This window comes from Pelodiscus sinensis, chromosome 25 (genome assembly GCF_052426305.1).
Source record: "Pelodiscus sinensis isolate ZL-2025 chromosome 25, ASM5242630v1, whole genome shotgun sequence".
In the NCBI taxonomy this organism is placed as follows: domain Eukaryota; kingdom Metazoa; phylum Chordata; order Testudines; family Trionychidae; genus Pelodiscus; species Pelodiscus sinensis.
In genome coordinates, this window is record NC_143076.1 from 483,226 (window position 1) to 757,329 (window position 274,104).

At 58.6% G+C, this 274,104-nt stretch overlaps 5 protein-coding genes, 1 long non-coding RNA gene and 8 other non-coding genes across 19 annotated transcripts in view; 10 read left to right on the forward strand and 4 right to left on the reverse strand.

The window, feature by feature from the left end:
- Positions 1-34,076: 34,076 nt before the first annotated feature.
- Positions 34,077-40,596, forward strand: LOC142829653 (uncharacterized). The gene is made up of 2 exons (XR_016347845.1): positions 34,077-37,729; positions 38,105-40,596. It is a non-coding gene; the product is annotated as an uncharacterized LOC142829653 (long non-coding RNA).
- Positions 40,597-62,841: 22,245 nt separating this feature from the next.
- On the forward strand, positions 62,842-97,915 carry LOC149521615 (uncharacterized). 6 transcript variants are annotated; one of them, XM_089773361.1, is made up of 7 exons: positions 62,842-62,936; positions 74,574-74,679; positions 76,002-76,110; positions 80,547-80,673; positions 82,385-82,498; positions 89,140-89,340; positions 90,925-97,915. In XM_089773361.1, exons 3-7 carry the CDS (start codon positions 76,072-76,074, stop codon positions 92,211-92,213), a joined length of 1,770 nt encoding a protein of 589 aa, XP_089629487.1. In that variant the 5' UTR covers positions 62,842-62,936; positions 74,574-74,679; positions 76,002-76,071; the 3' UTR covers positions 92,214-97,915. The 6 variants fall into 6 exon arrangements, with proteins under 6 accessions (XP_089629487.1, XP_089629486.1, XP_089629488.1 ...); XM_089773360.1 differs by having other exon boundaries at positions 76,023-76,110; XM_089773357.1 differs by lacking the exon at positions 62,842-62,936 and adding an exon at positions 65,029-67,115.
- Positions 97,916-113,489: 15,574 nt separating this feature from the next.
- Positions 113,490-113,653, forward strand: LOC149521616 (U1 spliceosomal RNA). Its single transcript, XR_016347872.1, has one exon. It is a non-coding gene; the product is annotated as a U1 spliceosomal RNA (small nuclear RNA).
- A 5,166-nt stretch (positions 113,654-118,819) lies between these two features.
- Positions 118,820-118,892, forward strand: TRNAK-CUU (transfer RNA lysine (anticodon CUU)). The gene has a single exon. It is a non-coding gene; the product is annotated as a tRNA-Lys (tRNA).
- Positions 118,893-122,114: 3,222 nt separating this feature from the next.
- On the reverse strand, positions 122,115-122,219 carry TRNAR-UCU (transfer RNA arginine (anticodon UCU)). The gene is made up of 2 exons: positions 122,183-122,219; positions 122,115-122,150 (listed from the first exon to the last, which is right to left on the reverse strand). It is a non-coding gene; the product is annotated as a tRNA-Arg (tRNA).
- A 1,534-nt stretch (positions 122,220-123,753) lies between these two features.
- On the forward strand, positions 123,754-123,835 carry TRNAS-GCU (transfer RNA serine (anticodon GCU)). The gene has a single exon. It is a non-coding gene; the product is annotated as a tRNA-Ser (tRNA).
- A 2,120-nt stretch (positions 123,836-125,955) lies between these two features.
- Positions 125,956-126,037, reverse strand: TRNAS-GCU (transfer RNA serine (anticodon GCU)). The gene has a single exon. It is a non-coding gene; the product is annotated as a tRNA-Ser (tRNA).
- Positions 126,038-130,534: 4,497 nt separating this feature from the next.
- TRNAC-GCA (transfer RNA cysteine (anticodon GCA)) lies at positions 130,535-130,606 on the forward strand. Its single transcript has one exon. It is a non-coding gene; the product is annotated as a tRNA-Cys (tRNA).
- A 4,238-nt stretch (positions 130,607-134,844) lies between these two features.
- Positions 134,845-134,917, forward strand: TRNAI-UAU (transfer RNA isoleucine (anticodon UAU)). The gene has a single exon. It is a non-coding gene; the product is annotated as a tRNA-Ile (tRNA).
- A 6,886-nt stretch (positions 134,918-141,803) lies between these two features.
- On the forward strand, positions 141,804-141,880 carry TRNAQ-CUG (transfer RNA glutamine (anticodon CUG)). Its single transcript has one exon. It is a non-coding gene; the product is annotated as a tRNA-Gln (tRNA).
- A 12,661-nt stretch (positions 141,881-154,541) lies between these two features.
- On the reverse strand, positions 154,542-163,926 carry LOC149521622 (uncharacterized). The gene is made up of 5 exons (XM_089773377.1): positions 162,935-163,926; positions 162,318-162,377; positions 159,491-159,691; positions 156,710-156,823; positions 154,542-156,423 (listed from the first exon to the last, which is right to left on the reverse strand). The coding sequence occupies exons 1-5, from the start codon at positions 163,041-163,043 to the stop codon at positions 155,516-155,518; spliced, it is 1,392 nt and encodes a 463-aa protein (XP_089629503.1). The 5' UTR covers positions 163,044-163,926; the 3' UTR covers positions 154,542-155,515.
- An 89-nt stretch (positions 163,927-164,015) lies between these two features.
- Positions 164,016-167,460, reverse strand: LOC149521623 (zinc finger protein RFP-like). Its single transcript, XM_089773277.1, has 3 exons — positions 166,825-167,460; positions 166,202-166,297; positions 164,016-164,315 (listed from the first exon to the last, which is right to left on the reverse strand). The coding sequence occupies exons 1-3, from the start codon at positions 167,194-167,196 to the stop codon at positions 164,016-164,018; spliced, it is 768 nt and encodes a 255-aa protein (XP_089629403.1). The 5' UTR covers positions 167,197-167,460.
- Positions 167,461-182,775: 15,315 nt separating this feature from the next.
- LOC149521624 (zinc finger protein RFP-like) lies at positions 182,776-188,249 on the forward strand. The gene is made up of 4 exons (XM_089773380.1): positions 182,776-183,092; positions 185,816-186,026; positions 186,226-186,285; positions 187,132-188,249. The coding sequence occupies exons 1-4, from the start codon at positions 182,841-182,843 to the stop codon at positions 187,641-187,643; spliced, it is 1,035 nt and encodes a 344-aa protein (XP_089629506.1). The 5' UTR covers positions 182,776-182,840; the 3' UTR covers positions 187,644-188,249.
- Positions 188,250-267,910: 79,661 nt separating this feature from the next.
- Positions 267,911-274,104, forward strand: part of LOC149521625 (zinc finger protein RFP-like) — an 8,808-nt gene continuing 2,614 nt past the window's right edge. Inside the window, exons 1-7 of the mRNA XM_089773371.1 lie at positions 267,911-269,040; positions 269,309-269,404; positions 270,809-271,039; positions 271,400-271,422; positions 272,134-272,246; positions 272,429-272,449; positions 272,742-272,768. Coding sequence (XP_089629497.1) covers positions 268,624-269,040; positions 269,309-269,404; positions 270,809-271,039; positions 271,400-271,422; positions 272,134-272,246; positions 272,429-272,449; positions 272,742-272,768 — 928 coding nt within the window. The 5' untranslated portion in view covers positions 267,911-268,623. The remainder of the gene's footprint in view (positions 269,041-269,308; positions 269,405-270,808; positions 271,040-271,399; positions 271,423-272,133; positions 272,247-272,428; positions 272,450-272,741; positions 272,769-274,104) is intronic.

Genomic DNA, 274,104 nt, shown 5'->3' on the forward strand with positions numbered 1-274,104 from the left:
GTAGTTTTAGTATTGGCTATATTCTTTTGTGCCTATTTTTGTTTCTTGCTAATCAAATGCTGTATTTCTTGTATTCTAGAAAACACAAGACAGACCCTTACCAAAGGGAATGTGGTACTCATGATGTTAAAATAGGATGAGCAGAGAACGGAACAAGAAATGTACATAAATACTTTAATAGAAAATAGAGGTATAAAATGGTTTCAAGGTTAGCCTTTAAAAGGCTAAAAGGGGGGAGTTGTAGAAGCTATTTTATGTTTAGCTAGAAGCCATCTTGTATATCAGAAACCATTTCAGATTTTCTCTCAAGCACGTAGACCAGAGTGAACTTTCTGTCACCCCATGAGAAGAGGCCTACAGGATGGGCTATTGGTATGTGTTAATTGGGTTGGTTAGGACAGGAGATGTACTCCCTCGTACCTGTCCGCCATCTTGTTGATAGGCTTTGTTTTTCCAAATTTAATTGAGGATTTCTGTAATTGGATGCCCTGACGTCAGCCTGTTTGGCTAAGGGTATAAAGATACTAGGATTGATTGTATTAGCAGCCTTACTGGGCCTGGCTCTGCTGTGACCACGTTTGGCTCATGCTGTGCTTTATTAATTAAGCTGTTTGTTAGCTGCCTAAACACAGAGGAGCGTGTTTTTGCTTCGACAGGCAGAAGCAGAAGAAATAGAAGAAACCTCAGCTGAAGTAGAAGCATCAGATCAGAATAACAAGCAGCAGCAGAAACATCAGAAGAAGCAGCAGAAGAAATTGCAGCAGGAGATGCAGCAGAAACCAAAACAGCAGCAGCAGCAGAACAACAATAATAAGTCTCAGCAGGAGAAGAGCAGAAGAAACAGGAAGTAGCAGCAGCAGGAAAAGAAACATAGAAGGAGCAACAAAAGTGGCAGTAGCCGAAGGAGCAGCAGATTTAAGCAGAAGAAGGAGACGCAGAAAAACAAGTAGAAGCAGGAGAAGGAGCAGAAGAAACAGCAGCAGCGGTGCAAGAAGTAGCAGCATCAGAAGCAGATGAAGTAGCAGCAGCAGATGAAAAGAAAAATCAGCAGCAGCAGAAGCCATCGACAGAAGAAGAAACAGAGGAAAAAGCAAGCAGCAGCAATAGAAACAAAAGGAGCAACAGAAGAACAAGCAGAAAGCAGCAGCACCCAAAGAAGTAAAAGCAACAGAAGAACAAGCACAGACAGAGAAGCAGCTGCAACTGAAAACAGCACAATCCCGCCTCCCTACTGATGTGTAAAAGGGAAGTCAAATCCCTCGGAGCCATTGATTCCCCTATGAGGGGCACGTACAATATACATACATTGCTAATGCTTAGATATATTTGCTATTTGTATAGGAGTAAGACATGACAAAGGTCAAGGCCTGTCACAGGTAATAACTTATAATAAGGAGACGAGGGGAAGTGAAACCAGTCTTCTGTTAAGTGGAGATATGGATAGATTCCACATCCTTTAAACTTGTGACCGGCTCAAGCAGGAAAGGGAAAAGGGAGGTATGGCTCACCCATTGTTCAGCAAAAGTGAATGAATGTAACACAGCTGTAACTGCAAAGTCAGCAAGTAGGCACTGTATTTAACCTCATTTGGAAAATTAACCTGACCTATAGGAATGCTAAATGTCAAAAATGAAGTAACCTATCATGTTAAGGCACCTAAACCAGGAAGGATGTTAACCCTATAAGAACCCCTGCATATGAGATGTTGGGGGTCGGCTCTGCTTTGAACATTGAGTTCCTTAGCCGTACCTTGATTGCAACCAATAAACTTGAGTTGGACCCAGCCTGAAAGTATGACTCTCTTCTTGGGGTAAATCAGACTAGCCTCCAAGGGGACGAAACCTTGCAATTTATGCAACAAATTGGCACCCCAGATGGGACCTCCCTTGGACTACTCCGGAGTCGGACGACAAGATTCGCCGTAGGTGACCGTGAAGTGCGCACCGGACTGTTTGAGTCCGTCACGGCACCGAAAGCGTGAGTCGGGACATCCGGAAAGTTAAAGGAGTCTCTATTGAATGAGTCAACTAGGCTGTGAGGTCCGAAGAGAAGGCGCCGGGGCAGAGACAGAGTGAGTATACCGATAATTCCCTGTGTTTTGGGTAGTGTTGGTAATTCGAGAACTGTCCTTCGAGGACAGTGGGAACTTCGAATAAACACGGTGTATCCGGTAGGAAAACACATATAGGGTAGGCGGGTCGCACCCGAATGGTAAAAGCCTCTGTAAGCCCCAGAAGGAACACCATGAACCTGTGGGTTGCGTGGGGAAGTTATGAGGAGTTAGGAAAACTCCAGTGGATTGCTTTTGTTTTTAGTAGGAGTACTCTTGTTCTTTGTTTTAATGATTTGTTGGAAACCTAAATTGTGAAACCACAGGTTTGTGTGTAAGCATGACTGTCGCTGACCAGGTCTGAGACTTAAGCTGACTCCAGCCGCCCCAAGAATCCTGCAAGGGGAAACCCGATGACCAGGATTTCTTGATTGCAAGGGGGGTCAGCCGAACCTCGTGACCCAGCGAGTCTCCAAGCCCCCTGTTTGTCTATATTTGTTGCTGTCTAATAGGCCCGTCTTAAGTGTCACGGCTCCATAAGGGCACACCGGTGTCTCTAGTGAGGCAGCCAAGCGCTGGACCCCTCTCTGAGTTCGGACGCTAAAAGCTGGTGTGGTGTCATTCCATCGACACACGGAGCCGCGATAAAAGCTTGTTGACTGTGTGTGTGTGTGTGCGCGCAATATATATAAATAGATAGATATGGGTTCGGGAAGTTCCCGGATAGAAAACTCCGCAACCCCATTGGGATGCATGTTACAGAATTTTAGTAATTTTAAAAGTGACTATAGAGTAAAAATGGCAAAAGATGAGTTAATTAAATTTTGTCAACTTGAGTGGCCTACTTTTGGTGTCGGATGGCCAGATACGGGCTCCTTTGATGTAAACCTGGTATCCCTAACACATAGCGTTGTGACGCGGGACGGACAGTGGGATCACTTCCCATATATTGATTGTTGGTTATTCCACATCCAGTTCGACCAAAATGGATATTAAAATGTAGTATGGGTGTGTGTAAGGTCATGGCTGCAAAGGCAAAGACCTTGGGAGGTAAAAGCCCTGAAATACTGGCTCCCTCTAGTGATGAGGAATTTGAGTCCTATGGAAAGAAGAGGAAACCCCCTTCTTCTTCAGGAGGGTCTAGCCCTATTAGAGAGAATGAGAATTGTTCCTCTCCTGCCACTTCAGGAGGAAACAGTAACTCTGAAATCATAAGTGAACTTACATCTGAAAATTTACCCCCCCTTATCAGACTCCTGCTGGTCCTGGATTCACTTCAGCCCCCCCTTGCAAAGGCTGAAGTGAGGGGGGGCTGAGCCAACAGGGTGGACTACTCAATTCGGGCAAAAAAATACTTCTTGCGAAAAGGCCCATCAGATCCGGGATCATCATACCATCAGTACCCCCTTAGAGAAGTAATAGAGGAGGGAAGATAAGAGAGCACAGAAGCAGATGGCAGTGCTGGCTGCAGCACTCTCCAGCAACCAGAGGCCGGACCATAAGGGGCCCCCTCAGAAAGGAAAGGGACGGGTAGCAGTTGATGGATGTGTGCACTGACGGGAAAAAGGACATTGGAAGAGAGACTGCCCAAAATAGAAGGCAAAGGGGAAGAAAAGACAACCGGAGAACCGCCAGATGCGGGCAGAATCCTCCGGAGAAGAATCTAGTTGAAGGGGACGGGAATCTAAGGCCACTACCCTACGAGCTAAAGCTCGAAAGGATCCCATGGTAAAAATAAGGGTGGGTGGCAGGGACTATGAGGCTCTGGTGGATATTGGAGCCACGTTCTCTATGATCCCCATAAAACCCCCCTCAGCTAAAGAAAGTGGAAAGCATGTGATGATAGAAGGAATTGAGGGAAAGAGAAGCAGGCTACCCGTATGTAGACCCCTCCTCACGAAGATTAGAAAAAATTATGTTAGAGCATGCCTTTGTTGTTTCATCTGCATGCCCAGTTGCCCTGCTAGGGTGAGATATGCTAATTAAGCTGCAAGCTGAAATTTTCTTCCGTAGTGATCAGAATGTAGTGCAGCTGCCGGTGAAACAGGGCTCAAATTACCAGATGGCCCTCTGTGCAGCTGAGATGCTGTTAGGGTATGTCTACACTACAAAGTTAGTTCGAACTAACGGACGTTAGTTCGAACTAACTTTAATAGGCGCTACACTAGCGCTCCGCTAGTTCGAATTTGAATCGAACTAGCGGAGCGCTTAGTTCGAACTAGGAAAACCTCATTTTACGAGGACTAACGCCTAGTTCGAACTAGCTAGTTCGAACTAAGGGCTGTGTAGCCCTTTAGTTCGAACTAGTGGGAGGCTAGCCCTCCCCAGGTTTCCCTGGTGGCCACTCTGGCCAACACCAGGGAAACTCTATGCCCCCCTCCCGGCCCCGGACCCCTTAAAGGGGCACGGGCTGGCTACGGTGCCCGTGCCAGGTGCAAGCCTGCCAGCACCCAGCTAGCAGACCCTGCACCTGGCACGGCACAGAGCCACCCACCCGATGCCCCCCAGCCCACCCCCTCTTGCCGGGACCAGGCTGGCGGCTCCCGGGAGCTTGCCCTGGACCGCAAGAGGCGGGCACCTTCCTGGGCTAGTGCGGACATCGTGGACCTCGTCCACGATCTCCTCACTAGGCACAGGAAAGTGGCCGTCTAGGGCAGGAGAGCTGCCAGCCTGGCCACCCAGGACCAGGTGTGCATGAAAATCAAGGGGGTCCACTGAGACCCCCGACCCTGAGCCCTGAGCTTACAATGGCCGTACTGGGTCAGACCAAAGGTCCATCTAGCCCAGTAGCCTGTCTGCCAACAGCGGCCAACCCTAGGGACCCTGGAGGGGATGGACCGAAGACAATGACCAAGCCATTTGTCTCGTGCCATCCCTCTCCAGCCTTCCACAAACTTTGGGCAGGGACACCACTCCTACCCTCTGGCTAATAGGACTCCATGGACCCAACCTCCATCACTTTATCTCACTTCCCTTTAAACTCTGTTCTAGTTGTAGCCTTCACAGCCTCCTGCAGCAAGGAGTTCCACAGGTTAACTATTTGCTTTGGGAAGAAGAACAACTTTCTCTTACTAGTTTCAAGCCTGCTACCCATTCCTTTCCTTTGGTGTCCTCTAGTCCTTCTTTATGGGAACTAATGAAGAACTTTTCTGTATGCACCCTCTCCACCCAACTCCTGCTTTTAGAGCCCTCTATCCTGTCCCCCCTCCGTCTCCTCTTTTCTAAGCTGAGAAGTCCCAGTCTCTGTAGCCTCTCTTCATATGGGACCTGTTCCCAACCCCTGATCATGTTAGTTGCCCTCCCCTCTCCCAGCCTTTCTCTTCCCCTCTCCCACCTCCTTTTCCCAGTCTCCCCCAGTTTTTTTTCAATAAAGACAGAGTCAATGTTGGAAGAAACGTTATCTTTATTTTGTACATCAATAAGAAGGGGGGCTAAGGAAGGGTAAGTGGAAGGAGGTGAGGGAGGAATGGGGTACGAGCCCCCGATGGGGAGGACTGGGCTGGCTCTGCGGGCTTCTGGGGGTGGAAGCTCTCCTGCAGCCCCCCAATTACTCCCTCTCCGCAGATGGCAGCCTGCGGCAAGTGCAGCCGGGCTGATGGCCGAGTGGTGTGATGTGCCCAGTGTGGGCACTCAGGGCACTCCAAGCCAGAACTTCTTTGCAAGCGGGGCACCCCTTAGAACTGTGTGTCCGGGGTGGGGGTCGGGACCCTTTAAGCGCAGCCCTCGGCTAGCCTGAGACAGCATCTCCATGCTCTAAGTCCTCCTTTTATGCCCTGCCGGCACTGCTTCCGGCCATCCTTAAGCCCTGTTCAGAGTCCACTCAATGTGGACTTACTAGTTCGAACTAGCAAAACGCTAGTTCGAACTAGTTTTTAGTTCTAGATGCGTTAGTTCGAACTAGCTTAGTTCGAATTAACTAATTCGAACTAAGTTAGTTCGAACTAGCGCTGTAGTGTAGACGTACCCTTAGAGACAAAAGGGACTGAGGTCTTAGAAGGAGTCAATCCATGTGTTTAGGCAGATGAGACCCCTGCCCGAGAAAAGTTTGTGACTCCAGTAAGAATTCCTTTCATTAAAGGAGAAGGCTCTGTGGGTGTAAAGCCATATCCCCTGAGAGAGAAAAAAGAGCCACCTGGATAGGCTTAAAGCCATTAATCGAACAATTCAAAAGATATGGCTAGGTAGTAGAAAGTTCCTCTCCCTTCAACACCCCTATTTTAGGGATGCCAAAACCGGATAGCGTCTCTTATAGACTCGTGCAAGACTTACGGGCAATAAATAAGAAAGTTCTTGTAGACCATCCTATGGTCCCCAACCCACACACTATCTTAACACAAATTCCAGCAGACACAACAGTGTTTATGGTATTAGACTTGAAAGATGCTTTCTTTTCTATACCTTTACACAAAGATAGTTGGAAATTATTTGCTTTTGAATGGGAAGACCCGGACACCCATCACAAAACCCAGCTGTTGTGGACTGTGTTGCCCCAGGGTTTTGTGTCATCCCCCCATATTCTTGGGACGACATTGCAAAAAGACTTAGAAGACTGGGGGGGGCAGCACCCTGAGGTAGCTCTCCTCCAGTATATTGATGATTTGTTGATTACCAGTCCTGATATGCAAAAGGGAAAAAGGGCAACGGAACCCCTGTTGAATGCCCTAGGGAAGAAGGGATATAAAGTTTCACAAGAGAAGGCCCAAATATGCACCTTCCTAAGCTATGAGATTGAAAAGGGAATGCGGGCTTTGAGCAAGGATCGAATCCAAGCAACTTCAGGAAATTCTCAAGCCCTTCTTAGCAAATAGATAACGACAGCCTCTACGGCTAGAAACGCAGGCAACCCAAAGATGTTTCACAACATATGAGTGGGGGCCATCCAGAGGAAAAAACATAACAAACAGTTAAAACCTTTCCCTCACACGCCGTTATAATTGGCTTGAGGGCGTGGGGGAAGGTAACTTAAAAGCCACCCAGATGTCAACCAGTAGAAATTGAATGTGAAGATGTAATCACTAAAAACTAAATCTGCCTTAACAAGGAGACACATTCTGCAACACAAATCTCCTTACAGAACATGAGCAAGTGATTCACCCCAGAGCCAGCAGCATAACTCAACTGCTGCAGCCTGGATGTTATGAAAATCATATACTGAAAAGAATTAGGAAGTGTGGGGGCTAATTAGAAAGCCCACTCTCCTTACCAAATTAATGCTAGACAAATCTGTGTAATTAAGAAAAGTCATTTAGCAGGATCAAGACAGATCATAAGAGGGAAAAAAAAGAGCCCGGTCTGCAATACGAGAGGGAAACTGAACCATGCCACTGTTGGGGAGGGCTAGCAACTCTAAGGTAATTCAAGGGAGTGGAAGGTCACGAGTACCGATGAAGCGCTCTTGTTCTCAGAAAGTTGCAGCTCACTCGCACATGAAAATGGTAAGGAACTAGCTGTAACCCGTTCCCCTAACAGATCTTAGGCAGTATTTTAAGTTATAATAGGCCACCCCGATGGGGGGGGAGAAATGTTTTCTTGTCATCATCTAATAAACCATCTTGTTAGTCTTTAAAGTGCTACATTGTCCTGCATTTTGCTTCTTGTCTTTCAGATCATCAGAAAGCGCTGGTGCCAGTTGAAGAAAAACAACAACAAAATGCCATGGTTCTGTGTCATGACATAATGAGTTTGTGTTCTGTCCAAGTTTGTCTTGTGTGTCTTAATTGTAATACGTATTGCAAATGTTGTGAATAGAAAATTGTTTAGGCTAGGAGAATGTTAACAATGTCTCCACAGGTGAACAAAAAGAACTGGAAGGAAGCAAGGAGTACATCACGTGAACAGAAGGATGGGAGACAGGACTAGCTCCTTCCCACCAGACTAGTTTTGTTTTAATGGCCATTGCTAACTTGCCCTCATTTGGATATCATCAACCAGGACTTTAAGGACAAAATGGAGCCTCCCAGTCGTGCACCATGCCCTGAACAGGCCCCTGTTCCAGAACAAGGACAACTGTCACTGATCCTTACCTTGATGATGTTCCACACTGGTACAGACCAGCTGTGTGCTAGACTGGTTAATCAAATTGGCAAATGCCTGATTAGGCAATGACAAGGCTTAGCAGATACCATCGCAGATTGGTTTGAGCCTGGTAACCCTATCAGCAACACTTATGTCATAGCCCAGAAATTGTATGAGAATCCAGACTTGTAAATGCAGTAATATCCAGTGCCCGTAAAGGCCTACACACCAGCCAAGCTAATCAATTGATCCTAAATAGTTTGAAGGATCTGTCCAGCTCTGTAGACCTAACCTGATGTTTGGACCAGAAGCTAATTGGATTGGAAGTAAAATAAAGAAATTAGAAGGCCAGTATTGAAGAATAAGGTAAGCTTTAGCCACTACCACTTAGTTCTTATGGTGGTGAGTCCCCAATCTCCCCTGTGCCTACCCATGGGAGTAGGGAAAGAGAGAATCCATGAGGACCCAAAGGCCCACCTGGACAGGGCATAGTACAACCATTTGTTTTTGGTCCCTCTGAGGATTCCTCACTCAGATCAGATCAGAATGGTAACCTCCCTGCTTGTACCAAAGCAAGGGCATATAGATAGAATAGAAGGCATTGCTTATTCTGAAGGTGTGGGAGCCTCCCTATACCCAGGGATTGTTGCACCCACTTTGATAAGGAAATTTTATGTACCTGCCCATTTAACATCATGACGAATCTGCCTAGGCTTGATGTGGTTGTCATAGAAAAACAAATGAACATCGAGCTGGTCCAAATGAACGGTACCTACTGGTGTTTGACTACCCAGACAGATCACTCCATCCTGCCCCTCTGTATATCCATCTGTGTGCATAACGGTCCCTCATCAAGCGGCCTAACCGTCAATAGAATGTGGACATATCGCACTTTGGTAGTGGAGATAACCATACATGAGATGCTGAGTGGCATGGCGGAAGTAAGTACCAAGAGGAGGGTTTACTGGCCCTGCAGGCAAAGATCAAGAAGTTGGTGGCCAATGCCCAAAGATATATCGGGGCTGGCCGTCTGAGGTACACACAGATAGGGAAACACCGTGGACCATGCCAAACACCTATCTCTGCAGCACTCAACCAGGCAGTAGAGGTCAAACCTATAATCATGGGCAGTGCCAGTAAGGCGACGAAATATCTTGGGGATGGATTTGAATAGTGTTTGCCAAATTATGTAGAGAGTTTTGATTTTAACATTTATAATAATGATAGTGCTGTACCAGCACTTCCAGAGTAAATTAAAATCCCTTAAATTGTTGTATTTAACCTAGTAGATTAAGAAGAACCCCAAAGTCAAGAGAAAAGAACTATAGGAGTAAACTGAGGCAGTCCATGGTATCTTGCTAAGGACTGACAAACTCAAATCATTAAGTCAGCCTGAGAAGCGTATGCTACAGCAGTAACTGCGACCCTGGTTCCCCTGGCAACCACATGCCAAAAAGGCCTCACTTTGATAAGGCCGGTATCAAGCAACCGCGTGGGATTGTTTTTATGGTTTGCTTTATTCCTAGGAAATAACCTTGGTTCCAAAAGAGCTAGCTGGCTTTTGGCTCAGAGAATAAAGACTCTTATGTCCATCAGCGCTGTGAAGTGCCAAGAACTGACTGTTGGCCAATGCTTCCCATTGCAAAATGATCCTACCCCGACTGCTGATAAGCCTCTCTCTTCTGGTCCTGCTTTCCCACCTGTTGGACACCAGAAGAATCGAAATATTACAGGGTGATGTGCTAGTAACCTCTCCCCTGCATGATGCTGAACCACGACTGTTTCAAAGAAAAAGAGGAAAACTCTTGTTGTGCTATGTTAGTACACATTCCTGTTTAGTTTTGTTTTGTTGTGATTATATTATGCTTAATGCCCTGTTTTATACCTTGTATAATTGCCTCTATATGTCGCACTGTATTGACTACTGTCAACCGTGAAATGCTTGTACATTACCAAAGATTAGCCAAAGAAGAAACTGATGAGGTATAAGAAAGAGAAAGCCTCTTGAGGGGGGAATTGATGTGTAAAAGGGAAGTCAAATCCCCCGGAGCCATTGATTCCCCTATGAGGGGCACGTACAATATACATACATTGCTAATGCTTAGATATATTTGCTATTTGTATAGGAGTAAGACATGACAAAGGTCAAGGCCTGTCACAGGTAATAACTTATAATAAGGAGACGAGGGGAGGTGAAACCAGTCTTCTGTTAAGTAGAGATATGGATAGATTCCACATCCTTTAAACTTGTGACCGGCTCAAGCAGGAAAGGGAAAAGGGAAGTATGGCTTGCCCATTGTTCAGCAAGTAGGCACTGTATTTAACCTCATTTGGAAAATTAACCTGACCTATAGGAATGCTAAATGTCAAAAATGAAGTAACCTATCATGTTAAGGCACCTAAACCAGGAAGGATGTGAACCCTATAAAAACCCCTGCCTATGAGATGTTGGGGGTCGGCTCTGATTTGAACATTGAGTTCCTTAGCCGTACCTTGGTTGCAACCAATAAACTTGAGTTGGACCCAGCCTGAAAGTGTGACTCTCTTCTTGGGGTAAATCAGACTAGCCTCCAAGGGGACGAAACCAGCAATTTATGCAACAATACCACGCCCAATTTATAGTTTGCGTTAAAGACAGATTCTAGCCCGGATACCGGGCAGGGCAGCCCCTCCCCAATCCCACGGGCTGGGGGAGCTGCCAGTGTCTGCCTGCCCCCCCCCCGGCTGCGCTTGCTCCCATGTTCCCCCCCAGCCCCTCCCCCCCGCTTCCTCTCTGCTTCCCTTCATCCCCCCCCGTGTCCCAGCTCTGCCCCCCCAGCCCCAGAATTCTCCCCACAGCCCCCCCCCATTGCCCCGCTCAGGCTCCCCACATGGGGCTGCCCCACCCCAGCGCACAGGCTGGGAACAGCGCTCGCAGGGGGAGGCAGCGGTCACCTGTCCCGGGGGGCGGGGGATGCAAAGAGCGCCCGGCCCCTGGGTCCTAGCGCGAGGACTGTCTCTGGGGGGGGGGGCTGCAAGGAGCGCCCGGCCCCTGGGTCCTAGTGCGAGGACTGTCTCTGGGGGGGGGGGGCTGCAAGGATCGCCCGGCCCCTGGGTCCTAGCGCGAGGACTGTCTCTGGGGGGGGGGCTGCAAGGAGCGCCCGGCCCCTGGGTCCTAGCGCGAGGACTGTCTCTGGGGGGGGGGCTGCAAGGAGCGCCCGGCCCCTGGGTCCTAGCGCGAGGACTGTCTCTGGGGGGGGGGCTGCAAGGAGCGCCCGGCCCCTGGGTCCTAGCGCGAGGACTGTCTCTGGGGGGGGGGCTGCAAGGAGCGCCCGGCCCCTGGGTCCTAGCGCGAGGACTGTCTCTGGGGGGGGGCTGCAAGGAGCGCCCGGCCCCTGGGTCCTAGCGCGAGGACTGTCTCTGGGGGCGGGGCTGCAAGGAGCGCCCGGCCCCTGGGTCCTAGCGCGAGGACTGTCTCTGGGGGGGGGGGGTGCAAGGAGCGCCCGGCCCCTGGGTCCTAGCGCGAGGACTGTCTCTGGGGGGGGGGCTGCAAGGAGCGCCCGGCCCCTGGGTCCTAGCGCGAGGACTGTCTCTGGGGGGGGGCTGCAAGGAGCGCCCGGCCCCTGGGTCCTAGCGCGAGGACTGTCTCTGGGGGGGGGGGCTGCAAGGAGCGCCCGGCCCCTGGGTCCTAGCGCGAGGACTGTCTCTGGGGGGGGGGGGCTGCAAGGAGCGCCCGGCCCCTGGGTCCTAGCGCGAGGACTGTCTCTGGGGGGGGGGGGCTGCAAGGAGCGCCCGGCCCCTTGGTCCTAGCGCGAGGACTGTCTCTGGGGGGGGGGCTGCAAGGAGCGCCCGGCCCCTGGGTCCTAGCGCGAGGACTGTCTCTGGGGGGGGGGGCTGCAAGGAGCGCCCGGCCCCTGGGTCCTAGCGCGAGGACTGTCTCTGGGGGGGGGCTGCAAGGAGCGCCCGGCCCCTGGGTCCTAGCGCGAGGACTGTCTCTGGGGGGGGGGCTGCAAGGAGCGCCCGGCCCCTGGGTCCTAGCGCGAGGACTGTCTCTGGGGGGGGGCTGCAAGGAGCGCCCGGCCCCTGGGTCCTAGCGCGAGGACTGTCTCTGGGGGGGGGGGCTGCAAGGAGCGCCCGGCCCCTGGGTCCTAGCGCGAGGACTGTCTCTGGGGGGGGGCTGCAAGGATCGCCCGGCCCCTGGGTCCTAGCGCGAGGACTGTCTCTGGGGGCGGGGCTGCAAGGAGCGCCCGGCCCCTGGGTCCTAGCGCGAGGACTGTCTCTGGGGGGGGGGGGGCTGCAAGGATCGCCCGGCCCCTGGGTCCTAGCGCGAGGACTGTCTCTGGGGGGGGCTGCAAGGAGCGCCCGGCCCCTGGGTCCTAGCGCGAGGACTGTCTCTGGGGGGGGGGGTGCAAGGAGCGCCCGGCCCCTGGGTCCTAGCGCGAGGACTGTCTCTGGGGGGGGGGCTGCAAGGAGCGCCCGGCCCCTGGGTCCTAGCACGAGGACTGTCTCTGGGGGGGGGGGGCTGCAAGGAGCGCCCGGCCCCTGGGTCCTAGCGCGAGGACTGTCTCTGGGGGGGGGCTGCAAGGAGCGCCCGGCCCCTGGGTCCTAGCGCGAGGACTGTCTCTGGGGGGGGGGGGGGTCTGCAAGGAGCGCCCGGCCCCTGGGTCCTAGCACGAGGACTGTCTCTGGGGGGGGGGGGCTGCAAGGAGCGCCCGGCCCCTGGGTCCTAGCGCGAGGACTGTCTCTGGGGGGGGGCTGCAAGGAGCGCCCGGCCCCTGGGTCCTAGCGCGAGGACTGTCTCTGGGGGGGGGCTGCAAGGAGCGCCCGGCCCCTGGGTCCTAGCGCGAGGACTGTCTCTGGGGGGGGGCTGCAAGGAGCGCCCGGCCCCTGGGTCCTAGCGCGAGGACTGTCTCTGGGGGGGGGCTGCAAGGAGCGCCCGGCCCCTGGGTCCTAGCGCGAGGACTGTCTCTGGGGGGGGGGCTGCAAGGAGCGCCCGGCCCCTGGGTCCTAGCGCGAGGACTGTCTCTGGGGGGGGGGCTGCAAGGAGCGCCCGGCCCCTGGGTCCTAGCGCGAGGACTGTCTCTGGGGGGGGGCTGCAAGGATCGCCCGGCCCCTGGGTCCTAGCGCGAGGACTGTCTCTGGGGGGGGGGGCTGCAAGGAGCGCCCGGCCCCTGGGTCCTAGCGCGAGGACTGTCTCTGGGGGGGGGCTGCAAGGAGCGCCCGGCCCCTGGGTCCTAGCGCGAGGACTGTCTCTGGGGGGGGGGCTGCAAGGAGCGCCCGGCCCCTGGGTCCTAGCGCGAGGACTGTCTCTGGGGGGGGGGGCTGCAAGGAGCGCCCGGCCCCTGGGTCCTAGCGCGAGGACTGTCTCTGGGGGGGGGGCTGCAAGGAGCACCCGGCCCCTGGGTCCTAGCGCGAGGACTGTCTCTGGGGGGGGCTGCAAGGAGCGCCCGGCCCCTGGGTCCTAGCGCGAGGACTGTCTCTGGGGGGGGGCTGCAAGGAGCGCCCGGCCCCTGGGTCCTAGCGCGAGGACTGTCTCTGGGGGGGGGGGGTGCAAGGAGCGCCCGGCCCCTGGGTCCTAGCGCGAGGACTGTCTCTGGGGGGGGCGGGCTGCAAGGAGCGCCCGGCCCCTGGGTCCTAGCGCGAGGACTGTCTCTGGGGGGGGCTGCAAGGAGCGCCCGGCCCCTGGGTCCTAGCGCGAGGACTGTCTCTGGGGGGGGGGGCTGCAAGGGGCGCCCGGCCCCTGGGTCCTAGCGCGAGGACTGTCTCTGGGGGGGGGTGCAACGAGCGCCCGGCCCCTGGGTCCTAGCGCGAGGACTGTCTCTGGGGGGGGGGCTGCAAGGAGCGCCCGGCCCCTGGGTCCTAGCGCGAGGACTGTCTCTGGGGGGGGGGCTGCAAGGAGCACCTGGCCCCTGGGTCCTAGCGCGAGGACTGTCTCTGGGGGGGGGTGCAAGGAGCGCCCGGCCCCTGGGTCCTAGCGCGAGGACTGTCTCTGGGGCGGGGGGGCTGCAAGGAGCGCCCGGCCCCTGGGTCCTAGCGCGAGGACTGTCTGGGGGGGGGGGCTGCAAGGAGCGCCCGGCCCCTGGGTCCTAGCGCGAGGACTGTCTCTGGGGGGGGGTGCAAGGAGCGCCCGGCCCCTGGGTCCTAGCGCGAGGACTGTCTCTGGGGGGGGGGGGCTGCAAGGAGCGCCCGGCCCCTGGGTCCTAGCGCGAGGACTGTCTCTGGGGGGGGCTGCAAGGAGCGCCCGGCCCCTGGGTCCTAGCGCGAAGACTGTCTCTGGGGGGGGCTGCAAGGAGCGCCCGGCCCCTGGGTCCTAGCGCGAGGACTGTCTCTGGGGGGGGGGGCTGCAAGGAGCGCCCGGCCCCTGGGTTCTAGCGCGAGGACTGTCTATGGGGGGGGGGGGCTGCAAGGAGCGCCCGGACCCTGGGTCCTAGCGCGAGGACTGTCTCTGGGGGGGGGGGGGCTGCAAGGAGCGCCCGGCCCCTGGGTCCTAGCGCGAGGACTGTCTCTGGGGGGGGGTTGCAAGGAGCGCCCGGCCCCTGGGTCCTAGCGCGAGGACTGTCTCTGGGGGGGGGGCTGCAAGGAGCGCCCGGCCCCTGGGTCCTAGCGCGAGGACTGTCTCTGGGGGGGGGGGCTGCAAGGAGCGCCCGGCCCCTGGGTCCTAGCGCGAGGACTGTCTCTGGGGGGGGGGGGGGGTCCAAGGAGCGCCCGGCCCCTGGGTCCTAGCGCGAGGACTGTCTCTGGGGGGGGGCTGCAAGGAGCGCCCGGCCCCTGGGTCCTAGCGCGAGGACTGTCTCTGGGGGGGGGGGGCTGCAAGGAGCGCCCGGCCCCTGGGTCCTAGCGCGAGGACTGTCTCTGGGGGGGGGGGCTGCAAGGAGCGCCCGGCCCCTGGGTCCTAGCGCGAGGACTGTCTCTGGGGGGGGGGGCTGCAAGGAGCGCCCGGCCCCTGGGTTCTAGCGCGAGGACTGTCTCTGGGGGGGGGGCTGCAAGGAGCGCCCGGCCCCTGGGTCCTAGCGCGAGGACTGTCTCTGGGGGGGGCTGCAAGGAGCGCCCGGCCCCTGGGTCCTAGCGCGAGGACTGTCTCTGGGGGGGGGGGGCTGCAAGGAGCGCCCGGCCCCTGGGTCCTAGCGCGAGGACTGTCTCTGGGGGGGGGCTGCAAGGATCGCCCGGCCCCTGAGTCCTAGCGCGAGGACTGTCTCTGGGGGGGGGGGGCTGCAAGGAGCGCCCGGCCCCTGGGTCCTAGCGCGAGGACTGTCTCTGGGGGGGGGGGGCTGCAAGGAGCGCCCGGCCCCTGGGTCCTAGCGCGAGGACTGTCTCTGGGGGGGGGGGCTGCAAGGAGCGCCCGGCCCCTGGGTCCTAGCGCGAGGACTGTCTCTGGGGGGGGGGCTGCAAGGAGCGCCCGGCCCCTGGGTCCTAGCGCGAGGACTGTCTCTGGGGGGGGCTGCAAGGAGCGCCCGGCCCCTGGGTCCTAGCGCGAGGACTGTCTCTGGGGGGGGGGGGCTGCAAGGAGCGCCCGGCCCCTGGGTCCTAGCGCGAGGACTGTCTCTGGGGGGGGGGGGGTCCAAGGAGCGCACGGCCCCTGGGTCCTAGCGCGAGGACTGTCTCTGGGGGGGGGCTGCAAGGAGCGCCCGGCCCCTGGGTCCTAGCGCGAGGACAGTCTCTGGGGGGGGGGGGGCTGCAAGGAGCGCCCGGCCCCTGGGTCCTAGCGCGAGGACTGTCTCTGGGGGGGGGGGCTGCAAGGAGCGCCCGGCCCCTGGGTCCTAGCGCGAGGACTGTCTCTGGGGGGGGGGGCTGCAAGGAGCGCCCGGCCCCTGGGTTCTAGCGCGAGGACTGTCTCTGGGGGGGGGGGCTGCAAGGAGCGCCCGGCCCCTGGGTCCTAGCGCGAGGACTGTCTCTGGGGGGGGGCTGCAAGGAGCGCCCGGCCCCTGGGTCCTAGCGCGAGGACTGTCTCTGGGGGGGGGGGGCTGCAAGGAGCGCCCGGCCCCTGGGTCCTAGCGCGAGGACTGTCTCTGGGGGGGGGCTGCAAGGATCGCCCGGCCCCTGGGTCCTAGCGCGAGGACTGTCTCTGGGGGTATGTCTACACTACCCCGCTAGTTCGAACTAGCGGGGTAATGTATGCATACCGCACTTGCTAATGAAGCCCGGGATTTGAATTTCCCGGGCTTCATTAGCATAAGCGGGGAGCCGCCATTTTTAAATCCCCGCTGCTTCGAACCCCGTGTAGCGCGGCTACACGGGGCTCGAACTAGGTAGTTCGGACTAGGGTCCTATTCCGAACTACCGTTACTCCTCGTGAAACGAGGTGTACCGGTAGTTCGGAATAGGCACCCTAGTCCGAACTACCTAGTTCGAGCCCCGTGTAGCCGCGCTACACGGGGTTCGAAGCAGCGGGGATTTAAAAATGGCGGCTCCCCGCTTATGCTAATGAAGCCCGGGAAATTCAAATCCCGGGCTTCATTAGCAAGTGCGGTATGCATACATTACCCCGCTAGTTCGAACTAGCGGGGTAGTGTAGACATACCCTGGGGGGGGGGGGGCTGCAAGGAGCGCCCGGCCCCTGGGTCCTAGCGCGAGGACTGTCTCTGGGGGGGGGGGGCTGCAAGGATCGCCCGGCCCCTGGGTCCTAGCGCGAGGACTGTCTCTGGGGGGGGGGCTGCAAGGAGCGCCCGGCCCCTGGGTCCTAGCGCGAGGACTGTCTCTGGGGGGGGGGCTGCAAGGAGCGCCCGGCCCCTGGGTCCTAGCGCGAGGACTGTCTCTGGGGGGGGCGGGCTGCAAGGAGCGCCCGGCCCCTGGGTCCTAGCGCGAGGACTGTCTCTGGGGGGGGCTGCAAGGAGCGCCCGGCCCCTGGGTCCTAGCGCGAGGACTGTCTCTGGGGGGGGGGGCTGCAAGGAGCGCCCGGCCCCTGGGTCCTAGCGCGAGGACTGTCTCTGGGGGGGGGGTGCAAGGAGCGCCCGGCCCCTGGGTCCTAGCGCGAGGACTGTCTCTGGGGGGGGGCTGCAAGGAGCGCCCGGCCCCTGGGTCCTAGCGCGAGGACTGTCTCTGGGGGGGGGGGGCTGCAAGGAGCGCCCGGCCCCTGGGTCCTAGCGCGAGGACTGTCTCTGGGGGGGGGGGCTGCAAGGAGCGCCCGGCCCCTGGGTCCTAGCGCGAGGACTGTCTCGGGGGGGGGGCTGCAAGGAGCGCCCGGTCCCTGGGTCCTAGCGCGAGGACTGTCTCTGGGGGGGGGGCTGCAAGGAGCGCCCGGCCCCTGGGTCCTAGCGCGAGGACTGTCTCTGGGGGGGGGGCTGCAAGGAGCGCCCGGCCCCTGGGTCCTAGCGCGAGGACTGTCTCTGGGGGGGGGGGCTGCAAGGAGCGCCCGGCCCCTGGGTCCTAGCGCGAGGACTGTCTCTGGGGGGGGGGCTGCAAGGAGCACCCGGCCCCTGGGTCCTAGCGCGAGGACTGTCTCTGGGGGGGGCTGCAAGGAGCGCCCGGCCCCTGGGTCCTAGCGCGAGGACTGTCTCTGGGGGGGGGGGCTGCAAGGAGCACCCGGCCCCTGGGTCCTAGCGCGAGGACTGTCTCTGGGGGGGGGGGGCTGCAAGGAGCGCCCGGCCCCTGGGTCCTAGCGCGAGGACTGTCTCTGGGGGGGGCTGCAAGGAGCGCCCGGCCCCTGGGCCCTAGCGCGAGGACTGTCTCTGGGGGGGGGCTGCAAGGAGCGCCCGGCCCCTGGGTCCTAGCGCGAGGACTGTCTCTGGGGGGGGGGGGCTGCAAGGAGCGCCCGGCCCCTGGGTCCTAGCGCGAGGACTGTCTCTGGGGGGGGGGGCTGCAAGGAGCGCCCGGCCCCTGGGTCCTAGCGCGAGGACTGTCTCTGGGGGGGGGGGCTGCAAGGAGCGCCCGGCCCCTGGGTCCTAGCGCGAGGACTGTCTCTGGGGGGGGGCTGCAAGGAGCGCCCGGCCCCTGGGTCCTAGCGCGAGGACTGTCTCTGGGGGGGGGGCTGCAAGGAGCGCCCGGCCCCTGGGTCCTAGCGCGAGGACTGTCTCTGGGGGGGGCTGCAAGGAGCGCCCGGCCCCTGGGTCCTAGCGCGAGGACTGTCTCTGGGGGGGGCTGCAAGGAGCGCCCGGCCCCTGGGTCCTAGCGCGAGGACTGTCTCTGGGGGGGGCTGCAAGGAGCGCCCGGCCCCTGGGTCCTAGCGCGAGGACTGTCTCTGGGGGGGGGGGCTGCAAGGAGCGCCCGGCCCCTGGGTCCTAGCGCGAGGACTGTCTCTGGGGGGGGCTGCAAGGAGCGCCCGGCCCCTGGGTCCTAGCGCGAGGACTGTCTCTGGGGGGGGCTGCAAGGAGCGCCCGGCCCCTGGGTCCTAGCGCGAGGACTGTCTCTGGGGGGGGGGCTGCAAGGAGCGCCCGGCCCCTGGGTCCTAGCGCGAGGACTGTCTCTGGGGGGGGGCTGCAAGGAGCGCCCGGCCCCTGGGTCCTAGCGCGAGGACTGTCTCTGGGGGGGGGCTGCAAGGAGCGCCCGGCCCCTGGGTCCTAGCGCGAGGACTGTCTCTGGGGGGGGGGCTGCAAGGAGCGCCCGGCCCCTGGGTCCTAGCGCGAGGACTGTCTCTGGGGGGGGGGCTGCAAGGAGCGCCCGGCCCCTGGGTCCTAGCGCGAGGGACTGTCTCTGGGGGGGGGGCTGCAAGGAGCGCCCGGCCCCTGGGTCCTAGCGCGAGGACTGTCTCTGGGGGGGGGGGGCTCCAAGGAGCGCCCGGCCCCTGGGTCCTAGCGCGAGGACTGTCTCTGGGGGGGGGGCTGCAAGGAGCGCCCGGCCCCTGGGTCCTAGCGCGAGGACTGTCTCTGGGGGGGGGGGGGCTGCAAGGAGCGCCCGGCCCCTGGGTCCTAGGCGAGGACTGTCTCTGGGGGGGGGGCTGCAAGGAGCGTCCGGCCCCTGGGTCCTAGCGCGAGGACTGTCTCGGGGGGGGGGGGCTGCAAGGAGCGCCCGGCCCCTGGGTCCTAGCGCGAGGACAGTCTCTGGGGGGGCTGCAAGGAGCGCCCGGCCCCTGGGTCCTAGCGCGAGGACTGTCTCTGGGGGGGGGCTGCAAGGAGCGCCCGGCCCCTGGGTCCTAGCGCGGGGACTGTCTCTGGGGGGGGGGCTGCAAGGAGCGCCCGGCCCCTGGGTCCTAGCGCGAGGACTGTCTCTGGGGGGGGGGGGCTGAAAGGAGCGCCCGGCCCCTGGGTCCTAGCGCGAGGACTGTCTCTGGGGGGGTGCAAGGAGCGCCCGGCCCCTGGGTCCTAGCGCGGGGACTGTCTCTGGGGGGGGGCTGCAAGGAGCGCCCGGCCCCTGGGTCCTAGCGCGAGGACTGTCTCTGGGGGGGCTGCAAGGAGCGCCCGGCCCCTGGGTCCTAGCGCGAGGACTGTCTCTGGGGGGGCTGCAAGGAGCGCCCGGCCCCTGGGTCCTAGCGCGAGGACTGTCTCTGGGGGGGCTGCAAGGAGCGCCCGGCCCCTGGGTCCTCGCGCGAGGACTGTCTCTGGGGGGGGGGGCTGCAAGGAGCGCCCGGCCCCTGAGTCCTAGCGCGAGGACTGTCTCTGGGGGGGCTGTAAGGAGCGCCCGGCCCCTGGGTCCTAGCGCGAGGACTGTCTCTGGGGGGGGCTGCAAGGAGCGCCCGGCCCCTGGGTCCTAGCGCGGGGACTGCCTCTGGGGGGGGGCTGCAAGGAGCGCCCGGCCCCTGGGTCCTAGCACGAGGACTGTCTCTGGGGGGGGGCTGCAAGGAGCGCCCGGCCCCTGGGTCCTAGCGCGAGGACTGTCTCTGGGGGGGGCTGCAAGGAGCGCCCGGCCCCTGGGTCCTAGCGCGAGGACTGTCTCTGGGGGGCGCTGCAAGGAGCGCCCGGCCCCTGGGTCCTAGCGCGAGGACTGTCTCTGGGGGGGGGGCTGCAAGGAGCGCCCGGCCCCTGGGTCCTAGCACGAGGACTGTCTCTGGGGGGGGGCTGCAAGGAGCGCCCGGCCCCTGGGTCCTAGCGCGAGGACTGTCTCTGGGGGGGGCTGCAAGGAGCGCCCGGCCCCTGGGTCCTAGCGCGAGGACTGTCTCTGGGGGGGGGCTGCAAGGAGCGCCCGGCCCCTGGGTCCTAGCGCGAGGACTGTCTCTGGGGGGGGGCTGCAAGGAGCGCCCGGCCCCTGGGTCCTAGCGCGAGGACTGTCTCTGGGGGGGGGGCTGCAAGGAGCGCCCGGCCCCTGGGTCCTAGCGCGAGGACTGTCTCTGGGGGGGGGGCTGCAAGGAGCGCCCGGCCCCTGGGTCCTAGCGCGAGGACTGTCTCTGGGGGGGGCTGCAAGGAGCGCCCGGCCCCTGGGTCCTAGCGCGAGGACTGTCTCTGGGGGGGGCTGCAAGGAGCGCCCGGCCCCTGGGTCCTAGCGCGAGGACTGTCTCTGGGGGGGGGCTGCAAGGAGCGCCCGTCCCCTGGGTCCTAGCGCGAGGACTGTCTCTGGGGGCGGGGCTGCAAGGAGCGCCCGGCCCCTGGGTCCTAGCGCGAGGACTGTCTCTGGGGGGGGCTGCAAGGAGCGCCCGGCCCCTGGGTCCTAGCGCGAGGACTGTCTCTGGGGGGGGGCTGCAAGGAGCGCCCGGCCCCTGGGTCCTAGCGCGAGGACTGTCTCTGGGGGGGGGGGCTGCAAGGAGCGCCCGGCCCCTGGGTCCTAGCGCGAGGACTGTCTCTGGGGGGGGGCTGCAAGGAGCGCCCGGCCCCTGGGTCCTAGCGCGAGGACTGTCTCTGGGGGGGGGGCTGCAAGGAGCGCCCGGCCCCTGGGTCCTAGCGCGAGGACTGTCTCTGGGGGGGGGGGGCTGCAAGGAGCGCCCGGCCCCTGGGTCCTAGCGCGAGGACTGTCTCTGGGGTGGGGGGGCTGCAAGGAGCGCCCGGCCCCTGGGTCCTAGCGCGAGGACTGTCTCTGGGGGGGGGCTGCAAGGAGCGCCCGGCCCCTGGGTCCTAGCACGAGGACTGTCTCTGGGGGGGGGGGCTGCAAGGAGCGCCCGGCCCCTGGGTCCTAGCGCGAGGACTGTCTCTGGGGGGGGGCTGCAAGGAGCGCCCGGCCCCTGGGTCCTAGCACGAGGACTGTCTCTGGGGGGGGGGGCTGCAAGGAGCGCCCGGCCCCTGGGTCCTAGCGCGAGGACTGTCTCTGGGGGGGGCTGCAAGGAGCGCCCGGCCCCTGGGTCCTAGCGCGAGGACTGTCTCTGGGGGGGGGCTGCAAGGAGCGCCCGGCCCCTGGGTCCTAGCGCGAGGACTGTCTCTGGGGGGGGGCTGCAAGGAGCGCCCGGCCCCTGGGTCCTAGCGCGAGGACTGTCTCTGGGGGGGGCTGCAAGGAGCGCCCGGCCCCTGGGTCCTAGCGCGAGGACTGTCTCTGGGGGGGGGCTGCAAGGAGCGCCCGGCCCCTGGGTCCTAGCGCGAGGACTGTCTCTGGGGGGGGCTGCAAGGAGCGCCCGGCCCCTGGGTCCTAGCACGAGGACTGTCTCTGGGGGGGGGGGCTGCAAGGAGCGCCCGGCCCCTGGGTCCTAGTGCGAGGACTGTCTCTGGGGGGGGGGGGGTCTCTGGGGGGGGGGGGCTGCAAGGAGCGCCCGGCCCCTGGGTCCTAGCGCGAGGACTGTCTCTGGGGGGGGGGGCTGCAAGGAGCGCCCGGCCCCTGGGTCCTAGCGCGAGGACTGTCTCTGGGGGGGGGGGCTGCAAGGAGCGCCCGGCCCCTGGGTCCTAGCGCGAGGACTGTCTCTGGGGGGGGGGGCTGCAAGGAGCGCCCGGCCCCTGGGTCCTAGCGCGAGGACTGTCTCTGGGGGGGGGCTGCAAGGAGCGCCCGGCCCCTGGGTCCTAGCGCGAGGACTGTCTCTGGGGGGGGGCTGCAAGGAGCGCCCGGCCCCTGGGTCCTAGCGCGAGGACTGTCTCTGGGGGGGGGCTGTAAGGAGCGCCCGGCCCCTGGGTCCTAGCGCGAGGACTGTCTCTGGGGGGGCTGCAAGGAGCGCCCGGCCCCTGGGTCCTAGCGCGAGGACTGTCTCTGGGGGGGGCTGCAAGGAGCGCCGGGCCCCTGGGTCCTAGCGCGAGGACTGTCTCTGGGGGGGGGCTGGAAGGAGCGCCCGGCCCCTGGGTCCTAGCGCGAGGACTGTCTCTGGGGGGGGGCTGCAAGTAGCGCCCGGCCCCTGGGTCCTAGCGCGAGGACTGTCTCTGGGGGGGGGCTGCAAGGAGCGCCCGGCCCCTGGGTCCTAGCGCGAGGACTGTCTCTGGGGGGGGGGGCTGCAAGGAGCGCCCGGCCCCTGGGTCCTAGCGCGAGGACTGTCTCTGGGGGGGGGGGGGGGTTCAAGGAGCGCCCGGCCCCTGGGTCCTAGCGCGAGGACTGTCTCTGGGGGGGGCTGCAAGGAGCGCCCGGCCCCTGGGTCCTAGCGCGAGGACTGTCTCTGGGGGGGGGGGGCTGCAAGGAGCGCCCGGCCCCTGGGTCCTAGCGCGAGGACTGTCTCTGGGGGGGGGGCTGCAAGGAGCGCCCGGCCCCTGGGTCCTAGCGCGAGGACTGTCTCTGGGGGGGGGCTGCAAGGAGCGCCCGGCCCCTGGGTCCTAGCGCGAGGACTGTCTCTGGGGGGGGGGGCTGCAAGGAGCGCCCGGCCCCTGGGTCCTAGCGCGAGGACTGTCTCTGGGGGGGGGGCTGCAAGGAGCGCCCGGCCCCTGGGTCCTAGCGCGAGGACTGTCTCTGGGGGGGGGGCTGCAAGGAGCGCCCGGCCCCTGGGTCCTAGCGCGAGGACTGTCTCTGGGGGGGGGGCTGCAAGGAGCGCCCGGCCCCTGGGTCCTAGCGCGAGGACTGTCTCTGGGGGGGGCTGCAAGGAGCGCCCGGCCCCTGGGTCCTAGCGCGAGGACTGTCTCTGGGGGGGGGGGCTGCAAGGAGCGCCCGGCCCCTGGGTCCTAGCGCGAGGACTGTCTCTGGGGGGGGGCTGCAAGGAGCGCCCGGCCCCTGGGTCCTAGCGCGAGGACTGTCTCTGGGGGGGTGCAAGGAGCGCCCGGCCCCTGGGTCCTAGCGCGAGGACTGTCTCTGGGGGGGGGGGCTGCAAGGAGCGCCCGGCCCCTGGGTCCTAGCGCGAGGACTGTCTCTGGGGGGGGGGCTGCAAGGAGCGCCCGGCCCCTGGGTCCTAGCGCGAGGACTGTCTCTGGGGGGGGGGCTGCAAGGAGCGCCCGGCCCCTGGGTCCTAGCGCGAGGACTGTCTCTGGGGGGGGGCTGCAAGGAGCGCCCGGCCCCTGGGTCCTAGCACGAGGACTGTCTCTGGGGGGGGGGCTGCAAGGAGCGCCCGGCCCCTGGGTCCTAGCGCGAGGACTGTCTCTGGGGGGGGGCTGCAAGGAGCGCCCGGCCCCTGGGTCCTAGCGCGAGGACTGTCTCTGGGGGGGGGGCTGCAAGGAGCGCCCGGCCCCTGGGTCCTAGCGCGAGGACTGTCTCTGGGGGGGGGGGCTGCAAGGAGCGCCCGGCCCCTGGGTCCTAGCGCGAGGACTGTCTCTGGGGGGGGGGGCTGCAAGGAGCGCCCGGCCCCTGGGTCCTAGCACGAGGACTGTCTCTGGGGGGGGGGCTGCAAGGAGCGCCCGGCCCCTGGGTCCTAGCGCGAGGACTGTCTCTGGGGGGGGGGGCTGCAAGGAGCGCCCGGCCCCTGGGTCCTAGCGCGAGGACTGTCTCTGGGGGGGGGGGCTGCAAGGAGCGCCCGGCCCCTGGGTCCTAGCGCGAGGACTGTCTCTGGGGGGGGGGGGCTGCAAGGAGCGCCCGGCCCCTGGGTCCTAGCGCGAGGACTGTCTCTGGGGGGGGGGCTGCAAGGAGCGCCCGGCCCCTGGGTCCTAGCGCGAGGACTGTCTCTGGGGGGGGCTGCAAGGAGCGCCCGGCCCCTGGGTCCTAGCGCGAGGACTGTCTCTGGGGGGGGGGGCTGCAAGGAGCGCCCGGCCCCTGGGTCCTAGCGCGAGGACTGTCTCTGGGGGGGGGCTGCAAGGAGCGCCCGGCCCCTGGGTCCTAGCGCGAGGACTGTCTCTGGGGGGGGCTGCAAGGAGCGCCCGGCCCCTGGGTCCTAGCGCGAGGACTGTCTCTGGGGGGGTGCAAGGAGCGCCCGGCCCCTGGGTCCTAGCACGAGGACTGTCTCTGGGGGGGGGGGGCTGCAAGGAGCGCCCGGCCCCTGGGTCCTAGCGCGAGGACTGTCTCTGGGGGGGGGGGCTGCAAGGAGCGCCCGGCCCCTGGGTCCTAGCGCGAGGACTGTCTCTGGGGGGGGGGGCTGCAAGGAGCGCCCGGCCCCTGGGTCCTAGCGCGAGGACTGTCTCTGGGGGGGGGGCTGCAAGGAGCGCCCGGCCCCTGGGTCCTAGCGCGAGGACTGTCTCTGGGGGGGGGCTGTAAGGAGCGCCCGGCCCCTGGGTCCTAGCGCGAGGACTGTCTCTGGGGGGGGGGCTGCAAGGAGCGCCCGGCCCCTGGGTCCTAGCGCGAGGACTGTCTCTGGGGGGGGGGCTGCAAGGAGCGCCCGGCCCCTGGGTCCTAGCGCGAGGACTGTCTCTGGGGGGGGGGCTGTAAGGAGCGCCCGGCCCCTGGGTCCTAGCGCGAGGACTGTCTCTGGGGGGGCTGCAAGGAGCGCCCGGCCCCTGGGTCCTAACGCGAGGACTGTCTCTGGGGGGGGGCTGCAAGGAGCGCCCGGCCCCTGGGTCCTAGCGCGAGGACTGTCTCTGGGGGGGGCTGTAAGGAGCGCCCGGCCCCTGGGTCCTAGCGCGAGGACTGTCTCTGGGGGGGGCTGCAAGGAGCGCCCGGCCCCTGGGTCCTAGCGCGAGGACTGTCTCTGGGGGGGGGGGGCTGCAAGGAGCGCCCGGCCCCTGGGTCCTAGCGCGAGGACTGTCTCTGGGGGGGGGGGCTGCAAGGAGCGCCCGGCCCCTGGGTCCTAGCGCGAGGACTGTCTCTGGGGGGGTCTGCAAGGAGCGCCCGGCCCCTGGGTCCTAGCGCGAGGACTGTCTCTGGGGGGGGGGGGGCTGCAAGGAGCGCCCGGCCCCTGGGTCCTAGCGCGAGGACTGTCTCTGGGGGGGGGGGGCTGCAAGGAGCGCCCGGCCCCTGGGTCCTAGCGCGAGGACTGTCTCTGGGGGGGGGCTGCAAGGAGCGCCCGGCCCCTGGGTCCTAGCGCGAGGACTGTCTCTGGGGGGGGGGGGGTGCAAGGAGCGCCCGGCCCCTGGGTCCTAGGCGAGGACTGTCTCTGGGGGGGGGCTGCAAGGAGCGCCCGGCCCCTGGGTCCTAGCGCGAGGACTGTCTCTGGGAGGGAGGGGGCTGCAAGGAGCGCCCGGCCCCTGGGTCCTAGTGCGAGGACTGTCTCTGGGAGGGAGGGGGCTGCAAGGAGCGCCCGGCCCCTGGGTCCTAGTGCGAGGACTGTCTCTGGGGGGGGGGGCTGCAAGGAGCGCCCGGCCCCTGGGTCCTAGCGCGAGGACTGTCTCTGGGGGGGGGCTGCAAGGAGCGCCCGGCCCCTGGGTCCTAGCGCGAGGACTGTCTCTGGGTGGGGGGGGGCTGTAAGGAGCGCCCGGCCCCTGGGTCCTAGCGCGAGGACTGTCTCTGGGGGGGGGCTGCAAGGAGCGCCCGGCCCCTGGGTCCTAGCACGAGGACTGTCTCTGGGGGGGGGGGGCTGTAAGGAGCGCCCGGCCCCTGGGTCCTAGCGCGAGGACTGTCTCTGGGGGGGGGGCTGCAAGGAGCGCCCGGCCCCTGGGTCCTAGCACGAGGACTGTCTCTGGGGGGGGGGCTGCAAGGAGCGCCCGGCCCCTGGGTCCTAGCGCGAGGACTGTCTCTGGGGGGGGGCTGCAAGGAGCGCCCGGCCCCTGGGTCCTAGCGCGAGGACTGTCTCTGGGGGGGGGGCTGCAAGGAGCGCCCGGCCCCTGGGTCCTAGCACGAGGACTGTCTCTGGGGGGGGGGGCTGTAAGGAGCGCCTGGCCCCTGGGTCCTAGCACGAGGACTGTCTCTGGGGGGGGGTGCAAGGAGCGCCCGGCCCCTGGGTCCTAGCGCGAGGACTGTCTCTGGGGGGGGGCTGCAAGGAGCGCCCGGCCCCTGGGTCCTAGCGCGAGGACTGTCTCTGGGGGGGGGCTGCAAGGAGCGCCCGGCCCCTGGGTCCTAGCACGAGGACTGTCTCTGGGGGGGGGGGCTGTAAGGAGCGCCTGGCCCCTGGGTCCTAGCACGAGGACTGTCTCTGGGGGGGGGTGCAAGGAGCGCCCGGCCCCTGGGTCCTAGCGCGAGGACTGTCTCTGGGGGGGGGTGCAAGGAGCGCCCGGCCCCTGGGTCCTAGCGCGAGGACTGTCTCTGGGGGGGGGCTGCAAGGAGCGCCCGGCCCCTGGGTCCTAGCGCGAGGACTGTCTCTGGGGGGGGGGGGCTGTAAGGAGCGCCCGGCCCCTGGGTCCTAGCGCGAGGACTGTCTCTGGGGGGGCTGCAAGGAGCGCCCGGCCCCTGGGTCCTAGCGCGAGGACTGTCTCTGGGGGGGGGGGCTGCAAGGAGCGCCCGGCCCCTGGGTCCTAGCGCGAGGACTGTCTCTGGGGGGGCGGGCTGCAAGGAGCGCCCGGCCCCTGGGTCCTAGCGCGAGGACTGTCTCTGGGGGGGGGGCTGTAAGGAGCGCCCGGCCCCTGGGTCCTAGCGCGAGGACTGTCTCTGGGGGGGGGGGCTGCAAGGAGCGCCCGGCCCCTGGGTCCTAGCGCGAGGACTGTCTCTGGGAGGGAGGGGGCTGCAAGGAGCGCCCGGCCCCTGGGTCCTAGCGCGAGGACTGTCTCTGGGGGGGGGGGCTGCAAGGAGCGCCCGGCCCCTGGGTCCTAGCGCGAGGACTGTCTCTGGGGGGGGGGCTGCAAGGAGCGCCCGGCCCCTGGGTCCTAGCGCGAGGACTGTCTCTGGGGGGGGGGGCTGCAAGGAGCGCCCGGCCCCTGGGTCTTAGCGCGAGGACTGTCTCTGGGGGGGGGCTGCAAGGAGCGCCCGGCCCCTGGGTCCTAGCGCGAGGACTGTCTCTGGGGGGGGGGCTGCAAGGAGCGCCCGGCCCCTGGGTCCTAGCGCGAGGACTGTCTCTGGGGGGGGGGGCTGCAAGGAGCGCCCGGCCCCTGGGTCCTAGCGCGAGGACTGTCTCTGGGGGGGGGGCTGCAAGGAGCGCCCGGCCCCTGGGTCCTAGCGCGAGGACTGTCTCGGGGGGGGGGGTGCAAGGAGCGCCCGGCCCCTGGGTCCTAGCGCGAGGACTGTCTCTGGGGGGGGGGGGCTGCAAGGAGCGCCCGGCCCCTGGGTCCTAGCGCGAGGACTGTCTCTGGGGGGGGCTGCAAGGAGCGCCCGGCCCCTGGGTCCTAGCGCGAGGACTGTCTCGGGGGGGGGGGGCTGCAAGGAGCGCCCGGCCCCTGGGTCCTAGCGCGAGGACTGTCTCTGGGGGGGGGGGGGCTGCAAGGAGCGCCCGGCCCCTGGGTCCTAGTGCGAGGACTGTCTCTGGGGGGGGGGGGCTGCAAGGAGCGCCCGGCCCCTGGGTCCTAGCGCGAGGACTGTCTCTGGGGGGGGGGGCTGCAAGGAGCGCCCGGCCCCTGGGTCCTAGCGCGAGGACTGTCTCTGGGGGGGGGGGCTGCAAGGAGCGCCCGGCCCCTGGGTCCTAGCGCGAGGACTGTCTCTGGGGGGGGGGCTGTAAGGAGCGCCCGGCCCCTGGGTCCTAGCGCGAGGACTGTCTCTGGGGGGGGGGGCTGCAAGGAGCGCCCGGCCCCTGGGTCCTAGCGCGAGGACTGTCTCTGGGAGGGAGGGGGCTGCAAGGAGCGCCCGGCCCCTGGGTCCTAGCGCGAGGACTGTCTCTGGGGGGGGGGGCTGCAAGGAGCGCCCGGCCCCTGGGTCCTAGCGCGAGGACTGTCTCTGGGGGGGGGGCTGCAAGGAGCGCCCGGCCCCTGGGTCCTAGCGCGAGGACTGTCTCTGGGGGGGGGGGCTGCAAGGAGCGCCCGGCCCCTGGGTCCTAGCGCGAGGACTGTCTCTGGGGGGGGGCTGCAAGGAGCGCCCGGCCCCTGGGTCCTAGCGCGAGGACTGTCTCTGGGGGGGGGGCTGCAAGGAGCGCCCGGCCCCTGGGTCCTAGCGCGAGGACTGTCTCTGGGGGGGGGGGCTGCAAGGAGCGCCCGGCCCCTGGGTCCTAGCGCGAGGACTGTCTCTGGGGGGGGGGCTGCAAGGAGCGCCCGGCCCCTGGGTCCTAGCGCGAGGACTGTCTCGGGGGGGGGGGGTGCAAGGAGCGCCCGGCCCCTGGGTCCTAGCGCGAGGACTGTCTCTGGGGGGGGGGGGCTGCAAGGAGCGCCCGGCCCCTGGGTCCTAGCGCGAGGACTGTCTCTGGGGGGGGCTGCAAGGAGCGCCCGGCCCCTGGGTCCTAGCGCGAGGACTGTCTCGGGGGGGGGGGGCTGCAAGGAGCGCCCGGCCCCTGGGTCCTAGCGCGAGGACTGTCTCTGGGGGGGGGGGGCTGCAAGGAGCGCCCGGCCCCTGGGTCCTAGCGCGAGGACTGTCTCTGGGGGGGGGGGGCTGCAAGGAGCGCCCGGCCCCTGGGTCCTAGCGCGAGGACTGTCTCTGGGGGGAGAACTGTGACGTAGTGGGGGTACTTGCTGGGCTGTGGTGACCCCTGCTGTCTGGAGCAAGACCCAGCAGGGAAAATCTCGCTAGGCAGAGATAAGGCCAAACTTGTCGAACCAGTGGCCAGACACCCCCCATGGAGAGGAACAAAGGAAGGTGAATGCTGCCCTGGACTGGGGGGCAGGGCTGCAAGGGAATTTAGTTGTTACTGTGGGAGAGCATGGAGGAGACAGCCTAGGGAGAGGAGCTGGAGTTTAGGGGCCCAGTCTCCCCCCAACTCAAGGGGGCCTGAGGCATCCTAGCCCAGTTCTGTGACCAGACTACATCTGTGCTATACTGTATCCTGGAGAGGCAATAAACTTCCTCTATTCCACTGGCTGGTGCAGTCTGTTTGTGCCATCTCGGGGTGCAGGAGATGGGGAACCCCCAACACGCCGTCACACTGGTGTCAGAAGTGGGATGCACTGCACCCCGTGGATGAAGCTTCCAGCGGTGAGCGACAAGGCGCTGTAGAAGCAAGAGCCCTGGAGCCAGGCGTGCTGGAGACAGAGCGAAGCGGTTCCTGGGAATCGTGGGGCGCTGCAGCACTAGACTGGTGAGTCTGCACCGAGGGGCCCAGCGGGCAGATGGCCTACGCCCGACTCTTGAAGGCAGAGCTGGTGGGGCTGTGCAGAGAGAGAGGCTTGCCGGTGCGGAAAGCAACCAAGGCCCAGCTGATTACCCAGCTGGAAGAGAATGACCAGCCACGGGGCCAGGATCTTGTCCCCAGGGGAAGCAGCCAGACCCCCCCTGAGAGTGTGTCAGGCTCAGAGAGGGGGAGGAGCGCTGGGACCCACCGGAGAGATGAGACAGCGTCTCCCGGGAGGCCTGCAAGCCGTAGCCCATATAGGGCAGGGGCCAGCCCAGCGGAGCTGCGGCGGCTGGAGATCCAGCTGCGGATGAAGGAATTGGAAGTACAGGACCGAGAGAAGGAACGCCAGGACCGAGAGAGGCAGCGACAGCATGAGCTGGCCATGGCAGAGCGGAGAACCTGCGGGGCCCCGGCTGCGCCAAGAGTGGATGGGCCCCAGAGTCCCGGGGATGCCAGGCGCTTGGAGAGGCTCACAGTGGCCCAATTGAAGGACGTGGGCGACATAGACGGGTTCCTCAGCTCCTTTGAGAGGGCCTGTGGGCTGCAACAGGTCCCCCCAGCTGACTGGCTGCAGGAGCTCATCCCCGCACTGAACCAGGAGGCGGCCGGAGTGCTCAGTCAGCTGGAGGACCTACAGCCAGGGGATTACAACCGAGTCAAGGAGGCCCTGCTGCACAAGTTCGGGCTGACCCCCGAGATGTACAGGAAGAAGTTCCGGGGGGTACAGAAAGGGCCACGGGAGACCTATGTGGACCTGGCCTCCCGCCTGGCGCAATACTGCCGCAAGTGGGTCTCGGGAGTCGGAGCCCAGACCGCAGAGAAGCTGCTCAAGCTGGTCATGATGGAGCAGTTCTATGAAGCGTGCCCACCCAAACTGAGGCTGTGGCTCAAGGACCGGAGACCAGAGAACCCCCAGGAGGCCGGGAGACTGGCGGATGAGTTCACGGAGAGCCGGTCCGGGGGTGAACGGGAGTCCCGGAGAGAAAGAGAATCGCGCAGAGACCGGTTCTCGGCGGAGCAACGGAGAGAGACACCTCCGAGGCGAGCCCCAGGGACCAGGACCAGTCGTCGATACCCCAGAAAACCAGCCAGGGCCCGGGCAGAGCCGACCCGAATGGGCCCACAGAACCTAACTTGCCATCGCTGTGGGCAACGAGGCCACAAGAGGGCTCAATGCACCAGGCGCAAGAACAGGTCCCATGACCTGGGACGTTCCAGGGTTAACTGGCTGGGGCGGGAGGAAGGGCAGGCTGCCCCAGAGGCAGGGGCTGGCAGGCAAACCTCCGCTCGGGGAGGGGGGAAGGATGCTCAGTGCACCTCCCCTGGGAGGTCTGACCCTCGGGAGACAGATTTATCCGTGCACCGGGTGGGGGCGGGGCGGCCCCTACGGAGGGACTGCCTCGTACCCCTGGAGGTGGATGGCAGGAAGGTGACGGGTTTCTGGGACACGGGGGCGGAGGTGACGCTGGCCCGGCCCGACATAGTGGCCCCAGACCGTATGCTACCCGACACTCAGCTGACACTGAGGGGCATAGGCGGCACCCCCTTTGAGGTACCTGTAGCCAGGGTGCATCTGAAATGGGAGGCCAAGGAGGGCCCCAAGGAAGTGGGGGTGCACCCGCACTTGCCCACCGACGTGCTAATGGGGGGTGACCTAGAGGAGTGGCCAGACGGACCCCACAGGACGCTGGTCACCACCCGTAGCCAGAGCAAGCGAGGGGCTTGCGGCCCGGAACTCGAGGAGGTTCCCCAACAGGGGGCCCAGGGCCCCGTCCCAGCAGACCTAGAGTTGGACCTAGGCAGTGGGGGGAACCACGGCCCTGTCCCAGCCCCAGCCGCTGAATTCCAGGCGGAGGTGCGAGCGGATCCCTCCCTGCAGGCCCTGAGGGACCGGGCTGACCTGGGTGCCGCTCAACCCCTAGGAGGAGATTGCCAGGAGAAGTTCCGGTGGGAGAGGGGATTTCTGTACCGGGAATGGCTTTCCCCCGGGACGGTAGGCAAGTGGGGGCTCCAGCGGCAGCTGGTGGTTCCCCAAAGGTATCGCCGCAAGCTGCTACACCTGGCCCATGACATCCCGTTCTCGGGACACCAGGGGATCCGGCGCACGCGGCTGAGGCTGCTCCAAAACTTCTATTGGCCGGGGATGTTTGCAGCTGTCCAGCGGTACTGCCGGTCCTGCGACTCCTGCCAACGAGTGGGGAAGGCCCAAGACAGGAAGAAAGCTGCATTGAGACCCCTGCCCATCATAGAGGAGCCTTTCCAGAAGGTGGCGATGGATATTGTGGGGCCCTTCAACAGAGCGACCCGGACAGGGAAGAAATACATCCTGGTGGTGGTGGACTTCGCCACCCGCTACCCCGAGGCCGTGGCCCTGCCCTCCATCGAGGCAGACACGGTGGCAGACGCACTGCTGACCATTTTCAGCAGGGTGGGGTTTCCCCAGGAGGTTCTCCCGGACCAGGGATCCAACTTCATGTCGGCCCTGCTCCGGTGCTTGTGGGAGAAGAGTGGGGTGCAACACACCTGGGCCTCGGCGTATCACCCCCAGACCAACGGGTTGGTGGAGAGGTTCAATGGGACTCTGAAGCAGATGCTACGGACCTTTATGCACAAACACCCGCAGGACTGGGACAAGTACCTACCCCACCTGCTGTTTGCGTACAGGGAAGTGCCCCAGGAGTCCACGGGGTTCTCGCCGTTCGAGCTGTTATATGGGAGGCGAGTGAGGGGCCCCCTGGACTTATTGAAAGACGAGTGGGAGGGGAAGGTCTCCCCGGAGGGTGAGCCGGTCGTGGAATACGTCCTGACATTCCGGGAAAGACTTGCCGAGCTCATGGGCCTGGCCAGAGAGAACCTGAGCAGGGCCCAGAGGAAGCAGAAGGTCTGGTACGACCGCAATGCACGGGCCCGCGCCTACGCTACCGGGGACCAGGTGATGGTCCTGATCCCCGTGCGGAAGAACAAGCTGCAAGCCGCCTGGGACGGCCCCTTCAAGGTGGTTAAGCAGCTGAACGAGGTGAACTACGTGGTGGAGCTGACGGGCCGGACGCGCGGCCAGCGGGTATATCATGTTAACATGATGAAGCCGTACTGGGACAGGGAGAACTTGGTGCTGGCCGTGTGTAAGCCCTGGGAGGAGCAGGGGGAGGATCCCCTGGTGGGCCTGTTCCCTGGGACCGGAGAGGACTCTTCGCTGGAGTCAATTTCCCTCTCGGACCAGCTCACCCCGGCCCAGCAGGCCGAGATCCGGGAGGTGCTGCGCTCCCACCAGCAGCTGTTCTCCAACAAGCCGGGTCTTACCAACCTGGCTGTCCACCGGGTGCAGACGGGCACTCACCCCCCGGTGCGCTGCTCCCCATTCAGAGTCACAGGGAAAACAGCCCAGGACCTGGAGAGAGAGGTCCAGGACATGTTGGCCCTGGGGGTGATCCAGCCGTCCTCCAGCCCCTGGGCCTCTCCCGTGGTGCTGGTTCCCAAGAAGGACGGGTCGATCCGGTTCTGCGTGGACTACCGGAAGCTCAACGCCATCACGGTGTCCGACGCCTACCCGATGCCAAGGCCCGACGAGCTCCTGGACAAGCTGGGGGGAGCTCGCTATCTCACCACCCTGGACCTCACCAAGGGCTACTGGCAGGTGCCGCTAGACCAGGAGGCCAGACTGAAATCGGCTTTCATCACGCCACTGGGGCTCTATGAGTTCCTGGTCCTACCCTTTGGCCTCAAAGGGGCGCCGGCCACCTTCCAGCGCCTGGTGGACCAGCTGCTGAGGGGAATGGAGAACTGTGCCCTAGCGTACATCGATGACATCTGCGTCTTCAGCCAGTCCTGGGAGGACCACGTGGCCCAGGTCAGCCAGGTACTGGATCGGCTGAGGGAGGCTGGGCTGACCGTAAAGGCTGGGAAGTGCAAGGTTGGAATGGCCGAAGTGTCCTACCTGGGCCATAAGGTGGGGAGCGGCTGCTTGAAGCCAGAGCCGGCCAAAGTGGAGGCCATCCGGGACTGGCCTGTGCCCCAGACCAAGAAGCAGGTCCAGGCTTTCATTGGGATGGCGGGGTACTACCGGAGGTTTGTGCCCAACTTCAGCTCCATCGCTGCCCCGATCACAGAGCTGTGCAGGAAGGGGAGGCCCGACAGGGTGGTCTGGACGGAGCAGTGCCAGAGGGCTCTCTGTGCACTGAAGGGAGCCCTGGCCAAGGCCCCAGTGTTGGTAAACCCAGACTTCGACAAGCCCTTTATCGTGTTTACGGACGCCTCGGACACTGGGCTGGGGGCGGTGCTGATGCAGGCGGACGAGAAAGGGGAACGTCACCCCATCGTGTACCTGAGCAGGAAGCTGCTGCCCCGGGAGCGGAGCTACGCGACCGTAGAGAGGGAATGCCTGGCCATGGTGTGGGCCCTGCAAAAGCTGCAGCCGTACCTGTTTGGCCGGCGTTTCACGGTGTTCACCGACCACTGCCCCCTGACCTGGCTGCACCAGATGAAAGGGACGAACGCCAAGCTGCTGCGGTGGAGCCTGCTCCTGCAGGACTACGACATGGAAGTGATCCACGTCAAGGGGAGCGCCAACATCATCGCCGACGCGCTGTCCCGTAGCGAGGGGCCCGAACTTCCCCAGGTCACGAGCGGAGTGACCCTGCTCAGTTCGCTCTCGGAGGGGGGAGAACTGTGACGTAGTGGGGGTACTTGCTGGGCTGTGGTGACCCCTGCTGTCTGGAGCAAGACCCAGCAGGGAAAATCTCGCTAGGCAGAGATAAGGCCAAACTTGTCGAACCAGTGGCCAGACACCCCCCATGGAGAGGAACAAAGGAAGGTGAATGCTGCCCTGGACTGGGGGGCAGGGCTGCAAGGGAATTTAGTTGTTACTGTGGGAGAGCATGGAGGAGACAGCCTAGGGAGAGGAGCTGGAGTTTAGGGGCCCAGTCTCCCCCCAACTCAAGGGGGCCTGAGGCATCCTAGCCCAGTTCTGTGACCAGACTACATCTGTGCTATGCTGTATCCTGGAGAGGCAATAAACTTCCTCTATTCCACTGGCTGGTGCAGTCTGTTTGTGCCATCTCGGGGTGCAGGAGACGGGGAACCCCCAACACGCTGTTAGGCCGCAAATTTGGCGACCCAGATGGGACCCGTCTGACTCTCCGGTGCAGAGGATCGGACTCCGAAGCAACGCAGCGCGCATCCTCCGGTTTTGAGGAGCCTTGCCAGGTGGCCTGATCCCTGCTCCGGCGATAAGGCGTGTCCTGTGAACCAGCTGAGGCCCGCAGAAATCCAGCAACATCACCTACCCGTTGTGTAGGATCCAGGACCTCGGGGTTAAAGTCCCTGAAGTGTTCGGGGTTAAAGTCCCTGGAGTGTTCGGGGTTAAAGTCCCTGGAGAGGTAAGCGCGCTCGGTATTGAGAAATTGGGTTAAGGATCCTTTGGCTAGTAAAGATGGGACAGGGCGGCAGTAAGTGCCCGGGGGACGCCCCGTTGACCCTGATCCTAAGGGATTGGAAGGACATTTCTGGAACGGCCGGTCTAGCAAAATCTAAAATGAAGGATTTGTGTCAAACACAATGGCCTTCACTCACTGCTAATTTGTCCCCAGATAATGATTGGCCAGACTGCGGGATGTTTTCCGTAGAAAGAATGAATGCCCTAAAGGACATACTGGTCAATCTTAGACCTGGACAAATGGAATATTTATTGTATGGTATAATTACAAACCAAAGGAATTTAAAAGGGCTCTGCAGGCTGTGTGTGTAGAAAAATCTGTTAAACTTCCCCCACCCTATGCCCCGGAGGTGGTAAAAAGAATATTCCGTACCATTTTCTCTATCCATCTGCCAACCTGGGCTGATGCGATTCAATTGTTAAATACCCTCCTCATGGAAAATGAGCATCAAAAGGTTAAAGAAAAGGCTGTAGCACATCACCAGAATCAAGCTTGGAGAGGTATGCCCACCGCTGAGCCTAACTGAGATCTGAATTCGGACGGGATGCAAGGGAAAAGTTTACCTGAAGTGGTTAGCATTGTGACGCGGGTGTACAATGAGAAAGAGAAGAGAGAGAGAGAAAGAAGGAATTAAGCGGTTGTTGTTATATATGAAGGGAAACCTGCTTTAAAAATGACTCCTTGTTTCTTGCAGCCTCTTTTAATTATCTAGGCAAAGAAACAATAAAGTTTAAACATTTGGCTACAGACACTTTGTTAAATTTATTAAAGAGAAATAAGGAATTCTACTGAAACTTAATTGGTTAACTGCATAAAAGAATAAAATCTATACATTGTAAATTTGTAAAACCTGCACCCTAAGGGTTAAATGTGTCTTCCAAGAAAACTAATTATTGTTTTAAAGAAATCCAAGCCCAGAAACTTCACTGTTTTTCTGTTCAAATCTGAGTTGATAGCACTTTTGGCTTGCTTTCAGATCCAAGGTTGTGTGTATCTGCAAACTGCCTGTCTGTTCTGGAAAGAGGGAGCATGTCCCCCATAAGTAAGCCTGTAACATTGTATATAAGTCTTTTCAAGAAAAGAAAACCTTTTTGCTTGCTGAAATATTAACTAGCAAGGGTCTTGTTCTAAGAAAAAGTTTCTGTGGCAGTAAATTATTTGAAGCTTCACACATTAAAGAAAAAAAAAAGAGCCTGGTCTGCAGTACAAGAAGGAATCTAAGGCATGTCATCTTTAACTTAATAATTGAACAATGAAGTAATTTACTCAAACCCTCTGAAGCTACTGTGCAAAACAAAAGCATACCATTAGGTAACAGCAGGCTAATCAAAAATTAGCAAAGAACATTGGTAAAGAAAGTATTCTAAAATATAATGCACAACCCCAGTGTAGGTAGAAATGTTTTCTTTGTCTTTCAGATTATCAAAAAGTACTAATATTAGCTAAAAAGTAACTAAAGAAAAAAAAAAACATGGTTCTGTGTCATGACATAGTAAGTTTGTGTTCTGTGTTCTATCCAAATTTGTCTTGTGTGTCCTAATTGTGATATATGTATTTCAAACATTGTTGTGTGTACAATATTGTTGTTTTAATGAAAGAATAATTTAAACTTTGTGCTTTACATAGATGGTTTTTGCTTTTCTAATTCTAGTGGAGTTTTAGTATCAGGCTATGCAGTTTGTACTGTCTGGAATGTAGAGGAATCTGCTCCTCTACCTGCTGTTTTTTCCCTTCTCTCCTATGATCACCAGCTCCTTTGCCATCTCTTTCGGAACTGGCCCTCCTGCAAGACCAAGCCCCAGAATCGGGAAAGCAGGAGTGGAGACTGGCAGGGTGCACCTTGCACCCAGACCACTATTGGTGCAGCTCTGATGGCCACATTGTTGCCCCAGTGGTCTTGCTACTTCACCTTGCCTCTGTGCTCCATGGATTGTTGCACGTTGGCAAAGGTAAAACAAAATTGGTTTGCTCTCAAATTCTCCCAGGCAGCCAAAGATTATGGCTTAGCTTGCCCTGTCTGCCAAGCCCACAATGTGGGTAAACCTGTAAAGACAGTTCCGGCAACCAGACCTCCGCCTTTGGGACCATGGCTGAATTTAAAAAAAAAAAGGGGATTCCTGGTGGAGCAACCTATTTAGCTGGTTTTCAAATGTTGGTGGTTGGCTCCATAACTTACTTCGTAGCGCTGTCATTGTTATTTGTGGTTTGGTAGTTCTCTATGTCCTAATTCGTTGTGGATGTTGGATAGGCACTAAAGTGTGTTCCACCAAGTAGTAAGTTGTTACAATGTGTCCCAAGAGTCCCTTCATGGTACTCTAGGGACAAAGGGGGGACTGTTAGGCCCTAGAAAAAATAGGCCTAGTGCAGTTATGCTAAAGCAAATGTAACAAAGGTTTCTGGGTAGTCCCTGGACAGAACTGGAGATAAGTTCAAGCAGGGACGCACCCTACACGCTTGCTCAAGTTGGCAAAATGAGATAAGCAAGAAGCTGCATTTTTGTACCTGCTGTGATGAGGAACAGTTTGTTTTGAGAACTGATAAGGAGCCTCCCTGTTTCTGCTCTCCCCATTTGTTCCAAACTCCCTGTTCTCCTTTGGCCATAACGAACTGTCTCCTTATTGCCCAGTACCTGTCTTTTGGGCTGATAAGAAATTGCTGATGCATTATGAATTGCTTAAGGCCATGATGTATAGTTGGCCAGATATGCATGGGAATTAGAGGTTTCTAACTGATAAAGGGGGGTTGGTTGCTTGGGCGAATAGTCTATGACGTGACGGAACTGTCTATATAAGCCTACCTGTAAATGAAATCGGGGCTGGTTCACTTTGGAGACGGGCCGCTCTCTATTGTAAGTGCGCACTATTCAATAAAGAGCTTGTGATTGGATCTTGCTGGTGTTGCCTGTCTCTTTGCGGTCAGACAACGAACAGAGGCCGTCCGGGTTCGAGTCCCGGACTTTATTCAATTGCCTAAATGTCAATCTTTTGAATATGTGTTGGTTATTGTTTGCTTGTTTTTAAGATGGGTAAAAGCTTATTCCCTGCAGGAAAGCTGATGCCATCACAGTGGCAAAGAAACTTCTAAATCATTACATCCCATCATGGGGAATACATTTTGTGATTTCCAGTGATAAAGGTACCCACTTTACTGGACAAATTGTTTAAAAACTGTCAAAGTACTACTCTATCAGACAAGCACCGCACTGCGCACGACACCTGGAGAGCTCAGGAGCAGGAAAGAAATGAAACGGGATTTTAAAGAACAAACTTGCAAAAATATGTAAAAACTCTGGCTTAACATGGATAGAAGCACTCCCGATTGCCCTAATGAGCATGAGTGTGACTCCTAATCGGAAATACTGGACTCAGTCCACATGAAATTGCATGTGGCCGACCTATGAAATTGTTAAGCAGCCAAAAAATTGACATGGCTGATGCAACACTTATTAAAGAAAGCATAGTCAAGTATTGTCAGGAACTTATGAGGTGTGTACAGTCTTATCATTCTCAGGTTAAGGACGCCTTCCAGGAGGTCCTGACTGTGCCGTGCCATAAACTACAACCAGAAGATTAGGTTTGCGTGAAGGTTCACCAGTGGAAAACTGCCCTGGAACCCAGGTGAAAGGGTCCCTACCAAGTCCTTCTGACCACCCATACTGCTGTAAAGTGTGAGGAATTGTCCGCCTGGATTCACGCCTCCCACCGCTAACCGGTTCCAGTGCCTACACAAGTTGGCCCCAACAAAGAGCACTGCAGACCTGGTACCAGAAACCCAGGTCCAGAAGTAGACGGGGATCAGCGCAGGCCTGGTACCGGCAATCCAGGCCCAGAAGCAGACGGCGTCGGACTTCAAGGGAGCCACGCACGTTCACCCCACCGCGAACCGGGTGAACCAGAAGCAGACGACATCTGTGCCCAGGGCAAATGGACTGCTACCCCTTTGGGCGACCTGAAGCTTCAACTTCGACTGAGGAAACCTTAGACTGGTGGTGTCCTTTCCCGGAAGGAAGGCCTCGTTTTCTGGCCTGGGTTCTTATGTTTTTACTTTTATTATTTGTTATCTTTCTCTTTTGGTGGTATAGGATGTAAAGGCTGTAGAAACTAACAGCTCTAACACCTTTGTTCATCTTGCATATGAGCTGAAAGCTCGAATGCCAGAATTACATAATACATCATGTTGGGTGTGTTCCCTAGTCCCAGTGGATAGTCAAAGAGGGTTGCTTATAGTTCTCATTTCCCTTTGTGCAATGAACATGACATGGACCCCATCTTAGAAGGATTCCTCAGGAAATCTAAACATTACTTGGGAAAAGACTGAGATTAAAAATAGAGGATTCCTGAATGTATGGAAAAACCCGGACATTGGTGCCTATTAAAAAGGTCATCTACTGATTCTGGTATGCTTGTTGGAATCAGTCAGTGCACTTGACATTTCCCATGTCGGGTCTGCTTATACTCTGAGGATAAATACCAAATTATCAATGGTACAGCTGACTTTCTGATCCCTAGGTGGATGAAAGTAAATATATCGTCCTGCGTACCTTCCTTCACACACACCCATTATAACTGTTCCTCTCTAAATTGTACTCAGCGCTCTCCTGGACCTAGCAACAAGTCTCTCTGTTTATGCTCTTATCTGAATGGTCCAACCCTACCCATCGGACCGGTAGGATGGAGTCTGTAGAACCAACCCTTATTTAGAGTGTACTCAGTGTGCGGTAACAAAGCATATTTGACCCTTCCTCCTTCATGGAGTGGATTCTGCTACTTGGCCTAATTGAAGCCACCTGTTCTTTACGGCCCTCATCTCCCCACTGGAAAGATTAGGAATATGAGGGACGCTGAGACAGATGCTAAAGAATCTCACCCTCTTACTTGGCGAGCTGTGAATGACTGGACAGGTGTTTGTGCGGCATTTCCCAATGCTTGTGGAGGGGCCTTTTATCGAATAGGAGAAAGAGTACTGAGGCTTCAAGGAATTTTGGAAATAATGGCTAATACCACTGCTGATGCTTTAACTGATCTGGCTATCGAGCAGAGAAAGATCCGGCAGATGGTTCTCCAGAATCGCTTAGCACTAGATATTCTGTTAGCCTCTCAAGGAGGAACATGTGCCTTAATTGGACAAGAGTGTTGTGTGTATATTCCTGATGTTTATAATGCCACTTAGGACAGAGTGCATCATCTTATGCAGGTAGCAAAAGATCATGGAGGAAAGAAAGGGGATTCTTGGTGGAGCGACCTGTTTAGCTGGTTTCCAAATGTCGGTGGTTGGCTCCATAACTTACTTCGTAGCGCTGTCATTGTTATTTGTAGTTTGGTAGTTCTCTATGTCCTAATTCGTTGTGGATGTTGGATAGGCACTAAGGTGTGTTCCACCAAGTAGTAAGTTGTTACAATGTGTCCCAAGAGTCCCTTCATGGTACTCTAGGGACAAAGGGGGGACTGTTAGGCCCTAAAAAAAATAGGCCTAGTGCAGTTATGCTAAAGCAAATGTAACAAAGGTTTCTGGGTAGTCCCTGGACAGAACTGGAGATAGGTTCAAGCAAGGACGCACCCTACACGCTTGCTCAAGTTGCAAAATGAGATAAGCAAGAAGCTGCATTTTTGTACCTGCTGTGATGAGGAACAGTTTGTTTTGAGAACTGATAAGGAGACTCCCTGTTTCTGCTCTCCCCGTTTGTTCCAAACTCCCTGTTTATGTTCTCCTTTGGCCATAACGAATTGTCTCCTTATTGCCCAGTACCTGTCTTTTGGGCTGATAAGAAATTGCTGATGCATTATGAATTGCTTAAGGCCATGATGTATAGTTGGCCAGGTGTCCATGGATACTAAAAGTTTCTAACCGATAAAGGAGGGTGGGTTGCTTGGGCAAATAGTCTATGACGCGACGGAACTGTCTATATAAGCCTACTTGTTAATGAAATCGTGGCTGGTTCACTTTGGAGACGGGCCGCTCTCTATTGTAAGTGCGCACTATTCAATAAAGAGCTTGTGATTGGATCTTGCTGGTGTTGCCTGTCTCTTTGTGGTCAGACAACGAACAGAGGCCGTCCGGGTTCGAGTCCCCGACAACGCCGTCACAGGGGGCTGCAAGGAGCGCCCGGCCCCTGGGTCCTAGCACGAGGACTGTCTCTGGGGGGGGGGCTGTAAGGAGCGCCCGGCCCCTGGGTCCTAGCACGAGGACTGTCTCTGGGGGGGGGCTGCAAGGAGCGCCCGGCCCCTGGGTCCTAGCGCGAGGACTGTCTCTGGGGGGGGCTGCAAGGAGCGCCCGGCCCCTGGGTCCTAGCGCGAGGACTGTCTCTGGGGGGGGGGGCTGCAAGGAGCGCCCGGCCCCTGGGTCCTAGCGCGAGGACTGTCTCTGGAGGGGGGGTGTAAGGAGCGCCCGGCCCCTGGGTCCTAGCGCGAGGACTGTCTCTGGGGGGGGGGTGCAAGGAGCGCCCGGCCCCTGGGTCCTAGCGCGAGGACTGTCTCTGGGGGGGGGGGGGCTGCAAGGAGCGCCCGGCCCCTGGGTCCTAGCGCGAGGACTGTCTCTGGGGAGGGGGGGGGGCTGCAAGGAGCGCCCGGCCCCTGGGTCCTAGCGCGAGGACTGTCTCGGGGGGGGGGGGCTGCAAGGAGCGCCCGGCCCCTGGGTCCTAGCGCGAGGACTGTCTCTGGGGGGGGGCTGCAAGGAGCGCCCGGCCCCTGGGTCCTAGCGCGAGGACTGTCTCTGGGGGGGGGCTGCAAGGAGCGCCCGGCCCCTGGGTCCTAGCGCGAGGACTGTCTCTGGGGGGGGGGGCTGCAAGGAGCGCCCGGCCCCTGGGTCCTAGCGCGAGGACTGTGTGACGTAGTGGGGGTACCTGGCTGGTTTCTATGCTGCTGGCTCTGGGGGAACCCCCACTGGCTGCTGTGGGTACCACGACCCAGCAAAACAGGATGAGTCACTATGCAAACCAGTGGCCAGACACCCCCCATGGAGAGGAACAAAGGAAGGTGGAATGCTGCCTTGGCTGGGGGGCAGGGCTGGAAGTGAGTGAGTTGGTTGCTGGCTGTCGGAGGGCATGGAGGAGAGCCTAGGGAGAGGAGCTGGAGTTTAGGGGCCCAGTCTCCCCCATCTCAAGGGGGCCTGAGGCATCCTAGCCCAGTTCCTGTGACCAGATTACATCTGTGCTGCGCTGTGCTGGAGGAGCAATAAACCACCCTCAATTCCACTGGCTGGTGCAGTCTGTTTGCGCCATTTCGGGGTGCAGGAGACGGGGGACCCCAACGCGCCGTCACACTGGTGTCAGGAGTGGGATGCACTGCACCCCGTGGATGGAGCTTCCAGCGGCGAGCGACAAGGCGCTGTAGAAGCAAGAGCCCTGGAGCCAGGCGTACTGGAGACAGAGCGAAGCGGTTCCTGGGAATCGTGGGGCGCTGCAGCACTAGACTGGTGAGTCTGCACCGAGGGGCCCAGCGGGCAGATGGCCTACGCCCGACTCTTGAAGGCAGAGCTGGTGGGGCTGTGCAGAGAGAGGGGCTTGCCTGTGCGGAAAGCAGCCAAGGCCCAGCTGATTGCCCAGCTGGAAGAGAATGACCAGCCACAGGGCCAGGATCTTGTCCCCAGGGGAAGCAGCCAGACCCCCCCTGAGAGTGTGTCAGGCTCAGAGAGGGGGGGGAGCGCTGGAACCCACCGGAGAGATGAGACAGCGTCTCCCGGGAGGCCTGCAAGCCGTAGCCCATCTAGGGCAGGGGCCAGCCCAGCGGAGCTGCGGCGGCTGGAGATCCAGCTGCGGATCAGGGAATTGGAAGTAGAGGACCGAGAGAGGGACCGCCAGGACCGAGAGAGGGAGCGCCAAGATCGAGAGAAGGAGCGCCAGGACCGAGAGAGGGAGCGCCAAGATCGAGAGAGGCAGCGACAGCATGAGCTGGCCATGGCAGAGCGGAGAACCGGCGGGGCACCGGCTGCGCCAAGTGCGGATGGGCCCCAGGGTCCCAGGACTGCCAGATGCTTGGAGAGGCTCGTGGTGGCCCAATTGAAGGACATGGGTGACATAGACGGGTTCCTCAGTGCCTTTGAGAGGGCCTGTGGACTGCAACGGGTTCCCCCAGCTGACTGGCTGCAGGAGCTCATCCCCGCACTGAGCCAGGAGGCGGCCGGAGTGCTCAGTCAGCTGGAGGACCTACAGCCAGGGGATTACAACCGAGTCAAGGAGGCCCTGCTGCACAAGTTCGGGCTGACCCCCGAGATGTACAGGAAGAAGTTCCGGGGGGTACAGAAAGGGCCACGGGAGACCTATGTGGATCTGGCCTCCCGCCTGGCGCAATACTGCCGCAAGTGGGTGTCTGGAGTCGGAGCCCAGACCGCAGAGGAGCTGCTCAAGCTGGTCATGATGGAGCAGTTCTATGAAGCGTGCCCACCCAAACTGAGGCTGTGGCTCAAGGACCGGAGACCAGAGAACCCCCAGGAGGCCGGGAGACTGGCGGATGAGTTCACGGAGAGCCGGTCCGGGTGTGAACGGGAGTCCCGGAGAGAAAGGGAACCGCGCAGAGACCGGATCTCGGCTGAGCGACGGAGGGAGTCAACTACGGGGCGAGACCAAGGAACAGGTCGTCTGCGCCCCAGAGAACCAGCCAGGGCCTGGACAGAGACAGCCCAAAGCCTAACTTGCCATCGCTGTGGGCAAAAAGGCCACAAGAGGGCTCAGTGCACCAGGTCCCAGGACCGGGGACTTTCCAGGGTTAACTGGCTGGGGCGGGAGGAAGGGCAGGCTGCCCCAGAGGCAGGGGCTGGCAGGCAAACCCCAGCTCAGAGAGAGGGGAAGGATGCTCAGTGCACCTCCCCTGGGAGGTCTGATTCTCAGGAGGCGGATTTCTCCGTGTACCGGGTGGGGGCAGGACGGCCCCTGCGGAGCGAGTGCCTCATACCCCTGGAGGTGGATGGTAGGAAGGTGACGGGCTTCTGGGACACGGGGGCGGAGGTGACTCTGGCCCGATCTGACATAGTGGCCCAGGAGCGGATACTACCCCACGCGCAGCTGACCCTGAAGGGCATAGACGGGTCCCCGTTTAAGGTGCCTGTAGCCAGGGTGCATCTGAAATGGGGGGCGAAGGAAGGCCTCAAGGAAGTGGGGGTGCACCCGCACTTGCCCACCGAGGTGCTGATGGGGAACGACCTAGAGGAGTGGCCCCATGAATCCCAGCGGGCTCTAGTCACTACCCGGAGCCAGAGCCAGCGGGGGGCTGACAACGTGGGTCCAGGGAAGGACTCCTGGCAGCGTCCTCAGGGTCCCATCCCAGTGGACACGGGGTCCAGCCAGGCTGGGACTCCGGACCTAGGCAGAGGTGGGGGACAGGTCCCGATCCCTGCCTCAGCAGCTGAATTCCAGGCTGAGGTGCAGGCAGACCCCTCCTTGCAGAGGCTGAGGGACCAGGCTGGCCTCCGTGCAGCTCAGCCCCGGGGGAGAGGTGGCCAGGAGAGATTCCTGCGGGAGCGGGGGCTCCTGTTCCGTGAGTGGCTCCTCCCCAGGAAGGCGAGAGCATGGGGTGTCCAGCGGCAGCTGGTCGTCCCCCGAAAGTATCGCCTCAAGCTGCTGTATTTGGCCCACGATTCCCCCGTTGGGGGCCACCGGGGGATCCGGAGCACCCGGCTGAGGCTGCTCCAGCACTTCTATTGGCCGGGAATCTTTACAGCCGTGCAGCGGTACTGCCGGTCCTGTGACTCCTGCCAGAGGGGCGGGAAGGCCCAAGACAGGAGGAAAGCGGCTTGGGGGTCTCTACCCCAGATAGACCCTCTGGGCTTGCTGAGAGAGTTATGGGAGGGGAAGTCCTCCCTGGATGGAGCATCGGGGGTGGAAGCCGCCCTGGCTGTCCAGAGAAGGCTCACTGGGCTCATGGCCCCGGCCCGAGAGACCCTGGCCAGAGATCAAGGCCAGCGGAAGGGTGGGTGTGACCCCCGAGGACAGGCCTGGGCCAGTCACCCTGGAGCGGGGCGGCGAGTGGACAGAGGGAAGCCAATTCATGTGGGGCCTCGCCACGGCCGGCCCGAGTCAAGGGGAGCACCCATGTCCTCAGGGCGGGTTCCCACGCAGAGGACCCGAACTTCCCTAGGTCACGAGCGGAGTGACCCTGCTCAGTTCGCTCTCGGAGGGGGGAGAACTGTGACGTAGTGGGGGTACCTGGCTGGTTTCTATGCTGCTGGCTCTGGGGGAACCCCCACTGGCTGCTGTGGGTACCACGACCCAGCAAAACAGGATGAGTCACTATGCAAACCAGTGGCCAGACACCCCCCATGGAGAGGAACAAAGGAAGGTGGAATGCTGCCTTGGCTGGGGGGCAGGGCTGGAAGTGAGTGAGTTGGTTGCTGGCTGTCGGAGGGCATGGAGGAGAGCCTAGGGAGAGGAGCTGGAGTTTAGGGGCCCAGTCTCCCCCATCTCAAGGGGGCCTGAGGCATCCTAGCCCAGTTCCTGTGACCAGATTACATCTGTGCTGCGCTGTGCTGGAGGAGCAATAAACCACCCTCAATTCCACTGGCTGGTGCAGTCTGTTTGCGCCATTTCGGGGTGCAGGAGACGGGGGACCCCAACGCGCCGTCACAGACTGTCTCTGGGGGGGGGCTGCAAGGAGCGCCCGGCCCCTGGGTCCTAGCACGAGGACTGTCTCTGGGGGGGGGGCTGCAAGGAGCGCCCGGCCCCTGGGTCCTAGCACGAGGACTGTCTCTGGGGGGGGGCTGCAAGGAGCGCCCGGCCCCTGGGTCCTAGCGCGAGGACTGTCTCTGGGGGGGGGGCTGCAAGGAGCGCCCGGCCCCTGGGTCCTAGCACGAGGACTGTCTCTGGGGGGGGGGGCTGTAAGGAGCGCCCGGCCCCTGGGTCCTAGCGCGAGGACTGTCTCTGGGGGGGGCTGTAAGGAGCGCCCGGCCCCTGGGTCCTAGCGCGAGGACTGTCTCTGGGGGGGGGGCTGTAAGGAGCGCCCGGCCCCTGGGTCCTAGCGCGAGGACTGTCTCTGGGAGGGAGGGGGCTGCAAGGAGCGCCCGGCCCCTGGGTCCTAGCGCGAGGACTGTCTCTGGGGGGGGGGGCTGTAAGGAGCGCCCGGCCCCTGGGTCCTAGCGCGAGGACTGTCTCTGGGGGGGGGGGGCTGCAAGGAGCGCCCGGCCCCTGGGTCCTAGCGCGAGGACTGTCTCTGGGAGGGAGGGGGCTGCAAGGAGCGCCCGGCCCCTGGGTCCTAGCGCGAGGACTGTCTCTGGGGGGGGGGGCTGCAAGGAGCGCCCGGCCCCTGGGTCCTAGCGCGAGGACTGTCTCTGGGGGGGGGGGCTGCAAGGAGCGCCCGGCCCCTGGGTCCTAGCGCGAGGACTGTCTCTGGGGGGGGGGGCTGCAAGGAGCGCCCGGCCCCTGGGTCCTAGCGCGAGGACTGTCTCTGGGGGGGGGGGCTGCAAGGAGCGCCCGGCCCCTGGGTCCTAGCGCGAGGACCGTCTCTGGGGGGGGGGCTGCAAGGAGCGCCCGGCCCCTGGGTCCTAGCGCGAGGACTGTCTCTGGGGGGGGGGGTGCAAGGAGCGCCCGGCCCCTGGGTCCTAGCGCGAGGACTGTCTCTGGGGGGGGGGGCTGCAAGGAGCGCCCGGCCCCTGGGTCCTAGCGCGAGGACTGTCTCTGGGGGGGGGGCTGCAAGGAGCGCCCGGCCCCTGGGTCCTAGCGCGAGGACTGTCTCTGGGGGGGGGGCTGCAAGGAGCGCCCGGCCCCTGGGTCCTAGCGCGAGGACTGTCTCTGGGGGGGGGGCTGTAAGGAGCGCCCGGCCCCTGGGTCCTAGCGCGAGGACTGTCTCTGGGGGGGGGGCTGCAAGGAGCGCCCGGCCCCTGGGTCCTAGCGCGAGGACTGTCTCTGGGGGGGGCTGCAAGGAGCGCCCGGCCCCTGGGTCCTAGCGCGAGGACTGTCTCTGGGGGGGGCTGCAAGGAGCGCCCGGCCCCTGGGTCCTAGCGCGAGGACTGTCTCTGGGAGGGGGGGGGCTGCAAGGAGCGCCCGGCCCCTGGGTCCTAGCGCGAGGACTGTCTCTGGGGGGGGGGGCTGCAAGGAGCGCCCGGCCCCTGGGTCCTAGCGCGAGGACTGTCTCTGGGGGGGGGGCTGCAAGGAGCGCCCGGCCCCTGGGTCCTAGCACGAGGACTGTCTCTGGGGGGGGCTGCAAGGAGCGCCCGGCCCCTGGGTCCTAGCGCGAGGACTGTCTCTGGGGGGGGGGCTGCAAGGAGCGCCCGGCCCCTGGGTCCTAGCGCGAGGACTGTCTCTGGGGGGGGCTGCAAGGAGCGCCCGGCCCCTGGGTCCTAGCGCGAGGACTGTCTCTGGGGGGGGGGCTGCAAGGAGCGCCCGGCCCCTGGGTCCTAGCGCGAGGACTGTCTCTGGGGGGGGGGCTGCAAGGAGCGCCCGGCCCCTGGGTCCTAGCGCGAGGACTGTCTCTGGGGGGGGGGGCTGCAAGGAGCGCCCGGCCCCTGGGTCCTAGCGCGAGGACTGTCTCTGGGGGGGGGGGGCTGCAAGGAGCGCCCGGCCCCTGGGTCCTAGCGCGAGGACTGTCTCTGGGGGGGGGGGGGGCTGCAAGGAGTGCCCGGCCCCTGGGTCCTAGCGCGAGGACTGTCTCTGGGGGGGGGCTGCAAGGAGCGCCCGGCCCCTGGGTCCTAGCGCGAGGACTGTCTCTGGGGGGGGCTGCAAGGAGCGCCCGGCCCCTGGGTCCTAGCGCGAGGACTGTCTCTGGGGGGGGGGGGCTGCAAGGAGCGCCCGGCCCCTGGGTCCTAGCGCGAGGACTGTCTCTGGGGGGGTGCAAGGAGCGCCCGGCCCCTGGGTCCTAGCGCGAGGACTGTCTCTGGGGGGGGGGCTGTAAGGAGCGCCCGGCCCCTGGGTCCTAGCGCGAGGACTGTCTCTGGGGGGGGGCTGCAAGGAGCGCCCGGCCCCTGGGTCCTAGCGCGAGGACTGTCTCTGGGGGGGGGGGCTGCAAGGAGCGCCCGGCCCCTGGGTCCTAGCGCGAGGACTGTCTCTGGGGGGGGGGTGTAAGGAGCACCCGGCCCCTGGGTCCTAGCGCGAGGACTGTCTCTGGGGGGGGGGTGCAAGGAGCGCCCGGCCCCTGGGTCCTAGCGCGAGGACTGTCTCTGGGGGGGGGGGGGGCTGCAAGGAGCGCCCGGCCCCTGGGTCCTAGCGCGAGGACTGTCTCTGGGGGGAGGAGGGGGCTGCAAGGAGCGCCCCGCCCCTGGGTCCTAGCGCGAGGACTGTCTCTGGGGGGGGTGCAAGGAGCGCCCGGCCCCTGGGTCCTAGCGCGAGGACTGTCTCTGGGGGGGGGGTGCAAGGAGCGCCCGGCCCCTGGGTCCTAGCGCGAGGACTGTCTCTGGGGGGGGGGTGCAAGGAGCGCCCGGCCCCTGGGTCCTAGCGCGAGGACTGTCTCTGGGGGGGGGGGGCTGCAAGGAGCGCCCGGCCCCTGGGTCCTAGCGCGAGGACTGTCTCTGGGGGGGGGGGGCTGCAAGGAGCGCCCGGCCCCTGGGTCCTAGCGCGAGGACTGTCTCTGGGGGGGGGCTGCAAGGAGCGCCCGGCCCCTGGGTCCTAGCGCGAGGACTGTCTCTGGGGGGGGGGGCTGCAAGGAGCGCCCGGCCCCTGGGTCCTAGCGCGAGGACTGTCTCTGGGGGGGGGGGTGCAAGGAGCGCCCGGCCCCTGGGTCCTAGCGCGAGGACTGTCTCTGGGGGGGGGCTGTAAGGAGCGCCCGGCCCCTGGGTCCTAGCGCGAGGACTGTCTCTGGGGGGGGGGCTGCAAGGAGCGCCCGGCCCCTGGGTCCTAGCGCGAGGACTGTCTCTGGGGGGGGGCTGCAAGGAGCGCCCGGCCCCTGGGTCCTAGCGCGAGGACTGTCTCTGGGGGGGGCTGCAAGGAGCGCCCGGCCCCTGGGTCCTAGCGCGAGGACTGTCTCTGGGGGGGGGCTGCAAGGAGCGCCCGGCCCCTGGGTCCTAGCGCGAGGACTGTCTCTGGGGGGGGGCTGCAAGGAGCGCCCGGCCCCTGGGTCCTAGCGCGAGGACTGTCTCTGGGGGGGGGCTGCAAGGAGCGCCCGGCCCCTGGGTCCTAGCGCGAGGACTGTCTCTGGGGGGGGGGGGGCTGCAAGGAGCGCCCGGCCCCTGGGTCCTAGCGCGAGGACTGTCTCTGGGGGGGGGCTGCAAGGAGCGCCCGGCCCCTGGGTCCTAGCGCGAGGACTGTCTCTGGGGGGGGCTGCAAGGAGCGCCCGGCCCCTGGGTCCTAGCGCGAGGACTGTCTCTGGGGGGGGGGGGGGCTGCAAGGAGCGCCCGGCCCCTGGGTCCTAGCGCGAGGACTGTCTCTGGGGGGGGGGCTGCAAGGAGCGCCCGGCCCCTGGGTCCTAGCGCGAGGACTGTCTCTGGGGGGGGGGCTGCAAGGAGCGCCCGGCCCCTGGGTCCTAGCGCGAGGACTGTCTCTGGGGGGGGGGGCTGCAAGGAGCGCCCGGCCCCTGGGTCCTAGCGCGAGGACTGTCTCTGGGGGGGGGGCTGCAAGGAGCGCCCGGCCCCTGGGTCCTAGCGCGAGGACTGTCTCTGGGGGGGGGGGGGCTGTAAGGAGCGCCCGGCCCCTGGGTCCTAGCGCGAGGACTGTCTCTGGGGGGGGGCTGCAAGGAGCGCCCGGCCCCTGGGTCCTAGCGCGAGGACTGTCTCGGGGGGGGGGGGCTGCAAGGAGCGCCCGGCCCCTGGGTCCTAGCGCGAGGACTGTCTCTGGGGGGGGCTGCAAGGAGCGCCCGGCCCCTGGGTCCTAGCGCGAGGACTGTCTCTGGGGGGGGGGGCTGCAAGGAGCGCCCGGCCCCTGGGTCCTAGCGCGAGGACTGTCTCTGGGGGGGGGCTGCAAGGAGCGCCCGGCCCCTGGGTCCTAGCACGAGGACTGTCTCTGGGGGGGGGGCTGCAAGGAGCGCCCGGCCCCTGGGTCCTAGCGCGAGGACTGTCTCTGGGGGGGGCTGCAAGGAGCGCCCGGCCCCTGGGTCCTAGCGCGAGGACTGTCTCTGGGGGGGGGGGCTGCAAGGAGCGCCCGGCCCCTGGGTCCTAGCGCGAGGACTGTCTCTGGGGGGGGGGGCTGTAAGGAGCGCCCGGCCCCTGGGTCCTAGCACGAGGACTGTCTCTGGGGGGGGCTGCAAGGAGCGCCCGGCCCCTGGGTCCTAGCGCGAGGACTGTCTCTGGGGAGGGCTGCAAGGAGCGCCCGGCCCCTGGGTCCTAGCGCGAGGACTGTCTCTGGGGGGGGGGGGCTGCAAGGAGCGCCCGGCCCCTGGGTCCTAGCGCGAGGACTGTCTCTGGGGGGGGGGGGCTGCAAGGAGCGCCCGGCCCCTGGGTCCTAGCGCGAGGACTGTCTCTGGGGGGGGCTGCAAGGAGCGCCCGGCCCCTGGGTCCTAGCGCGAGGACTGTCTCTGGGGGGGGGGCTGCAAGGGGCGCCCGGCCCCTGGGTCCTAGCGCGAGGACTGTCTCTGGGGGGGGCTGCAAGGAGCGCCCGGCCCCTGGGTCCTAGCGCGAGGACTGTCTCTGGGGGGGGGCTGTAAGGAGCGCCCGGCCCCTGGGTCCTAGCGCGAGGACTGTCTCTGGGGGGGGGGGCTGCAAGGAGCGCCCGGCCCCTGGGTCCTAGCGCGAGGACTGTCTCTGGGGGGGGGGGGCTGCAAGGAGCGCCCGGCCCCTGGGTCCTAGCACGAGGACTGTCTCTGGGGGGGGGGGGCTGCAAGGAGCGCCCGGCCCCTGGGTCCTAGCGCGAGGACTGTCTCTGGGGGGGGGGCTGCAAGGAGCGCCCGGCCCCTGGGTCCTAGCGCGAGGACTGTCTCTGGGGGGGGGGCTGCAAGGAGCGCCCGGCCCCTGGGTCCTAGCGCGAGGACTGTCTCTGGGGGGCGGGGGGCTGTAAGGAGCGCCCGGCCCCTGGGTCCTAGCGCGAGGACTGTCTCTGGGGGGGGCTGCAAGGAGCGCCCGGCCCCTGGGTCCTAGCGCGAGGACTGTCTCTGGGGGGGGCTGCAAGGAGCGCCCGGCCCCTGGGTCCTAGCGCGAGGACTGTCTCTGGGGGGGCTGCAAGGAGCGCCCGGCCCCTGGGTCCTAGCGCGAGGACTGTCCCCTGGGGGGGGGGCTGCAAGGAGCGCCCGGCCCCTGGGTCCTAGCACGAGGACTGTCTCTGGGGGGGGCTGCAAGGAGCGCCCGGCCCCTGGGTCCTAGCGCGAGGACTGTCTCTGGGGGGGGGGGCTGTAAGGAGCGCCCGGCCCCTGGGTCCTAGCGCGAGGACTGTCTCTGGGGGGGGGGGGCTGCAAGGCGCGCCCGGCCCCTGGGTCCTAGCGCGAGGACTGTCTCTGGGGGGGGGGCTGCAAGGAGCGCCCGGCCCCTGGGTCCTAGCGCGAGGACTGTCTCTGGGGGGGGCTGCAGGCCCGGCCCCTGGGTCCTAGCGCGGGGACTGTCTCTGGGGGGCTGCAAGGAGCGCCCGGCCCCTGGGTCCTAGCACGAGGACTGTCTCTGGGGGGGCTGCAAGGAGCGCGGCCCCTGGGTCCTAGCGCGAGGACTGTCTCTGGGGGGGCTGCAAGGAGCGCCCCGGCCCTGGGTCCTAGCGCGAGGACTGTCTCTGGGGGGGCTGCAAGGAGCGCCCGGCCCCTGGGTCCCAGCACGAGGACTGCCCCTGGGGGGGGGCTGCAAGGAGCGCCCGGCCCCTGGGTCCCAGCGCGAGGACTGTCTCTGGGGGGCTGAGGCCCGGCCCCTGGGTCCTAGCGCGAGGACTGTCTCTGGGGGGGCTGCAAGGAGCGCCCGGCCCCTGGGTCCCAGCGCGAGGACTGTCTCTGGGGGGCTGCAAGGAGCGCCCGGCCCCTGGGTCCCAGCGCGAGGACTGTCTCTGGGGGGGCTGCAAGGAGCGCCCGGCCCCTGGGTCCCAGCGCGAGGACTGTCTCTGGGGGGGGCTGCAAGGGAGCGCCCGGCCCCTGGGTCCTGCGCGAGGACTGTCTCTGGGGGCGGGGGGGCTGCAAGGAGCGCCCGGCCCCTGGGTCCTAGCGCGAGGGACCGGGTTGGGGGGGCTGCAAGGAGCGCCCGGCCCCCGGGTCCTAGCGCGAGGACTGTCTCTGGGGGGGGGGCTGCAAGGAGCGCCCGGCCCCTGGGTCCTAGCGCGAGGACTGTCTCTGGGGGGGGGCTGCAAGGAGCGCCCGGCCCCTGGGTCCTAGCACGAGGACTGTCTCTGGGGGGGGGGGCTGTAAGGAGCGCCCGGCCCCTGGGTCCCAGCGCGAGGACTGTCTCTGGGGGGGGGCTGCAAGGAGCGCCCAGCCCCTGGGTCCTAGCGCGAGGACTGTCTCTGGGGGGGGCTGCGGGAGCGCCCGGCCCCTGGGTCCTAGCGCGAGGACTGTCTCTGGGGGCTGCAAGGAGCGCCCGGCCCCTGGGTCCCAGCGGGAGAGACTGTCTCTGGGGGCTGCAAGGAGCGCCCGGCCCCTGGGTCCTAGCGCGAGGACTGTCTCTGGGGGGGCTGCAAGGAGCGCCCGGCCCCTGGGTCCTAGCGCGAGGACTGTCTCTGGGGGGCTGCAAGGAGCGCCCGGCCCCTGGGTCCCAGCGCGAGGGACTGTCTCTGGGGGGGGTGCAAGGAGCGCCCGGCCCCTGGGTCCTAGCGAGGACTGTCTCTGGGGGGGGCTGCAAGGACGCCCGGCCCCTGGGTCCTAACTGTCTCTGGGGGCTGGGGCGAGGCCTGTCTCTGGGGGGGGCTGCAAGGAGCGCCCGGCCCCTGGGTCCTAGCGCGAGACTGTCTCTGGGGGGGGGGGGCGCTGGGCGCCCGGCCAGGGCGAGGGACTGTCTCTGGGGGGGTGCAAGGAGCGCCCGGCCCCTGGGACCTAGCGCGAGGACTGTCTCTGGGGGGGGCGGGGGGCTGCCTGCAAGGAGCGCCCGGCCCCTGGGTCCTAGCGCGAGGACTGTCTCTGGGGGGGCGGGGCGGGCCCGGCCCTGGGTCCTAGCACGAGGACTGTCTCTGGGGGGGCTGCAAGGAGCGCCCGGCCCCTGGGTCCCAGCGCGAGGACTGTCTCTGGGGGGGGGGCTGCAAGGAGCGCCCGGCCCCTGGGTCCTAGCGCGAGGACGGCTCTCTGGGGGGCTGCAAGGAGCGCCCGGCCCCTGGGTCCTAGCGCGAGGACTGTCTCGGGGGGGGGGGCTGCAAGGAGCGCCCGGCCCCTGGGTCCTAGCGCGGGGACTGGCTCTGGGGGCTGCAAGGAGCGCCCGGCCCCTGGGTCCTAGCGCGAGGACTGTCTCTGGGGGGGCTGCAAGGAGCGCCCGGCCCCTGGGTCCTAGCGCGAGGACTGTCTCTGGGGGGGCTGCAAGGAGCGCCCGGCCCCTGGGTCCCAGCGCGAGGACTGTCTCTGGGGGCTGCAAGGAGCGCCCGGCCCCTGGGTCCTAGCGCGAGGACTGTCTCTGGGGGGCTGGGGGAGCGCCCGGCCCCTGGGTCCTAGCGCGAGGACTGTCTCTGGGGGCTGCAAGGAGCGCCCGGCCCCTGGGGTCCTCGCGCGAGGACTGTCTCTGGGGGGGCTGCAAGGAGCGCCCGGGCCCTGGGTCCTAGCGCGAGGACTGTCTCTGGGGGGTGCAAGGAGCGCCCGGCCCCTGGGTCCCAGCGCGAGGACTGGGGGGGGGCTGCAAGGAGCGCCCGGCCCCGGGGTCCTAGCGCGAGGACTGCCCTGGGGGGGCCGGGGGAGCGCCCGGCCCCTGGGTCCTAGCGCGAGGACTGTCTCTGGGGGGGGGGCTGTAAGGAGCGCCCGGCCCCTGGGTCCTAGCGCGAGGGACGGGTCTCTGGGGGGGGCTGCCCTGCCCCCCTGGGTCCCAGCGCGAGGACTGTCTCTGGGGGGCTGCAAGGAGCGCCCGGCCCCTGGGTCCCAGCGCGAGGACTGTCTCTGGGGGCTGCAAGGAGCGCCCGGCCCTGGGGGCACGAGGACTGTCTCTGGGGGGGCTGCAAGGAGCGCCCGGCCCCTGGGTCCTAGCGCGGGGACTGTCTCTGGGGGGCTGCAAGGAGCGCCCGGCCCCTGGGTCCTAGCGCGAGGACTGTCCCTGGGGGCGGGGGGGCTGGGGTCCAGCGGGGACTGCCTGGGGGGCCAGCCCCTGGGTCCAGCGAGACTGTCTCTGGGGGGGCTGCAAGGAGGAGCGGGTCCTAGCACGAGGACTGTCTCTGGGGGGGCTGCAAGGAGCGCCCGGCCCCTGGGTCCCAGCGCGAGGACTGTCTCTGGGGGCTGCAAGGAGCGCCCGGCCCCTGGGTCCTAGCGCCGAGGGACTGTCTCTGGGGGGGGGCTGCAAGGAGCGCCCGGCCCCTGGGTCCTAGCGAGGACTGTCTCTGGGGGGGGCTGCAAGGAGCGCCCGGCCCCTGGTCCTAGGCGAGGACTGTCTCTGCAAGGGCGGGCTGGGGGGAGGACTGTCTCTGGGGGGGGGCTGCAAGGAGCGCCCGGCCCCTGGGTCCTAGCGCGAGGACTGTCTCTGGGCTGGGAGCGCCGGCCCTGGGGTCCCAGCGCCAGGACTGTCTCTGGGGGGCAAGGAGCGCCCGGCCCCTGGGTCCCAGCGCGAGGACTGTCTCTGGGGCGAAGGAGCGCCCGGCCCCTGGGTCCTGGCGCGAGGACTGTCTCTGGGGGGTGGGGCTGCAGCAGCCCAGCCCCGGTCCTAGGCGCGAGGACTGTCTCTGGGGCTGCAAGGAGCGCCCGGCCCCTGGGTCCTAGCGCGAGGACTGTCTCTGGGGGGGGAGCGCCTGGCCCCTGGGTCCTAGCACGAGGACTGTCCCTGGGGGGGCTGCCCCAAGGACCTGCCCCTGGGGGCCCGGCCCCTGGGCGAGGGGACTGTGGGGGGCTGCAAGGAGCGCCCGGCCCCTGGGTCCTAGCGCGGACTGTCTCTGGGGGGGGCTGCAAGGAGCGCCTGGCCCCTGGGTCCTAGCGCGAGGACTGTCTCTGGGGCTGCAAGGAGCGCCCGGCCCCTGGGTCCTAGCGCGGACTGGGGGGGGGGGGGGAGCGCCCGGCCCTGGGTCCTAGCGCGAGGACTGTCTCTGGGGGGGGCTGCAAGGAGCGCCCGGCCCCTGGGTCCCAGCGGGGGGTGGGCTGCAGGGTGACGCCAACCCCTGGGTCCCAGCGCGAGGACTGGGGGGGCTGCAAGGAGCGCCTGGCCCCTGGGTCCTAGCGCGAGGACTGTCTCTGGGGGGGCTGCAAGGAGCGCCCGGCCCCTGGGTCCTAGCGCGAGGACTGTCTCTGGGGGGGCTGCAAGGAGCGCCCGGCCCCTGGGTCCTAGCGCGAGGACTGTCTCTTGGGGGGCTGCAAGCGCCCAGTCCTCCAGCCGAGACTGTCTCTGGGGGGGGCTGCAAGGAGCGCCCGGCCCCTGGGTCCTAGCGCGAGGACTGTCCCTGGGGGCTGCAGCCCGGCCCCTGGGTCCTAGCGGGAGGACTGTCTCTGGGGGGGGCTGCAGCGCCCGGCCCCTGGGTCCTAGCGCGAGGACTGTCCCTGGGGGCTGCAAGGAGCGCCCGGCCCCTGGGTCCTAGCGGGGGACTGTCTCTGGGGGGGGGCAAGGAGCGCCCGGCCCCTGGGTCCTAGCACGAGGACTGTCTCGGGGGGGGCTGCAAGGAGCGCCCGGCCCCTGGGTCCTAGCGCGAGGACTGTCTCTGGGGCTAAGAGCGCCCGGCCCCTGGGTCCTAGCGCCAGGACTGTCTCTGGGGGGGCTGCAAGGAGCGCCCGGCCCCTGGGTCCCGAGCGCGAGGACTGTCTCTGGGGGGGCTGCAAGGAGCGCCCGGCCCCTGGGTCCTAGCGCCAGGACTGTCTCTGGGAAGGGGCTGCAAGGAGGAGCCTGGCTCTGGGTCCTAGCGCGAGGGCTGTCTCTGGGGGGGCTGCAAGGAGCGCCCGGCCCCTGGGTCCTGGCGCGAGGACTGTCTCTGGGGGGGGCTGCAAGGAGCCCCTGGGCCCGGCCCCTGGGTCCTAGGGCCAGGAGGACTGTCTCTGGGGGGGGGCTGCAAGGGGGCTGCCCCGGCCCCTGGGTCCTAGCGCGAGGACTGTCTCTGGGGGGGGCTGCAAGGAGCGCCCGGCCCCTGGGTCCTAGCGCGAGGACTGTCTCTGGGGGCTGCAAGGAGCGCCTGCCCCGGGGCCCCTGGGACTGTCTCTGCTGCAGGAGCCCTGGGTCCATGAGGGACTGGTCTCTTGGGGCTGCAAGGAGCGCCCGGCCCCTGGGTCCCAGCGCGGGGCCTGTCTCTGGGGGGGGGGCTGCAAGGAGCGCCCGGCCCCTGGGTCCTAGCGCGAGGACTGTCCTGGGGGGGGGGCGGGCTGGGACTGGCTCGGGGGGGGGCTGCAAGGAGCGCCCGGCCCCTGGGTCCTAGCGCGAGGACCGTCTCTGGGGGGGGGCTGGCAGGAGCCGCGAGGCGCCCCCGGCCCCTGGGCCCTAGCGCGAGGACTGTCTCTGGGGGGGGGGCTGCATGGAGCGCCCGGCCCCTGGGTCCCAGCGCGGACTGTCTCTGGGGGGGCTGCAAGGAGCGCCCGGCCCCTGGGTCCTAGCGCGAGGACTGTCTCTGGGGGCCAAGGAGGCTGGCTGCAGGAGGACTGTCTCTGGGGGGGGGGCTGCAAGGAGCGCCTGGCCCCTGGGTCCTAGCGCGAGGACTGTCTCTGGGGGGCTGCAAGGAGCGCCCGGCCCCTGGGCGCGAGGACTGTCTCGGGGGGGCTGCAAGGAGCGCCCGGGCCCTTGGTGCGAGGACTGTCTCTGGGGGGGGGGCTGCAAGGAGCGCCCCCTGGGTCCTAGCGCGAGGACTGTCTCTGGGGGGGGGGCTGCAAGGAGCGCCCGGCCCCTGGGTCCTAGGCGAGGACTGTCTCTGGGGGCTGCAAGGAGCGCCCGGCCCCTGGGTCCTAGCGCGAGGACTGTCTCTGGGGGGGCTGCAAGGAGCGCCTGGCCCCTGGGTCCTAGCGCGAGGACTGTCTCTGGGGGGCTGCAAGGAGCGCCTGGCCCCTGGGTCCTAGCGCGAGGACTGTCTCTGGGGGGGGGCAAGGAGCGCCCGGCCCCTGGGTCCTAGCGCGAGGACTGTCTCTGGGGGGAGCGCCCGGCCCCTGGGTCCTAGCGCGAGGACTGTCTCTGGGGGGGGCTGCAAGGAGCGCCCGGCCCCTGGGTCCTGCGAGGACTGTCTCTGGGGGGGGCTGCAAGGAGCGCCCGGCCCCTGGGTCCTAGCGTGAGGACCTGGCCCTGGGGGGGGGCTGCAAGGAGCGCCCGGCCCCTGGGTCCTAGCGCGAGGACTGCCTCTGGGGGGGGCTGCAAGGAGCGCCCGGCCCCTGGGTCCCAGCGCGAGGACTGTCTCTGGGGGCTGCAAGGAGCGCCCGGCCCCTGGGTCCTAGCGCGAGGACTGTCTCTGGGGGGCTGTGAGCGCCCGGCCCTGGGTCCTAGCGCGAGGACTGTCTCTGGGGGGGCTGCAAGGAGCGCCCGGTCCCTGGGTCCTAGCGCGAGGACTGTCTCTGGGGGCTGCAAGGAGCGCCCTGGCCCTGGGTCCGGGGCGGCAGGACCTGGGGGGGGGGGGCTGCAAGGAGCGCCCGGCCCCTGGGTCCTAGCGCGAGGACTGTCTCTTCTGCAAGGAGCGCCCGGCCCCTGGGTCCTAGCGGGAGGACTGTCTCTGGGGGGGCGGCAAGGAGCGCCCGGCCCCTGGGTCCTAGCGCGAGGACTGTCTCTGGGGGGGGGGGCTGCAAGGAGCGCCCGGCCCCTGGGTCCTAGCGCGAGGACTGTCTCTGGGGGGGCTGCAAGGAGCGCCCGGGCCCTGGGTCCTAGCGCGAGGACTGTCTCTGGGCTGCAAGGAGCGCCCGGCCCCTGGGTCCTAGCGCGAGGACTGTCCCTGGGGGGGGCTGCAAGGAGCGCCCTGCCCCTGGGTCCCAGCGGAGACTGTCTCTGGGGGGGCTGCAAGGAGCGCCTGGCCCCTGGGTCCTAGCGCGAGGACAGCCCTGGGGGGGGGCTGCGAGCGCCCGGCCCCTGGGTCCTGGCGCGAGGACTGGCTCTGGGGGGCTGCGGGTGAGCGCCCGGCCCCTGGGTCCTAGCGCGAGGACTGTCTCTGGGGGGGCTGCAAGGAGCGCCCGTCCCCTGGGTCCTAGCGCGAGGACTGTCTCTGGGGGGCTGCAAGGAGCGCCCGGCCCCTGGGTCCTAGCGCGAGGACTGTCTCTGGGGGCTGCAAGGAGCGCCCGGCCCCTGGGTCCTAGCGCGAGGACTGTCTCTGGGGGGGCTGCAAGGAGCGCCCGGCCCCTGGGTCCTAGCGCGAGGACTGTCTCTGGGGGGGCTGCAAGGAGCGCCCGGCCCCTGGGTCCTAGCGCGAGGACCGTCTCTGGGGGGGGGGGCTGCAAGGAGCGCCCGGCCCCTGGGTCCTAGCGCGAGGACTGTCTCTTGGGGGGCTGCAAGGAGCGCCCGGCCCCTGGGTCCTAGCGCGAGGACTGTCTCTGGGGGGCTGCAAGGAGCGCCCGGCCCCTGGGTCCTAGCGCGGACTGTCTCTGGGGGGGCTGCAAGGAGCGCCGGCCCCTGGGTCCTAGCGCGAGGACTGTCTCTGGGGGGCTGCAAGGAGCGCCCGGCCCCTGGGTCCTAGCGCGAGGACTGTCTCTGGGGGGGCTGCAAGGAGCGCCCGGCCCCTGGGTCCTAGCGCGAGGACTGTCTCTGGGGGGGGGGGGCTGCAAGGAGCGCCCGGCCCCTGGGTCCTAGCACGAGGACTGTCTCTGGGGGGGCTGCAAGGAGCGCCCGGCCCCTGGGTCCTAGCACGAGGACTGTCTCTGGGGGGGCTGCAAGGAGCGCCCGGCCCCTGGGTCCTAGCGCGGGACTGTCTGGGGGGGGGGGCTGTAAGGAGCGCCCGGCCCCTGGGTCCTAGCGCCAGGACTGTCTCTGGGGGGGGGGGCGCAAGGAGCGCCCGGCCCCTGGGTCCTAGCGCGAGGACTGTCTCTGGGGGGCTGCAAGGAGCGCCCGGCCCCTGGGTCCCAGCGCGAGGACTGTCTCTGGGGCTGCAAGGAGCGCCCGGCCCCTGGGTCCTAGCGCGAGGACTGGCTCTGGGGGGGCTGCAAGGAGCGTCCCTGGGTCCTAGCGCGAGGACTGTCTCTGGGGGGGCTGCAGGGAGCGCCCGGCCCCTGGGTCCCTAGCGCGAGGACTGTCTCTGGGGGGGCTGCAAGGAGCGCTCGGCCCCTGGGTCCTAGCGCGAGGACTGTCTCTGGGGGGGGGGGCTGCAAGGAGCGCCCGGCCCCAGGGTCCTAGCGCGAGGACTGTCTCTGGGGGGGCTGCAAGGAGCGCCCGGCCCCTGGTCCTAGCGCGAGGACTGTCTCTGGGGGGGGCTGCAAGGAGCGCCCGGCCCCTGGGTCCTAGCGCGCGGGACTGTCTCTGGGAGGGAGGGGGCTGCAAGGAGCGCCCGGCCCCGGGGTCCTAGGGAGGAGAGCTGGCCCCTGGGGGGGGCGCAGGGAGAGCCCCGGCCCCTGGGTCCTAGCGCGAGGACTGTCTCTGAGGGGGGGGGCTGCAAGGAGCGCCCAGCCCCTGGGTCCTAGCGCGAGGACTGTCTCTGGGGGGGGGGGCTGCAAGGAGCGCCCGGCCCCAGGGTCCTAGCGCGAGGACTGTCTCTGGGGGGGGGGCTGCAAGGAGCGCCCGGCCCCTGGGTCCTAGCGCAAGGACTGTCTCTGGGGGGGGGGGGCTGCAAAGAGCGCCCGGCCCCTGGGTCCCAGCGCGAGGACTGTCTCTGGGGGGGGGGGCTGCAAGGAGCGCCCGGCCCCTGGGTCCTAGCGCGAGGAATGTCCCTGGGGGGGGGGGTGCAAGGAGCGCCCGGCCCCTGGGTCCTAGCGCGAGGACTGTCTGTGGGGGGGGGCCTGCAAGGAGCGCCCGGCCCCTGGGTCCTAGCGCGAGGACTGTCTCTGGGGGGGGGGGCTGTAAGGAGCGCCCGGCCCCTGGGTCCTAGCGCGAGGACTGTCTCTGGGGGGGGGGCTGCAAGGAGCGCCCGGCCCCTGGGTCCTAGCGCGAGGACTGTCTCTGGGGGGGGGGGCTGCAAGGAGCGCCCGGCCCCTGGGTCCTAGCGCGAGGACTGTCTCTGGGGGGGGGCTGCAAGGAGCGCCCGGCCCCTGGGTCCTAGCGCGAGGACTGTCTCTGGGGGGGCTGCAAGGAGCGCCCGGCCCCTGGGTCCTAGCGCGAGGACTGTCTCTGGGGGGGGGGCTGTAAGGAGCGCCCGGCCCCTGGGTCCTAGCGCGAGGACTGTCTCTGGGGGGGGGCTGCAAGGAGCGCCCGGCCCCTGGGTCCTAGCGCGAGGACTGTCTCTGGGGGGGGGGGCTGCAAGGAGCGCCCGGCCCCTGGGTCCTAGCGCGAGGCCTGTCTCTGGGGGGGGGCTGCAAGGAGCGCCCGGCCCCTGGGTCCTAGCGCGAGGACTGTCTCTGGGGGGGGGGGCTGCAAGGAGCGCCCGGCCCCTGGGTCCTAGCGCGAGGACTGTCTCTGGGGGGGGGCTGCAAGGAGCGCCCGGCCCCTGGGTCCTAGCGCGAGGACTGTCTCTGGGGGGGGGGGGCTGCAAGGAGCGCCCGGCCCCTGGGTCCTAGCGCGAGGACTGTCTCTGGGGGGGGGGCTGCAAGGAGCGCCCGGCCCCTGGGTCCTAGCGCGAGGACTGTCTCTGGGGGGGGGGGCTGCAAGGAGCGCCCGGCCCCTGGGTCCTAGCGCGAGGACTGTCTCTGGGGGGGGGCTGCAAGGAGCGCCCGGCCCCTGGGTCCTAGCGCGAGGACTGTCTCTGGGGGGGGGGCTGCAAGGAGCGACCGGCCCCTGGGTCCTAGCGCGAGGACTGTCTCTGGGGGGGGGGTGCAAGGAGCGCCCGGCCCCTGGGTCCTAGCGCGAGGACTGTCTCTGGGGGGGGGGGCTGCAAGGAGCGCCCGGCCCCTGGGTCCTAGCGCGAGGACTGTCTCTGGGGGGGGGCTGCAAGGAGCGCCCGGCCCCTGGGTCCTAGCGCGAGGACTGTCTCTGGGGGGGGGGGCTGCAAGGAGCGCCCGGCCCCTGGGTCCTAGCGCGAGGACTGTCTCTGGGGGGGGGCTGCAAGGAGCGCCCGGCCCCTGGGTCCTAGCGCGAGGACTGTCTCTGGGGGGGGGGCTGCAAGGAGCGCCCGGCCCCTGGGTCCTAGCGCGAGGACTGTCTCTGGGGGGGGGGCTGCAAGGAGCGCCCGGCCCCTGGGTCCTAGCGCGAGGACTGTCTCTGGGGGGGGGCTGCAAGGAGCGCCCGGCCCCTGGGTCCTAGCGCGAGGACTGTCTCTGGGGGGGGGGCTGCAAGGAGCGCCCGGCCCCTGGGTCCTAGCGCGAGGACTGTCTCTGGGGGGGGGCTGCAAGGAGCGCCCGGCCCCTGGGTCCTAGCGCGAGGACTGTCTCTGGGGGGGGGGCTGCAAGGAGCGCCCGGCCCCTGGGTCCTAGCGCGAGGACTGTCTCTGGGGGGGGGCTGCAAGGAGCGCCCGGCCCCTGGGTCCTAGCGCGAGGACTGTCTCTGGGGGGGGGCTGCAAGGAGCGCCCGGCCCCTGGGTCCTAGCGCGAGGACTGTCTCTGGGGGGGGGCTGCAAGGAGCGCCCGGCCCCTGGGTCCTAGCGCGAGGACTGTCTCTGGGGGGGGCTGCAAGGAGCGCCCGGCCCCTGGGTCCTAGCGCGAGGACTGTCTCTGGGGGGGGGGGCTGCAAGGAGCGCCCGGCCCCTGGGTCCTAGCGCGAGGACTGTCTCTGGGGGGGGGCTGCAAGGAGCGCCCGGCCCCTGGGTCCTAGCGCGAGGACTGTCTCTGGGGGGGGGCTGCAAGGAGCGCCCGGCCCCTGGGTCCTAGCGCGAGGACTGTCTCTGGGGGGGGGGGCTGCAAGGAGCGCCCGGCCCCTGGGTCCTAGCGTGAGGACTGTCTCTGGGGGGGGGGCTGCAAGGAGCGCCCGGCCCCTGGGTCCTAGCGCGAGGACTGTCTCTGGGGGGGGGGCTGTAAGGAGCGCCCGGCCCCTGGGTCCTAGCGCGAGGACTGTCTCTGGGGGGGGGGGGGCTGCAAGGAGCGCCCGGCCCCTGGGTCCTAGCGCGAGGACTGTCTCTGGGGGGGGGCTGCAAGGAGCGCCCGGCCCCTGGGTCCTAGCGCGAGGACTGTCTCTGGGGGGGGGCTGCAAGGAGCGCCTGGCCCCTGGGTCCTAGCGCGAGGACTGTCTCTGGGGGGGGGCTGCAAGGAGCGCCCGGCCCCTGGGTCCTAGCGCGAGGACTGGCCCTGGGGGGGGGGGGCTGCAAGGAGCGCCCGGCCCCTGGGTCCTAGCGCGAGGACTGTCTCTGGGGGGGGGCTGCAAGGAGCGCCCGGCCCCTGGGTCCTAGCGCGAGGACTGTCTCTGGGGGGGGGCTGCAAGGAGCGCCTGGCCCCTGGGTCCTAGCGCGAGGACTGTCTCTGGGGGGGGGCTGCAAGGAGCGCCCGGCCCCTGGGTCCTAGCGCGAGGACTGTCTCTGGGGGGGGGGGGGCTGCAAGGAGCACCCGGCCCCTGGGTCCTAGCGCGAGGACTGTCTCTGGGGGGGGGCTGCAAGGAGCGCCTGGCCCCTGGGTCCTAGCGCGAGGACTGTCTCTGGGGGGGGGCTGCAAGGAGCGCCTGGCCCCTGGGTCCTAGCGCGAGGACTGTCTCTGGGGGGGGGCTGCAAGGAGCGCCCGGCCCCTGGGTCCTAGCGCGAGGACTGTCTCTGGGGGGGGGCTGCAAGGAGCGCCTGGCCCCTGGGTCCTAGCGCGAGGACTGTCTCTGGGGGGGGGGGGCTGCAAGGAGCGCCCGGCCCCTGGGTCCTAGCGCGAGGACTGTCTCTGGGGGGGGGCTGCAAGGAGCGCCCGGCCCCTGGGTCCTAGCGCGAGGACTGTCTCTGGGGGGGGGGGGGCTGCAAGGAGCGCCCGGCCCCTGGGTCCTAGCGCGAGGACTGTCTCTGGGGGGGGGCTGCAAGGAGCGCCCGGCCCCTGGGTCCTAGCGCGAGGACTGTCTCTGGGGGGGGGGGGGGCTGCAAGGAGCGCCCGGCCCCTGGGTCCTAGCGCGAGGACTGTCTCTGGGGGGGGGCCGCTGGGAATCGCAGCTCGGGCGGTTTGGGGAGAAATGTCCCGCCAGGCCCGGGACCGGCCCCGATTCCCCCCCCCCCCCCCCCAGGGACCCGCCCACAGATCCTCCCGCTGCCCCTATTGGCTGGTTGCAGAGCAGCGGGAGGCGGGGCCTGGCCCTGGTGTCACTGACTCGCTGCGCACGCGCAGTCTGTCCCCCCAGCCGGTTTTCAGTGAGTCCCGCGCTCTCCCTCCCTCCTTCGCGTCACTCGCTGCCCCTGCTCAGGCCCCGCCCACCCAGCTGCGATTGGCCTCGGGGCGGAGTCCGCAGAAGTGTCTGACTCCCCCCCCCCGAGTGCGCATGCGCAACGAATTGTGAAGGACCCGTTGGCGGTTGCTTCTGAGAAGCGGGGGGGGCAGGAGGGGTCGGAGGCGCTGAGGTGAGGGGGAGCCTGGGGGGCTCGGGGGGGGAGGGGGCCTGTGCCCAGGCGCGGGGCAGTGGGGCGGGGGGGGAGGGGGCCTGTGCCCAGGCGCGGGGCAGTGGGGCGGGGGGGGAGGGGGCCTGTGCCCAGGCGCGGGGCAGTGGGGTGAGGGGGGTGAGGGGCCTGTGCCCAGGCGCGGGGCAGTGGGGTGAGGGGGGGTGAGGGGGCTGTGCCCAGGCGCGGGGCAGTGGGGTGAGGGGGGGTGAGGGGGGCCTGTGCCCAGGCGCGGGGCAGTGGGGTGAGGGGGGGGTGAGGGGGCCTGTGCCCAGGCGCGGGGCAGTGGGGTGAGGGGGGGTGAGGGGGCTGTGCCCAGGCGCGGGGCAGTGGGGTGAGGGGGGGTGAGGGGGGCCTGTGCCCAGGCGCGGGGCAGTGGGGCGGGGGGGGAGGGGGCCTGTGCCCAGGCGCGGGGCAGTGGGGTGAGGGGGGGTGAGGGGCCTGTGCCCAGGCGCGGGGCAGTGGGGTGAGGGGGGGGGTGAGGGGGGCCTGTGCCCAGGCGCGGGGCAGTGGGGTGAGGGGGGGTGAGGGGGCTGTGCCCAGGCGCGGGGCAGTGGGGTGAGGGGGGGTGAGGGGGCTGTGCCCAGGCGCGGGGCAGTGGGGCGGGGGGGGAGGGGGCCTGTGCCCAGGCGCGGGGCAGTGGGGTGAGGGGGGGTGAGGGGGCTGTGCCCAGGCGCGGGGCAGTGGGGTGAGGGGGGGTGAGGGGGGCTGTGCCCAGGCGCGGGGCAGTGGGGTGAGGGGGGGTGAGGGGGCTGTGCCCAGGCGCGGGGCAGTGGGGTGAGGGGGGTGAGGGGCCTGTGCCCAGGCGCGGGGCAGTGGGGTGAGGGGGGGTGAGGGGGGCTGTGCCCAGGCGCGGGGCAGTGGGGTGAGGGGGGGTGAGGGGGCTGTGCCCAGGCGCGGGGCAGTGGGGTGAGGGGGGGTGAGGGGGCTGTGCCCAGGCGCGGGGCAGTGGGGTGAGGGGGGGGAGGGGGCTGTGCCCAGGCGCGGGGCAGTGGGGTGAGGGGGGGTGAGGGGGCTGTGCCCAGGCGCGGGGCAGTGGGGTGAGGGGGGGAGGGGGCTGTGCCCAGGCGCGGGGCAGTGGGGTGAGGGGGGGTGAGGGGGCTGTGCCCAGGCGCGGGGCAGTGGGGTGAGGGGGGGTGAGGGGGCTGTGCCCAGGCGCGGGGCAGTGGGGTGAGGGGGGGTGAGGGGGGCCTGTGCCCAGGCGCGGGGCAGTGGGGTGAGGGGGGGTGAGGGGGCTGTGCCCAGGCGCGGGGCAGTGGGGTAAGGGGGGGGGGTGAGGGGGGCCTGTGCCCAGGCGCGGGGCAGTGGGGTGAGGGGGGGTGAGGGGGGCTGTGCCCAGGCGCGGGGCAGTGGGGTGGGGGGGGGTGAGGGGGGCCTGTGCCCAGGCGCGGGGCAGTGGGGTGAGGGGGGGTGAGGGGGCTGTGCCCAGGCGCGGGGCAGTGGGGTGAGGGGGGGTGAGGGGGCTGTGCCCAGGCGCGGGGCAGTGGGGTGAGGGGGGGTGAGGGGGGCCTGTGCCCAGGCGCGGGGCAGTGGGGTGAGGGGGGGTGAGGGGGCTGTGCCCAGGCGCGGGGCAGTGGGGTGAGGGGGGGTGAGGGGGGCTGTGCCCAGGCGCGGGGCAGTGGGGTGAGGGGGGGGTGAGGGGGCCTGTGCCCAGGCGCGGGGCAGTGGGGTGAGGGGGGGTGAGGGGGCTGTGCCCAGGCGCGGGGCAGTGGGGTGAGGGGGGGTGAGGGGGCTGTGCCCAGGCGCGGGGCAGTGGGGTGAGGGGGGGTGAGGGGGGCCTGTGCCCAGGTGCGGGGCAGTGGGGTGAGGGGGGGGTGAGGGGGCTGTGCCCAGGCGCGGGGCAGTGGGGTGAGGGGGGGGGTGAGGGGGGCTGTGCCCAGGCGCGGGGCAGTGGGGTGAGGGGGGGTGAGGGGGCTGTGCCCAGGCGCGGGGCAGTGGGGTGAGGGGGGGGTGAGGGGGCCTGTGCCCAGGCGCGGGGCAGTGGGGTGAGGGGGGGGGTGAGGGGGGCTGTGCCCAGGCGCGGGGCAGTGGTGTTCTGGGGGTTTGCAAGGTCCAGTAGTGGGTACAGAGATGGGTTTGCAGGAGGGCTCTGGCGGGGAGGAGGGGGGCTGCGGGATTTGGGACAGGGCTCAGGCCCATATACAGGAATTTCGGGGCGGGGCTTTTTTTGCTCTTAAAGCCGCCCAGGCGGCGGCTTTGCTCGGGTGTCCCTAGTCTGCTGGGGGGGTCCAGCGGCTTTGCTGGAGCCCCCCAGCAGACCAGGGAGACCGGGAGAAGCTTTTCTCGCCCAGAGGACACCTGAGCTCCGGGGCGAGAAAAGCCCCATTCGTAAGTGCGGATCCGCCATAAGTCGGGGACTGCCTGTAGTCTGGGCCCATGTAGGCTGTGGTGTGCGAGGGGAATGCGAGGAGTGACTTTCTTCTTCTCGGGGGCCATATCATTGAAGTTGGTTCTTTTTGTGTCTTTTTGTTGTTGTTTGGTTTTTTGCTTCTCGCTTTTGTGCAGATCCTGACTGAATTTTTTTGTGGGTCAGCAGCCCCCAGCCCCAGAAAGGTTCTCCAACCCTGTGCTGGGGCATACAGTTATTGCATATGCTTGTAGAACCATTTGCTCTTTATTTAGGGTAAAACTTAACAATTTCCACCATGCCATTAATTGTGTCTCCCCTTCTGTTACATTTTCCCACAACAGTTTTCTTATTTCTAAAGGCAAATTTCCTTGGATACCTTCCCGGATTATTTGAATAATCAATTGCTGATTTATTTCCTGGGCCTTTGTACAGGCTAATCCTAGGGACACATTTTCTTGTATTGATCCCATAGTTCCTGCTAACAGTAACATTTCCTTTTCCCCCTGTGGTTGATATACTGGCAATATTCTAGAAAATAATTGTCCCATCCCTAATTTTGATAAGCATGCACTGACAGGCTTTTCCACCTCTTGTATTTCAGCTGTGCTTGTTTGCCAGTACCTCTATATTGGCATCTAGTATTCCAGCTCCTAATGCAGTTCCACCCAAAATGATTTCCAATTCACGCCTTGGGGTTCTTTTTCTTATGGGTTTGACATTATACCATAATTCTAGCCATGCTGCCCACCCCTAATGGAATGTACATATGGGGCACAATGAGCACCTTGGGCACAATTAACCCAGTAAGGTCCTGCTCACTTTGATTTAGAGATCATATTGGTGACATAATGGCTTGCTCTCTCTGATCCAGTTTTATTGCATGTGGTGTCTTCTTGATTTTTTTCAAGGGCTCCCCCCGAGCCAAATTAACTCCTCTGGGAACCTGGGGTTTGTAGATTTTGTGGGGCCCCTAAGCTCTGGGGTGGGAACAACATTAAGGGGCTCAATATGTGGGAGGGGGCTTTATCAGGGGCAGCAAGGGGTGGGACCAGGAGCCTGTGCTGGGGGTAGCCAGTTCAAAAGCTGGTTCCCCTAGCACCATCTCTGCAGGGGACAGAGAGGCAGTGATGCAGTGGGAGACCTGCACCTCTGCTTTTTCAATGTAGTTAGAGCCCTCAGCATCTGGGACCCCACGTGAGCTAGGACTTGGTTCCCTGGATCGTACCTGGCCCCAGACCACTGCAGCTCTGCCTTTTGAATGTGGTAAAAGCTTGGTAGCTGTTACTTATGCTGACAGTGCATCCTGAAAAATCCATGACAGTCCCGATTTTTAATTTCCTGTTCTGGTGGTGTACTTAAAGTATTGCATGGGATCTTTTAGGGAGGAAAGTCAAAATGACACACACATCAATCAACACTTATCGTATGCTTATGATATGTCACACTTATGAACTCGCATACACACACAAGCACACTCCATCTTGTTGTTACCAGTAGTTGCTCCCCCTAACTGTACTGGCCAGGTGAGTTAGGTGGGGGAGGGTGGAGCTGGGCTTCTGCTGATCCAGATTGGTGCTCCCATGTTGACAAGATGAAACCCAGAGTTCCCCTACAAGATGCCTTTGATTTATAGTGTTTTCCCTCTCCTGCAGATCTATACCAGTTACTCATCACATGCATATGCATCATCTGTGAGGGTCATCACAGGCATATGCAGTTAGACATCTGTGGCCCCTTCTTCTGGGCCTCAGTGCTGCCACACTCACCTTCAAAGAGGGTGCTTCCAAAAGCAGGTACTTGCTGCTGACTCACAAGGTGTCCATATGTCCAGTTTTCTTTCAGTGAGCCCATTTCACAGGGCCCATTGTTCTTCTCATTTTTCTTGGACCTGGCTTCCATCCCCTCTCCAACCATTGCAACTGCCTGGAGGGGCTTGTCTTCCATGACTTACCCATTCACATCTCATTCATTCAACAGGGCAATCAATTAAGCAGAAAGGGGATACAAAGACATTCTCTTTACCTTACTATTTTTAGGGACTATTCTATAAGATACAAAGTTTTAAAAGACTTAATACTGTTAGAGCAGAAACAGATGACCCAGGTGCGGATGGGGTAAACGGAGCTGCTTTATTGCCGACGCACATTTACCTCGGTCATTCAACACAACATCCGAGTGGCAGCAAACTGGCATTAGTCAGTCCCTTTTATTTATTTTAGTATGTTAATTCACATGACTATCGCTGCTTTTCCTAAAACTTTATTTAGTAATGTTAACTTCCATAAAATGAATATTAATAAGCAAATAATGAATACAATTATACCTTCCCCTAATTACAATTTACAGATTTTCAATTGAATTAGTAGGTTTCAGAGATTACAAGAAATGTAACCCAGAATAGTGATAGAAATGTAGCCGTGTTAGTCTGGGGTAGTTGAAGCAAAATGCAGGACAATGTAGCACTTTAAAGACTAACAAGATGGTTTATTAGATGATGAGCTTTCGTGGGCCAGACCCACTTCCTCAGATCAAATAGTGGAAGAAAGTAGTCACAACCATATATACCAAAGGATACAATTAAAAAAAATGAACAAATATGAAAAGGACAAATCACATTGCAGAACAGGAGGGGGATGCGGGGGGGGGGGGGAGGAAGGAAGGTAAGTGACACTTAACTTTTAAATTGTATCCTTTGGTATATATGGTTGTGACTACTTTCTTCCACTATTTGATCTGAGGAAGTGGGTCTGGCCCACGAAAGCTCATCATCTAATAAACCATCTTGTTAGTCTTTAAAGTGCTACATTGTCCTGCATTTTGCTGTAACCCAGAAGATATTTTATACAGCGCCAATGAGGCTATGCAAAAGACACAACGAAGTAGAGTAGCTGCCTGCTTATCTATTTTTCTAGGCTGCAAAAACAAAGGGAAAGAACATGTTCAAGGGTAATGCCTACTGTGGCTGTACTCCTTCCCACCATCCCAAATCCCTCTTCATTTTGCATATCCCAGCAAATACAATGATACATAGAAAACTTGTGAAAGGACTTAATACAAAATTAAAAACTTCAATGAGAGAATGATTAATACAAAGATGTATCTACTGCGCTGTAACTGAGAAGGACTAAAACGTTTCAACAAGCCCTGAGACTCCAAATGCAGCTGTCTTCTGCTGTTTCCCGTCCCCGTCCTTCCCTGGGGGAATTGGAGTCAGCAGGAGGGAATACCTGTTGGGAGTGCGGGAAAAAATGATTTGTGAGGGGATTAGCTGAGCTAGGGGAAGGTACCCGGGAACCTGGGCACGGGGCTCAACTGGGCTGCGGGGGAGGCACAGAAACCTGTGCACAGGGCTCAGCTGGCCTGTGGACTTGTATATGCACAGAGAATCAGTTCGGCTCAGCTTGGCTGTGGGGGGGGAGGGGGGCAGTAACAGGGGGCCTAAAATGACCTCCACTGGTCCTGAAAAATCCTTCCTCCTGGCCACACACTGCACCCTCCCGATACTGCTCCCTTCCCCTGTCCAGACACTCTGCTCCCAGCCTGTTTCTGCACCCTACCTCCTACTCAGACCTTGTAACTTCTCCTCCTTCTGCACCCCACCCCATCCATCCCTATCCCATGTACTGGCAGCCCTGTCACACATACTGACCCTCATTTTTGTCCCCACCTTAGAACCTAAGGGTGTCTATAAAATACACTAGAAAAGAAAATTGGCCTATGGGAAGCCCTGAACCTCAGTCCTCCCTGTTCCTTCCCCTCACCTAGGGGAGCACCAGAGGAGTGAAGAGTCTGAGTTGGGGGGCCGCATCAATGAGGTTGGGAGGAGTTTTTTGTTTCTCACTTGTGTGGTCCCTAGCTGATTTTTCTGTGGCTCAGAAAAGATTGCCTACCCTTGCCATAAATAGAGAAAACATTGAAACCTTTTGTGTGGGACATGAATTAATATTTTATTTTATTTTATTTAAAATGAAGTTTGATATAGGCATTTGCCCCTTTGAATCACAGGGATGCATCGTTTAAAGGGACAGCCGCCAAACAGCTGATCCACGGATTAGCTGTGTGGTAGCTGTCCCTTTGAACCACTCATCTCTGCGATTTGAAAGGGGCAGCAGTGGGGAGCCCAGGGGCAGCTGGAGACTCCCTAACTGACTTCAGGCTTCCTGGGAAATGCCGCAGGGAGCCCATGATCAGCTAGAGAGTCCTCTGCTGATCCCAGGCTCCATGGCTTTGAAATGCTGGGGACTCTAGTGCATTTCAAAGAAGGCACCCGTGAGCAGCCAGGAGTCAGCAAGACTTCCCGCTGGCCCTGGGCTGTACGCGGAGTTCCATTGACTAGTCGGCTAGTCAGTTAACCGCATTTTAACATCCTTAGTTAGGTCACACTGGCTCCCAGTCTCCTCCAAACAGCCCCTCTCCACAGCAAGTTGGATTCCTCACAGAGAGGCTGATCTTGACACTGGCACAGTCCCTGCTTGTGGGGCACCACATCCCTCACAGACAGTCTGCTCCAGACAAGAGCAATCCCTATCTGCCGCGGGCCATCTGTGAGGCTGGAGCAGCCCCCTGCCCTGACACCTGAGATCTGGTTCCTGAATTAATACAATTGCAGTATAGTTGCATGGGGCCTCCTATAGTACCCAAACCCATCCCTATTGGTAGAGGATGGTGGGAGTTCTTAAAGGGAGGGTGTCACATGATACTGTACTTCCAGTCATGTGTCTATCTTGACCCTGGAAGTGCTACCCTCCATGGGTGGGACTTACTGTGTCACGTGGGCAGGGCCTAAGGGGTCAGGGACATAACTAGCAATATCAGAGGTGTGGCTAATGTGTCCCTATTTTTGTGTCAGAAAATATGGTCACTGTATGGTCACAGCAGTCCCAGACCCAGCATGAATCCGGACTACTCAGTCCCAATTTATGCAGCCCCATGAGCTAACCCTCTTATCGACTAATTGAATAGTCAATGGTAATTCCATTGACTACTTGATTAGCTTATTAACTGCAAGGTTACATCCCTAACCTTAAAGAGTACAGTGAGAAAGTTGCCTTGTACTCCCACGCTGGTACATTTCACCCTGAGAAGGGAAATAAAACTTTTTCTCTGCCCCCAACTGTGCTTTGCATACTTGGCACATGGCTCATGCCCTGGTAACTGTTACCCCTTTGTCCCTTCTTGTGTAGGAGCAAAACCCCCACAAAGGGGCTGGCAGCATCTCCAACTGAACCAAACTCCAGCTCCTCCTCCCACCCCACACAGCGCCTGGCAGCGTTTCCCCGCTTAGCAAAACCCTAGCTCCTGACTCCCCCACCTGACTTTTCTCTCCAGCCCTCTTCTGCCTTACTCTGAAGTTACTTGACCCCCATCCTGGTCAGATAATTTCTGCCCCCTGCTCACACTTTGCCCATCCCACCGCTGTGATGTGCCCCTGAACCTTTTTTTAATGCTTATAAAGCTATAAGCAGCCTCCGAATCCAAGTGTGTACAGCAGCTCTTACTGAGCATGCTCATTACACCCTCAGTAGTGCATTCTGACAAGCAGGTGCTCCTGTTGCTACAGCAGCAGCGCAGAGGAGGGGTTGACTCCTTTCCTCATGTTTGGCGGATCATAGGGGACTTGGAAGGTGAGGTGCATTTGCACCCTTGCACCTCCCCTGTGTCCTGGCCTGGGGTTGTGACCTGTTGGGATGTGATAGTGTAGTTGATTAACTGGTAAGCAAAAGCAGCTGTCTGTTTGCAAGACACAACAGCTAGCGTCTCACCTAGTACACACTACTTCTGACTCATAAGAGCCAGAACTCTACCACACAGCAAAGATCTGGCCTTAAGGCAACACCGTTTACCATGTATTAATTAGTAACATAGGATTTAAAAAATCACAAAGGTCAGAGTTTTAGATATCGGCAACACTCCAAAAAATTCTGTTAAAAGAATCTTTTTCTTTCTGACCGTAAGCCATTAATGCAGGGGTGGGCAATAATTTTTGGTGGGGGGGCCGCTCCAAGAATTTAAGTGGTCGAGGGCTGCACTGTTCCATGCTATTCATGGAGGAGGTGCAGGGGTCTGGGAAGGAGGTTGGGTGCAGAAGGGAGCTTAGAGTAAGGGATGGTATGGCATCCGGGAGGGAGTTTGGGCGAAGTAAGGGATCATGACCTGGGGCAGGAGTGCAGGAGGGGTGCAGGGATCTGGGCTGTGACCAGGAACAGAGGTATGATGTACACGCCGCCATGCTTTATGAAATAGACGTATGGACATGAGTGTATAGAACCCAAAGATGCTCTTTGAGCAAATTATTTCATGTACCCCATCAATCTTCATGTCGTGATCCACTGGTATTGTTTATCTTATTTGGTGTATGTATCACTCTTGTGTGTGAAATTAGACACATGGAGTAGGGAATACTTCATGTTTTTTGAAATGTGTAAATGGAAGGCCATCAAGTGGGGCCTCAGAGTCCGGACAATCATATGCAAATAGCCTTTTCTCCTTAAGGCTCAGCAGTGGTTGGTGGGCAGTGGCCAGGTGACTCCCCATACCATAAGGCAGTGGCCTCCAACTGTTTTAAGCACAAGATCACTTTTTGAATGTAAATGCCCTTCCCCCTTCTCCAAGGCCCTGCCCCTGCTCACTCCATCCTCCATCCTCCTTCCCCCATTCTCACTCACTTTCACCAGCCTGGAGCAGAGGGTTGGGGTGCAGGCTCTGGTCTTAAGGGATTTGTAGTACTAGAGAGGGCTTGAGCTGAGCTTGGGGCAGGCAGTTGGAGTGCAGGAGGGGTTCTAGGTGCAGGCTCTGGGAGAGTGTTTGGATGCAGGGGTGCTCCAGCTGAGCTCTGTTTACCTCAGCTCTTGGGTGGTGGTGCAGTGGGGCTAAGGCAGATTCACTCTTGTCCTGGCCCTGCACCACTCCCAAAAGCAGCCAGCAAACTCTCCCCGGCCCAAGTGTTGTTGTGCCCCCTCTCTGCTTTGTGGAGACAGGATACAAAGCAGAAGAAAGGGGAGCGCCTTGGTATCAGCACCCCTCTTCTCCCTCCCATGCGTTGCACAGAAAGCAGGAGGCTCCTGAGAGGCCAGCTCTAAGGCAAAGGGCAGGAGTTGCACAGCAGTGAGGGGGAGGGAAGAGGGTACAGCTGAAGCGCCCGCACTTGACAGCCTCTTGGCCAAACCAGTCAGGATCACCTGTCAGAGGCCCCAAGGTCTACCAGTAGATCCTGATTGACTGCTTGGTGACCACTGCCATAAAGGAATCCTTCAAAAGAGATAGAAAAGTAGAGTCTTGGCCTTTGGCTGGGCAGAAGGAGCTGAAGACCACAGGGTGGGGAGGCAGCTCTGGTTTGGAAGGGCAGCTGGACAAGAGGTTTTAGGGGGTGTTTGAGGTGCCAGTGTAGAATTCGCCAAGCGTTTTTGTTTCTTTTAATTAGTGATCTATTTTGCTCTGCCTGTTTTCACTTATTACCACTTAAAAGTACAAGCAGTAGGATTTAACATCACTTGTATTTCCTATCAATCCCAGTGTAAGTAATTGTCGCCTGCAGGGCAACCAGTGTGCGCATTCCCCCTTTCACTGCTAAAGGGGGGCTTACTTAAATTATTCCTTTGGGGTTCGATCCCATTTGGGGAGTGACATTCCAGTTAGCTGGGCCCAAAACTGCACTCTCCTTGGACCTGAAAAGGGTCATTGTCTGTACTGCTCAGGGAGACAGGGATCTCCGCTTGGGGCCTTGGCTGGGGGAGACCAGCAGAGCTGGCCCAGCAGGACTGGGCAGTGAGGAGCCCCAGAGAGCAGGAAGGCGAGTGGTAGTGGCTGTGGCAGCAACCTTGGGAGGCACCCCCAAGGGGTCTTCTGTGACCTCACCCCGTCACAAGTGGATTGGGGTGCAAGGTCTGAGAAGGGGTTGTGACCCGAGGGGGGGGGGGCGTAGGAGGGGATGCAGTGTATGGGAAGGTGTATGGAGGCTGGAACAGAGGTTCAGATTTGGGTTACATGGGGATAGAAGAGTGAAGGGGGCAGAGGGTTGGGGAGGGAGGGGCTGTCTCCCAGCCAGCAGCCCAGCAGGTTCTTTAGCCAGGGTCCCTCCCTCCCATCCCTGTCTATGCTCAAGAGATCTGCAGGAGCCATGTTTATTGCTCTGAACTGAATACTGTGAGCCTGGGGGATGAGGGACGTGGGGCACTTCACATTTTTGGAAACAGGCAGTTGCTATTGGTCGAAACTGGCCAATGGGAGCACCTGGGGTGAAGGCAGCATGAGAAGCTTCTTCCCCCTCCCTTCTGGCTCTCAGGGTTCAGAAACATACAGGTGGCCCTGCAGCTGGGTGCCCAGCAGGTGCGGGGCAGGCAGGGAGCTGGATGAGGCACTTGTGGCCGGATCCAGCCCACAGATAATCTTTTGACCAGCCCTGGAAAAGAGGTTGGAGCCAGTTTCTGCATTTATAGCAGGTAGCAGCAGCTGCCACTGTTTATCCTCCGAGAGGGTAAGTGCCCCACCCCTCCCTTTTCCCCAGCGGAGCAGATCTCTCTGCAGGGCCCAGGAAAGGGCTGTGCCTCCATGTGGATGCACAGCTTACAGGGAACCATGAACAGCAGCCCAGCTCAGTCCTCACTTGCAGTGGGTCTGGAACTACCCCTGCTGTGACTCTGCATTTAAACTGCAGTAGGAGATGGGCAGGCAGGCAACCTGGCTCAGTCCTGGCTCACGCTGGGTCTGGGACTTACCTGCACTGCAGCTCTGCATGTAAATAGTGTATTAGGAGTTCCCCGGGAAGACAACCGAGTTCAGTTCTGGCTCATGCGGGGTCCGAGAGCTCAGACACCATCCCCACTGGATAGGTATCTGATGATATAGAGGCAGCAGCACAGAGTGACAGGTCTGTGAGGGGAGCTGTTTTTTAAACTGGCTCCCCTTTTGGACCAGCTCTCACTTGGTACCCCTCGCTGCTGCTTCTGATATGGAGGCAGCAGTGCAAAGTGGCAGGGGCTCCCCTGGGTGTGGGGCCAGAATGTACTGGCTGCCAGTCCTGCCCCAAGGGACTATAGAATAGTCAAGTAGCCGGAAAGAATTTATACAGTTACTTGACAATTCCATTAACCGATCGCTAACACCTCTATCCCAGGCTGTATCTTGCCCAGCCCGACTCTTCAGACTCAGAATTTAAAAGGTAAATAGCCACAGGCAGCCGCTCTCTGCACTGTCCCCCCAGCAAACAGCACCCGATTTAACCTGTATGTTAAAAACAATCTCATCATTTGCAGGGTCTGAGCCAACAGGGCTGATCCGGTGCTGCTCTGATTTCTGCCCAGGATTTGGTGTCAGACCAGAGTCACTGCTGCCCAATCCTAACAAGGAGCGGAACTGGGAGTGAGTTCGGTGTAGATGCGAGTTCGGTGACAGTCGGTGTTTGGTTTTCGTTCTAGTGCAACTCACCCCAAATAGTTCAGTTCCCAGCAGTGCCCCAGGGTGTGGGGGGAGGGGTTGGGAGTAGGTTCTGGGACTGGCTACAGTGGGGGACTGAATTTGGAGTGTGGGGCCTACAGCAGTTGCTAGGTGGAGGTAGGATGGACTAAGAAAAGCCATAATTTTTTTTTCTAACTTCAGATCAGTTAAAAACCCTGGTTCCCTGGTCTGGTTCAGATCTGGCGAGTCCAGCTGGGCCAATGGAATCCGCAGCTACTGAGCTGTCCCTGGGAGCTTCAGAGAAGCCCAGCGGGCTCAGGCATGTGAGGAGGGGTCCCTGCTTGTTGAGCAGGCAGAGGAGGCTGGTGTCTGTCTAAAGTCAGGTTACAGGGCCCTACAGCAGGCTGAGTTTCCTGGGTCAGATGCTGCTGCCTGTGATGACATGATCTGGGAGCCCAGGTTGAGCAGCGGGTCTGTAGCACGGAGACATTCACTGCAGCCCCTCTGTGCCCAACCCCGGGTGGGGACGTTTCCCGGTGCTTGTTACTTGCCCCTTGGGGCAGCCCCAGGCTCTGCTGGGATCAGCGCCAGGTGACGGGGAGAGAACTGGGGGACAAAGCTCAGGAGGGGCAGGAAAGTGACTCAGCCAAACCAGCATTTTTCAGCCTGAGTTTGTGCCAGAGGGGAGGGGGATTCCTGTGTGTCTACGGGTCCCAGAGCTGCTGCCTCAGTGACACAGCCAGGCTCCCACTGGAGAGCAAACGCCCATGGTCATCGGCAGGCACCATTGCTCCCAGTGGAGGGGAGAGGGCAGGAAGCAGGAAGGAGACAGGGGAGACCAGAAGGGGCAGCAGGCGCAGGAAGTAGGGAGAGAGGTTCCCAACCCCCCAACCTGCCCAGACCCATTTACTTTCTCACCCTGGGCAAATTGACTGTCCTGGCAGCAAGAGGCAGGGAAGGAAAAGTCAGTTCCTGCTCCTCCTAGCCCCCATGCAACACGGTGGGGTGGGGGGTTGCTGTCCTCAGGGACAAGGTCGGGGAATCCCCCAGAGGGGCAGGTTTGGAACTTCTGCTCTTTTCTAGTGTCTGTCTCAGAGACTCTGTCCCAGGGAGGGTATAAAAGTGCCTGGTGGGCTCAGCCCTGGAGGGAGGGGCCAGGTCTGTGTTGTAACATCACAACTGAGGGTGTCACAGCATGGTGGGTCCGAGAGCGGCTGTCTGCAGGGAGGGAGCCTGGGGGAACTGGGGTGTGAGATGGATCTAGCCCCTTTTGGAAACCTCCCCAGTCGCCCCTCTTGCCCTGACAGGCTGAAGACTCACGTCTCCACTTTGCTCCGGATCGTCCCATCTTGCAGGATGCAGGGCAGGGAAATGGCTGTGGTGGAGCTGACTCAGGTAGGGGATTGTGTGGGGAGCTGCAGGGGGGGCTATTGCAGAGAGGGAGGGGCAGGGAATACACAGGGTGAGCCAGGGAGGGGACAGGGTGGGTAAACTTGCTGGGACTTGCTCAGCCTAGGGCTTGATGGTCTGAACAGGCCCATTGGGAGGGGGGTGAATGGTCTCCCATTTCTGAAAGAGGAAACTCCACGGACAGGGCTGGGAAAACTGGCCAGAGCCTCCATTGCTCCATCAATGGCTACTAGCCAGAATGTGTGCGGAGGGTGTCCCGAGCCTCTGTTTGCCAGACGCTGGGTATGGGTGACGGGGTGGATCACTGGGTGATTCCGTGTTCTGTTCATTCCCTTAGGGGCACCTGCATTGGTCACTGTGGGTGTGACGTAGTGGGGGTACCTGGCTGGTTTCTATGCTGCTGGCTCTGGGGGATCCCCCACTGGCTGCCGTGGGTACCACGACCCAGCAAAACAGGATGAGTCACTATGCAAACCAGTGGCCAGACACCCCCCATGGAGAGGAACAAAGGAAGGTGGAATGCGGCCCTGGCTGGGGGGCAGGGCTGGAAGTTAGGGAGTTGGTTGCTGGCTGTCGGAGGGCATGGATGAGACAGCCTAGGGAGAGGAGCTGGAGTTTAGGGGCCCAGTCTCCCCCATCTCAAGGGGGCCTGAGGCATCCTAGCCCAGTTCCTGTGACCAGATTACATCTGTGCTGCGCTGTGCTGGAGGAGCAATAAACCACCCTCAATTCCACTGGCTGGTGCAGTCTGTTTGTGCCATTTCGGGGTGCAGGAGACGGGGAACCCCCAACGTGCCGTCACACTGGTGTCAGGAGTGGGATGCACTGCACCCCGTGGATGGAGCTTCCAGCGGTGAGCGACAAGGCGCTGTAGAAGCAAGAGCCCTGGAGCCAGGCGTGCTGGAGACAGAGCGAAGCGGTTCCTGGGAATCGTGGGGCGCTGCAGCACTAGACTGGTGAGTCTGCACCGAGGGGCCCAGCGGGCAGATGGCCTACGCCCGACTCTTGAAGGCAGAGCTGGTGGGGCTGTGCAGAGAGAGGGGCTTGCCTGTGCAGAAAGCAACCAAGGCCCAGCTGATTGCCCAGCTGGAAGATAATGACCAGCCACAGGGCCAGGATCTTGTCCCCAGGGGAAGCAGCCAGACCCCCCCTGAGAGTGTGTCAGGCTCAGAGAGGGGGAGGAGCGCTGGAACCCAACGGAGAGATGAGACAGCGTCTCCCGGGAGGCCTGCAAGCCGTAGCCCATCTAGGGCAGGGGACAGCCCAGCGGAGCTGCGGCGCCTGGAGATCCAGCTGCGGATCAGGGAATTGGAAGTAGAGGACCGAGAGAAGGACCGCCAGGACCGAGAGAGGGAGCGCCAAGATCGAGAGAGGCAGCGGCAGCATGAGCTGGCCATGGCAGAGCGGAGAACCGGCGGGGCACCGGCTGCGCCAAGTGCGGATGGGCCCCAGGGTCCCAGGACTGCCAGATGCTTGGAGAGGCCCGTGGTGGCCCAATTGAAGGACATGGGTGACATAGACGGGTTCCTCAGTACCTTTGAGAGGGCCTGTGGACTGCAACGGGTTCCCCCAGCTGACTGGCTGCAGGAGCTCATCCCCGCACTGAGCCAGGAGGCGGCCGGAGTGCTCAGTCAGCTGGAGGACCTACAGCCAGGGGATTACAACCGAGTCAAGGAGGCCCTGCTGCACAAGTTCGGGCTGACCCCCGAGATGTACAGGAAGAAGTTCCGGGGGGTACAGAAAGGGCCACGGGAGACCTATGTGGACCTGGCCTCCCGCCTGGCGCAATACGGCCGCAAGTGGGTGTCTGGAGTCGGAGCCCAGACCGCAGAGGAGCTGCTCAAGCTGGTCATGATGGAGCAGTTCTATGAAGCGTGCCCACCCAAACTGAGGCTGTGGCTCAAGGACCGGAGACCAGAGAACCCCCAGGAGGCCGGGAGACTGGCGGATGAGTTCACGCAGAGCCGGTCCGGGTGTGAACGGGAGTCCCGGAGAGAGAGGGAACCGCGCAGAGACCGGATCTCGGCTGAGCGACGGAGGGAGTCAACTACGGGGCGAGGCCAAGGAACAGGTCGTCTGCGCCCCAGAGAACCAGCCAGGGCCTGGACAGAGACAGCCCAAAGCCTAACTTGCCATCGCTGTGGGCAAAAAGGCCACAAGAGGGCTCAGTGCACCAGGTCCCAGGACCGGGGACTTTCCAGGGTTAACTGGCTGGGGCGGGAGGAAGGGCAGGCTGCCCCAGAGGCAGGGGCTGGCAGGCAAACCTCAGCTCAGAGAGAGGGGAAGGATGCTCAGTGCACCTCCCCTGGGAGGTCTGATTCTCAGGAGGCGGATTTCTCCATGTACCGGGTGGGGGCAGGACGGCCCCTGCGGAGCGAGTGCCTCATACCCCTGGAGGTGGATGGTAGGAAGGCGACGGGCTTCTGGGACACGGGGGCGGAGGTGACGCTGGCCCGATCCGATATAGTGGCCCCGGAGCGGATACTACCCCACGCGCAGCTGACCCTGAAGGGCATAGACGGGTCCCCGTTTAAGGTGCCTGTAGCCAGGGTGCATCTGAAATGGGGGGCGAAGGAAGGCCTCAAGGAAGTGGGGGTGCACCCGCACTTGCCCACCGAGGTGCTGATGGGGAATGACCTAGAGGAGTGGCCCCATGAATCCCAGCGGGCTCTAGTCACTACCCGGAGCCAGAGCCAGCGGGGGGCTGACAACGTGGGTCCAGGGAAGGACTCCTGGCAGCGTCCTCAGGGTCCTATCCCAGTGGACACGGGGTCCTATCCCAGAGGTGGGGGACAGGTCCCGATCCCTGCCTCAGCAGCTGAATTCCAGGCTGAGGTGCAGGCAGACCCCTCCTTGCAGAGGCTGAGGGACCAGGCTGGCCTCCGTGCAGCTCAGCCCCGGGGGAGAGGTGGCCAGGAGAGATTCCTGCGGGAGCGTGGGCTCCTGTTCCGTGAGTGGCTCCCCCCCAGGAAGGCGAGGGCATGGAGGGTAGAGCGGCAGCTGGTCGTCCCCCGAAAGTATCGCCTCAAGCTGCTGTATTTGGCCCACGATGTCCCCGTTGGGGGCCACCGGGGGATCCGGAGCACCCGGCTGAAGCTGCTCCAGCACTTCTATTGGCCGGGAATCTTTACAGCCGTGCAGCGGTACTGCCGGTCCTGTGACTCCTGCCAGAGGGGCGGGAAGGCCCAAGACAGTAGGAAAGCGGCTTGGGGGTCTCTACCCCAGATAGACCCTCTGGGCTTGCTGAGAGAGTTATGGGAGGGGAAGTCCTCCCTGGATGGAGCGTCGGGGGTGGAAGCCGCCCTGGCTGTCCAGAGAAGGCTCGCTGGGCTCATGGCCCCGGCCCGAGAGACCCTGGCGAGAGATCAAGGCCAGCGGAAGGGTGGGTGTGACCCCCGAGGACAGGCCTGTGCCAGTCGCCCTGGAGCGGGGCGGCGAGTGGACAGAGGGAAGCCAATTCATGTGGGGCCTCGCCACGGCCGGCCCGAGTCAAGGGGAGCGCCCATGTCCCCAGGGCGGGTTCCCACGCAGAGGACCCGAACTTCCCCAGGTCACGAGTGGAGTGACCCTGCTCAGTTCGCTCTCGGAGGGGGGAGAACTGTGACGTAGTGGGGGTACCTGGCTGGTTTCTATGCTGCTGGCTCTGGGGGAACCCCCACTGGCTGCCGTGGGTACCACGACCCAGCAAAACAGGATGAGTCACTATGCAAACCAGTGGCCAGACACCCCCCATGGAGAGGAACAAAGGAAGGTGGAATGCGGCCCTGGCTGGGGGGCAGGGCTGGAAGTTAGGGAGTTGGTTGCTGGCTGTCGGAGGGCATGGATGAGACAGCCTAGGGAGAGGAGCTGGAGTTTAGGGGCCCAGTCTCCCCCATCTCAAGGGGGCCTGAGGCATCCTAGCCCAGTTCCTGTGACCAGATTACATCTGTGCTGCGCTGTGCTGGAGGAGCAATAAACCACCCTCAATTCCACTGGCTGGTGCAGTCTGTTTGTGCCATTTCGGGGTGCAGGAGACGGGGAACCCCCAACGTGCCGTCACAGTGGGTAGACAGGACACTGGGCTGGAGGGGCCTTTGGTCTGACCCAGCCTGGTCGTTCCTGTTGCTGTTTCTCACACTTGAGACAGAGCTCACTAGCCAGAGGCTGCCATAGACTAGGACGGAGCTGGGATTCCTGTCCCTGTGGCCTATGTAGAGCTCTGCTCCCACCTCAGCCTGTGGCTGGAAGGGGGGTGACTGAAAAGACCCTGCCCTGCTCCATCTGCTGGGAGGCACAAGGAGTTCTCCCCTCTCTCTCCCTGGAGCATCCTGGCCTCTCTGGGCAGGGTGGGGTGGGATTCTGCTCCTTGTGGCCCCTCCATTGTGACCAGTGGGGTTGTGGCTGGGGCAGCAGGCGCTGAGAGGGGGGCTCTGTTTTTTCAGATGCTGGTGACTTTCGAGGAGGTGGCTGTGTATTTCACCGCAGGGCAGGGGGCGCTGCTGAATCCTGTGCAGAGAGCCGTCTACGAGGACATCATGCAGGAGAACTATGAGACAGTGGCCTCGCTGGGTAAAGATTCCTGTGCTCTCAGCTATCAAAGCCCTGGGGCTGGCTTTTCTGAATCGGGTCAGGTTCTTCCCTGATCAGTTAGGCTATGTCTACACTGCACTCTAAACTCAAAATAAGAGTTTGTTTTGAGTTTATTTTGAAATAGGCTATTTCGAAATTTGGTGCGGTCTGCACAGCACCAAATTTCGAGATAAAGTGCTATTTCGAGTCATCCTTTAACCTTCCTGGAATGAGGGTTACTGGGATACCGAAATAGTGCACCTATTACTTTGAAAAATAGTTTGAAATAACAGATGGCTTGTGAAGATTGGTATCCTGAAATAACACTGCAGGGTAAACATACCCTTAGATAAGAGGGGGGTGGGGCCCACAGCCCCCATGTGAGAGACACTTTCATCCCCATGCCCCCTTCTGGGGAACAGGGCAGTTAGACACCTAAGGAACATGGTATTTCATCCTCATCTCCCCAGCTTTCAGGGGCCAGAACCACAGTACTGTCCTGCCCACGTTATTTCTCCTGCACACACCGATCATTTGCCTTCATGGGACTGACTTCATCTCTGGAGGAGTCTGGGCTCCTCAGATTTAGAAATATCCCAGAATTCAACCCCAAGGCTCTGTGTGTGTGTGTCAGCAAGTCCCCCAGAGCCCACCAATCATTTACAGTCCTAGGGTGTGTGTCTACACAGCAAAGTTATTTCATAATATCAGACAGCTTCTTCCAACTTCTGTAATCCTCATTCTCTGAAGAATACCTCCTCCGAAATAAGTCATGTGTAGACGCTCCACTTCTGTTATTTCAAAATAGCCCCTCATTGAGTCCATTCTAAGTTATTCTTCCTGGGGCTCTATATCAAGAAAACTTGTCTACATTAGGGAAGCCTGCCTCGTACTCATTTTGAGGTTTCCTTGCAGTGTAGACGTGCTATTTCGAAATAAACTATTTTGGAATAACTATTCTGGAATAGCTTATTCCAGATTAACTGTGCAGTGTAGATGTAGCCCTAGTGAGGGCATGATAACACCCTATCACCGAGGGGTGGGGAGTCACAGGCCCTTCACCCCCATCTGCAGCCAGACATGACTCTCAGCCAGCAGGTGAAACAAAATATTTAGTAGTCCACAGGGATACAGCGTAGAACAGACTTGTTAGCACAGGAACCAGGAGTAGTCAGTACAAGCCATCTTGGGGAGAAGAGGACCCAGAGTCAAAGGCCCTGCCCCCCATCTCTGCCCCCAAGACAGCAAGACACTTCCACCCTCCACAGCTCATTCCTGGCTGCAGCCAACCCCGACTCAAACCTTTCTCCAGTTTCCCAGGCGAAAGGTGTCACTTGGTCCCACTCCCCTCCCACACTCAGATTGCTGTGAGCCTGGGCCATTGTGAATATGTTGGCCTGAGCATCCTCCCTCAGCAAGTCACCCCCCCAGTTCCCATCCCCATCTAGATAGTGTTACAGTACTCAGGGAAACATGGGGTTACTACAGGACAGTACAAATCACATGCAACACAAGAAAGCAAACACAGTGAATACAATCCCGACATTGTCACATCCCCACCCCATTCTGCCTCAGAAGTCTGCTGCCGCTAAAGATGTCTGAGTTACCCAGTCCCATGTAGGACGAGATTGAGATCAGGGAATGTTCCTTGTGACACACACACTGCCCAGACTCCATGTGCCTTCACCTTGCCTGATTTCACCCCTTTCAGGATTCTCCATTTCCAAACCTGACCTGATCTTCCGGCTGGAACGAGGGGAAGAGCCATGGGTCCCAGATCTCCAGCCATTCAAAGAAATGGAGATCCTGAGAGGCACCCCCACAGGTGAGGAGTCAGGGAAACTGGGACTAGGAAAAATCTGGGACTCCCAAAAATGAGCAGAGAGAGAGAGCCCTCACTTCTGCCCCATGTTTCCCATGTAGGGCTGCAGGAATCATCCTGGCAAATAGCTGTCAGCAGTCCCCAACCATCCTGTTAGTTGTCAGTAGTTTCCTCCCTTCGTTTCCTTCCCTGGGAGTGTTTGGGTGGGGTGTGAAGGAAGAATGCAATGTCTCAGTCTCCCGAGCTATTATTGTGCTGTGCTTTCTGTCTTAGGGACGTGAAGGACTAGTCGACTGTCTGATAAGTAAATGCTTATTGGATCATCAACAGACTAGTCACTTCCTCCACCCCTTGCTGCCTCTGTCACAAGGTTGGGAGAGTGGGGGTACTTCAAAGCAGCAATACCACTTGAAGTCTGGGGTCAGACTCTGGGCTCCACGCGGCACTGCTGCTTTGAAACGCTGCCTGCAGCCCAGGACCAGCTGGGGTGTCTCCAGGCTGCACGTGGTGTTTCAAAACAGCAGTACCGCATGGAGCCTGGGATCAGGTGGGGACTCCCACTCTGACTCCATGCTCCGTGCGGTGCTGCTGGTTTCAAATGCTGCAGGGAGCCCGGCGTGAGGCTTCTCGTAGCATTTTAAAGTGGCAGCCCAGGGTCGGTGAGGGAGTCCCAAGCTGACGCCGGACTCCGTTTTTAAACCCCAAGACTAGGTCTGATCATTCCAGTGTTTGGAAGGGGCTGGATCTACAGTATTTCACTGCATCGAGTCCCATTTAGCATGTGAATCCATCTTATCTCAAGCAGCGAAGAGCTGCCTTGTTCAGTTCCTGGTCAACATTGTGCCATTCGGATCACAGTCCTGGGAAGAAGCCCTGAAATTTTCCCATCTTAGGGGTTAGATTAGTGGCCTTCCACCTTTTTAAACACAAGATCACTTTTTCAATTTAAGTGCAATGTAAGATCTACCTTAAACCCAGATGCCCTCTCCTGCTTCCTTCCTGCCACTTCTTTGAAGTCCTGATGCTGATCCACCCCTTTTCTGAGGCCTCATCCTGCTCACTCCATGCTCCTTCCTCCCCCATCCTCGCTCTCTTTCACCAGGCTCGGTAGGGGATTAGGGTGCAGGCTTTGGTCTTGGGCCACGGGCTTTGGAGTATGGGAGGGGCTCTGGGCTTAGCCCGGGGCAGGGGATTGGGGTCCAGGAGGAGTTTCAGGGTGCTAGTTGTGGGAAGGAGTTTGGGTGCAGGGGAATTTATATCTGGGATAGGAGGTTAGGTGCAGGACGAGGTTCAGGGCTGGGACGGGTTGAGGAAGCAGGCTCTGGTTGGACACCGTTTAACTGAGATGGCTTCCGGGTGGTGAAGCAGTGGGGTTAAGGCAGACTTGCTCCTGCCCTGGCCCTGAACCACTCCTGAAAGCAGCTGGCATGTACAGCAATGGTTGCGTGGCACCATGTGCTGCCCCTCATCTTTAGGCACTGAGCCCACAGCTTCTACTGGCCACGGTTCCCCGTTATTGATCAATGGGAGCTGCAAGAGCGGTGTACTGCCACAACAGGGTAGGCATTTTAGAACTCAGTGCTCAATTAATTAAATTTAAGCGTGAGAGAGAAATGAAAGTTATGAAATGCACAGACCAGTCAAAAACCAAAACTAACCCACTTTGCAAGCAGTAACAGAAGTAACAGCAACCCACCACGTACCTGTTGGGTCGGGAGATGTGAGTGAAGGACAGAATGACAGACCCACACAGGCTGTGTCTACACTGGGCCACTTTTCCGGAATAAGCTGCGAGCTGTCTACACTGGCCCCTTGAATTTCCGGAAAAGCAGTGACGATTTACTGTAAGAAATCTGCTGCTTTTCCGGAAAAACTGTGCTGCTCCCACTCGGGCAAAAGTCCTTTTTCCGGAAAACTGTTCCGGAAAAGGGCCAATGTAGACAGCACAGTAGTCTTTTCCGCAAAAAAGTCCCGATCGCGAAAATGACAATCGGGGCTTTTTTCCGGAAAAGCGCGTCTACATTGGCCATGGACGCTTTTCTGGAAAAAGGGCGTTGACTTTTTCCGGAAATACTTATAATGGAAAACTGTTCCGTTTTAAGCATTTCCGGAAAAAGGTGCCAGTGTAGAGACAGCCACAGTGTGTGAGACAGAGATTTGCATTGCCAGGCTCCCTCCATCCCCTTCTTCCTGTGGGGAGAGGAGGGACACCCTGACATCAGTGACCCTTCTCCTCCCTCTCACACTCTGCACAGCAAGCAAGAAGCTCCCAGAGGGCAGCTCCAAAGCAGAAGGCAGGAGCAGCATGACAGCAGGTGGAGAGGCAAATGAAGTGCCAGCTCTTGATAGCTTCCAGGCCAAACCAGTCAGGATCACCTGTCAGAGGCTCCAGGATCTACCGGTAGACCCCGATCCACTGGTTGGTGACCACTGGGTTAGATTAAACTCTTGCTGAAGACACTGCTCTGTTTAATCTGACGTAGGCTGCTTTTTTAATAGCACTGTAGTTTTTTGTTTACACATGTACATATTCACATTCTCTTGTTTTTGCATCAACTAGAAATGTGTACCATAGTAAACAGTCTATTTTCCATTTTTAGATTGCTATCTAAGATGGAGAAAAATAACTCAAAGTGAAAACAATTGCTATGTAAAGTATCAAAAAGGAAGTAACTACAGAAGGCAAGGAAAGTCATTGGAAAGGAGCTGAAGTGTTCCCTTTTATTTCTTGCATGCAGCAAAACTGTGTAACAGGAAATTGACAAAGCAAAAATCCATAACAATATCCAGTTAAAATCACTATCAGCCATTATATGAGTAAAGAGAAATATTTTCCCAGACTTATTTAATTTGGAGACGTGAAATATTGTCCAGCACCATATATTGGTTACAGAAAATTTAGGGTTTAAAATACGTTTCTGATGATAAATTTTCACATAATAAATTTTGGTATAGGCACAGAAACTGATTTTCACCATTTTAACCTAATTTCCATATGCACTCAGATTAATAGTTTGGTAACAGTTCCAAGTTGTCTAGTTTTAAATCATTTCCCAAGAGATGCAGGAGACAAAATGATCCGGTTGGACATGCTCTAACACATTGGTGTATGAGCAGATGGAAGAGAAGTGTCTATAAAGTAGGAATTCAAAGGGGGCATTTCCCCAGAACCTGGGATCAGCTGGGGAGATCACTTCCCCGGGCTCCACGGCATCTGCCCCTTTGAAACACAAGAGGCAACATTTTAAAGGGGCAGCCATGGAGCAGATGGAAGAAAAGAGTCTATAAAACATCTTATTTTTAAAGAAGTGTGGGTTTTGCTTTATTTTATTGCCATTAAATATGTCAATGTACAATCAACACTCAAGATGACTCAGATTTTCAGGCATTTTGGCACCCCTCCAATATTTTTCCACTTCACTGGGCCCAAAAAATCTTTGGATTTCTGAAAGTAACGGGTAAAAATCTAACAGCTTTCTGCAACTCTTCCAAGAAAGAAATTTCACTCACTGTTTTCTTTTTAATATTGGTTGGGGTGGGAGGGTGTTTGTTTTTGTAAATACTCACAGTAAAACAAGTGTAAGAGAAGCATAATCACTTTTTCTTGCTTATAGCCTGGTCCAAAAACCTGTTGAAAAGGTCTGTCAAGCAGCCAAAATGCTACCAAAAGCCAAAAATGTAGTAAGAAAATATCCCAGCACCAAGATGGATGCGATGGGGGTAACGTGAGTCTGGGACTCTTCACTCGTACTCCAAAGTTTGTCTCTGTGCTCTCGGGCTGGTAACAAAACTGCCCTGTCTCTGCTCCCGCCCACCCCGCAGCGCATGTCTCGGCTGACATGTCCTGAGCAGGTGGGAGTGAAACGGGCAGCTGCAGGACTCGGTCTGACATGCAGGGTGGGAAATGTTCATTCCTGTGACAAGTGACACAAGCTGCCGTGGGGGCAGGGTTGCACGAAGGGCCCGGACAATTCCTGCCACAGCAAATCGGGGGAACAAGGGGTGAGGCTAGAAACACTCGTTACCGTCCCTGCGTCCCTACATGTGAGCAACACCCCGACCCCAGGTGCATGCTGGGCACTGGTGGGGAGGGGAGGGCTCACCCCCACAGTGGTGCACAATAGTGGCCTACACACACACACACGCAACTCACTCCACTCACTGATGGAAAGGCTGGGTGAGGCCGTACCACTCAAGTCCACCTGCCCCACCCCTGCATGCGGCAGACCCCCACGCCCAGGTGTCCCTCAACTCAGGTCCTCTGATTCCTCCTGCCCCTCCCTCCCTCATTTCCCAGGAGCAGCAGCACAGCGAGTAACAGCACCAATAGTTCCCTCAGGGCCCGTGATGCATACGCAGTGACCACAACAAGGGCTGCTGCCTTCCAGTGGCAGCGTGGGGTGGGCGGGGCCCGAGCAGGGGCAGGGAGTGACTGGCAGGGGGAAGGGCATGCACTGAAAACAACATGCTCAGGGGATGGTCCAGGCAGCACTTCACTGCCAGGTGAGGGGCACTCACCTGTGAACAGGGCAGGATGCGGGGAAATGTTTTAGCTGCAGCCCCTGCAAATCCACCAGGCCAAGCCTGGCTTTAGGACAGGGGTGGGCAATAATTTTTGATGGGGGGGCAGGCACTCCAAGATTTTGGAAAGTGGTTGAGGGCCGTACTCTTTTGTGATATTAATGGAGACGTGGGGCCTAGGATGGAGGTTGGGTGCAGAAGGGAGCTTGGGGTAAGGGACTGGGGTGCACCAAGGGGACTGGAGTCTGGGAGGGAGTTGGGATGAGGCAGGCAGTTGTGACCTAGGGCAGGGGACTGGAGTGCAGGGGTTTGGGATGTGACCTAGGATAGGAGGGGATTGTAATTAGGGCAGGAGATTGGAAGGCCAGATCTGGGAGGGGGTGTGGATGTAAGAGGGGGACAGGGTTTGGGTATGTTGACTGGGGGGCAGAGAGTTGGGGCAGGAAAGGGCTGGGGTACCAGATGCAGGCTGTGGCCAAGAGACTTACCTGCCAGCTACCAAACTAGCCTGCCTGCCTGCAGAGCTTAAAATGTTTCTCAGCAGCTTGACTGGTCATATGCTTCCTGAAAACCTGAGCTTTAGAGAGAGGGCGTGATTCTTGTTGACTGTCTGTTACTTCAGCAAGCCGCTTGCATTGGCTGGTTTCTGCCAGTATCTGGCCAATGGGAATGTGCTCAGGGCGAGGTGGCTCCTAAAACTTCCCCCCTCCTCTCCACTTTCAAAACAGAAATGGAGCCCTGGGCAGCCGCTTTTGGGTACGTCCCACGGGGCTGTGGGGAAAGCTGGGGAACCTGCCTCAGACTCCCCGCAGTCTCTGCCAGCCAGATTTGCTGGCTTGGAGGGCCAGATCCAGCCCGTGGGCAGTATTTTGCCTAGGCCTGGCTTTAGGGTCTATAGAATGCCTGTTCAGTTTCTGTGCGTGCTTAAAGCTGAGTGGCTCATGCTGTAAAACATGAGCAGGGAACCTTTGGCCTGGAAGTCTGAACATGGCCCCTGGCTTACCTGGATCTGGCCCCTGAAGCTCAGGGAACCCCCGATATTGGGGAGCCTGCTCTGGTCCCCAACCCAAAAAAGGTTCCCTTTTTAACCCCTTTTCAAATGCAGCCAGAAAAAGCTTACACTTAGCAATGTCTGGACTGCAACAAAGCTAAGCATCTAAGGAATACGTCCAAAAAAGCGAACATGTTCTTTCACCATCTTTTAAACCTCATTTCAGGAGGAAGAAGGGATGGCTCGAAAGAGAAGGTTTTTTTCGAAACTTGGTGCTGTGGGGAAATAGAGCTTTGTGCCTGGTTAGCTGGGCTAAGTGTAATGGCTTGTGTCACAGTCAGACTGCAGGGCTAACATTCCTCTTGGATATGGTGAATCGATAAATATTAGGGTCTCATCCCGCAAACACTCACCACACGTGTTTAATAATAAACATTTGACTGGCAGTAACTTCACTTCATCTCTGTTGCGGGGAGAGGTTATCAAGTCTCTGTTGGTTTAGTCCTTATGAAAGGGCCTGAGTCTGTGCTACAAATATATGAAGGAAAACGAGGTATTTTAGCTGCAGGAACCTGAATTTAGATACCTGTGCAGGCACCATAATTAGTGGCTTGTTTCTCAAAAACAGAGGGTATGTCTAGACTACATGCCTCTGGCGACAGAGGCATGTAGATTAGGCTACCCGGCATAGGGAAATGAAGCCGGGATTTAAATAATCGCGGCTTCATTTAAATTTAAATGGCTGCCGCGCTATGCAGACCAGTTGGTGATCAGCTGTTTGTTGGCAGATCAGGGCAGTCTAGGTGCGCAGCGGTCAACAAGGAAGCCTTTGTCAACCAGCGCAAGTGTGCCTCGTGAAACCAGTCTAGACATACCCTGAGTGCTCAGAATTGAATCCCATTGTTGCAGGCGCAGTAATGTTGAAACACAAACCAGATATTGAGAGAGATGAATGTGGATTTTGGATCTAACTCGTGTGTGGTCTTTATGAAGTATCTAGACTCAACATTTGCCCACAAGGGCAGAGTCTAGCATATGTGGCACCAGGGACAGAGTATGGGCAGAATGGGGGTGTAGAAAGGAATAAAGACCTTTCTGAAATGTCTCCAATTGCCCTTCTCCCCCCCAACAGGCTGCAGAACACCCATGTGTGTCTCCAGCTCAGCCCCCAGCCTGCAGAGCCAGGGACAGGAAATGACTGTGTCGGAACCGGTGACCTTCGAGGAGGTGGCGCTGTATTTCTCTGAGGAGGAATGGGCTCTGCTGGACGCGGGCCAGAGAGCCCTCTACAGGGATGTGATGAAGGAGAATTATGAGGCTGTGAGGTGGCTGGGTAAGGATTCCTGCCCCCTTGGGCATCAGAAGCTGGGTGGGCTCTGGAGCAGCTGGTCTGGGTTTGGTTCAGGGTCCGTCATTGCCTCCACCCCCAATGTGAGGAGTATCTACCCCAATAATCCTGGCTCCTGTGTGAGACCGTTCCCTCCATGCCCCCTCCTAGGAGAAGCAGATTAAGTAAGATAACAATGGTGCTGCTCTTCCCACAGCCAAGGTTTCCATGGGCTTCCCACCATCTTGCCCATGTGCCTTGGCCGGAGGTGTGAGTGGAAGGGCCCAGGCAAGAACGGCAGGTACCAGAGTTGTGGGGCTGGGTTTGGCTGCTCTTAGTTTCTGCAGGGTCTCCTTGTGCCAGTGGGCTGAGTCCCTGGAAGGAAGGCGTAGGCTCAGAGTGCTTTCCCGCCCCTGGTAAAGTCTGTGCAGCTCAGAGGGGCATCAAATGGCAGGCCTGACTGACCACAAGAGAGAGGCTGGGAAACCACACAAAGGCTGCTGCTGGGGAGCTGAGTTGGAGGAACACCCTGCGGAAGCGGCAGCTGTTGTGGGCAGCTGGCATGGCCTGCACAGGCAGTCAGCATCAGGAGCATGAAGCTTAGGCAGTGTTCGAAGGAACCAGCCAAGTGTTCGTTTTGCTGCTGGGACAACTTCACTTGCCTCCTTCTGGCCCAAGTAGAGCATCTGAGCGAAAGAGCAGGGTGAGCCAAGCCCCCCAGTCAGGAGCTTTGTGGATGGAGACCTTGGGCACCTAGAGCTCTGCTGGGTCCTTTCTCTCCAAGTCCTAGTGACCTGCCATATGGCAGCTGCAGTCTGAGCCCTGCCTGGGGGCCTCGGTGTCAGACCTTCTAGCCCTCACTAGAGCTCCCCTTCTGAGTGGTGTGTTCCTGTCCTGTCCTGGGGCGGGGGGGATGGAACGGGCTGAGAGAGAGACTTAGTTGAACTTTAGAGAGTGCAGCAGAGCACTCAGTTCCCTTGGGGAATCAGCTGGGCCATTCCAGAGGCAGAGGGGATGCACCTTTACTGCAGGTGAGTGTGTCCTGGGCTCTTGTACCAGCCAGATCCCTGTCTCTGCAGGGTGGGGAAGGTACTTCTCTGGGAGGGCGACTTGGATCCTGACTCTGGAAGCGGTAATGGCACAGACCTTAATAAACAAGATGAACACTTTTAATTGCTCCCCAAACAGGATTTCCTGTCTCCAAAGCTCATGTGATCTTCTGGCTGGAGCAGGGGGAGGAACTGCAGATCCCAGATCTCCAGGGCTGTGAGAGAGGAGAGATCATCAGTGACAGTCACACAGATGAACAATCAGCTAAACTGAATCAGAATCTAATTTGGGTGTCCTCATAGCAGATTTCAGTTGTGCATTTTCATCAAGTCTGACTGACCCTTCAGCCTTTCTTGAACACCAGTCAGAAGGTGCTGGGTGGGCAAAAGGGTTTTGGGGAAGGAGGGTAAACTCAGCTTTTGATTATTCAATCTTTCCAGCCATTCTTGGAGCATGGTCCCCCTTTTCTATTTCTCATTTATAGGTTTCTTTCAGCTCAGCAAAGTGAATGATTTCTGTCTGGATTCTCTTTCCCAACAGATAATGGGAGGCTGAATGAGAACCATGACAAAAGTCTTCAGAATGAAGGACCAGAGCAAATGGCTCCATGTGGGATGATGTTGGGAATATCTGAAGGGCATGTTTCTCAGAGTCCTAAGCAAGGAGAGACCTGTAAGAGACAGCATAGCCCACAAAGGCAGCAGGAAAGCCATCCAGGAGGGGGACAGGATAATTCCAGTTACAGAAGCAGGAGGTTGAAAACAAACGCAGAAATTGTTCAACAGAAAATCCCCCATCAACAGTCACCCTGTGCTTGCAGTCACTGTGCAACTCTTATTAAACATGGAAGAGCCTACACAGGAGAGAAATCCTTCAGCTGCTCTGACTGTGGGAAAACCTTCCATCAGAGATCACAGGTTGTTAGACACAGGAGAACCCACACAGGGGAGAAACCCATAATGTGCTCTGACTGTGGAGAAAGCATTACTCATAATTCAAACCTTGTTAAACATGGAAAGACCCATGCAGGAAAGAAACTTTTCAACTGCTCTGACTGTGGGAAAAGCTTCAGTGAGAGTTCACATCTTGTTGTACATAGGAGAACCCACACAAGAGAGAAACCCTTCAGCTGTTCTGACTGTGGGAAAAGCTTCAGTCAGAGTTCAAGCCTTGTTGTACATAGGAGAACCCACACAAGAGAGAAGCCCTTCAGCTGCTCTGACTGCGGGAAAAACTTCAGTCAGAGGTCACTCCTTGTTAAGCATAGGAGAACTCACACAGGAGAGAGACCCTTTAGCTGCTCTGACTGTAGGAAAAGCTTCAGTCAGAAGTGTCTCCTTGTTAAGCATAGGAGAACCCACACAGGAGAGAAACCCTTCAGCTGCTCTGACTGCGGGAAAAGCTTCAATCAGAGTTCAAGCCTTGTTGTACATAGGAGAACCCACACAAGAGAGAAACCCTTCAGCTGCTCTGACTGCGGGAAAAGCTTCAGTGTGAGTTCAAGCCTTGTTGTACATAGGAGAACCCACACAAGAGAGAAACCCTTCAGCTGCTCTGACTGTGGGAAAAGCTTCAGTCAGAGGTCACACCTTGTTAGGCATAGGAGAACCCACACAGGAGAGAAACCCTTCAGCTGCTCTGACTGTGGGAAATGCTTCAGTCGGAGGTCACACCTTGTTAGGCATAGGAGAACCCACACAGAAGAGAAACCCTTCAGCTGCTCTGACTGCAGGAAAAGCTTTAGTCGGAGTTCAAGCCTTGTTGTACATAGGAGAAGTCATACAGGGGAGAAACCCTTCAGCTGCTCTGACTGGGAAAAGCTTCAGTGAGAGTTCAATGCTTGTTGCACATAGGTAAATCCACATAGGGGAGAATCCAATAGTAGAGGTGGCAAAAAGTCACCCTGTGGGATGAATCCAGTCCTTTTAGGAGTTTGATCCTGCCCCCTAATGGGCAGGTGCTGCTAGGGAAGGAGCGTAGCGCTATCCGTCTTCCTGCCATGCAGCCACCGGAGAGGAAGCAGCAGTGGGACTGAGGCTCCACCATATGACCTGGGGTCAGCCCTGGAGGCTGGGGGCACCACTGACCCTGCATCTCTGCCCTCGAAGGCCGACTCATGGCCACAACCTTGGACATGGCATGGTGCCTCTGGGGCTGGCTCTGGGCTGTGTGGCTGTGGCAATGGCAATGGCACCTCTGGCCTCGGGTGATGTGGCTGCAGCAGGGATGCTTTTGGCCTCCAGGGCTGAACCACCATTGCATGGCTGTGGCAGTGTTGTCTTCAGCCTGTGGTTTTCTCCGTGGCAGATGGGACAGTGTTGCTTCAGATATTGCTGTAAGGGGGCATGAAGCCAGGTAATGTTCCCCCTCATCTTCACCCCCCCATACCCAGGCACCCCCAGCTTGCTCTGCTACCCTCTCTTGTTCTTTGACCCTCCAAGAGGCCACACACTGCACCCTCCCTTGTTCCTGCTCCCTTCACCTAGCCAGGCACCCTACTCCCAGCATGCTTCTGCACCCCAGATCCCTCTCAGATCCTGCACCCCATCCCTATTCTACCTGCTGCCTCACACTGTATCCCTCATTTTTGTCCTTATCCCAGAGCCTAAGGGTGTTCTTAAAATCCACTAACTCCAGAACCCCAGAAAAGTAAATCTTGTCTATGGTAAGCTCTGAGCCTCATTCCCCCCTTCTTTTTCCCTTACCCTATGAGGCTGGGGCACCAGAGGAATGAGGTGCCTCATTTGGGGCCACATCTGTGAGTTTTGGGGCGGTTTGGAGTTTTTTTGCTTCTCACTTGTGTGGTCTCCAACTGATTTTTCTCTGGGTCAGTGATCCCCAACCGAAAAGTAGTTCTTCACTCTTGCCTTAAAGAAAACATTGAAGCCTTTTGTGTTAGTTGTAATGTTCATTTGAAATGAAATTTGAAAAAGTAACATGAGAAACTCAAAATGCTTAATCTGTTTTATAATATAAATTAAACCAATTTCCCCAGCTGCAGCAATAGCAAAATGACTCAGGTGTAATAGTATAATTAACTATGAGTGTCCATTAGCAACTGGAGTCCATGGAAAGGTGTGCATCAACCCACAGGGTGTGTGGTGAAGAGAGCCCCTCTCCTGGGAGAGTGGCATGGCCCTGGACAGGAGGGTTAAATCTTTGCACACCCCTTTGGAACAGTTGCTGACCCCTGTTGTAGTTCTTCTAAACTATTGGCTTAGAAATCCCCAGGCAGGGATGTTCATTGGAGATCACCTTATTCTGATTAGTCAGGGTGCAAAACTCTGGACTGATGGTGAGTTTCAAAATCAGGGCTTCTGGGTCCTATTCCTAGTGTTGTCCCAGACTGGGTGTGTGACATTGTAGCCAGACACGAACCCCATCTTGTTGTCCCCCCCCAGAGAGCAAGAGAAAGGCAGTCAGCCTTTGATGCCCTGGGAACGCAGGTGTGCTGCCTGTCCCTGACTCTACCATAAACAGAAACCAGACAGTAAATGGGCTAGCTGACAACCCAGGGCCTCCCGTCGCCCTGATGGCTAGTACCAGTAATTGACACGCCTGCACTGTCCCAGGAGAGGAATCTTTGCCCATCACATACCAGAGGTGCCCATTGTCTGCATTTTCCCAGGTGTGAATTATGCTTTGCACCCTTCATGGGAAACTTGGCATTCAAAGCCATTTTTCCTAATTGGCCACTTGAGACCAGGAAGAAGCCTACGTGACCCAAGGGATATAAAGAGGGGTTTAGTAGCCCACCCCATTTGAGCTCCAATCATCTATACCTGCTGGCTGGTATTGATTGTCTCCTGAGGTCTGTGGGACGCCCAACCTCGTCCTACTTCTTCCCGAGGGATTGAGAGAAAGACGCTGGCCACGCCAAGTCTGGAACGCAGGGGTGAGAATATATACCTGCTAGGTGTCTATTTTGCATGCATTTAATAAGAGCTCAGAGAACCAAAAGGGTTTCATGGTACCTGTAAGTAACTTATTAGTGTAATTTCTGTCCTGTCCTTTGTAGTGGCTGTGTTATTTGTAACACAGTAGTAGCATTTAACAACTAAGTTTACCCTGTAACAATAAAATAGTAACTGTTTAAGCTTTAACCTGACTTCTTTAGTTGCTGTAACAGAACCAAGTACAATTTCAAAGAACTTCAGCCGGTCATAAGGGACTCACTGCCCTGACCGTCGGCTGACAGACGTCAGACAAGGCCCTTTGCCTTTCTCAGCCTTTGTGCCTCCCTTTGTCAGTTGGATGTAATGATCTTCTGCCTGCCTGCCCATTGTGGGGGCAGCTGGGGAGCTGTAAGGAGACATGTAAGGGTGTTGCTAGCAGTACTGAATAATAAGTGTCCTATCACCTGGAGTCAGTACAGATACTGGGGGGTGTGTGCAGTAGAGCCCCGTTCTTTCCCCCTTCCATTGTACAGCATCTCATGTGAACCTGCCAACCAGTGCACACAGGACCAGAAGCAGGCAAGTCTTTGTGGCCACTAGATGGCTCTGCAACCTCCCAATATCCTGGTTATCTGGATATTTGATGATCTGATCTGGGCCTATCCTAATTTGACATGGCCAATGGGGTCTACCCTGTAAGAGCTGCTACAGCCAGAGCTGTTACTATTGTATTGTGTATTGGGACTACTGGCCTCTCACTAAAACTGATCGGGAGAGGGGTGGGTTAAATAGTCCCTAGCACCAACAGGTAGGGGAAGGGCTGATGGGAATCAGGGTCTTTAAACTGATGACTGTCCCACGGCCAATGAGAGGAGGCCAAGGCTACAGGTCAGCATGAAGGACATGCAGGGCAGCTAATAAAGTAGCTAGGATGCAGGAGGTGGGTTATGTCATCAGTATGAGCTGCAATTTCTCAGACAGTGGGTTCAGACAGAGTGGGTCCGAGCTAGGGAGAGAGAGCAGAGACTGAGTTGAGCTGGGGAGCAGAGTCAGGTGAGCCAGAGAGAGGCAGAAATCAGTCAGGCAGCATGACAGTGCTAGGCGCAGAAGCAGCCCAGACATCTCACCTCTGTGGGGAGTAGGCTGCAGGCACCAGAGCAGGGAGAGAAGCAGCCCAGAGGCCAGGAGACAAAGCAGCATCTAGCAGAGTGAGTCTGGGATTGGAGCAATTCAGAGCTGGGTGCTGTGAGCAGCTGGGCAGAGCGAGGGGGGATCCTGGGCTGAGGGCCTGGCACTGGGAGATCCCACCAGTTCAGAGGCCTGGAAGGCCACTCTTGGAGGGGATCATTACCCTGATGTGGAGAGGGGGAGGGCCGACACTGTTAAGAAGGATTCTGCCACCTAGCACTTGAAGGCCTATGGCCATCACCAGAGCAATTGTCTGACCCACAGCAGAGCTGAGCACTGGAAGGGAAGCATGGGGCAGTCTCTGAACTTCCCATAGGTATCTCAGATAGGTGTGTGTGATGTCCTCAGGCCACACAGCAGAACTGTGTTTTCTTTTAACCTTTCTCATTTTCCCTTTTCTTAATTGTTGTTTTATAAATGGTCTTTGCTATAAGATGTATGTAGCCATAGAATCATAGAACTTGAAGGGAACTGGACCATTGGGTTCAGTCCCCTGCACTCATGACTGGACCAAGGACCATCTAGACCATGCCTGATAGGTGTTTGTCTAATCTTCTCTTAAAAATCTCCAGTGATAGTGTCAGGTCTGTTCCTCACTCTGGCACTCTGAGTACAGAAGGTGGGGGCCTGCAAGAGACCTTAAAAATACTTTGCCTCTCTAGGCTTCTGCTTTAAAAGCTCTGCAAGGTCACAAATTCTCTGGCCTTTGGAGGCAGGCTGCTACCACCAAGTGAAAATTGCTTTTTCTCTTGAACCCAGGCTGAAGCACTTAGAATTTCTTCCAGAGGGGTATGCCAAACTCTTCTGCCACATGAGATCTTGACAAAAAAAAAAGAATACCTGTAATCTCTGATTACATGCTTTAGTCTGAGAGGTCAGCTTACACAGAACTCCTATTTCCTTCTAGGACACAAGAATCAAATCCTTGCCTTGAAAATGTGATTTTATTAACAAAACAAAAAGCTATACTTGATAAAGCATACTTGGTTGTTAGGTGTTTTAATGCAACTGAGAAAAGAACAAATTAATAGCAAAGAGAAATTCATCCCTGGGATTCATCTTAAGGTTACAGTATAGGGGAAGGGGGACCATTGACTTAGCACAGAGAAGTTTAACCAAACAACAAAACAGAGAAAATATCCTGATTATATCTAAATAGATATTTCCAGTCTACTCATACCCGTGCTTCAAGGTCCAGTCTATTTCCATGCCCTGTATTCTTTGTAAGTAAGGTAATTCTGCCTGGTTCAATTCATTTTGTTCTTCCAGCTCCTGACTCAAAACTCAGGCAAAGGAACATAGGAGGCAGGTATCTCTTCCAATTCAAATGTCAATACTTTCTTATTGGTTCTTCTGGCTTCCTGCCCACATTTTCTAGCTACTTCGGTTGAACTCTTTAGTTACTGAATATGGAGATGTTTAAAAAAGGCCAGCACTACTCCTATCCATCACACACCTCTTAAATCACAGACTGGATCAGCTGGGTGGTCCACACTGGCTGTGATTTTTTTCTGGCTGTTTAGGCAAAAATATAATATACCTGCTCACACTAAATTCACTGCTCAATACACAATGAACTAAACAAGATCCCCATGCACAGGGCTTGACAAACTATAGAAGCTACTCACCCGTGGTGAGTAGATTTCAGCTGCATATCCCATTAACCGGCGGCTCGCGTATGCGTGTAGCTAGACAGGAACCCCTCTTGTAATATCCATTTTTGCTTGCCTGGAGCATACAGGGCACACAGAACAGAAGGCCCAGGCTGCTGTAACCGTGAATGGCTGTAAACAGAGATATGCCAATTGCTGACCAAGAAGCTGCTGAAGAGTGCCCTTGACTCAAACCCATATTGATACAAACACACAGCCGTCCACGGGGAGAGGAATCTTTCGCCCAGTAAAAAAATGTCTAGTACTCACAATTTAGTTCTCTCTCTTGCAAGTGTAAATTAACTTGAAACTTGCTTGTAAGAACTGGCGCCACAAAACGGACCAGTACAATTTAGCATCTTCGATAAGAAAGAGGATACGGGCGGGCCCCCAGGGGTATATAGATGGGTCCAGCAGCACATTTTCTCTGAGTGTCAATCTACCATCTATCTACTGGTCGGGTTAGGTGTTTGATCTCCCGAGGTTCCACCTCGTATTCATCTTTCCTAGGAATTGAGAGACCGGCCCTGGCCTGACACGCTGGAGTCGAGAGGCACAGAAAGGGGTAAAAATTGTACCTGGATGTGGTCCTTTGTCTTAAGTGTATACATAGACTTAGAGCTCTTTAAAGATTAAGCTGTCACTTGGTACCATTATTTCTATTTTCTATCTTTATTTTCTTTGTAACCATTTTTAAAATCTGTATTTGTTAACAGTTAAGAAAGAGAGCAATAGCCATTGTAACCATATGCTTTTATAAGTCTTTTAATAAACCTGTAACTGTTTAAGCTTTAACCTGACTCCTTCAGTTGCTGTAACAGAACCAAGCACAATTTAAAAGAACTTCAGCTGGTCATAAAGAGACAGTCATAGGAAGAGCTTAGGCGTTTGGATCTGTGTCACTCCCAGGTGACAGATCCGTTGGGGCACTTTTCAGCCTTCCCCAGGCTGCCCGCTGCGAAGGAACTTTGTGTTCTAGCAGCTAAAATCTAAGGTGTAATAAGCTCTTCCTATATAAAGGGGCGTCTGTTGGCCTGCTGGCCACCCTCTGCGACAGAACCCCGGTCCTAGCAGTAAAGACACAGACGTTAAACCTTTACTCAGAAACACACACACACACACTGCCCTGACCGTCGGCTGACAATGCGCAATGTGGCTCTTGTGCATGTGCACTGCGGGGCTGGCGAGCGGCTTTCACCACTGTTTGTCAAACCCTGCCTATGCATGCCCAGAATACAATGACTTAGATGGGGGAGAGTTTTAACTGGCTTATTCCAGAAAACTTTCACAGGAGTGTGCATCAGATACTTTGACATACAACACATCTCAGGAGCTTCTAACAAAGACAAAGTCTCGGGGAGCCAAACTCCACTGAAGGGAGTATCCTGTTATTCTCTTTGACTGTGTGAAATCATTTCAGAGCCGAATGGTCAGTCTGCAGATGAAAATGCCGACTCCAAATACATGGTCATAGCTTCTCTAGAGAATATATGATGGCATAGTATTCCTCCTCAGAGACAGACTAGTGGCTTTCCCGCTCTGAGATTTTTTTATGGAGGAACACAACAGGGTGGAAATGTTGATCTGGCCAGTATGAAACCCTCTCTCAGGGTATGTCTAGACTACATGCCTGTGTCGCCAGAGGCATGTAGATTAGGCTACCAGGCAAAGGAAAATGAAGCGGCGATTTAAATATTCACCGTTTCATTTAAATTTATGTGGCTGCCACGCTGAGCTGATCAGCTGTTTGTCGGCTCAGCGCGGTAGTCTGGACACGCGGGTGTCAACATCAAAGGCATTTGTTGACCACCCAGGTAAACATCATCCCAGGAGGCATACCTGGGTGGTCGACAAATGCCTTTGATGTCAACACCCATTCATCCAGACTACAGCGCTGAGCCGACAAACAGCTGATCGGCTCAGCGCGGCAGCCATGTAAATTTAAATGAAGCGGCGATTATTTAAATCGCCGCTTCATTTTCCTATGCCTGGTAGCCTAATCTACATACCTCTAGCGACACAGGCATGTAGTCTAGACATACCCATAGTTCCTACTCCAAACATTTGTGTTTCTTTTTCTGATTTGTCTTTGCCTAGGACTGTGGTTTTACACGAGGGGTAAGTAGAGCTCGAAGCTGTGCAGAGGTCTTGCCAAGGGCACATCTGCTTCTCCACAGTCCGTGGCTGCCCAGCAGCTTTTGTAACTCTGAGGAAGCACCTTACCAAATTGACTTACTTCAGAAGCTGGGCCAGCCAGACTCTGCTCTCAGGTTCGGAGGGTAACCAGGACGAAACAAATAGCTTAATGCGAGTAAATGCAAGACTTATTAGATATTACAGGTGATATAAAAAGAAAAGGCAAGAGAAGGCTTACAACATCCCTTTGGTTTGCTAGTGGCTCCTGACTCCCAGAGCTCAGGGACAGGGTGAGGGTCTCGTAGTTGAGCCATAGGGTTCAGCATCAAACCAGCCCCCACCTGTGGGATGTGTAATTGTGCTGGAATCTGGTTACTTTTTTCCGTGGACAATAGGAAATAGTCTGGTGGTCCACACGGAGAATCCTTTTTGAATGATGTAGAGGCAGCTGAGGACTCTGTCTTGCTTCCTACAGCAAATCCTCCAGGTACTGCACAGTACTGGGTGGAAATAGTCTCACTTGTGCAGCATCACAGAGTAGTTTGCATATTAAACTCTGATGCCAAAGGAACACTCGGGAGAAAGAGACTCCTTGTTTGAGGCTTCAGCTGGATTGTCCCTCAAGGACATAGTGACCCAAACTCACCTTTGGTTTTTGATAGACACTTGAAGGCACAGGAGGTCTGGGGCCCAGCAGCTTCCTGCCCTGCCAGGTCTGACTTTTTAAGAGATCCAGTAGTAAGAGGGAAGGGCCACTTGAGGGGATTAGCCCCTGGCTGGCTCTTCCTGTGAACACCCCTGCCCCTGCAGAATGTGGCTCTTGGCATGAGTCCCAATGCTCCCCGTGCAAAGAGAAAATGAAGGGGAGGGTGGCTCCCAGGGTCTCCCCTTGCAGAATTACCCACTTGGGAGAACAAAACCAGTTTGTGACCTATTGTGCACAATGGGGAATGCAAATGTGACAGGGGAGAAGCTGTGGAAGGCAGAGACCCAGCATATCCCCTGCCTCCTTATGTGTCACTAGAAACACTCTGCTGTATTACCCAGGAACTCAGTAATGACAATGAAATTAATAGAATTTAAACTAGGATCTGATTTTGATTTTGTTCCTGACACCAGAAGCACAGGTCCCCTGACCCTGTATCTCTCACCAGTGGATTCTTATGGCCCCAATAAAACACAACTCAAATATAAATGTAACCAGTCTATTAAAAGAATTTGAATAGTACACAGCATATTACAACACAGAAATTAACCCTAGTACAACCAGTAAACCTTCTGGCCAGTCACTGCAAACTGCCTCCCAGTTGTGGGAGAGGCTGAGTGCGCATGAAACCACCTGCACTTTGGATGATTTTGTTAATTGTTCAAAAAGCTTCATATCCCTTGGCTGTGTCTAGACTGGCAAGTTTTTCCACAAAAGGAGCTGCTTTTCCGGAAAAACTTGCCAGCTATCTACACTGGCCGCTTGAATTTGCGCAAGAACACTGAGGATCTAATGTAAGATTGTCAGTGTTCTTGTGCAAATACTATGCTGCTCCCACTCAGGAAAAAGCCCTCTGGCACAAATGCTTTTGCGCAAGAGGGCCAGTGTAGACAGGTAAAAACTGTTTTGCGCAAAAAAGCCCCGATGGTGAAAATGGTGATCAGGGCTTTCTTGCGCAAAACCGTGTCTAGATTGCCACGGACACTTTTCCACAAAAAGTGCTTTTGTGCAAAAGTGTTTGTGCCAATCTAGATGCTCTTTTCCGCAAATGCTTTTAACAGAAAACTTTTCCGTTAAAAGCATTTGCGGAAAATCATGCCAGTCTAGACGTAGTTCTCTTGTGCCTGGGGAGGTGTCTGTAATGTGACGTTACCCTTGAGTTTTGCCCCTTTAACCTCACCCAGAGACTCCCGACAAGTCTGTCTCCTGTGTCCATCTTCACCTCAGGCCATGTGTCTGCATATTTCATATCTAAGGAAACTCCTCCTCCCTTTTTCCCTGCCTATTCTTCCCGAGCAAGCTGTACCCTTCTGTGCCAATATTCCAGTCATGTATTATCCCACCGAGTCCCTGTGATACCATCTTCTTCCTACTCATTACTTGTGTTACCTGTGTGTTACAAGTTCCTGTGTATCTATACCAGCACCTAAGACACAGATTAGATTTTGCTTCCATGTGGTCCCTCATCCCTCCTTTATCTCTGCAGTTACAGCCTGTGCTCTCTTTCTTTTCTGGCCCATCTCCCAAGTTCCATGTTATTCACTTACCTGTGGGCTTTGGTCACCTGCCCCCTGCAAACCTAGTTTAAAGCTTCCTCAGTAGGTGAACCAGTCTGCATGCAAATACTCTTCCCTTTCCTCAACAGGTGAACCTCAACCCTGCTGAGCAGCCCTTCCTGCAACAGTGTCCCATGGTGAAGGAAGCCAAAGACCCCTGCCCGCTGAGCTGTAGCTTTCTGTGCCCAGGGAACCAGACATCGCTAGGGTAGGAAGGCTGGAGGGAAATGGGGAATGGCTTCACTCTAGGACTACGTCTAGACTGGCATGATTTTCCAGAAATGCTTTTAACGGAAAAGTTTTCCGTTAAAAGCATTTTCGAAAAAGAGCATCTAGATTGGCACGGACACTTTTCTGCAAAAGCGCTTTTTGCGGAAAAGCTTCTGTGGCCAATCTAGACACGCTTTTGCGCAAAAACCCCCTCATCGCCATTTTCACGATCAGGGCTTTTTTGCGCAAAACAAATCTCAGCTGTTTACACTGGCCCTTTTGCGCAAAAGTTTAGCGGAAAGGGGACTTTTGTCCGAACAGGAGCAGCATAGTATTTCCACAAAAAGCACTGATTTCTTACAGTAGAAAGTCAGTGCTTTTGCGGAAATTCAAGCGGCCAGTGTAGACAGCTGGCAAGTTTTTCTGGAAAAGCGGCTGATTTTCTGGAAAAACTGGCCAGTCTAGACACAGCCTAGGATTCAAAGGTGTTGTCTGGGACCTTAAAAACAGTTTTAAAGAAGCTTTGGTAATGGGCACCACGACTTGGGTAATGCAGCTGCCTTGTAAACAGGAGATCTTGGCTTAAACTCCCTGTGGTGCCTTGATGCAGCCTTTGCTTGCATTTTTCTATCCCCTTGTGGGGCACAGAAGAGGCCTCCCCTGGCCACCTATAGAACTGCTGGCTGAGGAAAAGGCTGGTTGGAGAGGAGCATTGGGAAGAAGGAAACCACAAGCCTGGAGCAGATGCAGAGGCTGCTGTAACTGGCACTGGCAAGGCAGGGCTCTGACTGCAATTGCTGGAACAGGACAGTCACTGCCACATGCCCTTGTGATTCCTTGGGGGTATCAGTGCCTAGAGAGCCTGCCAGTGCAACTTCTGCAGCTCCTGCAGCTGTAGAGAGTTAGGGCATCTGGTGCTTCTCACCTGTGGGGGAGAAAGCTCTTGGGGCTTGTTGTTTCCTTCCCAAAGTGCCTCTCCAATCAGCCTTTTCCTGAACCCGCAGTTCCATAGGTGGCCAGGGGAGGCCTCTTCTGTGTCCCACAAGGGGTTAGGAAAAATGAGCAAAAGCTGCACAAAGTCACTACTGGAAGTTGAACCCAGGATCTTTTGTTTACAAGACAGCTGCTTTAGCCAGCTAAGCCATCATGCCCTCCTTGAACAATGCTTTAAACTGTTCTACTTTATGGTTCCAGATGATACCATTGCCTCCCAAAGTTTGGTCATTCCCCATTTCCCTCCAGTCTTCAAGCTCTGGCAATGTCTGGCTCCCCAGGCACAGAAGGCTACAGCTCAGTGGGCAGAGGCTCTAACATGCACATCTCCCCCAGCTGCTGGGACTGTAGAGCCGGCCTTGAGGTTTGGCAGAGTCAGGTGGAGGAAGAAATGCAGCAAATGTTAAGCATCTGGATTGTAAACTGGTTCTCTGTTTTGGGATGGAGTCCTTGGGGACCCAGCCTCCTTCGGATTGGGCCCTACCTCAGGGCACAAAATTGACTACAGAGAATTCCTTTCCCCCGCAGTAATCTGTGTTGGCCAAATGGTTAGCAACTGAATATTTGCCCAAGTGTAAATTCAGCAGCTGAAGAAAGCAGTTAGTGTGGTGTAGTGGTGCTCATGTTTGCCTGACACACACAAGGTCCCTGGCTCCAGAAGAGGCAGAAAAACAAAATTCCCTCTTATTGTGGCTCCCCTTGATGCCCATAAGGCAGTTCCAGGCCTACTCCTCTGGTGCAGGCGTGAACAGCCTGTGGCATGTGTTGTGTGCTGGTTTTCTGAAGCATGTGGGAGACAGCTCAGCAGGTTAGGCTGAGATGGGAGGAGGCAGCATTGAGACTGAGGGTCCTCAGTGGTCCTTGGCTGGGACCAGGTCATTGTGGTCACACAGTCCAGGGCCCACCCTGGAAGAGCCACTACTTTGACTGTGCACCTCTGGGGCAGTATGGCTGTTGCCTTTGCTGCAAGAGGACATGACTCCACATAAGGTCCTGCCTCATGCCCAGACCCCACCCACTCCAATCCCCTCGCTTTGCTCTCTCTCAAAACCCTGCACCTCCTGTTTGCTCTGACACCTTCCCTTTTTCGTGCTCCTTCTCTCCTCTATCCCAACCTGCTCTTTCATCCATGTTCCTTCTGCACCCTCTCCTGGTCACACATGGCTCTTTGGCACTTCTCAAGCCAGGTCCTGCAGATAGCCACTGGTCCAGGAACCAGCCCTTGGAGCTTGGCTTGCACTAGAACTGGCAGTTTCCCACCACGTCTTGCCTGAGGAGAGGTGACTTGTTCCCCTTACTTCTTACCTTACATCTCTGTTCCCTTCAAAGGCCTCCTCTGCCTTAGGATCTGTCTCCTTAGGGCGCTGCCCCTCTGCCACTGGGCTGAGAAGTCTCATTGGGACTCTTCCATTCATGGTGTTAGTTGGCTCGTGCTACCCAAGAGGTAGCTTTCCCAGTGTCCATTGGTATTTCCTGAGGCTTTGTGTAGGGTGATTGGGTTTGGCCATCTTTTCTGCAGGAAATGCCTCTTCTTTGGGACAGCAGCTCCCATGAGTTCATGGAAGTTCTTCTCAGACTGGGAAAGCGTTGACTAAGGGGCATTGGGACAGAGGCTTATGTAATGAGAAGAGGAGTGCAAAAAGTAAATAAGAATATTTTTTCTCCTACTCAAGAATCAGGGTGACAGAATGAAACTCGTAAGTAATCAAGTTAAAAATAAACCAAAAGGAAGCATTTTTGCACCCAATGGAACTCCTTGAAGGTGAAATCTACATGAAGGTCCAAAAAAGAACTGGATAATTTAATGCAGGAACAGTCAATCAATGGCATTTCACCAGGATGGACAGGGAAGGTGTCCCCAACTAGTGTATTCCAGAAGTTAGGAATGGGTGATGGGAGGGATCACTTAATAATTGTCTGTCCTGAGGATTCCCTAGGAACAGTGAAATTGGCTGCTGTGGTGGGACAGGATCCCGGGCTAGAGGGACACCATGCATGGCCCAGTCTGGCTGTTTTGTCTGGTTTCTGTTCTTGTCTGTTCTCAAGGGAGAATGGACACCCCGTCCTGAAGGGGACAAAGTGGCCTGCAAAAGGCTACTGTAAGTGAGAGTGAGCAAAGAAACAGCTTTCAGCTGTACTTGGTGGTCTTGTGATTAGGATTCAGCACTTTTACTGCTGAGGCCTGGGTTCAATTCCCAGTTAGGAAAGGCTGCCTGAGTTTTCCCACTACAACTGCTTAGCCATTTCTCTTACCTCATTGCAACATGTGATAGCAGCTGTGACAGAAGAGGTTATTTCAAGGACCCTTTCCCACCTCTCCAGTGCTCCCTCTAATTGTTTCCATCTGTGCATGGAATAAATTTTGTTATGTGCATTGAGGAATATGCAGATGTGCACCACTAGTATAAAAATATGCTTCTCAGCTGTGAACAGCTGTGGGCACTCTGCTCATCAGCTGGGCAGCATTTGAATCTCTCCTGGGGGGCTGCCCAAGCACACAGCTTACACTGCCAGCCCCTCCACCCCCACCCCTGCCCTGGTAATGCAGCGTTGTCCTGGGTTCCCTGCTGCCCCCATTACTGACAGAGCTGGGGACTCACCATATGCCATCTAGTGACTGAGTGTGGGTGAAAAATTCCCTTGGATTTTGCTCTTTTCTCTCTGATAACCCAATATGGACCAAACCCCACTGACTCCCCCCTTTTCCATTGAATGGCCAAATTAGATGTAAAACCCCCTTCAGCTCAGTCCCTTCTCTCTGGGTGCTGGGGACGGAGAGAAAACCTCCTCGGATTGTCACACTTCCTGTCTCATCCCCAGATACTGGTGGAAAATCCACCCCAGCTGTGAGTTCCCCAATCCCCGTCCGCAGCCCCCTCTTATTCTGTGGGGGAAACTTGCCCTGAGTAATGGCCCAGTGTAGGGGAGGGGAGCTAAACCCCCAAAGGACGAAGTCTCCCCCCCCTCCATGGCTGGGAACAACTCCCCTTTTACAGGTCCTTCACCATTGACTCTGAGGTCACGTCTCCGGTTTGGCTCTGTCCTGTGTCCGTCAGTTACTGAGAGAAAATCCTCTCAGGTTTGGGGGTTTTCCTCAGAGCTTTTCATTGCAGCATCCTCTCCTTTCCTGGAGGGAAACTGCTACAGTCATTTTCCTTGTTGGGGGAGGGGGAGCTAAGAGGGAGAAGGATTAACCCCCCTCCCCCCATTGTCCCCTTATGTTTCACAATCAAATTCTGTTCCCCTTTGCACCCAATAAACTAACCTGCTGCTGAGGAACGGGACTTGCCCCGTCATTAATGATCATCAGAGACAGGACCCATTTGGGGAGCAGTGTCTCCCAGCTGCTAAGGCCGGGCTGGCCAGCCCAACAGGCTATTGTATTGCCCCTGATGGGGTGGGGAAGAATGTGGGTAACAGGGGCCTCCTCCACCCCGGGGGCTGCTTTCTGTGTCACTGCCCTGTTCCCTGGGCAGGACCCCGAGTGGTCACAGGTGCCTGCTCCAACCCCTCGTGTTCCCCTCCCCTCTGGCCCCACAAGCTCAGGACCACTGACCCCAGGGGGTCACTGCCCCTCATGCTCAGACACAACCAGGACCTGGGCAGGCACGTGGTTGTTCTGTGCCAGTGACAGGGCGTGTCTGGGTCATGGGAGGGGAAGGGAAGAGCCCCGGTTTGCCTGTCCCATCTGTTACTCTCCCTCCCCAACCCAGCCCCTCCCCCACTGCTGTTCCCCCAACTGCCATGGGACCTTCTAGCTCCACCCCCCACCCTGCCCTTGTGACTAGGGGCCCCCCAGGGCTCCCTGCTACCTAGGTCAGAGGCTGGGCAGGGGCAGGAGGGACAGCACTTCCCAGCGAGTCAGTCAGTTTTGATCCAACCCTCCCTCCTCCCAGTTTGCCCTTCTCTGTCCAACTATCAGATGCGCCTGCCCCTGCAGGCTTGCCCCCCCCCCCCATCATCAGAGTCACTCTGCACCTCCCCCTTCCCCCTGCCTCCTTCTGATACTGGCTTTGAACCCGCTATGGGTGCCCCCAATGTCAGACCAAGGGCAGCTGCTCCCTGATTGGGGGGTGGGACCTGCTGCCTTGGCCCCAGAGTTCACATTTCACCCCCTAGTTCAGTGGTCTCCAACCTTTTCAAGCACAAGATCACCTTTTGAATTTAAGTGCAATCCAAGATCTACCTCAAACCCAAATACCCTGTCCCGTCTCCTTTGTGCCCCTTCTCTGAGGCCCTGCCCCTGCTCACTCCGGCCTCCCTCCCTCCACCACCTTCCTTCATTTTCACCAGGCAGGGGCAGAGGGTTGGGGTGCAGGCTCTGGTCTTGGATTAAGGGATTTGGAATGTGAAAGGGACTCTGAGCTGAGCTTGGGAGAGGCAGTTGAGGTGTGGGAACGGGTTCTAGGTGCAGGATTTGGGAGAGCATTTAGATGTCAGGGTGCTTGAGGCTGGGGCAGGGGCTTGGGGTACAAGAGGGGGTTCATGACTTGGGTAGGGTTTCATGATCTGGGCACCAGCTGGGCACTGCTTACCTCAGGTGGATTTTGGGTGGTGGTACAATAGGGCTAAGGCAGACTCACCGCTCTCCTGGCCCTGTATCACTCAAAAAAGCAGCCAGCAAACTCCTTCCCAAGTCCTGCTGTGGCCCATCTCTGCTCTGTGAAGATAGGATAGAGGCTATGGGGGAGGGGGCACCTTGAGATCAGCACCCTTCTCTCCCTCCCCTGCTCTGCACAGAAAGCAGAGGGTCCTGAGGGGCAGCTCCAAGGCAAAGGGCAGGCGATGCGCAGGAGTCTTTGGGGGCAGCTGAAGTGCTGGGCTTGATAATCTCTTGGCCAAACCACCTGTCAGAGACTCCATGATCTACCAGTAGATCCCAATCCAGTCTGTTTTCCCTGCCTTGTATTTGGCCAGCCCCCATGGAACACGTGCTGGGAGCAGTTTCCCTGGACCCAGGCTGGGATCACAGCCCCCTCTGCTGGGAGCAGCCCAGGGCCAGATCCTCCCACTGCAGCCCTGGGGGGGGGGGGGCTGCTCTCTGGGTAAGGGGAGGGGGTATCTCTTACCTGCCCCCACAAGTGCTACCCATCCTGGGGCAGGGACTGGGCTGGGGGCACTGCCCAGAGGGAGGTTCCTGAGGAGAAACTTTCTACATCCCACTGGCCCTGCGGGAGATTCCCCCTCCTGGCAGCTGACACTGGGGGAGCTCTGAGAATCCAGGGCAAAGGCCTCTAGCCCCTCGCCCCCTAGGCCCTGGGGTTAGGTGGCCCTGGAACCAGACCCCCTGGAGTAGCATTGTGGCCACAGGGGGGCTGGCCACAGAACCCAGGGTCTGGGACTCTGGTCAGCATATGAGACTCGCCCGTCAGTCCAAGCTGCTTTCTGCTCTGGCTGCTGTTCCTGCCTGTCCCGTGCCAGCGCCGCACGCAGGCCAGTGGGGCAGGACGGGGGGTGTCAGTGGGGCCCTGCTCTCAGTCCGTCCCTCACAGGCCCTGTGGGCTGCTGGAGGGCTGAGCCCATCGCCCCTGGCGCGGGGATGGAACATGGGGCACGTTTCCCCCTGTGAGCGTGTGCGGGGGCAGGAGGGAGCCACACGGGCCCGGCTGAAGGTTTTGTCCTGGGGCTGGAGGCTTGAGCCCGAGCTGTCGGCCTCAGCGGGACTTGCTCCTCCCCCCTCTCCTGCCTTGCTGCCTCCTTTGGCCAGCAGCGCTCAGGGGCAGCCGGGAGAGCCGGCACCAAGGGCAGAGGAGGCCGAGGCACAAGCCCCTCAGAGGGGACAGGCCTGAGGCCTCTGGCTTGCCCAGGCTCACGCCAAGGGGCTTTCTGTGGTGCCGGGCGGGGGAGGGAGGCCAGGCCCAGGCCGGTGGGAGAAGGGGTAGCGCCTGCCAGGGCAGCAAGGGGAGCTGCAGGGAGCGAGACGCGGCGTTTCTGCCTGGATCACTCAAGGGTCCTTCTGCGGGTGAAGCGCCTGTGACACCCCTGTGCTGCTGGGTTCCTCTGCCCCTCCCCTGGGAGGCCGGCCCCTTTGGGGGGCTCTTGCCCCGGCACTCGTCCAAGAGCCACCTGGGCAAAGCAGCCTGCCCCAGGCACCTTCCATAGCTCAGCTGGCAGAGCAGAGGCCTGTAGCGGGTGCTCGGCAAGTGCCCTTAGGTGGCTGATTCAACTCCAGCTGAAAGGAGAGATTCTTCTCCCTCCCCCTGGCTGCAGGCCCGGCCTTAGGACCAGGCGGCTGCCTTGGGTCTGTCCCTTTGGGGCCTGGTGCTACAATTGACAAAAAGGTTTTGGGTACCAGCTGCCAATCCAATGTCTTGGGCTGCGCAGGCCTTGAGTCATGGCAAGAGCCGGAGGGGAATGGGGAACGGCTGCACTTTGGAATGGGAAGGGGTGTCTCGGACCATAAAGTAGAACAGTTTTAGGGCTGCTTTCAAGGAGGGTACCATGGCTTAGTTGGCTAAAGTGCCTAGTAAGCAGGAGATCCTGGGTTCAGCTCCCAGTGGTGCCTTGTTGCCAGGTTAATGGGTCTATTCTTCAACATGTATCTGGAGTTGTTTTTACCTTCAGTTGAGCTTGGTGGTGCCCTCACAGTGGAAGTAGGATAGTAGCAAAGAGCAGGAGTTGCCCTAGGGGTTTGATTTAGTGAGGCTTAGCTAGACTTGCTAAATCAAGCTGCGGAAGATGGATTGCAGCAGCCATCTCCACCAGAATGAAGACATGGCCTAATGGTGCAATTATTTAGATGCCGACACTAACAGCCCCACTGCTGGTAACTCACTGGCTACGTCTAGACTGTCAAGTTTTTCTGCAAAAGAGGCCACTTTTGCAGAAAAACTTGCCAGCTGTCTACATTGGCCAATTGAATTTGCACAAGAACACTGACAATCTCATGTAAGATTGTCAGCGTTCTTGCGCAAATAATATGCTGCTCCCGTTCGGGAAAAAGCCCTCTTGCGCAAATGTATTTGCACAAGAGGGCCAGTGTAGACAGTTCAGGACTGTTTTGTGCACAAAAGCCCCGATGGCGAAAATGGCGATCGGGGCTTTCTTGCGCAAAACCACGTCTGGACTGGCATGGACGCTTTTCTGCAAAAAGTGCTTTTGCGCAAAAGCGTCCGTGCCAATCTAGATGCTCTTTTCCGCAAATGCTTTTAATGGAGAAACTTTTCTGTTAAAATCATTTGTGGAAAATCATGCCAGTCTAGAAGTAGCCACAGAGGCTACATTTACACTAGAAGTTTTCTCCATAAAAATATGTTAATGAGGTACTCAATTGCATGTGTCACAATCTCATTTGCATATTTTCTGCCATTGGGATTTTTGTACAAAAACAAGCCGTGTGAAGCTACTCAATGGTGTGAAAAAACAGAACTGAACTATTAGTTTTTGTAGTAAGGCCTGTAGATGTCCGTGTCTATTTGAAAATGTTGTTGTATGTTATGGTGTGCTACCTTTTTTAATAGCAGTAGTCGTGTTAGTCTAGTCTAGCTAAAACAAAAAAATAGAGCTATGTAGTGCTAACAAGAGGGGTTACATCTAGACTGGCATGATTTTCCAGAAATGCTTTTAATGGAAAAGTTTTCCGTTAAAAGCATTTTTGGAACAGAGCATCTAGATTGGCACGGACACTTTTCCCCAAAAGCACTTTTTGTGGAAAAGCGTCAGTGCCAATCTAGATGCGCTTTTCCTCAAAAAAGCACCGATCGCCATTTTCGCAATCGGGGCTTTTTTGCGGAAAACAAATCTGGGCTGTCTACACTGGCCCTTTTGCTCAAAAGTTTTGCGCAAAAGGACTTTTGCCCGAACCTGAGCTGCATAGTAGTTCCGCAAGAACACTGACAATCTTACGCGAGATCGTCAGTGCTTTTGCCTAAATTTAAGCTGCCAGTGTAGACAGCTGGCAAGTTTTTCTGGAAAAGTGGCTGATTTTCCGGAAAAACTGGCCAGTCTAGACACAGCCTTCCATTAAAAGCATTTGTGGAAAATCATGCCAGTCTAGACGTAGTCAAGGGATACAATCTAAAAAAGTGAACACCTATAAAAAGACAAATCAAATTTCAGAACAGAGGAGAGATGGGAGGGGGGAGGTAAATGTCTGTGAGCTAATGATATTAGAGGTGATAATTGGGGAAGCTATCTTTGTAATGGGTAAGATAATGTATATAACTGGACAAACGTCTCAGATGCTTCGCCAAAGAATCAATACACACAAAAGGGATATCAGACAGTATCACAAAGAAAAACAGTGTTTTGCCATTTCAACCAGAAATGGCATTGTCTCAACGACTTGATTACTTGCAAACTGCTTGGCTACGTCTACTCTGGCATGATTTTCCGAAAATGCTTTTAATGGAAAAGTTTTCTGTTAAAAGCGTTTTCGGAAAAGCACATCTAGATTGGCAGGATGCTTTTCCGCAAAAGCACTTTTTGCAGAAAAGCGTCCGTGCCAATCTAGACGTGGTTTTCCGCAAAAAAGCCCCGATCGCCATTTTCGCGATTGGGGCTTTTTTGCGGAAAACAGTACTGTGCTGTTTACACTGGCCTTCTTGCGCAAATGATTTGTGCAAGAGGGCTTTTGCCTGAACGGGAGCAGCACAGTATTTCCACAGGAACACTGACAATCTTACATGAGATCGTCAGTGTTCTTGCGGAAATTCAAGCGGACAGTGTAGACAGCTGGCAAGTTTTTCCGCAAAATCACTTGATTTTGCGGAAAAACTTGCCAGTCTAGACACAGCCCTTCAAAGCCATTTTACCACCAGACTTGAAAGAGAAACCTCTGAATTGTCATTCATGCTTAAATTTGACACTTTACACCCAGGCTGCGTCTAGATTGGCATGATTTCCTGGAAATGCTTTTAAGGGAAAAGTTTTCCTTTAAAAGCATTTTCGGAACAGAGAGTCTAGATTGGCACAGATGTTTTTTCCGCAAAAGCACTTTTTGTGGAAAAGCATCTGTGGCCAATCTAGACGTGCTTTTGCGCAAAACAAAACAAATCTCCGCTGTCTAAACTGACACTTTTGCGCCCTGTAGACGCGCTTCTCCACAAAAAAGCCCCAATCGTCATTTTTGTGATCAGGGCTTTTTTGCGGAAAAGACTACTGGGCTGTCTACATTGGCCCTTTTCCAGAACAGTTTTTCCGGAAAAGGACTTTTGCCTGAACGGGAGCAGCATAGTTTTTCCGGAAAAAGCACTGATTTCTTACAATAGGAAGTCAGTGCTTTTGCGGAATTTCAAGTGGCCAGTATAGACAGCTGGCAAGTTTTTCCAGAACAGTGGCTGATTTTCCCGAAAAACTAGCCAGTCTAGACACAGCTCTGCAGGGGAGGGACCAGCACCAGAGGAGAGAGGCAGGGCAGGTGTGTAGAGGGAGGTGTTAGGAGAGGGGATGAGGAGGGGTAGCTCACATGATCAGTGTGGGGCTACTGGAGGAGTGGGCACGGGGGTGGGACGACCCCTTTTTTCTATTTTTTCTCCCTAGGAGGGGCCCCATGATATCGTGCTGCCCTGGGCCCCACAAAACTCTCATCCGCCCCTGCTGCCATGGAGGGAAGCCTCATCAGCCCCATTTTGCCAAAGGGGGAAGGGAGGCCCAGAAGAGCCGGGGTGACGTGCCCGGGGTTAGCCAGGAGGGCTGGAGGAGTGGGGCGTGTGTGTGTGCAGGAGGGGGAGGGGAGGGGGAGCAGAAAGGACAGATGTTTCTCCTACTGGGAGGGGGAAAGATTCCTGTGCCTCCCCGGAGGGCTCCTGCCTTCTCCCCCCACCCCACACCCACTTCCTTCTTGCCCCCCTAGTGTGCTCTGGGGCTACATCTACGCTGGCATGATTTTCCAGAAATGCTTAAAACGGAACAGTTTTCCGTTATAAGTATTTCTGGAAAAAGCACGTCTACATTGGCAGGATGCTTTTCCGGAAAAGCACTTTTTGCAGAAAAGCATCCGTGCCATGTAGACGCGCTTTTCCGCAAAAAAGCCCTGATCGTCATTTTCGCGATCGGGGCTTTTTTGCGGAAAACACTACGTGCTGTCTGCACTGGCCCTTTTCCAGAACAGTTTTCCGGAAAAAGGACTTTTGCCCGAACGGGAGCAGCATAGTATTTCCGGTAAAGCGGCTGATTTCTTACAGTAGATCTTCAGTGCTTTTCCGGAAATTCAAGGGGCCAGTGTAGATAGCTGGCAAGTTATTCTGGAAAAGCGGCTGATTTTCCGGAATAAGTGGCCAGTGTGTAGACAGCCCAGATGAGCCCAGCTCCGGAGGGAGACATGCCCGGCTGGACCGGGGGTGTCTGGGCAAAAGCAGAAGCCGCACGGACCCGGTGCCTCCCAAGTGCTGGCTCCTGCCCGAGCCAGTCCCTGCTGGGTGTGCGGGCCGCAGCCGGGGAGAGCGCCAGCGGGGTCGGGAGTAGGGGTGCAGCAGCTCCGCTGGGCTCCTTGCCGCCGAAGCGGGGCTCAGGCCGGAGAGGGGAGAGAGCGCCGGGCCCGGGCAGACAGGCAGGTGGGGGTGTGTCCTGGGCAGAGAGGTGGAGCGGTGTGAGCATGTATGCAGATGTGGGCGTGAGTGGAGGCTTGTGGGAGCGGGAGCGGGCTGGTGAGTGGGGCCCGCTTTGGGCAAGTGGGGCTTGGTGTGGGTGTCAGGGGCGGCTTGGGGGCGGGTGCAGGCGGTAGGGGAGCGTTTGTGGCACGGCGTTGCGGGTGCGCGAGGAGGCGTCCACCGTGATGTGAAAGGGTTTGGGCGGTGGGGGGCAGGCGGTGGTTGTGCGGTTGGAACTCATACTTACCTGGCAGGGGAGATACCATGATCATGAAGGTGGTTTTCCCAGGGTGAGGCTTATCCATTGCACTGTGGGTGGGCTGACCCCTGTGATTTCCCCAAATGCGGGAAACTCGACTGCATAATTTGTGGTAGTGGGGGGCTGCGTTCGCGCTTTCCCCTGGCGCTCGCTGTGAACAATAGACTGACAAATGACCAAGGCAAATGGAGAGGGGACATTGCTGCTTCTGTTCTTGCTCTTTTTTCTCTCTGTGTTGAGCATTGCTAGTTTTCTGCGTTTTTCTCTGCTTGGTCCCTGTTCTATGCTCTGGCTTGGCCCGGCCTGGCCTGTGGGGGGGGGGTGCTCTTTTTTCTGCTTTTTCTGCCATGTCCCGGGAATCACATTGCTTTTCTAGGCCATTGATGCTCCTTTTCAGCCACCCTGCTTGCCTTACAGGAAGTTTCCCCTAACAACTGGCCGGCCTGCCGGCCCTTGCTGCAGCCCCAGCCCCAGCCCCTTGTTTCTCATCCTGCACCCCCCACCCCCAAGCTTCAGAAGAACCAGAAGTTCTCCCTTCACTGCCTAGCAGCCTTTTATGGCCCTGAAAACTCTTAGCAGCTCCCCTCTAGCAGACTCCCTTCCAACCTTCTACACTCCGCACAGTCAGTTTCTCTTGCATTTTTCTGCATTCCCTGTCTCCGATTTGTATGAGTCTGCCTCCCTTCCCGCCCACAGGGCCCAATGCTCCAGCTAGGCCTAATCCTCACTGTGTAGAGCGGAAGAATTACTTTTCCTGTCTTGTGCACGACGCTGCTGCTTCCGCTAGTGCGCCCCAGAATGATGTTCGCTGCTCTGGCAACCCGTTTACCGCTCTCGACTCCTGTTTACCTCATGGTCCGCTGTGACAGCCAGCCTCTCTCTGGCCCTCTCCCCTGCTGCGCCGATTCTTGTCCACAGTATTCCTTCCTAGACAGCCGTTTCCCATTCTCTCTCTCTCTCTCTCTCTCTCTCTGCCACCCTGCACGTGGGCACAAGCAACGGATCAATCGTTCGTAAGCGGAGTACTTTGCATTTGGCCTTATTGAACTTCATCATAGTCTCTCCAAACCATTTCTCCGCTTTGTCCAGATCATTTCGAATAGCGAGGATCCCGTCCTCCACAGCACCTGCAACCCCTCCCAGCTCGGGGTCCTCCGCAGTCTTGATAAGCGTACTCTCTACGCCGCCCATCTGAATGGCCGAGGAAGGGAACCGGGCCCACAAGGACCCCCGCTCGTTACGCCCTTCCAGCAAGGCTGGGCACTATGGCGATAACTATTCCCCGGGAACGGTATCCCTGACCCTTTAGCAGCCCCCTGACGGTAGCTCCGTCTAGCTTGCGTTTGGCTAGCGAGCGCGTTCGTGCGCAAGTCACGTGAGACGGTACCCACAGCTTTCCTGAAGACAGCAGATATACCCTTTTGATAGGTTGCCCCTTCCCCCTCTTCGGGAATCTCTCCCGCCTGCCGCGAGTTTTCTGAACTAATCCTCCATGTCTCAGATGTCACCCCAGTCAGCTCCTTGAGTACGGGGGGGGATGCATTTCATCACACTGCCTCGGTATCTCGGCCTTCGCAACATCCTCCGGCCTAGGCCCCAACTCAGCGGCTGCTGGGAAACAGATTACTGGGGCTGTGTCTAGACTGGCCAGTTTTTCCGGAAAATCAGCCACTTTTCCGGAAAAACTTGCCAGCTGTCTACACTGGCCGCTTGAATTTCCACAAAAGCACTGACGATCTCATGTAAGATTGTCAGTGTTTTTGCGGAAATACTATGCTGCTCCCTTTCGGGCAAAAGTCTTTCCGAAAAACTTTTGCACAAAAGGGCCAGTGTAGTCAGCAGAGATTTGTTTTCCGCAAAAAAGCCCCGATCACGAAAATGGCGATCGGGGCTTTTTTGCGGAAAAGCGCGTCTAGATTGGCCACAGACGCTTTTCCGCAAAAAGTGCTTTTGCAGAAAAGCATCCTGCCAATCTAGACATGCTTTTCCGAAAATGCTTTTAACAGAAAACTTTTCCGTTAAAAGCATTTCCGGAAAATCATGCCAGTCTAGACGTAGCCTGGGGATGTGTCTACACTGGCCACTTATTCCGGAAAAACAGCCGCTTTTCTGGAATAACTTGCTAGCTGTCTACACTGGCCCCTTGAATTTCCAGAAAAGCAACTGACGATCTACTGTAAAATCATCAGTGCTTTTCCGGAAAAACTATGCTGCTCCCATTCAGGCAAAAGTCCTTTTCCGGAAAATTGTTACGGTCTTTTCCCAGTAGTCTTTTCCGCATGTAAGCAGGGGCTGAACTGCTGCTTGCTGTCAGCCAGCTAAAATGAGGGGTGGGTGTGCCCACTACAGGGGCTCGTCTACACTGGCCCCTTTTCCGGAAGGGGCATGTAAATTTCACCAGTCGTCGTAGGGAAATCCGCGGGGGATTTAAATATCCCCCGCGGCATTTAAATAAAAATGTCCGCCGCTTTTTTCCGGCTTTTAAAAAATTCCAGGAGCTGGGAATGGGTGACGGGAGGGATCACTTAACAAGTGTCTGTCCTGAGGATTCCCTCGGGACAATGAAATTGGCTGCTGTTGTGAGACAGGATCCTGGGCTAGTTGGACAACTGGCATGGCCCAGTCTGGCTGCTTTGATGTTCTGTTTGGTTTCTGTTCTTGTCCCCTCTGGGCAAGGGAGAATGGACCCTCATCCTGCGAAAGGCTAGTGTAAGTGAGCAAAGAGGCATGTGTCAGGTGTCTCTGGTGGTCTAGTGGCTAGGATACAAAACTCTTGTTGGTCTGGTCTGATTCCCACTCAGGGAAACTCAGGGAAACCAGCCTGATGTTTCACATGGCCACTGTCTAGTCATTTTTCTCACCTCAGTGTCTCATTGTCACATGTTACAGCAGCTGTGACCCAAGAGGTTACTTCAGGCTCCTTCCCACCTCTCCCTCACTGCTAAGGCAACACTTGCCGTTTTCACATTGGGAAGAGCTGGGTGACCCAAACTGCCCCTTCTCTCTCCTGCATGGGCAGTGCTACAGGAAGAGGAGCTGACACTCTGCTCCCTTTCCACTGTTTTACCTCTCAGGACTTTTTTCTTTTTCCTTGTTCTTAGCAGGTAGGTACAGAAAGGCAAAGCACCAAACCAAACAGCCTTGGCGCCAGCATGGGGCTTGAACCCATAACCTTAGCATTACTAGTAACAAGCATTAAACACACAAGCGAGCAGCCCCACAAGAGTACTGTTGGAAAAAACACTACAGACAGCTACAGGGACCTCTCTGCAGCCGCCAAGGGCTTTTCTCTGATGGGGCCACTAGCAACTCACTGTGATGTGGGCTGGTTAGTCCAGCTGGTCTGAGGCTTGGTCTGAAAAGGTAAATGTTTCTATTGAAGGAAGATTTCCTAAGGGGGCACTTGAATTTGAACCAAGAACGACTTGATCTGCAGTTGAACACTCTGCCACTGAGCTACACCCCCACACAAAACAGATACCTGCAGCCCGTATTGTGCACTAGGCAGGGAACACGAGGCTTTTGTGTAACACACATCTCAGGTGGGATGGACCCTCATTGACCCCAGACTGAGATGGACCCTAACAAGGAATTTGTCCTGAACGCAGCAGAGCTGGAGCAAGACACAGGTTCTGTCTACACAGAAAAGTTATTTTGGAATATGGCCATTTAGAATAACAATGCCAAAGTCTGTGCAGCAATTCCGTTAATGTGAAATAATCTGAAGTAATAGATGGTTTATTCCAACTTCTGTAAACCTCATTCTACAAAGAATAACACCTGTTCCCAATTAGCTATTTCAGAATAATGCGTGTGGAGATGCTCCACTTCCGCTATTTCAAAATGGCCCCTCCCTAGGCCCCTTCTAAGTTATTTCTACGAGGGCTCTAAATTGAGATAATTCGTCTACATTAGCGGAGCCTGACTCGGACTCATTCTGAAATTTCCCTGCAGTGCTATTTTGAAATCACTGTTCAAGAATAGCTTATTCCAAAATAAATGTGCCGTGGAGATGTAGCCAGAGAGTCCTGAGAGATGAAACTGTTGGGCTATGTCTAACAGCTTCTTGTGCGAGTAATATGCAAATGAGGCTAAGCATGGAATCTAGCTGACCCTCATTTGCATAACTAATGAGCCACCATTTTTTTCAGAAGAGGCTCTTGCGCAAGAAGGAGCGTCTACACTGCCCCTTCTTGCGCAAGAAAAACCCTCTTACGCAATGCCGTTCTTCCTGAAAAGTAATAGATATAACTCATTCTTGCCCAAAAGCCTCTTCTGAAAAAACGGTGTCTCATTAGGTATGCAAATGAGGTTTGGAGATGTTCCACACTTAGCCTCATTTGCATATTACTCGCACAAGAAGCCGCGAGTGTAGACATAGCCTTGGTGGGAAGCCAGGAGAGCAGAGGCCAGCCTGAGACCTGAATATCCCAGGTCCCCAGGAGATGCTGTTTATGTAGGTCCCATGGTGTAAGAGGCAGCAATCAGGACTTTGAATCCTGCAATCTGAGTTCAAGTCTCAGTGGGACCTGCTGGGCTGGTGGCTGTGAGCTCCTCATGCTCTGTGGGTTTTACATTCCTTGTCCTGAGGTTCCCCAGAGGCAGTTTTACTCCTGTGCTGGGTGTCTGAGGCCCAGTGGAGCTTGGTCCCCAGACTGATCAGAGTTGTGGTCAGATGCCTGATGCTCTCCCAGCTGTTGGTCAGGTCACCTGCTCAGCCTGTGCTGGAGGCAGCCAGACAGTGTGGGGGGGACAGAGGAGGGATTGGGGGAAGGGTCCTGAGTCCTGGCTCCCAGCCACGCACCTTAGCAGAAAGACCAAGGGCCCCTGCACAAAGTGCATTGTGGGAATAAGAGTTGGGGCAGCAGGAAAGGGGCCGGCCCCTCAGTACCAGGGCACGGGCAGGAGAAGATGGGAGTGAATCCTGCTACCTCTGGGGTCCAGCAGCTTTTCACCCCAGCTTTGTGGGAGGCCAAGTAGGAAGGGGCCTCTGGAAGCTCATAGCCCCCTGGCCTGCTGTGTCTGTGGAAAGGGGGGAAGAGGACACATACCTCTCACTGGGGAACAGAGCGCATGGATCCCACTCGTTCCTGCAGAAAATGAAACAGGCTGAGCATTTTGCAGAGAACAGGCCAGAGCCCTTCTCCTGTCCCTGGAGAGATGGAAATGGGGCCATTCCTTGTGGGGGAAGAAGTGGGTGTGTTGGGAGTGGGGTTCGATTTCAAACCTCTCCACAGACCAGAACCCCACATTAGGGGCAAGAAAGAGCCTTGAGTCAGGAGGTGGATATTAGGAAACTTTTCACAGGAAGCCTGGCTAGCTCAGTTGGTAGAGCATGAGACTCTTAATCTCAGGGTCATGGGTTCAAGCCCCATGCTGGGCGGTGCCCTTCCTTAACTCACATTCTCAGCCTGTGAGCGATTGGGTCTCAATTTTCACCAGGGTTTTAGAAAGAAAAAGTCTAGTCCTGGGGTCCAGCTTTAGTAGAACCAGAGAGAGAACCAACTGCAATTTCCATCTTCTGAGGAGAAGGGAAGAGGATTTTCTTCTCCTCAGTTCTAGCCACATCAGCCCAGGGGGGAGAAAAAATAACCCTCCGCCTGCTGATTGTCCCCCGTCAGCTTCTGTAGCTTCACCTCCTTCCACAGCAGCTCCAGCTTTGAGCTACAAATCTCAAGGGGCTGGTGAGGAAATGAGGCGCTTCCCTGAGAACAAGAGGTGGAGTGTTCACAAGGAGCATCCCCCTCCCCTGCAGAGCAGGGTGTTAGAAAGAGCCAGGAACAGAACAGTCAGACAAATTCCATCTCTTCAAATGTGTTTCTCTGGTGTAGTGGTTAGCACGTTTGCCTAACACACAAAAGGTCCCTGGTTCAAAGCCAGGCAGAAACACAGGGTCTTCTCTTATTGGGGTGCCCAGGTAACTGCAGCTGCTGCTGACCAGCCTGTTGATGAGCCCAACGCTCATGTGACAGCGGGCGGGAGGGGTGTAAGGTCAGCTGATAATGCCCCTGGGTGACAACCTAGGGAAGCCAGATAAATTAGGCTGGGCAGCTGCTTGTGCCTTGGCCTCCCCTGCCCTGGGTGGTTGGTGCATTGGGCCAGCTCTGCCTGCTGCCTCCCTTGTGTGACTTGCCCAGTGTAACAGGCCAAATGTCCGAAAAGCCTCTTCCCCCCCGCCCCCCCCAAAAAAAGCAGAAGAAAAAGCTGCACAAATTGGGTTTTGAAATGTGCGTAGCTTTTCCCAGAAGAGCAGTGTAGGGCAGACACAGCCTGAGTGTTGCTCAGCACTGGTAGGAGACAGGGAGGGATAAAACGATCTAATGGCACCTGAAGCTTTTCAGAACAACTCCCAGCCCCAGCCACAAGAACCAGCCCTTCCCTCCATCGTCACTGGGGTCTGCTGGGAAGTGTCTGGACTCAAGCCCACCCCAGTTTCACCCTAAGGATCCCTGGTCTGTAAAAGCTGCGCCCTGGAAATGAGAAAGCAGCTAAAGTGACACTCATGGGACTTGAACCCACAAACTTTGAATGTCTAGCTGGGCTCACATGAATCACTGCAGCTTAAAAGAGTGATCGAAAAGTAGCCATGTTAGTCTAGGGTAGCTGAAAGAAAATACAGAAAAAAACCAGTTTCTTGCCATTTTAACTCAGAAAGGACATTATCTCAATGACTTAATTACCTGCATCCTGCTTCAAAAGCCTTTTAAAACTGCACTTTAAAGGGAATCCTCTGAACTGTTATTCATGCTAAAATTCGACACTTTACGGCGGGGTCCTAACAAAGACTCTAGTTATCTTACCCATTACAAAGATAGCTTCCCCAATTATCACCTCTAATATCATTAGCTCTCAGACATTTACTTCCCCCCCGCCTCTCCGTTCTGTTCTGAAATTTGATTTGTCCTTTTCATATGTGTTCGGTTTTTTAATTGTATCCTTTGGTATATATGGTTGTGACAATTTTCTTCCACTATTTGATCTGAGGAAGTGGGTCTGGCCCACGAAAGCTCATCATCTAATAAACCATCTTGTTAGTCTTTAAAGTGCTACATTGTCGTGTATTTTGTTGCAGCTTAAAAGTCCAACATGCTTTCCATTGCACCACAGAGCCTGATATCTCTACTCTCTGCTTTGCAGCATGGCAATTGCTGGTGGCAAAGAAAGGGGAGCCGGGTCTGTCTCTTTTGGGAGAGCAGGTAGGAAGAGGGAGGGGGCCACTGAGCCCTTGACAGTGAAAATAAGGGATAAGAGCTGAGCTGCAGTTGGAGAACATGGGCATCGATCCCACTGCCTCTCGCATGCTAAGCAAGCGCTCTACCACTTGAGCTAATTCCCCTGCTGCATTTACAGAGGCCTTCTTGGAGGCTCTTCCCTTCTCCACAGCGACGTCTGTCATCTAGGTCAGTTAGTCGTGGGAAAGGAGAAGGCTCTGAAAAGGCCTCAAGGGCAACTCTCAAGGAGACTCCCTGCAGCAAAGCCATGGGGGGAGGGGGGGCTCTGAGATGGCCCCTGCCCTGCAGCCTGTCCCACCTGGCCATTGTCATGGACTCTCTGTGAGGTCACCGCCTCCCAACCTTCTTTAGCCAATAAGCTGAGGGGCTGCAAAAGGCCCTTGTGATGTCACTGCCACACCCACCCCTGCCCTCCAGGGCTAATGTCCTGCCCCAGGCAGCCCCTTTGCATGGCTGAGCTGCTCCCAGGGGTGAAAGTGACACATTTCTTACAGGGACTGTTCTATTGGGCACCACCCCTTGGGCTGGGCAGGAGGGAGGCTGAAGGCAGGAAGTTGGGGGAGGGGTTGTGATAGGACAGTACCTGTAAGAAATTAAAATGTGGAGTGTGGGAGGCTCAAGGCAGGGATTTGGGGAGTGTGTGAGCGTGGGGGGGGCTCAGGGCAGGGGTGAGGATGTGGGAGGGTAGAGAAGTCAGGGCACAGGATCTGGGATCTGGGAGAGGCTTGGGGCTGGGACTGTGTGTGTGTGTCGAGGGGATCCCTCTGCTCTGTGCTCCCTGAGGCCCTTTAACACACATGGACTGACCTGGGCGCAGGCCAATGAGGGGGGTTTCAGTGAAGCTACATGTAAATGGATCCCTCTAGCAATCCCTGCCAGCCACACGCACAGGGGGAGGGACTTTAGCCAAGGAAGCAGAAGCAGCCACTCTGAGGGAGGTTTAGAAGCAAAGGGGGGCTGCTGCCAGGATGGATGAGGGGATGTGACAGGGCACGAGCATGGCCAGGGGAGCAGAGAGGGCCCTGCTGCACCCAGAGACATGGCAAAGCCTGGGATTGAACCAGGGACCTTTAAATGTTTCATCTAAGGCTCCGCACACTGAGCTGCCAACAAACCCGTCTGGCTCATTATTAACTGTCCAGGATGTTTGGCAGCCGTGTCACAGCCTGAGTGTTGCTCAGCACTAGTAGGAGACAGGGAGGGACAAAATGGTCCTTTCAGAACAACCCCCACCCCAGCCCAAGGACCAGCCCTTCCCTCCACCCTTACTGGGGTCTGCTGGGAATTGCCTGGATGCCAGCCCACCCCAGTGTCAGCCTAAGGACTGACTGGTCTGTAAAAGCTGCATCCTGGAAATGAGGAAGCAGCTAAAGTGACTCTGGTGGGACTTGAACCCACAACCTTTGAATGTTTTGCTGGACTCACATTAACCACTACAGCTTAGAAGTCCAACATGCTTTCCATTGCACCCCAGAGCCTGATGGGCTGGTGAGTTTGATATCTCCACTCTCTGCTTTGCAGCATGGCAATTGCTGGGGGGGGTCTGTTTTTTTTGGGAGAGGAGGTAGGAAGAGGGATGGGGCCACTGAAATTAAAGGATAGAGCTGTAATTGGAGAATATGGGCATCGATCCCACTGTCTCTCACAGGCTAAGCGAGCGCTCTACGACTTGAGCTAATTCCCCTGCCTGCAAAAGGCTTTGCTGCCTCACCCACCTTGTTCCAGAGCCCACAACATCCCTGCGAGTGCTACTTGTGAGACTCACACCTGTGGGCTGGCTAGCTCGGAGGTTTAGGACGTGGTGCTCATATCACACTGACACGTCTTAAGAGCAAGCCCCTTATTTCAAGCTATAACAGGCTCGCTATTCCGACATCCCTGCATGGGGATTTATTTCGAAGTGCTGTGTAGCCAGCCCCAAATTACAAAATAAGCTATTTCAAAATAGGCGCATTGATAATTTTGAAGTATGGGACGCACCCCTAGTGAGTTAGAGCTGAACTCTGCCCCCAGCTCCCTGCTCAACCCACCCACCTACTGACTCCCTCTTTCCATAGGGCTGTTTGCACTGGCCTCCTCTCTCTGTAGCCAGGCTTCAGCCAGGGCTGAGACTCAGGCAGGAGAATGTGACCCGGCTCCCTGCACCTGGGCCCTGCACTTCTCATCCCTTCAGAGACACTTGTTAGTGGAGGAATAAATCACAGTCACGTGAGTGTAGATTATGAAACTTTGTAGCTGTTGTTGCCTTGGAAACTCCCCCCAGACCTTCCCCTGGGGTCCCGGGCAGCCGCTCACACTGCACAGCTCACTTCGAGGTGAGGGTGATGTGTAGACATGCCCGTCCTGTTGAGGGCCAGCCTGCTGGGGGGAGGCTCTGGCCACTTCCTTTCCTCGTGTCTCTCAGGCTGTGTCTACACTGCAGGGCTACGTCTACACTGCAGGCTTTTTGTGCAAGAGCAACTGCTCTTGTGTAAAAACTTGCAGAGCGTCTACACTGAAGGCACATTTTTGTGCAAGTAAATGTATAGTGCAGCATCAGACAACAGGGCTTCTTGCACAGAAGTTATTGTTCTCCCCATGAGGAATAAGCCCTCTTGTGCAAGAACTCGCCCACAAGGAGGCAGTGTGGACGGGCAACAGGGGTTTCTTGCTCAAGAAAGCCCAATGGCTAAAATACCCATCAGAGTTTTCCCGCGCAGGAGACCGTCCACACTGCCATGGCTGCTTTTACAGAAAAGCACTTCTCTTGTGCAACAGCACATGGGAGGTGCAGCTGTGTAGTGTGGGCAAGACATTTTGCACAAAACAGTTCTTGTGTAAGAAGCCTGCAGGGTAGATGTAGCCAGGGGTGTTTGGGTTTGTTATGAGCACTGAGCTTTGTACAACAGCCCAGGGAACATTGTGAAAAGCCAAAACCTTCCCGCCCTGGGTGTCCTTGGCCAGCCAGCAAGTGGCAGAAAGGTTCCCTGAAGAGCTGACTTCAGGTGATTTGAAGCAAACCCTACCAGCTCAGATGAGGTGGCCGAGTGGTTAAGGCGATGGACTGCTAATCCATTGTGCTCTGCACGCATGGGTTCAAATCCCATCCTCATCGGGTGTTTGCAGCCCTTTCTCTTGCCTCTCTCAGAGGTTCAGTGCCAGCCCCTCTTGTAACCCTGCCTGCCCCAGCCCCTCCCATTGCAGCCTGGGGAAATCTCCACAGAGACACTCCCAGCTGGGACCCTCAATCCCTTCTGCCCTCAAGGGGAAACCTCACAAAGGAGATTCCAGGCAGCCAGGCCATGGGGGTCTCTGAGATGCCCCAGCCCTGCAGCCTGTCCCACCTGGCTGTTGCCAGGGTCCCTCTATGAGTTCACTGCCTCCCAGCCAATGAGCTGAGGTGCTGCAAAAGTTACTTGTGATGTCACTGCTGCCTGGCAGGCTCATGTCCTGCCCCTGGCCAGCCCCTTGGCATGTGTGAGCTGCTCCCCCTCTGCCCCCCTCACTCAGGGCTGGGTCTGGGGCTCGCACAGGGAACATCAGAGGCTGCTCAGGGGGCCACATTGCTAGTCCAGGGGCCCTCCTGTGGGGCTGTGAGTGTTGCTGTCCCTGCTGTACAGACAGGGCCATAGAGCCTCAGGAGGCTGCAGCGGTGGGAGACACTTCCCTGGTTTCGGGAGGGAGACGAGATGTCAAGTCCCATGACTTGGAGCCAGCTACCGATACCCATGGAAAGCTGATTTTCAGAGGGGTGTGATCAGCCCTTCCTGTGTATCTGGCTTCTTCAAAGGGGCTTAATCAGGAGCTAAAGTTGAAGAAGGGACATTTAGAAGGGTGAATTTCTTAGAAGGGTGAATTTCTGTCTCTGGCACTGTCCCACCTGACAAAGAATTTACATTCCTCTGCTTTCTGAGACAGTTGGCAAGGATGCTCCACAGTGGCTGTCTCTCTCTCTCTCCCTCTCTGCAGAAGCTGTTCAGACCCCTCACTAGCCAATGCTGGTGTTAGGTGCAGCTCTGGTGTTAGGTGCAGCTCTGAGTTCTAAAACCCCAGGGCTACGTCTACACTGGCACCTTTTTCCGGAACTGCTTAAAATGGAATACTATTCCGTTTTCAGTTTTTCTGGAAAAGGAGCGTCTACATTGGCAGGCTGCTTTTCCGGAAAAGCCTTTTTCTGGAAAAGCGTCTGGAGTCTCTACCTCTCATGGGCCTTCTCATCCTCAGGCTCTGCTTTTTCTCCAGAAAGACCCTGCTCTGCTGCAGCCACCTCCCTCCGGCTGTCGCTGTCACTTCTAGAGCAAAATGCATCCCCTTCATTCTGACTTTGTACATCTGGGGTTTTAGCACTCAGAGCTGCACCTAACACCAGAGCTGCACCTGACACCAGCATTGGCTAGTGAGGGGTCTGAACAGCTCCTGCAGAGAGGGAGAGAGAGAGACAGCCACTGTGGAGCATCCTTGCCAACTGTCTCAGAAAGCAGAGGAATGTAAATTCTTTGTCAGGTGGGACAGTGCCAGAGACAGAAATTCACCCTTCTAAGAAATTCACCCTTCTAAATGTCCCTTCTTCAACTTTAGCTCCTGATTAAGCCCCTTTGAAGAAGCTAGATACACAGGAAGGGCTGATCAGCTTTCCATGGGTATCGGTAGCTGGCTCCAAGTCATGGGACTTGACATCTCGTCTCCCTCTCGAAACCAGGGAAGTGTCTCCCACCGCTGCAGCCTCCTGAGGCTCTATGGCCCTGTCTGTACAGCAGGGACAGCAACACTCACAGCCCCACAGGAGGGCCCCTGGACTAGCAATGTGGCCCCCTGAGCAGCCTCTGATGTTCCCTGTGCGAGCCCCAGAACCAGCCCTGAGTGAGGGAGGCAGAGGGGGGAGCAGCTCACACATGCCAAGGGGCTGGCCAGGGGCAGGACATGAGCCTGCCAGGCAGCAGTGACATCACAAGTAACTTTTGCAGCACCTCAGCTCATTGGCCGGTAGGCAGTGACCTCACAGAGGGTCCATGACAACAGCCAGGTGGGACAGGCTGCAGGGCTGGGGCATCTCAGAGACCCCCATGGCCTGGCTGCCTGGAGCCTCCTTTGTGAGGTTTCCCCTTGAGGGCAGAAGGGATTGAGGGTTCCAGCTGGGAGTGTCTCTGTGGAGATTTCCTCTGTGGGGCAGGCAGGGTTGCAGGAGAGGATGGCACTGAACTGAAGAGAGAGGTAAGGGGATGGGCTGCAAACACCCGATGAGGATGGGATTTGAACCCATGCATGCAGAGGACAATGGATTAGCAGTCCATCGCCTTAACCACTCAGCCACCTCATCTGAGGTGTTACAATTTGCTTCAAATCACCTGAAGTCAGCACTTCAGGGAACCTTTCTGCCACTTGCTGACTGGCCAAGGACACCCAGGGCAGGAAGGTTTTGGCTTTTCACAATGTTCCCTGGGCTGCTGTACAAAGCTCAGTGCTCGTAACAAACCCAAACACCCCTGGCTACATCTACCCTGTTTTGTGCAAAAGGTCTTGCCCAACAGTGTGTCCACACTGCCATGTGCTGTTGCACAACAGAAGTGCTTTTCTGTAAAAGCAGCCATGGCAGTGTGGACGGTCTCCTGCGCGGGAAAACTCTGATGGGCATTTTAGATATTTGGCTTTCTTGAGCAAGAAACCCCTGTTGCCCGTCCACACTGCCTCCTTGTGGACGAGTTCTTGCACAAGAGGGCTTATTACTCGTGGGGAGAGCAATAACTTCTGTGCAAGAAGCCCTGTTGTCTGATGCTGCACTATAAATTTACTTGCGCAAAAATGTGCCTTCAGTGTAGACGCTCTGCAAGATTTTACAGAAGAGCAGTTGCTCTTGCACAAAAAGCCTGCAGTGTAGACGTAGCCCTGCAGTGTAAACACAGCCTGAGAGACACGAGGAAAGGAAGTGGCCAGAGCCTCCCCCCAGCAGGCTGGCCCTCAACAGGACGGGCACGTCTACACAGCACCCTCACCTCGAAGTGAGCTGTGCAGTGTGAGCGGCTGCCCGGGACCCCAGGGGAAGGTCTGTGGGGAGTTTCCAAGGCAACAACAGCTACGAAGTTTCATAATCTACACTCACATGACTGTGATTTATTCCTCCACTGGCAAGTGTCTCTGAAGGGATGAGAAATGCAGGGCCCAGGTGCAGGGAGCCGGGTCACATTCTGCTGCCTGAGTCTCAGTCCTGGCTGAAGCCTGGCTACAGAGAGAAGAGGCCAGTGCAAACAGCCCCATGGCAGCGAGGGAGTCAGTAGGTAAGTGGGTGGGTGGAGCAGGGAGCTGGAGGCAGAGTTCAGCTCTAACAAACTAGGGGTGCATCCCATAGTTCAAAATAATCAATGCGCCTACAGGCAGTCCCCGGGTTACGTACAAGATAGGGACTGTAGGTTTGTTCTTAAGTTGAATCTGTATGTAAGTCGGAACTAGCATCCAGATTCAGCTGCTGCAGAAACTGATCAGTTTCAACAGTGGCTGAATCTGGACGCCAGTTCTGACTTACATACAGATTCAACTTAAGAACCCCAGGCATCCCCAAGTCAGCTGCTGCTGAAACTGATCAGCGGCTGATTCCAGGAAGCCCGGGGCAGGGGCTTCCTGTAGTCAGCCACTGGTCATTTTCAGCAGCTGCTGACTTGAGGACACCTGGGGCAGAGCAGCTGGAGTGCTGCTGGGTTGGTCCTGTGGCGCCCAGAGCGGCGCTACGGGACCAACCGGCAGCGCCCCAGCTGCTGTACCACAGGCGTCCGGAGCAAAGCCGCGGAGCACGGGGGCAGCTGGACAGCCCAGACGTGCTGTGGCTATCCTGCTGCCCTTGGGCTCCGTGGCTTTGCTCTGCTCTGCTCCCCGTCCCCCTGGTCTGCAGACCGGGGGAAGGGGGAGCAGAGCAGAGCAGAGCAAAGCCACGGAACACGTGGCCAGCTGACAGCCCAGACGCATCTGGGCTGTCAGCTGGCCGCGTGCTCCGCGGCTTTGCTCTGCTCTACTCTGCTCCCCCTCCACCTGGTCTGCAGACCAGGGGGAGGGAGAGCAGAGCAGAGCAAAGCCATGGAGCCCGAGGGCAGCAGGATAGCCACGGCGCGTCTGGGCTGTCAGCTGGCCGCGTGTTCCGCCGCTTTGCTTCCTCTCCCTGGTCTGCTGGAGACCAGGGAGAGGAAGGGCCCCATTCGTAACTGCGGATCCGACATAAGTCGCATCCGCGTAACTCGGGGACTGCCTGTATTTTGAAATAGCTTATTTTGTAATTTGGGGCTGGCTACACAGCACTTCGAAATAAATCCGCATGCAGGGACGTCGGAATAGCGAGCCCGTTATAGCTTGAAATAAGGGGCTTGCTCTTAAGACGCGTCAGTGTGATATGAGCACCACGTCCTAAACCTCCGAGCTAGCCGGCCCACAGGTGTGAGTCTCACAAGTAGCACTCGCAGGGATGTTGTGGGCTCTGGAACAAGGTGGGTGAGGCAGCAAAGCCTTTTGCAGGCAGGGGAATTAGCTCAAGTCGTAGAGCGCTCGCTTCGCATGCGAGAGGCAGTGGGATCCATGCCCATGTTCTCCAATTACAGCTCTCTCCTTTAATTTCAGTGGCCCCCTCCCTCTTCTTACCTTCTCTCCCAAAAGAGACAGACCCCCCAGCAATTGCCATGCTGCAAAGCAGAGAGTGGAGATATCAAACTCACCAGCCCATCAGGCTCTGGGGTGCAATGGAAAGCATGTTGGACTTCTAAGCTGTAGTGGTTAATGTGAGCCCAGCTTAGACATTCAAAGATTGTGGGTTCAAGTCCCACCAGAGTCACTTTAGCTGCTTCCTCATTTCCAGGATGCAGCTTTTACAGACCAGTCAGTCCTTAGGCTGACACTGGGGTGGGCTGGCATCCAGGCAATTCCCAGCAGACCCCAGTAAGGGTGGAGGGAAGGGCTGGTCCTTGGGCTGGGGTGGGGGTTGTTCTGAAAGGACCATTTTGTCCCTCCCTGTCTCCTACTAGTGCTGAGCAACACTCAGGCTGTGACACGGCTGCCAAACATCCTGGACAGTTAATAATGAGCCAGACGGGTTTGTTGGCAGCTCAGTGTGCGGAGCCTTAGATGAAACATTTAAAGGTCCCTGGTTCAATCCCAGGCTTTGGCATGTCTCTCGGTGCAGCAGGGCCCTCTCTGCTCCCCTGGCCATGCTCGTGCCCTGTGACATCCCCTCATCCATCCTTGCAGCAGCCCATCTTTGCTTCTAAACCTCCCTCAGAGTGGCTGCTTCTGCTTCCTTGGCTAAAGTCCCTCCCCCTGTGCGTGTGGCTGGCAGGGATTGCTAGAGGGATCCATTTACATGTAGCTTCACTGAAACCCCCCTCATTGGCCTGCGCCCAGGTCAGTCCATGTGTGTTAAAGGGCCTCAGGGAGCACAGAGCAGAGGGATCCCCTCGACACAAACACACAGTCCCAGCCCCAAGCCTCCCCCATATCCCAGATCCTGTGCCCTGACTTCTCTTCCCTCCCACATCCTCACCCCTGCCCTGAGCCCCCCCCACTCTCACACACTCCCCAAATCCCTGCCTTGAGCCTCCCACACTCTACATTTTAATTTCTTACAGGTACTGTCCTATCACAACCCCTCCCCCAACTTCCTGCCTTGAGCCTCCCTCTTGCCCAGCCCAAGGGGTGGTGCCCAATAGAACAGGCCCTGTAAGAAATGTGTCACTTTCACCCCTGGGAGCAGCTCAGCCAGGCAAAGGGGCTGCCTGGGGCAGGACATTAGCCCTGGAGGGCAGGGGTGGGTGTGGCAGTGACATCACAAGGGCCTTTTGCAGCCCCTCAGCTTATTGGCTAAAGGAGGTTGGGAGGTGATGACCTCACAGAGAGTCCATGACAATGGCCAGGTGGGACAGGCTGCAGGGCAGGGGTCATCTCAGAAACCCCCCCCCCCCCCCCCCCATGGCTTTGCTGCAGGGAGTCTCCTTGAGATCTGCCCTTGAGGCCTTTTTGGAGCCTTCTCCTTTCCCACGACTAACTGACCTAGAAGGCCGACGTCTCTGTGGAGAAGGGAAGAGACTCCAAGAAGGCCTCTGTAAATGCAGCAGGGGAATTAGCTCAAGTGGTAGAACACTTGCTTTGTATGTGAGAGGCAGTGGGATCAATGCCCACATTCTCCAATGAGGGGAGACATTTCCAATTTTTCTTTTTACCAGCAGAGCCAGCCAGGGGGCTAAGTGGCTCCAGCAGGCCCCTCCCCCCCCCGGCCCCGGTCCCCACTTCCTACTTGCTCTCCCCAAAACCAGCCACGTTGGGGCAGAGAGCTGCTAGACACCAGCCCTCCTGGGCCAGACAGTGGCAGGAGCACTGGAGGCAGGTTGCAGGTGGGGCAGAATTAGCTCCATTGGAAAAGTGCTGCCTTTGCACATGAGAGGTAGCAGGATTCACTCCCATCTTCTCCCACCGGCTCGCTGGTGCTGAGGGGCCAGCCCCTTTCCTGCTGCCCCAACTCTTATTCCCACAATGCGCTTTGTGCAGGGGCCACTGGTCTTTCTGCCAAGGTGCGTGGCTGGGAGCCAGGACTCAGGACCCTTCCTAAAATATACAAATCCCCGGCCCCACGACCCTCTGTTCCACTCACACTGTCTGGCTGCTGCCCACATGGAGCTCAGGGGCCAGGTGGGTGACTTGCCTTGCAGCTGTGACAGCATCAGACCCCTGCCACCCGCCTGCTCAGTGTGGAGACCAAGCCCAAGGGTGGCACCTGGGATGTGAGTTACACAAAAGCCTCCTGTTCCTTGTCCAGTTCCCAACATTGGCTGCTGATGCCCATTTGTGTGGGGGTGTAGCTCAGTGATAGAGTGTTTGACTGCAGATCAAGTGGTCCTTAGTTCAAATCCAAGTGCCCCCTTGGAAAATTTCCTTCCAGTGGAAATATTTTCCTTTCCAGTTCCATCACACTCTGGCTTTACATTGCTTGAGGTTCTTGACATTAATAAGAACCCTTAATGCAGAGCTACTCAACTTTGGAAGCCCTGGTGGCCACAATGAATGGCATTTCACCAGGATGGACAGGGCAGGTGTCCCTAGTTAGTGTATTCCAGGAGCTGGGAATGGGTGACAGGAGGGATCACTTAACAATTGTCTGTCCTGAGGATTCCCACTGGGCAATGAAATTGGCTGCTGTTGTGAGACAGGATCCTGGGCTAGTTGGGCATCTGGCATGGCCCAGTCTGGCTGCTTTGATGTTCTGTTTGGTTTCTGTTCTTGTCCCCTCTGGGCAAGGGAGAATGGACCCTCATCCTGCGCAAGGCTAGTGTGGGTGAGCAAAGAGGCATGTGTCAGGTGTCTCTGGTGGTCTAGTGGCTAGGATACAAAACTCTTGCTGGTCTGGTCTGATTCCCACTCAGGGAAACCAGCCTGATGTTTCACATGGCCACTGTCTAGTCATTTTTCTCACCTCAGTATCTCATTGTCACATGTAACGGCAGCTGTGACCCAAGAGGTTACTTCAGGCTCCTTCCCACCTCTCCCTCGCTGCTAAGGCAACACTTGCCATTTTCACATGGGGCAGAGCTGGGTGACTCAAACTGCCCCTTCCCTCTCCTGCATGGGCAGCGCTACAGGAAGAGGAGCTGACACTCTGCTCCATGCTTCTTTTCCACTGTTTCACCTCTCAGGGCTTGTTTCTCCTTCCTTGTTCTTAGCAGGTAGGTACACAAAGGCAAAGCACCAAACCAAACAGCCTTGGCGCCAGCATGGGGCTTGAACCCATAACCTTGGCATTACTAGTATCAAGCATTAAACACCCAAGACAGTAGGAAAAGACACTACAGACAGCTACAAGGACGTCTCTGCAGCTGCCAAGGGCTTTTCTCTGCTGGAGCAACTAGTGACTCACTGTGATGTGGGCTGGCTAGTCCAGCTGGTCTGAGGCTTACTCAAGCTCATCTTGCCCTACAGGGCCACTGGCAACAGCTGCTCTCGTGTGTGCTGCTGTGGGGAAAAGTTTCCCTGACAGCTGCTGAACTAGCTTGGTGGGGACAGTGTTAAACTGAAGATTTAAAGGTGTCTGGTTCAATTCCTGGCTCTGGCAGGAGACCTTTGTTTCTGTGGCTGAGCTGTTGGCTGGGTCCTCTGTAGAGAACCTGTCTGTCCCCCCTAGAAGGGCCTTGCCTGCTCTGCCTCAGCCAGGGGAGGGGAAAAGAACTCTCCTTGGAAGTGGTGTTAAACCAGCCACCTAGGGGCAGCTGCTCCAGTCCTCTGCTCTATAAGCTGAGCTATGGAGGGGCCTTTTGGGGGGTGCTTCTCTGTCCAGGTGTCTCTGTCCACAAGGGCAGGAACAGAATCCTGGAATCACCTTCTGCCCAGACTCACCCTCTTGGAAACAGCTGGTTGTAGAGGTGAGGACAGAGGGTCTGTGCCCATCTGCCAGTAGCTCCTGGGGTGGGGGGCAGGGCTTTGTGTGTTGGTATCACACGTGACATCACAATGCCCCGATGCACATGGCTTGACACCCCCCTCCTGGAGCAGCAGCAGCAGCAGGCTGGGAGGGCGGCGCGCTGGGATGGAACAGGCTGTCAAGCCTCTTTGGCTCCTGCCATCTGCTGCTACATGGCACCAAATTTTGGAAAACCCTGTTCTCTGGACACGTCCCTTCTGCCTCGTAGAAAGAGCGTCCTCTTCAGTCTGGACGTGGCACTGAAAGAAGTAGAAGGGGATTGACAGGGGATGGGGAGTGTGGGGAGAGTGTCTCAGGGGTTTGTTGCTTTGGTTAGAGGTGTGGCCAAAACACAGGCCTCGCTGTGAGGAAGATTTGAACCTTTGCAGGGAAAGTCTATTAGATTTCAAGTCCAACACCTTAACCACTTGGCCATCACAGCTGCGAGCTCAGCAATGCCTGGGCACCAGCAAACAAAAGATCTGAGGGCCACATTGTCATTCCCTTCGGTGGGGCCCTGCTAGACTGTAGCTGTGAAAGCTTAAAAATCAACAAATGGTCCTAGAATGAGAGAATCCTGCCTTGTGTCCATGTTTGCTGTCCCAGAGAGCGGCCCCATAGCTAAGCTGGCCCAGGCACCTGCCAGGTCTGGGGGAGGTGAGGGAGGCAGCCCCCAGTGGTGCCTGGCCAATGTGTCTGCTCTTCCCACCATCCCCCCTTATGTAGCTGGAGGCAGCTTCCTTCAGTTGAGCTTGGCCATGTCCTCACAGCAGGAAGCCAAAGGCAGCAAGAGCAGATTTCTGGCCCCTAGTCAGGTGCTCTCTGGTCTTAGTTGGACTCACTAAATCAAACTCCAGAAGGTTGACGGCAGCCCGTCCTCGCCAGCTGGGTGTGGTTCTTCTGCACAGCCCAGCCCTTAGAGACCAAGGACGTGCCAATGGACTTCTACATCACACCCTTATTGAATTGCTGGAAACGCAAACCAGACACACAGCGGGTTTGAGCTGGTTCCAGCTGAGGAACAGGTTTGCCTGGTTTATGTGTATTGGTGCCAGAAAACATTAATGGTTTGTATTCATTTAAAGAGTCCACATACAACAGAAATCCAGGGTGCAATAGAACTGGAGAGGTAAATGTTTCTATTAAAGGAAGATTTCCTAAGGGGGCACTTGAATTTGAACCAAGAACCACTTGATCTGCAATTAAACACTCTGCCACTGAGCTACACCCCCACACGAAACACATACCTGCACCCTGTATTGTGCACTAGGCAGGTGTCGAAGCAAAAACACGCTCCTCTGTGTTTAGGCAGCTAACAAACAGCTTTATTAATGAATAAAGCACAGCATGAGCCAAACGTGGTCACAGCAGAGCCGGGCCCAGTAAGGCTGCTAATACAATCAATCCTAGTATCTTTATACCCTTAGCCAAACAGTCTGACGTCAGGGCATCCAATTACAGAAATCCTCAATTAAATTTGGAAAAACAAAGCCTTATCAACAAGATGGCGGACAGGTACGAGGGAGTACATCTCCTCTCCCAACCAGCCCAATTAACACATACCAATAGCCCATCCTGTAGGCCTCTTCTCACGGGGTGACAGAAAGTTCACTCTGGTCTACGTGCTTGAGAGAAAAGCTGAAATGGTTTCTGATATACAAGATGGCTTCTAGCTAAACATAAAATAGCTTCTACACAGGGAACACGAGGCTTTTGTGTGACAAACATCTCAGGTGGGATGGACTCTCACTGACCCCAGACTGACATGGACCCTAACGAGTGAATCTTGCTACCTCTGGGGTCCAGCAGCTTTTCACCCCAGCTTTGTGGGAGGCCAAGTAGGAAGGGGCCTCTGGAAGCTCATAGCCCCCTGGCCTGCTGTGTCTGTGGAAAGGGGGGAAGAGGACACATATCTCTCACTGGGGAACAGGACGCATGGATCCCACTCGTTCCTGCAGAAAATGAAACAGGCTGAGCATTTTGCAGAGAACAGGCCAGAGCCCTTCTCCTGTCCCTGGAGAGATGGAAATGGGGCCGTTCCTCGTGGGGAAAGAAGTGGGTGTGTCGGGAGTGGGGTTCGAGTTCAAACCTCTCCACAGACCAGAACCCCACATTAGGGGCAAGAAAGAGCCTTGAGTCAGGCAGTGGAGAACACTTGGCTCCTGTTACCCTGAGATGGGATATTAGGAAACTTTTCCCACACAGCCTGGCTAGCTCAGTTGGTAGAGCCTGAGACTTTTACTCTCAGGGTCATGGGTTCAAGCCCCATGCTGGGCGATGCCCTTCTTTAACTCACATTCTCAGCCTGTGAGCAATTGGCTCAGTTTTCACCAGGGTTTTAGAAAGAAAAAGTCTAGTCCTGGGGTCCAGCTTTAGTAGAACCAAAGAGAGAACCAACTGCAATTTCCATCTTCTGAGGAGAAGGGAAGAGGATTTTCTTCTCCTCAGTTCTAGCCACATCAGCCCAGGGAGGAGAAAAAATAACCCTCCGCCCACTGATTGTCCCCCGTCAGCTTCTGTAGCTTCACCTCCTTCCACAGCAGCTCCAGCTTTGAGCTACAAATCTCAAAGGGCTGGTGAGGAAATGAGGCGCTTCCCTGAGAACAAGAGGTGGAGTGTTCACAAGGAGCATCCCCCTCCCCTGCAGAGCAGGGTGTTAGAAAGAGCCAGGAACAGAACAGTCAGACAAGTTCCATCCCTTGAAATGTGTTTCTGTGGTGTAGTGGTTATCATGTTTGCCTTATAGGCAAAAGGTCCCTGGTTCAAAGCCAGGCAGAAACACAGGGTCTTCTCTTATTGGGGTGCCCAGGTAACTGCAGCTGCTGCTGACCAGCCTGTTGATGAGCCCAACACTCATGTGACCGCGGGGGGGGATAAGGTCAGCTGATAATGCCCCTGGGTGCCAACCTGGGGAAGCCAGATAAATTAGGCCAGGCAGCTGCTTGTGCCTTGGCCTCCCCTGCCCTGGGAGGCTGGTGCATTGGGCTGGCTCTGCCTGCTGCCTCCCTTGTGTGACTTGCCCAGTGTAACAGGCCAAATGTCGGAAAAGCCTCTTCCCCCCCCAAAAAAAAAGCAGAAGAAAAAGCTGCACAAATTGGCTATGTCTACACTGGCCCCTTTTCCGGAAGGGGCATGTTAATTTCAGAGATCGCAATAGGGAAATTCGCGGGGGATTTAAATATCCCCCGCGGCATTTAAATAAAAATGTCCGCCGCTTTTTTCTGGCTTTTAGAAAAGCCGGAAAAGAGCGTCTACACTGGCCCCGATCCTCCGGAAAAAGCGCCCTTTTCCGGAGGATCTTATTCCTACTTCAAAGCGCTTTTTCCGGAGGATCGGAGCCAGTGTAGACGCTCTTTTCCGGCTTTTCTAAAAGCCAGAAAAAAGCGGCGGACATTTTTATTTAAATGTCGCGGGGGATATTTAAATCCCCCGCGAATTTCCCTTTTGCGATCTCTGAAATTAACATGCCCCTTCCGGAAAAGGGGCCAATGTAGACGAGCCCATTGGGTTTTGAAATTTGCATAGCTTTTCCCAGAAGAGCAGTGTAGGGCAGACATAGCCTGAGTGTTGCTCAGCACTGGTAGGAGACAGGGAGGGATAAAATGATCTAATGGCACCTGAAGCTTTTCAGAACAACTCCCAGCCCCAACCGCAAGAACCAGCCCTTCCCTCCATCCTCACTGGGGTCTGCTGGGAACTGTCAGGACTCAAGCCCACCCCAGTTTCACCCTAAGGATTGCCTGGTCTGTAAAAGCTGTGCCCTGGAAATGAGAAAGCAGCTAAAGTGACACTCGTGGGACTTGAACCCACAAACTTTGAATGTCTAGCTGGGCTCACATGAATCACTGCAGCTTAAAACAGTGATAGAAATGTAGCCATATTAGTCTTGGGTAGCTGAAACAAAATACAGAAAAAAAAAACAGTTTCTTGTCATTTCAACCAACAAGGACATAATCTCAAGGACTTAATTACCTGCATCCTGCTTCAAAAGCCTTTTAAAACTGCACTTTAAAGGGAATCCTCTAAACTGTTATTCATGCTAAAATTCGACACTTTACGGCGGGGTCCTAACAAAGACTCTAGTTATCTTACCCATTACAAAGATAGCTTCCCCAATTATCACCTCTAATATCATTAGCTCACAGACATTTACCTTCCCCCCCGCATCCCCGTTCTGTTCTGAAATTTGATTTGTCCTTTTCATATGTGTTTGGTTTTTTAATTGTATCCTTTGCTATATATGGCTGTGACAATTTTCTTCCACTATTTGATCTGAGGAAGTGGGTCTGGCCCACGAAAGCTCATCATCTAATAAACCATCTTGTTAGTCTTTAAAGTGCTACATAGTCCTGTATTTTGTTGCAGCTTAAAAGTCCAACATGCTTTCCATTGCACCACAGAGCCTGATATCTCCACTCTCTGCTTTGCAGCACGGCAATTGCTGGTGGCAAAGAAAGGGGAGCCAGGTCTGTCTCTTTGGGGAGAGCAGGTAGGAAGAGGGAGGGGGCCACTGAGCCCCTGACAGTGAAAATAAGGGATAAGAGCTGAGCTGCAGTTGGAGAATGTGGGCATCGATCCCACTGCCTCTCGCATGCTAAGCAAGCGCTCTACCACTTGAGCTAATTCCCCTGCTGCATTTACAGAGGCCTTCTTGGAGGCTCTTCCCTTCTCCACAGGGACGTCTGTCATCTAGGTCAGTTAGTCGTGGGAAAGGAGAAGGCTCCGAAAAGGCCTCAAGGGCAACTCTCAAGGAGACTCCCTGCAGCAAAGCCATGGGGGGGCTCTGAGATGGCCCCTACCCTGCAGCCTGTCCCACCTGGCCATTGTCATGGACTCTCTGTGAGGTCACCACCTCCCAACCTCCATTAGCCAATAAGCTGAGGGGCTGCAAAAGGCCCTTGTGATGTCACTGCCACACCCACCCCTGCCCTCCAGGGCTTCCGTTAAAAGCATTTCCGGAAAAACACACCAGTCTAGATGTAGCCATGGTGTAAGAGGCAGCACTCAGACTCTGAATCATGTGATCCGAGTTCAAATTTCTGTGGGACTTGCTGGGGTTGGGCTGGTTGCTGCAAAACCCTCCAACTTTATGAGCTTTGGGCTCCTTATCTGCAGGCTCCCCAGAGAAAGAGTTCTGTGCCTCCTGCTGGGTGTCTGATGCCCCCTGGAGCTCAGTCTGATGCTATGGTCTGCCTGGCTGAGATGCGCTGGGCCCTAAAACTTAACCTGCCTGGAGCTTGCTGCTTACCCTTGTGGTCTCTTTTGTGGTCCCCAGGAGCTGCCAGGCTCTGACTCTTGCCCCCTGGCACTAGCAGGTGCCCCTCCCCCCAAACAATCTTTTAAATTGGTCTTTCTGGTCCCTCTCAGGGTGTTTTTCTCCTCAGCAGCAGCGCACAAGAGAGAAGCTGTTGCCAGTGGCCCTGCAAGAGAAGATGAGCTTTGCCTGCCCCCCTCAGCCTGACTTGTTACTTGGCCCCATTCCTGCCTCTCTTCCCAGTGGCCGAAAGGGTCTGCGGCTGCTGCTGACAGGGAAGAAGCTGGGAGGCAAGGTGCTGGCAGCAAGAGATTCCTGCTGCCTCTTTGCCCTGGGTCTGCCGGCCACCAGCCACCTTGACCAAACCTCAAAGCATCTGGACTAGTGAGCCCACATCACAGTGAGTTGCTAGTGGCCCTGTCACACTGCTTTATAAATACTGTGCACTGACCCATTGCACCACTGGAGCAGATGTTTGAGAGTTTTCTCCAAAGTCCTTAAATTGAGAAAGTGAAGAAGCACAAAGTAGAATTGAGCCAGAGGTGCAAGAAGATCAATATTCAAGGATTTACGCAAACCAACAATTCCCCAGCAGGTCCCACTGAGATTTGAACTCAGCTTGTAAGATTCAAGCTCCTGACCCCTTCCCCTAACACTATGGGACCATCACACAGCTCTGTGCTTGAGGTTCTCAGCTGGTAGCTGATACTCTGATCCCCTTGTTTCTTCCATTCAACTGCGTCACTGTGACTGACCGGGCCGTGTCTGGGCACAGCTGAGGGCGTCCGCTCAGGGCGAATTGCTCAAATCTGGGGCTCCTTACAGTCCCCCTGACTGGCGACCTCTCCAAACAGGCCACAAACCAGTCCCACAGAGCGCTTCAGCTGCCTGCCTGAAGCTTCCCGAGCAAAACCCCTCCGACACCCCAGCAATATCTGTGCCCCAGATGGCCCCGGGCCTATACACAGGTGGGGGGTCCTAGCACCCAATCCCACCTACCCCGAACAAGTTCTGTCTGGTCCCAAGAAACCAGCCACAGATCCCTGGTCAATTTACCCTCTGGACCTTACCACAAATCACGCTGGGCCAATCCTTCAGAATCTATATCTAAAGGTTTATTATTACAAGAAAGAAAAGCACGAGAGTAAGGTTATTAAAGTACAGTACGTTACATGCACTGAATCTCCCAGTCCTCGATGCAGGCTCTAGCAGAGATGTTGCAGCTGCTGGTTTAAAAGTTCTTATTGCACATCCTACGATCAGGATGGGTTCACAGGTCTTCCGGGCTCTTCAATCCCTGCAGTGCTGCCTCTGGGATGAAGTGCTGAGCTGAGAACAAAAGGGCATCGACCACATGGCCTCTTTATACCCCCTCCCTGGCCTCTTCTGGTATGTAGCAGGTCACCTGGTCCTCAGCCTCTCTCTGCTGGCAGCTCTTGGGTCTCCGCCCTCCTGCTTTAGGTGTGTCTTTGGGCCATCAAGGGCCATTGTCCCACAGGGCTTCACTACTCAGCCTGTCCATAGCAATGCTTAACCACATTCACAGAAATATTCAGCTTCCACACAGATTACAGATTCCTACCTACACACATAGACATTATATACTCACATAAATAGCGTACATAAGATCAGCAAACAATAATCTCCCATTCAATACCCCACATGGCTCCCCCCATACCAATTTCTGGGGCCAACACCCCCACCTAGGGGTGCAGTAGCGATCTGGCTGCTTCCCTCCAATTCAGAAACGTGACAGTCACATCTCCAGACCCTGCCCCATCTGTATGCAGGCTCATGGCAATGAGCTGGCTCCCTCTCCGGCAGAGGAAGGAGAAACGTTGCCCTGTCCCTCCTGCTTAGCTGGCTGGCCCCAGGTAAGGTCACATGAGATTATCCAAACACATCCCCATCAGCCCACAGCCACATCTAGGGCCAGCACTGGGTGGGCAGTGGTCAAGGAGCCAGCAACTCACAGGAAGAAGTCGGGGGCGGGGCTAATGAGATGCTCTTGATTTGTCAATGCCAAGCTGTGGCCAAAAACGGTGAGGTAAGGATCAAACACAGGAGTAACAACAGGGAGGCTCCTACCACCTGTTGGCACCTGCCAAAGCTTGGGTTTGAACTAGGGACCTTTAGATTTTCACTCTAACACTCTCCCCACTGAGCTATTTTGGCTACTTTTGCTGGTGGACACAGACCTCTCTGGCCTGTAATTCTCTGTCTGGGATGTTTGGCAGCCGTGCTGCACACAGTGGACGTCGTCATGCCCTGCCCAGGAAGGCCAGACTGGCCTTTCCACAGCGCCCCTCCCCCACAGCCCAGAGCCAAGGTTCCCTCTAAGCCAGGCCTGGGCAATACAGGCCAGCGGGCTGGATCCAGCCCATGAAGCCACCCAACATGGCAGCAAGAAGCCTCAGGCAGATTCCCTGCTCGCCCTGCCCCCACGCACAGCTGAGAGAAGGGGCTGCTGGGCCCTTTGTGTCTCTCAGCTGCAGAGGAAAAGGCTTCAGGCCTGGTCCCTGCTCCAGGCTTGTTTGTGGCCAATGGGAGCTGCCTGCTTGAAGCCCTGGCCAGTGCCCACAAGCTCTTATTCACCCAGGGGTATGACCTGTGCCCCCTGCTCAGGGAAGGGGCTGCCTGAGAAATGTGCTTGGCTGCTGGGAGTGTCTCCCAGCCAGAGCCTGCCTCTGGCACCCCAGCCCCTCCCTTCCCTCAACCCACTGGCCCTCCCTGTGATGGAAAAGACTCAGCAGATTTCATGAATACAGAGAAGGCTGGTTTCCCTGACTGGGAAGCAAACCCAGGCCACAGCAGTGAAAGTGTTGAATCCTAACCACTAGACCACCAGGGAGACAAGAAGCTGAGTTCTTTGTTCAGCTACACTAGCTCTTCTCAGGCCACTTTCTGTCCCCTGCAGGACATGGGTCCATTCTCGGAGAAGGCGCGCGATGCTGGCTTATTTTGTAGCTCCAGACTCTACCAGAAGATGCCTCCCAGCTCTTTCCCCCGACTGCACTCTCAGGGCCGGAGACATGGACCTGCCCCTGTGCATCGTCGGGGATGTGCCTGCTCTTTGCTCCCTGGGCTGATGAAGTCCTACACAGGGCAGCCCTAAAGCCAGAAACGTTTCCCAGGCAAACTCAGCAGAACCTGCATTGGTGTGGAGGCGCCTTCGGGCCCCTCAAAGGGTGGTTCCGCTGTCTGCTTCCTTGGCTGGACCTTGGCAAGTCGAATGTCCCCCAAGTGTCCTCCAGAATAGTTGTGAGAACAAGGCGGAGACTTTCCTGCCCCCTGCACAGCTGGCCTGGTCACTGCAACCCTGCTGCTTCAGCCCCCTGCCAGTCTCATTCCTACTCTTCCCTGCTGCCCCATCTTTTAAGTGGCATACCGGGCAACGTTCTCACGATGATCTAACAACCCTTCAATGATGGGAATGCCCAGCCTCTTGTTCTTAGTCACCCAGCCTGCCTCTTTCTAGTACAAACTCTCTGTCCCAAAGGCAGAGCTGCAAGCAGCTCAAACTCTGTTGCATTTAAGAGCAGCCTCTGGAGTCAGATCCTGCAGCTTTAAGCAGAGCTCCAGTAGGAAATCCAGGGAGTTCAAACTCTCCCACAGCCTTGCCAGTCACAGTGGCCTCTGCAGCCACTCCAGGCTTGTGGTTGACTCCTCCCCAATCAGCTTTTTCCTGAACCAGCAGCTCCATGGTTGGCCGGGGAGGCCTCTTCTTTGTCCCAGATGGACCTAGGAAAATGTGAGCAAAGGCTACAACAAGGCACCACTGCGAGTTGCACCCAGGATCTCCTGTTCACAAGGCAGGTGCTTGAGCCAGCTGAGCCATGGTGCCATCCCCAGCTGGACGTGGTCCTTGTTCTTCTGCAGGGCACGGCCAAAGGAGAGTAAGGACGAGCCAATGGGCATCCAGATCAGATCACACCCTTGTTGAATGGATGGAAACAGAAACCAGACACACACACAGAGCCGGTTTGAATTGGTTCCGGCTGAGGGACGGGTTTGTCTGGTTTATGTGCATTGGCACTAGAGCATGTTAGGGGTTTGTGGCCATTTGAAGAATCCCTGTTCAATAGAAATCCAAAGTGTGACACACCTGCAGATGTAAAAGTTTCATTTCAATTGATGAGCTTTTTAAGGGGGCACTTGCTACACCCCCATTGCAACCATGTGTTTGCATCCAGTGTTGGGAACGGAGCAGGAAACGAGGCTTTTGTGTGACTCACATCCCAGGTGGGACCCTCATTGACCCCCAGAGTGTGACTGGTCCTAACAAGGGATTTGCCCTGAAAGCAGCAGAGCTGGGGCAGGACAGGGAGTCCTGGGAGATGAAGCAGCTGGAGGGAGCCAGGAGAGCAGAGGCCAGGCTGAGAGCTGAGATGCCCAGTCCACTTCCACACCCCAGGTCCCATGGTGTAAGAGGCAGCACTCAGGACTCTGAATCCTGAGTTCAAATCTGAGTTCAAATCTCAGTGGGACCTGCTGGGGCTCAGCTGGTTGTTACAAGGCTCAGGTGCTTCAGCTTCCATGCACTGAGGTTCAACAAAGAGAGTTCTGTTCCTCTTGCTGGGTGTCTGAGGCCACTGGAGCTCCATCTCCAGACTGAGCAGGTGGGCTGGAAGGGCCTGATGCCATCACAGCTGCAGGGCAGGTCACCCACCTGGCCCCTGAGCTCAGCCCGTGCTGGAGGCAGCCAGACAGTGTGAGTGGGTCAGAGGGGGGATTGGGGGAAGGGTCCTGAGTCCTGGCTGCCAGCCACGCACCTTGGCACAAAGACCAATGGCCCCTGCACAAAGTGCATTGTGGGAATAAGAGTTGGGGCAGCAGGAAAGGGGCCGGCCCCTCAGCACCAGGGCGCAGGCAGGAGAAGATGGGAGTGAATCCTGCTACCTCTGTCATGGCTTGGCCCAGGAGGGCTGGGGTCTAGCAATTTTTGATCCCAGCTTTGTGGGAGGCCAAGTAGGAAGGGGCCACTTCAGGTGTACGACCCCCTGGCCTGCTCCATCTGTGGAAAGGGGGGAAGAGGACACACACTTGTCACTGGCGACAGGGCGCATGGATCCCACTCGTTCCTGCAGAAAATGAAACAGGCTGAGCACTTGGCAGAGAACAGGCCAGAGCCCTTCTCCTGCCCCTAGAGAGATGGAAATGGGGCCGTTCCTTGTGGGGAAAGAAGTGGGTGTGTTGGGAGTGGGGTTCGAGTTCAAACCTCTCCACAGACCAGAACCCTACATTAGGGGCAAGAAAGAGGCTTGAGTCAGGCAGTGGAGAACACTTGGCTCCTGTTACCCTGAGATGGGATATTAGGAAACCTTTTGCATGCAGCCTGGTTAGCTTAGTTGGTAGCGCATGAGACTCTTAATCTGTGTCATTGGTTCAAGCCCCATGCTGAGCAGTTCCCTTCCTTAACTCACATTCTTAGCCTACAAGCTATTGGCTCTCAGTTTTCACCAGGGTTTTAGAAAGAAAAAGTCTAGTCCTGGGGTCCAGCTTTAGTAGAACCAAAGAGAGAACCAACTGCAATTTCCATCTTCTGAGGAGAAGGGAAGAGGATTTTCTTCTCCTCAGTTCTAGCCACAACAGCCCAGGGAGGAGAAAAAATAACCCTCCGCCCGCTGATTGTCCCCTGCACCTTCTGGCGCAAGAGCCTCTTCCACAACAACGGTGGCTCATTAGATATGCAAATGAGGCTCACCCACTTGCCACTGCTCCTACCAGCCACCCTCCAGCCACCCCATCCATGCTGCTGTGGGTGCCAGTGTCTCACCACACTGTGAAATCAGACCAGAGACGGACACTGTCAGTAAACACTCATATCGGAAACGCTCCTGTGGATGCTGGGCCCACCAGAGCCGTGTGCCGCTGCCATCTGCCTGCTCCGTGGACATCTTCCCATTGCAGAGCGCGCCGAGCCAGACTTTGACTAGACAGCCCCTCTCTGGGCACCCAGGGGCTACGTCGACACTGCAGGCTTCTTGCTCAAGAATGACCGTTCTTGCGCAAAAACTTGAGGAGCATCTACACTGCAAGCGCGTTCTTGCACAAGTAAATATATGGCAAAATGTAGGAAAAGGGCTTCTTGGGCAAGAGTTATTCCTCTCCCCATGAGGAATAAACCCTCTTGTGCAAGGGCTCTTACACAAGAATGTAGTATGAATGGGGAACAGGGTTTTTCCCCTATCGCTAAAATGGCCATCAGAGCTTTCTTGCACAAGAGAGTGTGCACACTGCCACAGACATTCTTGCACAAAAGCACATGGCAGTGTGGACGTGCTCTTGCACAAGACATTTTGCGCAAGAACTCTTGCACAAAATAGTTCTTGTGTAATAGCCTGCCGAGCAGATGTAGCCAGGGGGTGTTTGGGTTTGCTACCAGCACTGAGCTTTGTACAACAGCCCAGGGAACATTGTGAAAAGCCAAAACCTTCCCGCCCTGGGTGTCTCTGGCCAGCCTGCGAGTGGCACAAAAGTTCCTGGCAGTGATGGCTTTGGGTAATTGGTAACAAACCTCAACAACTCACATGAGGTGGCCGAGTGGTTAAGGTGATGGACTGCTAATCTGTTGTGCGCTGCATGCATGGGTTCAAATCCCATCATCATTGGATGTTTGCAGCCCTTCCTCTTGCTTCTCCCATAAGTTCAGTGCCAGCCCCTCCTGTGACTCTGCCTGCCCCAACCCCCTCCCTTTGCAGCCTGGGGAAAGGGGAAATCTCCAGAGAGACACTCCCAGATGGGACCCTCAATCCCTTCTGTCCTCAAGGGGAAACCTCACAAAGGAGATTCCAGGCAGCCAGGCCATGGGGGTCTCTGAGATGCCCCAGCCCTGCAGCCTGTCCCACCTGACTGTTGCCATGGTCCCTCTGTGAGGTCACTGCCTCCCAGCCAATGAGCTGAGGTGCTGCACAAGGCCCATGTGATGTCACTGCTGCCTTGCAGGCTCATGTCCTGCCCCTGCCCAGCCCCTTGGCATGTGTGAGCTGCTCCCCCTCTGCCCCCGTCACTCAGGGCTGGGTCTGGGGCTCAAGCAGGGAACATCAGAGGCTGCTCAGGGGGCCACGTGCCCCCAAGGTCACCTTTTAAATGTCAGGGCAAGGCAGGATCTATCCCGTCCCTTCCCCAAAACCCCACCCCTTTGCTGAGCCCCTGCCCTCCCCAAACCTTTCCATGGGCTCTTGGTTACTAATGGACACTCACCACTAATGACATAATCACACCCCAGCCATGTTGCTAGGGCTGCAGCTGGGGAGAAAAGTTTCATTGAAATAAACAGATTAAGCGTTTGAACTGTCTCATGTTAGTTGATCAAACTTCTTTTGAAATAAAGGAAAACATTGCAGCCAGTACAAAAGGTTTCAATGTTGCTTTATTTATGGCAGGGGCGGGGAACCTTTTCTGGGTCGGGGGCCACTGACCCACAGAAAAATCGTTGACGACAAAAGTGAGAAACAAAAAACCTCTTCCAAAGGCTCCCAGCCCTCTGAGATGTGGCCCCCCAGCTAAGACACCTCCCTCCTCTGGTGTTCCAGCCCCCATGGCGTGAGGGGAAGGGACAGGCAGGACTGAGGTTCACATTTACTTTTCTGGGGCTGCAGAACTAGTGGATTTTGTGAACCTGCTTAGTCTATTGGTTTCTAATAGAAAACCTGAACCACTCAGCCGCGATCTTAGCAGTGTCAGAGGGCCAGGGAAATTGATAAATAATCCCAGTGCTCAGGTCTGACGGCACCTGCCCCATAGAATTCACACAGCAAACCTGGCTTCCAGCGCACAGGGCAAGCTTGGGGGCTCATTGCTGGGCTCTGGGGTGAAGCATTAAACCAGCCCCCTCCTGTGGGGCTGTGAGTGTTGCTGTCCCTGCTGTACAGACAGGGCCATGGAGACAGGGAGAGATTCACTGAATGGGCCAAGGTCAGCGAGCGAGTTAGAGCCCAGCTCTGCCCCCAGCTCCCTGCCCCACCCACCAACGTGCTGACTCCCTCGCTGCCAGGGGGCTGTTTGCATTGGCCTCTTTTGCTGTCTTTTCTGCTGTGAGACATTGGGACAGTTGGCCAGGGCGTCCCGCAGTTGCCATCTCCCTCTGTTCAGGGTCTGTCCAGAGCCCCGACTAGCAAATGCTGACACTGCTGTTAGGTCCAGACCAGAGGGGAGTGTTTAAGGGTTATTTCAGAAGAAGGGTTTTCTCCCAAAATAACTGCATCTAAACTGTGTTTTTTATTTCAAAATAAAGTATTTTGAAACAACGCCCGGACATGATTATGCAAATGTAGCGCAGGATATTTAAATCCCAATTTCATTTACAATTTCGAATGTCTCCATTTGCATCCCTCTCCTGAAGGAACTGCAAGTGTCGACATGTCCTGGGTGTTGCAACCTCCCAGCACTCACCTGATGTTCCCTCCCCGCTGCCTGAAGACGTTTGGGAGTCCTCCTGCCTCCCCTGGTGCTGCAGGTCATCAGCGTTGTCATCCTGAAGCTGCAGCCGCTGCTTCCCAGGTGTCTCCATCCCAGACTCCACAACTCTCCCTGGAGACAGGGGCTCCCCACACCCCGGGATTCGGTCCAGTTCCTCACAGTATGCACAGTGCTGCCGTGCTTCCCCAGAGCGGGACCTGCCCTCACGGGCCCTCGCATACCCCTCCCGCAATTCGTTGACCTTGGGTCTGACTTGGTCTAGGATGCAGGACGGGGGAGGTGGCCTTTCTCTGCAAGGCCATCAGCCATTCGGCCATATGTTACATAATTTCATGGAGGTTAGGTCCATAAAAGGCTAGTAGCCAGGGGGTAGGAATGGTGCCCCTGGCCTCTGTTTGTCAGAAGCTGGAGAGGGATGGCAGGAGACAAATCGCTTGATCATTGTCTTCGGTCCACCCTCTCTGGGGCATCTGGTGCTGGCCACTGTCGGCAGACAGGACACTGGGCTAGACGGACCTTTGATCTGACCCAGTACGGCCGTTCTGATGTTCATATGTTCACAAATATCCACATTCCTCCTCCTGGACTGCCGGGCCTGCAGAGACTCCCCCTCGGATCACAGCTCCAAGAGGGTCTTTATCTCTGGCCCAGACACTGACAGTGCTCGGTGTTTCTGCCCCTTGCTTGGTCCTGTGATGTGTCCCTGAAGGGGTCTCTGGGGGCTTGTGCCTGTGACATGGCTCTCCGGAAGGCAGAAGTGCCTGATCTTAGGCAAACGACCCAGAAACAACACTTTACGGCCAATAACACAAGGACGGCTCTTGGTCTTCATCCCCAAGCCACACAGAGTATCCAAAAGTCACTTCTCCACCTCTCACTTGGCTGCTCTAGAGCTTAGCCTGAAGGCCGATAAACTCTACTCTCCCACCCAACAACCTCTGGGACTCCTCTCCCGCCCAGCTCCTCACACCACGGAGAGTGCAGGGCAGCCACTACCCCAGCATCAGCACTTCTGGTCTGTGCCTAATGGCCAAGAAATTATGCTTTACCCAAACCACACAGGTACCCTCTAGCCTCATTGCAGATGTGGGCTTCCCTCACTAATTTTCCCAGCTGCTTTGTAGGCAGGCATTGGTGGTATAGTGGTGAACATAGCTGCCTTCCAAGCAGTTGTCCTGGCATCAATTCCCAACCAATGCAATGTAAAGAGGGAGCATCAAAGCTTGTTGCTGAGCTTTTTACTTGAACCCTGAAAAAACAGGCACAAATGGGTCCTGCAGCTGCCGGCTGCCTCTCACCGCTTTTCATCCTCTCCGAGAGCATGCACAGTAATGGGTGCTTCCCTCATATACCCCTGCTGCGATTCCTTGACCTTGGCTCTGACTTGGTCTAGGATGCGGGGGTAGCAGGGAGGTGGCCTTTCTTTGCTAGACCATTGGCCATTCGGCCCTAAATGTCCACATTCCTCCGCATGGACTGCAGGGCCTGCAGAGACTCCTCCTTGGAACACAGCTCCAAGACGGTCTGTATCTGTGGCCCAGACAATGACAGTGCCTGACGTTTGCTGCCCCTTGCTTGATTTGATTCCCAACCAATGCAAGGTGGGAAGGGAACAGGCGACCTCCTGGGGGAGATCTTATTTAACCCTGAACAACAGGCACAAGTGGGTCCCACAGCCAAGGGCTCCCTCTCACTGCTTTTCGTGGGGAGCAGCTCAAATAAAACTAATTTGGGTGTTGTGGGGTCTGCATGGGGCTTGTACCCATGATTGGGCATTATTAGCATCAAGCTCTTAACAGCTGAGCCAGAATGCCCATGCATAGCCCCCAAATAGAGGGAAGAGAAGAGTTTTGCCTGCTATGGGGGAAAGCAGGCCAAGCCAAGGGCCTTTTAGCCACTGGGTCTGTGCAGACTGGAGCTTCTTCTTACCAGCTCTCTGGCCTGTTCCCTGAAAAGCCTCAGCCTTCTGCCTGTTTCCCCTGTCCATCACAGGCAGCATAACAGTCACCACAGCAAACACCTCTGTTGGCAGCATGGGACTCAAACCCATGCCCTTGGTGTTATTAGCATCACACTATAACCAACTGAGTTAGCCGGGCAACTGGAATTTAGTTCACAAATGGCCCTTTCAGAAAGGCACCTCTAGCAGCTGAAACCTGTCTCTGCAGTTGCCAATGGCTCTTCTCTGACAGGGCCACTAGCAACTCACTGAGATGTGAGTTGGCTCGTCCAGCCGGTTTGAGGTTTGGTGAAGGTGGCTGGCGGCCGGCATGGTGCACTGAGACCCAGGGCAAAGAGGAAGCCAGGATCTCTTGCTGCCAGCACCTTGCCTCCCAGCTTATTCCCTGTCAGCAGCAGCCACAGTCCCTTTCGGCCACTGGGTCAGCCCAGGAAGGGAGGCAGCAATGGGACCAAGTAGGGAGTCAGGCTGAGGGGGCAGGCAAAGCTTGTCTTGCCTTGTAGGGCCATCGGCAGCAGCTTCTTTCTTGTGCGCTGCTGAGGAGAAAAACACCCTGAGCAGGACCATAAAGACACATTTAAAAGAGCATTTAGACGGGGGCACCAACGGGGCAAGAGTCAGAGCCTGGCAACTTCTGGGACACAGAAGAGGCCTCCCCTGGCCACCTGTGGAACTGCTGGTTCAGGAAAAGGCTGATTGGAGAGGAGTGTTGGGAAGAAGGAAACCACAAGCCTGGAGCAGGTGCAGAGGCTGCTGTGACTGGCACTGGCAAGGCAGGGCTCTGACTGCAATTGCTGGGACAGGAGAGCCAGCACCACACACCCTTGTCGTTCTTTGGGGGTGTCCGTGCTCAGAGAGCCTGAGGGTGCAACCTCTGCAGCTCCTGCAGCCATGGAGAGTGAGGGTATGTGGGCATCAGGTGCTTCTCACTTGTGGTTTACTTCTTCCTAATACTCCTCCCCAATCAGCCTTTTCCTGAACCAGCAGTGCCATGGGTGGTCAGGGGAGGCCTCTTCTGTGTCCCAGCAGGACATAGGAAAATGTGAGCAAAGGCTGCAACAAGGCACCACTGGGAGTTGAACCCAGGATCTCCTGTTTACAAGGTAAGTGCATTAGCCAGGGTACCCGCCTCAGGCTGCTTGGTAAAGCTGGTCCATGGCCCCAGACAACACCTTTGACTCCCAAAGTACAGCAATTTCCTTTCAGCCCTGGCTGTGTCTGCGGATGAGCTGCACAAAGGAAGATACAAGATCCCTGGGGGGGTCTTTGCCGGATGAACGTGCCTGAGGAAAGAAGCTGGAAGCACAAGACACACAAAAGGGGATGTGGGACAGTTTGAGTCACACACACGGCAGGTGGCGCAGCTCAGCCAGGAACCTTATCCATTCACAGAGCTTCACAGCTTCTCTACCCCCAAACCCCATCAGGCAACTGCCCCATCGGCTTTGCCCGCACAATGCTCGGGCCTGGGGATTTTCTGTCACTTTGCCAGATCAAATAACTAGCCCTCCACTGCTCTGGAGTCTCTGCCTCTCATGGGCCTTCTCGTCCTCAGGCTCCGCTTTGTCTCCAGACAGACCCTGCTCTGCTACAGCCACGTCCCTCTGGCTGTCACTCCTGGGCCTTCTAGAGCAAAATGTGCCACTTCATTCTGACTTTGAATACACAGGCTTTTAGTACTCAGATCTGCATCTTACACCAGCATTTGCTAGTGAGGTGTCTGAACAGTTTGTGTAGAGAGGGAGACAGCAACTGTGGAGCATCCTTGCCAACTACTCTGGAGAGCAGAGAAAAATAAACTCTTTGTCAGTGAGAGCAAACTACCACCCCAGATGGGACTTGAACCTACAATCCCTGACTTAGAAAGTCAGCACCTTGTCCATTAGGCCACTGGGGAACACAGAAAACACTACTAGGGAAAGAAATTCAACCATCTAAATGACCCTTCTTCAACTTTTAGCTCCTGATTAAACCCCTTTGAAGAAGCCAGATACACAGGAAGGGCTGATCACACCCCTCTGAAAATCAGCTTTCCATGAGTATCTGTAGCTGCTCCAAGTCATGAGCCTTGACGTCCCATCTCCCTCTCGAAACCAGGGAAGTGTCTCCCACCGCTACAGCCTCCTGAGGCTCTATGGCCGTGTCTGTACAGCAGGGACAGCAACACTCACAGCCCCACAGGAGGGCCCCTGGACTAGCAATGTGGCCCCCTGAGCAGCCTCTGATGTTCCCTGTGTGAGCCCCAGACCCAGCCCTGAGTGAGGGGGGCAGAGGGGGAGCAGCTCACACATGCCAAGGGGCTTGCCAGAGGCAGGACATGAGCCCTGCAAGGCAGCAGTGACATCACAAGGAACTTTTACAGCACCTCAGCTCATTGGTTGGGAGGCAGTGACCTCACAGAGGGACCATGGCAACAGCCAGGTGGGACAGGCTGCAGGGCTGGGGCATCTCAGAGACCCCCATGGCCTGGCTGCCTGGAATCTCCTTTGGGAGGTTTCCCCTTGAGGGCAGAAGGGATGGAGGGTCCCAGCTGGGAGTGTCTCTGTGGAGATTTCCCCTTTCCCCAGGCTGCAGTGAGAGAGGGCTGGGGCAGGCAGGGTTACAAGAGGGGCTGGCACTGAACTCCTGGAGAAGCAAGAGAGAGGGCTGCAAACACCCAATAAGAATGGGATTTGAACCCATGCGTGCAGAGGACAATGGATTAGCAGTCCATCTCCTTAACCAGTCAGCCACCTCATCTGAGCTGCAAGAATTTTTTTCAAACCACCTGAAGTCAGCACTTCAAGGAACCTTTGTGCCACTCGCTGGCTGGCCAGGGACACCTAGGCTACGTCTACACTGGCCCCTTTTCCGGAAGGGGCATGTAAATTTCACTAGTCGTCGTAGGGAAATCCGCGGGGGATTTAAATATCCCCCGCGGCATTTAAATAAAAATGTCCGCCGCTTTTTTCCGGCTTTTAAAAAAGCCGGAAAAGAGCGTCTAGACTGGCCCCGATCCTCCGGAAAAAGTGCCCTTTTCCGGAGGCTCTTATTCCTACTTCAAAGTAGGAATAAGAGCCTCCGGAAAAGGGCACTTTTTCCAGAGGATCGGGGCCAGTCTAGACGCTCTTTTCCGGCTTTTTTAAAAGGAATAAGAGCCTCCGGAAAAGGGCACTTTTTCCGGAGGATCGGGGCCAGTCTAGACGCTCTTTTCCGGCTTTTTTAAAAGCCGGAAAAAAGCGGCGGACATTTTTATTTAAATGCCGCGGGGGATATTTAAATCCCCCGCGGATTTTCCTACGACGACTAGTGAAATTTACATGCCCCTTCCGGAAAAGGGGCCAGTGTAGACGTAGCCCTAGGGTAGGAAGGTTTTGCCTTTTCACAATGTTCCCTGGGCTGTTGTACAAAGCTCAGTCCTGGTAGAAAGCCCAAACACCCCGGCTGTGTCTACATTGGCACCCTTTTCCAGAAAAGGGATGCTACTGAGACACTTCGGAATTGCAAATGCTGTGGGGGATTTAAATATCCCCCGCGGCATTTGCATGAACATGGCTGCCGCTTTTTTCTGGTTCAGGGCTTTGCCGGAGAAAAGCGCCAGTGTAGACGGGGTCTTTCGGAAAATAAAGCCTTTTCCGGAAGATCCCTTATTCCTGATTTTAAGAGGAATAAGGGATCTTCCAGAAAAGGCTTTATTTTCCAAAAGATCCCATGTTCATGCAAATGCCGCGGGGGATATTTAAATCCCCCGCGGCATTTGCAATTCTGACTTGTCTCATTAGCATCCCTTTTCCGGAAAAGGGTGCCAATGTAGACACAGCCCCCCTGGCTACATCTACCCTGCAGACTTCTTGCTCAAGGACTGTTTTATGCAAAAGGTCTTGCACAACAATGTGTTCACACTGCCATGTGCTGTTGCACAAGAGAAGTGCTTTTCTGTAAGAGCGCCCATGGCAGTGTGGACGTTCTCCTGCGCAGGAAAGCTCTGATGGCCATTTTAGCCATAGGGCTTTCTTGAGCAAGAAACCCCTGTTGTCTCTTTCCCTTTCCCTCATTGTCTGCACTTGGCACCCTGGCATTTACATAAGAATGGCCGTACTGGGTCATACCAAAGGTCCATCTAGCCCAGTATCCTGTCTACCGACAGTGGCCAGCACCAGGTTCCCCAGAGAGGGTGGACAGAAGACAATGATCTAGCGATTTGTCTCCTTCCATCTCTCTCCAGCCTCTGACAAACAGAGGCCAAGGACACCATTTTATCCCCTGGCTAATAACCTTCTATGGACCTAACCTCCATGAAATTATCTAGCTTCTCTTTAAACTCTATTATAGTCCTAGCCTTCACAGCCTCCTCTGGCAAGGAGTTCCACAGGTTGACTACACGCTGCGTAAAGAAGAACTTTCTTTTATTAGTTTTAAACCTGCTACCCATTAATTTAATTTGGTATCCTCTAGTTCTTCTATTTAGGGAACTAATACATAACTTTTCTTTATCCGCCCTCTCCACACCACTCATGATTTTATAGACCTCTATCCTATCCCCCTCAGTCTCCTCTTTTCTATACTGAAAAGTCCCAGTCGCTTTAACCTCTCCTCATATGGGACCCGTTCCAAACCCCTAATCATGTTAGTTGCCCTTTTCTGAACCCTTTCCAAGGCCAAAATATCTTTTTTGAGGTGAGGAGACCACATCTGTACACAGTATTCAAGATGTGGGCGGCCCATAGTTTCATACAGGGGCAGTAAGATATTCTGGGTCTTATTTTCTATCCCATTCCTAATAATTCCTAGCATCCTATTTGCCTTTTTGCCCGCTGCTGCACACTGTGTGGAAGTTTTCAGAGAACTGTCCATGATAACTCCAAGATCTCTTTCCTGATTTGTCATAGCCAAATTAGCCCCCAACATACTGTATGTATAGTTGTGGTTATTTTTCCCGATGTGCATTACTTTACACTTATCCACATTAAATGTCATTTGCCATTTTGTTGCCCGATCACTCAGTTTGGTGAGATCTTCTTGGAGTCCCTCACAGTCTGCTTCTGTCTTGACTATCCTAAACAGTTTGGTATCATCTCCAAACTTTACTACCTCACTGCTTACCCCTTTCTCCAGATCATTTATGACTAAGTTGAAAAGGACTGGTCCCAGGACTGACCCTTGGGGGACACCACTAGTTACCCCTCTCCAATCTGAATATTTACCATTTATTCCTACCCTTTGTTTCCTGTCTTTTAACCAGTTCTCAATCCAAGAAAGGACCTTCCCTCTTATCCCATGGCTATGTAATTTACACAAGAGCCTTTGATGAGGGACCTTGTCAAAGGCTTTCTAAAAATCCAAGTATACTATATCTACTGGATCCCCCTTGTCCGCATGTTTGTTAACCCCTTCAAAGAACTCTAATAGATTAGTAAGACAGGATTTCCCTTTACAGAAACCATGTTGACTTTTGTCCAACAAATTATGTTCTTGTACGTGCTTCACAATTTTATTCTTCACTATTGTTTTTGACTAATTTGCCCGGTACTGAAGTTAGACTTACCGGTCTGTAATTGCCAGGATCGCCTCTAGAGCCTTTTAAAAATATTAGTGTCACATTGGCTACCTTCCAGTCATTAGGTACGGAAGCCGATTTAAAGGATAAGTTAGAATCCACAGATAATAGCTCAGCAATTTCCCATTTGAGTTCTTTTAGAACCCTTGGATGAATGCCATCCGGTCCCGGAGATTTGTTAACATTACATTTTTCTATTTGTTCCAAAACCTCCTCTAATGACACTTCAATCCGGGACAATTCCTCTGATTCATCACCCACAAAGGAAGGTGCAGATTCAGGAATCTCCCCAACGTCCTCAGCCGTGAAGACTGAAGCAAAGAAATCATTTAGTTTCTCTGCAATGGCTTTATCTTCCTTGATTGCTCCTTTTATAGCTCGATCATCTAGGGGACGCACAGGTTTTTTAGCAGGTTTCCTGCTTCCAATGTACTTAAAAAACATTTTATTTCTTTTTGAGTTTTTGGCTAGCTGCTGTTCCTCAAAATCTTTTTTTGCTTCTCTTATTACATTTTTACCCTTGATTTGATAGTGTTTATGTTCCTTTCTATTTATCTCACTAGGATTGGACTTTCACTTCTGAAAAGATACCTTTTTGTCCCTCACTGCTTCTTTTACATGGTGGTTAAGCCACGGTGACATTTTTTTAGGTCTCTTGCTATGTTTTTTAATTTGGGGTATACATTTAAGTTGGGCCTCTATTATAGTGTCTTTAAAAAGTTTCCATGCAGCTTTCAGGGATTTGGCTCTAGTCACTGTGCCTTTTAATTTCTGTTTAACAAACCTCCTCATTTTTGTGTAATTCCCCTTTTTGAAATTAAATGCCCGGGTGCTGGACTGCTGAGGTGTTTTTCCCACCACAGGAATGTTGAATATTATTATATTATGGTCACTATTCCCAAGCGGTCCTGTAATGGTTATTTCCTGGACCTGATCCTGCACACCACTCAGGACTAAATTGTGAATTGCCTCTCCCCTTGTGGGTTCCTGCACCAGCTGCTCCAAGAAGCAGTCATTTAAGCCATTGAGAAATTTTCTCTCTGCTTCTCTTCCTGAGGTGACATGTATCCAGTCAATATGGGGGTAGTTAAAATCTCCCATTATTATAGAGTTCTTTTATTTGGTAGCCTCTCTAATCTCCCTCAGCATTTCAATGTCAGTATCGCTGTCCTGCTAATTTCTTATTATTGGAGCATGGAATTACTATCCATAGCGATTCTATTCAACATGTTGATTCACTTAATATTTTTATTTCATTTGATTCTACATTATCTTTCACATACAGTGCCACTCCGCCACCCACCTGGACTGCTCTATCCTTTCTACATATTTTATATCCCGGTATGATTGTGTCCCACAGATTTTCCTCATTCCACCAGGTTTCAGTGATGCCTAGTATGTCAATCTCCTCCTTTAATATGAGGTACTCTAGTTCACCCATCTTATTAGTCAGACTCCTAGCATTTGTGTACAAGCACTTTAAAAATTTACCACTGCTTATTTGTTTGCCCTTCCCTGATGCATTGGATTCCTGTGTATGCGGTTATTTGTCTACTCTGGCCCATGATTTGCCCTCTCCTCTCTTTCTGACTACAACTTAGAGAGTCCCTATCAATGGATTCTCCTCTAAGAGAAGTCTCCCTCCGATTCACGTACATCTCCACACCAATCAGCTTTCCGAAACTTTTCTTGCACAAAAGGCCAGTGTGGACAGGCAACATGAATTTCTTGTGCAAGAAAGCCCCATGGCTAAAATGGCACATCTTTTACACAAAGGCACATGCCAGTGTAGACGTTCTCTTGCTCAAATACTGTAACGCAAAAACTCATGTGAAAGAGTATTTGCGCAAAATCTTGCCAATACACATTGGCAATAGCCAATTACTCTAATGCAGGGGGTAAGGAATGGTGCCCCTGGCCTCTGTTTGTCAAAGGCCAGGAGACAAATTCCCTCATTATGATCTTTGATCTACCCCCTCTGGGGCACCTGGTACTGGTCACTGTCGAAAAAAAGGATATTAGGCTAGGTGGACCTTTGATCTGACCCAGTATGGCTGTTTTTATGTTAAAGTTTGACCTGTGTTTGAAGCCTTTTCTGCAATCAGAGCTGTTATGAGGTGACTCTCTTGTATGTTTTATCTGATGGTTAGTAGGGCAGGAGCACCAACTAAAGCTTTTCCCACAGTCAGAGCAGGTAAAGGGTTTCTCTCATGTGTGGGTTCTCCTATGTCTATCAAGCACTGACTTCTGACTGAAGCGTCTCCCGCAGTCAAAGCAATTGAAAGGTTTCTCTCCTGTGTGAGTTCTCCTATGGAGAACAAGGTCTGATCTCCCGATAAAGCTTTTCCCACAGTCAGAGCAATGGAAAGGTTTCTCTCCTGTGTGGGTTCTCCTATGTCTAACAAGGTTCGACCTCTGATTGAAGCTTTTCCTGCAGTCAGAGCAGCTGAATGATTTCTCTCCTGTGTGGGTGGTTCTATGTCTAACAAGGTATGAGCTGCGACTGAAGCTTTTCCCACAGTCAGAGCAATGGAAAGGTTTGTCTCCTGTGTGGGTCCTCCTATGTGTAACAAGGTGTGAGCTGCGATGGAAGCTTTTCCCACAGTCAGAGCAATTGAAAGATTTGTCTTCTGTGTGGGTCCTCCTATGTCTTACAAGGTGATCGCTTCTACTGAAGCTTTTCCCACAGTCAGAGTAGTTATGGGGTGTCTCTCCTGTATGTATTTTCTGATGGTTCGTAAAGTGAGAGTGCTGACTGAGGCTTTTCCCAGAGTGAGAGCACTTCAAGGGCTTCTCTCTCATACGGGCTCTTTGATGTTCAATAAGAGTTTCACAATCACTACAAATGCAGGGTGACTGTTGATGGGGGATTTTCTGTTGAACAGTTTCCGTGTTACTTTTCTCCCCTCTGCTTCTGTGACTATATTTACCCTGTCCCTCTCCTGGATGGTTTCCATGCTGCCTTTCTGGGCTATGCTGACTCTCGCAAGTCTCTCCCTGCTCATGTATGTGGGAAACATGCCCTTCAGGTCTTCCCAGTAACACCTCACATGGAGACACTTCCTCCGATCCGTCCTGCTGAACAAGATCATGGTTCTCGGTCAGCATCCCATCACCTGTTGGGATAGAGAAATAATCCAGACAGGAGTTATTGTCTATGATGAGCTGAAAGAAAACTCTGAAACAGGAAAGGAAAAGGGGACACGCTAAAATAATGACTGAATTATCATGAGCTTAGCCCCCTTCACAATTCTTCCACAGAGGAGAGATCCCAGCCTCTCCCCACCCACCACACTCTGGCTCAAGTTGAAGACAGACTGAAGAGTGAGACAGACTACATGAAAACACACAAGTTACACCTGCTATAAGCGGGTTTCTGAGGCAATTTAACTGATTGCTCACCTGTGTGGGTGCCACTGATGATCTCCCCTTCCTTACAGCTCTGGTGATCTGGGACCTGCAACTCCTCCTCTCGCTCCACCCAGTAGATAACATGAGCTTCAGAGAGTGGAAATCCTGTTTGGAGAGCAATTAATCAAGTGCTGATCTTGTTCATTAAGGTCTCTGCCATTACTGCTTCCAGAGTCAGGATCGGAGTCACCCATCCAGAGAGGCTCCTTTCCCCACCTTGCAGAGACTGGGATCTGGCTGATACAAGAGCCCAGGACACACACACCTGCAGTAAAGGTGCACCCCCCCCCCCCCACACACCTTGAGAATGGCCCAGCTCTTTCCCCAGGGGAGCTGAGCACTCTGCTGCACTCTCTAGGGTACAACTCAGTCCCCCTCAAAGCCCATTCCATCCCCCCCATCCCCAGTATCTCAGGGCAGGACAGGAACACACTGCTCACAAGGGGAGCTCTAGGGAGGGCTGGCATGTCTGACACCCAGGCCCCCAGACAGGGCTCAGACTGTAGTGGCCACATGCCAGGTCACTAGGACTTGGAGAGGAAGGACTAGCTCTAGCTCCCCAAGGCTCTGTCCACAAAGCTCCTGGCTGGTGGGCTGGGCTCCCCCTGCTCTTTGGCTCAAATATTTTACTTGGGCCAGAAGGAGGCAGAGGAAGTTGTCTAAGCAGCTAAGTGAATCCTTGGCAGGCTGCTTCAGGCCCTGCCTATGCTCCTAACCCCGACTACCTGTGTCTGGGGGGGCCCTGCTAGCTGCCCACAACATCTGCCATTCCCGCGGCTGCCCAGGTTGGCACTAGGCTTCTCCAGCGACCAGCCAGGGTGAAGCTGGTTCGTGCTGCTTCTCTGATGATTGGGGCTGTTACTCAGCTCCTCGTCTGTAACCTTGGTTTTACTTTGCCAGCAGAAGTCTTTGTGTGGTTTCCCAGTCTGCCTCTTCCAGCGAGCCTGGCCTTTGATTTGGGAGGCACAGAATCTACCACATTTGCACCTTGTAAGTGCCTTCCCCTGAGCTTTGCCTCCACCCCTTCTCGGACCTGCATTTAGAGTTTGGACGAGCCACCTGTGATGTGACCATGGAGATCATTGTGCTACCACTGTTACACAATCGCAAGAAACCTTGTGCGAAGTGTGCTGTGTGCCGAGTCAATGGGAAAATTCTGATCTGATGACTAGGATTATCTTGTTTATGTCCATTATTTTGTAACTAAAACAAGCCAGGCTTTGGAAGAATGGTGGAGCACTGCTATCAACTAACCAAGAAATCACATTCCTGAGCAGGAGGAGGGCAATCAACTCAACACTCTCTGCAGGAACTGCAAACACACAGTCCTAACAAATAGCTCACTGACCCTTGTGCACATGAACAGGATGAGGGGATAATGGATATGGATGTTTTTCTCAAACAAACAGGGAGAAGGCCAAAGGGGGTAGCAACACATGGAACGCAACATGCATTTTGTTTGTGTCAATGTGAGAGGAGGGGCAAAGCCACAGGAGGGGCATGTTGATACTGGCTGAGGGGCAGTGTTCTAGCTGCTGACTGAGCTGGTACCATTATTGGGTTGGGACAAGTCTCGCTATACCTGTGCACCCTGCTCCTTTCACAATAAACCTGGCCGAGTGCCTTAGCCTCCGAATGGAGCTTAGGTCTTTCTTAGCGGCAACCCTGTGGTGTGCTGCACGCTCTGCCAGTGCTGCTGGCATCAAGGCTCCAGAAAGAGCCGCCCTGAATAAGCCATATCAACGCTCTGTGGTGCTAGTAGCAATTCTAATGGCACTGCAGTTGCTGAGGGAAGCAAAATTATCAATCACAGCAGCACCTGGGAACTCTGATGTAAATCAGGACCCCATTATGCTATCGCAGTGCTCATATGGAACTAAGCATCACCCCTCTTTAGTGTAGGTATCCTTCCCAGCCCTGAGAAACAGGGACACACTATAAAAGCTAGTAAAGAGAGAAATGACCACACAGAGAGTCTAAGAGACTTGATCAAGGTCACACAGGAAGATTGTGATGAGCAGAGAACTGAACACAGGTCTCCTGAAGATAAAGCCAGACATTCACACAGGAAGAAAAAGTCCCTACCCAAAGATATTTCACTCTAAAAACACAACACAGATGACGTGATTTATCTCTACTGCACACAGAGGCAAGTGAGCCCCAGAGAGAATGAAGCTGAAGTTTTGAAAGGAAACCCAGCCTGTGCCTGAAATGCAAGGAGAGCTCTGCTCACGTTTCTCTACTACAGAGCTACCTCGGACAAAATACTCACAGAGCGTGAACTGCCTCATCCACCCTCCCTCAGCCCCAGTATCCAGCCCCTCCCACTGGCAAGAACAGCATGTCACAGAGATTAGCTAGAAGCAGGGAAGGACTCTGGGAACCACGCCCTTCTTCCAGTGGCTGAGCACACTGCCACACGGGGACCCTGCAGCCACTAACAGCAGCCAGACCCAGACCTCTAGTACCTGCTGTTCCTGCCTGAGCCCTTCCACTCACACCTCTGGTCAAGGCACAAAATGGGCAAGATGGGGGGCGGAAGCACAGTGAGACCTTAGGTGTGGGAAGAGCCACACCATTGTTACATCCCTGAACCTGCTTTCCCTGGGAGTGGGCACGGAGGGGACAGTCTTTCACACAAGAGCCAGGATTATTATGGCAGATACTCCTGACATTGGGGGCAAAGGCAATGAATAACCCTGAACCAAACACAAACCCAGATGCTCCAGAGCCCACCCAGCTGCTGTTACCCAAGGAGGCAGGAATCCTTACTCAGCCAGCTCACAGCCTCATAATTTTCCTGCATCACATCCCAGTAGAGGGCTCTCTGGCCCGGGTCCAGCAGAGCCCATTCCTCCTCAGAGAAACACACAGCCACCTCCTCGAAGCTCACAGGCTCCGCCACGGCCATTTCCTGTCCCTGGCTCTGCAGGCCAGGGGCTGAGCTGGAGTCAGACATGGGCGTTCTGCAGCCTGGCAAGGGGAGAAGAGGAATTGGAGACATTTCAGAAGAGGCTTTAATCCTTTCCAAGCCCCCATTCTTCCCAGACTCTGTCCGTGGTGACACACACGCTAGACTCTGCCATTGTGGGCAAAAGTTTTAGTCTAGATATTCCATAAACAGCGCACAGGAGTTAGATCCCAAATACACATTCATTTCTGTCTGTACAGGCAGTCCCCGGGTTACGTACAAGATAGGGACTGTAGGTTTGTTCTTAAGTTGAATTTGTATGTAAGTTGGAACTGGTACATATTGTAGGGGAAACTCTAGCCAAACATTTCTCCAGAGCTCAGTTTTATTCTCCCACACCCCACTTCCCTCAGTCCTTTATTCTCAAGCTGAGGTGTCTGCTGTGAAAAGCTGCTCTGCATCTCCCTGGTCTGCTGGGGGGAAGCAGCTAGTGCGGGGTTGCCTCACTCCGTTTGTAAGTAGGGATCCGATGTAAGTCAGATCCATGTAACCCGGGGACTGCCTGTACCTGGCTTGTGTTACAACATTACTGAGTCTGTAACAATGGGATTTAGTTCTCAGCACCCAGTGTTTCTGATAAGCCACATATTCATCTGCCTGACCATGGACGTAGGTTAAATGCAGGCTGCTGTATTTAAAACCCTTAGTCTTCATTCATTGATTTGCAGCACAAACTTTGCTCTCTCATCTGAAAGACGTTATAAACTCTTTCCACAGAGTCAGTGAAATTAACACCACCATTCAGATGTTTATTATTAAACATGTGTGCTGAGTGTTAGCAGGATGAGATCTTAAAATTAAAGAAGATATTCTCAGTCATGCAGTCTGACCCCCTCAGTGGCACAAGCCATTACACTTAGTCCGGTTACCCAGGCACAAAGCTCTGTTTCCCCACAGTAGCTGTGTCTAGACTGGCAAGTTTTTCCGCAAAAGAAGCTGCTTTTGCTGAAAAACTTGCCAGCTGTCTACACTGGCCGCTTGAATTTCCGCAAGAACACTGACAATCTCATGTAAGAAATCAGTGCTTCTTGTAGAAATACTATGCTGCTCCCGTTCAGGCAAAAGCCCTTTTGCGCAAGAGGGCCAGTGTAGACAGCTCAGATTTGTTTTGCACAAAAAAGCCCCGATCGCAAAAATGGCAATCGGGGCTTTTTTACGCAAAAGCACGTCTAGATTGGCAAGGACGCTTTTCCGCCAAAAGTGCTTTTGCGGAAAAGCAGCCGTACCGGTCTAGACGCTCTTTTCCGCAAATGCTTTTAATGAAAAACTTTTCCGTTAAAAGCATTTGCGGAAAATCATGCCAGTGTAGACATAGCCAGTGCTTTCTAGAAAGTCCCCCAGTGATTTGAAGACATCAGGAGATGGAGAATCCACCAGCTTTTTGCTCCTTTGTTTCAGCAGCTAATCCTCTTCCCTGTCGAACGTTTTTGCCTTTTCTCCAGCCTAAAATAGTCTGGCTTCAGCTTTCACTTATTTGGCTCTCACTGAGCCTTATCCAGTCAATGGCGTGGGCAATACATTTTGATGGGGGGCCAAATGGAATGTGGCTGAGAGCTGCTGACATTAATGCAGGGTCTGGGATGAACGTTGGGAGAAGGAAACAAGCTTGGGGTAAGGGTTTGGGATGCAGGACAGATAGAGGGGGTCTAGGAGGGAGTTTGGGTGAAGGAGGCAGGCTGTGATCTAGGACACTGGATTCGCCAACTACTCATTAGATATTTAAAGTAACTTCAATTTAGGTAAGTGGCTGAGTGGACTAATAAGGGGTTGTGGGTTTCTGACCACTGAGAGCTCTTGCATATATAGATGCAGGAGGAGGACAGAGTTTGGGCATGGTGAGTGTGGGGCAGGAGTGGGGAGCAGAGATTAGGAGGGGAAGGGAGAGGTTGGGGTGGCAGAGGCAAGCTCTGGACAGGAGATTTATCTGAGTGACTCCTGGCCAGAGGCCAACCACCTCAGGAAGGCAGGGAGCCTGCCCGACCCTCTCACAAGCTGCAGGGCCATGTGGATGTGTGAATAATTATGACCCAGAGGGGAGGGAGCGCGGTGCTTTGTTTCTGGCCAGAAACCGGCCAATGAGATTGTCCTGGGGGGTGGAAACAGCACCTGAAGCCTTCCCCCCTCCCCTCCAGGCTCACAGTTGCTTTCTGAGTGACTTGAGATGGGGAGTGGCATCTGTGGGCTGGATCCAATGGCTTGGTGGGGTGGATCCGACCCATGGGCTGTATTTCGCCCAGGCCTGCACTAGACATAACAGCCTTTGGGGATCCAGAAGTTTCTTGCCTTGAACGAACTGATATAGTGGAAGCCAGGCAGCTCACTGCCTATTTATTGTTTGAAACCAACCCCATATTGAAACTGAGCAGTGAAATCTGAGCTTGAAGGTGTTGTCCACTGTGCGCTTTAACTTCACCCCTTTAGCATCACAAACCCATAGACCACTGTTTCTCCAAGTGTTCACAGGTCCCCATGCAGTGCCCCTGGGTCTCCTCACTGATCAGTGCGTGAGAAATAAGGCTGTGTGCACCGTGGTCACTGGGTCTGGTTGATAACTTCAATGACAATCCCATGAGGATGTTTTCACTGGAATTTTCTCATCATTTAAAGACTCTCCACCTGCAAACTCACCTTGTCTGAAAGCTCCCAGGGATTTTCCTCTTGCTCTCTCCAGTGTAGAGGGCAGCGTCTCTGGTGGGGGAAGGGATAAGGGAGGTGAGACTCCAGGCACTCCTCTTTATAACAATGTCCCCACTCTGAACTCTGCATTTCAATTGTATCAGAGACCAGACAGAGACACACTCAGGAATGGAGTATGAAAGAGTCTGAAACTTTCATTTCCTCTCTCACTCGGGCACCTCCCAGCAATGGAGCCAACATCCCCGCAACCTGTCCCAGGAGAGACAAGCTGTAAGTGAGATTTACTTTTCCCTCCTCACTCCCTCCCACTTGGTTTCTCATTCAATTACTGCCTCTTGTCATAACCTGGAGCTGTGGTGGTGGGACACGTGGCCAAGACAGTAACTTTAACCATTTTGATCTCTGAATGGGAGGTCCAGAGTTTGCAAACCCCTGGCTCTATCTCCAAGTAGCTGGGTCTGTTCAATCAGTGTCTCTAAGGACAGCAGAGTGATGGGGCCGTCATTCTCCACGTGGGAATTGAGGCAGGGGAAGGTTGGCTTCAGAGGCCAGATTCAATGGTCTCAGATAATTTAACCACTTTCCCCTCATCCATCCCTTCCAGGTACCTTTGAACTCCCTCAGAGTCTCTGACAGAGCAATCATTTTCTGAGAAAAACTGCTGACTTGTTCTTCCAGTTCAGGGGAAATCTCCTCTGACAGCTGGAACTGCCCCATCTCACACCTGGACAGAAACAATTCAATGTGATTGTATGTCGTTTACTGCTGATAACTTCTGGCTAGGAAGTCTCAGCTCTAACAGGCCTGGAGTTAGAATTCCTCCAATTTTCCCAGCCTGAGAGCAGGGACAACACAGTCCATGGCCATGCAAATTTCCCCTGAAAGGCCCCATTGCTGTTCTTCATGTCTGGCCTGAGGAGACTGGCTGGAGGACAAAAGGGGAATTGAGTCTTCATGGCCAACTCACTCCTTGGCCTCCAGACACTGAAACACAAGAGGTTCCCAGGTGAAGGGGTGAAGGAATCTGTCCAATAGGGACTAGACTAAGACACCAGCTCCACCCTCCCCCAGCTCCTCCCACACAGGTCCCCAAACAGCCCTCAGGTGGGATGGACTCTTGGTCCTTGCTGCCCCGGGCTGACTGTGCCCAGTGCCCAGCAGTGACAGGCCCACGTTCCACCTCACAGTCCTGAGGTAGCCAATCCACAGGGAGGTGACAGCTCCAGGAAACACTTGAGGTCAGACTGTGCCCTGAATGGGGAATTCCAGAGTCTGCTGTGCGAGAGTGAGACCCGCAGAATTAAATAAATGAAAAATATTCGTATCTAACATCTGGCTGTAGAGCCCTGTGGAGATGTGGTGCTAACATCAGCTCCAAGCTCTTTCCCTGAACTGTGCAGCGTGAGGGGAGTGAGAGCCACGTACCTACTCAGGGTGCTCCTGACGTCCTAGAAAAAAAAGACACAGAAAAGACTCTCAGCCCCATTGGACACACACAGGGGACCTCAGGGAAGGGATTTTGCAAACATGGGAAGAGAGGCCCTGCCCTGACCCCAGGAACATGGATCCCCTGAGTGAATGGGGCTTTACGATCTCTAGTAGCTCTGTGCCTGTAACTTTACAAAGCACAGCAATTACTCACATGGCAGCAATGCACATGGAGTTACACCCAGATCTGACAGCTGGACCTCAGCACTTGGGATTCAGGAGCCTCCCTCCCCTGTGTGGGGAGCTGGGATGTTTCTCCCTCAGTCTCACCTGCAGGAATTCACTCGCTGGCTTCTGACACTTCCCCTCCAGCTCACTGATCCGCTCGCTGAGATGGGAAATCTGAGCAGAGAGTTTCCTGACAGTGTCAGTCTGGAGCCTCCCAATCTCCTCATCCAGCTTCTCCAGCTGGGCCAGCAGGAGTCGCTCTTGTTCCTCCAGGAACTGACGCAGCTGCTGAAACTCGGCCACAATCTTCTGCCTCTCGTCTTGGGTCCATTTCTGTATGGAAACAGGGAAAGGGCTGGTCAAGGGCATGAATGGAGCCCAGGGCCCTTTCAGGGAGAGCTGAGTGCGCAGCAGGGAGAATTTCTTGGAAAACCCTAAAATGTGTCACATTTGACTCTACTTTGTGGTTAGTAGGCAGAGGTGGCTCTCCCAGCATCTCCTTTGGCCCCTGTGTCCCCCTGAAAATGATTTTCCCATGTCTGTCATGGGCAGCTATGACGTACTGTTGGTACCTTGCTGGTTGCTGTGGGTGACCCCCACTGGTTACTGTCTGTACCACGGCCCAGCAGAGTAGCTGATGGTCAGGGAGGTAACCTGTTCGACCAGTTACCTCCCAGGGAGAGGAACAAAGGAAGGTGGAATGCCGCCACTGCCTGGAGGACAGGGTTGGAAGGGACTTTTTTTAGTGTCGGTCTAGGAAGCAGGGGAGAAGGAGCTAGGGAGGGGGCTGGGATTGTAGGGCCCAGTCACCCCCCCATCTCAAGGGGGGGCACTGAGGCCTCCTAGCCCAGTTCCTGAAACCAGATTACATCTGTGCTGTGCTGTATCCTGGAGAAGCAATAAACTCCCTCTATTCTACTGGCTAGTGGAGTCTGTTCGTGCCACTACAGGGGTGCAGGAGGCGGGGGACCCCGATGTGCCGCCACCGTAGCATCTTTTGTTATTCATGGGCTCTGGAAATTCAGACCCTGAGCAGCATGAGGCAGGACTCAGGACCACCCTGACAGAGATAACATGTTTCCTTCTTTTTCCTCCCAGGGTAATGTACCAAGTGAGCAGAGAGCCCTTCAGGGGGACACAGATACTTCGACCTATGGCCGAAGCCATATTGGCAATACAATTTACAGTCACTAAGCTTCTCACTATAGTACAAAATAATAGTGCATATATCAAAGCGTTCTCCGTTTTGTTTACTTAAAAGGTATGTATTATAATTAATTTCATCAGTAAGTTATCATCTCTTTAGGTTAGTGATTACCTTATATAAATAATTTATTAATTTTGCAAATACGGGATTGTTATTCACTAAATACGTGTGAATAAATTTGAATGGAATGAAGTGCACATGTATATTTTATTGTGTTTATATTGGGTGCTTAATTATAACATTTGAAAAAAACCGTTACATCTCAAATATACTCACCTTATTTCAGAATTGATAAGTAGTTCCATAAAATTATTATATGTATACATGTGCAAGAAAGTATTCAGTAAAAATGCAAATGTGTATTACTGATGGAAATTCCGTTATGGTGTAATATCCGATTGTTGAGTTGAGCTCCAACTTTCGATTTGAATTATTGCAATTAATAATATAATATAAACAATTCAATTTTTAAATACTGTGATTTTTTTTGTATTTTAATAAACATTTTTCTGAGCAATAAAAATTTCGTGGGCACAAGGTACTTATGCCTTCGTGGGCCCCTCCCACCATAATAATATCAATATTAAAAATTATTTTTGATATAACTTTAACTACTTCAACATTTTATTTTTTTTCTTTTTTAGGCAAAATTTAATAGATTTTCGTGGGCCCTAAAAGTTTCATTTTTTTTCTGATGTGAGAAAAAATTAAAACATTTCCTTCGACCCTAAAAGTTCATTTTTTCTTCTGATTTTAAAAGAAATTAAAACATTTTTGTGGGCCCCTAAAAGTATTGTGGGCCCTAGGCACTGTGCCTAATGAATAAGTTGGCCCTGGACTCATGCACTGACATGGATGCTCAAGGCCTTTCTACACATGGATCTCACCCTGCAATCCACGATCCAGGAGAAACACAAACAAGCCCAACCTCACCAAGGCCACACAGGAGTCTGCCTCCTAACACAGCCCTCCCAATACCAGTCCTTGCTGGTCCATAGCCGCAGGCACCTACCAGATACTCCTGGCATTTCCCTTCTGCTGTTGTTTTCCTTCCCAGCACCTGCTCTCTCTCTTCCCTCAGAGTCTTCAAATGGGCCTCCAATTTTTCCTGAAGAAACAGAGATAAGCATGAGAGCAAACCCCATCAGATGTTGGGAGCCCATCTGTCTGCCTTTAAGAGAGTCCCTGTTTTGTGGAGCTCTGCCCCTGTTCACCAAGGACTTAGCCCTGGACATGGTTTTGTCCGTAGAAGGAGACTGCGGATGCAGCACGACACCTGCGAGGGCGGGGGAAGGATCAGTGGTAGCACCTTTAAAAAGAATGATGCAGGTGGGGATTAGGGAGGTAAAAAATGGTTAACAATACTAATCATGTTACTGATTACAATTTTATCAGTGACAGGAGTTTTTTAACCTGCTGACAGGTAGGGCTGATAGTGGAAATGGGCTCTCCTGGGCCAGGGATCTCTCTCGAGGTATGCCTGGGGTGGCCACAAGGACTGCTGGCTGATGGGAACTCCCAGAAGCTGCAGACTGACATTAGCTACCAGAGGGAAGCAGGCACTGGTGGGGCAGTGGGGAATTTAACCAGTAACTAGCACTGATAATTAAAATGCACTGGACAGCCACTCTGTACCTTGTACTCCTGGGCAGCTTCCTTTATGGGCAGCACCCTGGGAGCCTGGGATCTGTCACACACCACACAGATGGGAGTTTGATTCTCTTCACAGAACCACTTCAGAGTCTCCTGGTGCTCCCCACACACCCCGTCCCATCTTGCTCTCTTTGCTGCCTGGAAACTCAGCGGCTTGGCTAGTTCCACCACGTTTCCCAGCTGCCGGTTGGGCCGGAAGGGTCCCTGCTGCTCAGTGTCTCTGCCCTGAGGGCTGAGGGGGGCCTGGCAGGAATTGTGCCCACACTCCAGAGCGACAGGGGCTGTGAAATCCTCCAGGCAGACGGGACGCGGCTCTTCCTCCCGGAAAGTTTGCACGGGGCTCTCTGCAGCCATGGCTGCCTCTGGGCTGGGGAGCAGAGGCCGTGTCACTTCCCTGAGCTCAACAATAGCCGGGCAGGTCCAGGGGCGTGAGGGCACCAGCACTGAGAATAAAAAAACAAAAATCAAAATTAAAAAACGAAGAAGCCCCCAAATCTTTGCTCACCGCTGCCCCCGCCAGATCCTCCCCATGGCCCCTCAGCCACCTGCCCCAGCCAGACCCCCCCCGTCTCTGCGCCCCTCAGACCAGGGCCCCTCCTCACCCCATGTTAATACCCTCCCCCCGCACACTCTGCAGCCCCCTCGCAGCCCCTCTGTGCGCCCCCGGCCTGCACAGACACCCTGCGCGGAGGGAGAATCAGGAAGCCCGATGGAGGGAGCGCGGGGGGGGGCGCCCCGATACCTAACGCTGCCTCCTCCCCCCAGCCCCCTCATGCCGGGCCGCCCCCTCCGCGCTGGGCCAACCCCGCAGCGAGTAACGGCGCCAACGGCCCCTCGCAACGGCTCCCGCCTCAGGGCGCGCGCCGCGTGACGTTACTGCGGCCGCCGCGGGGCGGGCGGGGAGCGACGGGCGGGGACGCACTAAACTGCCGACTGCGGGGTGTAGAATGGGGCCGGTGTAGCGAGCAAAACACTAACTTCTCAGAATTTGCTACTTTGGGTGCACTGAGCATGCGCACCCGAACTGAGCAAACTCAGTGTCCCTCGCTGTAGCCGCTGCCCTCTCTCTGCCCTCACTGCCTCCTCAGATTTGCTTCCTCCTCTTCGGAGGTGTTTAAAATGATGAAGGGGGGCAAATTGCAGGGGGGGTAGTGTCTGGTTCTGAGCATGGGGCAGAAATTTACCGGCTGGAGGCATCAATCTTCTTTTTTTAGCTGAAGAAGAGGGGCGAAATTTGAAAAATCGGGGGGGGTGGGGGGTGGTAGCCTTGGTTAACTCCGGGCTGGGGGACACTGCCAGACCCTGTGTACGGACAAAACCCCCGTTTAGGGAGGGGGAGAGGTGGGAACAGTCACCCAGCAGGACAAGCCACCTGATGTCCTTGAAAATATCAGTTTTCCAGGGGCAAAGTCTTTTTTTTCTTTATTTTCCCTGGACGCTGCCTGTCAGCCCCCGAGCAGGGGGCGGGCTCCTGGGCTTGAGTTCTTAAAGGCACAGGCCTCCCAATTCCTAGACGGTCAATGCTTAGACACCACCGTTCCTCTGTAGGTGTACAAGTGTGAAATATTCTACATACAGTTCCTGTCTCAAACTCTGCCTCTCACTTTTTTAGTATTTAATAGTTTTCTCTTTGTTTCTCTATCAGAAGTCACTGCATCTCCTTTCTCTTGTGTACTATGCTGATATGCTAAAGTCCCTCCCATCCACACCCTCTCCTGTACTGCAATCCCCTGACCCATGGCAGATCCCACACCTGTCCCCCAAACTCCCCCTAGCAAGCACCCGTCACGCACCCAAACTCCGTCCCAGATCCTCATCACCAAACATGGGCAAGTATCGGAGGGGTAGCCGTGTTAGTCTGAATATGAAGAATCGTTGAGGAGTCCTGTGGCACTATCTTCAGTTCGTCTATAAGGTGCCACAGGACTCCTCGCCAACATGGCCAAGTGAAATTTTAGTGATTCCTCCCGTAGTCAATGGGGACATGGGTCAGAGAACTCAGAGCAGGGGGCTCCAACGTTTTGAAAGTGCAATCCAATATGTACCTTATATATAAATACCCTTTTCCCGCGTCCTTCTTACCCCTTCTCCAAGTCCCAGATCCTGCTCCCTCTATCCTCCCTCTCTTGCCCATCCTCAGTCTCTTTCATCAGCCTGGGACAGACGGTTGGGTGCGCATGCTCTGGTCTTTGCTTAAGGGATCTGGAGTGTGAGAAGGGCTCTGATCAGCTCTTGGAGCATGCATTTACTGTGGTGTTCTAGGTGCAGGCTTTGGCAGGGTATTTGGATGCATGGGTGCTCAGAGCAATGATAAGGGCTTGGATACAGGACTGGGTTCATGCCAGGGGTAGGAGTTAGTGATGTATGCTCCATTTTGTCACTGCTGGTGACTCCTAGATGGTGGTGGAGTGTGCCTAAGGCAGGCTCACCCATGGCCTTGCCCTGTAACACTACCTAAAGCTGCAAGAAAACTCCATCCCTGGTCCTGTGTTGAAAGGATACAGAATGGTATATGTTGAACCCTGACATCAGCACCCCTCTTTTTCCTCCCCTCCCGTGCACACAAAGCAGCAGACTCCCAGGCGTGGTATCAGCTGCAAGGCAAAGTGCAGGACATCCACAGCAGTGGGGGGAGGGGCATTTAAGTGCTGGCACTTGATATCCTCTTGCCCACACCAGTCAGGATCACCTGACAGAGGATACAAGATCTACCAGTATATCCCTATCTACTGGTTGGTGACCACTGCCTCATAGCGACTGTCTGTCCAGGGTCAATGTGTCATATCATAAGAACATAAGAACGGCCGTACTGGGTAGACAAAAGGTCCATCTAGCCCAGTATCCTGTCTACTGACTGGCCAGCACCAGGTGCCCCAGAGAGGGTGGACTGAAGACAATGATCAAGCGATTTGTCTCCTGCCATCCCTCTCCAGCCTCTGACAAACAGAGGCCAAGGACACCATTTTATCCCCTGGCTAATAGCCTTTTATGGACCTAACCTCCATGAATTTATCCAGCTTCTCTTTAAACTCTATTATAGTCCTAGTCTTCACAGCCTCCTCTGGCAAGGAGTTCCACAGGTTGACAACACGCTGTGTGAAGAAGAACTTCCTTTTATTAGTTTTAAACCTGCTACCCATTAATTCCATTTGGTGTCCTCTAGTTGTTCTATTATGGGAACTAATAAATAAATTTTCTTTATCAGCCCTCTCCACCCCACTCATGATTTTATAGACCTCTATCCTATCCCCCCTCAGTCTCCTCTTTTCTAAACTGAAAAGTCCCAGTCTCTTTAGCCTCCCCTCATATGGGACTCGTTCCAAACCCCTAATCATTTTAGTTGCCCTTTTCTGAACCCTTTCCAAGGCCAAAATATCTTTTTTTAGGTGAGGAGACCACATCTGTACACAGTATTCAAGATGTGGGCGTACCATAGTTTTATACAGGGGCAGTAAGATATTCTGGGTCTTATTTTCTATCCCTTTCCTAATAATTTCTAGCATCCTATTTGCCTTTTTGACCGCCGCTGCACTATCTGTGGAAGTTGTCAGAGAACTGTCCACGATAACTCCAAGATCTCTTTCCTGATTTGTTGTAGCCAAATTAGCCCCCGTCATACTGTACGTATAGTTGGGGTTATTTTTCCCGATGTGCATTACTTTACACTTATCCACATTACATTTCATTTGCCATTTTGTTGCCCAATCACTCAGTTTGGTGAGATCTTCTTGGAGTCCCTCACAGTCTGCTTCTGACTTGACTATCCTAAACAGTTTGGTATCATCTGCAAACTTTACTACCTCACTGCTTACCCCTTTCTCCAGATCATTTATGAATAAATTGAAAAGGATTGGTCCCAGGACTGACCCGTGGGATACACCACTAGTTACCCCTCTCCAATCTGAAAATTTACCATTTATTCCTACCTGTCTTTGTTTCCTGTCTTTTAACCAGTTCTCAATCCAAGAAAGGACCTTCCCTCTTATCCCATGGCCATGTAATTGACACAAGTATACTATAATCCAAGTATACTATATCTACTGGATCCCCTTGTCCGCATGTTTGTTAACCCCTTCAAAGAACTCTAATAGATTAGTAAGACAGGATTTCCCTTTACAGAAACCATGTTGACTTTTGTCCAACAAATTATGTTCTTCTACATGCTTCACAATTTTATTCTTTACTATTGTTTCGACTAGTTTGCCTGGTACTGAAGTTAGACTTACCGGTCTGTAATTGCCAGGATTGCCTCTAGAGCCCTTTTTAAATATTGGTGTCATGTTGGCTACCTTCCAGTCATTAGGTACGGAAGCCGATTTAAAGGATAGGTTACAAACCACAGATCATAGCTCAGCAATTTCCCATTTAAGTTCTTTTAGAACCCTTGGATGAATGACATCCGGTCCCGGAGATTTGTTAGCATTAAGTTTTTCTATTTGTTCCAAAACCTCCTCTAATAACACTTCAATCCGGGACAGTTCCTCAGATTCATCACCCACAAAGGACGGTGCAGATTCAGGAATCTCCCCAATGTCCTCAGCCGTGAAGACTGAAGCAAAGAAATCATTTAGTTTCTCCGCAATGGCTTTATCATCCTTGATTGCTCCTTTTATAGCTTGATCATCTAGGGGACCCACAGGCTTTTTAGCAGGCTTCCTGCTTCTAATGTACTTAAAAAACATTTTGTTATTTCTTTTTGAGTTTTTGGCTAACTGTTCCTCAAAATCTTTTTTTGCTTTTCTTATTACATGTTTACACTTGATTTGACAGTGTTTCTGTTCCTTTCTATTTATCTCACTAGGATTGGACTTCCCTTCTTAAAAGATACCTTTTTGTCCCTCACTGCTTCTTTTACATGGTGGTTAAGCCACGGTGACTCTTTTTTAGGTCTCTTACTATGTTTTTTAATTTGGGGTAGACATTTAAGTTGGGCCTCTATTATGGTGTCTTTAAAAAGTTTCCATGCAGCTTTCAGGGATTTGGCTCTAGTCACTGTGCCTTTTAATTTCTGTTTAACTAACCTCTTCATTTTTGCATAATTCCCCTTTTTGAAATTAAATGCAGGGTGCTGGACTGCTGAGGTGTTCTTCCCACCACAGGAATGTTGAATGTTATTATATTATGGTCACTATTCCCAAGCGGTCCTGTAACGGTTATTTCCTGGACCTGATCCTGCACTCCACTCAGGACTAAATCGAGAATTGCCTCTCCCCTTGTGGGTTCCTGCACCAGCTGCTCCAAGAAGCAGTCATTTAAGCCATTGAGAAATTTGATCTCCACTTCTCTTCCTGAGGTGACATGTATCCAGTCAATATAGGGGTAATTAGAATCACCCATTATTATAGAGTTCTTTATTTTGGTAGCCTCTCTAATCTCCCTCAGCATTTCTATGTCAGTATCGCTGTCCTGGTCAGGTAGTCGGTAATATATCCCTACTGCTAATTTCTTATTATTATATCACCGCAGGTCCAGCCCTGCTCCACCCAGCCTCGTACAAGGGCACTGCTTACAAACTGACATACAGTAGCCCTCCTGGCACTGAGCTGATGCCATCATGCTTCTTCTTATTGTGGGCAGGCCCATGCCGCACTGTTCTACCCTGCCTAGCACCCCTCTAACCCCCTAGACCCAATGCCACAGCACCCAGAGACCCCCCACAAATTACTATGCCTATTGCCCTCCCACAGATCGCTATGGCCTGTGCCCCCCCATAATCCCCCGCCCATATTCATTAACTGTTCAGTTCCCCCCATATTCCCACCAGCACAACTGCAGTGCTCCTCAGACCCTCCACGCTTCACAGTGCACTGACACCCATAGATCTATCTCCCCCACTGCACATCCCCCCTTCACTTCCCACCACCTCACCAGTCCACTGTCCACAATACCAAGCCTTGATAACAGGCCAGGGTCCAGACCCATCTTTGTTACTGTGCCTGCTGCCACAGTGCCATTGTATTTCCCTTAATAAAACTCAGTTGTGGTGTTTGGCTTGGCTATTTCACAACACCAACAGAAAGTGGAGGGTTGAATCTGAAATCATTGCCTTGATACTGACAGTCCCCTTGAAAAACGGTTAGAGTCCAATCGTCTAGGCTATCCACATTAACAGGGTGGTCAGGCTAATCAGGGAGCAAGGATGCTCTTAGTTTCCTGTGCTCTGTGTGTGCTTGATTACCCTTGTTCAGACACATTTTGCCCCAGCTTAGCATAGAGCTAGTCTTGCCAGATGTTTTCACCAATACTGTGCACACTTCCCATTATGTCACAATGGACATTCCATCGTCCTGATCACATGCTGAAGACAGTGCTATTGAATCAATAATACTTTATAAATTTTTTTCGAAAATAGAAAGTTAAAATAATGGACTGACTGCCTGTGTGTTCAAAACTGTACACCTGGGAACCCTACATAGAGCATTTCTCAGAGCTGAGCTGTGGATCTGAGCAGGGCCAGAGACACAGGTGCCACAAAATCAGCACAGGAAGCATGTCAGTGTTCGTAGCAGAGTCACAGAAGCAGGCCACAGAGCAGACTTGTGCTGTATTCAAAGCTGCAACAACCAGAGCCAGGGTGGCCAGACAATCATCCATGTGAACTAGATGCAGATTAGAATCATTTCTAAGGAACAGTGAAACTGGAGATGAGTCATGGGGTGGAGCTGGAACCATCTGGAGCCAGTTTCATTCAGGGGGACACTGGGCAGTAGTCCTAGTGTATTGAGATTCCCCCAGTCAAGAGTACAGCTGCAACATGAGAGGATTTTTCCAGTGACAGAGCACGTGTCTGAGCCACATCATGTCCGCACTACAGCCAGGTCCTGAGATGGGGCCTGTGACTTGTGATGAACAGAAATAACTTCCCTTGCATTCCTCATACACTGTGATATCCCACCGTGTGCCTTCTAGTGCATTTTTATTTTCCTTTGAGCTTTTCACGGTTCTAATAAAAATTTTAAAAAATGTAGCAGTGTCTAGATTGGCAATATTTTGCTCCAAATCATCCCCTCTTTCAGAAAATCTTGCCCCTTTTCTTATCTGGCCTTGAGTATTTGCACAAGAACACTGACCTTCTCTCTGGGAAAATTAAGTGTGAAGAAGGACTTAGAAATAACTTTGTAGTGTAGACGTACCCTAACTAAGAGACGTTAATTCGAATTAACTCAGAGAGGCGCTACACACGCGATCCGCTAGTTTGAACTTAATTAGAACTAGCGGAGCGCTTATTCGAACTAGATAAACCTCATTCTACAAGGACTAACGCCTAGTTCGAATTAATTAGTTCGAATTAATGGCTGTGTAGAATTGATAGAATTGCTAAGCTCACCCCAGTACTATATCTGTAACAGGGACCAATTTTGTGCAGAACCTCACATCCATTACAGTGATATACAATTTTCTCTATAATCTAGTTACAATATATTATTTTTGACAATTAACATTTTTGTTAACTGATTCTTTAAATGCAGTATTGAGTATCAAGTCATACTCCTATGTATGGGTATGACTAGACTACAGGGTTTTGTCAACAGAATTTTTGTCGACAGATACTGTCGACAAAGCTTCTGTCGACAAAGAGCGTCTAGACTACATCCAGTTCTGTCAACAAAGCAAGCCGCTTTGTCGACATAACAGTGTGGACGCAAAGGACAGTGTAGATGTAATAATGCCTTCTATCGACAGAACTCTGTCGATAAAAGACATTATTCCTCATAGAATGGGGTTTACATATGTCGACATAACTCAAAGGCAGTGTGGACGCAGGTATAGTTTTGTTGACAAAAGTCCACTTTTGTCGACAAAACCCTGTAGTCTAGACACACCCCAAGTGTTCTACTTATTTCTTTTAATTCACATCCATAATACTTTTTCTACAGTATCTGTTCCACATATATTTTCAACACGCAAAAACTTTCCTGTACTACACACATCATTATGGAAGGTACGTTTACTTGTCCAATATTCATACAGAACTGTTTTATTGTTCATTCATCTGCTTTATGAACTATGAGTTTTAGGGGTTAGGAGGCAGCATTTTATAGGGTAGCTTCTGGAGCAAATGGGAGGAGACATGGAAAAATAGGGCAGAAAGTTGAAGATTATAATGCATGCATTGATAACAGGGAGCATATTTTATTACTAATGTATTTGCAAATACTGTTCTTATTATTACTCGGAATTTATTAGCTTTAAGTACATTTTTTTCTTGTGGTGGCCAGTCCCTTTTCTGTCTGTCAAGTCATGTTTTCTCTTATTTGTCAAGCAATGACTATAACCAAGGTTCTAGGTAATAGCACTCTCAAAAAACATTAGATCATCATTGATGGGATACATCCTTTTTTGGTCACACATCAATTCTGGAGAATTGTGCATGGTCCTTAACTTAATTTATGTCTGTATTGTCAGTGGCTTGACAATCGGGCCATGTTAATATTGTTTGACCTTGCTTATACGTATGCAATATTCATCTCATATTTTCTAATTGAACTGACTGTTATATGGATTGATTTTCCTATTTTCAAATTCACTAACTATTTCCTGTTTTGAACAATTCTCAGGGAAATGTTTTGAGGGAAATGTTTTGAGGACCAAAAACCCCAGTTCCTCTGAATTTGTGACCCATGGACCAGGAGCAAAAGGCCCCCGCCCAAGGCAAAACACCAGCATCCCCTGAGTCCGTTAGACAGGAGGTAGCAAATTGAGAGATTTTTCTACCAAAAAACACAGTTCCTCTGAATTTGCACCCAGCCAGCAAAGGCAGCAATTCCTGAGCAGTTGTACCGAATGTCATGTTTGTTTGACAGAAACTGTGACCGTCACAAAAACGGAGCGGTTTCACTTTTTGCCTATACACCGGCGCGGTCAGACCGCGCATGCGCAGCGGGCTAGTGACCCCGCTCAGAGTCCAGCGCCCGGGGTTTAGCTCAGCCCGCGAGCTGCCCGGCCACGCCCCCAGCGCCGCGGGGCCCCACGTGGCTTCCGCCTGTGGGAGCCAGGCCGGGGCGAGATTCTCCAGGCCCCGGGGCAGCCGCTCCCCGCGTGTCTGTGCCGAGAGCAGCTCCCCTGGGGCGGGCACCGGCTCTGCGGGGGGAGCCTCCCGCGGGACAGCGGAGCGGCCCAAACCAGCTGCTGCGCCGGGGGCCCGGAGGGGGGGAGCCAACGGGCTGCGGGTCCCCCCCCCCTCCAGCCCCCTGCCCCTGAGCCCCCTGGCCCCGCCGCAGTGCAGCCCCTGCCCCCCCCCACAGCCCGGCGCCCCAGCACTCGCCCTGGCAGCCACTGGCCGCAGCGGGAGCCCGACGGACCCCGCCCCCCACTGTGACGTTGCTTGCTCCGCCCCTTGCTCTCGCTCCGATTGACAGGGGTTCCCCGGGCTGTCACGCCTCCGTGGCCGCATCATCAGTGACGTAAACTGCCCCGCCCCTTGCTCTCCCGCCGGGGTGACGGGGATTCCTCTGGCCCTGCTGTCACGCCGGGAGTGACGGGGCTGCCCAAAGACGATGGGGGCGGGGCCGGGGCTCCACGAACCAATGAGAGCAGGAGCCCAACGGACCCCGCCCCCACTGTGACGTTCATTGCTCCGCCCCTTGCTCTCCCTCCGATTGACAAGGGTTCCCCGGGCTGTCACGCCCCAGTGACGCACAATTGCCCGCCCCCGTGGCGTCATCATCAGTGACGTAATTGCCCCGCCCCTTGCTCTCCCGCCCGGGTGACGGGGATTCCTCTGGCCCAGCTCTCAGGCCCCCGGAGCTACGGGGCTGCCCAGAGACTCAGCGGGGCAGGGACTCGGAAGGGGGCGGGGCCGGGGCTCCACGAACCAATGAGAGCGCGGTGACCAGTGACGCGCCTGCTGCTGCCTCCCCCCTCCGGCCGAGACACGGACCCGCCTCTCGGGCCACTGGGGCGGGAGCGCGCGGACTCGGCCGGGCTCGGGACCCGGAACGTGTCACCTGCGGGGGGGCCGGGTCCTCGCCCTGGGCAGGCAGCTCCCACGCCCCCCTCTGTGACCGTGACAATCCCCCTGCGAGCCCCCCACAACTCCCCTGCGAGCCCCTCACAGCCCTTCCTGCGAGCCCGCCCCCCCTCCGAACCTTCCTCTTCATAGACTCATAGACTTTAAGGTCAGAAGGGACCATTCTGATCATCTAGTCTGACCCCCTGCACAGTGCAGGCCGCAGAATCTCACCCATCCCTCCCAGAATAATCCTCACACCTATGTCTCAGATATTGAAGCCTTCAAATACTTTGAAGGCCCCAACATGCAGAGAGTCCTTCAGCTGTGATCTGTGCCCCATGCTACAGAGGAAGGCGAAAAACCTCCAGGGCCTCTGCCAATCTACCCTGGAGGAAAATTCCTTCCTGACCCCAAATATGGCGATCAGCTAAACCCTGAGCATGTGGGCAAGACTCACCAGCCAGACACCCAGAAAGTTCCCTATAATGAATGGTCAATTAGTTACCAAGATCATGTTATTTCATCCAACCATCCCCTTATCATAGAATCATAGAACTGGAAGAGACCTCAGAAGGTCGTCAAGTCCAGCCCTCCGCTCTAGGCAGGACCAATCCCATCTAAATCAACCCGGCCAGGGCTTTGTCAAGCCGAGACTTAAACACCTCTAGGGATGGAGACTCCACTACTTCCCTAGGTAACCCATTCCAATGCTTCACTACCCTCCTAGTAAAATAGTTTTTCCTAATATCCAATCTGGACCTCTCCCACCACAACTTGAGACCATTGCTCCTTGTTCTGCCATCTGTTACTACTGAGAACAGCCTCTCTCCATCCTCTTTGGAACCTCCCTTCAGGAAGTTGAAGGCTGCTATCAAGTCCCCCCTTACTCTTCGCTTCTGCAGACTAAACAGACCCAACTCCCTCAGCCTCTCCTCGTAGGTCATATGCTCCAGACCCCTAATCATTTTGGTTGCCCTCCGCTGGACCCTCTCCAATGCGTCCGCATCCTTTTTGTGGGGGGCCCAGAACTGGACACAGTACTCCAGATGTGGCCTCACCAAAGCCGAATAAAGGGGAATAATGATATCTCTGGATCTGCTGGCAATGCTCCTCTTAATGCATCCTAATATGCCATTAGCCTTCTTGGCTACAAGGGCACACTGTTGACTCATATCTAGCTTCTCATCCACTGTAACCCCCAGGTCCTTTTCTGCAGAACTACTACTTAACTGGTTGGTCCCCAGCCTGTAACTATGCTTGGGATTCTTCCGTCCCAAGTGCAGGACTCTACACTTGTCTTTGTTGAATCTCATGAGATTTCTAGTGGCCCAATCCTCCAATTTGTCTAAGTCACTCTGGACCCTATCTCTGCCCTTAAGCGTATCTACCTCTCCCCCTAGCTTAGTGTCATCTGCAAATTTGCTGAGGGTGCAATCTATCCCCTCATCCAGGTCATTAATAAAGATATTGAACAAAACCGGTCCTAGAACCGAACCTTGGGGCACTCCACTAGAAACCGACCGCCATCCTGACATCGAGCCATTGATCACTACCCGCTGGGCCCGGCCTTCTAGCCATCTTTCTATCCATCTTACCGTCCATTTATCCAATCCGCATTCCCTTAACTTGCTGGCAAGAATATTGTGGGAGACCGTATCAAAAGCCTTGCTAAAGTCAAGGTATATAACATCCACTGACTTCCCCATGTCCACTGAGCCAGTTACCTCATCATAGAAGCTAATCAGATTGGTCAAGCACGACTTGCCCTTTGTGAATCCATGCTGACTATTCCTGATCACTTTCCTCTCATTCAAGTGTCTCAAAATGGATTCCTTTAGGATCCCTTCCATGATTTTTCCAGGAACCGAGGTAAGACTGACCGGCCTATAGTTCCCTGGATCGTCCTTCTTCCCTTTTTTGAAGATGGGCACTACATTTGCCTTTTTCCAATCATCCGGGATTTCGCCCGATCTCCACGACTTTTCAAAGATAATGGCCAAAGGCTTCTCAATGACATTTGCCAACTCCTTCAGTACCCTTGGGTGCATTAAGTCTGGACCCATGGATTTGTGTACATTTAGTTTTTCTAAATAGTTCCTAACCTGTTCTTTACCCACCAAGGGCTGTCCATCTTCTTCCCATTTTGCGTCGCTTAGCACAGAAGTCCAGGAGCCGACATTGTCCGTGAATACAGAGGCAAAGAAAGCATTGAGTACTTCAGCTTTCCCCACATCCTCCGTCACTAGGTTACCTCCTTCATCCATTAGGGACTGCACACCCTCTCTGATCACCTTCTTCTTGTTGACATGCCTGTAGAAACCTTTCTTGTTATCCTTTACATCCTTAGCCAGTCGCAACTCCATTTGCGCTTTCGCCTTCCTGATAACCCCCCGGCATTCTCGAACTATACATTTAAACTCCTCCCTAGTCATTTGTCCAAGTTTCCACTTTCTGTAAGCTTCCTTTTTGTGCTTAAGTACACCAAGGATTTCCCCTGTAAGCCAATCCGGTCTCCTTCCAGGTTTGCCTCTCTTGCTACGCGTCGGGATGGTTTCTTTCTGTGCCTTCAATAAGGCTTCTTTAAAATACTGCCAGCTGTCCTGGACTCCTTTCCCCTTCATGTTAACATCCCAGGGGATTCTTTCCATCAGATCTCTGAGGGAGTCAAAATCTGCTTTTTTGAAGTCCAAGGTGTGTATTTTACTACTCTCTTTCCTTCCTTTGGTCAGGATCCTGAAATCTACCATCTCATGATCACTGCTTCCCAGGTTGTCACCCACCTCTACGTCCCCTATTAGTTCCTCCCTGTTTGTGAGGAGAAGGTCAAGCTGTGCACGGCCCCTGGTCGGATCCTTCAGCACTTGTACCAAGAAGTTATCCCCAACATTCTCCAAAAACTTCCAGGATTGCCTGTGTACTGCCGTATTGGTTTCCCAACAGATGTCAGGGTGATTAAAGTCCCCCATGAGAACCAGGGCCTGCGATCTGGAAGCTTCGCTCAGTTGTCCGAAGAAAGCCTCATCTACCTCATCCACCTGGTTCGGTGGCCTGTAGCAGACACCAACCACATCACTGCTGTTTGCTCCTTTAAACCTGACCCATAGACTTTCAACAAGTTTTTCTCCCTCTTTATACTGGAGTTCAGAGCAATCGTAGTGCTCTCTTACATATAGTGCAACTCCTCCTCCTTTTCTCCCCTGCCTATTCTTCCTGAACAATCTATACCCTTCCATGACAGCGCTCCAGTCATGCGAGTCATCCCACCAAGTCTCTGTTATCCCAATTAAATCATATTTCTTGGTCTGGGCCAGGGCCTCCAGTTCTTCCTGCTTGTTGCCCAGGCTTCTCGCATTAGTGTACAAACACTTCAGGTAACCAGTTGATTGCACTATCTTCTCCATTCGAAACTGGGGTCCTCCTTTCTCGCTCCTTGCTCTCTGCATTTCTTCCCGGTATCTGACTTTCCCACTCCCCTCAGGGTTTTGGTCACCGTCCCCCGACGAACCTAGTTTAAAGCCCTCCTCACTAGGTTTGCAAGCCTGCCCGCGAAGATGCTCCTTCCTCTCTTGGTTAGGTGGATCCCATCTCTTCCTAACAATCCTTGCGCCCGGAACAGAGTCCCATGGTCGAAGAAACCAAAGCCCTCTCTGCGACACCACCTGCGCAACCACGCATTTACGTCCTCAATTCGACGATCCCTGCCCAGTCCTTTCCCTTCAACAGGGAGGATGGACGAGAACACCACTTGCGCTCCAAAGTCTTGGATCCTTCTTCCCAGCGCTACATAATCCGCAGCAACCCGCTCAAGGTCATTCTTGGCCGTATCATTCGTTCCTACATGGAGAAGCAGGAAGGGGTAGCGATCTGAAGGTTTGATCAGCTTGCTAAGCCTCTCAGTGACATCCCGAATGCGAGCTCCCGGTAAGCAGCACACCTCTCGAGATTCCAGGTCCGGACGGCAGAGGGATGGCTCAGTCCCTCTTAGGAGGGAGTCCCCGACCACCACCACCCGTCGTTTCCTTTTGGGGGTGGTGGCCGTGGAACCCCCATCCCTAGGACTACGCATCCCATGCCTTTCAGTAGATGGTGCTCCCTTCTGGTTTCTACCTTGTGAGGTCCCTTCCAGAGCTTTCAGCACTGCAGAGCCTGTGGAGAGAGCTTGAAAGCGATTGCTTACCTCTATAGCATCGGGGGAATCCCGTGCTGGCCTTTTTCCCCTTCTAGAAGTTACATGCTGCCAGTTCTCTTCTTGGTCACGTACTGCCCTCTCTGGCTCCTCTGCCTGCCGTGCTTGAAGGATCAATTGCTGCCTTCTATCGAGGAAGTCTTCATCCTCTCTGATCAAGCGTAAGGTCGACACTTGGGCCTCCAGTCCTCTAATTTTTTCTTCCAAAATCTCGACCAGCTTGCACTTGGTGCAGATGAAATCCGTTCTTTCTTCCGGGAGGAAGACAAACATGGCACACGCCGTGCAGGTAACAACAGCAGCAGACGCATCATCAACCATCGCTGCTGTCCTGGAGAAGGGATTTAAAAAGAAAGACAAGAGAACCTCCCGCCCTTCCCAACTCCCTCTCAAAACTCCCTGTTAGCAATCACCTGTTCGCAAGCTCCTTGGTCGCTTGCCCACTGCCTTATAAAGCCCCTCCCCCTACCAAGGCTCAGCCAATCAGCAGAGGCTTCTAGAATTCAACTTTAATTAGAAGCCAACAGTTTCCACCTGCCAATCACAGCCCCTACCAATCACAGCACAAACTCTATCAAGGGGAGGGGGGAAGGAAAAAAAAAAACCTCACTCTCAAACACAGGGGAAAATAAATAAATAAACAAACAAAAAAGAACACACACAACCCTCACTCACAAACACAAGCTCAGCACACAGCAAGAAAGCCCCAAGCACAACACCCACTTCTCCCAAGACTCCTGTATCTACTTCTCCTCTACCTGGAGAACTCCCCCTCTAAAGCCTCACTCAAACTGGGGGCTTTGGCAGACACCCCAATATCGTGCAAAGCCCAGGTCTGAAGTGCCCCTGGGCTCTGTTTGCAGGACGCGGGCCGCAGGGGGTGGGTCATTTGGGGATCCCTGTTCTGTTCATTCCCCCTGGGGCACCCGCACTGGGCACTGGGCAGATAGGACACTGGGCTGGGGGGGCCTTTGTCTGACCCGGCCTGGCCGCTCCTGCGTGCATGGGACCCATTAATTTTGGCAGCGCTATTGACGCTGAGGCTCCTTTAGAACGAGCCAGAGCAGCCTGAGCGCACGTCAGAATCGGGCCCCGGAAACATGGATTCCAGCTGGAATAAGTGTTTGGCCTGAGAATTGAATGTCACTGGGCTTGGAGGGAGCAGATGCCAGCGAACCTCGATTTCACTGTCCACTCGCAAACCGAGGGGAAAATCTTTCCCTTCATAGGAACTGAAAGTTCCACACAGGCCCAGGAAGAGCCGGGCTGCTTGAGAACTTCTTATCCTTGAAGGACTTTGACTTGGTCTGTTTTGAGAGTCACATTAACAATTTGTGGTTTAATAATAAAGATTTTCCTCTTTGAATCTCAGTGTCTGTCACTGAATAGTAACTGTCTGAGCCGAATACTGCCTGCCCCTCCCCCTAGCATTTCCCACTGCTGTGAAAATTGAACATGGTAAAACTGCAACTGAGAGCATGTAACTAGATCCATATAAATACTCAAGTGTTACTTTATCTGTCAACATCACACATCAAACACAAGGAATTCTGCACAAGATTCACTCTCACTCCTTATAGGCACAGTTCTGGGAGCTGAGCAGCCCAGCCTGGTGGATTCTGGGGAACATGTGATGCCCCAGAGACTCGCCACACCAGCCCAGGGGCAGGTGCCAGAGCCCGAGTGTGGGACATTGATCACCAAAGCCTCCAGAGCTGGGGTGTCTCCTGCTGGCTCTTCCCCTTCCAGGAAACAGCCTGAGTCAGCTCCAGGGAGGGGAACAGCCCATTTTTCTGGAGGCAGGTAGAGCCTGAGCTCAGGAAATTGAAACTGATCCTCTTTCCCAGCCCAGAGGGAGCCATGGCCGCAGCGAGCACAGTGGAAAGTCTCAGAATGGAAGTAACTTGTCCTGTCTGCCTGGAGTATTTCACGGACCCGGTGATCACAGCCTGCGGGCACAATTTCTGCTGCACCTGCCTCAGCCGGTGCAGGGAGGGACCCAGCCCAGCCATCCCCTGCCCGCAGTGCAGGGCCCCTGTGCAGCAGGGACCCCTCGGGCCCAACAGGCAGCTGGTGAACGTGGTGGAACTCGTCAAACAGCTCAGTTTGCAGGTAATGAAGGGAGCGGGCAGGGGTGGGGTGTGCAGGGAGCAACAGGCAGCGCTGAAGCTGTTCTGCCAGGAGGATCAAGCCCCATCTGTGTGGTCTGCAGAGAGTCCTGGGTGCACCAAGCACACACGGTGCTGCCCATCTGGCTAATTTCCCTGACTGTTCTCTGGCCCAGTGTAACTCACCAGCCAGCTGAAGCCTGCCTGGCCCAGGAGAGGCTGTGACAAAAGAAATGCTCCGGCCAGGGGGCAACAGAGGCCAAAATCCAAGTCTTTAAAGACACTGGATGTGAGAAACTTCTCTGAGATGCTCAGCGGAATCCTTCTGAACCTACCCCTCCCCCCCAGGGAGAAATGAGGGCCTGTTACCGAATGGGAGGGGTATGGATCAGCAGCAGGCTGGCCTCTGGGAATGTGCTGCCTTCACACAGGAAACGGGGAGTTACAAGCTGCTGTTGTTGTTACAGATTTGATGACTAGACTTTAATGTTATTACTTGTATTTGCATCGCAGTTGCCATGTGAGATCCAGGCTCTGCACAAAACACAACCAGGGACAATCCCTGCCCTCAGCAGTTTACAGTCTAGATAGACAAAAGTTGGGAAGGAAATTGAGGCACAAGGGGAAGGGGGAGAGAGAAGAGACAGTGAATCAGCCAGGTAGTTCACAGGTGAGGTCTGTTTAGAACCTCAGTTTCTCCAGACACAGTTCATGATCCTGACCACTAAGCCATGCTGCCACCTTAGCCCTAGGGCTGAAACGTGTTGGTTAGGTGAGAAAGATGGCCAGCGGGGGGGTCAGTTTCCCACTGGGATGCTGAACTCCTGGGCTGCTCCAGGAGGGGTTAAACTCAGATGCTGTGACCGGCACTAGAGGAGATCGCTGGGCTGAACACAGTGTGGGACCCAGGAACCTTGAGTTCACCCACAGCAGGGCTCCAGGCAGCGCAGGGCCACGCCAGACACCACTGGGAGCAGACTGGGTTGGAGCAAAACTACCCCCAGGCTGGAGCTGCCCAGTGCGTCTCTGACCTGTGCCAGGCAGCCTTTGGGAATCTCCCAGGATGCACTGCTGCCAGGAGCTGTACCAGGCAGTGGGGCAGTGGGTACCTGCCCAGAGGGTATTACCACTGCAGGGCAGCGCTGGGGCAAACCTCAGCCACCCTGAAAAGAAATCAGCCTCTTTAATTAAGGGAGTCACTGACCCATCCGCAGAGCACAGGACATGCCCACGCCTGCCTGCCGGGCCTCCCCCACCTGCATTGGCCTCTGTGGGCCTGTCCCTGCCTCTGTCAGACCATCCCCACCTACGTCATTCTGTGTGGAGGTGCCGCCCCCTCCTGCCCCACCCTCACAGGTGTCCTGCTGCAGCCTCAGTGTCCCTCAGCTACGGCTACACTGTAGCCTTCTTCCAGAGAAGCTTATGCAAATGAAGCAGTGTGGAATATCGACGTGCTTCATTTGCATAATTAATTAGCATCCGCTTTTGCGCAAAAAGGAGCTGTGTAGACAGCAGATAGAGGCAGCAAAGTGCAGGGGGAAAAAGAGGGACTTAAAAGCAGCAGAGATGCACACCTAGGCCTGGTTTGAAACACCAGGGCAATGATCAAAGGGTCAGCACCCTGAGCTGATCCCTGGCTCGGTGTTTCAAAGTGGCAGCGCTGCACAGCTGATTCCAGGCTCAGCTCAGTGTCTCTGCACGTGTGGAGCCCGGGGTCAACTCCCCAGCTGATCCCATGTTCCACGTGGCATTTCAAAGCAGCAGCGCTGCATGGAGCCTGGAGTCAGCAGGGGACTCTGACTCCCTCTGGGGATTCTTGTGCATTTCAAAGCTGGCACCCACCTGCAACCCAGAGTTAGCAGGACTTCCCACCTGCCCTGGGCTGCATGCGGAGTTCTGCATTCCTCCTTTGAAACATACTAGAACCCCAGCGGCAGCTCTTTTACATTTAAGAGGAGGAATGCAGAAGTGCCTATCGACTAATCAAGTGGTTGATGGAAATTCTATTGACTACTCGACTAGACAATTAACCACTAGTTAGCATCCTGAGTTTCTCCATGATCTTGGGTGTGGACAGGCCCTGAACTTGAAAATGGTGATCTGGGTTTTTTGCACAAAAGCGCGTCTAGATTGGCCATGGACGCTTTTCCGCAAAAAGTGCTTTTGCGGAAAAGCGTCAGTGCCAATCTAGACGCTCTTTTCCGAAAATGCTTTTAATGGAAAACTTTTCCGTTAAAAGCACTTCCGGAAAATCATGCCAGTGTAGACGTAGCCCCTGGGTATCTGCATCAGTGTGGGGCTGAGCAGTGTTCCCGGTACACTGAGTGCTTGGGCAGCAGCTCAGGAGTGATCCAGATGCTGCCCAGCTGTCTACAGCTACGTGTTGTTTCAGCCGGTGGTGCACATTTACACATGCCTCAGTGCACATAGAAAAATGTATTCAACACATTGAAGAGAACCTGGCTGCTGAGTCCTGCCTCCTGCTGTTCCCAGAGCTCATGAATAACAGAACACGCTGCCCATGACAGACATGGAATCATCCCTTTCAGAGGGACACAGGGACCAAAGGGGAAACAGAGATGCCTCAGCCTAGTACCCATAGGGTGGAGTCAAGTGTCAGAAATCTGTGGGTTTGCCAAGTTCTCCCTGCTGCGCACTCAGCTCCCCATGAAAGGGCCCTGGGCTCCATCCATGTCCCCAACCAGCCCTTTCCCTGTTTTCATACAGCAACAGACAGAAACTGAGAGGCAGAAGATTGTGGCCGAGTTTCAGCAGCTGCGGCAGTTCCTGGAGGAACAAGAGCGACTCCTGCTGGCCCAGCTGGAGAAGCTGGATGAGGAGACTGGGAGGCTCCACACTGACACTGAACTGGAAGAACAAGTCAGGGGTTTCTCCCCGAAAACCACTGCGCTGTCAGAGACTCTGAGGGAGTTCACAGGTACCTAGAAGGGACTGGGGAGGGGCAGTGAGCTGGGAAATCAACAGCAGCAGCCTCGATCTTCCCTGCAGTGTAAACACACCTGGAGTGTGTGTCTGCTATAACGAAAACCCAGGTCTGTGGGATGTTGTGGGACTGGGGGTGTCGTGGGCAATATGGACTCCTGAAGTCTCCCCTCTCTTCTCCCTTCCCCCACCAGACACGCTGCCCTCTGCACTGGAGGCATCAGGAGGAAAGTTCCCAGGAGCTTTCAGACAGGGTGAGGTTTCAAGTGGAGATTTGTAGCTCAAGTCACCAACCAAACCCCCAGCGACCACGACAGGCAGAGCCCCAAACCTGCCCACTGAGCGGTGAGGCGCCCCAGGGGACTGGATCAGAAGGACGAGGGGCCGTGTCCTGCCCCTTTAAGAAATGGGATTCCCCCCGCCCCCCCATATCTCACTATGGGCGCAGTTTGCAGGCAGGGGGCTTTGCAGGCAGGGGCTGCGCTTTGTGTCGGGGCAGCTGATCAGCGCAGCCCCTCCTTGGGCACCAGCCTCTTCCTTCTGCTGCCCCTTGCAGTGACCCCACTCCAGAGGCCCTGCCCCCGGCCAGGCCAGAAGCCAGAGTTGGGCTCCCCCCATTGAGCCCAGCTGCCCTGAAGAGCCCTGGACCCTCCATTGCCCTGGGGGTGACTAATGCCCAGGCCCTGCTCTCTGGGGTGAGGTGGCTCTTCCCCCGCGCTGCCCCCTCCCCTCTGTGCCCTGGGCGGGGGGTGGAGGCTGCAGCAGGGGAGGGAGCTTCCCTCTGGGGGTTACAGCTGGAACCTGCCTCCCCCCCCCCCGAACCCTCCTGCTCTGGGTCTGGCCCTGGGGGTGGAGCAGCCCGAGCTGGGGGCAGGAGGCTGCAGCCTCTGCACACAAATGAGAAGCTGATGAAGCGGGTCCCATTGCCCAGGCTGAGGCGCTGCAGTGACAGCTCGGCTCAGTCTCAGGGCCCAGGGCAGAGGCAGCTCCCTGGGGCCCAGGCCTGTCCCAGCCACAACAGGCCTGCTGGGAGGGTGAGAAATGGCCCCAGCCGCCCCCAGGGCTGAGCTCTGCCCCTCACGCCCTGATTCTCTCCCCAGCGACTGTGACTCTGGATCCAGACACGGCAAATCCCCTGCTCGTCCTGTCTGGGGATCGGAAACATGTGAGATGGGAACCTACACGGCAGCAACTGCCCCACAACCCAGAGAGATTTGACACTTGGCCCAGTGTCCTGGGCCGTGAGGGGTTCACCTCGGGGAGACATTGCTGGGAGGTGGAGGTGGGGGATGGGCGAGACTGGGCTGTGGGGGTGGCCAGAGAGTCTGTGAGCAGGAAGGGAGGGATCAGTCGTATCCCTGAGGGGGGGATCTGGGCTGTGCAATGGTTGGGGGTTCAGTTCTGGGCTCTCACCTCCCCTGTGACCCCCCTGCCACTGAGTCCCCCCCGCAGGATCCGGATTTGTCTGGACTGTGGCCGGGGGCAGGTGACATTTATCGATGCTGGTGCCAAGGCCCCGATCTTCACTTTCCCACCGGGCTCCCACCCTGGGGAGAGAATCCGACCCTGGCTCTGGGTGGGGTGGAAATGCCAGCTCAGCCTGTGTCCCTGAAATCAGCCTCTCTGGCCTCACACAGCCCAGTCTCTGTGACCTCACAGGACTCCCCATTACCCAACCCCTGGCCCCTCATCTCTATGATGCCTGAAAGCTTCTCCCCCTCCCTCTCTGCAGCCCCAGAGATAGGAGGGGTAAGGAGAAGGCTCCTTTGTGCTGCCACAGGGGCAGAGGTGGGGGCTGGGCACAGGCAGAATTAAAAACCGGGCTGGGGACAGACAGAGGTGGGGGTGGCAGGACACAGAATTAACCAATCAGGGTTTGGGGGTGAGGGGAAGCTGGAAGCTGCACAGCAGCAGGGAGCGATTTGTACCAGTCTGTGTCCTGAGATCTCACTGGGGTTTCCAGCCAGAGCTCCAGCCACAGGAGCCAAAGTTGCCTTCCCCTGTGACCGTGGGGCAGCCGGCAGCACTTGTAACCTGTGTCCCCCTAAGATTTTCCCTCCCTGAGCAGAGTGAGTTTGATCTCGTGCACCAACACTGAGGTCACGGGCGCTTGTTGGGCGTGTGCCAGGAAGAATCATATTTAAACAGAAGACTTCTTGCTTCTGTACGGATAACTTTTGAATAAATGTTTTTCAATTCTATTGCATATGAAAAATGACTTTCAGCCTCTCCCTGAGTCCATCTGGGTATTTCCCTTAATATGGGCGTTTTCATTCCTTTGAAGAATGCTGCTATTAGAGATCCTATATTGTGGCATGTTCCAAAACAAAACAAATCACATGTCACCAGTGGATTCCTGTAGCAGGTGGGGCACAGCCACACTCCACCACAGGGAAATCCTGACGGGCCCACTGTGCTGGTTACCTGGTGTAGTCTGGCCGTCTTGCTGGAGCTTGGCAAGGTATTTACAGGGCCCGAGGTCACCTCTTCAGAATGCTCTTTGCGGTACAGCTGGAGGGAAACTGTTTTTTGTTTGTTTCAACACAGTCGAAAAATGCCGAATTAGAAAAACAGCCTGTTCCTAGATGCCTGAGAATCAGCTGAGCCACGTCCCCCATCCACGAGGGGTTTTTACTCTCCTCGGATCAAACACGTCTCGTTCTGAGTCCAGACTGAACGGTGAATACACCATCAATGGGCCCTGGGCGTGGGCCGCCCCTTTTCCTCCCATGTTTCTCACGAGAACACTCCAGTGGCTACGGTTGTGTGAGAAGATCTATAATAAGCAATGATGTTGAGCAGCAAAACCAAACCGATAACGTGTACTTTGGAGAAAAAAAACACCAAGCCAGTAAAACACACACAGACGAGAGCCCTTGTCCAGCCATCACTTGAAAGCGTGTTAGGCACACTAAGGTGCTGTCCATGCACCACAGCCTCAGCCCCGGCCCCAGGAGCAGCCGCCACATGGGCCAGGCCCCCACGCTCCCACCAAGCCCACTACCTCCAACTTACTTTCCAAGGGAGGGGGGGTGCGGCAGCGCAGCTCTGCTGAGGAGGCTGTCAGGATTCAAATTCTTTGCACGCCCCCCCAACGGGAACTGAGGTTGTGACTTGTCCCTGGGCTCACGGGGAAACATTGTCATTGCCAGGCAAGGACACAATCTGGCTCTCGTGGTGGAGGGAGGGTTTTGAAAAGTCTGGCCAATGTTTCTGGAAACTCCTGAGACCATCCCGGCTTTTACCCTTCACTAGAAGCTCAGAAGCACCTGATGAAGCCGGGTCCATTCTCCACTGGCACAGGGGTCAGAACAGGGAGTCAGGGATCCCCCCTCTGCTCAGGGTCTGCTCAGAGAGGTCTGGGTCGAAGAGGTGGCCAATGGAAGGGCCTGAACCCAACCAAACCCACTGACACAAACTCCAATTAACCTCCAGATTCATTCACCAGGGTCACAAGACCAACCCAAACAACCCCCTGAGAGGAGCCATTGACCTCTGCTTTCATTTACCCCACAGCAAGTCTCTGTACTGCTTCTCCTGCCCCTCTAGGGGCTTCTCCAGCAGGACACATGGAGCCGGCAGGAATTCTCTGCTGGTAGCCAAGGGCATGTCTGGGATACCCCCTTCCCTGAGCCCCCAGGAGTTTGATGGAAGCCCAGGGAGTCCCATGAGAGTCAGAGAAGGGAGCGGCTCCTTGTCCTGGGAGAGGTTTTCTCTTTCTCCTTTATATCCACTTACTGTGCAAAACTGTCGCAGGGAGCAGTACGGGACCCAGGAGCTCAGAGCTTGTGTGCGCAGCGCTGGGAGAAAAACAAGAGGTTCCGTGTGACAAGGTGGGATGGAAAAACTGTGATCTGAAAAGGGAAAAGTGATGTTTGTGTGGTTGGGTCACAGATCCCCAGGGATTATTTTCGGATTTAAAAAAAATGAAAGAAAAACCAGTTTGCAATGCAAAGGAAGCTCTTCTTGCTTCTGTACCTTGCTACAAACTAGACCAGGGTCAGCAACCTGTCCAAGGTGGAGTGCAGAGATTTGACTTATTCAACTGTATGGACGGGTCCAAGTGCCCGTGATGCTTTTAAAGTCCTGCTTACAGCAGCGTAGTTAATAAATAAATGAAGATGCAGATCTTACCTTTCAGTATGAGCCTCGGCCTTGCTGAGTTCTCCAGTCTCGGGCTCGTGGTTTGATACTTTAAGCAGCACACAAGCCTCTGAGTGTTCAGTCGTTAACTGGCTCTGGGATGGACATATGTGAAAATGTCTGTTCACAGAGGTGTGTAGATCCAAAGGCTGAGAGCTGTGAAAATGCCACTTTCTTCAAACAGTCACATTTCACAGGCAGGGCATTCCAACAGCCGTGATAGCGACCCCATGATCTGTCTCGGTTGTCTCAAGTGTGCACCACAGATCCATAAGCTTCAAAGCCCTTAAGCCTAAGCATTGCAATTCAATGAGCTGCATTTTGAAATCCTCAACACCCATCCACTGAAGCACTGTTGAATCCATGTTGCTGGCCACAAAGTTGTCTGGTTTGATTACAAAGGACAACATTGGGCCAAACGTTGGAAAACTTGAAATCTGACAGAAAATTCTGAGGTGAGTTCTTGCGTGTTCATTCTAGCCTCAGCAACGCTGACAGGGCGATGTTTCAATAGTTCTTTCAGATGTTGGAAATAGCAGCAACTCGAGATGCCAATGTCCCAAGAAAAAATGGCAAGTTTTGCAACAAACGCCTTCCCAGCTTCAAAAAGATCCTGAAAAGTTTGGCCTGTGCCCTACAGACGGCGGTTGAGTTTGTTTAGATGTGCGGTGACATCAGTCGCACGAGCCATTTGTCATCATCCAGTTTGGGGTAGTTTTGTCCTTTCTCCGGCAAAAAGATCTTGATTGAATTGAGAAAGTCCATAAAGCGAGTCCAAACCTTCCCACGGCATAATCCACAAACACCGCTGGGACGTGGAATGTCCTTTTACGCACTCTCCGTCTCCTCAAGCAGGGCTTGGAACTGCCGGTGCGTCAAGGCAGATCGAGCAACAAGAAAATTCAGGGTCTTCATTGCTGTAGCTGTACCACTGTTAAGCTCAGAGTCAGAAATCTTGGTACAAATACAATTATTCTTGGTGAATAATATAATGAAAATTTACCATCAGGTGGCCAGTGGGCTCCTCAATGACACTTAGAAATTCCTTCCATTTTCCCGCCATAGCAGGGCACCGTCTGGTGTCACAGAAAATATTTTTGTGATGTCAGTTCCTCTTTCCTCAAAATGAATAGCAAACATCTTCCCTGTATCGTCCCGTCGCGGTGCCGTGCATGGGTTTTAGGCAGCACAGCTCTTCTCAGACTTTGTCTGAGGCCCAGTATCTTGCAAGAACTGCTAGCTGTGGTACGTCGTTTTTGTCCACATGCTCCTCAAGCACGACACTGATACCGCTGCATCTTTTAATGCTACCGCCTGCTGTTTGTTAGTGTTTCTTGCCATTTCGCCTTTGCGCCTCACCACAGCCTGGCAGACAAAGGCAAGTCTTTTATTCTGGAGGTGATTGTATCTCTGTTGGGCAAGCCATTGAACAAAGCATCCAAACCACTGAGCAAAGCCTGTTTTATATAATCTCCCTCTGTAAATGACTCTCCATGTTTTACAACACAAAGTGTGAGTCTGTAACTTCTCTCCCTGGCTTAATTTTTACTGACAGAGAAGTTAGTGAAGATGCTGCTTTGCTTTTCATACCTCGCGATGGCCTGTTCCATTGACTCAGCCTTGTCTGCCTCATCCTTGACGTGTTTCTCATGCTCGGTCTGAAAATGCGTAGGACACATGATGTGCGGCAAGCAGCGCTCTCACAACACAGAGCACAAACAGCACGGTCTGTATGTCGAACAAACCCGTATTCATCAGTCCAAGAAGGCTGAAATGAGTGAACAATTCACTTTGCTTTTTTAGGAACCACTATAAGTTGCTGAGAAATGATTCTTCCTGCTGTCAGGATCTCTTTCGATGGCTTCGCTTCTTCCCTCCCTCCAGCTTCAGCGGCCTCAGAGTAACACGAGGCTAGTGCACGTGGGAAAAGCAGGAGACAGTCAAAGATCAATAGTTTTTTCCAGTCAGTACTATGCGGCTCCGTCTACATTGGCCTCTTCTCCGGAAGAGGCATGTTAATTTCCAACTTCAGAATAGGGAAGTCCGCGGGGGATTTAAATATCCCCCGCGGGAATTAAATAAACATGGCCGCCGCTTTTTTTCCGGCTTGGGGAAAAGCCGGAAAAAAGCATCTAGACTGGCACGATCCTCCCAAATAAAGCCCTTTTCCGGAGGATCTCTTATTCGTACTTCGAAGTGGGAAAGCCTACTTTGAAGTAGGAATAAGAGATCCTCCGGAAAAGGGCTTTATTCCGGAGGATTGTGCCAGTCTAGACGCTTTTTTCCGGCTTTTCCCCAAGCCGGAAAAAAAGCGGCGGCCATGTTTATTTAAATCCCGCGGGGGATATTTAAATCCCCCGCGGACTTCCCTATTCTGAAGTTGGAAATTAACATGCCTCTTCCGGAGAAGGGGCCAATGTAGACGTAGCCTGCATGTGCAAAGACAAATAGTTTTTTTCAGGATATGCAACACATATCCATTCCCCGGCTTTAACCCCCGATGGGGCAGCAACTTGCCCACCCTTGGCTGCAACATCCCTCCCCTCTGGTCACCAGGTTGCCTGCAGCTGCAACACACACACCCCCTTCAGTCCCCAACCTGCCCACAGTTTTGACACCACCCTCTGGTTCTCAACCAGCCCGTGGATTCAACTCCTGACGGGGTAACAACTCGCACTCCCGCAGCTGCAACACCCGCCCCCTCCAGGTCCCAGGCTGCCAGGGGAGGAGGGGCGGGGCTGAACACCTGCCTCACACGCCAAGAAAAATTGGCCATTTTTGGCACATGTGCCAGGGGTTGCCAACCCCTGAACTAGACACTTTCAAATTTTGTATCCTATTGGTGTCCTTGTGGCCCCATTTCACACGGAGCTTCCTAAAGCTCAGCAAGGGGTGAGAGGAGGAACCCAGCCCTGCCCAGCCAGCTGAGGGTGAGAAAAACTAAGTGGTACCAAATTGTGATGGGGGGCAGCTCTTTGTGCCACCGCCCACCTGTGTCATCGTCTGGTTGGGAGCAGGAAATTGGGCTGGACTGGAAATACACAGAATTGGCTCCCTCTGGACCAGGGGACGGGAAGGGGGCGAGACAGAGAAAGGGCATCCATGAATGTCAGGGAGAGGCAGAGGTGGCAAAGTGGCAGCAGCATTTTCCACCATAACACTTCTGGAAAGGAGCAGCCCCAGGAGGCAGCTCGGTTTCCCTTTCTCCTCTCACTTTTCAATGCCTTGTCTGTTTGGTGGTAGGGTAGGGGGTGCAAGCACAGCTGCCTGCTGTGTGGAGCATTATAGCTTCTGGTGGGCAGCCACGTTTCGTGTTTCTCTTCCCTTCTTCTAGACCCGTTTGGCCACCTTCAAGGAGTGGCCTATACAGTGAAAGCTGCCCTGGGAATCAGGGAGCAGCTGAAGTGACTCTGGTGGGCTGTGAACCCACGACCTTTGATTGACTCATCTGCCTCTCACTGAGCACCACAGCTTAGAAGTGCAACACGCTTCCATTGCACCACAGAGCCCCATGTGACAGTCCTGCTCCCTGCTTTGCAGCACAGCAGCTGCAGGCAGAGGAGAAAGGGAAGGAGCTGGGACCTGAGCCCAGCCTAGCACAGCCACTGCAGGCAGAGGAGAAAGGGAAGGAGCCGGGACCTGAGCCCAGCCTAGCACAGCCACTGCAGCCAGAGGAGAAAGGGAAGGAGCTGGGACCTGAGCCAGCCTACCACAGCCACTGCAGGCAGAGGAGAAAGAGAAGGAGCTGGGACCTGAGCCCAGCCTAGCACAGCCACTGCAGGCAGAGGAGAAAGGGAAGGAGCCGGGACCTGAGCCCAGCCTAGCACAGCCACTGCAGCCAGAGGAGAAAGGGAAGGAGCTGGGACCTGAGCCAGCCTACCACAGCCACTGCAGGCAGAGGAGAAAGGGAAGGAGCTGGGACCTGAGCCAGCCTAGCACAGCAGCTGCAGGCAGAGGAGAAAGGGAAGGAGCCGGGACCTGAGCCAGCCTAGCACAGCCACTGCAGCCAGAGGAGAAAGGGAAGGAGCCGGGACCTGACCCAGCCTAGCACAGCCACTGCAGGCAGAGGAGAAAGGGAAGGAGCCGGGACCTGAGCCAGCCTAGCACAGCCACTGCAGCCAGAGGAGAAAGGGAAGGAGCCGGGACCTGCCCAGCCTAGCACAGCCACTGCAGCCAGAGGAGAAAGGGAAGGAGCCGGGACCTGCCCAGCCTAGCACAGCCACTGCAGCCAGAGGAGAAAGGGAAGGAGCCGGGACCTGCCCAGCCTAGCACAGCCACTGCAGGCAGAGGAGAAAGGGAAGGAGCTGGGACCTGAGCCCAGCCTAGCACAGCCACTGCAGGCAGAGGAGAAAGGGAAGGAGCTGGGACCTGAGCCAGCCTAGCACAGCCACTGCAGCCAGAGGAGAAAGGGAAGGAGCCGGGACCTGCCCAGCCTAGCACAGCCACTGCAGGCAGAGGAGAAAGGGAAGGAGCTGGGACCTGCCCAGCCTAGCACAGCCACTGCAGGCAGAGGAGAAAGGGAAGGAGCTGGGACCTGAGCCCAGCCTAGCACAGCCACTGCAGCCAGAGGAGAAAGGGAAGGAGCCGGGACCTGAGCCAGCCTAGCACAGCCACTGCAGGCAGAGGAGAAAGGGAAGGAGCCGGGACCTGCCCAGCCTAGCACAGCCACTGCAGCCAGAGGAGAAAGGGAAGGAGCCGGGACCTGCCCAGCCTAGCACAGCCACTGCAGGCAGAGGAGAAAGGGAAGGAGCCGGGACCTGAGCCAGCCTAGCACAGCCACTGCAGGCAGAGGAGAAAGGGAAGGAGCCGGGACCTGCCCAGCCTAGCACAGCCACTGCAGGCAGAGGAGAAAGGGAAGGAGCCGGGACCTGCCCAGCCTAGCACAGCCACTGCAGGCAGAGGAGAAAGGGAAGGAGCCGGGACCTGAGCCCAGCCTAGCACAGCCACTGCAGCCAGAGGAGAAAGGGAAGGAGCCGGGACCTGAGCCAGCCTAGCACAGCCACTGCAGGCAGAGGAGAAAGGGAAGGAGCTGGGACCTGAGCCCAGCCTAGCAAAGCCACTGCAGGCAGAGGAGAAAGGGAAGGAGCTGGGACCTGAGCCAGCCTAGCACAGCCACTGCAGCCAGAGGAGAAAGGGAAGGAGCCGGGACCTGAGCCCAGCCTAGCACAGCCACTGCAGCCAGAGGAGAAAGGGAAGGAGCCGGGACCTGAGCCAGCCTAGCACAGCCACTGCAGGCAGAGGAGAAAGGGAAGGAGCCGGGACCTGAGCCAGCCTAGCAAAGCCACTGCAGGCAGAGGAGAAAGGGAAGGAGCTGGGACCTGAGCCCAGCCTAGCACAGCCACTGCAGGCAGAGGAGAAAGGGAAGGAGCTGGGACCTGAGCCCAGCCTAGCAAAGCCACTGCAGCCAGAGGAGAAAGGGAAGGAGCCGGGACCTGAGCCAGCCTAGCACAGCCACTGCAGCCAGAGGAGAAAGGGAAGGAGCCGGGACCTGAGCCCAGCCTAGCACAGCCACTGCAGGCAGAGGAGAAAGGGAAGGAGCCGGGACCTGAGCCAGCCTAGCAAAGCCACTGCAGGCAGAGGAGAAAGGGAAGGAGCTGGGACCTGAGCCCAGCCTAGCACAGCCACTGCAGGCAGAGGAGAAAGGGAAGGAGCCGGGACCTGCCCAGCCTAGCACAGCCACTGCAGGCAGAGGAGAAAGGGAAGGAGCCGGGACCTGAGCCCAGCCTAGCACAGCCACTGCAGGCAGAGGAGAAAGGGAAGGAGCCGGGACCTGAGCCAGCCTAGCAAAGCCACTGCAGGCAGAGGAGAAAGGGAAGGAGCTGGGACCTGAGCCCAGCCTAGCACAGCCACTGCAGGCAGAGGAGAAAGGGAAGGAGCTGGGACCTGAGCCCAGCCTAGCAAAGCCACTGCAGGCAGAGGAGAAAGGGAAGGAGCTGGGACCTGAGCCCAGCCTAGCAAAGCCACTGCAGGCAGAGGAGAAAGGGAAGGAGCTGGGACCTGAGCCCAGCCTAGCACAGCCGCTGCAGCCAGAGGAGAAAGGGAAGGAGCTGGGACCTGAGCCAGCCTAGCACAGCCGCTGCAGCCAGAGGAGAAAGGGAAGGAGCCGGGACCTGAGCCAGCCTAGCACAGCCACTGCAGGCAGAGGAGAAAGGGAAGGAGCCGGGACCTGAGCCCAGCCTAGCACAGCCACTGCAGGCAGAGGAGAAAGGGAAGGAGCTGGGACCTGAGCCCAGCCTAGCACAGCCGCTGCAGGCAGAGGAGAAAGGGAAGGAGCCGGGACCTGAGCCCAGCCTAGCACAGCCACTGCAGGCAGAGGAGAAAGGGAAGGAGCCGGGACCTGAGCCAGCCTAGCACAGCCACTGCAGGCAGAGGAGAAAGGGAAGGAGCCGGGACCTGAGCCCAGCCTAGCACAGCCGCTGCAGGCAGAGGAGAAAGGGAAGGAGCCGGGACCTGAGCCAGCCTAGCACAGCCACTGCAGGCAGAGGAGAAAGGGAAGGAGCCGGGACCTGCCCAGCCTAGCACAGCCACTGCAGCCAGAGGAGAAAGGGAAGGAGCCGGGACCTGCCCAGCCTAGCACAGCCGCTGCAGCCAGAGGAGAAAGGAAAGGAGCTGGGACCTGCCCAGCCTAGCACAGCCACTGCAGCCAGAGGAGAAAGGGAAGGAGCTGGGACCTGCCCAGCCTAGCACAGCCACTGCAGGCAGAGGAGAAAGGGAAGGAGCCGGGACCTGAGCCAGCCTAGCACAGCCACTGCAGGCAGAGGAGAAAGGGAAGGAGCCGGGACCTGAGCCAGCCTAGCACAGCCACTGCAGGCAGAGGAGAAAGGGAAGGAGCCGGGACCTGAGCCAGCCTAGCACAGCCACTGCAGCCAGAGGAGAAAGGGAAGGAGCCGGGACCTGAGCCCAGCCTAGCACAGCCACTGCAGCCAGAGGAGAAAGGGAAGGAGCTGGGACCTGAGCCAGCCTACCACAGCCACTGCAGGCAGAGGAGAAAGGGAAGGAGCTGGGACCTGAGCCAGCCTAGCACAGCAGCTGCAGGCAGAGGAGAAAGGGAAGGAGCCGGGACCTGAGCCAGCCTAGCACAGCCACTGCAGCCAGAGGAGAAAGGGAAGGAGCCGGGACCTGACCCAGCCTAGCACAGCCACTGCAGGCAGAGGAGAAAGGGAAGGAGCCGGGACCTGAGCCAGCCTAGCACAGCCACTGCAGCCAGAGGAGAAAGGGAAGGAGCCGGGACCTGCCCAGCCTAGCACAGCCACTGCAGCCAGAGGAGAAAGGGAAGGAGCCGGGACCTGCCCAGCCTAGCACAGCCACTGCAGCCAGAGGAGAAAGGGAAGGAGCCGGGACCTGCCCAGCCTAGCACAGCCACTGCAGGCAGAGGAGAAAGGGAAGGAGCTGGGACCTGAGCCCAGCCTAGCACAGCCACTGCAGGCAGAGGAGAAAGGGAAGGAGCTGGGACCTGAGCCAGCCTAGCACAGCCACTGCAGCCAGAGGAGAAAGGGAAGGAGCCGGGACCTGCCCAGCCTAGCACAGCCACTGCAGGCAGAGGAGAAAGGGAAGGAGCCGGGACCTGAGCCAGCCTAGCAAAGCCACTGCAGGCAGAGGAGAAAGGGAAGGAGCTGGGACCTGAGCCCAGCCTAGCACAGCCACTGCAGGCAGAGGAGAAAGGGAAGGAGCTGGGACCTGAGCCCAGCCTAGCAAAGCCACTGCAGGCAGAGGAGAAAGGGAAGGAGCTGGGACCTGAGCCCAGCCTAGCACAGCCACTGCAGGCAGAGGAGAAAGGGAAGGAGCCGGGACCTGAGCCCAGCCTAGCACAGCCACTGCAGCCAGAGGAGAAAGGGAAGGAGCTGGGACCTGAGCCAGCCTACCACAGCCACTGCAGGCAGAGGAGAAAGGGAAGGAGCTGGGACCTGAGCCAGCCTAGCACAGCAGCTGCAGGCAGAGGAGAAAGGGAAGGAGCCGGGACCTGAGCCAGCCTAGCACAGCCACTGCAGCCAGAGGAGAAAGGGAAGGAGCCGGGACCTGACCCAGCCTAGCACAGCCACTGCAGGCAGAGGAGAAAGGGAAGGAGCCGGGACCTGAGCCAGCCTAGCACAGCCACTGCAGCCAGAGGAGAAAGGGAAGGAGCCGGGACCTGCCCAGCCTAGCACAGCCACTGCAGCCAGAGGAGAAAGGGAAGGAGCCGGGACCTGCCCAGCCTAGCACAGCCACTGCAGCCAGAGGAGAAAGGGAAGGAGCCGGGACCTGCCCAGCCTAGCACAGCCACTGCAGGCAGAGGAGAAAGGGAAGGAGCTGGGACCTGAGCCCAGCCTAGCACAGCCACTGCAGGCAGAGGAGAAAGGGAAGGAGCTGGGACCTGAGCCAGCCTAGCACAGCCACTGCAGCCAGAGGAGAAAGGGAAGGAGCCGGGACCTGCCCAGCCTAGCACAGCCACTGCAGGCAGAGGAGAAAGGGAAGGAGCTGGGACCTGCCCAGCCTAGCACAGCCACTGCAGGCAGAGGAGAAAGGGAAGGAGCCGGGACCTGAGCCAGCCTAGCACAGCCACTGCAGGCAGAGGAGAAAGGGAAGGAGCCGGGACCTGCCCAGCCTAGCACAGCCACTGCAGCCAGAGGAGAAAGGGAAGGAGCCGGGACCTGCCCAGCCTAGCACAGCCACTGCAGGCAGAGGAGAAAGGGAAGGAGCCGGGACCTGAGCCAGCCTAGCACAGCCACTGCAGGCAGAGGAGAAAGGGAAGGAGCCGGGACCTGCCCAGCCTAGCACAGCCACTGCAGGCAGAGGAGAAAGGGAAGGAGCCGGGACCTGAGCCCAGCCTAGCACAGCCACTGCAGCCAGAGGAGAAAGGGAAGGAGCCGGGACCTGAGCCCAGCCTAGCACAGCCACTGCAGCCAGAGGAGAAAGGGAAGGAGCTGGGACCTGAGCCCAGCCTAGCAAAGCCACTGCAGGCAGAGGAGAAAGGGAAGGAGCTGGGACCTGAGCCAGCCTAGCACAGCCACTGCAGCCAGAGGAGAAAGGGAAGGAGCCGGGACCTGAGCCCAGCCTAGCACAGCCACTGCAGCCAGAGGAGAAAGGGAAGGAGCCGGGACCTGAGCCAGCCTAGCACAGCCACTGCAGGCAGAGGAGAAAGGGAAGGAGCCGGGACCTGAGCCAGCCTAGCAAAGCCACTGCAGGCAGAGGAGAAAGGGAAGGAGCCGGGACCTGAGCCCAGCCTAGCACAGCCACTGCAGGCAGAGGAGAAAGGGAAGGAGCTGGGACCTGAGCCCAGCCTAGCAAAGCCACTGCAGCCAGAGGAGAAAGGGAAGGAGCCGGGACCTGAGCCAGCCTAGCACAGCCACTGCAGCCAGAGGAGAAAGGGAAGGAGCCGGGACCTGAGCCCAGCCTAGCACAGCCACTGCAGGCAGAGGAGAAAGGGAAGGAGCCGGGACCTGAGCCAGCCTAGCAAAGCCACTGCAGGCAGAGGAGAAAGGGAAGGAGCTGGGACCTGAGCCCAGCCTAGCACAGCCACTGCAGGCAGAGGAGAAAGGGAAGGAGCCGGGACCTGCCCAGCCTAGCACAGCCACTGCAGGCAGAGGAGAAAGGGAAGGAGCCGGGACCTGAGCCCAGCCTAGCACAGCCGCTGAAGGCAGAGGAGAAAGGGAAGGAGCCGGGACCTGAGCCCAGCCTAGCACAGCCACTGCAGGCAGAGGAGAAAGGGAAGGAGCCGGGACCTGAGCCCAGCCTAGCACAGCCACTGCAGGCAGAGGAGAAAGGGAAGGAGCCGGGACCTGAGCCAGCCTAGCAAAGCCACTGCAGGCAGAGGAGAAAGGGAAGGAGCTGGGACCTGAGCCCAGCCTAGCACAGCCACTGCAGGCAGAGGAGAAAGGGAAGGAGCTGGGACCTGAGCCCAGCCTAGCAAAGCCACTGCAGGCAGAGGAGAAAGGGAAGGAGCTGGGACCTGAGCCCAGCCTAGCAAAGCCACTGCAGGCAGAGGAGAAAGGGAAGGAGCTGGGACCTGAGCCCAGCCTAGCACAGCCACTGCAGCCAGAGGAGAAAGGGAAGGAGCTGGGACCTGAGCCAGCCTAGCACAGCCGCTGCAGCCAGAGGAGAAAGGGAAGGAGCCGGGACCTGAGCCAGCCTAGCACAGCCACTGCAGGCAGAGGAGAAAGGGAAGGAGCCGGGACCTGAGCCCAGCCTAGCACAGCCACTGCAGGCAGAGGAGAAAGGGAAGGAGCTGGGACCTGAGCCCAGCCTAGCACAGCCACTGCAGGCAGAGGAGAAAGGGAAGGAGCCGGGACCTGAGCCCAGCCTAGCACAGCCGCTGCAGGCAGAGGAGAAAGGGAAGGAGCCGGGACCTGAGCCAGCCTAGCACAGCCACTGCAGGCAGAGGAGAAAGGGAAGGAGCCGGGACCTGCCCAGCCTAGCACAGCCACTGCAGCCAGAGGAGAAAGGGAAGGAGCTGGGACCTGCCCAGCCTAGCACAGCCGCTGCAGCCAGAGGAGAAAGGAAAGGAGCTGGGACCTGCCCAGCCTAGCACAGCCACTGCAGCCAGAGGAGAAAGGGAAGGAGCTGGGACCTGCCCAGCCTAGCACAGCCACTGCAGGCAGAGGAGAAAGGGAAGGAGCCGGGACCTGAGCCAGCCTAGCACAGCCACTGCAGGCAGAGGAGAAAGGGAAGGAGCCGGGACCTGAGCCAGCCTAGCACAGCCACTGCAGGCAGAGGAGAAAGGGAAGGAGCCGGGACCTGAGCCAGCCTAGCACAGCCACTGCAGCCAGAGGAGAAAGGGAAGGAGCCGGGACCTGAGCCCAGCCTAGCACAGCCACTGCAGCCAGAGGAGAAAGGGAAGGAGCTGGGACCTGAGCCCAGCCTAGCACAGCCACTGCAGGCAGAGGAGAAAGGGAAGGAGCTGGGACCTGAGCCCAGCCTAGCACAGCCACTGCAGCCAGAGGAGAAAGGGAAGGAGCCGGGACCTGAGCCCAGCCTAGCACAGCCACTGCAGCCAGAGGAGAAAGGGAAGGAGCCGGGACCTGAGCCCAGCCTAGCACAGCCACTGCAGGCAGAGGAGAAAGGGAAGGAGCTGGGACCTGAGCCCAGCCTAGCACAGCCACTGCAGCCAGAGGAGAAAGGGAAGGAGCCGGGACCTGCCCAGCCTAGCACAGCCACTGCAGCCAGAGGAGAAAGGGAAGGAGCTGGGACCTGAGCCAGCCTAGCACAGCCACTGCAGCCAGAGGAGAAAGGGAAGGAGCCGGGACCTGCCCAGCCTAGCACAGCCACTGCAGCCAGAGGAGAAAGGGAAGGAGCTGGGACCTGAGCCAGCCTAGCACAGCCGCTGCAGCCAGAGGAGAAAGGGAAGGAGCCGGGACCTGCCCAGCCTAGCACAGCCACTGCAGGCAGAGGAGAAAGGGAAGGAGCCGGGACCTGCCCAGCCTAGCACAGCCACTGCAGGCAGAGGAGAAAGGGAAGGAGCCGGGACCTGAGCCAGCCTAGCACAGCCACTGCAGGCAGAGGAGAAAGGGAAGGAGCCGGGACCTGAGCCCAGCCTAGCACAGCCACTGCAGCCAGAGGAGAAAGGGAAGGAGCCGGGACCTGAGCCAGCCTAGCACAGCCACTGCAGCCAGAGGAGAAAGGGAAGGAGCCGGGACCTGAGCCAGCCTAGCACAGCCACTGCAGCCAGAGGAGAAAGGGAAGGAGCCGGGACCTGCCCAGCCTAGCACAGCCACTGCAGCCAGAGGAGAAAGGGAAGGAGCTGGGACCTGAGCCAGCCTAGCACAGCCACTGCAGGCAGAGGAGAAAGGGAAGGAGCCGGGACCTGCCCAGCCTAGCACAGCCACTGCAGGCAGAGGAGAAAGGGAAGGAGCCGGGACCTGCCCAGCCTAGCACAGCCACTGCAGCCAGAGGAGAAAGGGAAGGAGCCGGGACCTGCCCAGCCTAGCACAGCCACTGCAGCCAGAGGAGAAAGGGAAGGAGCCGGGACCTGCCCAGCCTAGCACAGCCACTGCAGGCAGAGGAGAAAGGGAAGGAGCCGGGACCTGAGCCCAGCCTAGCACAGCCACTGCAGGCAGAGGAGAAAGGGAAGGAGCCGGGACCTGCCCAGCCTAGCACAGCCACTGCAGGCAGAGGAGAAAGGGAAGGAGCCGGGACCTGCCCAGCCTAGCACAGCCACTGCAGCCAGAGGAGAAAGGGAAGGAGCCGGGACCTGCCCAGCCTAGCACAGCCACTGCAGCCAGAGGAGAAAGGGAAGGAGCTGGGACCTGAGCCAGCCTAGCACAGCCACTGCAGGCAGAGGAGAAAGGGAAGGAGCCGGGACCTGCCCAGCCTAGCACAGCCACTGCAGGCAGAGGGGAAAGGGAAGGAGCCGGGACCTGAGCCAGCCTAGCACAGCCACTGCAGGCAGAGGAGAAAGGGAAGGAGCCGGGACCTGAGCCAGCCTAGCACAGCCACTGCAGCCAGAGGAGAAAGGGAAGGAGCCGGGACCTGCCCAGCCTAGCACAGCCACTGCAGCCAGAGGAGAAAGGGAAGGAGCCGGGACCTGAGCCAGCCTAGCACAGCCACTGCAGGCAGAGGAGAAAGGGAAGGAGCCGGGACCTGCCCAGCCTAGCACAGCCACTGCAGCCAGAGGAGAAAGGGAAGGAGCCGGGACCTGCCCAGCCTAGCACAGCCACTGCAGCCAGAGGAGAAAGGGAAGGAGCCGGGACCTGAGCCAGCCTAGCACAGCCACTGCAGCCAGAGGAGAAAGGGAAGGAGCTGGGACCTGAGCCAGCCTAGCACAGCCACTGCAGCCAGAGGAGAAAGGGAAGGAGCCGGGACCTGCCCAGCCTAGCACAGCCACTGCAGGCAGAGGAGAAAGGGAAGGAGCCGGGACCTGAGCCAGCCTAGCACAGCCACTGCAGCCAGAGGAGAAAGGGAAGGAGCTGGGACCTGCCCAGCCTAGCACAGCCACTGCAGGCAGAGGAGAAAGGGAAGGAGCCGGGACCTGCCCAGCCTAGCACAGCCACTGCAGCCAGAGGAGAAAGGGAAGGAGCCGGGACCTGCCCAGCCTAGCACAGCCACTGCAGGCAGAGGAGAAAGGGAAGGAGCCGGGACCTGCCCAGCCTAGCACAGCCACTGCAGGCAGAGGAGAAAGGGAAGGAGCCGGGACCTGAGCCCAGCCTAGCACAGCCGCTGCAGGCAGAGGAGAAAGGGAAGGAGCCGGGACCTGAGCCCAGCCTAGCACAGCCACTGCAGGCAGAGGAGAAAGGGAAGGAGCCGGGACCTGCCCAGCCTAGCACAGCCACTGCAGCCAGAGGAGAAAGGGAAGGAGCTGGGACCTGAGCCCAGCCTAGCACAGCCACTGCAGGCAGAGGAGAAAGGGAAGGAGCCGGGACCTGCCCAGCCTAGCACAGCCACTGCAGCCAGAGGAGAAAGGGAAGGAGCTGGGACCTGAGCCAGCCTAGCACAGCCACTGCAGGCAGAGGAGAAAGGGAAGGAGCTGGGACCTGAGCCAGCCTAGCACAGCCACTGCAGCCAGAGGAGAAAGGGAAGGAGCTGGGACCTGAGCCAGCCTAGCACAGCCACTGCAGCCAGAGGAGAAAGGGAAGAAGCTGGGACCTGAGCCAGCCTAGCACAGCCACTGCAGGCAGAGGAGAAAGGGAAGGAGCCGGGACCTGCCCAGCCTAGCACAGCCACTGCAGGCAGAGGAGAAAGGGAAGGAGCCGGGACCTGAGCCAGCCTAGCACAGCCACTGCAGCCAGAGGAGAAAGGGAAGGAGCTGGGACCTGAGCCAGCCTAGCACAGCCACTGCAGCCAGAGGAGAAAGGGAAGGAGCTGGGACCTGCCCAGCCTAGCACAGCCACTGCAGGCAGAGGAGAAAGGGAAGGAGCCGGGACCTGAGCCAGCCTAGCACAGCCACTGCAGCCAGAGGAGAAAGGGAAGGAGCCGGGACCTGCCCAGCCTAGCACAGCCACTGCAGGCAGAGGAGAAAGGGAAGGAGCCGGGACCTGAGCCTAGCCTAGCACAGCCACTGCAGGCAGAGGAGAAAGGGAAGGAGCTGGGACCTGAGCCAGCCTAGCACAGCCACTGCAGGCAGAGGAGAAAGGGAAGGAGCCGGGACCTGAGCCCAGCCTAGCACAGCCACTGCAGGCAGAGGAGAAAGGGAAGGAGCTGGGACCTGAGCCAGCCTAGCACAGCCGCTGCAGCCAGAGGAGAAAGGGAAGGAGCCGGGACCTGAGCCAGCCTAGCACAGCCACTGCAGCCAGAGGAGAAAGGGAAGGAGCTGGGACCTGAGCCCAGCCTAGCACAGCCACTGCAGCCAGAGGAGAAAGGGAAGGAGCTGGGACCTGAGCCCAGCCTAGCACAGCCACTGCAGGCAGAGGAGAAAGGGAAGGAGCTGGGACCTGAGCCAGCCTAGCACAGCCACTGCAGGCAGAGGAGAAAGGGAAGGAGCCGGGACCTGAGCCAGCCTAGCACAGCCACTGCAGCCAGAGGAGAAAGGGAAGGAGCCGGGAAATGAGCCAGCCTAGCACAGCCACTGCAGCCAGAGGAGAAAGGGAAGGAGCCGGGACCTGAGCCAGCCTAGCATAGCCACTGCAGGCAGAGGAGAAAGGGAAGGAGCCGGGACCTGCCCAGCCTAGCACAGCCACTGCAGGCAGAGGAGAAAGGGAAGGAGCTGGGACCTGAGCCCAGCCTAGCACAGCCGCTGCAGCCAGAGGAGAAAGGGAAGGAGCCGGGACCTGAGCCAACCTAGCACAGCCACTGCAGGCAGAGGAGAAAGGGAAGGAGCCGGGACCTGAGCCAGCCTAGCACAGCCGCTGCAGGCAGAGGAGAAAGGGAAGGAGCCGGGACCTGAGCCAGCCTAGCACAGCCACTGCAGGCAGAGGAGAAAGGGAAGGAGCCGGGACCTGAGCCAGCCTAGCACAGCCACTGCAGGCAGAGGAGAAAGGGAAGGAGCCGGGACCTGAGCCCAGCCTAGCACAGCCGCTGCAGGCAGAGGAGAAAGGGAAGGAGCCGGGACCTGCCCAGCCTAGCACAGCCACTGCAGCCAGAGGAGAAAGGGAAGGAGCCGGGAACTGAGCCAGCCTAGCACAGCCACTGCAGCCAGAGGAGAAAGGGAAGGAGCCGGGACCTGCCCAGCCTAGCACAGCCACTGCAGCCAGAGGAGAAAGGGAAGGAGCCGGGACCTGAGCCCAGCCTAGCACAGCCACTGCAGGCAGAGGAGAAAGGGAAGGAGCCGGGACCTGAGCCAGCCTAGCACAGCCACTGCAGGCAGAGGAGAAAGGGAAGGAGCCGGGACCTGAGCCCAGCCTAGCACAGCCGCTGCAGGCAGAGGAGAAAGGGAAGGAGCCGGGACCTGCCCAGCCTAGCACAGCCACTGCAGCCAGAGGAGAAAGGGAAGGAGCCGGGAACTGAGCCAGCCTAGCACAGCCACTGCAGCCAGAGGAGAAAGGGAAGGAGCCGGGACCTGCCCAGCCTAGCACAGCCACTGCAGCCAGAGGAGAAAGGGAAGGAGCCGGGAACTGAGCCAGCCTAGCACAGCCACTGCAGCCAGAGGAGAAAGGGAAGGAGCCGGGACCTGAGCCAGCCTAGCATAGCCACTGCAGGCAGAGGAGAAAGGGAAGGAGCCGGGACCTGCCCAGCCTAGCACAGCCACTGCAGGCAGAGGAGAAAGGGAAGGAGCCGGGACCTGAGCCCAGCCTAGCACAGCCGCTGCAGCCAGAGGAGAAAGGGAAGGAGCCGGGACCTGAGCCAGCCTAGCACAGCCACTGCAGGCAGAGGAGAAAGGGAAGGAGCCGGGACCTGAGCCAGCCTAGCACAGCCGCTGCAGGCAGAGGAGAAAGGGAAGGAGCCGGGACCTGAGCCAGCCTAGCACAGCCACTGCAGCCAGAGGAGAAAGGGAAGGAGCCGGGACCTGAGCCCAGCCTAGCACAGCCACTGCAGGCAGAGGAGAAAGGGAAGGAGCTGGGACCTGAGCCCAGCCTAGCACAGCCACTGCAGCCAGAGGAGAAAGGGAAGGAGCTGGGACCTGAGCCAGCCTAGCACAGCCACTGCAGCCAGAGGAGAAAGGGAAGGAGCCGGGACCTGAGCCCAGCCTAGCACAGCCACTGCAGGCAGAGGAGAAAGGGAAGGAGCCGGGACCTGAGCCCAGCCTAGCACAGCCGCTGCAGCCAGAGGAGAAAGGGAAGGAGCCGGGACCTGAACCCAGCCTAGCACAGCCGCTGCAGGCAGAGGAGAAAGGGAAGGAGCCGGGACCTGAACCCAGCCTAGCACAGCCACTGCAGGCAGAGGAGAAAGGGAAGGAGCCGGGACCTGAGCCCAGCCTAGCACAGCCGCTGCAGCCAGAGGAGAAAGGGAAGGAGCCGGGACCTGAACCCAGCCTAGCACAGCCACTGCAGGCAGAGGAGAAAGGGAAGGAGCCGGGACCTGAACCCAGCCTAGCACAGCCACTGCAGGCAGAGGAGAAAGGGAAGGAGCTGGGACCTGAGCCAGCCTAGCACAGCCACTGCAGGCAGAGGAGAAAGGGAAGGAGCTGGGACCTGAGCCAGCCTAGCACAGCCACTGCAGCCAGAGGAGAAAGGGAAGGAGCCGGGACCTGAGCCCAGCCTAGCACAGCCGCTGCAGGCAGAGGAGAAAGGGAAGGAGCTGGGACCTGAGCCCAGCCTAGCACAGCCACTGCAGGCAGAGGAGAAAGGGAAGGAGCCGGGACCTGAGCCAGCCTAGCACAGCCACTGCAGGCAGAGGAGAAAGGGAAGGAGCCGGGACCTGAGCCAGCCTAGCACAGCCACTGCAGCCAGAGGAGAAAGGGAAGGAGCCGGGACCTGAGCCCAGCCTAGCACAGCCGCTGCAGGCAGAGGAGAAAGGGAAGGAGCCGGGACCTGAGCCAGCCTAGCACAGCCACTGCAGGCAGAGGAGAAAGGGAAGGAGCCGGGACCTGAGCCAGCCTAGCACAGCCACTGCAGCCAGAGGGGAAAGGGAAGGAGCCGGGACCTGAGCCAGCCTAGCACAGCCACTGCAAGCAGAGGAGAAAGGGAAGGAGCCGGGACCTGAGCCAGCCTAGCACAGCCACTGCAGCCAGAGGAGAAAGGGAAGGAGCCGGGACCTGCCCAGCCTAGCACAGCCACTGCAGCCAGAGGAGAAAGGGAAGGAGCCGGGACCTGAGCCCAGCCTAGCACAGCCGCTGCAGGCAGAGGAGAAAGGGAAGGAGCCGGGACCTGAGCCCAGCCTAGCACAGCCACTGCAGGCAGAGGAGAAAGGGAAGGAGCCGGGACCTGAGCCCAGCCTAGCACAGCCACTGCAGGCAGAGGAGAAAGGGAAGGAGCCGGGACCTGAGCCCAGCCTAGCACAGCCACTGCAGGCAGAGGAGAAAGGGAAGGAGCCGGGACCTGAGCCAGCCTAGCACAGCCACTGCAGGCAGAGGAGAAAGGGAAGGAGCCGGGACCTGAGCCAGCCTAGCACAGCCGCTGCAGGCAGAGGAGAAAGGGAAGGAGCCGGGACCTGAGCCAGCCTAGCAAAGCCACTGCAGCCAGAGGAGAAAGGGAAGGAGCCGGGACCTGAGCCAGCCTAGCACAGCCACTGCAGCCAGAGGAGAAAGGGAAGGAGCCGGGACCTGAGCCCAGCCTAGCACAGCCACTGCAGGCAGAGGAGAAAGGGAAGGAGCCGGGACCTGAGCCCAGCCTAGCACAGCCACTGCAGGCAGAGGAGAAAGGGAAGGAGCCGGGACCTGAGCCCAGCCTAGCACAGCCGCTGCAGGCAGAGGAGAAAGGGAAGGAGCCGGGACCTGAGCCCAGCCTAGCACAGCCGCTGCAGGCAGAGGAGAAAGGGAAGGAGCCGGGACCTGAACCCAGCCTAGCACAGCCACTGCAGGCAGAGGAGAAAGGGAAGGAGCCGGGACCTGAGCCCAGCCTAGCACAGCCGCTGCAGCCAGAGGAGAAAGGGAAGGAGCCGGGACCTGAACCCAGCCTAGCACAGCCACTGCAGGCAGAGGAGAAAGGGAAGGAGCCGGGACCTGAACCCAGCCTAGCACAGCCACTGCAGCCAGAGGAGAAAGGGAAGGAGCTGGGACCTGAGCCAGCCTAGCACAGCCACTGCAGCCAGAGGAGAAAGGGAAGGAGCCGGGACCTGAGCCCAGCCTAGCACAGCCACTGCAGGCAGAGGAGAAAGGGAAGGAGCCGGGACCTGAGCCCAGCCTAGCACAGCCACTGCAGGCAGAGGAGAAAGGGAAGGAGCCGGGACCTGAGCCCAGCCTAGCACAGCCGCTGCAGGCAGAGGAGAAAGGGAAGGAGCCGGGACCTGAGCCCAGCCTAGCACAGCCACTGCAGGCAGAGGAGAAAGGGAAGGAGCCGGGACCTGAGCCAGCCTAGCACAGCCACTGCAGGCAGAGGAGAAAGGGAAGGAGCCGGGACCTGAGCCAGCCTAGCACAGCCACTGCAGCCAGAGGAGAAAGGGAAGGAGCCGGGACCTGAGCCCAGCCTAGCACAGCCGCTGCAGGCAGAGGAGAAAGGGAAGGAGCCGGGACCTGAGCCCAGCCTAGCACAGCCGCTGCAGGCAGAGGAGAAAGGGAAGGAGCCGGGACCTGAGCCAGCCTAGCACAGCCACTGCAGGCAGAGGAGAAAGGGAAGGAGCCGGGACCTGAGCCAGCCTAGCACAGCCACTGCAGGCAGAGGAGAAAGGGAAGGAGCCGGGACCTGAGCCAGCCTAGCACAGCCACTGCAGGCAGAGGAGAAAGGGAAGGAGCCGGGACCTGAGCCCAGCCTAGCACAGCCACTGCAGGCAGAGGAGAAAGGGAAGGAGCCGGGACCTGAGCCAGCCTAGCACAGCCACTGCAGCCAGAGGAGAAAGGGAAGGAGCCGGGACCTGAGCCCAGCCTAGCACAGCCGCTGCAGGCAGAGGAGAAAGGGAAGGAGCCGGGACCTGAGCCCAGCCTAGCACAGCCGCTGCAGGCAGAGGAGAAAGGGAAGGAGCCGGGACCTGAGCCCAGCCTAGCACAGCCACTGCAGGCAGAGGAGAAAGGGAAGGAGCCGGGACCTGAGCCCAGCCTAGCACAGCCACTGCAGGCAGAGGAGAAAGGGAAGGAGCCGGGACCTGAGCCCAGCCTAGCACAGCCACTGCAGGCAGAGGAGAAAGGGAAGGAGCCGGGACCTGAGCCAGCCTAGCACAGCCACTGCAGGCAGAGGAGAAAGGGAAGGAGCCGGGACCTGAGCCAGCCTAGCACAGCCGCTGCAGGCAGAGGAGAAAGGGAAGGAGCCGGGACCTGAGCCAGCCTAGCACAGCCGCTGCAGCCAGAGGAGAAAGGGAAGGAGCCGGGACCTGAGCCCAGCCTAGCACAGCCACTGCAGGCAGAGGAGAAAGGGAAGGAGCCGGGACCTGAGCCCAGCCTAGCACAGCCACTGCAGGCAGAGGAGAAAGGGAAGGAGCCGGGACCTGAGCCCAGCCTAGCACAGCCACTGCAGCCAGAGGAGAAAGGGAAGGAGCCGGGACCTGAGCCCAGCCTAGCACAGCCGCTGCAGCCAGAGGAGAAAGGGAAGGAGCCGGGACCTGCCCAGCCTAGCACAGCCACTGCAGCCAGAGGAGAAAGGGAAGGAGCCGGGACCTGAGCCCAGCCTAGCACAGCCACTGCAGGCAGAGGAGAAAGGGAAGGAGCCGGGACCTGAGCCCAGCCTAGCACAGCCGCTGCAGGCAGAGGAGAAAGGGAAGGAGCCGGGACCTGAGCCCAGCCTAGCACAGCCGCTGCAGCCAGAGGAGAAAGGGAAGGAGCCGGGACCTGAACCCAGCCTAGCACAGCCACTGCAGGCAGAGGAGAAAGGGAAGGAGCCGGGACCTGAGCCAGCCTAGCACAGCCACTGCAGCCAGAGGAGAAAGGGAAGGAGCCGGGACCTGAGCCAGCCTAGCACAGCCACTGCAGCCAGAGGAGAAAGGGAAGGAGCCGGGACCTGAGCCCAGCCTAGCACAGCCACTGCAGGCAGAGGAGAAAGGGAAGGAGCCGGGACCTGAGCCCAGCCTAGCACAGCCACTGCAGGCAGAGGAGAAAGGGAAGGAGCCGGGACCTGAGCCCAGCCTAGCACAGCCGCTGCAGGCAGAGGAGAAAGGGAAGGAGCCGGGACCTGAGCCCAGCCTAGCACAGCCGCTGCAGGCAGAGGAGAAAGGGAAGGAGCCGGGACCTGAGCCCAGCCTAGCACAGCCACTGCAGGCAGAGGAGAAAGGGAAGGAGCCGGGACCTGAGCCAGCCTAGCACAGCCACTGCAGGCAGAGGAGAAAGGGAAGGAGCCGGGACCTGAGCCAGCCTAGCACAGCCGCTGCAGGCAGAGGAGAAAGGGAAGGAGCCGGGACCTGAGCCCAGCCTAGCACAGCCGCTGCAGGCAGAGGAGAAAGGGAAGGAGCCGGGACCTGAGCCAGCCTAGCACAGCCGCTGCAGGCAGAGGAGAAAGGGAAGGAGCCGGGACCTGAGCCCAGCCTAGCACAGCCGCTGCAGGCAGAGGAGAAAGGGAAGGAGCCGGGACCTGAGCCCAGCCTAGCACAGCCACTGCAGGCAGAGGAGAAAGGGAAGGAGCCGGGACCTGAGCCAGCCTAGCACAGCCACTGCAGGCAGAGGGGAAAGGGAAGGAGCCGGGACCTGAGCCAGCCTAGCACAGCCGCTGCAGGCAGAGGAGAAAGGGAAGGAGCCGGGACCTGAGCCAGCCTAGCACAGCCGCTGCAGGCAGAGGAGAAAGGGAAGGAGCCGGGACCTGAGCCAGCCTAGCACAGCCACTGCAGCCAGAGGAGAAAGGGAAGGAGCCGGGACCTGAGCCAGCCTAGCACAGCCACTGCAGCCAGAGGAGAAAGGGAAGGTGCCGGGACCTGCCCAGCCTAGCACAGCCACTGCAGGCAGAGGAGAAAGGGAAGGAGCCGGGACCTGAGCCCAGCCTAGCACAGCCGCTGCAGGCAGAGGAGAAAGGGAAGGAGCCGGGACCTGAGCCCAGCCTAGCACAGCCGCTGCAGCCAGAGGAGAAAGGGAAGGAGCCGGGACCTGAGCCAGCCTAGCACAGCCACTGCAGCCAGAGGAGAAAGGGAAGGAGCTGGGACCTGAGCCAGCCTAGCACAGCCACTGCAGCCAGAGGAGAAAGGGAAGGAGCCGGGACCTGAGCCCAGCCTAGCACAGCCACTGCAGGCAGAGGAGAAAGGGAAGGAGCCGGGACCTGAGCCCAGCCTAGCACAGCCACTGCAGGCAGAGGAGAAAGGGAAGGAGCCGGGACCTGAACCCAGCCTAGCACAGCCACTGCAGGCAGAGGAGAAAGGGAAGGAGCCGGGACCTGAGCCCAGCCTAGCACAGCCGCTGCAGCCAGAGGAGAAAGGGAAGGAGCCGGGACCTGAGCCCAGCCTAGCACAGCCACTGCAGGCAGAGGAGAAAGGGAAGGAGCCGGGACCTGAGCCAGCCTAGCACAGCCACTGCAGGCAGAGGAGAAAGGGAAGGAGCCGGGACCTGAGCCAGCCTAGCACAGCCACTGCAGCCAGAGGAGAAAGGGAAGGAGCCGGGACCTGAGCCCAGCCTAGCACAGCCGCTGCAGGCAGAGGAGAAAGGGAAGGAGCCGGGACCTGAGCCCAGCCTAGCACTGCCACTGCAGGCAGAGGAGAAAGGGAAGGAGCCGGGACCTGAGCCCAGCCTAGCACAGCCACTGCAGCCAGAGGAGAAAGGGAAGGAGCCGGGACCTGCCCAGCCTAGCACAGCCACTGCAGCCAGAGGAGAAAGGGAAGGAGCCGGGACCTGAGCCCAGCCTAGCACAGCCACTGCAGGCAGAGGAGAAAGGGAAGGAGCCGGGACCTGAGCCCAGCCTAGCACAGCCACTGCAGCCAGAGGAGAAAGGGAAGGAGCCGGGACCTGAGCCAGCCTAGCACAGCCACTGCAGGCAGAGGAGAAAGGGAAGGAGCCGGGACCTGAGCCAGCCTAGCACAGCCACTGCAGGCAGAGGAGAAAGGGAAGGAGCCGGGACCTGAGCCAGCCTAGCACAGCCACTGCAGCCAGAGGAGAAAGGGAAGGAGCCGGGACCTGAGCCAGCCTAGCACAGCCACTGCAGCCAGAGGAGAAAGGGAAGGAGCCGGGACCTGAGCCCAGCCTAGCACAGCCACTGCAGGCAGAGGAGAAAGGGAAGGAGCCGGGACCTGAGCCCAGCCTAGCACAGCCGCTGCAGGCAGAGGAGAAAGGGAAGGAGCCGGGACCTGAGCCCAGCCTAGCACAGCCGCTGCAGCCAGAGGAGAAAGGGAAGGAGCCGGGACCTGAGCCAGCCTAGCACAGCCACTGCAGCCAGAGGAGAAAGGGAAGGAGCCGGGACCTGAGCCAGCCTAGCACAGCCACTGCAGCCAGAGGAGAAAGGGAAGGAGCCGGGACCTGAGCCCAGCCTAGCACAGCCACTGCAGGCAGAGGAGAAAGGGAAGGAGCCGGGACCTGAGCCCAGCCTAGCACAGCCACTGCAGGCAGAGGAGAAAGGGAAGGAGCCGGGACCTGAGCCCAGCCTAGCACAGCCACTGCAGGCAGAGGAGAAAGGGAAGGAGCCGGGACCTGAGCCCAGCCTAGCACAGCCGCTGCAGCCAGAGGAGAAAGGGAAGGAGCCGGGACCTGAGCCCAGCCTAGCACAGCCACTGCAGGCAGAGGAGAAAGGGAAGGAGCCGGGACCTGAGCCAGCCTAGCACAGCCACTGCAGGCAGAGGAGAAAGGGAAGGAGCCGGGACCTGAGCCCAGCCTAGCACAGCCACTGCAGCCAGAGGAGAAAGGGAAGGAGCCGGGACCTGAGCCCAGCCTAGCACAGCCGCTGCAGGCAGAGGAGAAAGGGAAGGAGCCGGGACCTGAGCCAGCCTAGCACAGCCACTGCAGGCAGAGGAGAAAGGGAAGGAGCCGGGACCTGAGCCAGCCTAGCACAGCCACTGCAGCCAGAGGAGAAAGGGAAGGAGCCGGGACCTGAGCCCAGCCTAGCACAGCCACTGCAGGCAGAGGAGAAAGGGAAGGAGCCGGGACCTGAGCCCAGCCTAGCACAGCCACTGCAGGCAGAGGAGAAAGGGAAGGAGCCGGGACCTGAGCCCAGCCTAGCACAGCCACTGCAGCCAGAGGAGAAAGGGAAGGAGCCGGGACCTGAGCCAGCCTAGCACAGCCACTGCAGGCAGAGGAGAAAGGGAAGGAGCCGGGACCTGAGCCAGCCTAGCACAGCCGCTGCAGGCAGAGGAGAAAGGGAAGGAGCCGGGACCTGAGCCAGCCTAGCACAGCCACTGCAGCCAGAGGAGAAAGGGAAGGAGCCGGGACCTGAGCCAGCCTAGCACAGCCACTGCAGCCAGAGGAGAAAGGGAAGGAGCCGGGACCTGAGCCCAGCCTAGCACAGCCGCTGCAGGCAGAGGAGAAAGGGAAGGAGCCGGGACCTGAGCCCAGCCTAGCACAGCCGCTGCAGCCAGAGGAGAAAGGGAAGGAGCCGGGACCTGAGCCCAGCCTAGCACAGCCGCTGCAGCCAGAGGAGAAAGGGAAGGAGCCGGGACCTGAGCCCAGCCTAGCACAGCCACTGCAGCCAGAGGAGAAAGGGAAGGAGCCGGGACCTGAGCCCAGCCTAGCACAGCCACTGCAGGCAGAGGAGAAAGGGAAGGAGCCGGGACCTGAGCCCAGCCTAGCACAGCCGCTGCAGCCAGAGGAGAAAGGGAAGGAGCCGGGACCTGAGCCCAGCCTAGCACAGCCACTGCAGCCAGAGGAGAAAGGGAAGGAGCCGGGACCTGAGCCAGCCTAGCACAGCCACTGCAGGCAGAGGAGAAAGGGAAGGAGCCGGGACCTGAGCCAGCCTAGCACAGCCACTGCATCCAGAGGAGAAAGGGAAGGAGCCGGGACCTGAGCCAGCCTAGCACAGCCACTGCAGCCAGAGGAGAAAGGGAAGGAGCCGGGACCTGAGCCCAGCCTAGCACAGCCACTGCAGGCAGAGGAGAAAGGGAAGGAGCCGGGACCTGAGCCCAGCCTAGCACAGCCACTGCAGGCAGAGGAGAAAGGGAAGGAGCCGGGACCTGAGCCCAGCCTAGCACAGCCGCTGCAGGCAGAGGAGAAAGGGAAGGAGCCGGGACCTGAGCCCAGCCTAGCACAGCCACTGCAGGCAGAGGAGAAAGGGAAGGAGCCGGGACCTGAGCCAGCCTAGCACAGCCACTGCAGGCAGAGGAGAAAGGGAAGGAGCCGGGACCTGAGCCAGCCTAGCACAGCCACTGCAGGCAGAGGAGAAAGGGAAGGAGCCGGGACCTGAGCCAGCCTAGCACAGCCACTGCAGCCAGAGGAGAAAGGGAAGGAGCCGGGACCTGAGCCCAGCCTAGCACAGCCGCTGCAGGCAGAGGAGAAAGGGAAGGAGCCGGGACCTGAGCCAGCCTAGCACAGCCACTGCAGCCAGAGGAGAAAGGGAAGGAGCCGGGACCTGCCCAGCCTAGCACAGCCGCTGCAGGCAGAGGAGAAAGGGAAGGAGCCGGGACCTGAGCCAGCCTAGCACAGCAGCTGCAGGCAGAGGAGAAAGGGAAGGAGCCGGGACCTGAGCCAGCCTAGCACAGCCACTGCAGGCAGAGGAGAAAGGGAAGGAGCCGGGACCTGAGCCAGCCTAGCACAGCCACTGCAGCCAGAGGAGAAAGGGAAGGAGCCGGGACCTGAGCCAGCCTAGCACAGCCACTGCAGGCAGAGGAGAAAGGGAAGGAGCCGGGACCTGAGCCAGCCTAGCACAGCCACTGCAGCCAGAGGAGAAAGGGAAGGAGCCGGGACCTGCCCAGCCTAGCACAGCCACTGCAGGCAGAGGAGAAAGGGAAGGAGCCGGGACCTGAGCCCAGCCTAGCACAGCCACTGCAGGCAGAGGAGAAAGGGAAGGAGCCGGGACCTGAGCCCAGCCTAGCACAGCCGCTGCAGCCAGAGGAGAAAGGGAAGGAGCCGGGACCTGAACCCAGCCTAGCACAGCCGCTGCAGCCAGAGGAGAAAGGGAAGGAGCTGGGACCTGAGCCAGCCTAGCACAGCCACTGCAGCCAGAGGAGAAAGGGAAGGAGCCGGGACCTGAGCCAGCCTAGCACAGCCGCTGCAGCCAGAGGAGAAAGGGAAGGAGCTGGGACCTGAGCCAGCCTAGCACAGCCGCTGCAGCCAGAGGAGAAAGGGAAGGAGCTGGGACCTGAGCCAGCCTAGCACAGCCACTGCAGCCAGAGGAGAAAGGGAAGGAGCCGGGACCTGCCCAGCCTAGCACAGCCGCTGCAGCCAGAGGAGAAAGGGAAGGAGCCGGGACCTGAGCCCAGCCTAGCACAGCCGCTGCAGCCAGAGGAGAAAGGGAAGGAGCCGGGACCTGAGCCCAGCCTAGCACAGCCGCTGCAGGCAGAGGAGAAAGGGAAGGAGCCGGGACCTGAGCCCAGCCTAGCACAGCCACTGCAGGCAGAGGAGAAAGGGAAGGAGCCGGGACCTGAGCCAGCCTAGCACAGCCACTGCAGCCAGAGGAGAAAGGGAAGGAGCCGGGACCTGAGCCCAGCCTAGCACAGCCACTGCAGCCAGAGGAGAAAGGGAAGGAGCCGGGACCTGAGCCCAGCCTAGCACAGCCACTGCAGGCAGAGGAGAAAGGGAAGGAGCCGGGACCTGAGCCCAGCCTAGCACAGCCAGTGCAGCCAGAGGAGAAAGGGAAGGAGCCGGGACCTGAGCCCAGCCTAGCACAGCCAGTGCAGCCAGAGGAGAAAGGGAAGGAGCCGGGACCTGAGCCAGCCTAGCACAGCCGCTGCAGCCAGAGGAGAAAGGGAAGGAGCCGGGACCTGAGCCCAGCCTAGCACAGCCGCTGCAGCCAGAGGAGAAAGGGAAGGAGCCGGGACCTGAGCCCAGCCTAGCACAGCCACTGCAGGCAGAGGAGAAAGGGAAGGAGCCGGGACCTGAGCCAGCCTAGCACAGCCACTGCAGCCAGAGGAGAAAGGGAAGGAGCCGGGACCTGAGCCAGCCTAGCACAGCCACTGCAGCCAGAGGAGAAAGGGAAGGAGCCGGGACCTGAGCCCAGCCTAGCACAGCCACTGCAGGCAGAGGAGAAAGGGAAGGAGCCGGGACCTGAGCCCAGCCTAGCACAGCCACTGCAGGCAGAGGAGAAAGGGAAGGAGCCGGGACCTGAGCCCAGCCTAGCACAGCCACTGCAGCCAGAGGAGAAAGGGAAGGAGCCGGGACCTGAGCCCAGCCTAGCACAGCCACTGCAGCCAGAGGAGAAAGGGAAGGAGCCGGGACCTGAGCCCAGCCTAGCACAGCCACTGCAGCCAGAGGAGAAAGGGAAGGAGCCGGGACCTGAGCCAGCCTAGCACAGCCGCTGCAGGCAGAGGAGAAAGGGAAGGAGCCGGGACCTGAGCCAGCCTAGCACAGCCGCTGCAGGCAGAGGAGAAAGGGAAGGAGCCGGGACCTGAGCCAGCCTAGCACAGCCGCTGCAGGCAGAGGAGAAAGGGAAGGAGCCGGGACCTGAGCCAGCCTAGCACAGCCACTGCAGCCAGAGGAGAAAGGGAAGGAGCTGGGACCTGAGCCAGCCTAGCACAGCCACAGCAGCCAGAGGAGAAAGGGAAGGAGCCGGGACCTGAGCCCAGCCTAGCACAGCCACTGCAGCCAGAGGAGAAAGGGAAGGAGCCGGGACCTGAGCCCAGCCTAGCACAGCCGCTGCAGCCAGAGGAGAAAGGGAAGGAGCCGGGACCTGAGCCCAGCCTAGCACAGCCGCTGCAGGCAGAGGAGAAAGGGAAGGAGCCGGGACCTGAGCCCAGCCTAGCACAGCCACTGCAGGCAGAGGAGAAAGGGAAGGAGCCGGGACCTGAGCCCAGCCTAGCACAGCCACTGCAGCCAGAGGAGAAAGGGAAGGAGCCGGGACCTGAGCCAGCCTAGCACAGCCACTGCAGGCAGAGGAGAAAGGGAAGGAGCCGGGACCTGAGCCAGCCTAGCACAGCCGCTGCAGGCAGAGGAGAAAGGGAAGGAGCCGGGACCTGAGCCAGCCTAGCACAGCCGCTGCAGCCAGAGGAGAAAGGGAAGGAGCCGGGACCTGAGCCAGCCTAGCACAGCCACTGCAGCCAGAGGAGAAAGGGAAGGAGCCGGGACCTGAGCCCAGCCTAGCACAGCCACTGCAGGCAGAGGAGAAAGGGAAGGAGCCGGGACCTGAGCCCAGCCTAGCACAGCCACTGCAGGCAGAGGAGAAAGGGAAGGAGCCGGGACCTGAGCCCAGCCTAGCACAGCCGCTGCAGCCAGAGGAGAAAGGGAAGGAGCCGGGACCTGAGCCCAGCCTAGCACAGCCGCTGCAGGCAGAGGAGAAAGGGAAGGAGCCGGGACCTGAACCCAGCCTAGCACAGCCACTGCAGGCAGAGGAGAAAGGGAAGGAGCCGGGACCTGAGCCCAGCCTAGCACAGCCGCTGCAGCCAGAGGAGAAAGGGAAGGAGCCGGGACCTGAACCCAGCCTAGCACAGCCACTGCAGGCAGAGGAGAAAGGGAAGGAGCCGGGACCTGAGCCCAGCCTAGCACAGCCACTGCAGCCAGAGGAGAAAGGGAAGGAGCTGGGACCTGAGCCAGCCTAGCACAGCCACTGCAGCCAGAGGAGAAAGGGAAGGAGCCGGGACCTGAGCCCAGCCTAGCACAGCCACTGCAGGCAGAGGAGAAAGGGAAGGAGCCGGGACCTGAGCCCAGCCTAGCACAGCCACTGCAGGCAGAGGAGAAAGGGAAGGAGCCGGGACCTGAGCCCAGCCTAGCACAGCCGCTGCAGGCAGAGGAGAAAGGGAAGGAGCCGGGACCTGAGCCCAGCCTAGCCCAGCCACTGCAGCCAGAGGAGAAAGGGAAGGAGCCGGGACCTGAGCCAGCCTAGCACAGCCACTGCAGGCAGAGGAGAAAGGGAAGGAGCCGGGACCTGAGCCAGCCTAGCACAGCCACTGCAGCCAGAGGAGAAAGGGAAGGAGCCGGGACCTGAGCCCAGCCTAGCACAGCCGCTGCAGGCAGAGGAGAAAGGGAAGGAGCCGGGACCTGAGCCAGCCTAGCACAGCCACTGCAGGCAGAGGAGAAAGGGAAGGAGCCGGGACCTGAGCCAGCCTAGCACAGCCACTGCAGGCAGAGGAGAAAGGGAAGGAGCCGGGACCTGAGCCAGCCTAGCACAGCCACTGCAGGCAGAGGGGAAAGGGAAGGAGCTGGGACCTGAGCCCAGCCTAGCACAGCCACTGCAGGCAGAGGAGAAAGGGAAGGAGCCGGGACCTGAGCCAGCCTAGCACAGCCACTGCAGCCAGAGGAGAAAGGGAAGGAGCCGGGACCTGAGCCAGCCTAGCACAGCCGCTGCAGCCAGAGGAGAAAGGGAAGGAGCCGGGACCTGAGCCCAGCCTAGCACAGCCGCTGCAGGCAGAGGAGAAAGGGAAGGAGCCGGGACCTGAGCCCAGCCTAGCACAGCCACTGCAGGCAGAGGAGAAAGGGAAGGAGCCGGGACCTGAGCCCAGCCTAGCACAGCCACTGCAGGCAGAGGAGAAAGGGAAGGAGCCGGGACCTGAGCCCAGCCTAGCACAGCCACTGCAGCCAGAGGAGAAAGGGAAGGAGCCGGGACCTGAGCCAGCCTAGCACAGCCACTGCAGGCAGAGGAGAAAGGGAAGGAGCCGGGACCTGAGCCAGCCTAGCACAGCCGCTGCAGGCAGAGGAGAAAGGGAAGGAGCCGGGACCTGAGCCAGCCTAGCACAGCCGCTGCAGCCAGAGGAGAAAGGGAAGGAGCCGGGACCTGAGCCCAGCCTAGCACAGCCACTGCAGCCAGAGGAGAAAGGGAAGGAGCCGGGACCTGAGCCCAGCCTAGCACAGCCACTGCAGGCAGAGGAGAAAGGGAAGGAGCCGGGACCTGAGCCCAGCCTAGCACAGCCACTGCAGCCAGAGGAGAAAGGGAAGGAGCCGGGACCTGAGCCCAGCCTAGCACAGCCGCTGCAGCCAGAGGAGAAAGGGAAGGAGCCGGGACCTGAGCCCAGCCTAGCACAGCCGCTGCAGGCAGAGGAGAAAGGGAAGGAGCCGGGACCTGAGCCCAGCCTAGCACAGCCACTGCAGCCAGAGGAGAAAGGGAAGGAGCCGGGACCTGAGCCCAGCCTAGCACAGCCACTGCAGGCAGAGGAGAAAGGGAAGGAGCCGGGACCTGAGCCAGCCTAGCACAGCCACTGCAGCCAGAGGAGAAAGGGAAGGAGCCGGGACCTGAGCCAGCCTAGCACAGCCACTGCAGCCAGAGGAGAAAGGGAAGGAGCCGGGACCTGAGCCCAGCCTAGCACAGCCACTGCAGGCAGAGGAGAAAGGGAAGGAGCCGGGACCTGAGCCCAGCCTAGCACAGCCACTGCAGGCAGAGGAGAAAGGGAAGGAGCCGGGACCTGAGCCCAGCCTAGCACAGCCACTGCAGGCAGAGGAGAAAGGGAAGGAGCCGGGACCTGAGCCCAGCCTAGCACAGCCGCTGCAGGCAGAGGAGAAAGGGAAGGAGCTGGGACCTGAGCCCAGCCTAGCACAGCCACTGCAGGCAGAGGAGAAAGGGAAGGAGCCGGGACCTGAGCCAGCCTAGCACAGCCACTGCAGGCAGAGGAGAAAGGGAAGGAGCCGGGACCTGAGCCAGCCTAGCACAGCCACTGCAGGCAGAGGAGAAAGGGAAGGAGCCGGGACCTGAGCCCAGCCTAGCACAGCCGCTGCAGGCAGAGGAGAAAGGGAAGGAGCCGGGACCTGAGCCAGCCTAGCACAGCCACTGCAGGCAGAGGAGAAAGGGAAGGAGCCGGGACCTGAGCCAGCCTAGCACAGCCACTGCAGGCAGAGGAGAAAGGGAAGGAGCCGGGACCTGAGCCAGCCTAGCACAGCCGCTGCAGGCAGAGGAGAAAGGGAAGGAGCCGGGACCTGAGCCAGCCTAGCACAGCCGCTGCAGGCAGAGGAGAAAGGGAAGGAGCCGGGACCTGAGCCAGCCTAGCACAGCCACTGCAGCCAGAGGAGAAAGGGAAGGAGCCGGGACCTGAGCCCAGCCTAGCACAGCCACTGCAGCCAGAGGAGAAAGGGAAGGAGCCGGGACCTGAGCCCAGCCTAGCACAGCCACTGCAGGCAGAGGAGAAAGGGAAGGAGCCGGGACCTGAGCCCAGCCTAGCACAGCCGCTGCAGGCAGAGGAGAAAGGGAAGGAGCCGGGACCTGAGCCCAGCCTAGCACAGCCGCTGCAGCCAGAGGAGAAAGGGAAGGAGCCGGGACCTGAGCCAGCCTAGCACAGCCACTGCAGCCAGAGGAGAAAGGGAAGGAGCCGGGACCTGAGCCAGCCTAGCACAGCCACTGCAGCCAGAGGAGAAAGGGAAGGAGCCGGGACCTGAGCCCAGCCTAGCACAGCCACTGCAGGCAGAGGAGAAAGGGAAGGAGCCGGGACCTGAGCCCAGCCTAGCACAGCCACTGCAGGCAGAGGAGAAAGGGAAGGAGCCGGGACCTGAACCCAGCCTAGCACAGCCACTGCAGGCAGAGGAGAAAGGGAAGGAGCCGGGACCTGAGCCCAGCCTAGCACAGCCGCTGCAGCCAGAGGAGAAAGGGAAGGAGCCGGGACCTGAGCCCAGCCTAGCACAGCCACTGCAGGCAGAGGAGAAAGGGAAGGAGCCGGGACCTGAGCCAGCCTAGCACAGCCACTGCAGGCAGAGGAGAAAGGGAAGGAGCCGGGACCTGAGCCAGCCTAGCACAGCCACTGCAGCCAGAGGAGAAAGGGAAGGAGCCGGGACCTGAGCCCAGCCTAGCACAGCCGCTGCAGGCAGAGGAGAAAGGGAAGGAGCCGGGACCTGAGCCAGCCTAGCACAGCCACTGCAGGCAGAGGAGAAAGGGAAGGAGCCGGGACCTGAGCCAGCCTAGCACAGCCACTGCAGCCAGAGGAGAAAGGGAAGGAGCCGGGACCTGCCCAGCCTAGCACAGCCACTGCAGCCAGAGGAGAAAGGGAAGGAGCCGGGACCTGAGCCCAGCCTAGCACAGCCACTGCAGGCAGAGGAGAAAGGGAAGGAGCCGGGACCTGAGCCCAGCCTAGCACAGCCACTGCAGCCAGAGGAGAAAGGGAAGGAGCCGGGACCTGAGCCAGCCTAGCACAGCCACTGCAGGCAGAGGAGAAAGGGAAGGAGCCGGGACCTGAGCCAGCCTAGCACAGCCACTGCAGGCAGAGGAGAAAGGGAAGGAGCCGGGACCTGAGCCAGCCTAGCACAGCCACTGCAGCCAGAGGAGAAAGGGAAGGAGCCGGGACCTGAGCCAGCCTAGCACAGCCACTGCAGCCAGAGGAGAAAGGGAAGGAGCCGGGACCTGCCCAGCCTAGCACAGCCACTGCAGGCAGAGGAGAAAGGGAAGGAGCCGGGACCTGAGCCCAGCCTAGCACAGCCGCTGCAGGCAGAGGAGAAAGGGAAGGAGCCGGGACCTGAGCCCAGCCTAGCACAGCCACTGCAGCCAGAGGAGAAAGGGAAGGAGCCGGGACCTGAGCCAGCCTAGCACAGCCACTGCAGCCAGAGGAGAAAGGGAAGGAGCCGGGACCTGAGCCAGCCTAGCACAGCCACTGCAGCCAGAGGAGAAAGGGAAGGAGCCGGGACCTGAGCCCAGCCTAGCACAGCCACTGCAGGCAGAGGAGAAAGGGAAGGAGCCGGGACCTGAGCCCAGCCTAGCACAGCCACTGCAGGCAGAGGAGAAAGGGAAGGAGCCGGGACCTGAGCCCAGCCTAGCACAGCCACTGCAGGCAGAGGAGAAAGGGAAGGAGCCGGGACCTGAGCCCAGCCTAGCACAGCCGCTGCAGGCAGAGGAGAAAGGGAAGGAGCCGGGACCTGAGCCCAGCCTAGCACAGCCACTGCAGGCAGAGGAGAAAGGGAAGGAGCCGGGACCTGAGCCAGCCTAGCACAGCCACTGCAGGCAGAGGAGAAAGGGAAGGAGCCGGGACCTGAGCCAGCCTAGCACAGCCACTGCAGCCAGAGGAGAAAGGGAAGGAGCCGGGACCTGAGCCCAGCCTAGCACAGCCGCTGCAGGCAGAGGAGAAAGGGAAGGAGCCGGGACCTGAGCCCAGCCTAGCACAGCCACTGCAGGCAGAGGAGAAAGGGAAGGAGCCGGGACCTGAGCCCAGCCTAGCACAGCCACTGCAGCCAGAGGAGAAAGGGAAGGAGCCGGGACCTGCCCAGCCTAGCACAGCCACTGCAGCCAGAGGAGAAAGGGAAGGAGCCGGGACCTGAGCCCAGCCTAGCACAGCCACTGCAGGCAGAGGAGAAAGGGAAGGAGCCGGGACCTGAGCCCAGCCTAGCACAGCCACTGCAGCCAGAGGAGAAAGGGAAGGAGCCGGGACCTGAGCCAGCCTAGCACAGCCACTGCAGGCAGAGGAGAAAGGGAAGGAGCCGGGACCTGAGCCAGCCTAGCACAGCCGCTGCAGGCAGAGGAGAAAGGGAAGGAGCCGGGACCTGAGCCAGCCTAGCACAGCCACTGCAGCCAGAGGAGAAAGGGAAGGAGCTGGGACCTGAGCCAGCCTAGCACAGCCACTGCAGCCAGAGGAGAAAGGGAAGGAGCCGGGACCTGAGCCCAGCCTAGCACAGCCGCTGCAGGCAGAGGAGAAAGGGAAGGAGCCGGGACCTGAGCCCAGCCTAGCACAGCCACTGCAGCCAGAGGAGAAAGGGAAGGAGCCGGGACCTGAGCCCAGCCTAGCACAGCCGCTGCAGCCAGAGGAGAAAGGGAAGGAGCCGGGACCTGAGCCCAGCCTAGCACAGCCGCTGCAGCCAGAGGAGAAAGGGAAGGAGCCGGGACCTGAGCCCAGCCTAGCACAGCCACTGCAGGCAGAGGAGAAAGGGAAGGAGCCGGGACCTGAGCCCAGCCTAGCACAGCCGCTGCAGCCAGAGGAGAAAGGGAAGGAGCCGGGACCTGAGCCCAGCCTAGCACAGCCACTGCAGCCAGAGGAGAAAGGGAAGGAGCCGGGACCTGAGCCAGCCTAGCACAGCCACTGCAGGCAGAGGAGAAAGGGAAGGAGCCGGGACCTGAGCCAGCCTAGCACAGCCACTGCATCCAGAGGAGAAAGGGAAGGAGCCGGGACCTGAGCCAGCCTAGCACAGCCACTGCAGCCAGAGGAGAAAGGGAAGGAGCCGGGACCTGAGCCCAGCCTAGCACAGCCACTGCAGGCAGAGGAGAAAGGGAAGGAGCCGGGACCTGAACCCAGCCTAGCACAGCCACTGCAGGCAGAGGAGAAAGGGAAGGAGCCGGGACCTGAGCCCAGCCTAGCACAGCCGCTGCAGGCAGAGGAGAAAGGGAAGGAGCTGGGACCTGAGCCCAGCCTAGCACAGCCACTGCAGGCAGAGGAGAAAGGGAAGGAGCCGGGACCTGAGCCAGCCTAGCACAGCCACTGCAGGCAGAGGAGAAAGGGAAGGAGCCGGGACCTGAGCCAGCCTAGCACAGCCACTGCAGGCAGAGGAGAAAGGGAAGGAGCCGGGACCTGAGCCAGCCTAGCACAGCCACTGCAGCCAGAGGAGAAAGGGAAGGAGCCGGGACCTGAGCCCAGCCTAGCACAGCCGCTGCAGGCAGAGGAGAAAGGGAAGGAGCCGGGACCTGAGCCAGCCTAGCACAGCCACTGCAGCCAGAGGAGAAAGGGAAGGAGCCGGGACCTGCCCAGCCTAGCACAGCCGCTGCAGGCAGAGGAGAAAGGGAAGGAGCCGGGACCTGAGCCCAGCCTAGCACAGCAGCTGCAGGCAGAGGAGAAAGGGAAGGAGCCGGGACCTGAGCCAGCCTAGCACAGCCACTGCAGGCAGAGGAGAAAGGGAAGGAGCCGGGACCTGAGCCAGCCTAGCACAGCCACTGCAGGCAGAGGAGAAAGGGAAGGAGCCGGGACCTGAGCCAGCCTAGCACAGCCACTGCAGGCAGAGGGGAAAGGGAAGGAGCCGGGACCTGAGCCAGCCTAGCACAGCCACTGCAGCCAGAGGAGAAAGGGAAGGAGCCGGGACCTGCCCAGCCTAGCACAGCCACTGCAGGCAGAGGAGAAAGGGAAGGAGCCGGGACCTGAGCCCAGCCTAGCACAGCCACTGCAGGCAGAGGAGAAAGGGAAGGAGCCGGGACCTGAGCCCAGCCTAGCACAGCCACTGCAGCCAGAGGAGAAAGGGAAGGAGCCGGGACCTGAGCCCAGCCTAGCACAGCCGCTGCAGCCAGAGGAGAAAGGGAAGGAGCCGGGACCTGAGCCAGCCTAGCACAGCCACTGCAGCCAGAGGAGAAAGGGAAGGAGCCGGGACCTGCCCAGCCTAGCACAGCCACTGCAGGCAGAGGAGAAAGGGAAGGAGCCGGGACCTGAGCCCAGCCTAGCACAGCCGCTGCAGCCAGAGGAGAAAGGGAAGGAGCCGGGACCTGAGCCCAGCCTAGCACAGCCACTGCAGGCAGAGGAGAAAGGGAAGGAGCCGGGACCTGAGCCAGCCTAGCACAGCCACTGCAGCCAGAGGAGAAAGGGAAGGAGCTGGGACCTGAGCCAGCCTAGCACAGCCACTGCAGCCAGAGGAGAAAGGGAAGGAGCCGGGACCTGAGCCCAGCCTAGCACAGCCACTGCAGGCAGAGGAGAAAGGGAAGGAGCCGGGACCTGAGCCCAGCCTAGCACAGCCACTGCAGGCAGAGGAGAAAGGGAAGGAGCCGGGACCTGAGCCCAGCCTAGCACAGCCAGTGCAGCCAGAGGAGAAAGGGAAGGAGCCGGGACCTGAGCCCAGCCTAGCACAGCCACTGCAGGCAGAGGAGAAAGGGAAGGAGCCGGGACCTGAGCCAGCCTAGCACAGCCGCTGCAGCCAGAGGAGAAAGGGAAGGAGCTGGGACCTGAGCCCAGCCTAGCACAGCCACTGCAGGCAGAGGAGAAAGGGAAGGAGCCGGGACCTGAGCCAGCCTAGCACAGCCACTGCAGGCAGAGGAGAAAGGGAAGGAGCCGGGACCTGAGCCAGCCTAGCACAGCCACTGCAGCCAGAGGAGAAAGGGAAGGAGCCGGGACCTGAGCCCAGCCTAGCACAGCCACTGCAGCCAGAGGAGAAAGGGAAGGAGCCGGGACCTGAGCCCAGCCTAGCACAGCCACTGCAGGCAGAGGAGAAAGGGAAGGAGCCGGGACCTGAGCCCAGCCTAGCACAGCCACTGCAGCCAGAGGAGAAAGGGAAGGAGCCGGGACCTGAGCCAGCCTAGCACAGCCGCTGCAGCCAGAGGAGAAAGGGAAGGAGCCGGGACCTGAGCCCAGCCTAGCACAGCCACTGCAGGCAGAGGAGAAAGGGAAGGAGCCGGGACCTGAGCCAGCCTAGCACAGCCACTGCAGGCAGAGGAGAAAGGGAAGGAGCCGGGACCTGAGCCAGCCTAGCACAGCCACTGCAGCCAGAGGAGAAAGGGAAGGAGCCGGGACCTGCCCAGCCTAGCACAGCCACTGCAGCCAGAGGAGAAAGGGAAGGAGCCGGGACCTGAGCCCAGCCTAGCACAGCCACTGCAGGCAGAGGAGAAAGGGAAGGAGCCGGGACCTGAGCCCAGCCTAGCACAGCCACTGCAGCCAGAGGAGAAAGGGAAGGAGCCGGGACCTGAGCCAGCCTAGCACAGCCACTGCAGGCAGAGGAGAAAGGGAAGGAGCCGGGACCTGAGCCAGCCTAGCACAGCCGCTGCAGGCAGAGGAGAAAGGGAAGGAGCCGGGACCTGAGCCAGCCTAGCACAGCCACTGCAGCCAGAGGAGAAAGGGAAGGAGCCGGGACCTGAGCCAGCCTAGCACAGCCACAGCAGCCAGAGGAGAAAGGGAAGGAGCCGGGACCTGCCCAGCCTAGCACAGCCGCTGCAGGCAGAGGAGAAAGGGAAGGAGCCGGGACCTGAGCCCAGCCTAGCACAGCCACTGCAGCCAGAGGAGAAAGGGAAGGAGCCGGGACCTGAGCCCAGCCTAGCACAGCCGCTGCAGCCAGAGGAGAAAGGGAAGGAGCCGGGACCTGAGCCCAGCCTAGCACAGCCGCTGCAGGCAGAGGAGAAAGGGAAGGAGCCGGGACCTGAACCCAGCCTAGCACAGCCACTGCAGGCAGAGGAGAAAGGGAAGGAGCCGGGACCTGAGCCCAGCCTAGCACAGCCGCTGCAGCCAGAGGAGAAAGGGAAGGAGCCGGGACCTGAGCCCAGCCTAGCACAGCCACTGCAGGCAGAGGAGAAAGGGAAGGAGCCGGGACCTGAGCCCAGCCTAGCACAGCCACTGCAGGCAGAGGAGAAAGGGAAGGAGCCGGGACCTGAGCCCAGCCTAGCACAGCCACTGCAGGCAGAGGAGAAAGGGAAGGAGCCGGGACCTGAGCCCAGCCTAGCACAGCCGCTGCAGGCAGAGGAGAAAGGGAAGGAGCCGGGACCTGAGCCCAGCCTAGCACAGCCACTGCAGGCAGAGGAGAAAGGGAAGGAGCCGGGACCTGAGCCAGCCTAGCACAGCCACTGCAGGCAGAGGAGAAAGGGAAGGAGCCGGGACCTGAGCCAGCCTAGCACAGCCGCTGCAGGCAGAGGAGAAAGGGAAGGAGCCGGGACCTGAGCCCAGCCTAGCACAGCCGCTGCAGCCAGAGGAGAAAGGGAAGGAGCCGGGACCTGAGCCCAGCCTAGCACAGCCACTGCAGCCAGAGGAGAAAGGGAAGGAGCCGGGACCTGACCCAGCCTAGCACAGCCGCTGCAGGCAGAGGAGAAAGGGAAGGAGCCGGGACCTGAGCCAGCCTAGCACAGCCACTGCAGCCAGAGGAGAAAGGGAAGGAGCCGGGACCTGAGCCAGCCTAGCACAGCAGCTGCAGGCAGAGGAGAAAGGGAAGGAGCCGGGACCTGAGCCAGCCTAGCACAGCCACTGCAGGCAGAGGAGAAAGGGAAGGAGCCGGGACCTGAGCCAGCCTAGCACAGCCACTGCAGGCAGAGGAGAAAGGGAAGGAGCCGGGACCTGAGCCAGCCTAGCACAGCCACTGCAGGCAGAGGAGAAAGGGAAGGAGCCGGGACCTGAGCCAGCCTAGCACAGCCACTGCAGGCAGAGGGGAAAGGGAAGGAGCCGGGACCTGAGCCAGCCTAGCACAGCCACTGCAGGCAGAGGAGAAAGGGAAGGAGCCGGGACCTGAGCCCAGCCTAGCACAGCCACTGCAGGCAGAGGAGAAAGGGAAGGAGCCGGGACCTGCCCAGCCTAGCACAGCCACTGCAGCCAGAGGAGAAAGGGAAGGAGCCGGGACCTGAGCCCAGCCTAGCACAGCCGCTGCAGCCAGAGGAGAAAGGGAAGGAGCCGGGACCTGAGCCCAGCCTAGCACAGCCACTGCAGGCAGAGGAGAAAGGGAAGGAGCTGGGACCTGCCCAGCCTAGCACAGCCACTGCAGGCAGAGGAGAAAGGGAAGGAGCTGGGACCTGAGCCAGCCTAGCACAGCCGCTGCAGGCAGAGGGGAAAGGGAAGGAGCCGGGACCTGAGCCCAGCCTAGCACAGCCACTGCAGGCAGAGGAGAAAGGGAAGGAGCCGGGACCTGAGCCCAGCCTAGCACAGCCGCTGCAGACAGAGGAGAAAGGGAAGGAGCCGGGACCTGAGCCCAGCCTAGCACAGCCACTGCAGGCAGAGGAGAAAGGGAAGGAGCCGGGACCTGCCCAGCCTAGCACAGCCACTGCAGGCAGAGGAGAAAGGGAAGGAGCTGGGACCTGAGCCAGCCTAGTACAGCCACTGCAGCCAGAGGAGAAAGGGAAGGAGCCGGGACCTGAGCCCAGCCTAGCACAGCCACTGCAGCCAGAGGAGAAAGGGAAGGAGCCGGGACCTGCCCAGCCTAGCACAGCCACTGCAGCCAGAGGAGAAAGGGAAGGAGCCGGGACCTGCCCAGCCTAGCACAGCCACTGCAGGCAGAGGAGAAAGGGAAGGAGCCGGGACCTGCCCAGCCTAGCACAGCCACTGCAGGCAGAGGAGAAAGGGAAGGAGCCGGGACCTGCCCAGCCTAGCACAGCCACTGCAGGCAGAGGAGAAAGGGAAGGAGCCGGGACCTGCCCAGCCTAGCACAGCCACTGCAGGCAGAGGAGAAAGGGAAGGAGCCGGGACCTGAGCCCAGCCTAGCACAGCCACTGCAGGCAGAGGAGAAAGGGAAGGAGCCGGGACCTGCCCAGCCTAGCACAGCCACTGCAGCCAGAGGAGAAAGGGAAGGAGCCGGGACCTGCCCAGCCTAGCACAGCCACTGCAGCCAGAGGAGAAAGGGAAGGAGCTGGGACCTGAGCCAGCCTAGCACAGCCAGTGCAGGCAGAGGAGAAAGGGAAGGAGCTGGGACCTGAGCCAGCCTAGCACAGCCGCTGCAGGCAGAGGAGAAAGGGAAGGAGCCGGGACCTGAGCCCAGCCTAGCACAGCCACTGCAGCCAGAGGAGAAAGGGAAGGAGCTGGGACCTGAGCCAGCCTAGCACAGCCAGTGCAGGCAGAGGAGAAAGGGAAGGAGCTGGGACCTGAGCCAGCCTAGCACAGCCGCTGCAGGCAGAGGAGAAAGGGAAGGAGCCGGGACCTGAGCCCAGCCTAGCACAGCCACTGCAGGCAGAGGAGAAAGGGAAGGAGCCGGGACCTGAGCCCAGCCTAGCACAGCCACTGCAGGCAGAGGAGAAAGGGAAGGAGCTGGGACCTGAGCCAGCCTAGCACAGCCGCTGCAGGCAGAGGAGAAAGGGAAGGAGCTGGGACCTGAGCCAGCCTAGCACAGCCGCTGCAGGCAGAGGAGAAAGGGAAGGAGCCGGGACCTGAGCCAGCCTAGCACAGCCACTGTAGGCAGAGGAGAAAGGGAAGGAGCCGGGACCTGAGCCAGCCTAGCACAGCCACTGCAGCCAGAGGAGAAAGGGAAGGAGCCGGGACCTGAGCCCAGCCTAGCACAGCCACTGCAGGCAGAGGAGAAAGGGAAGGAGCCGGGACCTGAGCCCAGCCTAGCACAGCCACTGCAGGCAGAGGAGAAAGGGAAGGAGCCGGGACCTGAGCCCAGCCTAGCACAGCCACTGCAGCCAGAGGAGAAAGGGAAGGAGCCGGGACCTGAGCCCAGCCTAGCACAGCCACTGCAGGCAGAGGAGAAAGGGAAGGAGCCGGGACCTGAGCCCAGCCTAGCACAGCCACTGCAGCCAGAGGAGAAAGGGAAGGAGCCGGGACCTGAGCCCAGCCTAGCACAGCCACTGCAGCCAGAGGAGAAAGGGAAGGAGCCGGGCCCTGAGCCCAGCCTAGCACAGCCGCTGCAGGCAGAGGAGAAAGGGAAGGAGCCGGGACCTGAACCCAGCCTAGCACAGCCACTGCAGGCAGAGGAGAAAGGGAAGGAGCCGGGACCTGAGCCAGCCTAGCACAGCCACTGCAGCCAGAGGAGAAAGGGAAGGAGCTGGGACCTGAGCCAGCCTAGCACAGCCACTGCAGCCAGAGGAGAAAGGGAAGGAGCCGGGACCTGAGCCCAGCCTAGCACAGCCACTGCAGCCAGAGGAGAAAGGGAAGGAGCTGGGCCCCTAGCCCAGCCTAGCACAGCCGCTGCAGCCAGAGGAGAAAGGGAAGGAGCCGGGACCTGAACCCAGCCTAGCACAGCCACTGCAGGCAGAGGAGAAAGGGAAGGAGCCGGGACCTGAGCCAGCCTAGCACAGCCACTGCAGCCAGAGGAGAAAGGGAAGGAGCTGGGACCTGAGCCAGCCTAGCACAGCCACTGCAGCCAGAGGAGAAAGGGAAGGAGCCGGGACCTGAGCCCAGCCTAGCACAGCCACTGCAGGCAGAGGAGAAAGGGAAGGAGCCGGGACCTGAGCCCAGCCTAGCACAGCCACTGCAGGCAGAGGAGAAAGGGAAGGAGCCGGGACCTGAACCCAGCCTAGCACAGCCACTGCAGGCAGAGGAGAAAGGGAAGGAGCCGGGACCTGAGCCAGCCTAGCACAGCCGCTGCAGCCAGAGGAGAAAGGGAAGGAGCCGGGACCTGCCCAGCCTAGCACAGCCACTGCAGGCAGAGGAGAAAGGGAAGGAGCTGGGACCTGAGCCCAGCCTAGCACAGCCACTGCAGGCAGAGGAGAAAGGGAAGGAGCCGGGACCTGAGCCCAGCCTAGCACAGCCGCTGCAGCCAGAGGAGAAAGGGAAGGAGCTGGGACCTGAGCCCAGCCTAGCACAGCCACTGCAGGCAGAGGAGAAAGGGAAGGAGCCGGGACCTGAGCCAGCCTAGCACAGCCACTGCAGGCAGAGGAGAAAGGGAAGGAGCTGGGACCTGAGCCCAGCCTAGCACAGCCACTGCAGGCAGAGGAGAAAGGGAAGGAGCCGGGACCTGAGCCCAGCCTAGCACAGCCGCTGCAGCCAGAGGAGAAAGGGAAGGAGCCGGGACCTGCCCAGCCTAGCACAGCCACTGCAGCCAGAGGAGAAAGGGAAGGAGCTGGGACCTGAGCCAGCCTAGCACAGCCACTGCAGGCAGAGGAGAAAGGGAAGGAGCCGGGACCTGAGCCAGCCTAGCACAGCCACTGCAGGCAGAGGAGAAAGGGAAGGAGCCGGGACCTGAGCCAGCCTAGCACAGCCACTGCAGCCAGAGGAGAAAGGGAAGGAGCCGGGACCTGAGCCAGCCTAGCACAGCCACTGCAGGCAGAGGAGAAAGGGAAGGAGCCGGGACCTGAGCCAGCCTAGCACAGCCACTGCAGCCAGAGGAGAAAGGGAAGGAGCCGGGACCTGCCCAGCCTAGCACAGCCACTGCAGGCAGAGGAGAAAGGGAAGGAGCCGGGACCTGAGCCCAGCCTAGCACAGCCACTGCAGGCAGAGGAGAAAGGGAAGGAGCCGGGACCTGCCCAGCCTAGCACAGCCACTGCAGCCAGAGGAGAAAGGGAAGGAGCCGGGACCTGAGCCCAGCCTAGCACAGCCGCTGCAGCCAGACGAGAAAGGGAAGGAGCCGGGACCTGAGCCCAGCCTAGCACAGCCGCTGCAGGCAGAGGAGAAAGGGAAGGAGCTGGGACCTGCCCAGCCTAGCACAGCCACTGCAGGCAGAGGAGAAAGGGAAGGAGCCGGGACCTGAGCCAGCCTAGCACAGCCACTGCAGGCAGAGGGGAAAGGGAAGGAGCCGGGACCTGAGCCCAGCCTAGCACAGCCACTGCAGGCAGAGGAGAAAGGGAAGGAGCCGGGACCTGAGCCCAGCCTAGCACAGCCGCTGCAGACAGAGGAGAAAGGGAAGGAGCCGGGACCTGAGCCCAGCCTAGCACAGCCACTGCAGGCAGAGGAGAAAGGGAAGGAGCCGGGACCTGCCCAGCCTAGCACAGCCGCTGCAGGCAGAGGAGAAAGGGAAGGAGCTGGGACCTGAGCCAGCCTAGCACAGCCACTGCAGGCAGAGGGGAAAGGGAAGGAGCCGGGACCTGAGCCCAGCCTAGCACAGCCACTGCAGGCAGAGGAGAAAGGGAAGGAGCTGGGACCTGAGCCAGCCTAGCACAGCCACTGCAGCCAGAGGAGAAAGGGAAGGAGCCGGGACCTGAGCCCAGCCTAGCACAGCCACTGCAGCCAGAGGAGAAAGGGAAGGAGCCGGGACCTGAGCCAGCCTAGCACAGCCGCTGCAGCCAGAGGAGAAAGGGAAGGAGCCGGGACCTGCCCAGCCTAGCACAGCCGCTGCAGGCAGAGGAGAAAGGGAAGGAGCTGGGACCTGAGCCAGCCTAGCACAGCCACTGCAGGCAGAGGAGAAAGGGAAGGAGCCGGGACCTGCCCAGCCTAGCACAGCCACTGCAGGCAGAGGAGAAAGGGAAGGAGCCGGGACCTGCCCAGCCTAGCACAGCCACTGCAGGCAGAGGAGAAAGGGAAGGAGCCGGGACCTGCCCAGCCTAGCACAGCCGCTGCATCCAGAGGAGAAAGGGAAGGAGCCGGGACCTGAGCCAGCCTAGCACAGCCACTGCAGGCAGAGGAGAAAGGGAAGGAGCCGGGACCTGAGCCAGCCTAGCACAGCCACTGCAGCCAGAGGAGAAAGGGAAGGAGCCGGGACCTGAGCCCAGCCTAGCACAGCCACTGCAGGCAGAGGAGAAAGGGAAGGAGCCGGGACCTGCCCAGCCTAGCACAGCCACTGCAGGCAGAGGAGAAAGGGAAGGAGCCGGGACCTGAGCCCAGCCTAGCACAGCCACTGCAGGCAGAGGAGAAAGGGAAGGAGCCGGGACCTGCCCAGCCTAGCACAGCCACTGCAGCCAGAGGAGAAAGGGAAGGAGCTGGGACCTGAGCCAGCCTAGCACAGCCAGTGCAGGCAGAGGAGAAAGGGAAGGAGCTGGGACCTGAGCCAGCCTAGCACAGCCGCTGCAGGCAGAGGAGAAAGGGAAGGAGCTGGGACCTGAGCCAGCCTAGCACAGCCGCTGCAGGCAGAGGAGAAAGGGAAGGAGCCGGGACCTGAGCCAGCCTAGCACAGCCACTGCAGGCAGAGGAGAAAGGGAAGGAGCCGGGACCTGAGCCAGCCTAGCACAGCCGCTGCAGGCAGAGGAGAAAGGGAAGGAGCCGGGACCTGAGCCCAGCCTAGCACAGCCGCTGCAGGCAGAGGAGAAAGGGAAGGAGCCGGGACCTGAGCCCAGCCTAGCACAGCCACTGCAGCCAGAGGAGAAAGGGAAGGAGCTGGGCCCCTAGCCCAGCCTAGCACAGCCGCTGCAGCCAGAGGAGAAAGGGAAGGAGCCGGGACCTGAACCCAGCCTAGCACAGCCACTGCAGGCAGAGGAGAAAGGGAAGGAGCCGGGACCTGAGCCAGCCTAGCACAGCCACTGCAGCCAGAGGAGAAAGGGAAGGAGCTGGGACCTGAGCCAGCCTAGCACAGCCACTGCAGCCAGAGGAGAAAGGGAAGGAGCCGGGACCTGAGCCCAGCCTAGCACAGCCACTGCAGGCAGAGGAGAAAGGGAAGGAGCCGGGACCTGAGCCCAGCCTAGCACAGCCACTGCAGGCAGAGGAGAAAGGGAAGGAGCCGGGACCTGAACCCAGCCTAGCACAGCCACTGCAGGCAGAGGAGAAAGGGAAGGAGCCGGGACCTGAGCCAGCCTAGCACAGCCGCTGCAGCCAGAGGAGAAAGGGAAGGAGCCGGGACCTGCCCAGCCTAGCACAGCCACTGCAGGCAGAGGAGAAAGGGAAGGAGCTGGGACCTGAGCCCAGCCTAGCACAGCCACTGCAGGCAGAGGAGAAAGGGAAGGAGCCGGGACCTGAGCCCAGCCTAGCACAGCCGCTGCAGCCAGAGGAGAAAGGGAAGGAGCTGGGACCTGAGCCCAGCCTAGCACAGCCACTGCAGGCAGAGGAGAAAGGGAAGGAGCCGGGACCTGAGCCAGCCTAGCACAGCCACTGCAGGCAGAGGAGAAAGGGAAGGAGCTGGGACCTGAGCCCAGCCTAGCACAGCCACTGCAGGCAGAGGAGAAAGGGAAGGAGCCGGGACCTGAGCCCAGCCTAGCACAGCCGCTGCAGCCAGAGGAGAAAGGGAAGGAGCTGGGACCTGAGCCCAGCCTAGCACAGCCACTGCAGGCAGAGGAGAAAGGGAAGGAGCTGGGACCTGAGCCCAGCCTAGCACAGCCACTGCAGCCAGAGGAGAAAGGGAAGGAGCTGGGACCTGAGCCAGCCTAGCACAGCCACTGCAGCCAGAGGAGAAAGGGAAGGAGCCGGGACCTGAGCCCAGCCTAGCACAGCCACTGCAGGCAGAGGAGAAAGGGAAGGAGCCGGGACCTGCCCAGCCTAGCACAGCCACTGCAGCCAGAGGAGAAAGGGAAGGAGCCGGGACCTGAGCCAGCCTAGCACAGCCACTGCAGGCAGAGGAGAAAGGGAAGGAGCCGGGACCTGAGCCAGCCTAGCACAGCCACTGCAGCCAGAGGAGAAAGGGAAGGAGCCGGGACCTGAGCCCAGCCTAGCACAGCCGCTGCAGGCAGAGGAGAAAGGGAAGGAGCCGGGACCTGAGCCAGCCTAGCACAGCCACTGCAGGCAGAGGGGAAAGGGAAGGAGCCGGGACCTGAGCCAGCCTAGCACAGCCACTGCAGCCAGAGGAGAAAGGGAAGGAGCCGGGACCTGCCCAGCCTAGCACAGCCACTGCAGCCAGAGGAGAAAGGGAAGGAGCCGGGACCTGAGCCCAGCCTAGCACAGCCACTGCAGGCAGAGGAGAAAGGGAAGGAGCCGGGACCTGAGCCCAGCCTAGCACAGCCACTGCAGCCAGAGGAGAAAGGGAAGGAGCCGGGACCTGAGCCAGCCTAGCACAGCCACTGCAGGCAGAGGAGAAAGGGAAGGAGCCGGGACCTGAGCCAGCCTAGCACAGCCGCTGCAGGCAGAGGAGAAAGGGAAGGAGCCGGGACCTGAGCCAGCCTAGCACAGCCACTGCAGCCAGAGGAGAAAGGGAAGGAGCTGGGACCTGAGCCAGCCTAGCACAGCCACTGCAGCCAGAGGAGAAAGGGAAGGAGCCGGGACCTGCCCAGCCTAGCACAGCCGCTGCAGGCAGAGGAGAAAGGGAAGGAGCCGGGACCTGAGCCCAGCCTAGCACAGCCGCTGCAGCCAGAGGAGAAAGGGAAGGAGCCGGGACCTGAGCCCAGCCTAGCACAGCCGCTGCAGCCAGAGGAGAAAGGGAAGGAGCCGGGACCTGAACCCAGCCTAGCACAGCCACTGCAGGCAGAGGAGAAAGGGAAGGAGCCGGGACCTGAGCCCAGCCTAGCACAGCCGCTGCAGCCAGAGGAGAAAGGGAAGGAGCCGGGACCTGAACCCAGCCTAGCACAGCCACTGCAGGCAGAGGAGAAAGGGAAGGAGCCGGGACCTGAGCCAGCCTAGCACAGCCACTGCAGCCAGAGGAGAAAGGGAAGGAGCCGGGACCTGAGCCAGCCTAGCACAGCCACTGCAGCCAGAGGAGAAAGGGAAGGAGCCGGGACCTGAGCCCAGCCTAGCACAGCCACTGCAGGCAGAGGAGAAAGGGAAGGAGCCGGGACCTGAGCCCAGCCTAGCACAGCCACTGCAGGCAGAGGAGAAAGGGAAGGAGCCGGGACCTGAACCCAGCCTAGCACAGCCACTGCAGGCAGAGGAGAAAGGGAAGGAGCCGGGACCTGAGCCCAGCCTAGCACAGCCGCTGCAGGCAGAGGAGAAAGGGAAGGAGCCGGGACCTGAGCCCAGCCTAGCACAGCCACTGCAGGCAGAGGAGAAAGGGAAGGAGCCGGGACCTGAGCCAGCCTAGCACAGCCACTGCAGGCAGAGGAGAAAGGGAAGGAGCCGGGACCTGAGCCAGCCTAGCACAGCCACTGCAGCCAGAGGAGAAAGGGAAGGAGCCGGGACCTGAGCCCAGCCTAGCACAGCCGCTGCAGGCAGAGGAGAAAGGGAAGGAGCCGGGACCTGAGCCAGCCTAGCACAGCCACTGCAGCCAGAGGAGAAAGGGAAGGAGCCGGGACCTGCCCAGCCTAGCACAGCCGCTGCAGGCAGAGGAGAAAGGGAAGGAGCCGGGACCTGAGCCCAGCCTAGCACAGCCACTGCAGGCAGAGGAGAAAGGGAAGGAGCCGGGACCTGAACCCAGCCTAGCACAGCCACTGCAGGCAGAGGAGAAAGGGAAGGAGCCGGGACCTGCCCAGCCTAGCACAGCCGCTGCAGCCAGAGGAGAAAGGGAAGGAGCCGGGACCTGCCCAGCCTAGCACAGCCACTGCAGGCAGAGGAGAAAGGGAAGGAGCCGGGACCTGAGCCAGCCTAGCACAGCAGCTGCAGGCAGAGGAGAAAGGGAAGGAGCCGGGACCTGAGCCAGCCTAGCACAGCCACTGCAGGCAGAGGAGAAAGGGAAGGAGCCGGGACCTGAGCCAGCCTAGCACAGCCACTGCAGGCAGAGGGGAAAGGGAAGGAGCCGGGACCTGAGCCAGCCTAGCACAGCCACTGCAGGCAGAGGGGAAAGGGAAGGAGCCGGGACCTGAGCCAGCCTAGCACAGCCACTGCAGGCAGAGGGGAAAGGGAAGGAGCCGGGACCTGAGCCCAGCCTAGCACAGCCACTGCAGGCAGAGGAGAAAGGGAAGGAGCCGGGACCTGCCCAGCCTAGCACAGCCACTGCAGCCAGAGGAGAAAGGGAAGGAGCCGGGACCTGAGCCCAGCCTAGCACAGCCGCTGCAGCCAGAGGAGAAAGGGAAGGAGCCGGGACCTGAGCCCAGCCTAGCACAGCCACTGCAGGCAGAGGAGAAAGGGAAGGAGCTGGGACCTGCCCAGCCTAGCACAGCCACTGCAGGCAGAGGAGAAAGGGAAGGAGCCGGGACCTGAGCCAGCCTAGCACAGCCACTGCAGGCAGAGGGGAAAGGGAAGGAGCCGGGACCTGAGCCCAGCCTAGCACAGCCACTGCAGGCAGAGGAGAAAGGGAAGGAGCCGGGACCTGAGCCCAGCCTAGCACAGCCGCTGCAGACAGAGGAGAAAGGGAAGGAGCCGGGACCTGAGCCCAGCCTAGCACAGCCACTGCAGGCAGAGGAGAAAGGGAAGGAGCCGGGACCTGCCCAGCCTAGCACAGCCACTGCAGGCAGAGGAGAAAGGGAAGGAGCTGGGACCTGAGCCAGCCTAGCACAGCCACTGCAGCCAGAGGAGAAAGGGAAGGAGCTGGGACCTGAGCCCAGCCTAGCACAGCCACTGCAGCCAGAGGAGAAAGGGAAGGAGCCGGGACCTGAGCCAGCCTAGCACAGCCACTGCAGGCAGAGGAGAAAGGGAAGGAGCCGGGACCTGAGCCCAGCCTAGCACAGCCGCTGCAGCCAGAGGAGAAAGGGAAGGAGCTGGGACCTGAGCCCAGCCTAGCACAGCCACTGCAGCCAGAGGAGAAAGGGAAGGAGCCGGGACCTGAGCCAGCCTAGCACAGCCACTGCAGGCAGAGGAGAAAGGGAAGGAGCTGGGACCTGAGCCCAGCCTAGCACAGCCACTGCAGGCAGAGGAGAAAGGGAAGGAGCCGGGACCTGAGCCCAGCCTAGCACAGCCGCTGCAGCCAGAGGAGAAAGGGAAGGAGCTGGGACCTGAGCCCAGCCTAGCACAGCCACTGCAGGCAGAGGAGAAAGGGAAGGAGCTGGGACCTGAGCCCAGCCTAGCACAGCCACTGCAGGCAGAGGAGAAAGGGAAGGAGCCGGGACCTGCCCAGCCTAGCACAGCCACTGCAGCCAGAGGAGAAAGGGAAGGAGCCGGGACCTGAGCCAGCCTAGCACAGCCACTGCAGGCAGAGGAGAAAGGGAAGGAGCCGGGACCTGAGCCAGCCTAGCACAGCCACTGCAGCCAGAGGAGAAAGGGAAGGAGCCGGGACCTGAGCCCAGCCTAGCACAGCCGCTGCAGGCAGAGGAGAAAGGGAAGGAGCCGGGACCTGAGCCAGCCTAGCACAGCCACTGCAGGCAGAGGGGAAAGGGAAGGAGCCGGGACCTGAGCCAGCCTAGCACAGCCACTGCAGCCAGAGGAGAAAGGGAAGGAGCCGGGACCTGCCCAGCCTAGCACAGCCACTGCAGCCAGAGGAGAAAGGGAAGGAGCCGGGACCTGAGCCCAGCCTAGCACAGCCACTGCAGGCAGAGGAGAAAGGGAAGGAGCCGGGACCTGAGCCCAGCCTAGCACAGCCACTGCAGCCAGAGGAGAAAGGGAAGGAGCCGGGACCTGAACCCAGCCTAGCACAGCCACTGCAGGCAGAGGAGAAAGGGAAGGAGCCGGGACCTGAGCCAGCCTAGCACAGCCACTGCAGCCAGAGGAGAAAGGGAAGGAGCTGGGACCTGAGCCAGCCTAGCACAGCCGCTGCAGCCAGAGGAGAAAGGGAAGGAGCCGGGACCTGCCCAGCCTAGCACAGCCGCTGCAGGCAGAGGAGAAAGGGAAGGAGCCGGGACCTGAGCCCAGCCTAGCACAGCCGCTGCAGCCAGAGGAGAAAGGGAAGGAGCCGGGACCTGAGCCCAGCCTAGCACAGCCGCTGCAGCCAGAGGAGAAAGGGAAGGAGCCGGGACCTGAACCCAGCCTAGCACAGCCACTGCAGGCAGAGGAGAAAGGGAAGGAGCCGGGACCTGAGCCCAGCCTAGCACAGCCGCTGCAGCCAGAGGAGAAAGGGAAGGAGCCGGGACCTGAACCCAGCCTAGCACAGCCACTGCAGGCAGAGGAGAAAGGGAAGGAGCCGGGACCTGAGCCAGCCTAGCACAGCCACTGCAGCCAGAGGAGAAAGGGAAGGAGCCGGGACCTGAGCCAGCCTAGCACAGCCACTGCAGCCAGAGGAGAAAGGGAAGGAGCCGGGACCTGAGCCCAGCCTAGCACAGCCACTGCAGGCAGAGGAGAAAGGGAAGGAGCCGGGACCTGAGCCCAGCCTAGCACAGCCACTGCAGGCAGAGGAGAAAGGGAAGGAGCCGGGACCTGAACCCAGCCTAGCACAGCCACTGCAGGCAGAGGAGAAAGGGAAGGAGCCGGGACCTGAGCCCAGCCTAGCACAGCCGCTGCAGGCAGAGGAGAAAGGGAAGGAGCCGGGACCTGAGCCCAGCCTAGCACAGCCACTGCAGGCAGAGGAGAAAGGGAAGGAGCCGGGACCTGAGCCAGCCTAGCACAGCCACTGCAGGCAGAGGAGAAAGGGAAGGAGCCGGGACCTGAGCCAGCCTAGCACAGCCACTGCAGCCAGAGGAGAAAGGGAAGGAGCCGGGACCTGAGCCCAGCCTAGCACAGCCGCTGCAGGCAGAGGAGAAAGGGAAGGAGCCGGGACCTGAGCCAGCCTAGCACAGCCGCTGCAGCCAGAGGAGAAAGGGAAGGAGCCGGGACCTGCCCAGCCTAGCACAGCCGCTGCAGGCAGAGGAGAAAGGGAAGGAGCCGGGACCTGAGCCCAGCCTAGCACAGCCACTGCAGGCAGAGGAGAAAGGGAAGGAGCCGGGACCTGAACCCAGCCTAGCACAGCCACTGCAGGCAGAGGAGAAAGGGAAGGAGCCGGGACCTGAGCCCAGCCTAGCACAGCCACTGCAGCCAGAGGAGAAAGGGAAGGAGCCGGGACCTGCCCAGCCTAGCACAGCCGCTGCAGCCAGAGGAGAAAGGGAAGGAGCCGGGACCTGCCCAGCCTAGCACAGCCACTGCAGGCAGAGGAGAAAGGGAAGGAGCCGGGACCTGAGCCAGCCTAGCACAGCAGCTGCAGGCAGAGGAGAAAGGGAAGGAGCCGGGACCTGAGCCAGCCTAGCACAGCCACTGCAGGCAGAGGAGAAAGGGAAGGAGCCGGGACCTGAGCCAGCCTAGCACAGCCACTGCAGGCAGAGGGGAAAGGGAAGGAGCCGGGACCTGAGCCAGCCTAGCACAGCCACTGCAGGCAGAGGGGAAAGGGAAGGAGCCGGGACCTGAGCCAGCCTAGCACAGCCACTGCAGGCAGAGGGGAAAGGGAAGGAGCCGGGACCTGAGCCCAGCCTAGCACAGCCACTGCAGGCAGAGGAGAAAGGGAAGGAGCCGGGACCTGCCCAGCCTAGCACAGCCACTGCAGCCAGAGGAGAAAGGGAAGGAGCCGGGACCTGAGCCCAGCCTAGCACAGCCGCTGCAGCCAGAGGAGAAAGGGAAGGAGCCGGGACCTGAGCCCAGCCTAGCACAGCCACTGCAGGCAGAGGAGAAAGGGAAGGAGCTGGGACCTGCCCAGCCTAGCACAGCCACTGCAGGCAGAGGAGAAAGGGAAGGAGCCGGGACCTGAGCCAGCCTAGCACAGCCACTGCAGGCAGAGGGGAAAGGGAAGGAGCCGGGACCTGAGCCCAGCCTAGCACAGCCACTGCAGGCAGAGGAGAAAGGGAAGGAGCCGGGACCTGAGCCCAGCCTAGCACAGCCGCTGCAGACAGAGGAGAAAGGGAAGGAGCCGGGACCTGAGCCCAGCCTAGCACAGCCACTGCAGGCAGAGGAGAAAGGGAAGGAGCCGGGACCTGCCCAGCCTAGCACAGCCACTGCAGGCAGAGGAGAAAGGGAAGGAGCTGGGACCTGAGCCAGCCTAGCACAGCCACTGCAGCCAGAGGAGAAAGGGAAGGAGCCGGGACCTGAGCCCAGCCTAGCACAGCCACTGCAGGCAGAGGAGAAAGGGAAGGAGCCGGGACCTGCCCAGCCTAGCACAGCCACTGCAGGCAGAGGAGAAAGGGAAGGAGCTGGGACCTGAGCCAGCCTAGCACAGCCACTGCAGCCAGAGGAGAAAGGGAAGGAGCCGGGACCTGCCCAGCCTAGCACAGCCGCTGCAGGCAGAGGAGAAAGGGAAGGAGCTGGGACCTGAGCCAGCCTAGCACAGCCACTGCAGGCAGAGGAGAAAGGGAAGGAGCCGGGACCTGCCCAGCCTAGCATAGCCGCTGCAGGCAGAGGAGAAAGGGAAGGAGCCGGGACCTGCCCAGCCTAGCACAGCCACTGCAGGCAGAGGAGAAAGGGAAGGAGCCGGGACCTGCCCAGCCTAGCACAGCCGCTGCATCCAGAGGAGAAAGGGAAGGAGCCGGGACCTGAGCCAGCCTAGCACAGCCACTGCAGCCAGAGGAGAAAGGGAAGGAGCCGGGACCTGAGCCAGCCTAGCACAGCCACTGCAGCCAGAGGAGAAAGGGAAGGAGCCGGGACCTGAGCCCAGCCTAGCACAGCCGCTGCAGGCAGAGGAGAAAGGGAAGGAGCTGGGACCTGAGCCCAGCCTAGCACAGCCACTGCAGCCAGAGGAGAAAGGGAAGGAGCCGGGACCTGAGCCCAGCCTAGCAAAGCCACTGCAGCCAGAGGAGAAAGGGAAGGAGCCGGGACCTGAGCCAGCCTAGCACAGCCGCTGCAGGCAGAGGAGAAAGGGAAGGAGCTGGGACCTGAGCCCAGCCTAGCACAGCCGCTGCAGGCAGAGGAGAAAGGGAAGGAGCTGGGACCTGAGCCCAGCCTAGCACAGCCACTGCAGGCAGAGGAGAAAGGGAAGGAGCTGGGACCTGAGCCAGCCTAGCACAGCCACTGCAGCCAGAGGAGAAAGGGAAGGAGCTGGGACCTGAGCCCAGCCTAGCACAGCCGCTGCAGGCAGAGGAGAAAGGGAAGGAGCTGGGACCTGAGCCCAGCCTAGCACAGCCACTGCAGCCAGAGGAGAAAGGGAAGGAGCTGGGACCTGAGCCCAGCCTAGCACAGCCACTGCAGCCAGAGGAGAAAGGGAAGGAGCCGGGACCTGAGCCAGCCTAGCACAGCCGCTGCAGGCAGAGGAGAAAGGGAAGGAGCTGGGACCTGAGCCCAGCCTAGCACAGCCACTGCAGGCAGAGGAGAAAGGGAAGGAGCCGGGACCTGAGCCAGCCTAGCACAGCCACTGCAGCCAGAGGAGAAAGGGAAGGAGCCGGGACCTGAGCCCAGCCTAGCACAGCCACTGCAGGCAGAGGAGAAAGGGAAGGAGCTGGGACCTGAGCCAGCCTAGCACAGCCACTGCAGCCAGAGGAGAAAGGGAAGGAGCCGGGACCTGAGCCCAGCCTAGCACAGCCACAGCAGGCAGAGGAGAAAGGGAAGGAGCTGGGACCTGAGCCCAGCCTAGCACAGCCACTGCAGCCAGAGGAGAAAGGGAAGGAGCCGGGACCTGAGCCCAGCCTAGCACAGCCACTGCAGCCAGAGGAGAAAGGGAAGGAGCCGGGACCTGAGCCCAGCCTAGCACAGCCACTGCAGCCAGAGGAGAAAGGGAAGGAGCCGGGACCTGAGCCCAGCCTAGCACAGCCACTGCAGGCAGAGGAGAAAGGGAAGGAGCCGGGACCTGAGCCCAGCCTAGCACAGCCGCTGCAGGCAGAGGAGAAAGGGAAGGAGCCGGGACCTGAGCCCAGCCTAGCACAGCCACTGCAGCCAGAGGAGAAAGGGAAGGAGCTGGGCCCCTAGCCCAGCCTAGCACAGCCGCTGCAGCCAGAGGAGAAAGGGAAGGAGCCGGGACCTGAACCCAGCCTAGCACAGCCACTGCAGGCAGAGGAGAAAGGGAAGGAGCCGGGACCTGAGCCAGCCTAGCACAGCCACTGCAGCCAGAGGAGAAAGGGAAGGGGCTGGGACCTGAGCCAGCCTAGCACAGCCACTGCAGCCAGAGGAGAAAGGGAAGGAGCCGGGACCTGAGCCCAGCCTAGCACAGCCACTGCAGGCAGAGGAGAAAGGGAAGGAGCCGGGACCTGAGCCCAGCCTAGCACAGCCGCTGCAGGCAGAGGAGAAAGGGAAGGAGCCGGGACCTGAGCCCAGCCTAGCACAGCCACTGCAGCCAGAGGAGAAAGGGAAGGAGCTGGGCCCCTAGCCCAGCCTAGCACAGCCGCTGCAGCCAGAGGAGAAAGGGAAGGAGCCGGGACCTGAACCCAGCCTAGCACAGCCACTGCAGGCAGAGGAGAAAGGGAAGGAGCCGGGACCTGAGCCAGCCTAGCACAGCCACTGCAGCCAGAGGAGAAAGGGAAGGAGCCGGGACCTGAGCCCAGCCTAGCACAGCCACTGCAGCCAGAGGAGAAAGGGAAGGAGCCGGGACCTGAGCCCAGCCTAGCACAGCCACTGCAGGCAGAGGAGAAAGGGAAGGAGCTGGGACCTGAGCCAGCCTAGTACAGCCACTGCAGCCAGAGGAGAAAGGGAAGGAGCCGGGACCTGAGCCCAGCCTAGCACAGCCACTGCAGCCAGAGGAGAAAGGGAAGGAGCCGGGACCTGAGCCAGCCTAGCACAGCCACTGCAGCCAGAGGAGAAAGGGAAGGAGCCGGGACCTGCCCAGCCTAGCACAGCCACTGCAGGCAGAGGAGAAAGGGAAGGAGCTGGGACCTGAGCCAGCCTAGCACAGCCACTGCAGCCAGAGGAGAAAGGGAAGGAGCCGGGACCTGCCCAGCCTAGCACAGCCACTGCAGCCAGAGGAGAAAGGGAAGGAGCCGGGACCTGCCCAGCCTAGCACAGCCACTGCAGGCAGAGGAGAAAGGGAAGGAGCCGGGACCTGCCCAGCCTAGCACAGCCACTGCAGGCAGAGGAGAAAGGGAAGGAGCCGGGACCTGCCCAGCCTAGCACAGCCACTGCAGGCAGAGGAGAAAGGGAAGGAGCCGGGACCTGCCCAGCCTAGCACAGCCGCTGCATCCAGAGGAGAAAGGGAAGGAGCCGGGACCTGAGCCAGCCTAGCACAGCCACTGCAGCCAGAGGAGAAAGGGAAGGAGCCGGGACCTGAGCCAGCCTAGCACAGCCACTGCAGGCAGAGGAGAAAGGGAAGGAGCCGGGACCTGAGCCAGCCTAGCACAGCCACTGCAGGCAGAGGAGAAAGGGAAGGAGCCGGGACCTGAGCCCAGCCTAGCACAGCCACTGCAGCCAGAGGAGAAAGGGAAGGAGCCGGGACCTGAGCCCAGCCTAGCACAGCCACTGCAGGCAGAGGAGAAAGGGAAGGAGCCGGGACCTGAGCCCAGCCTAGCACAGCCGCTGCAGGCAGAGGAGAAAGGGAAGGAGCCGGGACCTGAGCCCAGCCTAGCACAGCCACTGCAGCCAGAGGAGAAAGGGAAGGAGCTGGGCCCCTAGCCCAGCCTAGCACAGCCGCTGCAGCCAGAGGAGAAAGGGAAGGAGCCGGGACCTGAACCCAGCCTAGCACAGCCACTGCAGGCAGAGGAGAAAGGGAAGGAGCTGGGACCTGAGCCAGCCTAGCACAGCCACTGCAGCCAGAGGAGAAAGGGAAGGAGCCGGGACCTGAGCCCAGCCTAGCACAGCCACTGCAGGCAGAGGAGAAAGGGAAGGAGCCGGGACCTGAGCCCAGCCTAGCACAGCCGCTGCAGGCAGAGGAGAAAGGGAAGGAGCCGGGACCTGAGCCCAGCCTAGCACAGCCACTGCAGCCAGAGGAGAAAGGGAAGGAGCTGGGCCCCTAGCCCAGCCTAGCACAGCCGCTGCAGCCAGAGGAGAAAGGGAAGGAGCCGGGACCTGAACCCAGCCTAGCACAGCCACTGCAGGCAGAGGAGAAAGGGAAGGAGCCGGGACCTGAGCCAGCCTAGCACAGCCACTGCAGCCAGAGGAGAAAGGGAAGGGGCTGGGACCTGAGCCAGCCTAGCACAGCCACTGCAGCCAGAGGAGAAAGGGAAGGAGCCGGGACCTGAGCCCAGCCTAGCACAGCCACTGCAGGCAGAGGAGAAAGGGAAGGAGCCGGGACCTGAGCCCAGCCTAGCACAGCCACTGCAGGCAGAGGAGAAAGGGAAGGAGCCGGGACCTGAACCCAGCCTAGCACAGCCACTGCAGGCAGAGGAGAAAGGGAAGGAGCCGGGACCTGAGCCAGCCTAGCACAGCCGCTGCAGCCAGAGGAGAAAGGGAAGGAGCCGGGACCTGCCCAGCCTAGCACAGCCACTGCAGGCAGAGGAGAAAGGGAAGGAGCTGGGACCTGAGCCCAGCCTAGCACAGCCACTGCAGGCAGAGGAGAAAGGGAAGGAGCCGGGACCTGAGCCCAGCCTAGCACAGCCGCTGCAGCCAGAGGAGAAAGGGAAGGAGCCGGGACCTGAGCCAGCCTAGCACAGCCACTGCAGGCAGAGGAGAAAGGGAAGGAGCCGGGACCTGAGCCCAGCCTAGCACAGCCACTGCAGGCAGAGGAGAAAGGGAAGGAGCCGGGACCTGAGCCCAGCCTAGCACAGCCGCTGCAGGCAGAGGAGAAAGGGAAGGAGCCGGGACCTGAGCCCAGCCTAGCACAGCCACTGCAGGCAGAGGAGAAAGGGAAGGAGCCGGGACCTGAGCCCAGCCTAGCACAGCCGCTGCAGACAGAGGAGAAAGGGAAGGAGCCGGGACCTGCCCAGCCTAGCACAGCCGCTGCAGGCAGAGGAGAAAGGGAAGGAGCCGGGACCTGAGCCCAGCCTAGCACAGCCACTGCAGGCAGAGGAGAAAGGGAAGGAGCCGGGACCTGAACCCAGCCTAGCACAGCCACTGCAGGCAGAGGAGAAAGGGAAGGAGCCGGGACCTGCCCAGCCTAGCACAGCCGCTGCAGCCAGAGGAGAAAGGGAAGGAGCCGGGACCTGCCCAGCCTAGCACAGCCACTGCAGCCAGAGGAGAAAGGGAAGGAGCCGGGACCTGAGCCAGCCTAGCACAGCAGCTGCAGGCAGAGGAGAAAGGGAAGGAGCCGGGACCTGAGCCCAGCCTAGCACAGCCACTGCAGGCAGAGGAGAAAGGGAAGGAGCCGGGACCTGAGCCCAGCCTAGCACAGCCGCTGCAGACAGAGGAGAAAGGGAAGGAGCCGGGACCTGAGCCCAGCCTAGCACAGCCACTGCAGCCAGAGGAGAAAGGGAAGGAGCCGGGACCTGAGCCCAGCCTAGCACAGCCACTGCAGCCAGAGGAGAAAGGGAAGGAGCCGGGACCTGAGCCCAGCCTAGCACAGCCACTGCAGCCAGAGGAGAAAGGGAAGGAGCCGGGACCTGAGCCCAGCCTAGCACAGCCACTGCAGCCAGAGGAGAAAGGGAAGGAGCCGGGACCTGAGCCAGCCTAGCACAGCCACTGCAGCCAGAGGAGAAAGGGAAGGAGCCGGGACCTGCCCAGCCTAGCACAGCCGCTGCAGGCAGAGGAGAAAGGGAAGGAGCTGGGACCTGAGCCAGCCTAGCACAGCCACTGCAGGCAGAGGAGAAAGGGAAGGAGCCGGGACCTGCCCAGCCTAGCACAGCCACTGCAGGCAGAGGAGAAAGGGAAGGAGCCGGGACCTGCCCAGCCTAGCACAGCCACTGCAGGCAGAGGAGAAAGGGAAGGAGCCGGGACCTGCCCAGCCTAGCACAGCCACTGCAGGCAGAGGAGAAAGGGAAGGAGCCGGGACCTGCCCAGCCTAGCACAGCCGCTGCATCCAGAGGAGAAAGGGAAGGAGCCGGGACCTGAGCCAGCCTAGCACAGCCACTGCAGCCAGAGGAGAAAGGGAAGGAGCCGGGACCTGAGCCAGCCTAGCACAGCCACTGCAGGCAGAGGAGAAAGGGAAGGAGCCGGGACCTGCCCAGCCTAGCACAGCCACTGCAGGCAGAGGAGAAAGGGAAGGAGCCGGGACCTGAGCCCAGCCTAGCACAGCCACTGCAGGCAGAGGAGAAAGGGAAGGAGCCGGGACCTGCCCAGCCTAGCACAGCCACTGCAGCCAGAGGAGAAAGGGAAGGAGCTGGGACCTGAGCCAGCCTAGCACAGCCAGTGCAGGCAGAGGAGAAAGGGAAGGAGCTGGGACCTGAGCCAGCCTAGCACAGCCACTGCAGGCAGAGGAGAAAGGGAAGGAGCTGGGACCTGAGCCAGCCTAGCACAGCCGCTGCAGGCAGAGGAGAAAGGGAAGGAGCCGGGACCTGAGCCAGCCTAGCACAGCCACTGCAGGCAGAGGAGAAAGGGAAGGAGCTGGGACCTGAGCCAGCCTAGCACAGCCACTGCAGCCAGAGGAGAAAGGGAAGGAGCCGGGACCTGCCCAGCCTAGCACAGCCACTGCAGGCAGAGGAGAAAGGGAAGGAGCCGGGACCTGAGCCAGCCTAGCACAGCCACTGCAGGCAGAGGAGAAAGGGAAGGAGCTGGGACCTGAGCCCAGCCTAGCACAGCCACTGCAGGCAGAGGAGAAAGGGAAGGAGCCGGGACCTGAGCCAGCCTAGCACAGCCACTGCAGGCAGAGGAGAAAGGGAAGGAGCTGGGACCTGAGCCAGCCTAGCACAGCCACTGCAGCCAGAGGAGAAAGGGAAGGAGCCGGGACCTGCCCAGCCTAGCACAGCCACTGCAGGCAGAGGAGAAAGGGAAGGAGCCGGGACCTGAGCCAGCCTAGCACAGCCACTGCAGGCAGAGGAGAAAGGGAAGGAGCCGGGACCTGAGCCCAGCCTAGCACAGCCACTGCAGGCAGAGGAGAAAGGGAAGGAGCCGGGACCTGAGCCCAGCCTAGCACAGCCACTGCAGCCAGAGGAGAAAGGGAAGGAGCCGGGACCTGAGCCAGCCTAGCACAGCCGCTGCAGGCAGAGGAGAAAGGGAAGGAGCTGGGACCTGAGCCAGCCTAGCACAGCCACTGCAGGCAGAGGAGAAAGGGAAGGAGCTGGGACCTGAGCCCAGCCTAGCACAGCCACTGCAGGCAGAGGAGAAAGGGAAGGAGCCGGGACCTGAGCCCAGCCTAGCAAAGCCACTGCAGCCAGAGGAGAAAGGGAAGGAGCCGGGACCTGAGCCAGCCTAGCACAGCCGCTGCAGGCAGAGGAGAAAGGGAAGGAGCTGGGACCTGAGCCCAGCCTAGCACAGCCACTGCAGGCAGAGGAGAAAGGGAAGGAGCCGGGACCTGAGCCCAGCCTAGCACAGCCACTGCAGGCAGAGGAGAAAGGGAAGGAGCTGGGACCTGAGCCAGCCTAGCACAGCCACTGCAGCCAGAGGAGAAAGGGAAGGAGCTGGGACCTGAGCCCAGCCTAGCACAGCCGCTGCAGGCAGAGGAGAAAGGGAAGGAGCTGGGACCTGAGCCCAGCCTAGCACAGCCACTGCAGCCAGAGGAGAAAGGGAAGGAGCTGGGACCTGAGCCCAGCCTAGCACAGCCACTGCAGCCAGAGGAGAAAGGGAAGGAGCCGGGACCTGAGCCAGCCTAGCACAGCCGCTGCAGGCAGAGGAGAAAGGGAAGGAGCTGGGACCTGAGCCCAGCCTAGCACAGCCACTGCAGCCAGAGGAGAAAGGGAAGGAGCCGGGACCTGAGCCCAGCCTAGCACAGCCACTGCAGGCAGAGGAGAAAGGGAAGGAGCTGGGACCTGAGCCCAGCCTAGCACAGCCACTGCAGCCAGAGGAGAAAGGGAAGGAGCCGGGACCTGAGCCCAGCCTAGCACAGCCACTGCAGCCAGAGGAGAAAGGGAAGGAGCCGGGACCTGAGCCCAGCCTAGCACAGCCACTGCAGCCAGAGGAGAAAGGGAAGGAGCCGGGACCTGAGCCCAGCCTAGCACAGCCACTGCAGCCAGAGGAGAAAGGGAAGGAGCCGGGACCTGCCCAGCCTAGCACAGCCACTGCAGCCAGAGGAGAAAGGGAAGGAGCTGGGACCTGCCCAGCCTAGCACAGCCACTGCAGGCAGAGGAGAAAGGGAAGGAGCCGGGACCTGAGCCCAGCCTAGCACAGCCACTGCAGGCAGAGGAGAAAGGGAAGGAGCCGGGACCTGAGCCCAGCCTAGCACAGCCACTGCAGCCAGAGGAGAAAGGGAAGGAGCCGGGACCTGAGCCCAGCCTAGCACAGCCACTGCAGCCAGAGGAGAAAGGGAAGGAGCCGGGACCTGCCCAGCCTAGCACAGCCACTGCAGCCAGAGGAGAAAGGGAAGGAGCCGGGACCTGCCCAGCCTAGCACAGCCACTGCAGGCAGAGGAGAAAGGGAAGGAGCCGGGACCTGAGCCCAGCCTAGCACAGCCACTGCAGCCAGAGGAGAAAGGGAAGGAGCCGGGACCTGAGCCCAGCCTAGCACAGCCACTGCAGCCAGAGGAGAAAGGGAAGGAGCCGGGACCTGAGCCCAGCCTAGCACAGCCACTGCAGCCAGAGGAGAAAGGGAAGGAGCCGGGACCTGAGCCCAGCCTAGCACAGCCGCTGCAGCCAGAGGAGAAAGGGAAGGAGCCGGGACCTGAGCCCAGCCTAGCACAGCCGCTGCAGCCAGAGGAGAAAGGGAAGGAGCCGGGACCTGAGCCCAGCCTAGCACAGCCACTGCAGCCAGAGGAGAAAGGGAAGGAGCCGGGACCTGAGCCCAGCCTAGCACAGCCACTGCAGCCAGAGGAGAAAGGGAAGGAGCCGGGACCTGAGCCCAGCCTAGCACAGCCGCTGCAGCCAGAGGAGAAAGGGAAGGAGCCGGGACCTGAGCCCAGCCTAGCACAGCCACTGCAGGCAGAGGAGAAAGGGAAGGAGCCGGGACCTGAGCCCAGCCTAGCACAGCCACTGCAGGCAGAGGGGAAAGGGAAGGAGCCGGGACCTGAGCCCAGCCTAGCACAGCCACTGCAGGCAGAGGAGAAAGGGAAGGAGCCGGGACCTGAGCCCAGCCTAGCACAGCCGCTGCAGACAGAGGAGAAAGGGAAGGAGCCGGGACCTGAGCCCAGCCTAGCACAGCCACTGCAGGCAGAGGAGAAAGGGAAGGAGCCGGGACCTGCCCAGCCTAGCACAGCCACTGCAGGCAGAGGAGAAAGGGAAGGAGCTGGGACCTGAGCCAGCCTAGCACAGCCACTGCAGCCAGAGGAGAAAGGGAAGGAGCCGGGACCTGAGCCCAGCCTAGCACAGCCACTGCAGCCAGAGGAGAAAGGGAAGGAGCCGGGACCTGAGCCAGCCTAGCACAGCCACTGCAGCCAGAGGAGAAAGGGAAGGAGCCGGGACCTGAGCCAGCCTAGCACAGCCACTGCAGCCAGAGGAGAAAGGGAAGGAGCCGGGACCTGAGCCCAGCCTAGCACAACCACTGCAGCCAGAGGAGAAAGGGAAGGAGCTGGGACCTGAGCCCAGCCTAGCACAGCCACTGCAGCCAGAGGAGAAAGGGAAGGAGCCGGGACCTGCCCAGCCTAGCACAGCCGCTGCAGGCAGAGGAGAAAGGGAAGGAGCTGGGACCTGAGCCAGCCTAGCACAGCCACTGCAGGCAGAGGAGAAAGGGAAGGAGCCGGGACCTGCCCAGCCTAGCACAGCCACTGCAGGCAGAGGAGAAAGGGAAGGAGCCGGGACCTGCCCAGCCTAGCACAGCCGCTGCATCCAGAGGAGAAAGGGAAGGAGCCGGGACCTGAGCCAGCCTAGCACAGCCACTGCAGGCAGAGGAGAAAGGGAAGGAGCCGGGACCTGAGCCAGCCTAGCACAGCCACTGCAGCCAGAGGAGAAAGGGAAGGAGCCGGGACCTGAGCCCAGCCTAGCACAGCCACTGCAGGCAGAGGAGAAAGGGAAGGAGCCGGGACCTGCCCAGCCTAGCACAGCCACTGCAGGCAGAGGAGAAAGGGAAGGAGCCGGGACCTGAGCCCAGCCTAGCACAGCCACTGCAGGCAGAGGAGAAAGGGAAGGAGCCGGGACCTGCCCAGCCTAGCACAGCCACTGCAGCCAGAGGAGAAAGGGAAGGAGCTGGGACCTGAGCCAGCCTAGCACAGCCAGTGCAGGCAGAGGAGAAAGGGAAGGAGCCGGGACCTGAGCCCAGCCTAGCACAGCCGCTGCAGGCAGAGGAGAAAGGGAAGGAGCCGGGACCTGAGCCCAGCCTAGCACAGCCACTGCAGGCAGAGGAGAAAGGGAAGGAGCCGGGACCTGAGCCAGCCTAGCACAGCCGCTGCAGGCAGAGGAGAAAGGGAAGGAGCCGGGACCTGAGCCAGCCTAGCACAGCCACTGCAGGCAGAGGAGAAAGGGAAGGAGCCGGGACCTGAGCCAGCCTAGCACAGCCGCTGCAGGCAGAGGAGAAAGGGAAGGAGCCGGGACCTGAGCCCAGCCTAGCACAGCCGCTGCAGGCAGAGGAGAAAGGGAAGGAGCCGGGACCTGAGCCCAGCCTAGCACAGCCACTGCAGCCAGAGGAGAAAGGGAAGGAGCTGGGCCCCTAGCCCAGCCTAGCACAGCCGCTGCAGCCAGAGGAGAAAGGGAAGGAGCCGGGACCTGAGCCCAGCCTAGCACAGCCACTGCAGGCAGAGGAGAAAGGGAAGGAGCCGGGACCTGCCCAGCCTAGCACAGCCACTGCAGGCAGAGGAGAAAGGGAAGGAGCCGGGACCTGAGCCAGCCTAGCACAGCCAGTGCAGGCAGAGGAGAAAGGGAAGGAGCTGGGACCTGAGCCAGCCTAGCACAGCCGCTGCAGCCAGAGGAGAAAGGGAAGGAGCCGGGACCTGCCCAGCCTAGCACAGCCACTGCAGGCAGAGGAGAAAGGGAAGGAGCTGGGACCTGAGCCCAGCCTAGCACAGCCGCTGCAGGCAGAGGAGAAAGGGAAGGAGCCGGGACCTGAGCCCAGCCTAGCACAGCCGCTGCAGCCAGAGGAGAAAGGGAAGGAGCTGGGACCTGAGCCCAGCCTAGCACAGCCACTGCAGGCAGAGGAGAAAGGGAAGGAGCCGGGACCTGAGCCAGCCTAGCACAGCCACTGCAGGCAGAGGAGAAAGGGAAGGAGCTGGGACCTGAGCCCAGCCTAGCACAGCCACTGCAGGCAGAGGAGAAAGGGAAGGAGCCGGGACCTGAGCCCAGCCTAGCACAGCCACTGCAGGCAGAGGAGAAAGGGAAGGAGCTGGGACCTGAGCCCAGCCTAGCACAGCCACTGCAGGCAGAGGAGAAAGGGAAGGAGCTGGGACCTGAGCCCAGCCTAGCACAGCCACTGCAGGCAGAGGAGAAAGGGAAGGAGCCGGGACCTGCCCAGCCTAGCACAGCCACTGCAGCCAGAGGAGAAAGGGAAGGAGCCGGGACCTGAGCCAGCCTAGCACAGCCACTGCAGGCAGAGGAGAAAGGGAAGGAGCCGGGACCTGAGCCAGCCTAGCACAGCCACTGCAGCCAGAGGAGAAAGGGAAGGAGCCGGGACCTGAGCCCAGCCTAGCACAGCCGCTGCAGGCAGAGGAGAAAGGGAAGGAGCCGGGACCTGAGCCCAGCCTAGCACAGCCACTGCAGGCAGAGGAGAAAGGGAAGGAGCCGGGACCTGAGCCCAGCCTAGCACAGCCGCTGCAGACAGAGGAGAAAGGGAAGGAGCCGGGACCTGAGCCCAGCCTAGCACAGCCACTGCAGGCAGAGGAGAAAGGGAAGGAGCCGGGACCTGCCCAGCCTAGCACAACCGCTGCAGGCAGAGGAGAAAGGGAAGGAGCCGGGACCTGAGCCCAGCCTAGCACAGCCACTGCAGGCAGAGGAGAAAGGGAAGGAGCCGGGACCTGAACCCAGCCTAGCACAGCCACTGCAGGCAGAGGAGAAAGGGAAGGAGCCGGGACCTGCCCAGCCTAGCACAGCCGCTGCAGCCAGAGGAGAAAGGGAAGGAGCCGGGACCTGCCCAGCCTAGCACAGCCACTGCAGCCAGAGGAGAAAGGGAAGGAGCCGGGACCTGAGCCAGCCTAGCACAGCAGCTGCAGGCAGAGGAGAAAGGGAAGGAGCCGGGACCTGAGCCCAGCCTAGCACAGCCACTGCAGGCAGAGGAGAAAGGGAAGGAGCCGGGACCTGCCCAGCCTAGCACAGCCACTGCAGCCAGAGGAGAAAGGGAAGGAGCTGGGACCTGAGCCAGCCTAGCACAGCCACTGCAGCCAGAGGAGAAAGGGAAGGAGCCGGGACCTGAGCCCAGCCTAGCACAGCCACTGCAGGCAGAGGAGAAAGGGAAGGAGCCGGGACCTGCCCAGCCTAGCACAGCCACTGCAGGCAGAGGAGAAAGGGAAGGAGCTGGGACCTGAGCCAGCCTAGCACAGCCACTGCAGCCAGAGGAGAAAGGGAAGGAGCCGGGACCTGAGCCCAGCCTAGCACAGCCACTGCAGCCAGAGGAGAAAGGGAAGGAGCCGGGACCTGCCCAGCCTAGCACAGCCGCTGCAGGCAGAGGAGAAAGGGAAGGAGCTGGGACCTGAGCCAGCCTAGCACAGCCACTGCAGGCAGAGGAGAAAGGGAAGGAGCCGGGACCTGCCCAGCCTAGCACAGCCACTGCAGGCAGAGGAGAAAGGGAAGGAGCCGGGACCTGCCCAGCCTAGCACAGCCACTGCAGGCAGAGGAGAAAGGGAAGGAGCCGGGACCTGCCCAGCCTAGCACAGCCACTGCAGGCAGAGGAGAAAGGGAAGGAGCCGGGACCTGCCCAGCCTAGCACAGCCGCTGCATCCAGAGGAGAAAGGGAAGGAGCCGGGACCTGAGCCAGCCTAGCACAGCCACTGCAGCCAGAGGAGAAAGGGAAGGAGCCGGGACCTGAGCCAGCCTAGCACAGCCACTGCAGGCAGAGGAGAAAGGGAAGGAGCCGGGACCTGCCCAGCCTAGCACAGCCACTGCAGGCAGAGGAGAAAGGGAAGGAGCCGGGACCTGCCCCGCCTAGCACAGCCACTGCAGGCAGAGGAGAAAGGGAAGGAGCCGGGACCTGAGCCCAGCCTAGCACAGCCACTGCAGGCAGAGGAGAAAGGGAAGGAGCCGGGACCTGCCCAGCCTAGCACAGCCACTGCAGCCAGAGGAGAAAGGGAAGGAGCTGGGACCTGAGCCAGCCTAGCACAGCCAGTGCAGGCAGAGGAGAAAGGGAAGGAGCTGGGACCTGAGCCAGCCTAGCACAGCCACTGCAGGCAGAGGAGAAAGGGAAGGAGCTGGGACCTGAGCCAGCCTAGCACAGCCGCTGCAGGCAGAGGAGAAAGGGAAGGAGCCGGGACCTGAGCCAGCCTAGCACAGCCACTGCAGGCAGAGGAGAAAGGGAAGGAGCTGGGACCTGAGCCAGCCTAGCACAGCCACTGCAGCCAGAGGAGAAAGGGAAGGAGCCGGGACCTGCCCAGCCTAGCACAGCCACTGCAGGCAGAGGAGAAAGGGAAGGAGCCGGGACCTGAGCCAGCCTAGCACAGCCACTGCAGGCAGAGGAGAAAGGGAAGGAGCTGGGACCTGAGCCCAGCCTAGCACAGCCACTGCAGGCAGAGGAGAAAGGGAAGGAGCCGGGACCTGAGCCAGCCTAGCACAGCCACTGCAGGCAGAGGAGAAAGGGAAGGAGCTGGGACCTGAGCCAGCCTAGCACAGCCACTGCAGCCAGAGGAGAAAGGGAAGGAGCCGGGACCTGCCCAGCCTAGCACAGCCACTGCAGGCAGAGGAGAAAGGGAAGGAGCCGGGACCTGAGCCAGCCTAGCACAGCCACTGCAGGCAGAGGAGAAAGGGAAGGAGCCGGGACCTGAGCCCAGCCTAGCACAGCCACTGCAGGCAGAGGAGAAAGGGAAGGAGCCGGGACCTGAGCCCAGCCTAGCACAGCCACTGCAGCCAGAGGAGAAAGGGAAGGAGCCGGGACCTGAGCCCAGCCTAGCACAGCCACTGCAGCCAGAGGAGAAAGGGAAGGAGCCGGGACCTGAGCCAGCCTAGCACAGCCACTGCAGCCAGAGGAGAAAGGGAAGGAGCCGGGACCTGAGCCCAGCCTAGCACAGCCACTGCAGCCAGAGGAGAAAGGGAAGGAGCCGGGACCTGAGCCAGCCTAGCACAGCCACTGCAGCCAGAGGAGAAAGGGAAGGAGCCGGGACCTGCCCAGCCTAGCACAGCCGCTGCAGGCAGAGGAGAAAGGGAAGGAGCTGGGACCTGAGCCAGCCTAGCACAGCCAGTGCAGGCAGAGGAGAAAGGGAAGGAGCCGGGACCTGCCCAGCCTAGCACAGCCACTGCAGGCAGAGGAGACAGGGAAGGAGCCGGGACCTGCCCAGCCTAGCACAGCCACTGCAGGCAGAGGAGAAAGGGAAGGAGCCGGGACCTGCCCAGCCTAGCACAGCCACTGCAGGCAGAGGAGAAAGGGAAGGAGCCGGGACCTGCCCAGCCTAGCACAGCCGCTGCATCCAGAGGAGAAAGGGAAGGAGCCGGGACCTGAGCCAGCCTAGCACAGCCACTGCAGCCAGAGGAGAAAGGGAAGGAGCCGGGACCTGAGCCAGCCTAGCACAGCCACTGCAGGCAGAGGAGAAAGGGAAGGAGCCGGGACCTGCCCAGCCTAGCACAGCCACTGCAGGCAGAGGAGAAAGGGAAGGAGCCGGGACCTGAGCCCAGCCTAGCACAGCCACTGCAGGCAGAGGAGAAAGGGAAGGAGCCGGGACCTGCCCAGCCTAGCACAGCCACTGCAGCCAGAGGAGAAAGGGAAGGAGCTGGGACCTGAGCCAGCCTAGCACAGCCAGTGCAGGCAGAGGAGAAAGGGAAGGAGCTGGGACCTGAGCCAGCCTAGCACAGCCGCTGCAGGCAGAGGAGAAAGGGAAGGAGCTGGGACCTGAGCCAGCCTAGCACAGCCGCTGCAGGCAGAGGAGAAAGGGAAGGAGCCGGGACCTGAGCCAGCCTAGCACAGCCACTGCAGGCAGAGGAGAAAGGGAAGGAGCTGGGACCTGAGCCAGCCTAGCACAGCCACTGCAGCCAGAGGAGAAAGGGAAGGAGCCGGGACCTGCCCAGCCTAGCACAGCCACTGCAGGCAGAGGAGAAAGGGAAGGAGCCGGGACCTGAGCCAGCCTAGCACAGCCACTGCAGGCAGAGGAGAAAGGGAAGGAGCTGGGACCTGAGCCCAGCCTAGCACAGCCACTGCAGGCAGAGGAGAAAGGGAAGGAGCCGGGACCTGAGCCAGCCTAGCACAGCCACTGCAGGCAGAGGAGAAAGGGAAGGAGCTGGGACCTGAGCCAGCCTAGCACAGCCACTGCAGGCAGAGGAGAAAGGGAAGGAGCTGGGACCTGAGCCCAGCCTAGCACAGCCACTGCAGGCAGAGGAGAAAGGGAAGGAGCCGGGACCTGAGCCAGCCTAGCACAGCCACTGCAGCCAGAGGAGAAAGGGAAGGAGCCGGGACCTGCCCAGCCTAGCACAGCCACTGCAGGCAGAGGAGAAAGGGAAGGAGCCGGGACCTGAGCCAGCCTAGCACAGCCACTGCAGGCAGAGGAGAAAGGGAAGGAGCCGGGACCTGAGCCCAGCCTAGCACAGCCACTGCAGCCAGAGGAGAAAGGGAAGGAGCCGGGACCTGAGCCAGCCTAGCACAGCCACTGCAGCCAGAGGAGAAAGGGAAGGAGCCGGGACCTGAGCCAGCCTAGCACAGCCACTGCAGGCAGAGGAGAAAGGGAAGGAGCCGGGACCTGAGCCAGCCTAGCACAGCCGCTGCAGGCAGAGGAGAAAGGGAAGGAGCTGGGACCTGAGCCAGCCTAGCACAGCCACTGCAGGCAGAGGAGAAAGGGAAGGAGCTGGGACCTGAGCCCAGCCTAGCACAGCCACTGCAGGCAGAGGAGAAAGGGAAGGAGCCGGGACCTGAGCCCAGCCTAGCAAAGCCACTGCAGCCAGAGGAGAAAGGGAAGGAGCCGGGACCTGAGCCAGCCTAGCACAGCCGCTGCAGGCAGAGGAGAAAGGGAAGGAGCTGGGACCTGAGCCCAGCCTAGCACAGCCACTGCAGGCAGAGGAGAAAGGGAAGGAGCCGGGACCTGAGCCCAGCCTAGCACAGCCACTGCAGGCAGAGGAGAAAGGGAAGGAGCTGGGACCTGAGCCAGCCTAGCACAGCCACTGCAGCCAGAGGAGAAAGGGAAGGAGCTGGGACCTGAGCCCAGCCTAGCACAGCCGCTGCAGGCAGAGGAGAAAGGGAAGGAGCTGGGACCTGAGCCCAGCCTAGCACAGCCACTGCAGCCAGAGGAGAAAGGGAAGGAGCTGGGACCTGAGCCCAGCCTAGCACAGCCACTGCAGCCAGAGGAGAAAGGGAAGGAGCCGGGACCTGAGCCAGCCTAGCACAGCCGCTGCAGGCAGAGGAGAAAGGGAAGGAGCTGGGACCTGAGCCCAGCCTAGCACAGCCACTGCAGCCAGAGGAGAAAGGGAAGGAGCCGGGACCTGAGCCCAGCCTAGCACAGCCACTGCAGGCAGAGGAGAAAGGGAAGGAGCCGGGACCTGAGCCCAGCCTAGCACAGCCACTGCAGCCAGAGGAGAAAGGGAAGGAGCCGGGACCTGAGCCCAGCCTAGCACAGCCACTGCAGCCAGAGGAGAAAGGGAAGGAGCCGGGACCTGAGCCCAGCCTAGCACAGCCACTGCAGCCAGAGGAGAAAGGGAAGGAGCCGGGACCTGAGCCCAGCCTAGCACAGCCACTGCAGCCAGAGGAGAAAGGGAAGGAGCCGGGACCTGAGCCCAGCCTAGCACAGCCACTGCAGCCAGAGGAGAAAGGGAAGGAGCCGGGACCTGAGCCCAGCCTAGCACAGCCACTGCAGGCAGAGGAGAAAGGGAAGGAGCCGGGACCTGAGCCCAGCCTAGCACAGCCACTGCAGGCAGAGGAGAAAGGGAAGGAGCCGGGACCTGAGCCAGCCTAGCACAGCCACTGCAGGCAGAGGGGAAAGGGAAGGAGCCGGGACCTGAGCCCAGCCTAGCACAGCCACTGCAGGCAGAGGAGAAAGGGAAGGAGCCGGGACCTGAGCCCAGCCTAGCACAGCCGCTGCAGACAGAGGAGAAAGGGAAGGAGCCGGGACCTGAGCCCAGCCTAGCACAGCCACTGCAGGCAGAGGAGAAAGGGAAGGAGCCGGGACCTGCCCAGCCTAGCACAGCCACTGCAGGCAGAGGAGAAAGGGAAGGAGCTGGGACCTGAGCCAGCCTAGCACAGCCACTGCAGCCAGAGGAGAAAGGGAAGGAGCCGGGACCTGAGCCCAGCCTAGCACAGCCACTGCAGCCAGAGGAGAAAGGGAAGGAGCCGGGACCTGAGCCAGCCTAGCACAGCCACTGCAGCCAGAGGAGAAAGGGAAGGAGCCGGGACCTGAGCCAGCCTAGCACAGCCACTGCAGCCAGAGGAGAAAGGGAAGGAGCCGGGACCTGAGCCCAGCCTAGCACAACCACTGCAGCCAGAGGAGAAAGGGAAGGAGCTGGGACCTGAGCCCAGCCTAGCACAGCCACTGCAGCCAGAGGAGAAAGGGAAGGAGCCGGGACCTGCCCAGCCTAGCACAGCCGCTGCAGGCAGAGGAGAAAGGGAAGGAGCTGGGACCTGAGCCAGCCTAGCACAGCCACTGCAGGCAGAGGAGAAAGGGAAGGAGCCGGGACCTGCCCAGCCTAGCACAGCCACTGCAGGCAGAGGAGAAAGGGAAGGAGCTGGGACCTGCCCAGCCTAGCACAGCCACTGCAGGCAGAGGAGAAAGGGAAGGAGCCGGGACCTGCCCAGCCTAGCACAGCCGCTGCATCCAGAGGAGAAAGGGAAGGAGCCGGGACCTGAGCCAGCCTAGCACAGCCACTGCAGCCAGAGGAGAAAGGGAAGGAGCCGGGACCTGAGCCCAGCCTAGCACAGCCACTGCAGGCAGAGGAGAAAGGGAAGGAGCCGGGACCTGAGCCAGCCTAGCACAGCCACTGCAGCCAGAGGAGAAAGGGAAGGAGCCGGGACCTGAGCCCAGCCTAGCACAGCCACTGCAGGCAGAGGAGAAAGGGAAGGAGCCGGGACCTGCCCAGCCTAGCACAGCCACTGCAGGCAGAGGAGAAAGGGAAGGAGCCGGGACCTGAGCCCAGCCTAGCACAGCCACTGCAGGCAGAGGAGAAAGGGAAGGAGCCGGGACCTGCCCAGCCTAGCACAGCCACTGCAGCCAGAGGAGAAAGGGAAGGAGCTGGGACCTGAGCCAGCCTAGCACAGCCAGTGCAGGCAGAGGAGAAAGGGAAGGAGCCGGGACCTGAGCCCAGCCTAGCACAGCCGCTGCAGGCAGAGGAGAAAGGGAAGGAGCCGGGACCTGAGCCCAGCCTAGCACAGCCACTGCAGGCAGAGGAGAAAGGGAAGGAGCTGGGACCTGAGCCAGCCTAGCACAGCCGCTGCAGGCAGAGGAGAAAGGGAAGGAGCCGGGACCTGAGCCAGCCTAGCACAGCCACTGCAGGCAGAGGAGAAAGGGAAGGAGCCGGGACCTGAGCCAGCCTAGCACAGCCGCTGCAGGCAGAGGAGAAAGGGAAGGAGCCGGGACCTGAGCCCAGCCTAGCACAGCCGCTGCAGGCAGAGGAGAAAGGGAAGGAGCCGGGACCTGAGCCCAGCCTAGCACAGCCACTGCAGCCAGAGGAGAAAGGGAAGGAGCTGGGCCCCTAGCCCAGCCTAGCACAGCCGCTGCAGCCAGAGGAGAAAGGGAAGGAGCCGGGACCTGAACCCAGCCTAGCACAGCCACTGCAGGCAGAGGAGAAAGGGAAGGAGCCGGGACCTGAGCCAGCCTAGCACAGCCAGTGCAGGCAGAGGAGAAAGGGAAGGAGCTGGGACCTGAGCCAGCCTAGCACAGCCGCTGCAGCCAGAGGAGAAAGGGAAGGAGCCGGGACCTGCCCAGCCTAGCACAGCCACTGCAGGCAGAGGAGAAAGGGAAGGAGCTGGGACCTGAGCCCAGCCTAGCACAGCCACTGCAGGCAGAGGAGAAAGGGAAGGAGCCGGGACCTGAGCCCAGCCTAGCACAGCCGCTGCAGCCAGAGGAGAAAGGGAAGGAGCTGGGACCTGAGCCCAGCCTAGCACAGCCACTGCAGGCAGAGGAGAAAGGGAAGGAGCCGGGACCTGAGCCAGCCTAGCACAGCCACTGCAGGCAGAGGAGAAAGGGAAGGAGCTGGGACCTGAGCCCAGCCTAGCACAGCCACTGCAGGCAGAGGAGAAAGGGAAGGAGCCGGGACCTGAGCCCAGCCTAGCACAGCCACTGCAGGCAGAGGAGAAAGGGAAGGAGCTGGGACCTGAGCCCAGCCTAGCACAGCCACTGCAGGCAGAGGAGAAAGGGAAGGAGCTGGGACCTGAGCCCAGCCTAGCACAGCCACTGCAGGCAGAGGAGAAAGGGAAGGAGCCGGGACCTGCCCAGCCTAGCACAGCCACTGCAGCCAGAGGAGAAAGGGAAGGAGCCGGGACCTGAGCCAGCCTAGCACAGCCACTGCAGGCAGAGGAGAAAGGGAAGGAGCCGGGACCTGAGCCAGCCTAGCACAGCCACTGCAGCCAGAGGAGAAAGGGAAGGAGCCGGGACCTGAGCCCAGCCTAGCACAGCCGCTGCAGGCAGAGGAGAAAGGGAAGGAGCCGGGACCTGAGCCCAGCCTAGCACAGCCACTGCAGGCAGAGGAGAAAGGGAAGGAGCCGGGACCTGAGCCCAGCCTAGCACAGCCGCTGCAGACAGAGGAGAAAGGGAAGGAGCCGGGACCTGAGCCCAGCCTAGCACAGCCACTGCAGGCAGAGGAGAAAGGGAAGGAGCCGGGACCTGCCCAGCCTAGCACAACCGCTGCAGGCAGAGGAGAAAGGGAAGGAGCCGGGACCTGAGCCCAGCCTAGCACAGCCACTGCAGGCAGAGGAGAAAGGGAAGGAGCCGGGACCTGCCCAGCCTAGCACAGCCACTGCAGGCAGAGGAGAAAGGGAAGGAGCCGGGACCTGAGCCCAGCCTAGCACAGCCGCTGCAGCCAGAGGAGAAAGGGAAGGAGCCGGGACCTGCCCAGCCTAGCACAGCCACTGCAGCCAGAGGAGAAAGGGAAGGAGCCGGGACCTGAGCCAGCCTAGCACAGCAGCTGCAGGCAGAGGAGAAAGGGAAGGAGCCGGGACCTGAGCCCAGCCTAGCACAGCCGCTGCAGGCAGAGGAGAAAGGGAAGGAGCCGGGACCTGAGCCCAGCCTAGCACAGCCGCTGCAGACAGAGGAGAAAGGGAAGGAGCCGGGACCTGAGCCCAGCCTAGCACAGCCGCTGCAGGCAGAGGAGAAAGGGAAGGAGCCGGGACCTGAGCCCAGCCTAGCACAGCCGCTGCAGACAGAGGAGAAAGGGAAGGAGCCGGGACCTGAGCCCAGCCTAGCACAGCCACTGCAGGCAGAGGAGAAAGGGAAGGAGCCGGGACCTGCCCAGCCTAGCACAGCCACTGCAGGCAGAGGAGAAAGGGAAGGAGCTGGGACCTGAGCCAGCCTAGCACAGCCACTGCAGCCAGAGGAGAAAGGGAAGGAGCCGGGACCTGAGCCCAGCCTAGCACAGCCACTGCAGGCAGAGGAGAAAGGGAAGGAGCCGGGACCTGCCCAGCCTAGCACAGCCACTGCAGGCAGAGGAGAAAGGGAAGGAGCTGGGACCTGAGCCAGCCTAGCACAGCCACTGCAGCCAGAGGAGAAAGGGAAGGAGCCGGGACCTGAGCCCAGCCTAGCACAGCCACTGCAGGCAGAGGAGAAAGGGAAGGAGCCGGGACCTGCCCAGCCTAGCACAGCCACTGCAGGCAGAGGAGAAAGGGAAGGAGCCGGGACCTGCCCAGCCTAGCACAGCCACTGCAGGCAGAGGAGAAAGGGAAGGAGCCGGGACCTGCCCAGCCTAGCACAGCCGCTGCATCCAGAGGAGAAAGGGAAGGAGCCGGGACCTGAGCCAGCCTAGCACAGCCACTGCAGCCAGAGGAGAAAGGGAAGGAGCCGGGACCTGAGCCAGCCTAGCACAGCCACTGCAGGCAGAGGAGAAAGGGAAGGAGCCGGGACCTGCCCAGCCTAGCACAGCCACTGCAGGCAGAGGAGAAAGGGAAGGAGCCGGGACCTGCCCCGCCTAGCACAGCCACTGCAGGCAGAGGAGAAAGGGAAGGAGCCGGGACCTGAGCCCAGCCTAGCACAGCCACTGCAGGCAGAGGAGAAAGGGAAGGAGCCGGGACCTGCCCAGCCTAGCACAGCCACTGCAGCCAGAGGAGAAAGGGAAGGAGCTGGGACCTGAGCCAGCCTAGCACAGCCACTGCAGGCAGAGGAGAAAGGGAAGGAGCTGGGACCTGAGCCAGCCTAGCACAGCCACTGCAGCCAGAGGAGAAAGGGAAGGAGCCGGGACCTGCCCAGCCTAGCACAGCCACTGCAGGCAGAGGAGAAAGGGAAGGAGCCGGGACCTGAGCCAGCCTAGCACAGCCACTGCAGGCAGAGGAGAAAGGGAAGGAGCTGGGACCTGAGCCCAGCCTAGCACAGCCACTGCAGGCAGAGGAGAAAGGGAAGGAGCCGGGACCTGAGCCAGCCTAGCACAGCCACTGCAGGCAGAGGAGAAAGGGAAGGAGCTGGGACCTGAGCCAGCCTAGCACAGCCACTGCAGCCAGAGGAGAAAGGGAAGGAGCCGGGACCTGCCCAGCCTAGCACAGCCACTGCAGGCAGAGGAGAAAGGGAAGGAGCCGGGACCTGAGCCAGCCTAGCACAGCCACTGCAGGCAGAGGAGAAAGGGAAGGAGCCGGGACCTGAGCCCAGCCTAGCACAGCCACTGCAGGCAGAGGAGAAAGGGAAGGAGCCGGGACCTGCCCAGCCTAGCACAGCCACTGCAGCCAGAGGAGAAAGGGAAGGAGCCGGGACCTGAGCCAGCCTAGCACAGCCGCTGCAGGCAGAGGAGAAAGGGAAGGAGCTGGGACCTGAGCCCAGCCTAGCACAGCCACTGCAGGCAGAGGAGAAAGGGAAGGAGCCGGGACCTGAGCCCAGCCTAGCAAAGCCACTGCAGCCAGAGGAGAAAGGGAAGGAGCCGGGACCTGAGCCAGCCTAGCACAGCCGCTGCAGGCAGAGGAGAAAGGGAAGGAGCTGGGACCTGAGCCCAGCCTAGCACAGCCGCTGCAGGCAGAGGAGAAAGGGAAGGAGCTGGGACCTGAGCCAGCCTAGCACAGCCACTGCAGCCAGAGGAGAAAGGGAAGGAGCTGGGACCTGAGCCCAGCCTAGCACAGCCGCTGCAGGCAGAGGAGAAAGGGAAGGAGCTGGGACCTGAGCCCAGCCTAGCACAGCCACTGCAGCCAGAGGAGAAAGGGAAGGAGCTGGGACCTGAGCCCAGCCTAGCACAGCCACTGCAGCCAGAGGAGAAAGGGAAGGAGCCGGGACCTGAGCCAGCCTAGCACAGCCGCTGCAGGCAGAGGAGAAAGGGAAGGAGCTGGGACCTGAGCCCAGCCTAGCACAGCCACTGCAGGCAGAGGAGAAAGGGAAGGAGCCGGGACCTGAGCCCAGCCTAGCACAGCCACTGCAGGCAGAGGAGAAAGGGAAGGAGCTGGGACCTGAGCCCAGCCTAGCACAGCCACTGCAGCCAGAGGAGAAAGGGAAGGAGCCGGGACCTGAGCCCAGCCTAGCACAGCCACTGCAGCCAGAGGAGAAAGGGAAGGAGCCGGGACCTGAGCCCAGCCTAGCACAGCCACTGCAGCCAGAGGAGAAAGGGAAGGAGCCGGGACCTGAGCCCAGCCTAGCACAGCCACTGCAGCCAGAGGAGAAAGGGAAGGAGCCGGGACCTGCCCAGCCTAGCACAGCCACTGCAGCCAGAGGAGAAAGGGAAGGAGCTGGGACCTGCCCAGCCTAGCACAGCCACTGCAGGCAGAGGAGAAAGGGAAGGAGCCGGGACCTGAGCCCAGCCTAGCACAGCCACTGCAGGCAGAGGAGAAAGGGAAGGAGCTGGGACCTGAGCCCAGCCTAGCACAGCCGCTGCAGGCAGAGGAGAAAGGGAAGGAGCCGGGACCTGAGCCCAGCCTAGCACAGCCACAGGAGAAAGGGAAGGAGCCGGGACCTGAGCCCAGCCTAGCACAGCCACTGCAGCCAGAGGAGAAAGGGAAGGAGCTGGGACCTGAGCCAGCCTAGCACAGCCACTGCAGGCAGAGGAGAAAGGGAAGGAGCTGGGACCTGAGCCAGCCTAGCACAGCCACTGCAGGCAGAGGAGAAAGGGAAGGAGCTGGGACCTGAGCCCAGCCTAGCACAGCCACTGCAGGCAGAGGAGAAAGGGAAGGAGCCGGGACCTGAGCCCAGCCTAGCACAGCCACTGCAGGCAGAGGAGAAAGGGAAGGAGCCGGGACCTGAGCCCAGCCTAGCACAGCCACTGCAGGCAGAGGAGAAAGGGAAGGAGCCGGGACCTGAGCCCAGCCTAGCACAGCCGCTGCAGCCAGAGGAGAAAGGGAAGGAGCTGGGACCTGCCCAGCCTAGCACAGCCGCTGCAGGCAGAGGAGAAAGGGAAGGAGCCGGGACCTGAGCCAGCCTAGCACAGCCGCTGCAGGCAGAGGAGAAAGGGAAGGAGCTGGGACCTGAGCCAGCCTAGCACAGCCGCTGCAGGCAGAGGAGAAAGGGAAGGAGCCGGGACCTGAGCCAGCCTAGCACAGCCGCTGCAGGCAGAGGAGAAAGGGAAGGAGCTGGGACCTGAGCCAGCCTAGCACAGCCGCTGCAGGCAGAGGAGAAAGGGAAGGAGCTGGGACCTGAGCCCAGCCTAGCACAGCCACTGCAGGCAGAGGAGAAAGGGAAGGAGCCGGGACCTGAGCCAGCCTAGCACAGCCACTGCAGCCAGAGGAGAAAGGGAAGGGGCTGGGACCTGAGCCAGCCTAGCACAGCCACTGCAGCCAGAGGAGAAAGGGAAGGAGCCGGGACCTGAGCCCAGCCTAGCACAGCCACTGCAGGCAGAGGAGAAAGGGAAGGAGCTGGGACCTGAGCCCAGCCTAGCACAGCCGCTGCAGGTAGAGGAGAAAGGGAAGGAGCCGGAACCTGAGCCAGCCTAGCACAGCCACTGCAGCCAGAGGAGAAAGGGAAGGAGCCGGGACCTGAGCCCAGCCTAGCACAGCCACTGCAGGCAGAGGAGAAAGGGAAGGAGCCGGGACCTGAGCCCAGCCTAGCACAGCCACTGCAGGCAGAGGAGAAAGGGAAGGAGCCGGGACCTGAGCCCAGCCTAGCACAGCCACTGCAGCCAGAGGAGAAAGGGAAGGAGCCGGGACCTGAGCCCAGCCTAGCACAGCCACTGCAGGCAGAGGAGAAAGGGAAGGAGCCGGGACCTGAGCCCAGCCTAGCACAGCCACTGCAGCCAGAGGAGAAAGGGAAGGAGCCGGGACCTGAGCCCAGCCTAGCACAGCCACTGCAGCCAGAGGAGAAAGGGAAGGAGCTGGGACCTGAGCCCAGCCTAGCACAGCCACTGCAGCCAGAGGAGAAAGGGAAGGAGCCGGGACCTGAGCCCGCCTAGCACAGCCACTGCAGCCAGAGGAGAAAGGGAAGGAGCCGGGACCTGAGCCCAGCCTAGCACAGCCACTGCAGCCAGAGGAGAAAGGGAAGGAGCTGGGACCTGAGCCCAGCCTAGCACAGCCACTGCAGGCAGAGGAGAAAGGGAAGGAGCCGGGACCTGAGCCAGCCTAGCACAGCCACTGCAGGCAGAGGAGAAAGGGAAGGAGCCGGGACCTGAGCCCAGCCTAGCACAGCCACTGCAGGCAGAGGAGAAAGGGAAGGAGCCGGGACCTGAGCCCAGCCTAGCACAGCCACTGCAGGCAGAGGAGAAAGGGAAGGAGCCGGGACCTGAGCCAGCCTAGCACAGCCACTGCAGGCAGAGGAGAAAGGGAAGGAGCCGGGACCAGCCCAGCCTAGCACAGCCACTGCAGCCAGAGGAGAAAGGGAAGGAGCCGGGACCTGAGCCCAGCCTAGCACAGCCACTGCAGGCAGAGGAGAAAGGGAAGGAGCCGGGACCTGAGCCCAGCCTAGCACAGCCACTGCAGGCAGAGGAGAAAGGGAAGGAGCTGGGACCTGAGCCAGCCTAGCACAGCCACTGCAGCCAGAGGAGAAAGGGAAGGAGCCGGGACCTGAGCCAGCCTAGCACAGCCACTGCAGGCAGAGGAGAAAGGGAAGGAGCCGGGACCTGAGCCAGCCTAGCACAGCCACTGCAGCCAGAGGAGAAAGGGAAGGAGCCGGGACCTGAGCCAGCCTAGCACAGCCACTGCAGCCAGAGGAGAAAGGGAAGGAGCCGGGACCTGAGCCAGCCTAGCACAGCCACTGCAGGCAGAGGAGAAAGGGAAGGAGCCGGGACCTGAGCCCAGCCTAGCACAGCCGCTGCAGCCAGAGGAGAAAGGGAAGGAGCCGGGACCTGAGCCAGCCTAGCACAGCCACTGCAGGCAGAGGAGAAAGGGAAGGAGCCGGGACCTGCCCAGCCTAGCACAGCCACTGCAGCCAGAGGAGAAAGGGAAGGAGCCGGGACCTGAGCCCAGCCTAGCACAGCCGCTGCAGCCAGAGGAGAAAGGGAAGGAGCCGGGACCTGAGCCAGCCTAGCACAGCCACTGCAGCCAGAGGAGAAAGGGAAGGAGCCGGGACCTGAGCCAGCCTAGCACAGCCACTGCAGGCAGAGGAGAAAGGGAAGGAGCTGGGACCTGAGCCAGCCTAGCACAGCCGCTGCAGGCAGAGGAGAAAGGGAAGGAGCCGGGACCTGAGCCCAGCCTAGCACAGCCACTGCAGCCAGAGGAGAAAGGGAAGGAGCCGGGACCTGCCCAGCCTAGCACAGCCACTGCAGCCAGAGGAGAAAGGGAAGGAGCCGGGACCTGAGCCCAGCCTAGCACAGCCACTGCAGCCAGAGGAGAAAGGGAAGGAGCCGGGACCTGCCCAGCCTAGCACAGCCACTGCAGCCAGAGGAGAAAGGGAAGGAGCCGGAACCTGAGCCAGCCTAGCACAGCCACTGCAGGCAGAGGAGAAAGGGAAGGAGCCGGGACCTGAGCCCAGCCTAGCACAGCCACTGCAGCCAGAGGAGAAAGGGAAGGAGCCGGGACCTGCCCAGCCTAGCACAGCCACTGCAGCCAGAGGAGAAAGGGAAGGAGCCGGGACCTGAGCCCAGCCTAGCACAGCCACTGCAGGCAGAGGAGAAAGGGAAGGAGCCGGGACCTGCCCAGCCTAGCACAGCCACTGCAGCCAGAGGAGAAAGGGAAGGAGCTGGGACCTGAGCCAGCCTAGCACAGCCGCTGCAGGCAGAGGAGAAAGGGAAGGAGCCGGGACCTGAGCCAGCCTAGCACAGCCACTGCAGCCAGAGGAGAAAGGGAAGGAGCTGGGACCTGAGCCAGCCTAGCACAGCCACTGCAGCCAGAGGAGAAAGGGAAGGAGCTGGGACCTGAGCCAGCCTAGCACAGCCGCTGCAGGCAGAGGAGAAAGGGAAGGAGCTGGGACCTGAGCCCAGCCTAGCACAGCCACTGCAGGCAGAGGAGAAAGGGAAGGAGCCTGGGTGGCAGGTGGGGGCAGCACTGAAGAGAATCCTCCTTCGCGCTCCTCGGCTCTGTCCGCACCGCGAAGCGCCCTGGAGACACTGGAGCGACCTGCGCCCTCGCTATCCCGACACCCCTAAGGCCTCCCTGCATGAGGAACGATCGCAGCAGCGAGGTCTGTCGAGATCCAGCCCTGGGGCAGTGAATTGCTTGTAGGCTGAGGAGGGCATCGCCCAGCCGGGGGCTTGAACCCGTGACCCTGAGAGCAAGAGGCGCATGCGCCACCCACTGAGCTGGCCAGGCTATAGATGAGCAGACGCAGCAGCGCGGCGAGTAACGGCCCCAACGGCTCCCCCAGAACGCGCCCCGGGCAGTGCGCGGCGCATGCGCAGTGGCGGCCGCCTCTCTACCCGCGGGCGGAGTCGGACGCTGCTGCGGGCTCCGCCCAGGGGCCAATCGCAGCGGGGCCTGGGCAGGGGCAGGGAGCGACGGGCGGGGGAAGACGCATTGAAAACCCGGCCGGGGAGCTGAGGAAGGGGGTGGGCGGGGTCAGACCGCCCGTGCGCAGCGCATCCGTGACTCCGCTCACGAGTCAGCGCCGGGGCTTCGCTCAGACCCGAAGCTGCCTGGCCGCGCCCCCGCCCCGCGGGGTTGGACGCTCCAGGTCGGGCAGCAGTGGATGGGGGCGGGGCCGGGCACCGCGTGTCACAACACGGGGGCGGGTCCCCACGTGCCGGGGAGGGGGCCGGGCCAGAGGGGCTGCCGGGGGCGGGGCTTGTGCTGCTGTGCGTTCGGCCCGACGGGGCCTTTCCCTGCGCTGAGCCCCGGGCGGGAGAGCGGAGCGGGGGGGGGGTTTGTGTCCGCCCCGCCCCCCCCCCTCCTGCTGCTGCGGCAGAGACACGCAGCTGCCCCGCCCCCAGGGGGTTTCTGCCCTTAGTAATGGGGGGGGCGAAGTGCGGGCTCTGGGGCCGAGGGCTCAACCCCCCCAGCAGGGAGCAGCTGCCCTTGGGGGGGGGCAGGAACACTGGTCGGACAGAAAAGGGCAAACTGGGGAGGGGTTAGTCGGATCAAAACGCAGTGAATCCCTGGGCAGCCTGTGCACACAGACCCCCCCCCATGCTGGCCCAGCCTCTGACCCAGGCAGCAGGGCGCCCTGGGGGGGGGGGCGGCGGGGGGGGAGCCAGTTGGGGGAACAGCAGCTGGGAGGGGCAGAGTGGGGCTGAGTCTCAGGGGGGGGTGACTCTACCCTCTATCCCAGTTGACCCAGTTGTGCCTTGTCGGCACAGAACAGCCACGTACCCGCCTAGGCCTTGGCTGTGTCTGAGCAATGGGGGCAGCCACCCCCTGGGACCACAGGGCCTGAGCTTGTGGGGCCTGAGGAGAGGGGAACGCAAGGGGCTGGAGCAGGCATCTGTGACCACTCTGGGTGCTGCCCAAGGAAATGGAGCAACAAAGCAGAGAGCAGCCCCCTGGGGGGGGAGGGTAGCATCTCTTATCACCCCCATTCTCCACCCCACCTGGGGCAGTAAAAAGCCTGTTGGGGGGGCAGCCCTGCCTTAGCAGCTGGGAGACACTGGTCCCCAAATGGGTCCTGGCTCTGATGATCATTAATGATGGGGTGAGTCATGTGCCTCAGCAGCACATTGCTTTTACTGGGTGCAAAGGGGAACAGAATTTGATTGTGAAACATGAATAAATGGGGGGGTTAATCCGTCTGCCCCTTCAGCTCCCCAACAAGGACAATGACTCAGGGCAGCAGCTTCCCTCCAGAAAGCAGATGATGCTACTATTAAAACCTGCGATGAAAACCCCCAAACCTGAGAGGATTTTTGCTCAGTAACTGTCAATGTCCATGGGACCAGCCTGTTGATGACACTGAACAAAACCCCACTGCATCCGCAGGACAGTGAACACACCCAAACAAAGCAGAAGCAAACGATTTGCATAGACACCCCAGGGTCCCTCCCCAGTCCCAGCTTGCTGTACGGGACACTGTCCTTCAGTTCCTGCCTATGCCTAAAAACGGGAGGAGCACCGGCTTCTGGGTGCCTTAAGAAACCCCAGACCCTGTAGCATCTGAAAGACTAGCAAAAAATCTGGAGTGTGTCATGAGCTTTTATGGCACAATTCACTGCCTCAGACGGCAAACATGGAGCAGTGGGCGGTGCCCACAAAAGCTCGTTTTTTTAAGCCTCTTTTAGTTACGGACTAACACGGCTCCCCCTGAGACTTTTAACCGGGCAAGGGTCTGTGTGTCTGTTAACTGCCTGGGAATTGTCATAGGTAGCTTGGTGCTTGTTTGGGGGCATGTCTGGGTCTCTGACATCTGTGGGGTTTTTTCTTTCTTCATTTCCATTCAGCAAGTGTGATTGGCTCCCAGTTGTGCAACCTGCTTAGGAAAAAAAAGAGCAGCTTGAACAGGCTACGCTGCTTCCTCTGCTCGGGAAACGAAACTAACCCGCAGGGCGGTGCCTGTGTTTGGAGGAGCCATGGCTGCCGGGGATCTATCCGGGAGCTTCCAGGAAGAGGTGACATGTCCCATCTGCCTGGAGTATTTCAGAGACCCGGTGTCTATTGAGTGTGGGCACAACTTCTGCCGGGCCTGCCTCAGTCAGTGCTGGGGGGAGTCGGAGCCCAACTTCTCCTGCCCCCAGTGCAGAGAGACTGTCCCACAGAGACACCTGCGGCCCAACTACCAGCTGGGCAACCTGGTGGAGCTGGTGAAACGCCTGCGGCTCCCGGCAGGGCCAGTGCCCGAGGGGCAGCCAGGGTGCGAGAGGCACCAGGAGGCCCTGAAGCTCTTCTGCCAGGAGGATCAAGCCCCCATCTGTGTGATCTGCAGAGAGTCCCGGGCTCACCGTGCCCACACGGCGGTGCCCATCGAGGAGGCTGCCCAGGAGTGCAAGGTAAGGGCCAGACTTACAGGGGCAATTTCTCTGCAGCGACAGAGCCTCCTGCGTGTGTCTGACCTGCCCTGGGGAGAGCCAGGGGCCTGTCTGGGAACAGGACCCAGCCACATGGGGCTGGGCCAGGCCCATCAGTGCTGCTGGGCAGTTACCGTGAGCTGGAGATGGGGGAACTGCACCCCCAGCCTCACTGCTCTGTGGCGCTGTTCTCACTGGGCATGAGCCAGTGGCTCCAAGCAGCCCCCAGAGCCACTGTCTGTGTTTGCAGGAGCAAATCCTGAGCCGCCTGCAGCGTCTGCGGGAGGAGAGAGACGCGCTCTGGGGCCTGGAATCCGACTGGGACGAGGAGAGCGAGAGGCTCCTGGTAGGTGCCTGGCTCTGCCCAGCCACTTTGCACGGGGGAGCAGTGACAGCAGCCGGGGGGGGGGGGGGAGGGGGTTGTTGTACTTAAAAGAAGTACTCAGGATCTTTTTCAGAGGGATAAGGCAACACGCCACATTTATTGATCGCACATAGAATAATCAGTACTTATCATATGCATATGATACATCACACACACACACACACACTCTCTCTCTCTCTCTCTCCATCTTGTTGTTACCAAAAGTTGCTCCCTCTAATTGCACTGGCCAGGTGAGTTAGGTGGGGGAGGCGGTGGAGCCGGGCTTCTGCCGATCTGGATCGATGCTCCCATGTTGACAAGATGAAAACCCGGGGTCCCTCTGCAAGATGCTTCCTATTTATCCCTCTCATGCAGCCAATTAGTCATCACCTCGCCTTTCCTAATGCTGCTTCAGAGAGAGTCCTTCCAAGGGCAGGCACTTGCTGCTGTACTCCCAAGGCGTCTGTATGTCCAGTCTTCTTAATGAGCTCACTTTGCAGGTATTGTCTTGGGTCTGGCTCCCAGACCCTCTCCACCCTGGCAACTGCTGGGGATGCTCCCCTTCCATTCTCCATTCACACCTCATTCATTTCAACAGGGCAATCAAGGAAAGGGGAGAGCTCAAAAGACATTTTTTTCTTACAAGATCTATGTATCTAAATACAAAGTTCTAGGAGAAATGTTCCAGAGATTCTATGAGAACACTTAACAGAGATAGATCTAAAAGGACAAGATCTTAATACAAAATATAATATTACAGGGATTTATCCACAGGGTCTCTGTGCTGGCTGGTGTCTGGGTCGGTCAGAAGGTTAAAGGGTTTCCATGGTCCATGCCGGGACACAGCTCAGGGTCACTTCCACCTCTGGGGGGCGGCCTCCGCTCACAGCTACCTGGCATAAATGAGGAGAGTGACCCCACTGGGGTTCAGGTCAGACTCCTGGGGGTCCCTGGCATTAGTTCCCACTGGGGTTGGTGGGTTCACACCAGGCTGGCCGGGAGCAGCCTCTGGTTCTGCCTCTCTCCCGCGGGGGGCAGGAACAAGGCCTGTCAAACTGCTGCATGTGCCCAGCTGTGGCAGGGTCAGGCTGAGGGGAGATCTGTGCTGACCCCCGGGTGTGAGTGTCAGACACCCCAGGGATGCCAGCGGCTGGTTTGGGCCCCATTTACCACGGCCTGGGCTGCACCTCAGACTGTTGGTAACGTGACGGGGGTTGGGGTGATTTTCGGTGACATTTTTACCCTGGGACAAGCCCTGGGCCAGGCCCAGCCGGCCGGGCAAAGACACGGAGTGAAACGCTCTGCGCAGCCTGGACAAGGCCCTGCCACTTCCCACGGCCCCTCTCACCCGCGTCCCGGCCCCGCTCACCCGCTCTGCGCCCCCAGAGGCAGACGGACGTGGAGCGGCAGCTGGTGGGCTGGGAGTGCGAGCGGCTGCGGCAGTTCCTGGCGGAGCAAGAGCACCTCCTGCTGGCCCGGCTGGGGGAGCTGGACGAGGAGATTGAGAGGAGAAGGGAGGAACACGCCACCCGCCTGGGCGAGGAGATTTCCCGGCTCAGCGCCCTGATCTCAGAGCTGGAGGAGAAGTGTCGGCAGCCGGTGCTGGAATTGCTGCAGGTGAGACGGGGTCAGACGCACCCGGAGCCCAGTGCAGGGAGGGTAGCCCCTGAGTCACTGGGGGCTCACAGGGTAACTCAGGGCAGGGAGCAAGGCCCAGGGTAGCTGCAGGGCCGGGGTCCCACAGCTGCAGAGAGACAGGAGTTTGGGTCATTGGGAAGGCTGGTGAAAAGCTGGGCCTGGCCCCCCTGCAAAGCAGCTGGTGTGAAAGGGGCTTGGCTCCCCCTAGCACAGCCCTTCAGTGGGTCTCCCACCTGCGGGAGCAGCCTGTGGGATGGGGAAGCAGCATGACCCCTCTGGGGCAGGGGGCCAGGCTGGGCCATGGGCACTGACTCTCTGCTCTTTCTCCTTCCCCTCTAGCATGTGAGAAACGCCAAGAGCAGGTACATCCAGGCTCCATATACCCCTCACCTCCCATCATGCTGGGAACAGGCTCAGAGCCTGTGCTGTGAATCCAGCCCCAGCCCCCCATGATGGGAGTGAACCCTGCCCCCTCTGTACCCATCACCCGAGGGCACTGTGGGGGTGTCAGCCACCCTGGGAGGGGACTGCCCCACAGCTCTGGGCTGGGAACCATCCCTGGGGGCTGGGCTGCCTCAGGGAAATATTAATAGGGCTGAGGCCTGTCACCCCAAGGGTCCAACTAGGACCTGACATAGCCCATGGGGGGGACCTGTGGGGAAAGAGCCAAGTGTCCCAGGCCAGACCCAGGTGAGGCAGTGTCCCCATCCCAGAGCCTCCATCCCATGGGGAGTGACTTGACCCCTGGGGGCTGAGCGGAGAAGCTGAGGAGCGGCTGGGCCTGGAGAACAGGCCCCTCTCTCAGCCCTGGGAGTGGCCCAGCCAGGCCCCTTTGGGGCACATGAGCCAGGCCGGGTGTGCGGGAGCTGGGCCTGGCGCTCCCTGGGCTGTTTTCCCTCTGGCTGGAGAGATGCCCCAGGCTGGGCCCAGCAGGTTGTGCCGGCAGGAAACTCCCTGGGCAGCCGAGGTCTGGGTCCTGTGAGCTCTGCCTGTGGCCCAGCCCCCACCCTCTTCCGTGTCTGGCTTTGGGGGGGCCGAGGCAGGAGACCAATAACACCCTCGTGTCTCTGCAGGGGCGAGGAGGCGACGTCGCCGCATCCGGTGCCCAAGTGGCCGGAGCTGGAGCGGAGAATCCAGGACTTCCCAGGAGAGAACAGTCTCCAGGGGGCCGTGACGGGATTCCTGGGTACGGGGCGGCGCTGCTGGGGGCTCCTCTCTCACTGTCTGGGGCTGTGGGGAGGGGCGTGGAAAGGCCCATCTGGGTTCCGGGGCCTTACTCCCCAGGGCCCTCTGGCAGCGTGGGGCAGAGCTGGGCTGTGAGCCCTGGGCACTGCCCCCCCACTGACGGGTTTTTCTCTTCCCTTCCAGAGGCGCTGGCTGCAGAGAGAGGTGAGGATCCCAGGGCACTGCCCTAGGGCCAGGCACAGCAGCTGGGAGCCTGTTCCCCCACCTGGAGCAGCCCCTGGGCTGGGCAGGCGCGAGGGGATCGGTGCAGGGGGGAGCCCAGCCAGGGAGCGTGGGACAGAGCAGCCAAGGGGAGTTGGAGGCAGTGGGACCCTGCTCTGTGGGGAGCTGGGGCAGAGCCAGGGGTGGTGGGAGGGGCTGGGACATCGCTGCTCCCTGCTCTGGGGGCTCTGCGGTGGGAATTCTCACCTCTCTCTCTCTCTGCTGTTTGTTCCAGGACTCAAGCGAGCCCGAGGATTCCAAGGTAACCGGCCTTCCTCTGGTGTCGATGACTCTAGCTCCCACCCCCGGGAGAGACTGGCCCCCTGCAGTGCCCCTCCACCCCCTGGTGCTGTGCCAGTGCCCCAGGCCTGGGAGATGGCCCAGCCCTTAGGAGAGCAATACCCCCAAGCCTTTGGGTCCACCTGGGCAGGGACCCCACAGGGAGGGTCTGGGAACCGGGGGACCTCACACACCCTGCTGTCAAAGCCAGACGCTGAAGCCCAGGGGAGGGGCCGGGAAGGGGGGGGGTGTTACAGAGCCGGGTTGTGACTCCAGAGCTAAGGCTGGGAGACACTTCCCATCTGAACCCTGCTCATCCCCCTCGGCCTGAGGCAGGAAGCGGCTTCCCCAGCCAGGTCCCTTTGGTGCTCTGCAGCCTGGGGAGAGAACTCTGGACATGTCCGTCCAGTGAGGCTGGGCCCCGGGGCAAATCCAGGGTCTGGGTCAGGACCCTGTCTCCTGTTTAAACACCAGGGGTCTGTCTGCTCGGCCCGGGGCAGCGAGTCTCTGAGCCGGGGGCACCGAGGCTCTAACCGTGCACAGCAGGGAGGTGGCTTTGGCAGCACAGGCCAGGTGCAGCCCCGACACTGGGGGCAGGAGGGCTCAGCAGAGAAGGTTGTGAGAAATCAGCAGTGATAGCGCCTGAGCCCCTCCCTCCTCCTTCTGTCCCCTGGCACCTGCCCCTCCCCCTGCCCTCTGGCACCCACCCTTTCCTTGCCCCTGTACCTCAAATAGCCGCCTCACCCCTGGCCCCTTCTTAGCCCTGGTGCCTGTCCCGCTCCAGGCTGCACCCCAGTGCCCCGGCGCCTGCCGCTTGTGCCCTCTAGCCCCTGGCATCCGTCCCTTCCCTTGGCCTCCCACCTCTGAATGCCCACCCTTCCATCAGCCCATTTGCCCCGTGCCTGTCCTACTGGCATTTATCTCCCCCACTTGCCCCTTCCTTTTCCTGCCCTGAAGTGCCAGAGCTCAGAAGTTACACAAATGAGGTGCTGGGGGTGGGGCAGTCCCCTCCCCCAGGCAGGCCCAGCCCAGCCCTGCTGCTGCCCGTCACTCAGACACTAAAAGGGTCCCGGCATTTCCTGACCCCACATGGCACCTCAGTGGTTGGTGCCCAGCCCCAGGCAGAACGGATCCCGGGCAGCCCAGCTCTGTGCAGCCTCCCCCCAGCGGTCCTAGGGAAATCCCAGCTGGAAGCTGCCCCTCCCTTCATCCCCCTCTGTCCTCATGGTGCCTGCTCCTCTTGCCCCCATTGCCCCCCTTCTGCACCTCTCATCTGCTCCTTCTCTTCCCCCTCCCAGCATCACCCCCCCACCTCCCAC

Coding starts and splice junctions, on each gene's coding strand:
- LOC149521615 (XM_089773357.1), top strand. CDS start 67,034: ATGCAGTTAGACATCTGTGGCCCCTTCTTCTGGGCCTCAGTGCTGCCA. Junction 67,116..74,573: donor GAGGGTGCTTCCAAAAGCAG/GTACTTGCTGCT, acceptor CATCATTTGCAG/GGTCTGAGCCAACAGGGCTG. Junction 80,674..82,384: donor TGAGACAGTGGCCTCGCTGG/GTAAAGATTCCT, acceptor CACCCCTTTCAG/GATTCTCCATTTCCAAACCT.
- LOC149521622 (XM_089773377.1), bottom strand. CDS start 163,043: ATGGGGCAGTTCCAGCTGTCAGAGGAGATTTCCCCTGAACTGGAAGAA. Junction 156,824..159,490: donor TGAGGCTGTGAGCTGGCTGA/GTAAGGATTCCT, acceptor CTCTCCAAACAG/GATTTCCACTCTCTGAAGCT. Junction 156,424..156,709: donor CATCAGTGGCACCCACACAG/GTGAGCAATCAG, acceptor CTATCCCAACAG/GTGATGGGATGCTGACCGAG.
- LOC149521623 (XM_089773277.1), bottom strand. CDS start 167,196: ATGGCTGCAGAGAGCCCCGTGCAAACTTTCCGGGAGGAAGAGCCGCGT. Junction 166,298..166,824: donor AAGCTGCCCAGGAGTACAAG/GTACAGAGTGGC, acceptor CTGTTTCTTCAG/GAAAAATTGGAGGCCCATTT. Junction 164,316..166,201: donor GGAAATGCCAGGAGTATCTG/GTAGGTGCCTGC, acceptor GTTTCCATACAG/AAATGGACCCAAGACGAGAG.
- LOC149521624 (XM_089773380.1), top strand. CDS start 182,841: ATGGCCGCAGCGAGCACAGTGGAAAGTCTCAGAATGGAAGTAACTTGT. Junction 183,093..185,815: donor TCAAACAGCTCAGTTTGCAG/GTAATGAAGGGA, acceptor GTTTTCATACAG/CAACAGACAGAAACTGAGAG. Junction 186,027..186,225: donor GACTCTGAGGGAGTTCACAG/GTACCTAGAAGG, acceptor TTCCCCCACCAG/ACACGCTGCCCTCTGCACTG.